The sequence below is a fragment of the Seriola dumerili genome, unplaced genomic scaffold (genome assembly GCF_002260705.1).
Source record: "Seriola dumerili isolate Sdu_G_001 unplaced genomic scaffold, Sdu_1.0 BDQW01000088.1, whole genome shotgun sequence".
In the NCBI taxonomy this organism is placed as follows: domain Eukaryota; kingdom Metazoa; phylum Chordata; class Actinopteri; order Carangiformes; family Carangidae; genus Seriola; species Seriola dumerili.
The window spans coordinates 12,316,118-12,597,931 of NW_019174343.1; the positions used below are offsets into that span (position 1 = coordinate 12,316,118).

At 40.0% G+C, this 281,814-nt stretch overlaps 8 protein-coding genes across 16 annotated transcripts; 4 read left to right on the forward strand and 4 right to left on the reverse strand.

Moving 5' to 3' along the window:
* The first annotated feature begins 4,515 nt into the window (after nt 1–4,515).
* Nucleotides 4,516–62,041, forward strand: kif21b (kinesin family member 21B). Of its 3 annotated transcripts, XM_022744972.1 has the most exons (34): nt 4,516–4,879; nt 27,466–27,688; nt 28,445–28,627; nt 29,661–29,810; nt 31,102–31,236; nt 31,464–31,643; nt 31,880–31,995; nt 32,470–32,665; nt 33,751–33,940; nt 34,047–34,110; nt 35,133–35,360; nt 36,250–36,382; nt 36,501–36,639; nt 36,898–37,086; nt 37,215–37,414; nt 37,511–37,618; nt 38,282–38,598; nt 38,932–39,115; nt 39,287–39,490; nt 39,605–39,706; nt 40,834–40,999; nt 41,460–41,520; nt 41,724–41,772; nt 42,505–42,749; nt 44,076–44,144; nt 44,300–44,410; nt 47,851–47,889; nt 51,140–51,276; nt 52,019–52,199; nt 52,406–52,570; nt 53,284–53,401; nt 53,503–53,673; nt 58,856–59,055; nt 61,817–62,041. In XM_022744972.1, the coding sequence occupies exons 1-34, from the start codon at nt 4,839–4,841 to the stop codon at nt 61,863–61,865; spliced, it is 5,043 nt and encodes a 1,680-aa protein (XP_022600693.1). In that variant the 5' UTR covers nt 4,516–4,838; the 3' UTR covers nt 61,866–62,041. The 3 variants fall into 3 exon arrangements, with proteins under 3 accessions (XP_022600693.1, XP_022600691.1, XP_022600692.1); XM_022744970.1 differs by lacking the exon at nt 47,851–47,889; XM_022744971.1 differs by lacking the exon at nt 47,851–47,889 and having other exon boundaries at nt 38,935–39,115.
* A 16,808-nt stretch (nt 62,042–78,849) lies between these two features.
* Nucleotides 78,850–194,275, forward strand: LOC111221742 (copine-5). 3 transcript variants are annotated; one of them, XM_022745278.1, is made up of 21 exons: nt 78,850–78,959; nt 104,417–104,457; nt 104,767–104,813; nt 113,506–113,609; nt 116,321–116,364; nt 118,277–118,290; nt 119,403–119,479; nt 153,572–153,635; nt 164,998–165,101; nt 166,500–166,604; nt 175,863–175,904; nt 176,150–176,225; nt 177,858–177,911; nt 178,706–178,767; nt 181,580–181,626; nt 183,343–183,524; nt 183,824–183,951; nt 185,339–185,441; nt 192,319–192,376; nt 193,058–193,131; nt 194,084–194,275. In XM_022745278.1, the coding sequence occupies exons 1-21, from the start codon at nt 78,850–78,852 to the stop codon at nt 194,273–194,275; spliced, it is 1,728 nt and encodes a 575-aa protein (XP_022600999.1). The 3 variants fall into 3 exon arrangements, with proteins under 3 accessions (XP_022600999.1, XP_022601000.1, XP_022600997.1); XM_022745279.1 differs by lacking the exon at nt 118,277–118,290 and adding an exon at nt 117,265–117,279 and having other exon boundaries at nt 116,321–116,360; XM_022745276.1 differs by lacking the exon at nt 118,277–118,290 and having other exon boundaries at nt 78,865–78,959; nt 116,321–116,360.
* Nucleotides 194,276–220,658: 26,383 nt separating this feature from the next.
* Nucleotides 220,659–224,997, reverse strand: LOC111221901 (adenosine receptor A1-like). The gene is made up of 3 exons (XM_022745495.1): nt 224,629–224,997; nt 221,170–221,464; nt 220,659–221,042 (listed from the first exon to the last, which is right to left on the reverse strand). Exons 1-3 carry the CDS (start codon nt 224,967–224,969, stop codon nt 220,659–220,661), a joined length of 1,020 nt encoding a protein of 339 aa, XP_022601216.1. The 5' UTR covers nt 224,970–224,997.
* Nucleotides 224,998–256,286: 31,289 nt separating this feature from the next.
* Nucleotides 256,287–260,563, reverse strand: LOC111221604 (zinc finger protein with KRAB and SCAN domains 5-like). The gene is made up of 2 exons (XM_022745054.1): nt 260,173–260,563; nt 256,287–258,888 (listed from the first exon to the last, which is right to left on the reverse strand). Exons 1-2 carry the CDS (start codon nt 260,561–260,563, stop codon nt 257,969–257,971), a joined length of 1,311 nt encoding a protein of 436 aa, XP_022600775.1. The 3' UTR covers nt 256,287–257,968.
* A 1,209-nt stretch (nt 260,564–261,772) lies between these two features.
* On the forward strand, nt 261,773–267,047 carry gnl3 (G protein nucleolar 3). Its single transcript, XM_022745368.1, has 15 exons — nt 261,773–261,840; nt 262,041–262,099; nt 262,254–262,394; nt 262,626–262,745; nt 262,836–262,916; nt 263,009–263,144; nt 263,285–263,388; nt 264,151–264,301; nt 264,534–264,621; nt 264,780–264,957; nt 265,075–265,217; nt 265,445–265,581; nt 265,955–266,094; nt 266,325–266,394; nt 266,489–267,047. The coding sequence occupies exons 1-15, from the start codon at nt 261,828–261,830 to the stop codon at nt 266,587–266,589; spliced, it is 1,662 nt and encodes a 553-aa protein (XP_022601089.1). The 5' UTR covers nt 261,773–261,827; the 3' UTR covers nt 266,590–267,047.
* A 101-nt stretch (nt 267,048–267,148) lies between these two features.
* glt8d1 (glycosyltransferase 8 domain containing 1) lies at nt 267,149–271,796 on the reverse strand. Of its 4 annotated transcripts, none has more exons than XM_022745371.1 (9): nt 271,442–271,796; nt 271,095–271,160; nt 270,714–270,924; nt 270,470–270,587; nt 270,306–270,390; nt 270,045–270,157; nt 269,796–269,962; nt 269,499–269,611; nt 267,149–268,679 (listed from the first exon to the last, which is right to left on the reverse strand). In XM_022745371.1, the coding sequence occupies exons 1-9, from the start codon at nt 271,455–271,457 to the stop codon at nt 268,495–268,497; spliced, it is 1,074 nt and encodes a 357-aa protein (XP_022601092.1). In that variant the 5' UTR covers nt 271,458–271,796; the 3' UTR covers nt 267,149–268,494. The 4 variants fall into 4 exon arrangements, with proteins under 4 accessions (XP_022601092.1, XP_022601091.1, XP_022601090.1 ...); XM_022745370.1 differs by having other exon boundaries at nt 270,714–270,918; nt 271,095–271,193; XM_022745369.1 differs by having other exon boundaries at nt 271,095–271,193.
* A 348-nt stretch (nt 271,797–272,144) lies between these two features.
* On the forward strand, nt 272,145–273,441 carry spcs1 (signal peptidase complex subunit 1). The gene is made up of 4 exons (XM_022745161.1): nt 272,145–272,297; nt 272,791–272,850; nt 272,941–273,027; nt 273,157–273,441. The coding sequence occupies exons 1-4, from the start codon at nt 272,262–272,264 to the stop codon at nt 273,280–273,282; spliced, it is 309 nt and encodes a 102-aa protein (XP_022600882.1). The 5' UTR covers nt 272,145–272,261; the 3' UTR covers nt 273,283–273,441.
* A 71-nt stretch (nt 273,442–273,512) lies between these two features.
* Nucleotides 273,513–281,322, reverse strand: nek4 (NIMA related kinase 4). Of its 2 annotated transcripts, none has more exons than XM_022745160.1 (16): nt 281,207–281,322; nt 280,148–280,414; nt 279,852–280,049; nt 279,662–279,769; nt 279,054–279,208; nt 278,649–278,793; nt 277,208–277,891; nt 277,065–277,115; nt 276,754–276,903; nt 276,345–276,509; nt 275,759–275,825; nt 275,381–275,493; nt 275,179–275,270; nt 274,890–275,092; nt 274,665–274,798; nt 273,513–274,251 (listed from the first exon to the last, which is right to left on the reverse strand). In XM_022745160.1, the coding sequence occupies exons 1-16, from the start codon at nt 281,294–281,296 to the stop codon at nt 274,153–274,155; spliced, it is 2,721 nt and encodes a 906-aa protein (XP_022600881.1). In that variant the 5' UTR covers nt 281,297–281,322; the 3' UTR covers nt 273,513–274,152. The 2 variants fall into 2 exon arrangements, with proteins under 2 accessions (XP_022600881.1, XP_022600880.1); XM_022745159.1 differs by having other exon boundaries at nt 274,875–275,092.
* Nucleotides 281,323–281,814: the final 492 nt, after the last annotated feature.

Consider the following 281,814-nt stretch of genomic DNA (forward strand, 5'->3'; position numbering starts at 1 on the left):
TTGCCAAGTGTTAGATGAAAAGATCGATACCACTTTTCTTTCTCTTGCTAAATAAAAGGCTCCTGCCAGCATTCATTTATTGTAAAGACTGGGTAAAACGAGAAACAGCAAGCTCACTGTTGTTTGGTGGTAAAAAAAAAAAAATCTGCCTATCTGCAGATCTTGTAACAGGAACACTCCAGGATTAAACAAATTAAACAAATGTGACATAAAGTGTTAATCAGAGAATGTTAGAGATGCTGATATGCGTATTTTGTGACGTTCAGACAGTCCCGAAGCTGATTTTCCCTGTTTCCAAAAACTATCCCTTTAAATACTGCATGCACGCAAGCATCACAAACTGTCATCATGCTGTCAATATCAAGACTCAAATTTTTTTAATACCACTCAGCTGACAGTAAAGACATATTTTCACTACTTCCACTGTAAGGGGAGAAAGCCGAGCTCTGCAGGATGATGGGACGGAGCACTATGGGGGGTCTAAGACCGCCAAGAACTGGCAAGAACCTGCTCTGATGTATGCCACTGCAGATGATGCACATAAATCTAAAACACATAAGAAGCTCCTCTGTCAGACACATGCAAACACAAAACACAGACACCATCATCACATGCGTGCGCACTTATTAGACCCAGTCACATATTCTCATTGTGAAGGAAACGTAAGGAGGCAAATAAATAAATAAATACAAATAACTGTGCATAATTCAACTGCCTGACTTTTCATTTTAGTGGTGCACTTCTTCTTCTGGCAGCCAGTGAGTTGTCAAATGTGTGTTTGCGTAATCCTGGCCAATTCAAACAGTTTTGTTACGGTAAAGAATGGAGGATTAGTTTATGGAGCTTCAAAGCCAAATATAGAAAACGCGTGTGAGGGATTATAGACACATCAAAGAATAAGGATGGAGAATACATTACATTAGTGCAGTTTCATCTTCCATCTCACACGCTCTGTCTTGCTTCTATTCTTTTTGAAGGAGGTGATATGATACTTAGGTTGGTGTCGTTAAATAGAACATTGGACTTCATAGGCGTTAAATCCATCTTTTAGTTTTTGCTTCATTTAATACACAAGTCTGATACATTGGTTTTACACATCATAGTTTATATATGGTAGCAAATGTGTTAGAAATTTGTCAGTGGAGGATTTTTGTTTATTTTCCATCAGTATGGTAATGAAATATTAACGCTATATTCAACATCTGAAAAAAAAGCTTCAAAAAGATTGTGGCAAATGGATAAAATCACATGCTGCTGAAATAAGGAGACCCATCATGAGGTAGATTTATGTGCGTATGTGTGTGGCATGGTTTTACTGTATTCGTGGGGTTCCGAAAACTGAGAGTCCACTGCTTGCCCGGTTTGACAGCTTTGTGGGGACCATAATGCCAGACCCCACAAGATGAAATGGCTGTTTGAGGGTTAAGTCTTGGTTTTAGGGATAGTATTAGGTTTAGGTTAGGCGTAAGTATTCAGTTGAGATGGTCAAAGTTAGGGTAAGGAGCTAGGGAATGCATTATCTCAATGACAGGTCCCCACAAATATAGTAAAACAAGGATAAATATGTGTGTCTGTGTCACTGGAAGAAGCAAAGTGTCAAGTCTGAGCTGGAGACTGAATTGCTGACTGACAGAACCTGAGGGCGGCTGACTGTATTTGAATGCGTCTTATGCAATTAGGATGCTGTTATTTTGGCTGTTATGTGTCTCTAAATGAAGAGATTATGCTGCAGTTTGGCAATTGCAATATTAAAATATCTTCAGGGTTTTATGACCCACCACAGTATGGTTATGAAATAGGCTTTTTACACTGTAAAGTGCAGGGGAGGAGAGGGCACACAGGGGTGCAAATCAGCAGGAGTGGATTTGAAAACTGTAAACATGCCTGAAGAGCTGAAGAGGAATGAAATGGACTTAACATATGTTTAGAAGAACAGTGCAGCCTAATTGGGTAATAGTTTGTATGAGATGGTCTTAAAAGTTCACCAGAAAAAATAAGGTGAGTGTGTTTTTTTTTGTGTGTGCACCACCCTTGTTTGTGTGTTTTGTTGTCCCAGTTGCAGTGGCCGGTTCCCAGCTGATCTAGGAGGATTTTAGCTTTATCCTCATAACTGGATGATAATCTTGTGTGGAATCCAGCACTGTTTCCGGGGAACATTGCCTGTGCAACACTAACATCACCACCTGGTCCTCGGGACACCAACACACACACACACACACACACTCACACGGTTAGAGTCATAAGCCCCTCTGTGCACATACTGAATGGGTTTATAGTTTGTGCAAACCATTTGCCAACTGTGTTTCGTAACATAAAAGTGATCCTTGTGATTGGTATCTGTGACTTTGTTCAGTGTTCAGATAGAAAACTATTTGTTATAACCAGTATACAGTAGAAAGTGCAGGCTTCTATATGGTCAAACAGTACAATTCTAATATAATTATGCTGCAAAGCCACCTAGATAAAGCTGTATGTGTCTAGAGTTGGGAAATAGTTAACTGAACTATGTTTGTGTTATATTGGGAAATAAGAAAATTACTATTGGGAAATAACATGACTGGCACTGGCAAACTGTTTGTCAGCTTGTGTCTGTGCACATGAGTCATGCATAACGTGGAGGATGAGGGTTTGGAAAGGTTGCAGTTTTCCCCGCAAATGTAGATCTGCATCCTGCCAATATAAAACACTGCCCACATCACTGACTGTGGCGTTGGACATTTGGTGAAGTCGCTTTGCACAGATCATTTAAAGTAGTCCAACAGAAACCTGGCTGTATCGGCATGTTAGAGGAAACTGAATTGACAAGAGATGGTGGTTTAGAGCCACTATAAATACTGACAAGAAGAGAGGAACTGAGGAGAAATATTAAAAGAGAATCACGTTTGACTCAACTAAGAGAAAGGATTTCAGTTTCCCTCTTTTTTTTGAAGAACTCTGACTCAGCAGGAGAGGGAAGTGAGCAGAGTGTGACTTCCCATCAAAAACCAGGGCAAATCAACTCCGTGTTCTGCCAGTACATAATAACCACTGCATGAGTTTCGACCTTTGACCTCTAGGTGTTTAAACTTGTGGCCCCTCCTCTCCGTCATGGGAAGAGCCTGCCTCTGTTTATAGCAGTTTAACGGACCTCAGATGTCCCCGCTGGCAGTCGATGTGATGCAGGTTTGTGATCTTTACTGCTCACTGTGGGTGTGTCGCTGGGCGGGGACACGCGGTCCTGTTGAGCCCGCTGATTGGTCTGTTATGTACAAAGAAGCCGGTGCTAATTCAGCAGTTGGCCGTAGTGCCTGTCAATCGAATGCCGATTAAGATGCCTTCATGGACTGCTCGTATTATTGTATTATCATAGAAAGTGTCGTCAAATGAGGAAAACAACAATTTCTTCCTCGTTCAATTGACCTTTGTGCAGTGGTGGTATTTAACTAAGAACATATATATTTTACTTAGATTCCGGTGAATAACTTATAAACTATCACACATTGTTATAGATTAACCAACATGGTAAATAACTAAATTAGCTCTACCATGACCAGCTACAACATTAAAATACAGTTTTCACATTAATGCATAAGTAATAATAGTCCAATAGCTTAGCATAAGATAATAATGTATCACTAAGAGGGGCCATTTTGCTTCAAAATGAGTGTTTACTTTTGGCCTACTTTGAGTAAATATACTAATAATACTTAAGTACTTTTACTTTTAAGATTTAGAATGCAGTACTTCCTTGCAATTGAATTTTTTGTATCGTAGTTTTGATATATTGTGGAGGCCTGCTCCACCGATTTTACACATCTGGTTTAGTTAATTTGTCAGGAAAAGTACCAGTGAATCTATGAAAACAGTTGAATAACATCTTTTGTGTTTCAGAAGGGAGCTTTCTGAGCTGTCCGGGCTCAGACTGGGCTTCACACTCAAAATACTTAATGAAGGGCACTGAGGGTCTAACGAGGCTTTTCAGTATGAAGCAGTCTTAAGAGCTTGAGTTGCACAGGAGACTAAAAGTCAGGATCTGCTTTTGACCATTGTCATTGTGAGTCCTCCAGTGTTATGGAAGTGACATACTAATTCACTGGAATACATACGTAAAGGATATAAATACCTACTACTTTTTACTACCCTTTTGTGCTAATATGGATGTGTCCTTTTTTAAATTATTTGATGACGTGTTTCACATTTGCATAACATAACTCAGTAGCCTAGTTGAGCGGGCATTGCATCTACCAGTTACCATGGTAACAGGGTTATAATTGAGTGTAGTAAGGGGTAAATTATTTTTTATTCACCATTTTCCCTTTTCATATTATTTCTGGACAAAATGATCCTCTATAACTCTTTGTAGTGAAGAGTTAATCGTTCAGTGTGGATTTGGGAGAGGCCATAGCCCACGGCCAGAGTGCTTCAACGGTGAATACAAAGTGTCCGACAGTCCCTGAAGGCAGCATTACCCCCCTCCGGTTTACGAACTCGGCTCATTCAGCGTGATCGCGTCTCTCACAGAGGACCGCTGTGGGTTTTGAGCAGCGCTCTCGTGCTTCGCTCATACGCACTTTAAACAGGATGTAGCGACTGAGACAAACCACGGAAAGAGAAAAAGCGGCTAAAACACTGCGATGTGACAAACACCGGTGAGCCAGAAATGACTGCCACAGCGGAGGTGAAGAAGAAGAAGCAGCAGGAGAAGACAGGCAGAGTCCCGATGAGGCAGCTCACCGCCGGCAGGTCTTGACGGCTGCTCCCCGTGACCTGAGACACCCAGCACTGCACGGTTTACACACACTGAAAACCCGACAGAGCCGAAATATTCCACATCCCGTCGGCAAACCTTGAAAGCGATAATGGCGAGCCAGGGCGACTGCTGTGTGAAGGTTGCGCTGAGGTAAGCCTACGACGTCTGTCGCAGACCACATTGTGTCTGAGGCTCCTGGCGATCAGTTAAATGCATCCCCCTGCTCACCTAAAGTCTCATTTTACTATTCACGCTCCTTCCTGTCTCTGCTCTGCTGTTGTAGGACACAGTAGGTTGTAGAGCTGCAGAGGAGAGTATTACACCTTGTTTTGTAAGACATGGGTGGTGCTCTGCACAGTATTGATAAGGCAAAGCATGTGTTTGCACCACACTATTTCCATATGACTGATTTCATGTTGGGGGGCACAAGTTCTCCACAGCAATAGTGTGTTTAATGTGAAGCAGCAGCTTGCATTCATGATTTAACATTGGGTGAAGTGACAAGGACAGCTGCAGCCAGGTGCAGGGAGGAGAATGGGCGTTTCTCTCCAAACCAATTTTTGTATTATTATTCTCACAGGCAGCTACCTGCAGTCTTACCTTATCCTAACCTAACTGAGTCTGGTGAACACCTCACATGTGCAAGACTGAGTAGATGATAAAATCAGGTTTTGAAGAGGGTTTGCTTATATGTGTGTGTGTGTGTGTGTGTGTGTGTGGATGTGTTTTGCAAATGAATCGAGCACAAAGAGATGCTCTCCTTCAGAGCTGTGTCATTCACTGCCTTTGTTGGAAATGCACCCTGAAGCTAGGGCAGCACAGCAGCTTTTTGAATTCGTATGAGGAGATATAAGTAGCCTATGGATTGTGTGAGCTAAGACTGAATGCAGATTGAAAGAGAGTGTGTAAATGTGCATGTGCTGGCACTTGCTGGGTGGCAGCCTCTGAAATTGGAAGGCATGACTAGAGTGTGAGTGGTGCTGCGTCTGTAATCATGCTCATTTTACAGTCTATGGAGCTGAGGCGGTGGTCTGACATACCCACTGTTCTTTTAACTCATCACCTCCCAAACTCTCCCATCAGCTATTGAATCCCAGTTGGTCACACTGAGTCCTGATGAGAGTCCCTTATGAGATTGTTGTGCAAAAAAATGAATCTTCGATCAAAATCGGCCTCATTGCACTCTCTGTTTCTGTGCAAATGTAAAGCAGCTGCAGCAAAGTTATAGTAAAATTGAACTATTCTTCACCACGGACCCCTTTGAGGTCCACAGACCTCAGTTTGAGATCCATTAATTGAACTTAATGGGGGCTGAGGATGGGGGTAGGCCCAGTAGAATACCTTACAGCCAATGGCCCCATTTCCCCCGGGGAAGTGACTTGTCAATCAGCCGCTGAGTGAATCTCTTTTGTGCTTGTTCACAGTCACAACTGTAACAGGAAGTGTGGCAGGAGGAGGTGTTGACAAAAAAGCGAGAGAGAGAGAGAGAGACAGCTGGTGGCTACTGCTCAACTGAAGTTATTGATTTAAGTCTGGAGAGCAGCTCAGAGGGAATCTGATTGAGTGTAACTGAATGAGTGAAGGTGACAATTATTACTACACAGAACACATATGTGTGTTATCACCTGCTAAACTCCCATTTACTGAGGGTCAGATTAACTGTACCTTTAAATCAGCTTCATTAGTATGAACTTCACATTGTAATTAAACAGCTTGTGTAATTACATGGCCACTCTGGTGGGTGAGCTCACACTGCTCCTTTTCATCATGCGGGATCTGTGTGTGTATTTGCATGCCCTGTGAGTGCCACCAAAAGTGTCTGTGTGTTTGACAGGAAATGGGAAGCACACAAATAAACACACTGAGAAGGATAACTTCCTGCCGTACAGCGACGGTTTTCCCAATGACCTTTATGTTTTTTTCTTCCCAGAGAAAGTCAGCCGCTGATAAGAGAGGATGGTGTTTAATTGCTCCCATGTTGTGCTGCCCTCAGGCAGACTGCAGAAAGCGAAGCGCACTCTTAGTAGTTTGTATGTGCATGTGTGAGTCTGCATTTAGAGGGCAATGAGGTTGTTGAAAGGGCCAACACACACACACACACACACACACACACACACAGTCTGAGTCGCCAGCATCCATTTCCTGAATGTCTGCACTGCCTTCCCTAAACAATGTCCATATAACCAGTGACATGACCTACAATCCTGCATCCAGACCTGACTGCCTGAGGAATGGATTGGACACACATGCGAACACATATACACACACACTTAAGTCAATGGCTCTGCATTGCAGTTAAGTCAAACATGACGAGATGCATGTAATGTAACTCCCTACTAAGTGGTCGTAGTTAAATTGCTTCTGGCTTGGCAGTTGCATCTTTGTACAGCTGCATTCACTTATGAGACAAGCCTAGTCTGATGCAAACAGGCTATAAGAACAAGTAGACTTTGAACTCCCTCCCCCTCCCCCCAACACACACACAGACATAGACACAGTCACAGCCACACACAGACGAGCAGTTTCACTTCACCTCAAGGGATGCCTCCTCCTCTTGTTGATCTTATGTTGAGTGCTACATTTGATAGCTTTATGTTAGGGCTGGCTCTGAGATACTATAAATGTCAATAATCAACCTTTTGTGTCTATGTGTGTATGTTGAGTGTAACTTGACATGAGAGTTATGAGCAGTGTGTAAATTTACACTTCCATATCGATCTCTGTCCCTGCTCTGCCACTTACTCATTACAGACCAGCGAACGACTTGCCCTGCACCAAAGTGCTAAGTCAGCCTCCATCACTGTGTATAAATAGGCACAAAGACAAATCTGTTTAGTGCAGTTGTGTTCTTTGACCTTGTGATTGCTGAAGCCGTGTCTAATTTGAGTTCTGACCTGAGGAATCACCAATGAGGAGCTTTTTCCAGTCGCCACGTGTTTCATGCATTCGCGGTTCAAGATGATAACACTAATGAGGTTGAGTAAAAACGGAAAGTTCTCCGAATAGAGCACAAAATATTCAGTGTTCTTTCATACCCCACAGGTGGATGACCGGGGCATTTTTGACAGTTGTGACGCAGAGCATTTTGGCTGATGGCAGCACAGCTGAGAAAAATATAGGCTTTCATCTCTTCTGTCCTCAGCTGACGTGATTAAATCCAAAACAGGGATATTCAGAAACATCGGATGCATAAATGCGCTGTAGTTTTTTGCCACCCCATGACCAAAACACCAACTTCAAAAGAAAACAGGAGTAGGTGGAATACAACTGCGGAAAGGGCCTCTCACAGCTGATACACAAAGGCTTTAAATGGGAGTTTAAAAAAAAAAAAGTTGGTGTTTTGTTGTTGGACGTATGTCCTGTGTCGGCTACCAGTCTCGCCTGTTTCCTGTGTGTGTTAATAGTTTGCCACACTGGCTCTGTCTGGGATACACACCTCCCCAGGGGGTTGCTTTTAAAATGGCTGGACTTTGTTGGGAAACTGAGTGTCTGTGTGCGAGTGCAGCAGGTTGTCAGCCTACGGTGCTGTATGTACTGGTCACAGGTTAGTGCTGCATTGTAATCTTCTCATGAGTGCATTCTTACTCTGGGTCTCAACATTCATCCGCCCTTCACCCAGCTTGCTGCAGATTTACAGTCACCGGTCAGGAAAAGTGAAAGCACTTTTGCTTTGTTGATGGGAGTCGCTTCTGAAGCTCTTTCTAATCACTGATTTGGCTTCAACTGAGGGAAGAGGAGCAGGAAACATGACAGAGCACACACCCAAGTTGGCCGTCCACATCTGTGCATCGCTTCCTCCTCACGCTGGTCTGCTAGTCACATGCTTTTTTTTTGTTTTCTGTTGTTATTGCCCTTCAAACCCATTAGACCTAACAGCTCTGTGCCAATGTCTTTTGTGGCAACAGTGCTAAAGAAGCTGCCTGTCTAGCATTGCTCAGCACTGTGCGTATATGCCTGTGCAACTCCTGTGAACAAGAAGGAGGCCTGAGACCTGAAAGTTGTTGTAGGTAACATGGATAAATGATTAAACAGTATGACATAATGATCTGCAGAAAGCAAGAATAAGAACATTTCATGACAGCAACAGGCTTAAAAAGAGATTTTTGTTCATCACTTGTTTTCTAACAGCAGACCTGTTGCATAACCAGGCTCTGCAGGCTCATGAGCTCTACCAGCAGATTGTAGCTGCCTGAGGAGGTGAAAAAGGTCTGGTTAGGTTGCCAAGCTTCTTAATCCTGGTTTCCAAACAATGATATAAGTCTTCTTAATGACACATCCTATGACAGGGGAATAATAGCAGAGCTATTTAATTGTGTTTCTGAGATGGCTGAGTGTTTAGATCTCGACAGGGTTGAATTTATTAGTCCGCATTTTGTGTATTTAAACTGATAGATCAAAAATACTCAGGACACAACGTGTGCTTTGGTGTTAAAATGAGTGGTGCAACCGGTCTGTTGATGAACTTCTCCCTGTTGAGTGCATCAGCACTCCCAAATGGTGTGCTGCCGTTGCAGAATAACTTCCTGCGAGGTTGCCACTGGACTATCCACACTTCCTGTTCACTTCCTGCTTCGTGAGCTGCCGATGAGCCCGTTGACATGATTCAGTTAAGACTGGCAAAAGCGTGAAACTGAAAGAAAATGCACTTAGAGTCAAGCCTTGGATCTTTATTGATCTACCTTCTAGGAGTCAGTCTACTGAGCTGTAGCCTGAGTGATAACATCAGCTGAGGTCCAGTTGTATTAAAAAAAAAAAAAAAAAAAAAATTCTGCTCTTCTGTGGCCAAAAAAAGCCTGTTGTCCTCAAAAAATAAGAAAAATACACATTGGTCCTAGAGTGTGCTAACCGTGTTCTCTGATCACGACACGTCATCTGAAACTTCCCTCTAAGTGTTTGCTGCATCCTTTTTTTTCTTGTGCCCAAGCTTGTCTGCACTGTGAGCAAAATAAAGCGTGAAACTGTGACCAAAATGCTGCTCCCCCCCGGCTACTTCCACCTCCTATTCGCCCACTCTTGCATGTGCAAACACAGAGACACACACACATACACACACACACACACACAGATCTGTATTTATTTGAATTCATCCATTTGAATTCAGAGAGGAATGAAAGGCGCTTCAGTCTTAACATTTGCATTTTTCTGTTATCAATGTCTCATCATATGTCAGCTGGAGCAGGCCTTCGAGACAGTCCTAACTATTATCATTTATGCTGCGTAGACACAAGAAAACCTTTGTTACAAACTGAATGGGCAGAAGAGAAAATAATTAATTTCCTCATTTTTTAGCATTAAATGCATTTCTCTTCAAGCCCTCAGGGTCTGCATAGTTTGATAAACCATATTGTGTGTGTTGACACTGTTGTGGCCCCTCAGAAATCACAAGGGATCTCTGTGCGCGTGTGTGTTTGTGTGTGTGCGTGAGGGGGGATGAGGCGTTGCAGAGGCCCTTTAAACAGAGCACCTCTTGGGTGAGCGTAGACAGAGGACACAGTGTGAATGAGTCTGATGTCACTGCAGGTCTTTGTGCTCTGTGCTGAGCTTGCACACACACACGCACACGCACACACACACACACACACGCACATACTCACACACGCACACACACACACACACACGCACATACTCACACACGCACACACACACACACACACACACACACACACAGCAAGAGCAAAGAATTGGAGGGTAAATGGGGATGAAGTCAAGTCCAGGCTGTATTTTAAGAGAGTACCGTCGAGAGGAAGGGGCTAACGACAGAAGAGGGAGAGGTTTGTAGAGTCAGATGCTGTTTTCTGCTTTGTTTTATAAACTCCCTCTTTTGAAAGGGCCGATGCTTCCTGCGATTCAACATAACAAATACAAAGGAAAATCAAAGAGGAAAAAAGACAGAGGATGGTAGTGGGTAAAGGACAGTGGAAAGGGGGGTGGGGGGTTGGAAAAAGGAGCAAGTGTCTCGTCCGTTGTCAAAAGGGCTACTGTAGCGTGCAAATCAAATATGAGCTCCTAGCCAAACATGCAATCAGTGTGTGTGTGCAGGGGTGCATTCATGTGTGTTTGTACGAGCGCATGTCTGTGTATGTCTGCGCATCGTGTGTATGAATAATTTGGGCACAGCTGCACGTGCTTGCCATACTCCCGCCGAGGGAAGAAGGGGCAGAGAGATGTAGACCCTCAGGTGTTGTGTCTAGACTGTAAAGAGTTTATTTACCTCTCCATTTTAATGATGAATGTTCTTTTAAACATTCTGATATTATATTCTCTTCTGCTTTTTTAAACAGTAAACGACAGAGAAATATAAACTGTCTTGCCAGTAAGTATTGACTAGAGCAGTGTTAAGTTCAAGAATTGTGCTTCCTCCTACACTAATTAATGGAATATCATTTTTTCTAAACATACACTTTAACACACAGGCACACACATCTTTCCCCGGCCTCTGAAATGTCTCCTGTGCACAGTGCACACTGTAAGCTGGTCAGCATTTCTATGGAGGAGCTTTACTGTGCTTTTTACTGTACTATGTCCGTCTGAAATGGATTTATTCAGATTCACAGTGGTTTTCCCTCTGAATTCATTTAAGTGAATTTTATTTAGCCTCGTGTGCCGTGCATGAACAGCAGAATTGGATTTGGTTTGGTGAGGAAGTACGGACAATGTAGACTTAACAAAGGATGTGTAGTTCTATGAATTTGTGCCACACACAGTATGTGCTGCTTGTTTGCTTCCATGTTTCAGTTGAGCTGCAGTCAGTGTCTGAAGGGGTGGTGTGAGTGTGTGTGTGTGTGTGTGTTTGTGTGTGTGTGTGTGTGTGTGTGTGTGTGTGTGTGTGTGTGTGTGTGAGAGAGAGAGAGAAACCAGCTGGCCCATAATCACCTTCAGAGTTAAGTAGCTTAATTACTGCTGGAGTTTGTGTCTCTGACTTTGTTGTGTTGATGTGTGTGAATAGAGAGTGTGGGGCTTTAAAACTGCTGAATTCAGCGCAAAATAACTAAATGATGAACTGAAATTTTTCTACTGTGTAATTTATTTGTTCAGTATAATTTTGATTTCTGCGGTTTAAATGATACTGTGGTTTAAATGGGCAAAGTCTAAGCATTTTAGTCTAAAACATTCAATAATTAAATAAGATTATCAACAGAATGTGAAGAAATTGACACACTAACCAGCTAAACCCAGGCTTGTCCCCTCTGACTTTGTACCTCAAGAGGTGATAGTGAGTCGCTGTAGCGTCCAGTCTGCCCTCAGTCCAACATGAGAGGATGAAGAAGTAGTAACTGCAAGTACGGTATAAACCTGTTTTACAGCCATCTTCACTCGGCGACATTCCTCCACTCTTTCCTCAAGCTCGGCTAGTGATACTGCTGCTCTCCCCCTCCATCACGTTTCTCAACCTCCCAATGGCCAGTCCAACTATGGCAGAGAAAGGGAGGGGGGTTTGGCCATTTCTTTGTGTATTTCCTTGTTTATTATAATAATAGTGGACACCCCAACTTTCTGGTAATATGCTGCCCCCTATTTGTTTGGAGTATAAATTTGACAGTTGGCCAGTTCTTACACATTGTTCCTTTAAGACCAAACACCTGGAAAACGTTTTCTCTTCAACCTCAGCTGTACTTTGCGTTTAGTGCTAAATAGCATGTTTTCATCACTGTTTTCTTCATCATACTAATAATCATATTCCAAGGTTATAGCCCATGATTGATGTCATACACCTCTGCGCAGTCTTTTAAGGAGAGTACATGTGTGTGCATGTACCTCGCAGAAAAGATAGGTCTTCAGCCCCTGGCTAAGTTCACATACCTACAGACACACATGGTGGCTGGCTACATTAGCACTCATGCTAAAATGCTGTCTGACAGAATGGGAGGCTGGGCTGGTGGTAATGCTAACCAGCCCTCCAGGGAGGCAGACAGACAAGCAGAGTCATGGCAGCAGTCTGCAGCTCAGCAGCATATACTCTACATTGTATGTGAAAGCAAAAGGTGAATACAGCCATCTATTTTGGCAGCTCTGTGTATGTGTTTGACTTGTGGCCTTTATATTCTTAAAATAACACCACCTCAGCATACAAATAGAGTATGATTCCTAGTATCTGTGGTTGTGTGTGCTGCGATTGGTGTCCTTTTTAAGTTTTCAAAGCCTCTTGATCCAAACCATCAGTGGCAACAAAATAACATGTGAAAACATTTAATACGTCAACAAATCACATTACAGGCATATAAATCACATGTTATTTTTTGTATGGGTGTTAAACTCTGGATAATCAAAAGCAAAACATGCACACAACCACATCTTTTGGCTCTTTGTTAAGGAAGGGCTGTTTCTTTGACCTTGGTCCTTTTATGAACTCCCCTGTGGGTCTCCTAGTAGTCTGCCACTGTAATTTAGTGACACATCAAATCAATTTGTGGCATAGTTTGTTGGCAGACAGTTGAGAATGTCCCTAACACTATCAAGATTATAGGTATTCACATGGCGACACATACAAGAATTATACACAGTCACGGTGCCAAGAAGCACTTTGGCTAAAAGCATCCAGTATCCATCAAAAAACAAATGTTATCTTAATGGGCAGTGCTTCCTCTTTAAGACCGTTGGACTTAATTGGAATCAAGCAGAAATTGGCCAGCACCTCTGTGACCTTGACAAGGCCGTCTGTCATGAAAATGTAGGAAAGGAAGCTAATTTGATTCTTTCTCGTGTGTCTCCACCTCCCCCCATGGAGCAGCAGACAGAGCAGACGGGGGGTGGGGGGTGGGGGGTGTTAGGTGGAAAGGGGAAAATGAGGGGGGGGGGGTGGATGATGAGGAAATGGGGTGGGGATTGACCCAGAATCAGCTTCGATGATGCGGACTGATGTGCCCCTGTAACATTGAGAGATCGAATGATAGTTAGTTGTCTTTGACAGTGGTGAGAAGTTAGTTTCTTACTGAGTGGCACAGTTTACTGCTTTTTGATCGATACTAAATGACACTGGTTTTACATTAATCGTATAGTTCCTCTTTTGATTCAGCATTATTACTATTAATATGAATAATAGCATTATATACATATTCATGTAAATTACTGACCTCGTACATCAAAGACCTTTAAGCATGAGGAGTGTTGATCTGTATGAAAAGCCTGAGGCCAGGGCAAATAAATGCAGTCTATGATGGCGTCTTTCACAGCTGATTTTTCATGTGTAACCTTTCCACACTGCTGTGTCCCGTGTTACCTCCTGTTATCAGCATAAAAACGGGATATTTGAGACCTTTTTGTCTCCCAAAGAGCCCGTTTCGAACTCACTTCACCCCTCATTTTGTCTTTGAAGTGCTGGTTTGTTGTCATGGGACATGGGGATCTATTCATTCCATCAAACCAAGGACAATAGATGAACAGAAAGCAATGAGGCCACAGCAGTGTATTTAGACAGGCCTTAAACTTAGGATGACAGTGTGTGTCTTTTGAAAATAAACTCTTCATGGACAAGGTGAGAGATTACAGCTCAGTTAGTTGATTTTTCTTGAACAGTCGACCCAGCTCCACCAGACAATGTAGGACAACTCCGTCCTTGAAGTCTGGCTTGGTTAAGAAAATGCTCATGTTAACATGGATGAACCAGTTCGCTCATTCGTGCTCCAGGGTGTGACACTACATACTAACACAACCAGTCAAACCAATGAGCACAGAGTATGTGAGCCCCGCTCTCCCTTATCGCCAGTTACCAATCGGCAGCAGTGCCTCAGGCTACAGGGTCGCCAGTCTGTGAGGGTAGTTCGATGGATATGGTTAATACGAAGGCTATGAACAGTGGCTCGCATGAATTGTATGTCTGGGTGTGGTGGTGGTTAAACTGCAAGTACAACAGTAGAAGAATTGATAAGAAATGTCCGTCAGTGTAATCTATAAATTAGAAAATATCACCTATTGATATGTATATTTTTTTTATGTTTTCAGTTATTCTCTTTGCTGCTACAAGAGAGTGTTTCCATGTTGGACTGGGTTCAACACCAGTTTACAGGCTTAGATAGTTGATGGAAATTGACGCTTTTATGATATGGGATATACTGTAGGTTAAACATTAGAGTTGGTTGCAACTAACATCTACTTACATTTAACAATTGATCTCTCAATTTCTTTCATTTAACTGACTAATCATTTTATCCATAATAGAAAATATTGAAAAATACCCATCAATTTGTCAGAGCCCAACGTCACAGTTTCAAAGTGAGTATATTTTTCTTATGATGATAAATCCTCACATTAGAGAAGATGGAACATATGAATGTTTGGCATTTTTGCTTGATGAATAAAAAATGACGATTTGATCATTGAAATCGTTGATTCATTTACTTTCAACTGACTGATTGATTAATTATGCCTGTTGTATGCAGCCTACATTAGGACTGCAACTTGCATTTACATTTAAATGATACAAAATGTCAGAAAAAAGTGAAAAATGCACATCATGATTTCCTAAAGCCCAAACTCATCAACTTCCTTGTTTTGTGCGATCAACACTTTATAATTTAAAGCTCCAGGACAGCGACTAAAAGGATGTGAAATTCTCAGCAGTTAATCCTCACAGTGTAGCAGAATGGATCGGTGAACGTTTGACTTTTGCGGTGATTTTTCTGTCGATCAACTAATTGATTATTTGACTAATTGTTTCAGCTCTGGCTTGCATACAAATAAACGTACATGGGGATGAATCCCACATGATTTATTTTATTGTGGTCTTCACATGGCCTTGTGGGGGGCGCTGAATCTCACCAGGCATGGCGCTCTGGGAGAATCGGCATGTGTGTGTCAGTGTGACAAAGCAGACGGCAAATGGGAGTGGCAGAAGGTTTGGGCTCCCAGTCTGACTGCCACCACCTGGGCAAGCCAGCTGTCCACGCCCAGCGCCAACCTCATGTGACCACTGCCCCACTTCCTCTACACATGCTTATGAATGTTTTCTTAAAATGCTCAATGTCCTCTTTGCTTTCCCATCTACTTATTCCACACTTAGCTGGGCTCACCCCTCCTTTTACTTCATGCATCACTGCTTCAGCTTCTCCATGTGGTCCATATTAGGGCTTTCTACTCCGGTGCTCCCACCTGAGCCACTTACCTTCGTAACCCTGCTGCCTTTGTCTCCACTTGTCTCTCTTTTATTCAGTTGCCCTAAATCAGAGGCCAAGGTCAAGGCTGGTTAAACGGCATTCCTTACCCCTCATTCACTTTTATTAGATGCCAGATTATTTCATTCATAGCTAACATGACCCACCTTGCCAGGGACAAGGCACAGTCAGGTGCCCATTGCTAATCCCTGCCACCCCCTTAGGGAGTGTTGGACTAGCATATGACCTTCTGAATGTGTGTGCGTGTGTGTGTGTGTGTGTGCGTGTGTGTGTGTTTGGCTACCAGCCTGTTAGCCTGCTCTGATGTCGGGCCCATGTGGAGGATTGGAGACTGAACCGAGAGACAGATTTTGTAGTGAATGGCCTGCTTCCATCACCCATTATGGAAGAGTGTCTGTTGTTATAACACTTATGCACAGATACTTAACTGATTACTATACGAGCACAGACATTATGGGAAAGGTGACTTAGATGGATTGGATTGGAGCAGCAGACGGATGGAGAGACGACGAGAGAAAGAGAGAAAGAAAGAGAGAGAGATGACAAGATCGATAGGAGGGAGAGAGACAGTTGACGGTTTTACGTGCGGAATCAGTGCAGACAGCTGATCCAGGAAATCAATGGGAGCACTGATTAAATGGGCAGCAGGACAGAAATGCCTACTGTAGCTCAATAATCAAAAATGGTGTCTTTCAGCTGTGCTGTGCTGGTGGTTCATGGAGGAGGTTGCTATTACAGTAACTCTTTGACAAACAGGCTTTGATTGATGATGATGATGCAAATTCAGAAATTAGGATGCAAAACTGTACTTACTAGGATTATTCATGATGTTTGTGATTACATTTACTATATTTCCAAAATTCTAAAATGTGGAGAAATATACTATATAAATAAAGACACTATATCAAAAAATTTTGTATTTTAGATGGGCTGAAATATGCCAGAACAGTGGGCTTGTCAGCGTCCTAAAGCCATGCTCGTAGCGGTCCACTGCTTTGGTTCAAACTTAAATATCTCAACAACTATGGGATGGATTTTCATTAAATCTTGTGCTGAAATTCATGGTCCCAAGAGGATGAAGCCTACTGACTTTGACGAGGCATTGACTTTTCCTCTAGTGCCACCAGAGGGTTTGACAGTTGTGGATTTGAGTGAAATGTCTCAACAGTGATTGGATCGGGTCAAAAATCATGGGTGGGGGTGGGGGGGGGGTATCAGTCTTTCATTTGTGCTACTGGCCAAATCATTTTTTGGACCACCCCATTACTGGGAAATGTGCTTCCATCCTTCCATTCTCATCCATTCAGTTTTGCTTTTTCATTCTGCTAAATGAGGTTTCTTTCAGTTTTGACTTTCGCAGCCAGTGGTCTGCCACCCCTCCATCCACACTGATGCACCTTGGGGCCTCTCTCATTTCATCCCACAGTCACTGATATGCCCAGAGCTCCTAGCCCAAAATAGGCCAAGCCAATTTCCTTAGTTCTCAGGGCTTTTCATGTCAAACATGCGGCAATCTTCATGAACTGCCATTTTATCCCCACTCTTTGTTCTTGCTCTCATTTTCTCTTGTCCCTTGCTCCCTTGGTCTTTCTGTTTGTTTGAGTCCTTTAAGATTTGAACGAGAAAAAGGGCAGATACAGCGAGAGAGCAATGGAGAGATAAATGGTTTAAAGAGTGTTAATCTGCTCCACCTCAACAGCTTTTCAGAAGTATCAAGTGTACAGTGTGACAAAGGCTGCTTATCATGTGTTTCCAGAACACTTCCACAGACTTCCTAACACTTCCACCTCCCACAAAGGTATGAGGATGAATTTGAATGAATAAAATGTTGAATCAACATGGAGGAGACCTTTAATTTTGTTGCTGATAGCAAAATCACCTCAGTTGCTGGCTTGTCTCACACTAACAGAGACGATGCAGAAGATTGCAAATCATAAAGGAGGGGTCTTAATGGGGTTCAGGGTGCTGATCCAAATTTTAGGATCATTTCCAGTGAGAGGTGTTACTGTAGTTTTTCAATAAGTAAAAACAGAGGAAATGGCTTACAGTTTTTTATTTTTAAGGTAGTATTTTCCTCACGGTTGTAAACTTCTTTGTGAGTAGCTGCATAGAGTTATCTTGTTCTGGTTGCTATGGGAACATGACCTGTATGTGCTCCTACTGACAGTGATAAGAGTGTAACTGAGTTTGTCACTGCAGAGTGCGTGTGTGTGTGTTGTCTCACTGAAGAGAAACACACACACGCACACACACACACACACACACACACACACACACACACACACACACACACACACACACACACACACACACACACACACACTGGACATTTGATCTTGGAAATGACAGATTGTTTATGATTCTTTTTTCAACATGTGACTTAAATGCTTTCAAGGATAGTGCAGCTTCCTATCTTCTTTTTCTGAATGCTTTTCGGACTGATGTTCATAGTCTCCCTGTCTATGAGGAAAAAGTACCTGGAAATGCTGGCTATAACCATGTCTGTTGTGTGCACATACACATATACAAACACACACAGCTGTGTCGGTTGGGTTAATCCTAATCTGAACTCAGACAATGACAAAGCACTAATCGGAGGTATGGTACAAGCAAACAGAACAGAACCAGATGGAGACACTGTGCTCCTGTTTATGTAATCGCCGTCACCCGATTGCATGAAGTTAATCTCTTTTAGAAAGGGAAACACAGTTCTGCTCAGTGAATAATGCTGCAAGACTGTTTGATTGTATTAAGTTTCTGTCAGGTGCAGCTTGTATTTGCTCTTTATCAGGCTGTTAACATGACACTCACATCATCTTACTCTGTGTGTTTGGTGAAACAGAAGTAAAAAATAAGAGGAACATGACTTGGTGTGATATGACTCATTTAATGACTTCAACGTTGTTTCTCGTTTGTTGATATTTCTACCTCTGACATGTTTTGTCCTCCCGGGTTACAAGATGCAGCTGGTAGCTCATATCTGTCTTTAACCTCAGCAGGCCGACAGTAGAGTTAGCTGTGACAAGTTTCCTGAAGTAGTTTGGAAAACCACTTGGATATCACTGACATGCACTGACAGGCTTGGAATTAGCTCCGTTAATGTGCCTTAGAAGAATAATTATCGATGGCTTTAATATCCTTGTTTAACTCGCACAACATGTTTTCTCAACTGTTTTTGTGGGAATATAAAATAATTTTTCTCATAACAACCAGTGCTCTCGATCAAGAGCACTTAATAACACAAAGGCATGAGGCTGATATCCATTAACTTAATGATAAAAAAAATGGCACATAGTTTTCTCCTCCCTGGCATCTTTGTTTTGCATCAATGGTGAGATGTTAGACAACATTATATGATGAACGCTGCAGGTTAAGTGTTCAGGTGACGGTGGCTACTGCGTGAGCGCCTTGTCTAAACCATCATTAAACAAAGGAAATGAGGTGTGTGAGAGAGGCAGAGAGTAGGAGAGGGTGCGATGACAGGATTTTACACTCGTCTCTCTGTTGAGTGGTTGTTAATGAGTGGGATGACAACAGGGGGGTATTAAAGCGAGTCTCGCCACCTCCTAGTTTGTCGGTCCATGTGGAGAAAGGAGGGGACAGCAGGGCATCAGCGTGGGGCAGGATTTGGTTTTACAGATTACAGATGCAGTGCAAAAAATAAACTGGTTTTTCATCCACACACACTGTGATATTTCTGGAAGCAGTGGTACACTGGAGATCTGCTTTTGTGTTCATGCAAACATTTTGTGAGAAGAAGAAGAAGATGTGATTGAATATAAATAAGGATAGTAGATGTGCACAATCATTTATTTTTGGACACTCTGGGGCAGTGCAATACGCAGCCTTCAAATGTTCATATGGCTAACATGTTAGCAAACATTTGCTTATTTAGTCATCCAGCAGACGTTGAGAAATGGTAGCATTCACATGAAGTTGTGTTTCTGTCCACTTGGCAAACTTCTTTTAGCTCTGTTTTTGCTCTCCTCTAACAGAGAGAGAAATACTTGGCTCTATCACTGCTAAATGCTCCACTATGTTAACAAGCCAGTCGCAAAACGTTTTCTGTCTGCTGTTCGCTGCTGGGCAGGAAGGGTACAGTGGGTAAATCACGAGCTGTGCGACGAAAGCGGCTCTCTGTGACGTGTGGAAACATTGCCCATGAGAGCCGAGAGACTGAACCAAAACCACGACGGTACAGGCAGTTGAACCGAAACAATGAACTGAAAGATGCTGAAACACTTTGTAGACCCAATGAAACCTGCAGCGGTGGGGGATAATTATCTGTGGTTTGTCACTGGAAGCGACCACTGAAAGATTATAAGATGCTTTGATCAGTTTGGTAATGTAAAAAAAAAAAAAGATTAGTGCAGCTTTAATGCTTAAAAAAACATGTTGATGCTGTCTTTTGGCTTTGGTAAATCAGTCTTTTGCATGCAGACACACTTAGGTCAACACAGAGTGCTGCTTGATTGCATTCATCTGCTTCACACATCCATATGTATGTGACCTTGAGGACAACGCATGTGAGTGTGTGTGTGTCACCCTCGGTGTGTGTCAATCTTTGAGCTGGGAGTTAAGATGTGTGACAGTAGGAAGGAGAGTAAAAAGATGAGTCTGACAGTTTGGCCCTTAGTGTCCATGTCAATGAGAGGATCCTGGGGGACTTGAGCAATGATCTGACATCAGCACTCTCCCTGCTTTATAAAACCTGTTCCTAAAAACACAAAATCAATCCTAATCTTCTGGCTCCCTGTACATGCTTTACTGTATAAACGCTTTCCTACTGTGTCCTCTGTCCTTTACCTCTGACCACTGTCTTTACAGCTCACTGTAGAGCTTTTATTTCCTGTCTGTCAGTGCAACCTTTGCTGGATGGCAGACTGACTGTTGAATCGTCCGTCAACAGTTACTTGATCTGCTGCGTGATGGGAGGAGGTGGTGACGGCGTGTTTGCATTTAGTTGTTAAGGAACTGACACAATGTGTTGGTGTCTCACGCCAAATGATGGATACGTGTTTTTCCATTATGAAGGCAATATTTAATCGATAGACAGAAACAGAGCTGGAGGTAGGGGAAGTGCGGCAGCGGGGAAAAGTCCACACTAGCGCTTAGAGTCCGTTGTTATCAGGAGAAAAAAGGAAATGGAACAGGCCCCCTCCGCTGCCTCTGTCATTCAAGCTTTTGTCCTGATAGTGTGTTTTCACTGGCAGCAAACTGAGGGACGGCTGCAAAACAGGCAGAGGTGTGAGGATGAGGACAAGAACACAGAAACAAAAGAAAAAGCCCAGCGGTGTTTCCCTGTACACCGATGATGAAGCTGAACAGATAACAAATAACAGGGAGAGAAGGAGGAGTCACGATGGAAAGAAGGTCTTGTTCAAATAGTCCTCGATTGAGAAATGTGATGAGAGTAGATGTTGTCCGCTGATGAATGGACAGAGTTAAAGGAAACATGGAGGCAGCGGCTGGCTTCCTCCACTGGCTCAGGGCCAGAGGAGAGACAACAAGGCTCTGAAACACTCGCAGCTCGAGAGAATACGATTAACTCTGTCCCTTTATGTGCGTGTGTATGTGTGGGCTGTGTCTTTACTCAAGTGTTTACATTAGGGAAATGAGCTCTTTGGCTATCACCGGCCTTGTCTTTGAAGGTTGACTGAGCATGAAGATACACACGTACACACGTACACACACACACACACACACACACATAACACAATAATGCTCAGACACAGAGGCATTACTGGCACTTGCTGTCATTGGCAGCAATCACTGCGGCCTGATTTTATTGCTACTCTGGGCTTGTTGGGAACAGATTTGGCATTTGGTCCAGGCTATTTTCTGGGCTGTGATTGGATAGCAGGTCAACGGTTTAGTTTCAGGTGAAGATTACTGTGTTATGATTGGGTATTAGCATTTGTAATTTGCCATTTGTACACTAAGAGAAGAATACCATCATACTGTCGTGAATACAAACATATGCTCACACACATGCAGTCATTGCACATTGGGAGTCTCTGGGCAGTTTGTGCTGTGCCCAAGGAAACTGGACCAAAGTGATGCCAGCTGAGGGGAAAAAAAACTGGAAACTAGACTAAGACTTTTAGTGTGTGTGTGTGTGTGTGTGTGTGTGTGTGTGTGTGTGTGTGTGTGTGTGTGTGTGTGTGTGTGAGAGCGTGAGCGTGCATTGTGAAAATATAGTGGCACAAGACTTTTTGACACTATGATATGCAAAGACTGTCTTCTCTTAAAACATGTTTGTTGGTGGATTATGACTTTTGCAATATTGAAGCTTGTTCTCTTAAAATTTAATTTAACTAAATATTGAAATATTCCAACTTTGTTTTTTTTTGTAATTCTCTTGAGGTAGTAAATTTTTTTCCTCTTAAAATTACAACTTAATAACAAAATTTAGACTTCTTTTTTAACATTATCAAAGTCAGGAGTCTGCTGAAGGATGCTGTAAATGTCAGAAAGGTCTTGAGGAGTGTGTTCAGTATTCTGGCAGATCCTCTGCCTCCGTCATGTCGCAGATAACTTCACTCAAGTCACACATCAATGACTTCTGCTGCTATCAGGGCTTGATATGGCAGTTGCTCTGTGCTTGTGCGTGTGTTTGTTAGCTTTTTTTTGAGTCTGGTCCTAATTAGCACTATTGGGTTTGATAATTATTGTAATAAGTGAATCCCCTCAGAGCTTGTGGATAATGAGTTTTCTGACTTTGTGTGTGTTGTTTGTTTGTGTGTCTGACAGAACTGGGTTTGGGGTAATGAGTGAAGACATCATGTTTGCACCTCACATTCATCTGTGTATGAAGAATTTATACATAAAAGTGTGCAGTAAAGGTGTGTGTGTGTGTGTGTGTGCGCGCGTGTGTGTGTGTGTGCGCGTGTGTGTGTGCGCGTGTGTGTTTGTGTTGGCTCTGCGAGGGACTCTGTTTAGTCCCCAGGGTATTTAAACCACTTTCCTATTAGTGTGCAAAGATGAGAAGAGATAGACGCCTTAATTTGCCGCATCAGGGATCCACAACCTGCTTCTCTGTGTTTCTCTCTACGCCTCTGTCTCACACAGACATTTAATCGCGGTGTTATGGGCTATTTATAGCTGCTAAATGTTCTTTAGTGTGTATGTGTGTGGTCTGAGTCAGGATCTTTGTGTGTGTGTGTGTGTGCGTGTGTGTGTGTGTAAAATGTTCGCTTCTCAGATCAATGTTATAGATCTGATCTTTTGTTGGCGCAGCTGGCTTAAATGTTCATCCAGCTGGGCCGCAGTGTGATTATTTGTGTGTATGTGTGTGTGTGTGTGTGTGTGATTATTTGTGTGTGTGTGTGTATTGATTATTTATAGCTGTTCCATTTCTTCTCCCTGCGGATCACTGATCACTGAGGCTGTCATTGTTGTTGTGCTTCTTTGAGTGTGTGTGATTTGCTTGTTTGTGGCAGACGTGTTCACGTATTCTCATCTAATGTCGACACTTTCCTGAATTCAGCCATATTAGTCTTTTTTGGTATTTTTTTGGTGGAGGGAAAGACAAAGGACACTGAGAGGAAGAAAGTACAGCATTAAATCTGAACACCAATGTTTGATTATGTAATGTTTTGGGCTGCAGCCAATGAGTATCTTCGTTATTGTTTAATCTTTCTTATTTTCTTGACTTATCAATGAATTTGCTTATGAGTAAGATGTTCTATATAGTGAAAAATGGCCGTCACAGTTTCTATAGAGCCCAGGGTGACGTCATTGGATGTCTTTTTCTTACTAATAGTCCGAAACCCAAAGACAGGACCAAATTCTCACATTTGCGAAGCTGTCAACAACTAATGTTTGGCATGTTCATGATAAACTACTCCAACAATGAATCTATTGCCAAACTTGTTGATTCATTTTGTGTTGATTAGCGAATCAGCCCTAGAAAGATTTGTTTATATAGACAGTAGGTGTGGGGTCTGTTGAACAAGTCCAGGAGTACAAAGAGCATACTAAAAGCACTACACACAAAATGTTGCCAACAGATTCTTAATATACAAAGAACGACACTTAATCCCTGTAGGCCAGGGTTACTGCTGCCATGGCTAAAAAAAAACAAAACCAAAAATAAATGGTCACAGCCAAACCGAAGCTTTCAAAATGACCTTGTACTTCTCTATATGAAATGCTTGAGAAATAAAACCAAATGTAAACCATGCTGTTGTTTCAATATATGTACTGGCAATGACTGGAGTGTCTGTAGTCTGTCAGAGGCTGCAAAGCAGAGAGAGATCCTGACAGCAGAGACGTGGCTGTCCAGTGAGTCAGTCAGGGGTCGATGCGAGATGACGGGAGGTGAAAACAGAAATGCACTTACTCTACTCTCTGCAGGGCACATGACGAGACATAATTCAGAAAGTATTGCTTGGAGGTTCTTTCTTTGATGTAAGTGATTATGAAAAGTTAATTATCTTAATGGGGGAAGGACTGATGATTGTGAAATGTGGTGTCTCAAAGCCAGAGGTTCTGAATAAATGGATGTGATGAATATGTAATAAATTCCCAGGCCCATTGCCATCTCTTACTGTAATTGACATACTGTATAAACACTTCTTTCTTTCTTTCTTTCTTTCTTTCTTTCTTTCTTTCTTTCTTTCTTTCTTTCTTTCTTTCTTTCTTTCTTTCTTTCTTTCTTTCTTTCTGTCTCTCTTTCTTTCTTTCTTTTCAATTTCTGCTGTCAAGTGTTACACCTGACACTTCACTGCTAACCTATAAATATCACAATCAGAGGGAATTGGGTGTAAACAGAGAGAAAAGGGCAGAAAAATGACCGCCAACCCTTTCACAATACAGCTGCAGCTCACACACACACACACACACCCACCCTCACCCTCACCCTCACACACAGTCCATTGTGCTGGACCAACGCACTCTCCTCCTCTGCCACATCCAATTCATTCAAATGGGGTTAAACAGCACATGTATGGTATCTGTGGTTTTAGATACATTAACCTCAGTGTCAAGGTCACATCCAGTGATAAAAGGACCTCATCTGTCTGCAAGCTGCTTTCGGTGTCACACCGTCGGTCACCGAGGTGGTCTGTGTGTGCTGCTGCTGCTGAATCAGACTATTCTAATGTGTTTAAATACTTCCTGGAAGACCCCTTCAAGGCCTGAACCAAGGGTAGAAAAAAATGCTGTTGTCAGCTCTGTGCGTGTGTTTCTGCAGCACTGTAACAACGTGTGGTGAAGAGATTACTGTGAGTTGTTGTGGTGGGTGTGGTTCTTAATACATGCTTGAGAGAGGAACCATGTGTGTACTGAAGATTGTACAGTAGGTTGTTTTTTGGGCTGTGTGTGTCTTTGTGGTGTGCCCATTATCCCTACAGCAGCTGTATGTGGTTGTTGGGGATTTCTCTGGCTTTGTATGGCTTTATACAGTATGTGTGTGTGTGTGTGTCTTTGTTGGAGCATCCCAAAGGGAGGTTCTAGTGTGGTCTCAGTGTGCGGGGGAGTTGATTTGCATCCCCTGAAGATTGAACAGGGGGGTGGGGTTTAACATGTGGAGAGGTAGACCCATGCTCCGATACTGCTGGCTCATGGCTTTTTCCACAGCTTAAAGTGATTACCTCTCCACTGTGTCCACAGTGTACCTCTGAAAGCCTAAGATTAACACAGGGGCCCATGCGACAGATCTTCTGTTTTATGTACATTGTGTTCTGTGAGAACAACATTAGAGCCACAGTTTTCTCACAGTTCAGCAGCACTGCGGCACAAGGATGTAAAAAGTGTCACTTCTTGAACAGCTGCATCTCCATTAATCAGCCACCCGTCTTGCCTGCGGAGCTTTCTGCCTTTCCGCTCGCAAACAAGTTAAAACGGGCCTAAATTTAAATACGCGGCCCTCATTCTGTCAGTGAGTTCAAAGATGTTGCGCAGTGACTGCTTTCATTTGGACTCATCTTATCAGGGATTATTTTACAACTGAAATGTCAGGTGAAAAGCAATTAACTGCAGTGAACTACCTGACAGGATGGAAAGCCCAGCAGAACTGTGAGTCCTGTGCAGCAGGATTAACAGCAGCTGTAATAATGACTTAGGAGCCAAAGTCTGCCTTATCATCATCGGTGGCCTTACTTGCACTAGTTTTTCTCAGAACTGTCCATTTTATGCCTCATCACTCAATTTCCACACGCTCTCTGTCTTTGTAAATCAACTGCACAAACAGATGTTGCTGAATGGGCTTTGTCCTCATGGTTGTTCTTCCTTGTTCTTACAGATTTCTGTGAAGTCGTGGGAATGTCTTGTTTGCCTTTTGTGTATCAGACCACGGATTGAAGACTGCTCTATTTTCCTCTGGCAGTCAGTCAAAGTGAAGTTACATTTTACTGCCCCTTTCAGATTGATGTAGTGACTTGGCATAAACCTGTGACTGATAGATTGCATCATGTCACCTGTTTTATTTACACGTCTGACAGTAAAAAATGTAGATTTTTATTTAGGTACTATAAAATTACTATGTAGTAAAGGTTCTTGCCGTCTCAATCGTACACACCCTGTTCCTCTCAGTGGCAGAGACAACTTCATTTTCTTTTTATTTCAGTTGTCCAATCAACTTTTTATAAGGTGACCCCATAATAAAGAGAAATCATACATATATTTAAACCCACTTTTAAAGGGGAACTCCACTGTTTTTACACACCAAAGTCCGTTTACAGGTTTTGTGGAGTACTTAGTTGTATAATGCCTCTTGTGGCTCCATAGGGAGCGCCGCAAAGTCTGATAAATTGCCTTAATTGATATCACTTGAGTCAGCGTTGGCTGGGGCTAAAAATACAAAAATGAAAGAAAATGAAAACAATTGAAAATGAAAGAAATCTGGTGGTGTGGAGTTAGAAAGAAGGGAGCTCGCACATCATTAGCTCATACTAGCATAACACACCAGAATCTGTACAGTTGAGTGATGTGGGTTCAGTTGCATTGTGGGTAATGTAGGCGTGATGAGGAAGAGGAATGCGTGAAATACAGAAGAGAAAATCTTTGGTTCTGTTGCGGTGATTTTGATCCTTTTTAGAAAACTGTCCTCCATGATTCCTGTTATACAGCAGGAGTGCAATGCTGAACTGGCAGAGTCCCTGTGTTTGGAGGATCAAACTCTCAATGTAGTGGATGCATGTAGTAATAATATGCTAGCCCAGGTTGATGGTGAAGTAAAGGATGTCGTTATTGTAGAAACAGCAGAAAACACAATTACAAATGATTTTCTTGCCAGAGCTGTGTCTGATTAAATGTCTACTAGAATAATACGGTACTTTTTAAAGCCACATTTATTAGATAGATTTATTATTTCACAGTCTTGGTTTAGATGTGGACATCTTCCCATTAACTCTTTATAATATGCTCTCATACTCTCATTGTTTCTTGTTTACACTTGTGCACGTGAAATTATCAAGAGGTCTAAGGGAGCATGTGTAGTCTGTGGATCAGATTGTCACGCTTGATCTACGCGGTGCATAAACATATTAAAACACTCCAGGCGCAGTCACAGTCAGCGACCTGTCTGCTGAGTTGTGTGACTCATTTCACATGTTGTAATTTATGATCGTTTAATCATGTCATCAATTCACTGCGCGTCTCTTCTCTCCCGTCGTCTCCTCCCAGGATTCGTCCTCAGATGGCCAAGGAGAAGATCGAGGGCTGCCACGTGTGCACCTTGGTCACACCTGGAGAACCACAAGTTCTGCTGGGAAAGGACAAGGCCTTCACCTATGACTTTGTGTTTGACGTCGACTCAGAGCAGCACCGGATCTACCAAGGCTGCGTGTACAAGCTCATCGAGGGCTGCTTCGAGGGCTACAACGCCACCGTGTTCGCCTATGGCCAGGTATGACAGCGAGTCTTGGATCCTGTTTTTTGTGATTAATGAATGAAATACAGATCTGTTGTAGTTGTTGTGGTTATTTATGAGTTTTTATTAAGTTTATATATCAGTTTTTATTTATCATTTTATTAACTTAGTTTTTACCTAAGCAACCTGAATTCCCTTCCCAATCCTGTAGGAGCTATACTGTACATTTAACATTAGTCAGGCGAATTTGACAGATGGTAAACATAGCTGCATCCTTGACACACAGTTAATGTAGAGCCAATGGGTTTTTAAGTCAGACCTTCTGGGCTATCTTGGAATCTTAATTCCTCATTTAAAAATACAAATAAATATGACAAATTAAAACTTACCAGGATGTTATTTCCCACAGTCTGTAGTGGGTGGTGACACAGGGTTTATAAATCATCCTCAGTCAGTCATAATCATACACTACACTCCCAAACCTAATGTTGAATCTTGAATGTAAAATATGTTTTGTGTGACTGTATTTAATGTTTCTACATTTGTTGAGAACTTAAATTCTGAAATTTCTTTGTAGCGAGGTACAGCAATCCTCTAGAGGCTGCTCATCTTTATTCTTATTAGAAACCTGATGATGACATAGCCATATTGCAGTACATATATGCCTCATTACTTCTTTCTTATTAGAAGTTTGGTTAACTGGCATTAGCTGCTGATAGGTGCATATAAAACAAAATTACACGTAAGAAGGATAAAATTAGATCTCATTGTGGTTGATGAAATGTGTTTCAGACGGGTTCGGGGAAGACCTACACCATGGGGACGGGCTTTGACGTGAATCTGACCCAGCAGGAGCAGGGTATCATCCCTCGGGCTGTTCACCAGCTTTTTGAGGGAATCCAGAACAGGAAAGTGCGCGCCCAGGAAGCCGGCACCCAGCCACCCGAATTTAAAGTCAGCGCCCAGTTCCTAGAGGTGGGCGACACACACGTGTAGAAGTGTATGGATGTACAGCACATGTTCAACCGCGCTGTGACAAAGTTTTACGTGTTCTCACATTTTCATGGGGCAGTGTTGATATTCTTGCTTGCAAAGGCACATCTGCGCATGTATGTGTGTGTGTGTGTGTGTGTTTGTGTGTGTGTGTGTGTGTGTGTGTGTGTGTGTGTGTGTGTGCTGGGATCGGTCCACATTAACTCTAACCAGATGGGGCAAAACAGTGAGTTGAGGGGATCAGCCCCCTATTCCACAAACAGGAAGCGACAGCCTGATGACAGATGGGCAGGAATGTCTGCTTGTGCTTTGTTGGACCTGATTAATGTCGGCCATTACCTCTGACATTATTCCTCATCACTGCGGGGTAGAGGATGGATAAGAGCGAGGGAGGAAAGGGAGGGAGGGATGCTTGTGTAGGACCAATGAGATAATATGACAAGTAATGATTTCCTCCAGAGGTTCCTGTCAAATGTTTGGGTTGTCTTTAGGGGGAGATGATTGTATATGTGGGTATCTGTAAGATGTGATTCCTTTAATAATCTTTCTGTAAAACCAGTTCCAATAGAAAAACATAAATCATTTTTCTTTCTTGCTTTCTTTGTTTTTTTTCTGCCGGTCCTGGTCTCTGTTATTAGCAGTTTTTTTTTTTTTGTAGGTCCTCAGGTCAAAAGGTTATCTCTGTTGATGGTAAACAGATGGGTGTGTGTGCATGTGTTTGGCAGTAGGTGGGAACAGCTGAGCTTTCAGCTGACCTCTGTGGCCCTTGCCCTCATTGGTTTTTGAGAGGTCATTCACTGACCTCTCAGACGGCAGAGCTGTGTGTAAATAAGACACACTGCTGTGAGAAACGGAGAACATGAGGAGAACATTAGAATTTGCTCAAAAGATGTAATGAATTCTACAGTCAATACATAAATCTTTAAGTTTATTGATTATGGTGATGCGTGTATTGCAGCAAATGTGTAATTGTTAATGTGCATTAAATTGCGTTTGTGACTCTCGTTTATTGTAGTTGTACAATGAAGAGATCCTGGACTTATTTGACGGAGCCAGAGATCCAGAGAGTCGGAGCAGGAAGTCCACAATTAAGATCCATGAAGACGCCAGTGGCAGCATCTACACCACCGGAGTCACATCCAGACTGGTACACTCAGAGGAAGAGGTGGGTGTGCGTGGGCATTTGTGCGACATCTCTAGTCGTCACAGTTATATTTTATCAGTCTTTTCCTCAATATGTTTCTTCTTTGTGCACTATATATTCTAAAACAGTTATATCTCTGCTACCGTTTCTTGAAATGATTAAACTCATAAAGGACATGTTTGCCATTCAGAGATGTTTTTCACCCCCTACACTGCTATTACTTGGTCTACATTTGTTAATAAATGCCTAGTCTAGAATTTCAAAATAAGAACTGAGAGCTTCTGTTTTAGCCTAAGAGGGTGAATCATGTAAGAGTAAGGGGTATCGCCTTGCAAAGGGGTCAAGTGTGAAGAAGTGAATGAGTGTTGACTGGGTGAAGCAGAGCATCAGCGCAACCAGAGCAAGCCTAGAAATGTCTGGCAAGAACTTCTGGACCGATCAAATAGGTTGAGGAGAGTATGAGATGTATGAAGTTTGGCTCCCATTAGAGGCTTTTTTACATACAGGGGTGAGTAATGGTTGTCAAGAAGAGGAACTGATCATCACAGTCAGTGTGGAGGAAGAAGGACATGACAGGGTCAATAGGGCAGGAGCAATATCTGCTCGTGGAGATGTGATGAGCCAGTGGCAAAGAGCTTAACAGAGGAGACAGGTGGTGATTTAGGCCTAAACAGTGGCTGGGAAAAGACAACCACTTGTGTAGTATCATCAGGTTTCTTCTCAAAATAGGTGACAGAGTAGGAAGAAAGATGTGAGCAAATTTTTAAATGGAAGCAGAAAGGAAGAAGAAATTGGGAGGCAAAGCAGGCTGTGCCACTTTTGTCTTAGCTGCTTTAAGCCTGGTGCATCACATTCCCAACACTTCAGACAGCTGAGGGACAAGTGGAGACAGATGGCCCCTCCTGTGGGAGAGAGGAGGGAAGATGTCAAATCAGGATGAGGGTGGATGTGATGGAGTCAGAGGGCAGAGACAAGAGGAAGAGGAAAAAAAGGAAATGAAATAGTGGGCAGAAAAGTAAATATATTACTATTAGCAGCTTCTTAAACACGCAGCTCAAAAAGTAGAAAGGTTGAAGTCACCTATATGAGTGGTTTCCCTTCATAAAATACGCTGACATGGGTGTTTCAGTGATCATTGTGATGCAAAATAATTTTTTTCTCTTCTTCAGTTCAAAGTAAAAAGTCATGACCAGATGTCCTCCACATTGTTTGTATGTGTGTGTGTGTGTGTGTGTGTGTGTGTGTGTGTGTGTGTGTGTGTGTGTGTGTGTGTGTGTGTGTGTGTGTGTGTGTGTGTGTGTGTGTTCTGCAGCTGCTGCAGTGTCTGAAGCTTGGCGCTCTGTCCCGTACCACAGCCAGCACCCAGATGAATGCCCAAAGCTCCCGCTCACACGCCATCTTCACCATCCACCTTTGTCAGATGAGAGTCTGCCAGCAGCTGCAAATGGTGAGGTTTGAGGTTGGGGATGGAGGGTGAGGTGGGTGCAATGACAGTTTCATTAATGACACATTTTAGGTAAAAATCTGTCAGGGTGTGAAAAAGAAAAGCGTATATTTTGGGTAAAAAAAAGAAAATTAAGTGTTATAGACATAGCAGCATTCAGGGTGATGAAATAATTGCTATTTTCTAGTAATATTTGTTTTTTTCCCCTTTTTGTCCACGACCGCTAGCAGAACGGAGGAGGGGAGAACGGGGAGGTGAATGGTGTGGAGTCCAGCCCCATCGCCCAGCCGGAGTTTGAGACGCTGATGGCCAAGTTTCACTTTGTGGACCTGGCCGGCTCTGAGAGGCTCAAACGCACAGGAGCCACAGGAGAGAGAGCCCGCGAGGGAATCTCTATCAACTGTGGACTGGTGAGACAGAGGCAAATAGACTTTGTGTGTGTGTGTGTGTGTGTGTGTGTGTGTGTGTGTTCATAAGTGAGCGGTGTGACAGAAAATGTGTAAAAAAAAAAAAAATGGAAGTATACATAAGTTCCTCTACTATGTGCCTGTACTCACGTATTTAAACACAGTGCTTACATACAGAACTCTGTTCTGCTTTTATGTTTTCTAAACAGTTTCTAAATGTGTGTGTGTGTGTGTTGTAGCTGGCCCTGGGAAATGTGATCAGTGCTTTAGGAGATCAGACCAAGAAGGGAGGGCATGTCCCCTACAGAGACTCCAAACTCACTCGTCTGCTGCAGGATTCACTGGGAGGCAACAGGTGTATATACGCGTACACACACAGTTTATGTTATAGATTAAATGTTTATCTATTCAAGCAAAATACCAAAAAATATGAAGAAAAATATTCCAGCCCCTCTAAACTGAGGAGTTGCTGCTTTTCTTTACCATATTTGATCGTCAATTGAAAATCTTTGGTCAGATAAAACAAGACATTTGAATAAGTCAGTCTGGGCTCCGTGAGATTATAATGGGAATTGTTCACTACTTTCTATCATGTTATAGACAAAACGGTCCATCAATAATGAAAATAATTGTTATTGCAGTCTTGGTTCTCAGGTTTAGTTACTGACAATAGTTTTTTCACACACAATAGATGCATAATAAGTATTAAATGTGTTTCTGTTATGCTCATGTTAACAACAAGACAACAAGACACTCAGGTACAACCTCAGCATTCTCCCTGTACTGCATGAACAACAACCTACAACCTTCATCTTTTTTTCATCTCCAGTCGTACAGTGATGATAGCCTGCGTCAGTCCATCAGACCGCGACTTCATGGAGACGCTGAACACACTGAAATACGCCAACCGCGCTCGAAACATCAAGAACAAGGTGGTGGTGAACCAAGACAAGACCAGCCAGCAGATCAGCGCCCTGCGTGCTGAGATAGCCCGACTTCAGATGGAGCTGATGGAGTACAAGGCGGTGAGAGATGGAGGGGAGGATGGGAGTCAGGAATGCAGAAAGATTTGAAAAAATAAAGACAAGGAGGAGCTCAGAGAAAAAGATAAGAGGGGATGAATGAGAGGGGGAGAAGAGATGAGGAATGAAATGTGGCAGGTTGAAGAGGAGAGTTAACACATGGCTGTCAGTGTAACTGATGCAATGAGGCCGTAAGAGAAGGATGAATGAAAGTGACAAGATGGATGAAACTGAGAATAGTAACGGAGCACAAGAAGAAAAAAGACGACATTAATTGTAAGAGAAGATGGTATTAAAGGAAAAGCAGACGCCATGCCTGCGGCAGCAGCGTATAACTATATTAAATTAAAGATCATTACTGCAACACACATCCATTTATGTCTTATACTATAGTGCAAACAACCTGAGTATGAAGGAGATAAATTGGTGCAACCTCAGCATTTTGCAATGTAATGCAGGGATAAATTGATCCTGCAGCTCAATGTATTGTATGTGTTCATCAAGTAATACGCACTGTTAGACAGTACAACACAGAGAGGTACTGTATATGATACAAGAAAATATGACAAGAAATAGGGAGAAAAACAAATGCAGGAAATTCTCCAGTTTTTCATCATCTTTGACTTCCGGGGCTACAAGAAACAAGCAATCATTTAGCTGGATTGTCGGTCTGTTGTGCGATTACGAAGGTTACCACGGTTACTAGAGGGAAGTGAATGTATGTCTGTGGCAAGGGACTTCGGGCTGACCTCGATGTGGTAATAAGGGATGTGATGTGACTGGAGTATGGGAGGACTGGCGTGTTGGACTGGTGGAGGTAATGATGTCTGCGAGCTGTGACTGGATTAAATAGTGACTGTCTGTTTCGAGGCTTACACAACGGGATTTTTTCAGTGTTCAGTCATCCAGAATACAACAATAGCTACTTGAAGAGCCACACACTGAGCAGCTCATTTTAAACAATAGCATTGTGTTTGGTTGGACAGCCACAGTAAGTGTATGTAAGAGCATAGATTTAGAGTCAGTTGGTTTTCCAGCCCTGGGCCTCTTGGTTTTGGCCCTAAAATTGACTCTTCTTCTTCATGCAGGGGAAGCGTGTTGCATGTGAGGATGGTTCAGAGGGGTTCAGTGACCTGTATCAGGAGAACGCCATGCTGCAGAGAGAAAATGACACGCTGCGCCTCAGGGTAAAAGCCATGCAGGAGACCATCGACCATCTCAACACCAGAGTGACACATCTGCTGGCCAATGAGGTCAGCACTCTACTGACCAAGTCAAGTACGTGAGAGCGATGTGTAATTGCTTTAAATGTCTATGCACCCCACATGAACTCTTTGTCTTAAGTTCACTGTTTACTGAGCCAACTTTAACCTTTGACCTCCAGATGAGGGCAATGAGGAGATCGGGGCTCTGATCCAGAACTACATCCGAGAGGTTGAAGAACTTAGGTGAGATCTCAAAAACCTACACCATCACTTCAAATAATCAAACCTCAGTCTCAAACTGGATCAGCTTACTTAGGGAAATACGTTAATGCACTTTCTTGCTGAGTAAGATAAGAACATTGATAGCACTTTCATACCTATTCAGTATGTAGCTGAAGCCAGCAGGCAGTTAGCTAAGCTCAGCAGAAAGAGTGGGAGCAGGGGAAACAGCTAGCCTGGTTCTGTCTGTAGGTACAAGAAACCCACCTCTAAAGTTCAATAATTAATATGTTATATCTTGTTTGTTTAATCCATACAAAAAAATGTGTAAGAGTGGTGCTTGCTGTTTTTCCCTGCTTTATAGTTTTAATGCTAAGCTAAGCTAAGCATATCCTGGCTGCAGCTTCATATCGAATGGACAGGTATGAGAGCGGTATCAGTTGTCTCATCTAACTTGAGTATTTACCAAAGTGGAATCTGTTTGTATTGAGTTGCATGGTCTGTACTTGGGTGTAATACCGCCATTTTTCCCCAGCGAATCCTCTCTTTAAAGCAAGACTGTGTAACTTTTGCTGAACAGTAGCCACTGTGAAGGCAAGTGACAGTTACTGAATAATGGTAAATGGTAAAATGTAGTGTTACGGCAGCACAAGAGGAGAATAATGATAAATTCAGTGAACTGACTCATTGATGTCAGTTTCACAGCAAAATCTTTAGATAGCTAAAAGTTAGCTAAAATAAGTTTTCGCAGGCTACTGGTCAGACCAGACCGAGTAAAGCTATAGTGGTGAAACTGCTTTTTGTTTGTTGAATGCAAAATGTACGTCTTCTTTTTTATTTAATAATCTCAAAAATAATCAGAACTAGCTGCTTTAATTAGAGTGTGCTAAGTCTGTTTGAATGTTGTGTTTTATTTCACAATGAATTTTTTTCCTTCTCAAAATGAAGCAGAAGGAAAACATGAAAAAATGAGTGAAATAAAAAAAAAAAAGTATTATCTATTATCTATTTTTTCCTTCTCTGTTCCGTCCTCTCTCCTCTGTCAGAACCAAGCTTCTTGAGAGTGAGGCCATGAATGAGTCGCTGCGACGGCAGGCGGCCCGGCTTTCCTCCCGTTCACCGTTCCCCTCTACTCTCAGCCCCGCACCGGGCCATCCCCCTGGCTCGTCTCCTGCCCCAATGTCCATGGAGGCCGAGATGACAGACGTGTTACGCCGAGCCAAGATGGACATCGAGAGGCTGAAGAAGAAGGAGAGGAGGCAGAGGAGGATGAGGTGAGGAGAGGAGGATGCATGCAAGATCACAATGTTATTTGCTAATTGCAAAAAGTTTTTTCAGTAGAAAACAAATCACAACGTAAGTTCACAGAGGTCCAAGGAGCTGTCATGTCTTAATATCTCCGAACGTCTCAGATTTATGTAACTTTAATTTCTCAGTGCTCCCTTTAATCCTGTGTCAATGAACCTGTGCATCTTTTAAAAGCTGAAAGACCACAATGAGCTCATTAATGTTCCTGCCCATATACTCTTCGCCCCTCATTGTCTTGTCCAGCTTAAGAGGCACATCACAAGTCGATTAGGGCTTTGGGACGGCCAGCTCCTGAACAGAATTGGGATGCAGCCAGTGCTGAGTAGTAACGCTGGCCTGGACACAAAAAGGTCTAATTCAGTCGGCCAGTGGGTCATGGGAGAGAAGAGTACACAGCCTGACAGGCTAATTGAGGTTTAATGGGATAGAGATGGAAGTAGATGGGAATTTAGAGATGGGAGGGGTGGCAGGGTGGTTGTAAAAGAGGGTGCGAAGGGGAGAACAAAGCTGGTAATAAAATGTAAAGAGCTAAAAGGGCGAGATGAGGGAAGATGAGCTGAAGACGACTTTGCTAATGACTTTAGAGGGCTGATTTTACCAGGAGCGTATCTCATGGCAACACTCCCAAAAGCCCTAATGGTGGATGTTAGGAGTGTGGGACATCTCACTTGCATAAAGCAGAGTGTCTCTACAGGGTAATGTACAGAAAACCATTTGGGATACTACTGTAGTTGAACTGTACACACACATGCCCACACCCATACTAACCTACTGTAACAAGTGTTAGGGTTTTGTGTGTTTTTTTCACCACCGGTTTTAATCTGGCTTGACCAACATGATTTTGTCCTCCTGCAGTCCGGAGCTGGAGAAAGGTCTGAAGAAGCGAGTGAAGCTGCACACTCACGAGAACGGGGAGAATGGGCAGAATGGAGAAAATGGGCAGAATGGACAGAACGGAGAGATCGATTCGGATGACAATTACACCGAGGTAAAGTGCAAATTTGTCAACAGTCATAAGCATTTCAAGCCTGAAACTAACAGATTAAAGTCTAATGTCAGTGTTTGTGTGTGTGTGTGTGTGTGTGTGTGTGTGTGTGTGTGTGTAGGACATTATGTCTCCGCTGCAGGAGGAGAGTGGCTGTGATGAAGATGAGGGGGAGGACGAGGAGGAGGGCAGGGAGGAGGAGGACGAGTTTGACAGCGACGAGAGCCTGGTGGATTCAGACTCAGACTCAGATGAGAAAGGTCTGTTTCTGACAGCTGCTGCTACAAAAGGACCGGGCCTCCTTTCCCTTTTATGTCCTGTTTTGTGACAGGTTGTCCTGCTTTATCTCTTTCTGTCAGGACACCTTTTAAATGTTTTTAAAGAAAAATGAGTCAGTTTAGGCCTGAAGTCAGTAAGAATAAAAAACAGACTTTGGAGTGTGGCATTTTTCTTAATATACAAATACACAACACATAAAAATATAGATTGTGTTTCTGACCTTCGCCCCCAACCTACAGCTAACTTCCAGGCAGACCTGGCTGACCTGACCTGCGAGATCGAGATCAAACAGAAGCTGATAGACGAGCTGGAGAACAGCCAGCGGAGGCTGCTGATGCTCAAGCTGCAGTACGAGGAGAAGCTCATCCTGCTGCAGAACAAGATCAGAGACACGCAGCTGGAGAGAGACCGCGTGCTTCAGAACCTCAGTGAGCACCATGGGATTTATAGTGTACAGATATGGTTTGGTAGCTGAAAACACAGGAATATGTTGATCAGTAGAAAAGTAAAACGTGTCCTGAAAACAGGTCATTAACATTACTATGTGGCTCCACAGTGTCCATGGAGAACTACACAGAGGAGAAGGCAAACCGGATCAAGCAGGAGTACGAGAAACGTCTTAAGGAGATGAACCGCGACCTGATGAAGCTACAAGCGGCACAGAAGGAGCATGCGCGTCTCCTCAAAAACCAGGGGAGGTACGAACGGGAGCTGAAGAAACTCCAGGGCGAGGTCAACGAGATGAAGAAAGCCAAGGTAAAGGGAGGAGAAAGGAGAGTCGGAGTGTGGATAAAAGTCACTTTTTCAGCGGGAGTGCAGTTGAGGAAGCCTGACCTTTTATGCTGTTTCCAGGTGACACTGATGAAGCAGATGAAGGAGGAGCAGCAGAGGAGGAGGATGGTGGAGGCGAAGAGGAACCGTGAGATCGCCCAGCTCAAGAAGGAGCAGCGACGACAGGAGGTCAGTCTGCATGTGTGTTTATGTGTCTGGCATATTGGTGATATTTTTACTCCACACAGTTCCACTGAAAACTAGATATTAGAGATGTATGAAACATTTAGCACACACATTCCTCTGGTATTATGTCACATGCACAAATAAAATTATTGGGAAACGGAGAGAGAGTGAGAGTGAGCATTAGCCAACAGTATGAGTGATGCTGTACAGTTTATACAGTGGTCCAAATTCAAATGTCAGAGAATTCTTACATGTGTATAAATGCACAGTGAGGTCTTCTTCTTGAAATCTGTTTTATAATATCATGTACATACTGCACACAGATTGTTGGTATCACTTTTATATTTTGGAAGATCAGTACATAGTGTACTTGTATCAGTATCCATCCTTATTTGTTTCCCCCGGAGAAGAGAGTCTATTAATGAGCATGAAAACATTTACACCGTCACACTGTGCCTCATTCCTAATCCTTTTATTTAGGGTTCCATGTTAAGTCTTAAAATCCTTTTCATGATCAACACCTTGTAAGCCTGTTGTGCAAAACACTGTCATATTCACCTCAGGAATCTAATTAACATGTGAACAGGAATAAACAAAAGTAGATTAAGTAGACTCTAATGAACATATTAAAGAAAAGTCTCTCTCTCTCTCTCTCCTGTCCTTCAGTACCAGATTCGAGCACTGGAGTCTCAGAAACGGCAGCAGGAGCTGGTCCTGCGCAGGAAGACGCAGGAGGTCACGGCCCTGCGGCGCCTGGCCAAACCCATGTCAGACCGCGTGGCTGGACGGGTGGCCCGCTGGAACCAGGCAACCGCGGTTACGGACTCTGGAGCCGAGTTATCAGCCAGCACCACAGCAAGCAGCTCTGAACCCGAGACCGGGAGGACTGTGAGCGGGCTGGTGAGACAGTGGAACAATAAGAACAATGTGTTCGGATACCTGGGAGAGAGCGAGGGGAGCATAGATGGAACCAGAGTCATTGGGTAAGATGGGCGGGGATGCATGTATTGTCACTGGTCAGTTAGCTAGTCAGCCAGCATTGGAGCTATGGACTTTTCCTGTTGACCTTTAACTTAATGGATAAAGTTTAATTCAGTTTCATAAGCATAAATTGCTTTGTGAGCTATTAATGAAGTCAGAGAAGACTGTAATTTGGTTTCTTGATATAATGAAGTACAATCTATGCAAGTGAACAACACACACACTTCCTTGTTAGTGGGAGTAATGGCTGCTGATTTCCATCTCTCATCACCTCTCTCTTTCTCTTTCTCTTTCTCTTTCTCTTTCTCTTTCTCTCTGTCTCTTTCTCTTCACAGCAGCAGGAAGAAGTTGCAGCGTAAGCCAGCAGGCCTGGGCAGCGTTGGAGCCGCAGGCAGAGCCAGCAGCTTCTCCAAGTCAGCCCGTCAGAAGTGGCAAGCCCTCGAGCGTCGCATCATGGACATTGTCATGCAGAGGATGACCATCGCTAATGTGGAAGCTGATATGGATCGCCTGATCAAGGTAGGAGATTTTTTTGTTAAATTCTGACAATGTATTGTGATGCAATTAGCCAAAGCCAATACACAATGTGAGATGCATCCTTCTTCCTTGCTTCAAATAGTGTATAGTATATGTACATATAAAATCTTGACTATTTTTGCTCTGTCTGCATTTGTGTTTTTGTTGAGTCAGAAGCGAGAGGAGCTGACGGTCCAGCAGGAAGCACTGTCACATAAAAGGGAGGTACTGATGGCGGAGGGGGAGGGCCCAGAAGCAGAGGACCGTCTCCTTCAGGAAATTAATGAGGAGATTGAGGTGCTGAACGCCAATATAGACTACATCAATGACAGCCTGTCTGACTGCCAGGCCACCATTGTACAGATAGAGGAGACCAAGGTACAAGCGCACACACACACACACACACACACACACACACACACACACACACACACCTTTGTGTAGCAGTATCAGGAGGCCTCAAATAATGCCTGGTTTTGCATTTTCCCACAGGATGAACTGGACTCAGTGGACACCTCAGTGGTGATCAGCTCCTGCTCCCTGGCAGAAGCACGCCACCTGCTGGATCACTTCCTGAAGGCCTCCATAGACAAGGTGAGTTAACAGAAAAAAAATGCACATACTGACCTACGGTAACTGATAAATATAGTTAAGTGCCAGTACTTGAAGTATTTTACACTTTGTTTAAATTCAGTAAACTGAAAATGATGTTTTACTGTTAACATATTATGCTACTGGCAAAAATCATGTTATTTATATTTATTGATGTTGCAGTGTACTGCACTCAGTGAGTGAGTGAAGTGCAGGTGCAGTGAGTAGTGGTTGTGGTGCCATCTAGTGGTGTCTCTTTGTGCTGCAAGTTGTTGTCAAGGGTGTATTTCTTGGTACAAAGGGTCATTAAAGGTTCTGTAAATGATTGTCGCTGCCACTAGATGTTGTACAAGACCACCAGCATCTCAGGCCAAAACAAATTCTTTGTCGGCCACAACTCCCCCCTCCCTTCACGTTCTCAGTCAGCAAGGTGTTACAAAGCCCAGTGAAAGCGACCACTAAACACACAACAAGTAGAATTGGATAAAGTTACTCTGTGTACACAAGAGCCATCAAAAAAATCCAGCCACAACCATTAGCCCAGGCTAGCATTATTCTCCACGGCAGTGCTGGCAGTAAGTCAGCTACTGATAGCGGCTAGTTGCTGCACAAATGACGCCGATGGAGTCGGTAAAAACTTTATGGATGTCTTGATGGGCCACTGGCCAACTGGGGTTTGAGCCGGCAGTCCCCACAGTCTCACCTGATTTCTTTGTTAGAGGCTTCTTAAGCTGTAAAACAAGGTTTCTTCGGTGATGGACAATGTGGTTTAACTCAACTAAGATGCAAGTGCTGCTGTCCCAGAAACCAAAACAAAGAGCAGAGAAACTCAGATTACAACACATACAGAGGGGGTGTGACTTTATTCTCGGCTCTGGATGCCAATACTCCACTATATCTTTACATAGAAAATAGTTGTTTGCTGCTATATTACTGTTTAAAATCTTGTTTACAGAACCTTTATATATCTTTCAGAAAATGAAAACAACTATATTTACCAGGTTGTCTTATTTCCTGTTGCGTGTTGAATACCCACTCTAAAAATTTAGTGTTACATTAATTCCACTGTGCATCATCATTTCTGAACTTGTTTGGTTATATTGTGTGTGTGTGTGTGTGTGTGTGTGCAGAGCTTACAGGTGGCTCAAAAGGAGGCTCAGATCAGACTGCTGGAGGGTCAGCTGAGACAGACAGACATGATTGGCTCGTCCCACAATCACATGATCCTTGATGCCCTGCGAGAAAAGGCAGAGTACATCCCCGAACTCCAGGCTCTCATCCACAATGTACAGCAGGGTGAGGAGTGTTTCCTCTCTCTCTTCCAGTTTGTGTCGATTCACTTGTTTACACAGCACGTTAACATGTGAGCCTCGTTTTGGGATGAAATTTTGTATATGAAATTATGGAAGACTGTTATCATTACTTGCTGAACCATATTGACTTCATTTAAACCATACAGCACACCTCTAAATACATTACCAAATACAGTGAAGTTTCAGACCTCTCTCTCACTTATTTTTATCCTTGTTGTTGTGTCGTCTTTTCAGCAATGTTTTGATATATGAGAGCACAAAATCTGCTTAGAAATTTAAACTTTAATAATGACACTTAATCAGCCTTAGAGGATATATTAAAAATGAAATTAGTAGTGAAGGATATTAAATAGTGGTAGTGGAGCTGAGTTGACATACTGTACAGACATACCTAGAGGGAGTGTCTCGTGGGCTTACAAGTTGTGTGTTTTGCATGATTCCAGAAAATGGTTACACCAGCACAGATGAGGAGCCCTCCGAGTTCAGCCAAGCCTCTGACAGCAGGTGAGACCGCAGTCTGCTCTTCCACACAACATCCTCGATTAATGACATCCACCAGTCATCTATTACACCTTGGTGTAGTTGTTTTAAAAAAAATAAAAATCTTACTTAGTATTTATCCAGCTGAAATTTCATCAAAAAAATATGCAGTCCTTTTCTCATGTGTATACGCATATATTTCCCTGACTGTTTCTCTCTTCCTGCAGTGTATCGCAAATGAAAGAATCCAACAGCCAAGATGATTTCAAGATAAAGGTACAGCTAGTTCATGTTCTTGTTGAAGTACAGCTGTTGCAGATTTAGAGAGACTCTAGCTTTTTGCATCCAGAATCCTCCTGTTTCTTGTGCCCAGTTTCCTTTGCATTTCTTCCTAAAATAGCTTTTTTTTATTGGTGTCAGTGCTCAAAACAGCAGGTAGATCAGATACTGCGTTTTGCACTATCCAAACCTGTCAGACCTTTATGAATCACAATGGCACTGCATGTTGTCAGATGATCATGTAGTGTTTGTTTGGATGCTTGCCCTAATTTTTGCTGTCAACACACACTACACCCACAGTCTGTCAGAGCAACTGTTATACCCCTTTGAAGCCATAAGGTGGCAGTATAAGCAAACGCTTAAGAATGGTGGAAGAAGCCCTGATATGTCACCAATCCCTCTTATACTCATGTTACAGCTGTGTTCTGTCGTCTTTATTATGTTTTTCAGTTATTTTTTTTCTCTATCCAGCTTTTGTTTGGCCCCACAATGGCTCCTTTCTCCTTTCTAGCTCATCTGTTTTACTGTTTGTCATATTTCTTTTTGCCCCTCTCCCTGCTGAATGATGTTTTCAGGCTACATCTTAATTTCCTCTTGTGCCTTAATTAAATTCAACCTTTATCTTTATTTTATGTCCCAGTTTTCCTATCCCACCGTCGTCCTCCTTTCTCAATTCATTCTCCCTTCTGTGGTCCTCAGTAAAACAAGTAATGTGCATTTTTCGCCCAGATGGAGCCACGTCTGTCGGCTCAGATGAAGGCGGTGTCGGCAGAGTATTTGGGCCCCATCCTGGATCCTTCATCAGGCAGTAAACAGCAGCACATCACCAAATCTCTTGCCTCGCTGACTGACATCCAGGAGGATGGCCTGAGTCTGGTGACAGGGAGTCTGGGGCTCAGCCTGGCCTTACGGGACACTTACCACAGGGACCGGGCATCCCGCACCATCAGCCTGCCTGTCAGGGGACACACCTTGTAAGTCATGAAGATTTGAACTCTAGCGGTAAAAAATAATGATTAATTAGATGACCATACTGCTAAGTGTTACCAGGAAGGGGGGGTTATCTGGAGGCTTGGCTCTTGTATTTTAGCAATGTTGAATTATGACAACACCTCGCAAGTGGATTACTGCAGTAATGATTACTGCAGTGTTGTGAGGGTGGAGCGCTCTCTGCAGAGGTTCCCATCCTTTTTTACCTACGTCCACAGCCCTATCAGACGAGCGCAAGACCCCTTCATCGACACTACAACCATTATAGCATTGCTTTAAGCCGATTATTTCAACCATTTATCCACCACTCTTAGATAACAGTTTATTCATTACATTTAGCTATACCACGATCCATTTATTGTTTACTTTTAGCTAACTATCATCCATTATCCATCATGTTTAGCAAAATAAAATTTAGCCAACTATCAAAAATGTACTTATTACTTTTAGCTAACTTACTATTGCAAATGCTTATTGATTACATTTATACAACTATTGGAACAAGGTATTCATTACTTTTAGCTAACAAGCAAACTACTTTTCAGCACTTTAGCAGCATGTAGTGTTCAATTATTACAGTTAACTCAAAACATGGCAATATATATATATTTTTTTTTATAAAATCATCATTTCTATTTTGTCAAATTAGTTGAGCCACTGAACAAATCTTTCAAAGTACCCCCTGGCAACTGCTAATGTACCCCCTTGGTTACTGGTGCCCTTGGCTGGGAATCACAGCTCTGCTGTGTGGGACAGGAGGGTGAGAGAACCTCATCTCAAATCCCTGTGTTGCCAAATATTTGTTTTGCTTAAGTGCAGGAAAATGTGCTGCTAAACATGAAACATGTTAATGCCATAAACAGAATTGCATAACCATAAGTAAACACCCTGTGGCATGTGACGAATATATCATCTAGAAAGAAGAACATCTTATATTTCCTGATAACAGAGACAAAATTCTTAAAGACTTCTATTTCCAACTGCACATTTCCAAGCTAACAACCTCTGGAAACCTGCCAGAGGCCTGACATTTTTTGGGTTATAAAACTGCTTTGGGGAGAAGTCATTGAAAATTTGCATCAGTCCTTAGGGATGGAAAGCCTGGTTGTGTGCGATTTGATATTTAAAGAACTGAGTCTGTCAGCTGCTTTAGTCTGCTAGAAATGCCATCAAATTGCAGAAATCCCTCGTTTCTTATAGATTCCCAACAGTTTACATAGATGTGTATCATCCTTCTGTGCTTATCACCTGTGCACTCCCTCGAAAGTCTGCTTAGTTTGCTTGTGTGTGTGTTTGTGTGTGTGTGTCAGTCCCAGGCAGTCTCGGGGTTATGACACTTCCCCTATAACAAGGAGGAAATCTTACGACCGTGCTTACAGGTACATGCTCAAATTCAAGCTATTTTGTAGACAAACTGATGAATTGTCTGACTATGTAATGTAATTTCCTTCCAGTTTTTTTCTAACTCTCTCCTTCTTAACTCCTCTTGTCCTTCCTCGTCTCTAACCTCCCACACCCTCCCGCCCCTTATCAGGCCCACTGACGGCTATACTCCCCCCTCTTCTCCTCCTCTGAGGACTAGGAACGACCGCAATGTCTTCTCAAGGCTCACCAGCAACCAAACCCAAGGTTCTGCTCTGGACAAGTGAGTGTCCTGTTCCTGCAGAGACGTACATTCACACACACTGCTTTTGTCCTTTTGTCCACACATACTCATCTGATCAATTCAGTTACTCTTTGAACCATTCCTTTCTTTTCTTTTGTCCTCTTCCATTGTTTAAGGTCTTAACTGGTCCTATCGATAGGCTGAAGTTCAGGCCTTTTGAGAGGAAAGTGCTTTTGTCTGTGGTGTAGATGAGCCTCTAAAAAAATGTGCTATTCCATCTGTTTATCTTCAGATGAATCCCACCCTTACACAAAAAAAGACTCTTCTTCTGGCAATAGTGTACATCCTGGAGGGACAAATTCATTCAAACATTCACAGAATCCAGGTGTTAAATGCTCTCAAGAGGCATCGAAGATCTGATCATCCAAACCACAACCACAGGCTACTCAGAGCTGCATTTAGCAACACCATCAACAAGGTGTAATTGCGCTGTGTTTCCAATCCATACATAGGAGTTTCCAGGAAAACAAATGCAAATCAGGAGAGAGGCAGCTCAAATAGTCAGAGTCGAATACTATTTAATGTAATGCAATAAAAAAACAGGCCTACAACAAATCTCATAATGTTGAGGTTTTGCTGACAGTGTGTCTGAGAAAACTCTCATTCATATTTAGGGGACTGTAGTTAGTTATGATGTTGTGTCTAATTGGCCTGTTTCCAATATTGTTCTTTCATCCTGTTTACATATAGAAATGTAAAAGAATGTTATAAACACCTCTTAAAATGTATATGTTTAGTCCTGCCACATCAGACGGAGACGCAATGTGGACATGAGATGCGTGTTAATGCCGGCTGCGAAGGTGCTGAGTCTGGAATGAGGAACCAGCCTTTTACTTCCCTGCTCACAATCAATTCCAGCTTTCCGCTCTGACAAATGTCAGCGGTTAATTTCAGTCAGCGGTTGGCTCTGCTGTAAAGTTGTTTGTTTTGTAATCTTTATTAATCCGCAACATTTCTCAGCTTTATTGACCCCTAATTGTTAGCGAGGATACTGCGTGAAATGAGTTTGGGTGTCGCGTTTGTGTATGTGTGCGCGCTGCATATGCGAGTATTTGTATGTGTTGTGTATGTTCTAGTCTGTGTGTCCTCATTATCTGGAGTAAGAGTAGGTAAATGAGTTGGCTCTTGTCATCTTTCCATGCAGCCGTTGTCATTGGTAGCCATTTTATATTGACTCATGGTGACAGTGTGGGGTATTTATTATGTTTAGGGTCTTTTTATGAGGTTTCCACAGGGCAAGCTTTTGTAGGCTGTAGAAGGATGAAACTGTAAGAGGTTTTTTTTTTTTTTTCTTTTCATGTCTTTGCATTGTTGCAGGGTATTAGCATAATTTTGACATTTGCACTTTTGTTTTAAGTGAGGTGTGTGTGGTGTAAATGTTTTATTTACTGAAGTGATCACTGGATACGGCGGTTTTTACCCAAGAGGCATCATTTAAACCACAGTTTGAATTCTTTTGGTTTCATGTCCTAACAATACTGAAAGTGGCCCAACTCTGCCACTTAATCCATCATCACAAGCATAAATTCACAGCCAAATGGAGCTAATTTATTAAAAAAACGAATCATCTGTATGAATTCTGACTAATTGGGTGTCAAATGAGAAGCTGTCTGCTATGCAAAGAAAGAAGATAGCATTGTTCACAAGTACATCTTTGCAAGTCCACAAAACCTATTAAAATGCAATAAGACATTTTTGTGATTGTGACTGTGGATGCTTTCTGCTTCCACTTTTTTTGACTGATTCATATTTGAGCAGATTGGCTGCCTATGAGAATGGGATCGAGCATTTGACACGGATTTGAAAGACACACGAGAACGAGGAATATGAATTTTAAACAAAGTTTCCTTGTCTTCTGTCGGATGAAGAGGCTTTGAATCCCAGATCCCGTTTTTAATCTTCTCCATTACATTTGCATCCTCCAGAACCAATGAATTTTAAAAGGATTTTGTCTTGAGAGTCGGATATCAATATGCTAATGGCCACCATGGCCGGCAGTAAATACCAAGGAATTTCTATCACCTTTTAACACCATTGTTCCCTCCAGACACATCCACAACCATTTTTTTTTTATTATTCCATGCTCAGAGTGTAAAGCACGTGCTCTCGTGGTGACAAACCCGAGGCTATAAAATATTTACAAGATAATAACACTTTTATTGCACTGTTACACACATACCAGCTTTCCCCTTTGAGCTAGTGTGGAGGTGTGGGTGTAGTCTGGATTTTTTCCCTCAACAGCTTTGAGTGGACTCACCTGTGAGTTTGATTGATATCTTATCTCCCAGTCGACTGGATTTTCCCTTCTGTTAACCCTGTTTGCAATCCCTTATGCCTTTTTCTTTACTCATACCCTGATTATGGCTGGAAAGAGTAGATGTAGGAGGGGGCGCTGACATCACAGGAGTCATACATGGAGGGTAGAAGTGTAGAAATTGTAATGTTCGGTTCTTTGACCTCTGTGTATCACTGTCCTGGCTTCAGTGCTTCCTCCTTGACTACTTCCCTTTTTCTTTCAGTAACTTTTTCTGCTTTTCCAAAATTAATTGTTTGACATTTTGGGCAATGCGCTCATTTGTTTTCTTGCTGAGAGTTTGCTTGATGAGAAAAATGATATCACTGTCATGTCTGTACGGTGAATATGAAGCTACCGATATTTACCTTGGTAAACCGCTAGTCTGGCTCTGTCCATAGGTAACAAAGTCTGCCTGTCAGCACCTCTGAAGCTCACTAACACTTTTTATTTAGTGCATTTAATTCATACAAAATCTAAGTGTGAAAAAAGACATGTTGTGGTTTTAGTTCATTAAAAACACCTTTTTGTACGAGTGCTGGTAGGCAGACTTGTTAGCTTTGGACAAAACCATTTTAGCTGTTTCCCCCTGTTTCCATTCTTTGTACTGAGCTAAGCTAACCGGCTGTCATTTTATATTGAACAAACAGACATGAGAGCGGTATCAATCTTCTCATCTTAATCTTGGCAAGAAAGCAAATAAGCATATTTCTCAAAATGTCTATTTCGGTTTTTCTCTAAACATGTTACCTTTAATGTCAGCCCTAACACCGCTAGTCCAAGTCTACTAAACCAGCCGTTGCTTGGTGTGGGTGTACCTATAGTAAACATGCTTTACCAAGGAAAACATCTGCAGACACTGGTCTAAGAATACAGCTTGTTCAGTGATTCCCTTTAAGAAGAAGCCCATTTCATGGCAAACTGCCTGATAATCACTCAACGAGCTTTATTGTTGACTGAGCTTTCCTGCCAGTTTGCTCACTGCTTTATATCTAAGACCCTTCCTCTAGTCACTCCTTCCTTTAACCCTTTGCTGCCAGTAACCCTTCTGTCTTCCCTTACTGTGTTTAACCCTTTCCTCTTCCCGCCCCTCCCCTCCCTCTCCTTGCTCCTCTTCTGCCTCCAGGTCGGATGACAGCGACTCCTCGCTCTCCGAGGTGCTCAGGTAGAGGAACTGTGTCTGTCACTCTCTGTTTTCCCATTTGCCTGTTAACTCACCTGGTGTCATCTCGTCTCCACCGGTGTTCTCCACCACCTCCTCCTCTTTTATCTCCCTCAGCGGGTGGGGTCATTGTGGTGCATGTTTTAACCACATGCGACTTTCTTGACCCGTTGGCTTTTTCCACTTGTGCAGTGTTGTGTTTCTCTGTGGTATTTTGCTCGCACAGAAGACCTGAATGAACCTCATCACTTTTCTATAGGCTGTATAAAAACAAACGTGAAAAGGTGCAAATTAGGGCTGAACAATTCATCGAAATATTATCAAAATGCCATATGGCCGAGTGCAATTTCCAAATCACAGGAGCTGTAGTTAACATACATAACATAACTGATGCGTTGTGATGCTACAGAGATGATGAATCGTATTCTCTCAACATAAAGGAACACGCTTGTTTGGTACAGATCCCAGCAAAAATCACATCATCATCATTTTTACATTTTTTTTTACAGTGAAAGTAAAATGCAAAAATTACCTTTCCCGCTATAATTGTGACTAATATCACAATATCTGCCAAAACAATCACAATATGATTTTTTTTTTGCATATTATTCAGTCATAGTGCAAATGTTATCTGAACAAAACATCTCATGACTGAAGTACCCAGCTGATAATGTGATTAATCATCTGAAAGGAAAGCATAGTCTGTCACTCCCTTAATATGTGTTAACTACAGTTTCTGTAAAGTCTGTAATATAATGCTTAGAAATGCATAGGAGGTAAAGGAATAGCTTGAATATTTGGAAAATATGCTTATTTGCTTTCTTGCTAAGAGTTAGATGAGAAGATTGATCCTCCTCATATCTGTAAGGTAAATGCAAAGCTACCACCTGTAGCCAGTTAGTTCCAGTTTCTTCTGGCTGTAACTTCATATTTAGCACATAGACATAAAAATGGTGTCCATCTTCTCATCTAACTGTCAGTAATAAAGAGAATGAGCTCATAAATGTCAAATAGAAGACAATCATATAGTTAATGATAAAAAAGAAAAAACAACAGAATGTTCTCCTCTTCACTCTGAACAGTCCTTTCTGTTTCTGTGTCTTTATCACACACACGCACAAATAGATGCACCTCTCACCGAGGCCCTTCTGTCTGTTTTTCTGTGCACTGCAGAGAGCACACACTGATCTCCCTCCATGTTTTCATTAATCCGCTGGTCTCTTGGTGCTCGGCCCTGCAACATCCATTAGCAGCTCTTACATAGTGCATAACACAGCACACTATGATATCTTCCACAGACGCTGATAGAAAGGGAACAGTTTCTGCCATTTGGAGCTGGACACTGCTTTAAGAAATAGAGCGGTGCATTAAGGAATATTTTACAGGAGAAACTCCAGTAAAAGAAAGTACTCAAAATACTGCAAAAATAATGGCAGGTAAGGAAAGTAATCTGTATGATTTTTAAACAACAGCTGTAATAGTTAAGTGTTTCTAATTTTATAGTTAAATCTAAATAATCAATTTAACATCAGGGCAACAATAAGATTAACTGAATTTCCATTATAACCAGTGAGAATAGAGCTCAAGACCTCAAACAACAGGATTGGATTGACAGCCTTAAGAGTAATAAGGTTCATTCAGATGAAACGGCACCACAAATTCTCCTTCTCCTGTTTTCTCAAATTTTCCTTCAACTCTCTTCTCCATTTATTAGTTATTTATCAGTCTTTTCAAAGTGGAACTGGACAAAACAGAGAGTGGGACAGATTGTATGGGTTGCTGTGTTCACTCCCCACACCTTCCATCACAGTCAGGTTTCGCAGCTCTGCAGAAGCTGATAATCTGACTATGCTGTCGACTTGTTATATCTCTGCACTTACTCACATGTACCACAACCCCCTGGGTCCCAAAAGGCAATTGGCTGTGGAGGTGCTGAACTGAGAGTCAGCTCCCACCTGACTGGCGGAGAATGGATGCTGCATGTGGTGACGGTGACGTCTCAGGATGCTGTGCTGTAGTTTATTTTTGAGTTGCAGGCTGCTTTGGAGTTGGTCTACCAGGCTGTGGCCATTGTTAATAATTGTTTTGAGCTTATTCTGTGCAAGTCGGTTTTACTTTTGTTTTTTTGATTTCGTTTTTTTTTCGTGAGACTTGGCAGACATGCATGAAATCTTTTTTTCACTGGCTGGTGAATGACGGTTTTTGATTTTGGTTGGCATTTTCTGCACTATAAAAAAGATACACAGAAAGTATGGTTTGGTGTTTCATTTTTATCTGACGTGTGTGTGTGTGTGTGTGTGTGTGTGTGTTTGTGTGTGTGTGTATGTGTGTGTGTGTTTTTACGCTGGGACATCAGTGTATGTGCGGGCACAGGAGAGGAGCTTGTCGCCATGTTTGACGAGTTTCAAGCACACCCTTCTCTATTTTGCTCACTCTGTGCAGAAACAAATCTGTCCCAATTTTTGTGTATAACCACACATTCTCTTTTCCCTCCGCACATCCTCTGGCTCTCCCTCACTGTTTAGCGCTCGACCTCACTCTCTCACACACACACACACACACACATACACACACACATGCACACTAACCACCAGTCGTGTTATTAGGAAGCCCACCAGGGACCAATTTTCCCACATTCCTCCCTCTTCTTCTCACCCTCTGTCTGCTCTGTCTCACTCTGCTGACTGCTCTCCGGGCACTCTGGGACTTTGGCCTGTCAGTGGGACATAGATTGGGAGTGTTGGTGGGGGGCAGAGGTTCAGCGAGAGAGATTGAGTGCACATAATATTGGAGAAGGTGTGTGTGTGTGTGTGTGTGTGTGTGTGTGTGTGTGTGTGTGTGTGAGTGAGACAGAGAGAGAGGGGAAAGAAACGGAAAGACAACTTGAATAGAAAACTAGCTCTTACTGTTGTAGTGCCTTAATTGGGCTGTTTCACAACAAAAAGAGAGGGGGGTTGGGGGGTGGAGGCAGGCCAGAGAGATGGGCTTTAATCAACAGGAAGTTGTGTGTGTGTATGTGTGTGTGTGTTTAGAGGAGTACATCATCTGTATGTATGCAGCGAGGTTTGTGTAGGTTTGCATTGCCTCTGTTTAATGAAAAGAATTGATTTGTGTTTCTGTGTGCATGTTTGTGATCAGCCTGTGTCTTACAGCACATACATCTGTAGCTATGTGGAAAGAAATCATACTCAGTGATTTATGATAACAAGGGTGTGACTCTGCACGTGTGTGTGTGCGTGTGTGTGATCTTTAGGGGTGTGATCAATCCCATTGGGGGTGTGAAGGGGGGTCGGACGGCGCCCCTGCAGTGTGTTTCTGTAGCAGAGGGCCATTCGAAGCCGGTCCTGTGTGTGGATGCTACAGATGAACTGCTATTCACTGGATCTAAAGGTACATATCACTCAATGTGTTATCAGCTCCTCCATTAAGGTGTTTCACATAAGCCTGAAATGGCAGCGTGCAGCTGTACTTCCAATGTATTTATACTGTATGTTAGGCATTGCATGTGCTTTTTAAAGCTTTTTCAAAAGCTCTTATTCACTTTGAAGCTACTGACTGGGAAGTCTGCCATGCTTAAACAAATATGTAACAGCCACAAATTGCTGTCTTTTTGTTTGTTTATGAATTAAACAAATACAACAGAGATACAACATGCTAATTAGTAAACATGGGAGCTGCTGATAGACGTATTTTTAGCTGCTACCTAGCTGTTTCCCCCTCCTTCCAGTGTTTATGCTAAGCTAACTTAGCATAAATTATTTATAATTAACTTAACTCCTGTCTCCAGCTCCATACTTCACCTGCATATACATACACACATGTACATGTGTTGATGTTCTCATCCCGCTCCCGGAAAGAAAGCAAATAAGAGCATTTCCCAAAATGTTGAACTAATATAAATTAAGAAGTGAATCGTTTTTATAGAAGTAGTAAAAATGTGATAACTCACAATGTAGCTTAACAGCTATGTGGGTTTGCAAAGCGGCATTCTAATGTCATGGCAATCCATCGAAGAGTTGCTGAGATACTTCACATCATCAGATAGGCAGATAAGAACAGCCACTCAAAACATGCATCTGTTGTGCAGAGTAAGCCTATTTGAACGTCCCCTCTTCTGCTCCTCCTCCTCCAGACCGCACCTGTAAGATGTGGAACCTGGTAACAGGTCAGGAGATTGCAACTCTCAAAGGCCACCCCAACAACGTGGTGTCAGTCAAATACTGTCCGTCCTCCTGTCTGGTCTTCTCTGTCTCCACCTCCTACATCAAGGTGTGGGACATTCGTGACTCCGCCAAGTGTGTCCGCACGCTCACGTAAGTTTCCTCCCTGCACCCGGCAAGATGGAACAATTTGAAGCTGTTTGAAGCTGCATCAGTTTCAAGTTGCAGAAAAGTGACAAATTAAATGAGCGAAAATTTGTCTCTTTATTTGTCCTATTTCTTTCTCCCTCTCCTCCTTTTACTTGCCTCGTATCCGTCCCTCTCTCTGACATTGTTTGGCTTGTCTTTACCGTCCACAGTTCATCGGGGCAGGTGGTTTCGGGTGATGCGTGTGCCGGCACCACCACCCGCACAATAACTTTTGCACAGGGCGAGTGCCAGATCAACCAGATAGCCCTCAACCCGTCAGGATCTGTGCTTTACGCTGCGGCTGGTAACACTGTTCGCATGTGGGACCTCAACAGGTACACTTCATTCATTACTACTAGTCACAGATTTATTTATTCATTGAGCTACTCATCCAATTACTGATTAAAGTACTTAGTTAGTCGTTCATGTATTTATTAATCCATTTATTCACTGACTTATATGTTGAGTCATCCTCCTCCTCCTTACAGCCACCTCTAAATTCTGTTGCACTTGGATGTGTGTGTTTTATATTCATTTGTCAGATATTAATCAAACAGAAAGCTGATTAACATGTGACAGAAGAGATTAAAAAGGCTGTCAAGAGAAAGTGCAGGCACCCAGTACTGGTGATATGAAGCGTGTACATGAGCATGTTTGCTAAAAGGAACCCATTTCTACCATCCCGTGGCACTGCCGTCTTCTCCTCAGTTTTTATGCTTCCTTCTACGGGGGAATGATAAACAGATTGGACCAGACAGTTTACGCTGAGGGGCTCAGACCCATTTAATGATGCATAAGAACCCTCCAGAAATGAAAAATGAATGTATTAAACATTTCTTCAGTATCATCTTTGCCTATGGCATTGCTGTGTCTCAGCAGTTTTGCTTCACTCGCGAGACAGGAAGTGATTGCATTTCATTCGGTGAAACAGAAACCTTGAAAATCTTGTAAGCAATGAATTTCACAGACCTTTGCTTCTCCACCTTTGGTGTGTGTGTGTGTGTGTGTGTGTGTGTTTGTGTGTGTGTTGGTGTTCATGTGTGTGTAGGATGCAAGCGATGGGAAAGCTGACAGGCCACATTGGCTCCGTCATGTGTCTGACAGTGGGACAGTCTCTGCTGGGCAAAGACCAAGTAATCACTGGATCCAAAGACCATTACGTCAAGGTACCAAACACACTTGTATCAACAAGTATCATCCACCACAGCGGTCAGAGAAGCAGACAGGTTTTTCATAATCTCCTTTTTTTTCCCTGCCTTATGCTCAGGTGTTTGACGTGGCAGAGGGAACTTTGGGTAACGTAGGCCCAGCTCATAACTTTGAGCCTCCACATTACGATGGCATCGAGTGTTTGGCTGTGCAGGGAGACGTGCTCTTCAGTGGGTCGAGGGACAACGGGATCAAGAAATGGGATCTGGAGCAGCAGGAACTCACTCAGGTGTGTGTGTGTATTAAGATTTTTGTTTATAGAAGAATGAAGAGCTTTTTCTTGCAGAATGAAGACATACTAACACACAAGTACTGTTTAAAACTATGGCTACATGCCCCTGTATGTTTCCTACGCAGTGTGTGAGGTCAGATGGGTTGAATTAAGCAGGAAGGAGAATGATGTTACATTCATGCGTATGTGGAGCTCATATATCAAAGTTAAAAACGTGCTTCCCTCACTGCGCTTCAGTGTTGCTCCTGACATTATGTGGCGTCAGCCTGCAGGTAGAAACATGCGGAGACCATCGTTCTCTGAGGCTATTAATTTATGATCTCATGACCCTTATCATCCAGTGAGCAAAGCCAGTGTTTCCATTCATGTGTATGCAGTGCAGATGGAGTGCCAGCACAGTATAAAAGAAAAAGGAAGAAACAAACAGGCTTTAGTAGATAATTGCAGTGAGATCCTTCCTGTCAGTGATGATGCTGAATTTTGGTCTGTGTCATTGCATCTATAGTCGACTATTGTTGATTAATTGATTGGCGGAAAATTAATTAACATCAATTTTGTTGCCACAATGTCAAGAATTCTGCCATCATCTTTCCTCAGTAGCTCGGTCCCTACCTAACTACATCCATGAAAAATAGTAACAGAAAAATAACTACAAAAACCAACTTACAGAAATAATAAATCTCAAACTCATATTTCTTCAACTGCCACCAGCTTAGATGAACAAGTGAAATAAAATGGCATTTCAGTCTGATTGACTAATAATTAGTTAAATCTTTATTGTGGCCATTTAGATGATCTTGAAAATTCCCTCCAAAGAAGCAAGAATCATTCAAATAACACACAAGCCAGAGCAGTGTACTAACATTTTCCTCAATGTTTGCTCAATCTGGACAAGTCTTTTAAGACAAGATGAGGTGTTGCAACCTTTTTTTTTTTCCTATAGTCACATCTACTCTGTCCATAGGGGTGAAGACTGTATGTTACTTGTTATCCAACGCTGGCTCAGCTGTGACAGTAAAAAGCTGTGCTGCCAGCAGAGAGTTGAATTGCTGGACAGCTTCTTGCCACTGGAGTGCTCCCTTCATGTCTTCCTTTTACCCAGAGTGTTCGCTCTGTGGAGAGAGTCAACAGAGTGTCCTCATGTGTAATGTGGCAGGGAAGCACTGTGTCAACATCAGAGTGTTAGAGCCCACACGCATCATAGCCACAGGTACCAGAGAGGAAATAAATTCTGTGTGTGTGTGTGTGTGTGTGTGTCTTTGTATGCTAGCGCTGACTTCGTCGAAGTCTCTTGTGTATCCTCTGTTGCCTGCATATGTTAATAATGCATAATAATGCACGTTGTGGGTGGATGGGGCTTACTCATTTGCATGAACAGTAATATGCATATTAAGCAGCACTTTCTCAGGTTGTTTTGTATAAATTCTATTTAGCCTTTGTTCATCTGAACAGACAAAACAAGAACACAAGACATTATTATTTTTACTCAAAGGCTGAATTAAATCAACAGAGTCTGTGCTGTGGTCTGTGGCATATGACCTTAACCTCATTTGTGAAGCAGCCAACACAATCCATTTTACAGCCCCTCTAACTCAGAAGTCTCTGTCTAATTATGTAATAGGATCAAATTGTGGCTTGGGGTATAATAGAATATATTACTGTAGACTCTGAAACTGCCTCCTCCAGGATTGCTGCTGCAAGCTGTTCCGCTCTGACCCCTCTGTTAAAATGCATACGCTATAGTGTGTTGCTTGGGGGAATATGTGAAGCAATTTGTTCATAATTACTAGACACTGTAGTTTAGTGATTCCCAGTTGCTTGATAAATATTTTCATGTACCTTCCAAAAGTTTATGTGCGTGTTTTACTGGTTAGTCGGCGTGCTTATGCAACTGTTGCGGCAGTGCTGTGTTTCTGTCAGTGTAGTGTTAGCAGGGCATTAACACGTTTTTTACCCACTGGTGTAAAGTTGTTACAGATAGTGAGGTAGTTGTAATATATGTGAAAACTTTCTCTTTATTTTTCCAATTGCTATTCCTCATCCACAGCTCCTATTCCACTCTCAGCCAGCAGCAGATGGGTATCTCTCTTTGAACTGCCTCTCCCCGTCCTTCCCCTGTTTTTACCCGCCGCGACAGTGTGTGGCTGCTGTTGTTTTCAACTTGTGAGTCTGTGTGTGAGTCATCATGGCAAAATGTAGTCCTGGAGACACCTGCTATTGCAGGAACTACCACTGAGGCAGTTTTGAGTACATTGGCAGGAGTTTATATGTCATATGTGGAAAGATTCTTGTGAGCTTGATAACTTTACAACTGTGCAAAATGCTGGGGTACAGTTGAGATCAAAATGAAGGCAGAAATTGAAGATGGATGTGGTCCCACCCATGAGCACTGGGTCAGAACGTCAATATGTTGATGGGCGTTGTGGCTGGTGTGATCCCATTGCAGGACGGTCCCTAGTTTTCTTCTTTGCGCATTCTCTGGACAATAGATTCCACCTTTAAAAGACAGATGTCTGCTGACCTCAGTAATCAGGTTGCAAATATGGAGGAATCTCAAGATATACTCTATAGTATGTACATAACATATTTAATACACAAACAAATAGTGAGTTGACAGTGAAATCATTCATCCTCACTGGGCAAAAGGATAGTGGTCACATGTCACAAGACTAGATCACTGTATGTCAATGTAAATTGAGTGAATTTACCTTTTTAATGAGCATTGAAATGAAATTTGAAGACAATCATCAGGGAAGATGTTGTTCAGTTTTCGGGTCTGTTACCTTACGAGGCTAACAGTCACATTATGGAAATGCAGATAATGTTTTATTCTTTTGAAAGCTTAGAAAAAGTAATTAACTGCATCTAATCCTACACAGAAATTAACAATATTGAACATGATCACTGATCTGCCAGAAACAGTATCTAAGAGACCTGTTGAGATCGAATGATAGAAACATTGTGTCGTGAATGAGATGAATCCACAGGGTCATTCTGTCCGCTGTCCGCAGTGTAATTAAACATTGTCTCTGTCCATGTGTGCCAACAGTTTACCTTCTCTGTTTCTAAATGGATAATACAAGCAGGAGAACGTGTCATTTCAAATAGTTGTTTTTATGTTGCATTGTGAATTACTGAGTCATGCTGTCTTTTAAATACACACCTTTGTTGATACAAAGCAATGTGATACCTGCACTAGATTATATGGCACAGAGTAAATTATAGGCTTTTCTACAATGTCACTCACATTATTTAAATTGTACTTTGCTTGGACTTTTGTACAGTAAGAATCACTACACAGAAAAGGACTTGGAGCTTTGTTTCAAGAAGAAATTGCCCTGAATTGTCCAGAAAGCTTTTGGGTCAGAAAGCTAAAGAGGGGGGTGGCACGTTGATGTACTTTTTAGCCTCACCGCAACAAAGTTCTAGGTTCAAACCCAGGCCTGGGGCCTGTCTGTGTGGCATTTGCGTGTTCTCCCTTTGCCTGTGTGGGTTCTCTCTGGGAACTCCGGCTTCCTCCAACAATCCAAAAACATGTACGTTAGGTTACTTGGCTATTCTAAAATGCCCATAGGTGTGAATGTGAGCTTGGGTAGTTGTTTGTCTCTATATGTCACCCCCGGGATAGACTGGCGAGGTGCACCCCACCCTCACCCATTGTCAGCTGGGTTTGGCTCCCACCCACTCACTACCCCATTAGGATAAGCAGTGTAGCCTAATGGATGGATGGATGGAAGCTAGAGAGGAAAAACATATGCTTTTACATAAGCTTGTGGATCCTTTGTTTGGAAGCAAACATGTCTAAAATAATAAAGATACATATTCTATAACTGTCTGCTTCTACAAACTACAGAAAGTGATCAGACAAAATCACTACAGTGTTGAAAACATGTACAGATAACACATTAGTATGTGTGATACCTAATGGAAAGGAACTTTATTTGCAGTGTTATGTTGATTAAAAGCCAATCTCAAAATGCAACATTTTGCAAGGTAATAACAGTTAATGACAGAAGCAAATAAAACACAACAGGAGAAAGTAGATGACTGTAATAAAATGATCTACATGTGCATGTGTTCCTGTGTTCAGAGCTTAATTAATATGCAGTAAGAACCAAAACAAAAACAGCAAAACCCAAAGTGTATGTGTAATAGAAGTTTGATGAATTCAAATAGCTTTTTGGATGTTTGCTGTGTATTTTAAGACACTGATAGTATTTCGGCTGGTTATGTTTAACATCTCGCCTCTGCAGTGGTGCTTCATCGCAGACATTCACGTTGTTCTTCATTTTCTATTTCATTCAGTGAAGAAATGGTACAGAAAAATGAAAAAATAAAAAGCATGATGTGTGTTTAGAAGCTATCTGTAAGATGTTTTTGTCAGTGTGTTACAGTTTGTTGCCCTCTGCAGAGGTGTGGTTCTAAAGTGAGTTAAAGATGAGCAGCATGTGCAATTAAACCCCTAAAAAAAATAACAGAAAATGGTGCTGTTTGAGTTTAAGAGGTCCAGGGGTGTTTGGATCTCTGCAGATTTTTTTATGATGGTAAAATAAAATAAGCTGTTACATAACATTTATGTGTACCCACACTTCATTTGGAGATTAAATATGAAACTAGTCTTGAATCAACTCTCATACTTACAGCGTGTACACTGTAGTTGCTCTGTAATTTGAAATGAAGACAATTGTATCACTTCTGACACCTGCAGCTCTCATTTGTTATTTCTCTCCTGTTGCTTCTGTAATAGAGGCTCATGTCAGTGTGATTATCTTAGTAAACATAAGACAGATGATACCACTCTCAGTTCATGAATTATGTTTGAATTCTCTGTAAAACACTCACAGACACACAGACACACACACACACAAACTACCGGTAGGTTAATTGCAGTGCTGAATCTAAATACAGTATTAGTGAGTCTCTAGCCATACCTGCACTTACATGTATCAGTTGCCTTGAAGAAATATGCTGTTTTACTGTTGATAATTTATATCCATAAAAAAAAAAGAAACACTGAACATTTCTGTTTTTCTGCTCCTATTTTGATAACACAATAACCCGGAGGACTTGCACATACACAAGTGCACTAAAACCAGTGGATTATTATTTTATGTAAGAACAAAATATGTAGTATCTTTCTCTCTCTGACTCTTGATGTCTCCGTGCCTTCACTCCACAGCAAATCCCTAACGCCCACAAGGACTGGGTGTGTGCTCTGGCGTACGTCCCGGGCCGACCCATGCTGCTGAGCGCCTGTCGGGGCGGCATGCTGAAGGTGTGGAACGTAGATAATTTCACCCCCATAGGAGAGGTCAGGGGTCATGACAGCCCCATTAACGCCATATGTACCAACTCAAGACAGATCTTCACCGCGTCCAGGTAAAAAATAAAAATAAGAAAAGTTCCACTATTGTATTATTCCACCACCATTAATCTTAAAATGTGTCCTTTCACAATACTGTGATGTAGAAGTGTCCATCAAATTTACGTTATCCCACCATTGATGTAATGGAGGGATTAATGGGGAAAAGACGCAGCTCTTTGGAAGATTATTACCTATTTTGCAAGTAAAAGAGACCTTAATTATTAATTACAACAAATTAGTGTTATGCTAGTATGAGCTGTTTGAAGTACTACCAACTTTAAGACGAGGCACACACAAGCATTTAAAAATAAGACCAAAAATTAATCAATCCTACTAATAAGTATTGCCTGTGTAGCCAAACCCTCATGTGGTAGTTTATTCCCCTGTGCCATAGAGCTCCACTGTTGTCCAGAGACTATTAAAAACACCAGTAAACCTCGGCTTGGCACTGGCTGACATTTTCTACCATTACAATGGACATGGGCACCATAGTTTATTTTAAGTCAAACCCAAGCACTGTCTAGAACACTAAATGTGTATTAATACGCTGCTGAAAATAGTCCCCCAGAAATGCACTATTTACTCCTGTTTGAATAATTTTTTCTAAGTTACTTAAAAAACAAAACAGAATTTATGATTGATTTTTAACGACTCATATCTCGAGGCTGAATGGGTGTTGGAAAGTACCGAGAGACGGACATTCATAATGGGTTTTGTACAATTTGCTGACAATAACACAAATATAGAGTCAGCCTCATCAGAAGGGTGACTGGTAGGATTTTGAGGTTGAGAACCCAGAAGAAACCGGTACAGAGAGTCTGGTGTTTACCACATATAAAATTCTATATTATGATTCATGCTTGCTTCATCTCATGCATTAATCTGCAGGTGTGTGTCAGCCTTGTGTAACTCAGAGAGGGTCATTGTGTCTTTCGCTGAGCTCCTAGCTGCATCAGACTGAGCTGAGTTAATGCTTGTGTCTGTTTGTTTGTGTCTGTCTGAGTGGGACATACTGCCGTCTCTTTAGTCTGTCTGTGTCCATTTTTCTCTCTTCTCAATTAACCAGCGGGCTTTCACTGAAGTTGATTATCTTTCTACGCCCTCTTCCTTCTGTCCTCTCTTCTTCCCACTCTCTTTTTTCTCTCTTTTCTTTCATCTTAATCATCACTTGCTGTTTTCCTGTGCTTCTATCACCTTTTCTATGGATAAATATTTCCTCACGTTTGGTCTCTTAAACTGCCTTCGTCGTCGTCCTCCTCCTGCTCTTCACCCTCCATCCTCCTACTCCCCCCTCCCCCTTCCTGATGTCGACCCCAGTGACTGTAGGGTGAAGTTGTGGAGCTATGTGCCAGGCTTGACCCCGTGTCTTCCTCGTCGGGTCCTGGCCATCAAGGGCCGGGCCACCAGCCTCCCGTGATTGCCTCTTCTCCGCTCACCAAACCTCCCCTCCTCTGGTACTCTCTTAAACGAATTTCCACCTTCTTTACTTTTCCCTTTCTTTTGTATTTCTTTACCTGGGTGGTACCTACGCTTTTCTGTTTGCCCCTGTTCTGTTTCTGTCCTATTTTTCAGTTTTACTCCAATTCTTCTATCATTCTTTTCTGGTGTTCTTTTTTTATGACTTCTATTCTTCTACTTTCATCACAGTTACGGATTAATTTGCAGACAACTGCCTCCGCTTAGACAAACAGCTTCTCATTGACTGAACAAATGACTCCTAGTTCTGCTCAGAATAACTTGTGTGTGTACAGATCTAATTTGTCTGCTGCTCCTATTGCTCTACTTAAAATAACATGGTTTATTTTCTTTCTTGCTCAGAGTTAGATGAGAAAATCCATACCACTTTCCCATTTGTCCGTTCAATATAAGGCTACAGCCAGTGGGCAGTTAGCTTAGCTTTAAGCAAGGAAATAAGAGGAAACAGCTATCTTGTACATAAAACTGCAACTCATTGTTTTTACACCAATTCTTTGTAGGTATTAATTAAAAGGAAATAATAACTTAATTAGTGAGGTGATACTGTTTTTTTTCTGTTACCTTTGGTCACTCTGTTTTCTGTCTTTATGCTAAGCTAGCTGCCTGCTGTCTGTAGCTTCATATTTATCCCACAGACATAAGAGTGGTAACAATGCTCTTGTCTAACTCTGGGCAAGAAAGCCAATAAGCATAATTTTCAAAATGTCAAGCTATTTTAAAAGAAAAAAAACACCTTCAGCATTATTTTCAGATGAAATCCACTCAATTGACATTTAACATCTTCTAACACCCACCAAAGTGCAAAGCTAACTTCTTAAGCTAGTGTTAATGAAAAAAAGTGATGTAGTGCCTAACTGATCAGTCCATGGTGTTATGACTAAGCTCTGTGGGAATCTGCAAGAAAGTGAAAATTAAATTTCCTGGTCAGTAGGGAGAAGACTTGTGGGCAGGTTGATTAGATTTACTTGTTGCAGAATTGCGAATCATACTGCAATTTTCTAAAAGGTTGGAGAGGTTTTTTTTTTTTCTTTTCCTGACACTGTGGAGAAGGGTCTTTATTGTAGTGTGTGTGGGCATGTGTGTGTGTGCGTTTGTGTGTGTGAAGTGTACTTTGAAGTCATTGTCTTTGTCTTGCTTCTGATGCACAATGGGTTGTTTTGAAAGGGAAGACTGCCTGATTGATGTTCTCTTATTTTCTCCCTTTGTTGTGTTGTTGTGTTCTCCTTGCTTTCCTTTGCCCTCCGCCCACACACCCCCACCCATATCTCTCTCTCTCCCTCTCCCTGCCTCCCTCTCTAGTGACAAGACAGTGAAGATCTGGCTGTCAAAGGTATGGAGGAAGAGGTGACAATTGAAAATGGCTGTGGTTCCTCTGTAAACCACCTTGCTATAACTTCAGCCACTGATCTGAGACCTGCTCACTTTCAGTAATGGTATGCAACACCGTTTCCAAGGCAATCAATGTGTTTTTTTGTTTTTTTTTGTCACAATGCGAAGTGATAAAGCTGAGGTGGAATATTTTTTTCAAATGCAAAAGGACTTTTTTCCGCTGAGATTTTTTTTTACTGCCAATCTGAAAGTGCCATTCAGGTGTGATGCTACATGGACAAGATAAACCACATCTTCCCAGCCATGGATACACCAGGCAGAACAACACTTCTGCTGACATGAAACCTACCACGGTCTGGTATAAAAAAGAAAAGAAAAAAAAGTGTCCTTCTGTTCTATCAACGAGGTTTCAGAAACCTTGTGGAACAGTGAGAGATGAATTCGCTCAGAGACGTGTGTATTCATATATCTATTGTCTGAAAGTGGAGACACGGTCCAAATATAAATCACAGAGCGACGCTACCTAACAAATGGAACTTCTGTTCTTCATTCAAGACTGTTTGTGCTCATTAGTGTTGTGGTTGCTCTGATTCTGAACACACCGGACGGTGTGTGTGTTGGGATGATCAGTAGACTGTTGCTGATCTTGGGTTAGACATCACTGGAAAATGACACAAAACACCATCACTTTATACAGTATATCACTGAAACTGAACTGTATTCAACAAGTAGTGTTTTGTTTTATTATGATTTTTATTAATTTATTATTTTCCCTACCTCAGTTGTTTTAGACTTTGGCGTGAGGGAACATTTTTACGGGTCTCCATGCACAAACACCTGGTGCTTGACATTTGGAAGTCTTCATTTAATGCCTGGCCCTTCATCTCTGTGTGGATGTGTCCTCTGTGGCCCTCTGGCTATCAGCCTGTCTAGCTGCTGACCTTGCAAACAGCAAAGCACATGTCCAGTAGCACAAGTAAAGGTAGCATGGGCCCCCGGAGGATCTGACCACAGGATCTGTATTATCTGCTCTGCAAAGTGCTAACTCCAGCGAAATAACAGAAAAGAGACACCACTGCAGATGCACATGACACCAACAGTAGATGACAACAGTACGCACAGCTCAGACATTTGTGAGTTTGGTACTCCATTGAGGCTAAAGCACCAGATCATTATCGTAACGAACCTACATTATATGGCCCACACCTGCCATTTATCCTCCACGCAAGTGGTAAACGGAGCTCCACCAGTTTACCCCTGGTTGCGGATTAGTGACAGTGTCAGACTGACCAGCCTTACTGAAGAGACCACTTCCTTCCCAGCTACTGAACTTCTCCAGAAAGCCAATTTAATTAGAGGTCTTGCAGCTCTACCGGCTGCTTTTCAGGCAAGATTACTTGGGTGAAAGTAGGTCATAACTGAGAGGGATTTCTTATTAAAATCCCAGTTTTCTTCCACCCACTATTTGCTGCTACATTTAAAGACAGGAAGAAACTTCCTGTACCCGTGCACTGATGTACAAATCTGTTTATGTGGCAGATTATGTGTGTGGGCATATGCACAAACTGTGGACACACACAAACACAATATTTCACGGGATGTTGCGGTTATCCGTCTTGCCTGATGGTTCTTGGCATCCCTCACTATGTTGATTTTGTGTCTTTTTAATGAAATGAATTCAGCACTGCAGCACTCCACTGACACACACATATGCACATACATACAGACTTTTAGACCCAACTGTACATACACTCACCTACAGGCAACAGTAAGAACGCAGGTCTTCAAAGTCAGTTCAGTTATCTTTTTGTTTTGTCTGATGCTTCTGAATATGAATTCACATCACATTCAGTGTGTGAACTTGGGCTTTTTCTGTATCACTCCAACATGACAAACAGCATTTTATAAGCCTCTTGTCATACAGATGTCTTACCACTGTGTAAAAACCCACCTCATGTCTGTTAGTATCACAATATCACAGTTAAGTTTTGTTCAGCTGTGAAATCTCACTCCCTCTGTAGACAAGAAGAACACTTTGGTGCACTTTTCCTTATAACAGACCCAGAAACATGTGTAGTGTTTAATTAAACACAGCTTGGATCATAAAACATCAGTCATACTGTGGGTGCTGAAGTTAATACTTACAATATACTGCAAATTCTCCTCCAATAAGTGAGTATGCACTGCTGATGTTTAATGTATCCAACATGAGTTTGAAGCTGCTTACACTTTCCAAAAGCAATGATGTGGGTTTTGGTTTTATATTGGGGAGGTGGGGATATGAATGCAAATGTGCGGATGGGGGTGATTTGCTCAAGTGTTCTTGGTTTTAATATTTTGCTACGCTTAGAAACTCAGGTAAAGGTTGAAGGATAAGATTAGTCATACCTTCGTCATTACTTGACCCTGTGAAGTAGGTAGCTCTTAGAATCGACCAAATGCCTTGTTTGAGACATTTTTTACTTTGAGAAAAATGGTACTATCAGTGGTGTACCACCCCTTTTTTTGTAAAATACTCATTTTCATGTTTTGCTTTTGCATTTGATTCCCTTTACTTATTATACATGTGCTGTGCTTTTCTGTACAAAATGTACACATTTTAAATTACTATCTTCCCAATCTGGCCAAAGCTGAAAGTCTTGCAACTCTGAGAAGATGTGCAATGATTTTAGACCGTGACTACTTGTCTATAAAATATGTATAAAATATGCTATCTGTATAGTAGTTTGCCTGGACTGAGTGGTACAAAATGTGGTCAGTAGGGAAATTAACCTGCATAACATAATGGGTTGTATACTTGGACCTCAAGTCAGACTCCACTGGGCCCTTCACTTTACACTCTGTATTTATCTGTGCCAATTAGCCCAACTGACCCTATTCACCAACTTGGTGGTGTGTTTCACGTGATAACAATGCTAACGCAGCCTTTATCTCTCTTTTTTTCCCTCTCATCCAGACTCTTACTTATTGCTAGAGAAAATCTTGTAGTGCTGTAGCTTTAGGCACTCTCTTATGTGCCCCATGCCTGTATATTTGCTGAAGGATGCATGATGTTAGTGGTGCTCATCGGTTGATTGGACACCTCAAAACATGGCAGTTCAGTGGGCAATACATTCCTCCTTGTATTGTCAGTCTTATTGTTTAACACCTGAGTGGATTAACTGTCAAAATCTCAGAAGGATCAGGCCGTTTGTTGGTATTCTGAGGCGTTGACACTCGGATGTATTATGCATAAAATGTGTCATAAGAATGTAGAGTGTTTCACAAAAGCTGCTTCCCTGGAAGATTTATTACAGCCAAAGGGGAAGCCCTGTTATTTTCCGGCCTTGGATCAGCCCCACCCAAAGTTACCCCAAGCTCTGAGGCTTTGATTTCAGCCGATGTCAGCACCACTTCATGACTCGATTAAGTGTAAATAGGTGTTTTTAATATTGCAGAGCGGATGCAGTTGAGGTTAACTGACTTCTTTCTCATCAGCTGGCCTCAGTGTGATCTCTGCAAGTGAGAATTTGCAAGCACTTTGGGTAATGAACATTGCTGTGAATACTTCGATATGTATTAAGCCTTTTAGACTTAGTTTACAAGGACTGAATTCATGAGTCCCAAACAAGGATGAAACCACTGAAATTGTACTGAAAAGAACACATCTGTTTAGATCTACAGTAGGTTTAGAAATCAGTGATATTAATGTTTGTGCTGATACAATAGGCTATGTAAGATAACAGTCGAGATGTAGACAGTTCCCAGTTTGTCCCTGCCTTTAAAATTCCCTTTTTTTATAGTAAATGTTATATGACAATGAGAATTTTCACTTTGACCAAGCAGCATGCAAAACCTTTGTGGATGCTCAGGAGAGAACTCCATCCTTATTTCCCTGGCTGTCTGCTGGCATTCAGGCATTTTTCTTGATATTACTGACAACAAACAGGCTTTATTATTCTATGAATGATGTAATCAGAGACACAGGATGATGAGATCTAACCTTAATTTATTTCCCCTGCATCAGGCAACTGGGGAAAGATCATACCTGATTAAATATCATTTCAGAAAGGGATTGAGCATGTAGTGAGTGTTGTTTGATCAATACTCCTCTCCGATCCCAAATGGGTACAGCCAGCTGGTGGCAGTTTTCTGTAGCCAAGTATGACGGGGGAAAAAAAATCTATTGTAGGTTTCTGTAGCTCCTATCAGCATCTGGATTAAATTTGACCAAAGCTAAAAATCACTTGAACAGCTGATTGCTCTCAATCTTGATGCCACTATGATTTTTTTTATTGAAAATGTCTAACCTTGTTTAAAAAAAATAAAAGGCCCAGTGTGAAACGGTGCATGAAACCCATCCCATGGATCTCACCTGGGGCCACTAAATGAACTAACTGTTCGCTAAAACCTGCCACCCTTAGTGTTTGTTGCTTTGTCATTTTCTCTGTTCTTCAATGATAGCCGTGGGAAATTTACCTTGAAATTCACAATATTTATTGTGTGTCTACATTTGCAGCTCAGATAAACAAAGTGATTTAGCCGTTCCTGACACTTTAGCTCAAGTGTGTTTGGTTTTGTAAAAGATAAATAATTGATCTATTTCGATCATATTAGAGCCCCGTGCACATCGTTTGAGCATGTGGAGAAATCCAAAGCTTCACAGGCCTGCCGTGCCTAATTGTATTCGCTAAGCTATGATTGGACAATCGTTATTTTGGGGGGGGGGGGTGGCAGGCATCAGTGAATGGTCAGTTAGCTGCAAACAAAACATAGACTGCACCAATTTTCACAGGCAAAAAAGAACCTTAAAATTCAGTGTACAGTAGTTTTAATCAGTCTGTCTGTTCGTCAATATTCGTCAATACCACAGAACAGATTGGAGAGTAAAGCTGCCAGTCAAACTATGTGATTACCACCTTTACCACTTCCCAACCCAGCCCAGCCCAACCATCTTAAGACTACTAGGAAATAAAACCTTAGTAGTCAGCGTCTCAGCTTAAGCCTCGTGCCTCAGCCAACAGGCTTTTCTGCCTTAAAGAAACAGAATGTGTACATGTAGGACATTGATAATCATTCACTTCAAATCCTGAATCTGTAACAGATTTATCCGGAGGATTGTAGATTGTCCTACAGATTGTGGAGTTCTGTTCCCAGTCAGACGACGTCCCTGCTCACTTTATCATTGTGGCTGAAAAGACTTTCAACGTTGCCTCAGGCTGCTGAGTGGATGAGATCGCATTTAGACCCAATCACGAGGGCTGCTGATCAAGGGGGCACTTAACTGCTCTGCTGCTTGCTGGTGAATCGCTGTCACACACCAACACACGTCTTCTCTGCAGCTGCTCAAGTAGTTTTTCCTCCAGGTGTGTGTGTGTTATCATATTGAGCTCAAATATGGTAATACAGTATGTGACACTGTCTGTGAAATATGTACTCATGGGACATAAATGCAGGGTCAAAGGTCATTTGTGCCTTTTATTGCACAGACTACTCCCTCTTAAGAGTGTAAATGTGTGTACAGTTTTTTTTTATATATATGACAATGTGCATGCAACCAAGCCATGTAAAATATGTTTTAACTGTAAATAATGTAAATACATATTTAATGAAGGATACAACATTCCCTCAAGAAAATAAATAAGTTGAAAACAACTTCCCTGGTGTGATGAATATATTGAATTGCAATAACTCCACATCCAGATCAGATTTATTGTATATTGTATATGTATTATATTTTTTTCACGTGTCACTTTTCAATCAAAAATTCTGATTATTTGCTGTTTCCAGTCTCAAATGTGACAAATGACTGAGAAAATAATCGACATATTAATCGATAATAAATACATTTCGAAAGTCCTAGTTTGGATGATAAACAAAAATCGAAGAGCCTTTTTGACGCTTGATGATACTTGATTACCTAACATTATTTTCAACCTGATTGATTGGACTTTTTAAAGTATTTACCAAGTTGTCTGCAGATTACAGCACTTAGCTCTTGATTTCCTGTGTCTGACATTAAGACGAGGGGAGCTGAGGAGGGGAAATGATCTCCTACCTTACAGATGGACAGGGAGTTTATTGATCATTCAGGATAAACAGACAAACAGGTTCTGAGGGATCAGATGTAGACATGGGGGGGATGTTTTTCAGCCAGATGCATTTCTTTCTACTTCAGGGCTGGAGATACACACTCAAAACTCATACATCTTCATTTCCTTTGCCAACTCTGATCATTAACTTGTGTCGGGCTGCACTTGTCCCAGCCTCGACGGGAGACACAAGCACTGTGATGTACGACGGCCATTAATGCCTCAGAGGAGGAAAAACCATTTGAAGATGCCAGTCACAAACAAATAAAAATCGATAAACAAACCCTGTCACGTCCCAGCTGCATGTGCTCCATCTATCCTGCTCATATAATAAACTCCTGAATTTTCATTTGAATGTTTTTAGTCTGTTTCATTACACTACAGCACTGCAGTAAGTCTGTTCTTACTTGCTGATCCATCAATCTTCGCCCTACTCTATCAATCACCCTGTAACTATAAGAATAAATTGAAATTCAGCCAAATATCCTAAGAGAATAGTAAATGTCCCATTTTCATTATGCTTATTGGTGAGTTAACAAATTAATTTAACTCCAGTATCACAAGTATGACAGTGTCATAGGGTCAGTCAGGCAGTCCACCAGAAATGAATCCTCTGTCCACAGACAGAGGATTCATTTCTCCAAGACTTTGGTTTATGATGATAAAACCAATGATAGTCCCATCAGCCTCAGCTGTACTTTGTGTTTCATGCTAATTAGCAAAAGCTAGCATACATGTGAAGCTAATTATGGTGAACATGGTAAACATTATAGTGTGTTCGCATTGTCATAGACAGCAAAATGAAACTTCTGGCCCAACATATGCCTAAGCCCTCGGCCTGAGTCTGATTCATATACCTCCACATCTGGGCAGATTCTGGAGATTAACCTCTGGTATTGTCTGACAGCCGCAAGATTTTGTGTGTGTGTGCCAGAATTGGTCCAGATGTGGAATGTGGATGCAGCATCTGACAATTATGCTGTACATGGGCCATGGAACCGGGTATATACTGAGGAAGAAGAAATCAAGCATGTGGCCCAAGTAAGGACTGCATTTATTTTGCTATCTATGTTAGTGGTTTTACAGCCTCACAGAGCTGTTAGTTATTGATTCTCATGATATATTCCATATTTTAGATTTAGACTTAAGTATATAAAACTACAATAATCCATATTTTTCATATTAACGATTAATAAAATCAAAATGTGTATGTGACTGGTGACTCTAGTGATGAAACCATTGACACTGTAGTTTCACTCCGCTCTACAGAGCATTTTATTATCTTTCAGCTCATTGTTTTGATGTCTCGGTTGAACTTTAGTGTAATGGTTCACTCTCACTGTTTCCACATGCAGGCAGCTGTTTTAAACAAAGAAAGCCCTGATAAAACCCAGTGTACGCTAATATCAGCCCAGGATCAAATAGCAGACAGGTAGCAACTAGCTGGTGAACATGGTGTGGTGTAATTTAATTTAGCAGCTAAAGAGTCTGATATTTCCCTCAGGAGTTCATGGAGAGCAGCACAGATGTAGACAGAGCTAATATTGGACTTACATTCATCAGGTTGACACATACACGACCCCCAATGAATGCTAATGTTGCCCACGCTGGATGTGTAAATAAGCAACTGTTTGCTGACAAGTTCACTGTCAAATTAAAAGATGATAATTTGGAGGGTAAAAACTTTCTGAAAGCGAAAGTCGCAAGGACATTTAGTCGCGTATCTTCCCTTCAGTATGTTCCCTTAAGTCCAACATCTGATTTTTGACAGCTGCTCAAAACTTGTAAAACCACAGTGAAGTCTTGGGCATAAACAGATGAGAGAAATTATCCAGTAAGAATTTAAGACTATAATTTTATAGGCGTAAATGTTTTTTCTGTTGATAGGTAAACACAGCTCCTATCTTTTGGAACAGATGGTGAAAAGGAACTGAAGCAGATAAATAAATCCAGGACACTGATAACTGTCAGCATCATGGAAACAAACTTCAATGCAGAGAAGGATTTAGATGGATCTTTCTATGATGGATGGATGCAGACTTTATTCAGCTAAGAGGACTGACTGAAAGAAGAATCCCTTAGAAAAAGGTAATAAATGAATACTGATGTAACATAGTGCACATATATACATCTTATATGAGAGATGGAAAACCATGTAGAGAGCAAAGCAAAGCAAACAGTTTTCTCACAGAGTGGTATAACCTTGAAAGCAGATACAGTGGCTAATAACAGTGGCAATACAACCTTTCTAAAGAATATTTGACACTAAAGGTTATCACTTTATTTACCCTCCATAAATTCACACTTAGAGGAAGAGAAAGAGGGAAGAGACACAGTAACAGACAGAAACACATTCAGAGCCTGGAAAATGACTTCGTACAACATGGGCTCAAAAAGGATTTTAATGGTGGGGAAAGTAATAAACATCTTCATAAAAAAAAAGAAGGAAGCTCCCACTGTTTCTCAGATACACACAGCGAACATCTGCACGACTGCTGAACAAAGCCTCAGACTATCAACCAAACAGCACAGTCTAATCCCATCATACACTCTCTCTTTGAATCCAGTTTTACACATACACACACACACACGCACGCACGCACGCACGCACGCACACACACACACACACACACACACACACACACACACACGCACACACACGCACACACATGGACACTCCAGGCTACCAGGCTTGACCACATTAGAGAGACACCCAGTCATTCATGAATATGATCAGAGAATTAAAAAAACACAATGAAGCTGAAGTATTGTAATAATATTAATTACATTTTATGTGTGTGTTAGTGTGTGTGTGGGCGGCAGCAGTTGGGACGTGGGGATGAGGAGTTGAAATTTCATTAATTCAAAGATAGGTCATATTTGTGTTCAGTGAGGTATCTGTAGAGTTAGAAATGACTACACTGAAACTCATGCAGTCATTCAGTGTAATGTCAAGGATGAGAAGAGGCAGTCAGTTCTTTCTCAACAGTCATTGAATAACTTCACACAGTCCAGAGCAATTTGCTTTCATATCAGGGTCCAGGCTTTTGATCACCCATGAATTTCCTCACTCAAAGGAATCGTTTCACATTTTGGGAAACACAATTATTTGCTTTTCATCTTGGAAAGATAATGTTGAATCCCACTCTAGTTTTGGTCCAGAGATTATTGGCCATCATGGACGTTTTTTTTTTTTTTTTTGTATTTGGCACAGTTCTGCTTGTCACATCGACCATGTCAGGTCAGTGTTGCTTCTAAAGGAAGCTTCAGAGTGATCCATTAATTTTTGTTTGAAATAAACTCTATTTCTGCATCAATGAGTCACTTTCTCTGTAGAAGAGGACTCAATGTCCCTTGGTAAAGTACTTCAGATGTTTATAACTGCAAATGATTTATGGAAACAGGTTAAATAACTCAAGTTTGGTTTAGCAAGGTAGCAACACATTCATTTATTCATATGAAAAAAGATTTTTACAATACATGTTAATATTTTATATAAATAATTTTACTCTTTCGCAACCTGTTTGAACCCATTTTCTCTTTATCATCATACATTCCTTCTTCTCACTTTGTCTTCTTCTTTGATTCTTTTCTCTTTGATTCCTTTCCCTTTGCAGGCTGTTTTGTCTTCCTCCAAGGCAGGAAGTTGTAGGAGACCAGAGCTGTGATGAGGTATGTAGCCATGCCAGTGTATCCTCCCAATACCAGACACAGCGGCTGTGCCAACACGAACAGACAGAACACATTCATCGACGCCCGGTCATCCAGCTCCACCCGGTCGTCCTGCGTTGCTTTCATGACTCCAAAAAAATATATCAGAGCCACGGCCGGGTAGAAGGCTAGTTCCACCATGACGCTGAGGATGAGGCGCTCCCACGCACTGGAAAGCCTTTGGATTTAACATGTACACGTGTTGGAAACTAGTTTGTAAGATCCACTGAAGTATTGACTGAGATTATTTTCAGAGACACACTCACCTGGATCAGATTTACTCTCAGGCAGAAATCCCTCTGAAGTGTGAAGGTGGGTCTGTCAGGACAGAAATCAGACTTGGACCTTTGATCCTTTATCACAACAGTCCTGTCAAACATTATCCACCAACTGTTCCTTATCAGGACTCTTGACAGTTGTTATTAAAAATACAATCTGGTGTCTTTTATTAATGGACTCTTTAAAAAACCCTTTTTCCACATTACACTTTCTGATCATGTGGATCATATAAAAGTCACAGACACAAAATGTCAAAGTCACCTTCATTTTGCTGCTAAATGATATGTCACAAATTAATGATGTTGTACATCCACATTGCCTCTCTCATTGAGTATGGACTCTTTATTTTGCAGCTTTGTTTGGTCTGAAATAAGTGCCATTAAACACTTGAGAGAGAAAAATATTCTTGACTGTTGTGTCACATCACACGTAGGAGAGATCAGCATTAGTGGTTGGATAAAACGATAGAGGCTTTCATTGAGCAGTGGGTATCCAGTGAGATTTACAGCTGATACATTCATCAGTACTTGTACTTTGAGCTACAAACACTGATAAAAAATTTATAAAATCAAGCTGTAGTATATTTGCCGCCCCTTCTCACAAGAATAATGGAGGATCTTCTTCATTTATTAATTTTTGCTGGTGGGTAGAGTTCCACTGACATTAGGCTTTTTATATATCATGCCTCCTGCTAATAGCACCGATTTAAGTTGCTGATTTGTGTGTTTATAGGGCATTAACTCTTTTATACTTATGAATTATATTTCATGAATATAGACTCAGACTTGCAATAGTTTTTAATTTTGGGAAACACGCTTATTTACTTTCTTGCCTAGAGTTAGATTAGGAGATCGATCCTGTACACCAAATGTGAAGCTAGAACCAGATGATGTTTAGCCTAGCTTAGCATAAATCAAGAGGAAGCAGCAAAGCCTGGCTCTGCTAAACATTAGCTCACCAGCACCAGCACCTTATATAGCAAAATACGTGCTAGAACTGTTTCTTGGCTGGGCTCAGTGAAAAACTGAAACGTAAAAACAAATGTTGTATCTTATGGTCCATGCAAACTGGACATACAGGTATTTCTTGCTTGAGCCAGGAAGTCACAACAGTGGCTTTAGAAATGTTGTGGGTGGATTTTTTTTTTTATACTTTGGACAGAGCCAGGCTTTCCCCTCCTGCTCCCAGCGTTTATGATAAGCTAAGATAACCAGCTGCTAGCTTCATATTCAGTGTCCAGATGATAGAGTGTTATCAAGCTTGAAACACTCTAATCAAATCCTTCAAAATATTATTTCAGCAATGTGTCTTTTCAGTATCTGTCTATATATCCATCCAGTTTCTGAGCTGTTTATCCCGGTCAAGGTTACAGAATAGCAGGATACTGTCCCAGCATGCAATGGGTAAGAAGCAGCATAGACTCTTGACAGGCTGCCAGTCTATCACATCTGTTTCTGCAGTATATTACAAATGTGACAGTATTTGTTGTTGTTTTTTGAGACATACAAACAGGATGTTGGTCCGACAGGATATGTGAGAATTAAACTACACTAACAGCAAATTAGACATATTAGCCATACTTACTTTGTTTCATTTAATTAAAGTTATAACCACAGTCTCAAATGGGCTTTCAGAGGCAAGAATAATTTAATAAAGGCCGTGTGTAATTATGCCATCAACCAGAGTGTTGACATTGAGCAGCCAGTGAGCAGAGTGCCTCCTCTGAATATTTTTTAAAAAGTCCCAGGAGGAACCTTTACCTGTAGGGGCTTCTTTGCTACTCACTGGTAGCATCATTTTCACTTCATTCTCAGCATTTAAACTCAGCCATGACATACATTTTTCGCAAAGAGCTAAACCTTCTCAACATATGCTTCATTAGTGGAAAGATTGAGAAGCAGAACATCCAGGCAGCTTCCCTGGAGGACTCAGAACGTTTATCTCAGCAGAAACTCAGCAAAACTACTATACCATCAAAACGTTTGGATACTACTTATCTGATTAAAGGCAGCTGCAAGTGTTGACTCAAGAAGTTCAAAATCAGTTTGACTGTGTATCTACTGTCGGCCTGCTCAGTGAAAATGTGGTTATTTTTATTATTATGTTGCTTGTAGCTCTAATGCAGAATGCAGTTCTTTGACTCCCCACTGCTGCAGCCTGAGGGAGTGCCGGGCTGTTAGCCAGTCAATCAACCACCCAGGCAGCAGTGGCCTTCCATAAATACTGTATATGTGTGTGTCTGTCTATGGGTCCTTCTCTTTCTTTGTCAGTGTCAGAGCAATCATTCATCGAGGGTTTCTCATGGATGTTTGTCACCTCAGGAGGGGTTTGATTCTGGATTAAACCACTGGGCCACAGAGCAGGATTACACAATGGGAGGGAACATGTGGCCCTTTTGAACTGGGGTTTATCAAACCCCCAACTTCTCTGCAGGGTACAAGTGAGGCACCCACAGAGAAACACAAAGTCTCAGCGGTCAGATTAAATCCAGCTCAGTCATGAATCAGAGCTCATTGGTGTTAGCTTAAGCTGTACCAAATAATAATAATAATAAATTAGAAAAGTCTGTTCCTGGTGCTGTTTTGAGCACACTACTGTTAGTCAGGCTCTCTGATGGAGAGTTGTTTGTAGTGATAAACAGTTTTTTTTTTTGCAGTGGGAAATTTCAGCACATCATCTACTATGTTTTTGAATGATATTTTGGATTCTGTATCCTATAATTGAAATTGTGGATTGATTGTATTAATCAAAGTGATATTCTGGGGTTATTGGATATGGTTACTGGCGGAGGTCCTGTATGTGCAGGAGATTAAGAAAAAGGCAATTCTTGAGTTTTTAGCCTCAGTGCTTCATAATGTTAAAACAAGTCTGCTTTTTTAATTTTATTTTTTCACGTATTGCCTTTGCTTCAATGTGCCTTATTCAGTTAGACAGAAACACACCTGAAAACACCAACTGAATACTGAGCTTGAAGTTTTTGAGAAAAAGTAATTAAACTCTTCATTTAAGATGCGACATTACAGTACTTCAGGCTGCAGTGCATTGTGGGTTTTTGGGTGGGTAATATTTTTCTTCCTCTATTATGCAGAGTGTATAGAAATGCCTTTGTTCCTTGATTGTAACATAGAGACACCAAAATCATAAAATTACCATTGATATTTTAGATAGAGTGCGTTCAGTGTTGTCTGACTGCGCACTGGAAAGACTTCAGCATGAAATCACATCATCCGCATTTGGCCAATTACAAGTGAGTATAAGAAGAACACCAAATACCAACTGTACTGCCATCAGCCTACTGATCCTTTTCATTACCCCCACCAGCAGCCACAATATTAGGTTTGATAAAGACGTAGGGACCTGATATCCAGTTTCAAGAAGACTGCATTTTAAAAGCATGCGTCACAGGCTAGCTGAAAATACCAACACATTCCATAATTAACTAGAATTTACAGACCACTTCCTGTATTTAGGAATTGGCCTGAGGTTGGACATCCAAAATGTATTCATTTGGGGATATTATTGGGTTTCTTTTTAAAATAATGTTAAAGCAATAGAAAAATGAGCAGAAAGGAGTAAACAAATGTTTATATTTTCAAGGTAGGTGAGAAAAAAAATTCACACATTTAGTTGTAAGGAACTTCACTTGCTTGACAGAGCATTTGTCTGTTTTTGTATAATTGCTTCCAGAAAGGCGATATTTTTGGACAGCATGACGCAAGTAAGCGTAAACACAGTAATTAGTGCTTAGGAAACTGCAGGAAGCTGAGAGAATAGGACGGAGACGGAGGAAAAGGGACATTTGAATCCCCTATGGTGTTATTAATGTCACCAGCAGTACAAAGCATTGACCACCTCCTGGTCCGTCGCAATTGGCTGGCAATAGCATTTAAAGGAGATATCCAGCGTTTTGTAGGCCTTTGTTATTGATCATTCAGCAGGAGGTCACCTTAAGACATTCCGAAAAACAGGGATGACAGTTTTTGTTTCTTAGGAACTGACACCAGCTTTGTGTGATTCATCAGCTCTCAAAATCAAAAAAAAAATTGTCTCCAACAGTTTTATTCTTTTTTGTTTATCACACAACAAATATAGAAATATACACCTTAGTCTGCTGGCAATTTTGCATAGATCCATTTGATGCTGCCAGATAAAAAAAAGTGAATATACCCAAATCAATCTTTGGTCTCAACCAGTCCTTTTAACACAGGATCTTTCCCAGCATTAATAAAGGTAAATTATTTTCAATCGTCAACAGTTGACTGGAGTGCTGTTCGTTGTAGAGCTGGTTTGATTGTAGGAGTGCTCAAAAGTAACATTACATTAACCCTGGTGGATTTTTACACCATTAGGTTTAAAATGACTGACAATAACAGGAACACACATGCTGTATGAAGAGACGACACAGGCCTTCAATATTACATAATTCAAAAAAATTGTGTTTATCAATATTCAGGGGGCAAAATGTATTACTCACTTTCAACAGGGGTCCCTCTACATTACCTTTGAGATCTGGAATCTCAGTTTGAGGGAATATGTGAAAAACACTTCCCTCCATTTCTGATACTGTGGGTTTCTTCTCAAGGCAAAATAGCTGTTGTGGGTCATCTTCCTCCCCTTCCTCAGTTTTTTTTTTTTTTTTTGTCCTCTGGCCCTACTCCTGCCAACCCACTCCTTGGAACATCTGCAATAACGTGCTCACCCACACTAAACAGCAAGCCCTTAAAATAAATGAATCATCCTGTAGAGAAAAGGGGGTGTGTAGATGTAGATGTGTTTGCCTCTTTATCTCTGTTTATGGATGGTTATGTGACATATGAGAAAATAATTTGTATTTATATGTGCCCATTGGTGCGTATGTCTGAAAGAAAGATTATGTGTGTGTCTGTGTGTGTGTATGCCTATGTGTGTGTGTGTGTGTTCTTGATCCTCAGCTGGAGGGTTGTGTGGGCAGAAGCATCCTGTGCCGGGGTAAATTGATTTCCAGAATCCAGACGCTAGGTGCTCTATGCAGGAAAGAGCTGTGTGCTTCTGCACCCATTTATGAAAGGAGGTAAAATGGTTTATAGCTGTGTGCATCCCTGTGTGTGTGATGTGCATGTGAGAATGAGTGAGAGGGAAAGAGAGAGAGAGAAACAGACAGAAAATGTACAATGATACAGGAAAACAGATGTCTCTGTTTCCATATTGACCAAAAGTGACAACTGTAGTTTTAAAAGTTCATAAAAAGTGATTTCTCTCCAGATGCAAACAGTTGTGTAGTAGTTGTGTGTAAGTCACTGGTTTATCCAGACCGAGTGAGATAAAACATTGAGGCGATGGAGAAAGGATAACACACACACACACACACACACACACACACACACAGACACACACACACACACATACACACAGTGCCTGCATTTAGGAGCCATACTTATCCAAAAATGACAAACCCATCACTTTCTTGGCAGGCAGCTCCACCAGTTTAGCATATTCATTACAATGTGGTTTACAGGGCAGGTCTTAGCTGCATACAACAGGCTAATGATGGATGGTAGCCATTAAATCTCTATGTAATTCCCTCCCTGTAATTAATATTGATTTTAAATCAGCCAGCATGAACACATTTTAATTGGTAACTGCATTTCTTAAAATGTCCTGTGCATGCCTCCACCACAGAAAACTCCAGACAATAGGAAAGGAAAAATAGTTTTGACCTATTTACAACTTTAACTCAAAAATCCATTTGGATTTAACATCTTTGGTAGAATGTACAATTACTGCTCAGTGAGTATAAAGGCTAAAGGAGTTTATTAAAACTTGTCTGTACTTTTTTCACCATTACTGAGCTGAATGGTTTGTTCTGGGAGCTGTCCAGAGCTGTGGTGCTGAAATCTTGTCTTTTTTTTGCCCCCTCCCAAAGTCGCTCCAGAGCAGCAGTTTCCAAACTTTTTTGGCTTGAGTCCAACTGAAACAAAGCTATTTCTACTTGAGACCTCTTGCCATAGGCTGAGAGCAGTTCAAGCAATTCTTCCATCTCAGATAAACTTTTAGAAATACTTTGATGGATGCTGCCGATGTAAAATTATCAAATAATTGAAAAATTGAAAAATGCAAAGAAAGAAATTCTGAGAAATATGTTTTTCTGATTTCATACCTTGTTAACCACTTCGAGACCCCTTCGGTTTATTCTGCGACCCACTGGGGGGTCCCAACCACCAGTTTGGAACCACTGCTCGGCAACATGACAAGCTGATCTTTATTTCATCGTTATGGAGGTTTCCACGCTAGATGTTTCTACCACTTCAGAGAAAGTCTTCAATATTAAATAGCTTTAGTGCGTAATTCCATTACCATGACACTCACTCGAACACTCACTCTCTCTCTCTCTCTCTCTCTCTCTCTCTCTCTCTCTCTCTCTCTCTCTCTCTCTCTCTATCCGTGAATCGTACACAGAGGATGTTGCAGGGTGACAGCAGCAGCACTGGGGCATGGGCAGGGTTGCCAGCGCTTGAGTGTAATTCAGTGTGGGAGGAGGATGGGTGGGTTTGAGTGTATCTAGTCTTTTCTCTTCACACGCTCTGCTGTGCGCACAGACTGAAGACAAAGCGCAGAGAACAGTCCACCTCTCCATGTGATGTGTAGCCGCTCGGTGAGGGCGCAACAGTAATTTCATTTACTGTCCCTGCATTTCTTTTCTTTTTTTTACGTTGCATGGACAGTTAGTAACCAAGTGCGCCTCTGCCTTGTGCGGGTGTCCATTCACTCAGTGCTCCCTCCTCCCTCTCCATCTTCTCCAGCTTCAACATTGGTGAAGTGGCTGCCTCACCCGGTCGGACCGGAGGCCGTCTGGTCTCTGATCTGGTCTGTGGAGTCACCGGAGACTCGACGCGCTCCGTCGGGGCCAGGCTGTGCGCCTCTCGGATCAGACCCGAGCCACCCCGAGCTCTGGCGATGGAGATGATGGAAGGAGACGTTATGGACAAGCTGGAGGACATGTCATCGGTGTACGACTTCGACCCGATCACCGGCAACATCCCCGCCACCAAAGTAGAGATCACCGTCTCCTGCAGGTGAGTTGAGGCGTCCGCAGAGAGCGCAGAGCGCGTCCGGCGGTCAGGAAAGTTCGGTGTGAAGACTGCGTGCTAGAAAAGTTGTGACGGCGCCCCACCCTTTCTGAGGGGTTTAGTTAGGCTTGTTGAGTGAGAGTGTGATCAAGAGTAAATTCAGACAATTACAACTTCTTAAATCAGTGCAAAAAAGCCTTATGTTAGGGGCGAAAGCAGCAGATTCTGGGTGGGGATAGAGGCTTTGTTTTCCTTGTTAAGTCAAGAAAGTTAATCGAATCTTTCCACCAAGAATCTTTACAGAAAGCTGTGTGGTTTTTTTTATTTTTTTTATTTTTGATGAATCCATTGATTTGAGTGTATTTTGAGGGACAATGTGCAGAATTTGACATTGATTCGTGCATGCAGGCGTTTCTCTTTCTCTCTTATCATTGGAAAAGCTGTTATGGGTTAGACTAATAAACTAATACATATTGTGATATAATACAGCAAAACTTTCTCGTATGTTCGAGGGATCAAAAATTTGTCAAAATAAGACAGAGAATGAAACAATCTACGGTTTCTAGCACCAGATTGAGGTTAATTTGTGTTTTTGTGTGTGTGTGTGTGTGTGTGTGTGTGTGTGTGTGTGTGTGTGTGTGTGTGTGTGTGTGTGTGTGTGTGTGTGGTTATACACCAGCCTATACAGTATATGCATGGTGGTGCGTATGAGTTAGACACGTCTCTTGCTCCAACATCATTTCATCAGAGGCAGAAACCTCTCTCACATTGACGCGCATGGCTGCTTTCAGCCTCTCCCCTCCCTCTGCTTCATTCCTCACAAAGTACTGGATGTTAAAGATTCAAAGGTTTACATCATATTCACACAGTGCCTGCACGTGTCCTTTGCCTCAATCTTAGTCTCATTCTTTATTATTTTTCACTACAAAGGTATTTCCTTTAAGAGAAAAGTGTTAAAGAAATCAGCCTTTGCCAAATGATTCTCCCCACAGTGCAAGTTCGGTGAGAATAAACAGTCACACCTCTTCCCATTAGGAAAGGTTTTGAAGTCAAGGCTTTCAACGCCTTTTGCCTCTCAGACACACACACACACACACACACACACACACACACACACACACACACACACAGGAAAAAAAACACAGGAACACACACAGACACACATCTCTCTGGTCTTTGATGCTGGGTTTTGGGCTGGTGAGCCATCGAAGCAGAGTGAGTTTGAGCTATAACAAGCTGTGTGTGCATTATTGATGGGCTCTCTGGCGTTCAGAGAAGCTTGCTGCCACATCTCTCAGCTCAGAGTTAAGGAAAAAAAAAAGAAAAAGAAAGAAACCCTGGCAAAAAAAAAAACAGTGTGTTTCAATTTACTGCACTAACAATAGTTTGCTTGCTTGTGCAGGAAATGGTGGGCGATAGTGGAGAATCAGTTTAGGTGGAGAGAGGACGACGAGCAAAGTGTTGTAGTTGCATGATCTTGGATTTTGGGTTCCTCAGCCTGTAATGATGAGGCAGTTGGGATTAAATGCCTCAGTGACGCGCAATTAAGCACCATTCAGGTAAATGATGAGTCCTATTATGACAACCCCATGCAATATGCATATGCAAATGATTCCTCCAACAACATGTGCGTGTGTGCGTGCGTGCGTGCGTGCGTGTGTGTGTGTGTGTGTGCTTGTGTGTGTGTGTGTGTTGGAAAAAGAGAGTAGTGGTGCAGATGCCTCCCACCAGAAAGAAGAGGAGTTTGGGAAGAAGAAATCATTAATCGAAAGGGAAGGGTCAATGCTTTGCCCTTCTGCTTCACTGCTACTTTGTGTGTGTGTGTGTGTGTGTGTGTGTGTGTGTGTGTGTGTGTGTGTGTGTGTGTGTGTGTGTGTGTGAGCAATAAAGAGAGCAAGAGAGGCTGAGATTTCACCATAAAGAAAAGCATATATTTGATGCTTGCGAGATTCAAACTTTCAATAAAATGTAAGTAATTTCGATGCAAATTGTATGGAATATATATGTAACATGCTCTGAACAAGCTTACTGATTAGGGGGTGGGTTCACTGTGATCATACTTGACATATACCCTAATGAGCTATACAGACTGAAGTGTGCAAAAGGTTGCTCTCATAACCTTACTTAAGATTTTCCTACATACACTTCATTGCCTGTGGTTGTTATAATAAATATTTAATACTAGGCTTCTGTATGAGTCCCTCCTGAAGCAGAAAAAAATCAGCGGTTAAATCTTTCTGTCACATTCAAATGCCTGTAATAGCAGTTCAAGGCCTCACAAATCCTTTAAATCCTTTGTACAGATGTTGTGTGAGTCAGATTCCTATTCAAGATAAGAGGCTCCCTGTTGGGTCTTCTTCGCTTTTCTCCCTTTGTCACCATGTACAGTACATGTGCTCTCTAAAAACCTCCAAATCATGATGATAGCTGTTCCCTCTGGGTTAATACCCCTTATTACAGGATACACCCCCTGCTTTTGACAACGTGTTATTATCAAGACCAATGACACACGGAGGGGGGTGGGTGGACGCTGGATCAGTAAAATAGGGGGGAAATGATAGGAATTGGTTTGTCTTTCAGTCAGGGAGGGAGGAAGACTTAAGGATTTGGTGGCAGGAAGTTGCCACAGTATTCTGCATTAGTGATTTGCTTTCTCTTCAATACCAATACAGGAAGTCATGAATATTTCCCCATGTCTCAACATGTGGTTTTAGCTGCCTAACCTCAACCATGCTTTCTATATGAACAGACAGTCTGCCACCGTGTTCACATTTCTCACTGTGCATCTTTTGAAGTTGAAGTTTTGTGGGAAAGCCTGGCCTTCAGGAGCTGTGTCAGAAATAGAAAAAACGGTGAAATAGTTTGAAACAACACCATGAAAAAAAAAAAAAATCAAACTGGTGTTTTTTTTTCTTAAACCGGTGTTTACACTCCCATGGGGCTTGTCAGCGAATGGTCTAGTTCCTGGGGGAGAAATAAAGGGAGAGGTTTGTAACTGGCGTGTGGACAGGAAAGCGGAGGTATAAATCTTACAGCCACAAACTCCAGTCATAGTCGCCTGTTCCTGCTCTATGTCTCCAGTTCCATTCACATCTGCCCTCCCACTTCTGCTCCAGTCAATTCAAACAATATAAAGAAGTACTTATGTGTCTAATGTGGTCCGTAGCCATTTATCAGTCTCTCCAGTCAGCTGAGGAGAGACTGCCCGGCTAATGTATTGAAGAGTAGGTCAGTCAATGGAGGAGCCCCAGCTGCTGAGAGTGGTATTGATAAGCAATGGCCTCACCTGGCATTTCTGCTGTGAAGTGGAACCTGCACAGCCAATGGAAGAAATCCACAGATTCACCAACTAAATTTCTGAGTTTCTAAAGCCTGGATTTCACTTCTACCTGACTGGACCTCGCTCCAGTTTGTGCATCTCTTAAATCATCATTCCATTTGAGTCAGAGAATTAAGCATCTGTTTTCCTGAAAAATAAATATAAGACAAACTTTGAAGAACCCAGAAGGATGTTTAACAACCATTCCCATTGTTACTGAAAGTATTTACAAAATCCCCAAACACTCTTCTAACCATCTGGATGAGGAAATATTCTTTCCTCTGCATGACGAAAAAGGTTTTCCATCTGTTTCCCAATTTACACCTCTTGACATATGTCATTGCTTGTTTTGTACACCACAAAAAATGATTAAGTATAAATATTTTTACCTCCACCAAGCATGTTCTGTTTTCACCCATTTCTGTTTATTTAGGATTACGCAAAAAGTACTGAACCAAAATGCACCGAACACAGCAGGAAAGAAACCATTAAATTAACTGTCAGACAGACAGTTAAGATCAAAATCAGTGGTTAACTAAGGCTTTTGCTCTAACAGCCCTAGTGACTAAAAAGAGATTTACACTAGCTATTAAATAGCTTAATCTGGAACTGGTTTTAAACTGTGGCATTTCTGAAGCAGTGGAGATCTGGTGTTGAAGCTTTTTAAGAACAGTTTTGAACAAAACATCTGTTTTAATAGTTGTATATTGTTGAACGCATCTCAGCCCTGACATGTATGTGCAGTGGGGTGATGGGAAACAAATGGTGTCAACAAGCAACTGGTCAAAGTTCACACTGACTGAACACAGAGCCGAGGGAACCAATTACTCTATCAATGGATTGTCCTTTTCTTGAGAGTGACACCTAATCTGAGAACTTCAATAAGGTGAAGATGGATCTTGTAACTGCTGAATTTTTATTCTAACCAGTAACTCGAGGTAGGGATAATTAGTGGGGATGTGGGATTTCTCAGCTTGTTTCCGGCATACATTGCATATGTTGCTATGATTAAATTCCCCTGCTAAATGTCTGGATGGTCTCCACTGCATGCAGATTTGTGCTTATGAGAAACCTGGTTCCACCATCTGATAGATTCCTGTCTGTATCTGGGACAGATATTAAAGCATTGCACTCAGTGTAGAAAAGCCCAAGGGAGATCTGACGCTTATCATCCCTTGCTCGTTCTCATCTCATCTCTCTAGGTTTGAGCACTTTTGGTGTGAGTATATGCTGCACCACAACCATCATCAAAGCTAATTAACCATAACCAGAATATGGTGGATGAAGCAAGAATTCAGCTTTGCAAATCGCTACATAATTATCTTGCAGATGACCCACCCAAAACCAAAATGATAAACCTTTTTGTGTCTCTCTCCCTCTCTCACACACACATGCTGACAGTAATTTTGTCGCACAACAGACTGGGCACACTGCCTGATATCACACAGCCTAACTGACTTTAGCAGGTTAGGGAAAATTAGGTGTGGAGAGAGAGATAGAGGCGGGGAGAGAGGAAAAAAGCTAGTGTGCATGGTGAGAGAGCGGATAAACAAAGACTGAGAAGACAGACTGAGATGAGAAAACATTGAGGTGGGCATGCTCGTCAGTGCACAGTAACTAAAGGACAGGGAAGTGAACTCATTAGGAAATGCAAATAAGAGACCAGCGTGTTTGAAGAGAAAATAAGATCCTACAGAGAGATTTAGTTTTATTACCACCAACAGCACAGGGGCTGCAGGAGAGTCTCACTCATCTATGTGATGTAACATTTCTGTGAATTGTGTGCAAGCAGCAAATGAGAGGAATTAATAATTATGATACTTTCAAAATAAACACCCAGGTGTTACAGGGACAGCACAATTTAAACCTGCAATGAATGATTTTTTTGGCCATGTTGGGACAGTGTAAACGCAGTTGCAAATGCAACATTGACATATAATCACTTTTTAAGCTGAGTTTTAGCTCACTTACAGAGAAATATTTAGTCTTATTTGTAGTTATATATATATATATATATATATTGTATATATAAGATATATCCACTTACAAGAAATTGGAGTATATAAGTAATTGATTGAAGTTGATTTTCCAGACTTTTTGAAAAAAACTTTTTATTTTTCCATATTTTCCAGAAGTGCAGGTCTTAAATTGCTGGTGCTGCAGATCTGTAACTGACTACTCTCTAAGGCTCGCCCTCTTTAATTACTTCAAGCTTCCTGCAGGTTTGCCCTTCAAACAGCCCAGTTTACATTCATTTTTGAGATGCAGGATCCCTAATTTCAGACAGAACTTGACTTTAAATGAAAAGTGAAGCACGACAAAAAGAGCAACAGGAGCATCAGGTAAAAAAATGATTTTCTCTTCCATGGATAAAGTAACTAGTGAAGACGAATAGGCTATAAGAAAAAAATTTTAAACATGCATTTTTTTCTTGTTGATGTCATGCATCCTTTAACTTCTCAAAGTGAACTCTGTATAAATTACAGTGTTATTAAGATAGAGTAACACCAGCGACACTGATGAGTCTGCTTCCCTCTGACTCCGACCTTCTCCTTTACAGACCTGGCCTCTTGGGGGCCATTACACAAAATCTGGTGATAGCAGCTCACAGACCTTGTATTTCATTTCTTCTGCTCTGCTGGTAGCTCCTTCTGCAGATAAGCCAGTAGACAGCAGCATGGGTGTGTGTGCTAAGACTGTTTTGGAAAGAAGCAGTGTGCCACAGCAATGTGGTCCATTTGGGAGACAAATTAAAAGACTTTATGAAGCTAAGAAGCAGTACCTATTAAATATGCATCAGAGTTGTTGTTTCTGCTTACAAAACTTTTTTTTTTCTGCCTACAAAACGGCATTGAATCAGACAGCATATTGTATGTTGGCGTGTGTTTGTGGCGCTGTTTGCATACAAAAGGACATTCGGATGCTGTTACAGCATGAAACACTCTCTTCTCCTGACCTGGCAGAACCAATCAATTATTTTCTGCCCTCTTACTAACTTACTAACACCTTGGATGAGTGCATTGCAGACAGCAACGGCATTTCTGAACACCATTTACTATCTTTCACAGTTCAATGATGTTTCCTTCTTTCCAACACATTCTCACTCCCAACTCGTCACATGTGGTCAGGACCCCGTTACAACCAATTTTCAATGTGCAGAGGCAATGTATTTTTTTAAAATGAATGAATGCTACATTCATTAATGGCAGTGGATTGGTTGTGGTGGACAGAGGATGTACAAAATGCATGACTGTCACATCAGAGTCCTGTATGGTTAGGATTATGCAACAAAACTTTGGTTAAGGTTAGGGAAGGACTGGTGGGGTTTAATACAGAAAAAATGACTGTGACTTAAAAGTCATAATAATGGCCTGCGGTCTAAATGACCCAGGTGTCAACTTACAACGCAGCAGAGAACAATGGAAGTCTATTGGACTACCCTGCACGTTGAAAAATGTGGGGTCCTGACCAAATGTCTGTATGTGACGACTTACAGAGTTAGACTGCTCTGTTCCTTCAGTGCCTTCCGCACTCTGACGGACAGACTGTGACTAATGCTTTCATTAAATCAATAACATGGACTATGGGCATGCTGAAAAGATAAAATGTCCACATGTCAAAAGCTAACGTCTGCAGTTCAAAAATATTTTCCTTCCTTTTATGTTAATGTTAAAAGACAAAAAGAAACCATCTTTGCTCCCAAAAAGACTTGTTTATGGGTTTTTTTTTGCTTTCATTACCATGACACTAAAAGATGCTGATTTTTATCTGTCACTCCTCACCCGACACCCAATAATCCCCTTCAGCCCTGACAGCAGCACTGTTCAGTTGTCAGCATCTTCTCACAGCAATGGCTATAATCAGCTGTGTCAACTCTGCTGCTGAGAATGAACTGTCTCATTCCTGTAGCCATCAAATTCTTCCATCCTGCACTCTTGTATAAAGCTCGTATCTTACAGCTCTCATGGCCGGGAGAGAGAATCTCCATGAATACAAACAAGGTCTGGTGAGGCTGTGGTCGACAGCCACTGAACATAAGTGATGTTAAGTCCAAAGGAAGAAGGGTAACGCTCTCCACGAGTGTTAATGATGGCTCACTGTCATTCTGGCTTTAGTGGCTGAGAGGCTGAAACGGGGCTTTGATCTGTGCTCTCTGGCTGACAGGCTTGCTGGCTGACTGGCAAGAGCAGAGGAGTCATGGGAAGACAAAGTCAAATTTATCAGTGAAGGACTGGGGAAGTGGAAGATGACCTAAACACAATCTTTCTCTTTCTCTCTGTCCTAAATAGCTACGAAGGCTTGTGGTAAGAGGGCTGTGGCCTCTGTTTGGTGCCGTGAAATATAACATTTGCGTGTGAAGCAGAAGTCTCAGAATGCCTAGTCAAGTTCAGTTTTACCCGGGAACCATAAATATGACTACAATAACATGAATCTTTTCACTATGGTCTATAAGCGAATAGATATATGGCTGCAGTGCTTTGTTTTTGACAACCTCAAAGGCCAGCCTTCAAATAAGTGGTGCTGTTTGTGAAACTCAGCTGGGTAGTTTCTGTTTCATTTTTTATCACTTCAGTTTGGCATCAGACTTTTATCATCACTCTTTTCAAGCCCTGTGCTATCAGGGACGTTACAGCCAGCTTTATTCTGATGGATGAAGACTACAGAGAAAACAAAACACTACCAGAGTGTAAATGATGTGTTCATACTGGCGAAAGGTGTTGGAAAAAGACTAAATGTCATAATTTTCTATTGTTCAAATCTTGGTCAGAAGCAGCACTGTGCTGGAATATGACATTGTAACAAAAAAACAAAAAAAATGTGTGCATGATAAACTCATTCAGATAGCTGCACATTTGCATACATACTGTTCCTACTGGGAAAGTGAAAACTTTGTATCTTAATCTTCTCTCAGGCCACAGATTAATGATTTATACATGTTTGATCTTCATGTGGGGAATCATAGTTCACCTGAATCATCTGTCTAATTGAGGGAGCCATTATTAACATCAGACCATGCTTGCCTCGCCTCCCTGATAATTGTATCAGAGTTACACTGGGCTGAGGGATTGCTGTCAGACTCTCCAGAGTCTTATTATGTTATTGCATAATTGGATTCATTTGACTTTTCAGCAGCAGCTACTGACAAATCAAACAAAAACAAGACGCTACAGCTCTGCAGGCACTAAACATTATGTGGAGCGCGCAGCAAATAAATGTAACCTGTGATAGAAACAGAAGTGGTATTTGCATAGGATGACCTGTGTAATGCTTAGAGATAATACCAAATGAGTGATAACCAAAAGCCTAAGAATAAATCACTATTTTCTCACTTGTGAAGGATGAGGATTGAACTGGCAGACAAAGTTTTTCATTCTGAATGAATACCAACTGACACCTTTATTGTTATGTTTTTTGTTGTTCAGTATTCAGTGCACTGTAGGTAGCCAACTCTTAGAATAGAGAGTGTTTAAAAGAGACAGATGTACACACACACACACGTGCTTGAGTCAGATAATAAGCCATAAATGTGAAAAAAAGACACGCACACATCATTAAATCCGCTAAATCACAGATTGGCTCTGCCCTCTGTGCGGCAATAAATCACTGTTAGTACTTTGAACACGTGTGATATGTGTGAAATTGCATATAAAAACCTTTTCCAGCTGAGGTATTATAGTGTCACTTTTTCAAATTGTGAATATCTTGTCTCCAAAGTCATCTCAAAGACTTACCTGTGGAAGATTTCCCTTTTTTTTCACCTGAAATATAAAGATAAACCATAAAACAATACAATACACCAAAACTCTGAGCATCAAAACCATTTGATAAACAAGACAGGTGCATCATCAGTCATTTACTCTGTGTGAACTGCACCCACTGTGCAGCAGTAGAAGCATCTGTCCTCGGCATATGTGATGGAGTAATGGGAGCTTAATAGTTCTCAGTCAGGGCTATTGAGGATGGTGAGTCACAGCTGTGGACAGCTACCATCACCTGGCAATTAGACAGATGGAGCTTTTTCATTGTCACAAGGAACAGGTCCATGTGAGGTGATGCATCTGAATCGAGTACAATGAACTAATTTGATTTGAATGGCATGCCAGTGATGGCTGTGAACACAGGTGATTGGATACTTCCAGCCGCTGGTGGAGCAGCAGCAAGAATGCTTATAGGTGCTAGGACTTTCAAGATAAAGTCTCTCTGTCTTTTAGGGACACTCAGCAGTATCAGTCACTCAGTTCTCTACACATGCTGCAACTCATCATGAATTACAAACTTGTTCTGACAAGGGATCTACCGCAGCAGTTATGGCTTTATTTGTCAAAGCAGAGTATGGTTGCAATTAATTATAGATAACAACGAATTTTCAAATCCTTCACATATTGTACCTGCGGAGCCTTGAAAGCTGATTTCTTGGCACCCCACAGAAAAAAACTCAAGCTAAATTCTGACAACATAATTAATCTAACTTTATTATTACACAGTTGAGATTGAGAAATGAATGAAATCGGTCTAATGCTGCCATTCTTTATAAGGCTGGTTTTACCAACTGTGGACCAGTCAGCATGTTGTAGTGAGTGATCCATGACTTAGTTCACTCCTCAGAGTACATGTGAGATTGTTTGCCTATTCTGAGCTCGCAGTGCTATTTCAGCTCTGGCAGCCAGCCCCCCAGCGCAGGATGGGATGATTGGGCAAGATGGTCCTATGTGGTACAGCAAAGCTGGAGATGTGTGAAAAGTGTGTGGGTGAGATGACTGGATTTGATTATGGAGCTACCAACGCCCGGAGGGAAAATAGATAATGGATGAGTGAAAAAATGTGTGTGTCTATGTGTGTGTGTGTGTGTGTGTGTCAGTGGATAACTTGTTCTCCTGGCTGCATTCATAAGGATGTGATTGCATTTGTGATGGTTTAAGACAATTATTGTTGTGGACTTGAATTCAAACAAATGACTGTAAGTATAGCTGTATATACATTTTTCTGTCAGCTCTCAAAACAACTTATAGTTCCCAAGTCAAGGTATTACTGCAATGATAGCACTTTTTTATTCTCATAATATTGGCTGAGATCCCTTTATATTAGTTTTTCTTTTCTCACAGTAAATAAGTCATTATGAACTTTTGAAGTGTCATTTGTCTTATTTTAGAGCTCCTGCAATTTTTTTTGCGGTTCCTCTGCAGTTTTAGCCATGCATGCTGCACTGCAGCATATTGCAACAATAATTGGATAGATTGCCATGAAATTTTGTACACACATTCATAGTTCAAAGTGGATTACCAACTGAACAAAGCCGGCAACTGCCTAGGGGCCCAGGCTCCCATGGGGCCCCAAAAGGCAGATTTGCATGGTTGAGTATCAACTATGACAACTAGGACCTGTTTTAGTTTATATAGTGATTGTTTGTTGCATAGTTGTGTTTTATCAAAATGTCTGTGTGTCAAGTAACTAAGTATAATTAGAATGCCTTTGGCAAGTTGGAAATTAAATTCAGGTTGACTTCAAAACCCAACGTTGCCTGATTGACATTGTGACGTTTAGCAGACGTTGGAATATGTTGGTATTTCATGTCAAGATGGTGTTGGCATGAGACATTTGGAAGACTTTGGATTTCGGTTACTTAACAACACAACTCAAAACCAACAAAATATCAACGTCAGCTGTCGTCAGTATACTATGTCAAATTGACGCTGGCCTTTGCCGTCCTAACATTGAATTTTGGTCACCTGACGTCACAACCTACATTCACCCAAATATCAATGTCCAATGACGTTGGTAGTCAGCTGCAGGGTTCAGTCAGTGTGAGCTTTGCTGCGCACACATGTAAGGGCCGAGTTGCATTCAACAATATTCTTATACAGCTATTAGGATGTGCACTTCGAAACATGTTTTCTTTTTCAAACTTTTCAATGCTAAATCTCCTCTGCCTGAAAATGTGTCCTGACGATAAATTTTGGTACCTGACATCATAACTTACACTCAACCAAATATGTGTGTCTAACAACGTTGGTGGCCAGCTGCGTGCCTGCAGGATTAGTTTTGATATTATTCCAGCCTGCTTACATGTTGTGTGTGCCACAGTTTTTGTGATAGCTAGACTAGCTCATTAGCTAAAGGAACATGTCTTAGGGGCTGGAAGAGGAGGAACATCCGACTGTGAGATCCTCATTCAGTGACCCACTTCACTGAAACAATCATGCATTTTACACTGACCTACTTTGAAACAGTTTTTCAAAAGTTTTTCTCCCAGGATATTATTTTTACATTGTGGGCTCACTTCCATTTACATTTTGGTTTTCATCTCAAGATCTTTGCTGCATTCACTCCCCGTGTGAAGATATGAAGGCAGTACCGGACTAGGGATGGGTTGTTGACGTCATTATTTGAGTAGCATGTCACTACTGCTACGCACCTGCGGACGTGTTATTTTTGGCTTCATTAGTTCAACTCAGTTAGCGTTACGTGCACTATGGCAGCTGTGACTAGGAAAAGTGATGTCAGGAAATACTTTGATAAAAAAAAAAAGACGACAATAACATGCAGTGCAAGATATGTGGCGTTAAACTTGCATATCATTATATCATGTTCTCCGACAGCCAAACAGTAGGCTTGGTCGGGGAGGTCTATGTCCAACTGGAAACACAAGCGGAACTCCCGTATTTCTTTTTTATAATTTGCGAATAATTGTTCATGAGGTAATAAGAGTACTCAAAAATTTAAATTACTGAAAATTCCCATCCCTATACTGGACATTTCCTGCTTATAAATTTTAACCTACAAAATACAAGCTGATATCTGTTGTGGGATAGGCTGTCTCCTTTACCTGCCAGTTTTGAAAATAAAAAGTCATGCATCACATTTTGCCCGTCACAGTAAAATACATGCCACAAACTATAAATGATCAATGAACCACAGTTTAGCAGCGTCCTAACCATACAGTAGGCACTGCTGCCCGTTACCTGACCTCTGTTGAGTTGGGCCATGGTGCAGTCCATGCTGTTGGGGATTTTGTGATGAACCTGAGCTTCCCTGCCAGGCTGCAAGCTCGCTGTGCCTGTCTGACAGGCTGAGCAGGAATCTCCCCTGAGGAAGTCCTGGCCTGAATAATTCAACAGCTGGTGGGAAAAACGATCCTGCTTGGTTCTGCCATTGATCCAATGCTACAGCAATGCCAGCACCACAGTTTGGAATGAGGTGATTGAGGCTATGAAGAGAGCTTTATTTCTGAATTGCTACTGCTTGCGGTTTTGTTATGGGTGTAACATGGATGAGAGAACATAAATTGTAAACAATTATTATGAATTTGCAAAGGTGGATGTTTATATCAACACCATGAATCAAAGAACACGTATTTCCATTAGCCAAGTAATAAGAAAGTGCAAATGACAACAAGACACTGATAAGATGAGAGACAGTGATAAAGGGCCAATGAAAGCTTTGCTTTATACCTCATCTAGCTTTAATAAAGCTGTTCTGCATATGCTTTATCAAACACTCTTCCCTCTTATAAACATACCCTCCTTCTACTTCTACATTTCCCTAATTTCTTTTTCTACATTTCCTCTTTTCTCCCTTCCCCATCTGTTCACTCCTTCCTTTTTCCATCTTCTATTACTTTTCAACTCCATCCCCCCTCCTCGAGTCCCCTCTCTTTTTACCCTGTTCCTCCCTCATTAACTACTCCCTTCCTCTGTCATCCACCGCTCCCATCCCCTCGTCTCTCTCATTTCGTCTCACCAGCAATGCTTTTTCATTCAAGAGGTGCAAGGATAGCCTCCACACTACAATCCATCCCAGCTTAAATGTCCTTGAGGAAAACATTCAGACTGCTTCTGCTTTCCTTAAGTGACAAATTGACATTGCTGTATGAAAACGTTATGTTTTCAAAACATCAGGCTTTTAGGAGCTGAAAAAGTCAGGGTTTTTTTTATCTTGTCCATAATACATTTTTTATTGAAATGCATCTGTTATGGGTTTGTTAAGCTTAGGATTTGTTTAACATACAAAGATATAATCAGTACTGGAGCGTCAAGCTATATGATTATCTTTTGCAGTGACATTTAGGATGGTTGAAAATTGGTTTGAGTCAGTACTAGTAGTCAGAAGTACAGTTTTACATTCTGTACTTCTGTCTTTTTCCCCAAAAGTTATAATATAAAATTGCCATGTCAGGTTTTGTATATACACTTTTGATGAATGATAGCTGTCAGCAGTGTCCTCGGTTACAAACACATTGCGTCTCCCGTGACTGCTCCACAATAAAAACCACACAACCTGTGTTTTGCCTTGTGACTGCGGTAGGAAATGTGTGGGTTGTATTAGCAGTGATTTAATAGAGCACAGATATGGCATCAGGAAAATGAGCTGTAAGCAGGGAAGTGACAAAACCAGAGACGATCTTGCGATGGGATCACACTACGACACCCGTCAACATGTTGATGTTCTGACCCATGAGGATTCAGTAGTTACTACATTATTACATGAGTGCCCAGTGATCATGGGTTTGACCACACCCATCTCCAAAATGTCAGCTTTCGTGTTGATCTCAATTACACACTTGTACAGTTTCATGACAGTATCATGCCCGGTTGTGACGTTATCATGGTGACAAAACCTGTCTTAAGATAGACGGACATAAACACCTGCCAAGGTGCTCAAAACTACAGAGAGTTCATGCTATAGTGTCTCCAGGACCACATTTTGCACCCACGCAGAAACACACACACACATACATACACATACACACACACACACACACACACACACACACATACACACACACACACACACACATACACGCACACAAGGTGAAAACAATACCAGCCATGCTGTCAAGGCTGGTAACCATGGTGTTATCACATCTTAAAACATATCTGGCGTGGGGATGCAAGATCAGAAAACATGTCTTTGTGTTGTTCGAGACAGCATGGATGCATGACATATCTTGTTAATTTCATGAAATGATTCTAACATTTACTAATGAGAATCATTAAAACAAACAATCTTTCTTTTGCTACAATATGTATTTGTTCTCACGGATGTTCAGTGGCCACTTTATTAGATTCACCTGTACAATCAAATGCAATTCAGTACAAGAGCTCTGCCATAATCTGGCTTTGTAAAGGTTTATTTAGTTATTTATTTGTCAGAGAGGTGTTTATTCAACAGTGTGTTTATTATTGAGGTCATACTTGGTGGTGTTACACTGTACACTATTTTATTGTATAAGGTATATATATTATATTGTATATTAAGGTGTTTCTGTTTTGTGTACCCCATTCATATGCATGAGAGGGACACATTATTATAAACACTTTTTAGTAAAATGTAATCCAGCACAACACTAGTAGCTATGACCTCAATAACAAACAGTTGAAATAACACATCTAACAAAAAAAAAGTACAGTACAAGCTTCATAAAGTTACAATTTATGGCAGAGCTACTGCATTTGATTGCATTAGACTGTGCAGGTGTGCCTGATACACAGGAAGAAAAAAAGTCAACTTTTATTTATACTTCGATACAAACTTGCAGAATATTTTGCAAAATCAGTTTTGCTCCATTTCAGTTGAGCCTATTATTCACTCAGTGATACTGCAGGTGATAAGAACCCAGCTCTGTTTTCTTATTTTCTACAGCAACACACACACACATGCGCACCTTCCCCCAGTTGTGTTGTGGTGCATTGTGTGCACGCAGGAGGTCACAGAGCCTGCGCTCTATGAATACAGTGTAGACTCATTCTACACCCACAAACTGTCCTCCCTGCACCAGAAAAATACACCCTCGATGTTAACCTTTCACCCTTGATGCACATATAAATTTCACAGTCTTTTCTTGGATGTAAATTTTCAGAGAATACTGTGCTGGAAACATTGTTCAAATGTGAGCAATAATGTGGTGATAGTACGTTGGCCAGTGGCACACAAGCGTCCGTAACATTTTGCACCAGCCAAGGCTCAGTTGCATGAAATGATGTCTAAACAGGGATGATACAATACAGTGAATGAATACATCTTCTATACTTATTTTACAGGTGAGCAGTATGAATGAGGAGTCTTCAGTCAAGTTGAAAAATCTGTCAGCTCCCAGAGTTTTACTTATTAGCCCTTGGCAGCCTATTTATGCTGACTTGTACTCTTTTCCAAGTCAAGAATCCCATCAGCTCAATTTGCATGTCTTGAAACGCCTGCTCAAAAAGAACCACTCATCCCTAGATATTTATCATCCTTTTCTCAGCCCGCACTCATAGCAGTTGGAGTTGGAGAGCTGAGGAACCTCCAGCAGGTTACCGGGAAGGAGCTGTCTAATTATTGTGGTTTGTGTCAGATCTCTGTAAATAAAGTCAGCTATGTCTGTGAGTCTGTTTAACAGGCCCTTGTTTCTTCTCCCTGTGCAAGAGGAACTCCGTTATACTCAGTCTATTTCTGATCCAATCTCTGAGGACTTCATTTTTCTCCCTCATTCTCTCTCCTTCAAACTCCACACACATTCCCTGACGCACATTTTTTTCTCTTCTCCTTTCCTTGTTCTTACATTTGATTTTCTCTTACATTCCTGCTCTCTTGATTTCACAGATTCCCTTGTGCACAGAGACATACCCAAATCCTGCCCCCGCTGCCTCTGCACATCTCAGATCTTTTCATAACCTCATTTACATAAGGGAAGTTGTGCTTCAGGAAGTTAGTTTGAAACCCCTTTAGTATTGCCAATCCCTTTGAAATTTATTACGTAACACCTAATGCAAATCTGGTGACACATTTTAAATATTTCATGTCATAGCTGTAGTTTTATGATGCCCCGGTGAAAAGCTGACTCTTGTTCTTAAAGGCATATTTAGAACTAAGTCCCGTCTAATTGAAACAGCTCTTTTTTCATCATCCTGGTGAAATGTTGGAGCAATTTTTTTCAATTTATCAAATATTTTCAAAGTGTCTACGTGTCTTTCTTTTCTGGCTTTGCTCTGCAAAATGCATTGACCTCAAATTATTAGAGACTTCTTTCAAGCTACATTCCTGTTCACAGAGATTTCTACTTTGTGGGAAAAGCATCAGGAGATTTCACTGTTAACATAAGAGGACTGTATTTTACAGTAATTACCATAGTCTGCAATCCTTCAGACATATTCTCTTAAAAACCATTTTCAAACTCTCTGCCAAGTTATGAATCTTAACATCACTTTAACTTTTCTTGGGCTCATTTGAGAACTTCCATGTGCCCTTTGCACTAAAGCTCTGGAGTTTTGACATGTTGTCTGTGCATTGTTGTAGATGAGCATCTCATTTGGTGAAATTTTGGGTGAGGTTTACTTCTACATTTAGGACAGAACCATTGTTGTCTTGGGGCTGGTGTTGTAGGAAGGCATATGCTTTTGGGGTTACACTTGACACAGGATAATAAAGCAATTGCTTTGATGAGGTTCTGTTTCAGCAGACCTAGTTTTTAGTACGCTCAGGTTGAGCTGCTGCTGGCTGGGTGTTGGTGTTTGAAGCTTGAGTTAATGCAGCCTTTGTGTCATGCTTTTGCCCCACTTCCTGGTTGAGTGTCTTTATACTCATCTCTGCCATATGTCTATGCATGTATTGTACAGTACATATGTATGTATGTATGTATACACACACACACACATATACGTATATATACATACATATATATATATATGTATGTGTGTATGTATATGTCCATAATAAAAGCCAGATTCTCTCCGCCACTCAGGCAAATAAAGGCCTTGGCCAGTATTTGAGAATTCACATTATTTTATTTTGTCTACCCATATGCAGAACTGGTGTGAAAAAGAACAGGAGCAACATAAATGAATAATGCAGATAAAAGCAAAACCAGCACAAACTTCAGACAGAATAAAACATCACTCTGAAACAGTGCCAACAAAAGTGTTACCTTTATAAAGGAGTGTTTGTGGCAAGGCTTAGCAGAATCTAATAAACTGCACAGGTGTTCAAAGCATCCTTAGTGAGACACGCACTGTGTGGAACCTCTCTAAGGTTATTCTTTTGCAGAGGAATATTTGAGCACTACAAATGGCTGCACCTCCACCATAACTGGAGGTTGTCTATGAAAGGAGGGGTCTCAGATCTAGCAGATGGGCTCTAAATCAACATTTATAAATGAACACCTCTCTCATATCTTCAGAGAGAGAACATACACTGCTTTACCTTCAAATCAGCTTGAGCTATCATTAATGACAATGATTCAGTCATATATTTTATTTATAATTTATAACATGTAAAACCAAATCGGCTGCTGGTAAATCAAATACATAAATCATCATTTATGTGTATTTATGTTTCCCGACTACAATTATCATGCTCTTCAGATTACGTGAACTGGCATGACATTGTTTTTTAACTGTGGTCTCTTCTTGTTTTGTTGTTTGTTTTTATGAATTTCTTAATGCTTTTTAATTTTCGAGATGGAAATGATGAGCTTTCTGTCGCCATGATGACCATTATTCATTTGATCTTTGCAACATCCAACACATGCAGCTTGTGTCAGTGAGACCATGAAGATGCACCAAATGAACCAATCACTAGAAACTTTTCTACACAGTATTTAAGAACCACATCAAATACAATAAGATGGGATGGGATCACAAAATTACAGTGGTAGCTTGTTGTGGGTATAATCTTAGTGTATCACCATAGTAACATAGGCTGCTCATCTATCATGCTCCACAAAACAAAATCTTGTTTATGTCATTGGAAAAGTATGAAAAAAACCCCCATCTTCCTCACCAATTATCTCTTCTTACTGCCTCAAGCAGAAAAAAAGAGGATGTTCTTGCTTGAGACATAAAGAGGATGTACTGTGTTTAATTCAGAGACTGAGACAATTGTCATACACAAAGCCACACTGTTTTCCGAGTGGGAGAGCCAGTATGTTCTCCATCATAACTAATTTGATTAAAGATATACTGTATGTGGCATTTGCTCGTCATATTCACTCTCTGAGGCGCTATATGACAGCAACATGTTTTAGCTGCAGCGTGAGGGTCACTTTGTGTCCAGAAGCTCTTTTACCAAACAAACACTGAGTTAATCAAAAGTGCAAACATTTGCTTCAATAAACCAAAATAGTGCGTAGTTAAAACTGTTTTCCTCACATACACACTATCTGCAGTTTTTGTTTTCTTCCGGATTTGAACCTGTGACTGCTGCCTTGTAAACGGTGGACTGGGATAGAGTGATTTAAACCGGCTGCTGGTCACATCTAAAAATATATGTGTTGACTGAGTGAATGTTTGAAAATAAAAGAGCAGTGGCACAGGGATGAAAGCAACTTGAGGCTACATTTAACATAAGAGATAATGGAGAGACCATTAGAGGGATAATACACAGCCAACAGATAAACAGGAGGTGGAAATGACAGAGACAGAGAGGAGGCAGTGGTGGGTGACTTACAGTATATGGGCTGATTCATTTTAGACCAGTGTGCAGGAAAAACATGAACTAAATTAGGAAAGAGAGCGAGAATGGGAGCAAAATGCTAATATAATGGGCTGGATGTTTGAGTGGTTGACTGACAATGTCTGCACAGTACACACACACACACACACACACACACACACACACACACACACACACACACACACACACACACACTCAACTGAAAAATGCAACTGTTAAATGTCAATTGTGAATATTGCTATTGTTCTAATGAGCAAGGCAACTACTATAAAACTAACCAGGACACTACAATGCTCAACCTCAGTGTCATGACTCTCTTACTCTTGCAGTCTTTTTTATGATAAAATACTTCAGTGAGAATATTTTTCCTGTACTAGAAGAACATTTTGAAGTTATTTTACTACTCCTTGAATACATTAGGTGTAAATCCCATGGCACCTATGAACTTCCTGTGGTTATTTTAGTTGTACAGCATCTTGTACAGGAAGAGGTGACTATGTCATAATTACTGCCAGTCTTCATTTTTCAGTGAGACATATAAATAAATGAATAAATACATCAGATTTTTGTAGCATTGCAATGTGTCATATACTCAGGAGAAAATCCAAGGGAAATCTTTATTTGCTTCTCCAACACAGACAAATACAGGTGGGTGGGTGGTTTTAAAATTTTCTTTGGCATTTACTTGTTCACTCAAATGTTATTTTTCCATGCAAGGGAAATGTAAAGGCACATGGTGCCAACCTTTACACTCACTGTCTTTGATTTCTTCTAATTGGTAATGATAGGCTACAGGGATTTAAATATGATCTGAGGCACACAGAACTACCAGCTCTAAATATAAAAAAAGAACAAATGAAAGGTCAGGTCCCAGACTATCTTAATTAGGATTCATGTATAATTTTTTAGACAATATGAGAAAAATAGCAGCCTCCTCTGCAGTTTCTTTATGAAAGAAAAAGGAAAATGAAGCTTCTATGTTCACTGTTTTTGGATGAAGTTTCTGGCTTGTTATATCATACAACAACTCACACTCAAATTCAGCAGTAATTACTATAATAATGAGATAGTACAAAGACAGAATACTTGTGAAAGTGTGCACTCAAATTAACATTTCTTTTTCCGGTAACAAAGTTCCAGTCATATAAATAGAGAGCTGAATTCATGTTTGAGCTATAGCCTCTGTTCCACTAGCTTCTGTAACGCAGTGCAGTCTCTCATACAACATTTCCTTCATTGGTCTTTGTGAAACAATGAAGTGTGTTCCTGGGGTTTTCTTTCCATATTCTACGACAAATCAGCATCAACTACAGCACTTGCAATAAGAATTTGAAACCTACGCGATTTTGATTTTGAAAACTAGGAGCGCGACAGCGTGGATACATATGGTGTCTTCAAAGCTCGTCCTTACAACATGGGAACTTAATTTTGAACAAGACAAATCTGGGTCAAATCTGTGCTTTTCCTTGGCTTAAACCAGCGAGTCTTTACACCCGAAATGACAATCAATAACTTATTAGTGACATAATTTTAGAGATTGTGATACAACAATTTAAAGCATTTATGACGTGTATGGTTGCCAGACAAATTTACTGAGGACTCATATTCAAACAATAACAATGGAGCAGAAATGAATAGGGTTTGCTGCATCACATTGTTTCCTGGATGGAAAAGGTCCAAATGTGTCTGAACATATATTTAGAAAAAGGCTGAATAAATTAAACTCAACAAAACATCCAATTATTAAAAACAATACTTTCCTGGAACATTTTTGCGTTCAAGCATGATAAACTGAGAATAGTGAGATGTTTTTTTCAAATTCCCTTTCTTCTGCTGGAGTTGCAGCAGTGCAATTTTTCTGATTAGAATGAAATGACTTTCAAATTCAGTGTGCAAGTCTGTGTTGTTAATTGAATTATCTTGCTTGCGTAGTACCAATTCCATTATTCTTTTCAATTTAGATCAAACTATAATGAAAAGCACTTTTTCCTGGACTCTGCTGCTTATATTTAAAATGCTGCAAAACTTTCAACCATCACAGAACATTAGCTATTGTCATCTTTTTAAATTTGAACATAAGATGAAAAACATAAAATTTCAGGATTTCATGTATTTTCTTTTCTTTTCTTTTCTTTTCTTTTAATCAGTGTCTTCTCACCTTGCTCTTGAAAGCTATGGAGGGGAGAGAGGAGGAAATACAGGAGCAGAGAAAAGATCAAAACAGATTGAGGCTGATGAAAGAACACACCTGAAGATTTATAACAACAGAAACTGCAGAGGAAAATGAAAGCATAACGAAACAGCAACAAGAATCAGAGGGGCCAGCAAGTGTTGACATTTTGAGTGAGGGCTCTCATGTCACTGTAGTGACCAAGCGAGCAAAAGAAAACAACAAGGGTAATAGTATTGGGTACACACTGGCCTCTGGCAGGCATTATGAAAAGGTCAAGCAACCATGATGGAGGTGTAACATGGGCACTCAAAGCACAGGCGGACATTGAGAGATTAAGAAAAACAGATTCATAGAAAATGCATTATAGTACAGTAAAGCTCAGGAAGAAAGATAGAGTAGGAAAGTGCGTGGAAGACAGTGAGGAAAGAAAAAACATAAAAAAGAGGGTTCTTTGTCAATCTCTGTTTTCATGTGTGATGGCAGCCGGCCAGACAGAAAGAATGTAATACATGTCAGGTGAGCCAAGAATCCGAAAGACTGGAAATCTTTTTCAGCACCCAATTCATTCACTGAAATGGTGTCTTGGAACACTATATCCAGCTCTTGTAATATATCCGTGGTTGTTTCACCGGCTCTGGTTCATACAGACTTTATTTGCATTGTCAACTGAATTAGACTAGATTCGCTCTTTTAGATCGAGCAGTTGGGTTCGGTGTAGTAAATGAAGCTTCGGTTATAGTTAGGGTAACAGTTTGAACACAGATCACAGAAGGCTACAACGGAAATTTGCAATAACTTTCCCAACAGGCATCGGACATCAATGCAACTTCAGAAAGATGTCGGACATTTGACGTTTAGCAGATGTTTAGAAGATTTTGGGGTTTTGTTGTCCACTTAAATATCCTACTTTGTGCTCCAAAGAAATCTGTTGAAAGCCATGTTAGAAAGTCAAACTCAATCTAACATCTAACAAACCAGTAAAATCTCTCAACAGTGCTTTGTGCAGTTACATTAAGAAATCTGACTGGTTGATCCAAGTTCACATGAAAAGAAAATAACACAGAAATATTATACTCCAAAAGAAACAGTCACGAGAATGCCACAGAACGACCCCCATTGGCACATTCACTGTCAGAAGTCAAAAAGCGATTAACTTCTCCGCGGTGTCTCAGATAAAAGACTCTTGAACATCTCTGAGCCTACAAGTCTTACAATGAATTTCAATGATGTATCTCAGGGCTTGTAAGGCATATAAAACACACACAATAAAAGGTCTTGTATGTATGTTTTGTCCCTAATGGTTTCTAATATGGTTTCTAATATGTCTCTAAATTAAAGATCAAAAACATATGAAGCTACTGAGAAAACATGAAGGACAGCTGTTGAACTCCTGATTACTATATTTTACAAAGAGAAACATCAATTTATTCCACAAGTCTACCTGTATTTTACATAATGGATTGTAAGCTGGAATTGCAGTATAGACTCTACATTTTCAAATGAAATTTATCTTCAATAAATCATATGTAAAATGAATGAATAAAAAAATCCACCCCACAAAATAATGATTACAGATATATCCTCCAAGCAGTGAATGATTTACTAGTTACAGACTAATGGATCGTATGGTTCTTTTCCTGTGCATGTCATTCTTTTCTTGTGTGAAGCACATATTAGCATATAGAAAATAATTTCACAAAAGAGCACTTTGCCCAGACTGACAGAGACTGGAGGGTGGAGTGGGACAGATAGGTGGAGGAGAACACAATGTGAAAGAGACCATTGACAATGACCTTTTTGGTTGTCTTTCTCCTCGCAGTTCACAAGTATATAATTTTCTGCCTCCAGCTTTTCATGAGAATCAGTCCTGCAGGCACTAATCAAACTTCAGGCTCAGAGGATTCCTTTAAAAATGTGATCTGTAATAGGTGACCTACTGAAATTATGACTACTGACAATAGCTTTTGTAACTGTCATTAGCTAATAAAATCAATTAATAAAGGAATTAATGGTAGCCTACTAATTACAATTTAAGCAACAAAATATTTTTAAACATACATGCCCCCAAAGACCACCACATCTGTATAAGTTGAATAAACAGTTTAATTCACAGAGCACAATGGCGCAAAGAAAATCTTACACAAAAGTTATCTTGCTTTAAATATAAAATATTTAACAGTGCATGCCATTGCAAAGAGGGAGGCATGGTGAGTGTTTGGAGGGCAGAGAATGAGATAAGCATTCAGACATGCTGGTAATCAGGCTGCCATTGTATGAGATACCAAACCCAACAATTTTCTGCGCTGATGTGCCTGCTAGCCAGCTGAGTTTGTATCTGTGAATGTATGTATGAATGTTTGTATCTGCGCATTATAGACATCAGACTTGCACATGCAAGATATTGTAAATGTAAAAAAAAATTGAATTGTGCACCTAGACACTTCGAGACTGTGGTCTGATCTATGCTATTATCTCCAGCCAAGCAGTAAAACTACCTCTAAGTAGCACATAGTCATTGATTGAAACCACAACCAAATGGGTATATTGATTTGAACTTCCTTTGCATGTGTATCAACAGCATAGTCATATTCCTGTATTTTAGTTTGCTGTTTTCCTTTACTGGCTAGATCGCTAATTGGCTGCTCAGCTCAGCCTCTGTGAGGTCACCCATAGATTTCTGAAGGGCGGTTTGAAGCTCAGAGTGGGCTGCTCCAGTGTTGCCATCTTGGCAGTGCCTGACTCCACCTAACTCCCGGCTAATCGGAAAATAGGCAAAGAGATGTGGTGTTTGTGGAGCCAAGGCTGAGGTGAATGCTGGTTTGTGGCAAGAATAGATTCACCCATCTGTCACTCAAAGCAGCACGCCTTCAATTATGCAGAACTTTAAGCCTTAATATAATTTAAATTAGTGAGTCATATAAAAATTCACCCCAGTACAGTTGTCATGAAGGGAGAAATTAGCTATAGAGACCAAAACCTGTTTTTTGTACCAGGCTGTAAACATGTTTATTTCTGCTGCAAAGTTGGGTTTGGGGTTGGGTTTGACTTGCTTTTCAAGCCAGCCTCAAGTGGCCATTCGAGGAACTGCAATTTTTGACACTTCTGTGTGGGCTTCATTTTTCAGCCCCGGAGGTTGCTGCTTGGTCTTAACTCTTCAACACTAACAATACACTGTTTACAGGCAAGTTTCTTTACTTTGTCTCTTGTTCTCTACGGTGTAATAGAGTGCGGTCAGGCCACATATTTCTGTCCAAACCCGACCCGAGACAGAGAGTAATATCCGAACCACAACATCATTTTAAAATTTTTTGCCAAACCTGGCTGAGTATGCACCCTCTGTGTAATGCCGTTTCACTGGCAGCTGCTGTCAATCAAACACAGACATGTTCCTCCATCCAGCTGAGACAAAGACGAGGAGGAGAGAGCAACTGTAATATTTACCCCAAACCCTTTTTCTTCCTTTTAATAATGAAAAATTCAAAATACATTTAACATGCTGACATCATTTTTGATGACATGACTACATGACTACTGTGCAATTTCCAACCGCCAACGTTTTGACCACAATCATTCCCTAAACTTACCATGTGTTTATAACTGTAACCTTGCCAACAAAGCTCCACAAACAAAACCATGATATTTCCCTAACACTAAGTGGTTTTTGGATCAGAGGCTGACTGCAGAGCAAAACCACTATTGAAGATTGATGTTGAGTGTGTGGAGGGCCATCGTTTTTCTTCCTCTTTTGTTGAATGTTAGATCACATTTAATTTAAAATTGCATCGCCATCTACTACTGTGTGTTTTTCCTCTTTTTTTAATTTCCTTGAGCTGTTTGCAAGGTGTCATGGTAGCCTGTGATGCAAAGTGTGGTGGAGAAAATTCTGAAAGGGAGAGATCCAACTTTTGCATTGTTTCATGTGAATCTACAGTCAGAGGTTGACATCGGAGGAAGAAATGTAACACAACAAAAACATTGCAGAGAGTTACCAGAAGCTACCAAAAAGTTGAATTCTGCAAATGAAACAAACAAACAAACAAACAAACAAACAAACCAGGTAAAGTGAAACCAAAGCCTGTTTACGCCGAACAGCTTTGGTCAGTTTCGAATGTAACAATTATATTCATGAGTATGGAGAGCAGGATTTAAGCTCTGTAATTAATGGTGGTGTTTTAAACTACAGCTACAACATATGTATGTATGCACAAAAGTCAAAACATAGGCTACTGAATGATTGGGCACCAGTAGTGCACGTACCACATGCGCTTAGTCCTAACAACAGCAGCCATGAGTTCGAGTTTGACCTGCGTTCCTTTACTGCTTGTCATTCCCTCTCTCTCTCCTTGACTTTCCTGTCTCTCTCTCACTGCACCTATCAAAGTAAAGGCAACCCCCCCCCCCAAAAAAAACCCAAAAACTTTAAAAAAAAAAAAAGTGAAATGACTGAGTTGGAAAGTTAGTTTAGAAAGTCATCCCTTTAGAACCTGTATGATAGCAATTTGCCAGTATGAGTAACAATTATTTCTCTGTATCTCTATTTTCCAGAAATCTGCTGGATAAAGACACATTCTCCAAGTCAGATCCATGTGAGTATGTCGTAGAAGCATAGAAGAGTCCTTTCTCCTTCTCTCCCTCTCAGTGTGGTTTTTGTATGTTTTTGTGAGTATGTTGCCCTGTGATTTGGGAAATCCTTGTTTTGCTCAGGGTGCAGTGGCTGTTTGTTCACTTTACTGGAGCTAAAACCCTCCCATTGATTTCCCATTTTGAATCTGCCTGCATTTCCCTGATAGTTCTTCTCTTTTTTCTCTTTTCTGTTCCTCATTTTCTGGCTCTTTTTTTTTATTTCCTTTGAAATATTTCATCTATTTTTGTCTTTATCTGGTACTTTTTCACAGTATGCGTGCTCTACACACAAGGTGTGGAAACCAAACAATGGAGAGAGGTGAGTACACACACACACACACACACACACACACACACACAGACACACACACACACACACACACACACACTTGCACATGCATATAAAAAGAAGAAAGGACTTATGTCCAATTAAGCTCTTGCTGTGCTCACCATGTGTTTTTTGTAACTGTGTGTGTGTGTATTGGACAGGAGGCTCCAGTTAAGACATTTTTGACTGCAAACATGCAGTAGCTGCAGTAGTTGGCTTGAACACTTCATTAAAGCTGTTCGGCTATCAACTGTCTGAAAATGCCAGGAAGTATTCTCTAATTGGAGACTTCAACCAACAAAGAAAAGCCCTCACAATGTAATGATCAATATGTTGACATTTTGGAGACTAACCAGCACACTGGGGAGGCATTAAAGCAGCTCATACTGTGCCTTGTTTGGTTTAGTCCATGCAGCATTACCATCCATTTTCTCTGTTAATCCTCTCACCATTCTGTCTGTTTGTCCATTAATCATTTTCTTCTGTAGATAAAATAAGCATTAAATGATATCAAGTGAATAAATTAAATGAGGCACTAACAAGCTGGCTTAGAGATGAAATCTGTACCGTTTCTTTACACTAATGTCCTCTCCAGTGGTGAGAAGTAGCGGAAATAATGTCCCAGCTTCAACTAAGTGTTTGTTATGGAAGGTTGTGTGGAATATGGCCATTTATTTGAAAGCGTCATTGCAAACGCTAATGTGGCAGATGATAACGATATCCTTTTGTTTTTAAATGATAAGATTGGCAACAATCAATATGTGTAGTTTAGAACTGACTGATGTGCATTAATTACACTGGGTGACATGTCCCATGAACATGGGCACTGTAGTTCATTTTGAGTCAATCCCACACACACCTCCCTGCTACTGTAAATACTCACTAGAGCAGCTAATGTGTATTAATCCACAACAGAAAGTAGTTCCCAACAAACACACTACTGCATTTCCTCCTGTTTGAGTAATGTTTACTTAAACCTACAGTAAAGCATTACAAAATAATTAAACCATATATTTGCCACCCCCTTTTAAGGATTTATGTCTTTAGCAGGAAGTAATTGGGTTGGGACTAAGGGCCATGGAAAGGGTAGGAAAGTCAGAAGGTGCTGAGACATGGACTGACACATTGTTAGTTTTGGTCTTTTAATGGGATTTGTTGTCAATTACAAAAATATATATCACCAGGCTCACTGCTTTACAATGCAGAGCTACAAAGTGCTTTTCAGAGCATTTAAGGTAAAGTCATCGACATAAAACATAAATCAAAAGATAAAATAGGACAGTATAATTGTGGGAATAAGAGTTTAGGACACAACAAATTGAAGAGAAAGTAAACCCCCAAAAAGAGAACATGTGGAACACTCTTGTGTGATTAAGTGTACATGCATAAGACCCCAAAAGATGATCAACATTTCTCAGTAGCAGAGAATGGAGAAGGACCATGATAAACATCCCGAGCGTGATATTTGCTGGTTTGTGTTGTATGGTTTGTAACTTACTTGATATTTCTATTGCTCGTGACCCTGTGGCTGTTTTTGTATCCGTGAGTAATTGGAACTCTGAACTTTTGTTTTTCTTTTATGTGAATCTATTTGTAAATGTGTAGTTGTGTATGTTACAGAGTTAATATGATATTTCGGTGCATGCTTATGTACAAGTTCCCATAACAGTATAGACACCTCTGGTGCCAGCCCTTATGTTTGACATCATTATTCATCCCATTGTGCAAATTGTCAATACATCCAAGCTTACAGACTTGGTCCACTGTGGATGTGCAATGGATAATGATTTAATGTAAATCATATGTATTTATATAGTCAGATGACCCTCATCTGCTGCTTGTGTTTTTACCCACTCATAACAGATGGCTGTGTGGGCTTTCATTCAACTGTAGCTGAGAAACTGCGGGGGACTCTGCTATGAGTGTGTGTGTTTGAGAGAAAATGTGTGTGCATATGTGTGTATGCTTAATGTATAAGGCATATGCATATGTAAAGAGCTTGCAATTATAAAACTCTTCTTTGCGCTTCTTACAAAAGGCACTTTGTTCTTCTACTTTGACAGCCACCAGTTGTCAGACAGGCTGTTAATCCAATCAAGCAAACAAAACATAATTAATATAATGAGCATTTCAGTTTTACTTTCAAGCCAAATGATACTTCATTCTGTCAGGTTCACTGATTTTGGTCTAAAAATAGAAATGTTTGAACCGGTCCTCTCCTCGCGGAGTTAAAACCATCACATCCACAATCATATTATTAAGAAGGGGTGGGTGTTGATGCAGCTCCAGGTGACGCTGTGTGAGTGAGACTGAACACTCCCAAACTTCAGACAGACCAAGCAAAGCCAAACAGGTGACTCACCAGGGACCTCTACATAACATTCCTTGACAGCACCCTCTGGCACAACGGTCAAGCTTGGGTCACATTTTATGTTGATTTCCATCTCCTGCAATTTTTATTGTGGAAGAGATCATGTCTGTAATGTTAATATAGTTGGTGCTCTCTGTGAAGGTCTCGATTAGATGTGAGATCATAAATCTGAGTCATGAGCGCTCTTGCCTTCTTTGTTCCATACGTTCAGTCTCCCCTGGAGTAAAGTGGTCTTAGGGTGATTTTACGGTTGGGATGATTGGAGGGATTTTTCCTGGTCCACAGGCGTCTTTCCCTGACACTTGTTTGTTGAAGTGTGAAAGCCGTTATGTAACTTGGCTGCAGTTCAGAAAACCAGTCTCTTAAGCAGGTAGCTGAACAATTCGACTATTAACATTAAGTACAATACTTTATTTGTTGATCAGTTTCTATGACATGAGGAAATAACCCACAGCAATGTTTACCATGTCCCTGGAAATGTTTACTAGGGACAAGGCTGCGTGACAGAACTGTTTCAGGTGTTATTTTGAGTGCTGCAAACATAACTTGGGAGATTAGAGAATAAAGCAGGAGAAAAAAAATTAGAGGAAAAATCCACAACACTGAACTCTCAGAGGAGGTGAAAGAGTCCAGCTCACACAAGAACAAAAAGTCTAAAAGTCTAAAAGTCTAAAGTTTAAGTAGCTCCTTACTGTTTTATTTTTAAATTAAACAGAGAGGCATTAATGAAACCTGTTGAGGAATCTGACAAAGTTCTGTAATCTTGTCTGTAATCTTGAGGGTCAGGTGGGGCAAATTATTATTAGCATGATTTAAGATACAGATAGACTTTGTTACTAGTTATTTGCACACAGTACACAGTACAGTAATGTGTTTACTTTTACAATTTGAAATTCACTCTATTATTTTGACATTTGGGAGTCGCCTTGTACGCTGCCTTCCTGGGAGTTTGATATCAGTTTGATTTCTCTGTGGGCAGCCTGGTCCTCGATACGGTAGAGGTGATGGTAGATGGTTACCCCACCAAAAGAGGAGAAATGTGACTCCAGGTAATTCTGAGGTTGTCTTCAAATGTCGTGGAATTCCTGGCTGGCTGATGTGGCACATGTATGCTAACACTCAGGAGCCACCTCTGCTCTAGTGTTGGAGGGTTCACCAAGGCTAAGATAGCTGCTGGATGGTCTGTTGCTACATGCATTGAATACAAAAGGTGTGACATGTGGTTCCGGAGGATTTAGACTAGTTTAAAGGTACATTTGAAGGGGCTGACAGCTGACTGACAAAAGCAATGTACTTGTTGTCATCATGTCCAGTTCCCTGATGAACTGACCTCTGGAAAGACCTACTGTACAGGAAACACTGCTAACACTTAGATCCTCACAGACTTCTTTAGTCTTTATATGATGATGCCTTGCTACTTTCTAGTTCAGGAAATTCAGAAAACACACTACAGACAATAAGAGAACTTGATGGTGTGTTTCATTCATATGGAGGCATGGATCAAATTTGGAATTCTGATCATAATGATTCATCTTGGATTGTTTTAGAAAAAAATGTACTCATCATTTTACAGCCCTTCTTTCTGCAATGATTGTGTTTCGACTCAACATTTTGTTTGCATGTGCCACAGGGGGTCATGTGACCTGCAGTTCCGACTGTGTCCACTCCCCAGTGCTGGGCCTGGGAGATTGAAATAAACCTCATAATTTTCTGCTCCATATTTAATTCCAGCACAAACAGAAGCTCACAGCCAAACTAAGAGTCAGCCAACAAATTACAACTTTCAGTGTGCTGCAGCTTGACTAGCCCACTACATACTGTACATGTGTTGTTAAAAGCAAACCCACACCACATACACAACAATGAAAGGCTGTTTATTTCGTGATCATGTATATACTACGCTTTCTTCCAATTTGCTTGTGACATCAGATATACCACACACTGTAGTGCTCTTTGTGACAGCATGTGGCGGTGCCAATTTGTGTGTGTCTGTGTTTCTGTGCACCATATATTATGTGTACACGTGTCCCGTCCTTACACAATCTCAGCTCTGGATCTAAGTGCTAACAAATTTTGGGATTTATTTTCCCATAAAGCCATGCAACACTTGTCATGTGTGTAGGGAAGAAATGGTTTTCAGCTGGTTGTTTTGCTTGTTCTCCTCCCTCAACAACTAAAGTAGCCTACCCTTAACCCTCCTGTCATTCCTTGGCGGGGGGGCGGGGGGGGGGGGGGGTGTTCAGTACTCGTGTGTTTCTCTCTTGTTTTTAAACACACCCTCATGCTTTTCACTGCAGGCAAAACAGAAAAATAGCTCACACCAATTCACACTACCGTCATTTACCTCCCTCTGCGAGAACACAGGACTCCACCAAGCTCATTATATCGCCACTATGTTACCATCTACTCAACATGGCACAAAGAGAATAAAAATCCATATTCACCAGATGACACAAATCCCCAGTGGTGGTTCGTGTCTGCTCCGGGGAAGAAGACAATGAAATCTTTGGAAAATGAAACTCACAAAGATAATGAAGGATTTGACTCATTTCTCCTGTGCTGGGGCTTTTATTTAACATCATGCTGTCACTCACAGTGTATGTGTGTGTCTAAGTGATTTTTCCTGTGTCTGTGTTTTAAGGACACATGTTCACATTTCAAAATCTGACACTGCGGGTCTCTGTTGTATTTGTTGCTTGCCTAAAGAGTACACTTTTCCATATGTAGTGTGTGTGTTTGTGTGTGTGTGTACATGTTGCAGGTGCAGATCAGGGACTTCATACCAGATTCTCATTAGCCAGCTCCAGAAGCCCAGCAGTATCTAATGAACTCTGCAGCGCTGTATTGTCTCTTCCACTCAGCAGGGAAATCACATTATGGAGCTCATCTTTGCCGTCACCCGTCTCTTTGCTAACATGTGCTCACAGCTTCATCAACACCTCAGGGTCTGTTCAAAAGTCCGGGTGGCTCACAGATTCAACATCAGTGTCCTTTTCTTTACTTTTCTCCCTTGCCGGTGTTAAATTTAGATCTTCACATAGAGAAAAAATATAACCTTAAAAAGCATAGAGTTCAAAGAGGTGCTCAGCTTTGTGTAACAGAATAGAAGGTGTATGGTTTTATATTGGTTGACTTGTCCTAATTGCCCACAGTGTACTGTATTTGTTGTTTTTACTGTATTGATTGAAAAGGCAAGGTCTGCTCACACATCCACCTACAGTATACCTGACATTATGGGAAAACTAGATCGACTCCTACTTGCAAATAGCTTCCTTAACATTGATTGAAGTTGTACAGTTTGGCAGCTTTCCAATAAAACAGAGCATGTTTGGCTCAACCACAGTTGTGCATTATTTGAGGTTTTTATCTTTATCGCCGACTGGAGGCAACTTCAATACAATATAACTCTGATTCCAGTCCGTGTGTGAATTGAATCATCACCCCAGCAGTTGAAACAAAATTAATCGGGGATTAAGATAAATATGAATTCATTCATTCAGGTTCAATCTGTGTCAATTAGTTGTATGTACAGTCAGGCAGCCTGGTGTCAAAATCTAATTTCAAGCCATCATTATTTTAGTTTATAATGTGCTCAGATGGCTCATAATTTTGTTGATTAATTTAGAATGAAAACAATTCATTCTAAATAAAGCTGTGTTTAATATGATTGCCTTTCAAAGAAAACTTTAAAGGGCCACTCGAGTGATTTTACACATGGAGGCTGAGTAGTCATGGTTAGCACTGCTGTGAAAACAGTTTTAGAATGTCTTCTGTGGCTCTGGAAGAGCTTATTGCAAGTCAACCAAAATAACCAAAATAAGCGACACTACCTCTTTATACCAGGAACTCTGCATCGCAAACTGGGAATGTTCAACCCTGTCTCCTAGAAATTATGTTGAAAAACATGAAAAATATATGGAAATATGTTTTTTTAGGAAATGTAATTGTTGGCTGGATTATGTATTTTTTGAAATAAAGATGCTGTCTATCACACCAGAGACTGGGATTCATATCCACAGTCCTGTCAGTGGTTTAAGCCACAAAACTTGTTCAAATCAAAGAAAGATGATGGTTTTAGTAAAATGTAAATAAACATGTCTGAAGTCACTGGGAACTTCTCTCTGTGTTAAACCAGACCACCGGCCATAAAAACTTTAATAATGCTGTATTCACTACAAGGGGATATTGTACTGCAAGATTAGATATTTTACTGATACATTCAGTATCAACGTAATTTGCAACTTGCCAAATACATAAAGTAACAAAATATCTTTTCATGAATAGAAATCGTGATACGGTCACAGCTACTTTTCCTACAAACATGTTCACTGGTGCATTTAAATTTTATATAAACATAATTTCTACTAGACGAGGTTTGTATGTTACGTTTAAAAGATGTTGGCATATATCAGTCAGGGAAGGCCATGTCAAGGATTTTACTGACTAGAATTATGGGAAATGTAGGGTCCAGTGTTTTCAGTGTTGATCCTTTCTAGGAAGTAGAAGTCAGGATATCTCTGTTGCATCAGTTTTTACCATCCTCTTTTATTTATCTGTCTCTTGTGAGTTCCCCAACTTAATGAAGTAGCCTACAATAACAAATTTCTGGAGTACACATTTAAGCCAGATAGCACTCCAGCCTAGAACTACTTGTTGGTCTCTGCACCTCTATGTGCATTGTACTTATAGGAACATGGAAGTAGTGGGGTGGTGAACGGGCCAAGCAACTTTTTCTTCCCAAAGGTCCATTAACAGCTTGATCTGGCCTTGGCTACAATAACATTTAAGTCCTTTTTACAAATAGAGGAGCACAAAGAAAGAACAGCCCTCTGCCAAGGCTGATGTCAAACAACATACACCAGACTTCAGAGAAAAAACTCTAATTCACAATAAATGATCCGGATCTGCCCCAAAATTTTAATGGGCTCTTCCCTGCCCCATGCCTCGTCTCTCCACTAAGTTAAGTGAAAATCGCTTCAGTACTTTTTGCGTAATCCTGCTGTCAAATACACAGACACATGGTGAATACATAAACTCCTTGGCAGAGGTAAAAAGGCACACAAAATCCTGAGACGTTAGCAGAGAACAAATACGAGGAGAGGTGGAGGTTTGTGTGTTGTCCGACCACGTTGGAAGGCACAAGAGTTTATAGCTGCCCTGAACAGCCACACTTGACGGTGGTGTGAAAAAACCTGCTATGACACAGAGGGGAGAGATGCAATAAAAATTCAAATGGAAACTTTACCACAACAATTCTTCAAAGGCATTTTAGACAGACTCAATAGTTTTTGTATACACAAAAAGTGACAGCAGTAATTTTGCAAAGACTGGAAAAATGCAGAGCTTGAGAGAGAAGATTAAAACCGGTGTACTTTCTCACCTCCACACACATGGCCAATCGCTGAGTGAAATGGGCGTGCTTGATGTATCTGAAATCCTTGAGTAAATGCTCAACAATAATAGCATACATTGTGGCATATTACAATTCACACATTTTGACATCCTCCTTCAATTCACCAACTGCTGTCATCTGATGGTATTTTATTTGTTCTTGTGCCAAATCAGTGTTAAATATAACTCACCATATCACCAAAAAGTGCATAGGAATAAAATCTTCACTCTTGATGGAGTATTTGATTAAGTAAGAGTAATTCCTGGTGGCTGTAAATAATTTATGTAATGTATATACCGTATTTCCTGTTTTAAACAAATCAGCTTTTTGTACAGTATACTGTATGCATGTGTTGTTGCTGGGCCTTTGTCAGCCTTTTCTCTGGCATATTTCCCTGCATTTGGCACTTTGGGAGTGAGAATCCCGCTAATTAGGAGGCTTTAATCACTGCCTTTCTCTTCTTCTCCCTTCCCACTCTTTTCCCACTCCCACTCTCGCCCATCCTTTTCTGTCTAAACCCTCCACTCCACTTTTGCCCCCCTTTTCTTACCCTCTTTTTCTCTCTAATTCAGCTCATGTTGTTTCTCTTAGTCTCTCTCTTACTCTCTACGCATTTCCCTCGTCCCTTCCCTCTGTGGGGTTGATCAGTGTGTTTTCCTGCTGTAATTAATGTGAGGAGTGAGGATCAAGGAACCAGGAAACACACCCATAGCTTCCTCTGCACGGCAGCAGCTCGTGAAAGCACCTCTATTAATCAGCCCTCTGTCAACTTATGTGTTAATAAGAGAGAGAAGAAAAGGGAGAAAATGTGCATGCAGACAATTATTAACTGTGTTTGTTTTTCAAAATGTTTTGTTGTCTTGCTTTTCCTTTAATCATCCCTTCTCTCCTGACCTGGGTCTGTCTTTCTCCTTCTATAGTTTGGCAGAACGGAGGTGATAGACAACACCTTAAACCCGGACTTTGTTAGAAAGTACATCTTGGACTACTTTTTTGAGGAGAAGCAGAACCTTCGCTTCGACTTGTGAGTGATTTCCTTTGAAGTTGTACCATCACTGTATCTTCTCCCTGCCCTCTGTCCTCCTTCCCTATAATGCGTGGTCCTCTCCCTCTGTTCTGTGCTGATTGAGCCTTGCCATTAGTTAGCTCAGTCTGAAGAAACTGACCCTGCACTAAACCCTGCCGCCGTACAGCAATTACCGCAACTCAGCAATTATTTTCCTTTGTAAAAATACAAAAACACTGTTTGAAAATACAAACATTAAAGCATAAATTTAATCTCTGTGTTGCTTGTCCAAGTATACGTTATCACAATGAAATGAATAACATTTCAACAGCAATTTTATATATAATATTTTATTATAATAACTAATAGTTTTACCCTGCAATACATGTACAATGATATTGACAAAAGTCAGCAGAGTTGTCACCCTATCACAAACTTTTAGCTCTAGCATTGACGTTAGATTATGCTATGTACGTCAGCCAACAAAACCCCCAGTCGTCAGCTAGAGATGGAGAGCCTACTTTTGTTTACTTCTGAATTATTGCAAAAACGTACAAAATTCAAGTGCCGTGTGAGAATGAAAACCTTGACAGATGTAGCAAAAGTACCTGAGGACGGCTGTTTGGGCATAAAGATGGCGTGGGGATAAAAATCTGGACTTTTTATTTGGACTGGCTCTCCAATTATTATGATGATTTGTAGAACAATACACGAAATAGGACAAGCGGCACATTAAACTATAGTTCTTTCAATCTTAATTTCAGTAGTTTTTCTCCCTTCATTGGATCTTTTTTATAATAAAATGCTGTAGATGTGAGATAATCAGACTTTGATTAGTGTATTAATATTACTGATGAAACAAGAGTGGAAAACGTAGCTATACAACATTATCCTGCCAAATAAACTCAGGCTATGTCTGTTGTCTTCTGCCTACCATTTATTCTGTAAAACATGACTCACCACGAGCTGTGGTCCTGAACGCACTCTGCTCCTCCTGTGTTGTCTGCACAATTACTACGGAACTATTTGAAACATTTGGATTTTTCCAGATTTATCTTCTTTTCTCTGAGCTTTTCAGCCACAGTTTTTTTTAACTTAATTATTCATGTAAAGCGAGTAACAGATAGTCCACTGCTGCCTCAGTGTTTAAACAATGATAAAGACACACACATAAGCACTGAGCAGGTAAATGGAGCCACGGGACCGAACTGAATGTAGTTTGCTGGGAGGCAGACATGAGGGAGAGGACAGTCTGCTCCACTGGGCTGATCACTACCACACAGCACTATCGAGCTCTCTCCCTCTCCCTCTCTCTCTCTCTCTCTCTCTCTCTCTATTATTATTTTTCACATTGAGCCACCGGCCCAGTAGCCTACTGCTAAAAGCGGCCATGTGAAATTAATGTTGAATAAAAGTTATAAACGTCAAGACTTTATTTAAAAAAAATAAACCCAATGCCACAGCTCACATGATGTATTCATACAATGATTGTGTTTACGGACTCTGTCATTGGCCCTTGCAGCTCAACCACCAGCTCGGCCAACTGGGTCCCGATTGGCCCCTCCATGCCTGATGGGGCCTCCCGATTAGTTTTGTGAGATAGCAGTGATCTTCATATTCATTCAAACCAGTCACAGCTTAAATCAAGCAGTTCCCTCTCCTTTTCTGTCTCTCATTGATGATTTCTCAGTCCAACTGCATCTCTTATGTTAACATTATCATTCTTCCATATGGGCTGCATTATATTGGCTAGCTTGAAGGGTGAGCTGCCAGCTTCTAACAAGCGGGACATGCAAAGAATACAGCCTCAGCACTGTATTTTGTTCAGCGCTCTCATGGAAGCAGTTAATTTCCATTTGACAAACAAACATTTCCTCAAACCTCTCTCAGCAAAATTCCTCTGCAGCTATACCATCAAATAATATGAAAAGATTTTTGATCATTTGATCATACTTTTCAATCAATAAGTGGGGAAACACAACACTGTAGTTTGTGCAGCCTGTAATATTTACTGCTTTTACTTTTATTTTGCTCCATTTCTGTCTAATTTGTGCCTGATTGATCTCTAGGCGAACAAGATCTGTCGTTTCATCAGATGTTTAATCTTGGTACATCACATTTCTCCATTTCCCTCACTTTCATTTCTTTATATTCACATGCAAATCAGACCAGGTCCAGCACTCATTATTATGGAAGAGGAGAAAAGGTTGTTGAACCCATTACCCATGCACTCTGCCTCAAAGATAGTAACATCTGAAAAGATACTAAGATCCTGTCCTCTTGGCTCATTTTGAATTTTATCTCTTTTATCTTTCACAACATCCACTCTTATTATATTGTCAGTTGAAATTCAGGTCGTGCAAATATAATCATAAATCTTTTACTTTCTTTTATTCTTTTATCTCTTATGTTATCTGTTATCTATCTTATGTTTCTCTGCTCTGATTCCTTTCAATTCATACCCTACTCCTTTTCCATACCCCAGGTGTTTGTGTCACAGAGCGTCCTTAAACCTACAAACACACAAAAACAGCTGAAAAGACAACATGAGAAAGTGTAGTGTACTGGGAGTATATCCTTTCTCCTCCTGCTGATGACAAATCACCAGGGTTGTTTTTAAATTTCTCCTTTAAGAGCGTATCAATCAAAATGTCTTTACTCAGATAAGAGTTTCCTCTGGTGTTTCTGAAGTAAAATGGCTTTGCTGTTTTTGCTTTCTTTCCTTTCAGGTATGATGTGGACTCCAAAAGTCCAGACCTGTCCAAACATGTGAGTGCACGAGCTTATTTTAACCCTGAACCACAGATAAATGGAGGCCAGTCTTAAGCAAAATCAGATTAATTGGATTAAATGTCTTTGAAAATGAAAAAAAAAAATCAAATAGGCTATTGCTTGATGGAATATGGTCTTTGACATGACTTGAGATTGGCCAAACCGTTTTCATCAGTGGTCTAATGGTGGCAATGTTTATGTTTTTTTTGTTTCTGTATGTTTTAATTGGTTGTTGCAAGCTACATGGGGTTTTCCTTGATGAAATAAAGCAAACCCCTTTTCATTGCCTGATCATAGAAATGTCCAAATACATTTTTTCTTTTCGTTTTTTGACTCTAACAGGGGTTATCTATGTTGCAATCGTGCTATAAATGCAATTTCTATTTCCATTTATCTTTGATTGAGTCTTTTTTAATTTTTTTTATTTGTTGTAATAGTGGAACTGCAGTGATAGGCATTGTGCAAGAACCTGCTGTACAGTTAATCATGTAGAAAAACAATGCTTTTAGCCATTAGTTTCCATCTTAAGCAATGTATTAGATTACATTGTACGTGGTTATTTTGTTTCACTAATAAAAGATACATTTTTTTTATCCATAAAACTGGAAACTATGGAGACAGAAAGCATTGACTAAGGTTTGTCATCAAAATAATCAGTTTTGATGATTATGTGAGGTATTTGGACAACCTGGGTTTGCATTTTTTCATCATCTGCTTTAATTCCATCTGTGTGCTTAGGTTCCACTTTCTGGTCCAGCATGCGTTGTCTTCCCACTCTCACTTTTTTCATCTTGAGCAGTGCTAGGAGTGCTAGATTTTTGGTGTATTGTTGTTTTCTTGGTATATGATGTGCTCTGTCGTTATTGTTGTTGTTGCTGCTGCTGCTCAACCTTTCTGGAAGCCTGCAGAACTCAACGTAGGTCCCAGCATCTCTCTCACTTACTGACACTGCATGGCTGCTGTCTCTCACATTAACGATCCTTCTCTCAGGAGGAAGGATGGTGTCACTGATCAGAATGAAACGACTGAGAGCCAGGCCAAGCTATCTGTGCAGCTCTAAACCATCACTGTTGTCTCAAAGGGCTCCACAACAGCCACAATATGAGAGGAAAATTTGGTCTTTCAGCAGTTTTTGTCGCATGTACTTGTAACATGATGAAGATGCTGAGATTTTCCAGGCTCTTCCTTGAAACAATGAGTGGAATTAGTGGGCATAACGGACTAGAGACTCACTGAAATGAAACACACTATAGCCTGATGTTGAATTATTTAGTGCGTGCTGTCTGCCAAGGCTAAAGTTAAGGATTTGGTTTGGACTGTCCCACATCCACACTGTGATTAGTTCAAAGGGGACTCACTAAAATATTTTTTTGCCTGTCCTGTCAAAAATCATCAAAGTCTAACATACCAGATCAATGCTGGATGCTAAACTATGTCTCTCTCTAAAAAGTGTCTACTTTAATGCCCCACACAGTTGTGAATCATGTCATTGTTCTTGGTGCTTTGAATCTTCCATCTTCTCATGTGTGTCTCTCATCCTCCACAACTCAAAGCAGTGGTTCCCAACAGGTGGGTTGCGGTACAAAAGTGGGCTTTGGATCCATTCCTAGTGGGTCCAGATTATTTTAGTTAACTCTGTCCAAAAGAAAGAAAGAAAGAAAGAAAGAAAGAAAGAAAGAAAAGAAAATAAGAAAGAAAGAAAATTTTATTTTGAAATACCCCTGGAACAGCGCTTTTACTTTGGATACCATTTTGTGCTTCCTTGTGGATAGAGGCACTACAACATGACGCTTTACAGTGCAGGTAGCCTGTTGATGCTGGTCTTGTGTCGAACTTTGCTCGCCCACCAAATAGTGTTTCCCTTTAATAAAATTGTGTTTCCCCTAGTTCATACCATCATGGTTGGGGTTAAGGCTTAGTTCTGCATGTTATGCCATAGATATAGTTTTAGTAGCCTGAATAAGCCTCAATTAGTTGTAATCGCTATTGCATTGCTTTATTATTTTTTGAAATGTTGGCTTTCCATCCTAATTGCACCTTCTTACTACTTTTTTTTAAATGGAGCCTTAAATGCTAGTTGTAGTTAAGTTATTTTGGCTTTAATTTTGTGAAATAAAATTTAAGGATAGCATGGATAAAATCGATGGATGAAAATAAACTGAATGGGTGTAAAGTAGGACTGACCCTGAATCAGGATTTTCAGAGTCAGCTCTGGGATTGAGGCAATTTTGAGACCCGCTTGGTTTGTGAAGCTGACGGCCTGCCCTGCTGTTGCTCCTGCTCAGCTCTGTGGACAATGAAAAGTACAGTGATGCAACTGACAAAATGCAGGTTGAGTCTGGGTCTCCTTGACTGATGACTCTTGACTAATGAAAACATCGACTTTTAGGGGGAAACTCCAGCTTTAAGTTGGCGGACATGCGGCCCGTGACCTGATGCCCCAGGGAACATGTGGATCCTGAGGCTGGACCAGTTGGAAAGCACTGCTTTAAACCATGCACACCATTATAGTACATAACTGTCACGGGTATGGCAACATTTGCATTAAGCTGAACAAATTTGCTTCATATTTCACACCAAAACTGGATATGATATCACAGTTATTGTGGCTCTGAGGAAGATTAAAGCACAGTTTCTGTCTCACAGCTGACAGCAAGCCATCAAGTCTTTATGCTGCAGATTGTGTAGCCTGCAGGCATAATATAAATGGCGACACCACTACAATCAATCAATCACTATTATTTTTTTAACCAAAGATGTTGCATCAAAAATAGATTCGACCATTTCTTTCAGCTAAACATATGGATGCACAAGCCAAATTCAAGGAGCATGAGTGAGCAAGCTTCTTTGGAAGAAACAAATTCTTGAGTTTCTCATTTGCATGGGTTCCAGAGGTAGAAGAATGACAGGAATATTCCTGAGTTTAGGTCTTAAGCCTGATCATACCCTAACATTGATTTCTTGTCTTTCTATTCCACATACACCAACCTTTCCTCCTTCCTTCCTTCCTTCCTTCCTTCCTTCCTTCCTTCCTTCCAGGACTTTTTGGGTCAGACGTTCTGTACTCTTGGGGAGATTGTTGGATCACCAGCCAGTCGACTGGAGAAACCTCTGGGGTGAGTAAGAGCTTCAGCCAATTTCTGCACTGCCTAAACACCCTTTACTCCAAATGTGATTGCGGAGCACCATACTGTGCTAAGACTTAAGAAAGAAGAAAATTGCTTTGGAATCAAATACAATGGCAATTCTGAGGTATACTTCATTCATACTAAAAAATTCATAGAAATAGACAGAAGTAGGTGTTAATTTGTTTTGTAGAATATGAAGGAGAGGACAACACCACAGGGAAACTAATTTAGTGGCATACAGAGGGGAGTGGGTGTTCAGAAGTAAAATGGCAGCATGAGGGGGAGGAGGAGGAGGAGGAAGAGGCACAGGGGTGATTTAGAAAGAGAAGAGAGGAGAATACATTGATCAGACAAAGGAGGAGGGGGGGGGGGGGCAACACATCCTACAGATGTTTTCCACAGATAATTATTGTCATTAAAGTAAAGGGTGAAGCGCGGAGCAAAATTACCCAAATTACTGATCGGCTCTGAGGCTCGTGCTCTCACATTGGCTGAGAAAAATGTGGTGTTAATGAGGTATCCTGTAATCTGTCTTTAAACATCTATCATCCGTCATCTCCATTATTCTGCGGGCTGAAGTCATTTAAATGTCACACTGAGTGAGATTTGCCTGTTCTCAGGTCTGAACATGTTACCGTGGAGAACAACTAAATACTGACATTCAACTTTGAATTGTGGGAGACATCATTGCCATGTTCTAGGATTGGTTTAACATCTGACACTCAACACAGTCACAAACAGAACAATATCACTCTGTTACTGATTCACTCATTGACCTGTTGATTGAATAATATATATATTAATTACTGTAAGTGTTTAATATGCAGTGCTGTCAGTTACATAAAGGAAAGCAAATAGAGAAGAGATGTTACGCCTAAGACCCTGATTTTCCATTCACTTCGTTGGTAAGATTATATCAACGTATGTGGGTTGCAACATATTTCCTTCCTCTGCACATGCTGTTTTGCGATGTGTGACACTGTGATATAACAACACTGAGCAACATTAACACTGAGTTGACAGACACTTGCATATGACACCTGTGTTCACAGATACAGTAGCATGTTTCAGGCATCATATTTATGTTTTGACTTGACCATCAATGAGTTCCTCGCTTTTCAGACACACAGATATACTGTCTGTTATCATTATAAAAAGAGGGATTACCAAAGATGTCTCCGCCTACGGCACACACCTGATGATGGCACAGGTGCAAAACTTTTCTGACAGTCTGTGGTGTGATGTGTGTGTGTGTGTGTGTGTGTGTGTGTGTGTGTGTGTGTGTGTGTGTGTGTGCGTATGTGCGTGTGTTTTCCCCATAATGCATGGACTATTGATGATGGCTACCTAAGAGGATTTTAGCAATGCAAATATAAGTGCGCCCTAAGCCTCTATCATGAGTGCATAGACCTTAATAATGTTTTTACAAGTTTATTATCAAACTATTTCTTTCTGAACTGAGGCTTTATATAGCATGGTTGGAAAAGGAAATAGAACTCTTGCCAATTTATTCGTTTTTAATTTGAGACACATTGCAGCTGAGAGATAACATAACTGCTTGCCAAATTTTTATTCTTATGACAGCCTTTCATCTTTCTTTAGAGGGCACAAAATAAAGCTCTCCGTGTAGTGGAAACCTCTGCAACCAACTGATTGATCATTCTACGTAATTTGCATTTGGTTTGGTTTCATGAATCAGATACAGTAGGTGAGTTAGGATTGGTTCAATTCGAGGAGTGACGTGTTTGACGTGTGTGTGTTTGGGTAGATATGTAAATCAGTTTCTTTGAAAGCAAACACTGTCAGATAATAACAACAAGTGTGATTACGTTCAGGACTTGGACCAAAACTGTCGTTTAACTTTTCAAGTTATACTGGAGAGGCTGTGTAGCAGCTTTGTTTCATCCTTTTTGAAGGGGAAAGTCTCAGAGATGGAAGAGCAGTGAGAAACACACACACATAAAGTGATGCATTGCCCTGGTAGATACGCTACCCAGTGGAGTTTCTGTGGTAATGAAGAGTGATTCATATTCAATAGGAATATGAATCAAGACGTTTGGAAATGTCAAGACATTTGTCTAAGCTGTGCTTAGCCAATGGGAGAATGTCTTATATCCTTTGTTTGTTTTTCATATCTGTATCAACAACTCCTCTGCCTTTCATTTCACCTGCTTACACAAGACATAATGGAATAACTCTTGGAAGTGAGTGAGGAAATCTCTGTCTCTCTGAGTAACCCCTTAAATAAATGTGTGAATTATTATGTCACTAATATACAACTGCTTCTGTTTCTTGGAAAATGGAAATAAAATAGAAAGTGCAGTACATCATAGAATAAACTAATTAAATGTATCACAAATCTAAAGTTTGGTTGCTTGACATTATCTTTTCCTTTCCGTTTTCTCTGAGCCACTAAGTATATACTGTACATACACACACAAGATATACATATTTCCTTAATTGATCATGTACCTTAGTTTAATGGCATGAATCCATAAGCTTTTGTCTCTTGTCTTTCAGGGCTAATTCGAATGGCTTTAATCTCCCTGAAGTAAGTGATAGTCTAATTAGGCAGCAGCCATAGAGGTTTTCATTATGGAAAAAAAGCTCTGTGAAGGTAAAGAGAGAGAACATGAGAGGGAGTGAAGGTAACATCAATGACCATTCAAGAAAGCAGTTGTGTGTTTAAGGCACATTGACATCCAGACAGAGACCGACAATGTTTAAATCGCTCGAAACAACCCATTTGCCTGTCTGATTATACACAACACAAGTCTCCAGTAAACAGCAGAAAAGAGGGATTGGAGTAGAGGTGAAGATGCAGACAACAGAAAGCAATATTCAGTGAAAAACTGGAACATGAATGCATCAAATGAGGGACAATGCAAGCGGTATTCAAACATGGGGTCTATTCATTCCAGTGAAAACTGGTCAGCACATATCATCAGCAAAATACGGTACACCCATAACAAACACACATTTGTATTCCTCTGGCTAAGCTGGACAAACTGCCTGCAAACATGAATGATGCACAAATAATGGCATGAATTAGTGGCTTTCATTGAACTCCGAGTCATGTCAGTAGAAGCCTGCATGTTGATTGATTTTTCAGCTTCTTGTTAGTTTTTGTATTCTGGTATCACAATCTTGAGAAGGCTGAATTGTAAGGCACCAAATTAACACTGATGAGCAATGAATGTATCAGATTGTGTGGCCTCTTGTCAGTGTATTGTTTACTCCAATGTATTATTTACAGATTGTTTTTGAGGCCACTTAAGCACACGGCAAACACACACGCACACACAAAGCCACACAAACAGCAAAGAGATTCATTTGGTGTAAATGTGTATGCACATATATTCATGCATAACTATGAAAGGGAATTACTTTTTGAAAAGGCATGCTCAGAGTTCTGCTCGTGTAATCTCGCTCCTGTCATAAAGTTATAAATAACAAATTATTTTGCCTTTGATTAAGTTTTCAGTGATTTTCAGATTTTAAAAAAAACCAACACCAACTTCATTCACTGCTTGTCCACTAACAGAGAGCCTGGAATGAACAGGTAACCCTGAGGACGAGTGAGCCCTGGCAACAGCTGCATTACAGATTTATATATCAAACAAACATATGTAATTGTGTGGTGTACATAAAGCCACTGATTTTACCATTGGAAACTGTTTCCCACAACACAAGATATAGGCCTCATTTAACCTTAACTGACCAATCACAAATACATTAGAGTGGTGACTGAGAAAGTCCACATTTATTTCAAATGAATCCTGAAAAGTTAAGGTTTTACTTGGACCTTAACAATGATTATCATTGTGGTAAAATGTGTCAGTACTGAAAAGTCAAGCCAAGCGGCCCGTATTTGGCCTGTGAACAATGTCTGAGTGGCATAATTTCCTCAGCAATATCACCTTACTTCTCATTAACTCAGCAGGTGTTGTGTAAGGCAAACAGTCAAAAAAAAAAACCGAGCTGATCTTAATTTACTCTGTAGACCCTGCCAGATTTATAAATGTAAAAAGCTTGAGTTTATATTTTTACATTTATGTTACTTTTACGATGTAAATGTTCCTTTTGACTCTAATTGACAGACAACTGAAGCTAAGACAAAGGTTTTAATCAGACCATTAATACCATTACATTATTCCATTTACTGAAGGTGTTCCAGTTCAGAGCCCTGCATGGTGTATGCTGCTTCACTGGGAGGCTTAGTGGAGCACATGAAGGGAACAGAGGCACATAATTCATGTCATTAGTTGCACCTGTGTTTGTCCTGCTGTGACAAGTCAAACGTCTACAGTGGCATTTTATCAAACCTCCAATACTATCCAGACTGCATTGTCTAATTATAAAAGGGTGTACCTTTTTTAAATCTAGTGGGATTTGTGTTCATACTGTGATGCAGCACGTGACTTCTCCATTTCCTCAAATGTTAATGAAACAAATTCATAGTGTGTGCATGTGTGTGTGACAGAGAGAAAGAAACAGAGGAAAATAGAGCGCTTCCGCCAAACAAGACATTTGTTTCATCGTAACATCAAAGGCGCTAGCTCTTTTATGATTGCTTCAAATTTTACAGTGCTCTCTTGCCACAGGCCTCAAATGCATATTTTATTAAAGAGATTAAAATTCTCTTGTCATTTATATTTACATAGAAAATGATTTATACAGACAGTGCAGGACGTTAGTGAGCTGCACACGTGTCATTTATTCACTTTGCCTTTTAATATTTTGGAAAATCTCATAAAAATAAGTGAATGCTACATATATTACATAATTCAAAATGAAAATTTTTTTTCTTTATCAAAGTATCATTGATATATGGATTGTACAGTATGAATATTAGTGTCCAGTATTGACAAACAACTGATTTATTGATATGCTGTATCTCCAGGGCTAGATGTACAGTATAAACAACAGAAAACATGCATTTCCCACACATAAACTGATATTTATAGGAAACTGAATGTGCTGTGAAAATTTGTGCACCTAATGCATACTTCATATGTAAGTAGGAGATATAATCTAATATGCAGTTTGATATGTTGGCCAGTTATATTGTGCATCTTCTCACATATCTACAATAAAAAGACAGTTTTAGTGTTTTCAGTTGGACATTTCATTTTCTTGTTATATTCATATTATCTTTTGTTGTGAGGCTTTAGATGATGATTAAGAAAATACTGCACCTAATGATTTACAGATGCACGTGTTATGAATTAATGACACTACAGCTGTGGCAAACCATGAGTATTGGAGCTAGGCCTTCAACCCTTACAGGCACACCAACCCAGGGATGAGATGCGATGGACCCATTTTACCGTTCTGCTCAGCAGGTAGCAGCTCACTCTTTTTATCTTGGTCGCCGGCAACTAGTTTAAAGCTTGTGGAAAACAGTGTAGCAACATGCATAACAATACACTTTTGTCAATATTGAAATGCTAATCATTGTTAGCTCAGATAGATTTTTGCACAATGCAACTGTTCAGTTCATTTTACAGAAGTATAATGAATTCAGATTTCCTGGCATGGTAAATTAGCAACACAGCGAAATGGTGGAATCTCCCTACCTTTGAAGTGGTTGTGAAGGCTGATTGTCTGTCTATTCCTCAATTATTTATATTTTTTTAGTCTATAAGGGTCCACTGATCAAAAGAATCAGCAGGATGTTTCATAAAAGTATTCCAAGTTGTAAATATTGTCATGTGAAGTCCATTATAGACTGTCATGTAACTTCTTTAGTTCTGTCAAGTTCTGGATGGGTGGCCTTTCGATATCCTTGTTTGTGTGCTATCACTTTGCCATCTGTGTGACTCCTGTCTGTCTGATTCACTTAAGTCCCCAAGCGTGTGCACATGCGCAGAATTTAACAACTTTTAGGACTGAGACTCAACACAGCCATGCATACACATGGCTCTGTAATATACTAAAACTACACTCTCTACAGTATGTACACACAGTATGTACACAAAGGGTTTTATGCATCTGGCCCCTGGTATTTCTGATTGTAATGTCGAGGCAAGCTCTTTTTTGAATCTTCTCGAGAAGAGCAAACATTTTTTATTTCTCCCCTGTGAACCATAATTGCAGTACTTTGAAAGGTTGTTTAAAGGCTGGTCAGTAAGCCTAGTGCTTGTGTGTGTGTGTGTGTGTGTGTGTGTGCATGTGTGTGCGCGTGTGTTTCCCTGCATTTGGAATAAACAGCAGCTCACTGTGAGAGGGAAATTTGGCCTATTACCATAAGAAGTATGACTCACTTGTGTAAACACTTTGTTTACAATTAATTTTGCAAAGGATTCTTAAGTTTTTGCTGAGCTTGCAGTTAAAAAAAGGCTGTCATTGCAGAGAAAAGCAATAACAGGCTTGAGACAGCAATGAATAGCTGATATGATGGAGAAAAGGTCTGATTACCAGCAGTTGGATTACCAGCTAATTCCCCATCTATTTAAATTCTTGCTCTTCAACACCCGTAGAGTCTAATGCAATTTAATACAACAGTCACCAACAGATACTACAAGACTCAGGCAGAGAAGTGTTGATTCAACTTTGCTGACTGTATTCAGTGATTCATTGACTTTTCACGTAGCGCCAGCAAGTCAAGTATACTATCTACCGTTTGTCTAAGAACCAGATGTTGTTGCTGACTTTGGTGATCCTGGTATTTCCCTCTAGAAAAAAACTTAGATGGATTATTATGGAATTCAACTGATTAAAAAATTAATCTGTAAATTACATTCCCATCAGCCTAATCTGTGCAGTAATTTTTTATTTAGGGCTAATTAGCAAATGTTAGCATGCTACCACACTAAACGTCAGCATGTTCGCATTGTCACTGTGAGTATGTTAGCATTTAGCTATTTAGCATAGCCTCATAGTGGCGATATATAAAAGGTACATTTTCATATACAATGTATTTTTAAAACAGTTGTGAAATATGGGCAATTTTACAGTAACTCCAAGCAGCCTGGTCCAGCACGACCATACAGCAAGTATGTGATTAGTGTAATATTATATATTAATGTCAAACATTTGAACACTCAAAACTAAACAAAGAAAAACTTCTAAAGGAAGCTGTCACAATTTACAAGAGGTTATTGAGCTCCAATTGGGTCATATTTCATCTTTTCCCAGAAAATGCCCAAACCCACTTTGAACTATACTTCAAATGCTGTATTTATAGAGAGCTCTTCACCACAAATATGCCTAAAAGAACCTTGCACACCAATCAATAATCAGTTACAAAACACTACAGCATACAAACTAACTAAAAACAAGACAGGGCACAGGGCACAATCATATTGCATTTTGGAAAGACATAACAAGCCTCCTTAACTTATTTACAACCTTGAATCCTCAGTTGAATACCTTATAAATGAAAAAAAATTGAAATGAACCTTGGGTGAAGCAATTCAGAAAAGGTGTTTTATTGCCTATATTTATTCAGGGTAATTTGACTGTGCACACACACTCTTTCTCTCAAGGCAATCCCTGCACCTGCACAGTTACAAGCATCCTGTCCTGGAGCTCACCATAAAAAACACAGTTTACAACCAATGCCCACAGAGTAGCTCCACTGCAGCAGATGGGGGTTAAATGGCCCACTCAGGGGCAGACTGATGATAGGAAAGAAGCCAGAGGAGAATTACTGTCATGCACTTTGTTTTCCCTCACTGTCTCACTCAAACTGAAACCCTCAGACTACAGACACTTTATCTTTCCCTAACCTGCAGGCTGCTACCATCTAAAATCTACTGCTCCGCTGTACAATGCTTGTATGGTTGTAGTTTTTTTTCATTTTTTGCAGTTCAATAATTCATTTCATGCACACTATTATCCTTTAAAGGAACTGAAATACACAGATCACAAATTGTTGGTTATGTTTGTTCAGACCATGTAATGTGACTGGTCGAATAATAAATTAATGTAACCCTTACTGTACTCAGACCAAAAGCAGCGAACAAAAACAGCCATGGATGCTGTTAAAGTTCTTGGGTGCTCGGATGTAGATGTAGACGACGTAACAGACAACTAGCAAGTTTGTTCAGAAAGCTTGGTCTAAATAGCTCATTACCATAAAGTTGCGTGGACTTAAACACCCGCTGTCCAAGCCACACCCCCAACAGGCATGCCACAGCTCGCCACCAAGAGACGGTGGGCCACATAGAAAATGACTGACTTCCATTTTCACAGTTTTCGGTCTGACCAAGTTAGGTCACTGCTGGGGTTGTTCATAATTAACTGCTTAACTGTTAACCGACATTAATAAATTTGACCGGTTACTACTAACAGTTAAACAGTCAAAATATCCCTGGACATCAGTACCATTTGAGCGGATATTCTCCACCATTGCTCTCACGGTTAACAGACTGCGCACTAGACTAACCCCATAGCACGTTAACATGGTGCTATTTCTGAAAAAGAACCCAACAAAAAAATAAAAAAACAGAAGACAAGTTATGCTATGCTGAGGACTGAGGAAAGCCTGGCCTGCTCATTTTAATTCAATGTCAGTCTGACTCTGTGTTGCATGAGTGCAACTCTTTGTGTTAGACAAGAAGTGATTCTGCTCCTCTGCTCTTTTTTAATTGCATGTAGACCTGATCTTTATAATAACCTTGTGCATTTATAACGTAGAGCTTTTTATGTGTTCCTGGATGAGCCGAGAGTCACTTCTCCTGCAACAATGAAGTTCAAAGGACCATCGCCTTGTGTGATGATTTGCCGGGAGGGGCTTTCTCCAGTCTGTCTGTGTGTTTGCTCATCTCTCTCGCTCTCTGCTTAGACACTTTGGATTGTTCCAGTCCACTTCAACCTCTCTGTATTGGTATTTTTAATGGATTACAGACACTTGTCTATTCCAAGTAGTACATTTTAATCTTATTGGTTAACAGTTAATGGTCAGTTAATGAGCGTCGGCTAAAAAAATCCAAATGAACACCCCTCGTCAATGCAGTGAATGTTCGCTGTGTTGCATTACGTAGATAGAACACTCATATTGAAGAGAAGTGTACAGATATGGAGCACCATGAGAGGAGAGGAAAGACTCTTTTACAGAGAAGACATTAGGAGGGGGTGAGGAGGAGGAGAAGGAGGTGTGTTTGAATGCACTTTGCCTTTTACCGTTTCCGTATTTCCTGAATGTCAGCGTATATTATTAGAGCAGAGTAGTGAAATGGTGGGAAATTATTTGTGAATGTGAATAGAGGCACGTGTGCCGATGAAAAGCCAAGCCCGACACCACAGCATCCTTGTCTCCAACTGTTGGCCCCAAGCACTGATGATGCAACAGCTACTGTGGGATATTTACCACCATAAGGACTTTTGAGATGGGATATTATTCTATTTACAGAGTGTACTGGGATTATGGCTGTCAGTTGTTATATGGTTAAGGATTATACTCAGCTCAGTTTTATGCTGTCAAAGATTACAGATCATCCATAAAACAACACATTTGTTCTGCTTCATTTAAAGGACCCATTTGCAAAAATTTTGCATGCATACTGCCTTTGCAAAGTCTGCCTCTGAAGCTTTTGCCACACCCCAAATACAATGGAGGTGCATGGAGTTTCATTTGTGGTTTTACAAAGCACAATAACTTTTAGAAAACTGAACAGCGACATTTCTTTCCAGAAACATATTGTTCCAATTACTCTTAAATCACAGATCTCTCTGACAACAGTAACTGCAAGTGTCAGATGTAATTTATCAAAGTGATGAGCACCACAAAAAAACTCCATCAGTTTAAATTCAGCTCTTTCACTTTGTATATTGCACTTCTTGATTAATTGTTCAGCCCTAATTGGCATGGCTGGATAGCAGATATAAGCTTGACTCCATATACTTTTGAGCTAAGAGAAGTTCTTGAGTTAATAGAGTGAAGACAGGTTGTCCATGTACAAATATGACTGTTAAGTCCAAGCCCTGAGTAAAACACAGTCTTCCTGACTGCATTTGATGTAACACTATAGAGTCCAGACTGTAAGTACTTTTACAGTTACACATTTTTCAGGTTCTTCAAGCTCAGTTTGAAATAAAATAATGGATACTACATTAAAGTGTCATGTCTCCGCTTTAATTTGAGTCAGTTTACGTCAATATAGAAGGAACTGTGTGGGAGTCCTTTTAAAAGATAGTGGCCAAAGATTAGGGGTTAAAAGGAATTAAACAGAAAAACTTGAAGTGCTTGTTGTGGGGTCTCTCTGCCTTTAGTCTTCGGCAAGTGGGATGCAGCTCAGTTGGACTGTGATCAGCTGATTGACTCGGCCAGTGGAGGATTTTCCACCTCTTCACCCTGAAAAGCTCTTTGGCTGCTCTGTCTGTATGTTTAGGATTGTTGTCCTGCTGAATGATGAAATGTCGTCCAATGAGTGTTGATGCATTTGGCTTAATCTGAGCACACAGAATGCCCCTGTAGACCTCTGCATTCATCCTCCTGCTGCCATTGTTTGACAGATGAGGTGGTGGCTTTGGAGGCTTTGGTCTGTGATTGTGTATTTTTAAAACTTATTTTGCAGCTGCACTCACTGCTCCCACTGGGAAGGTGACAGGTCAGTTTACGGTGTTTGTGTGCTCTGAAAGACGTCACTGCACAAAGTGCGAAAATTTGCATATAGCTGATAAATACCCATGACTACTGCAGAGTCATTTGATAGGGAGTGAATGCCGATTCTAGCCATTAACAGTGATGATAAGATATAAATGTTAGCAGGTATTTTTTTCCAATGTAAAAGGGTTTTTTCTAAACCAAGCATAAGATTTTCTTGTGCTCCTCAGTCAGTTTTGGCAAACCAACTACCTTTGATATCTCTGATAGATTTTTTCTTTTCGTTTGAGCCTCAATATTATCTTCTTCACTTGCGTAGTCACTTCTTAACTCCTCATATTGACAGACGACTCCACCTAAATCTAAATGGCAACTTTTAGTAGCCAAACCTCCAATTACATTTGTGCCCCTGCAATTTTAGCACCATGTGTTAAAAGGGCTATATCTTACACACAGTTCCTTCTATATTGATATAAATCTACTCTGGCTAAAGCTGAGGCTTGGCACTTAAATGCAGCATCCATTACTTTATATAAAATTGAATGTGCTGAGGCAGAGAGCCTGTAGAACAAAAGAATGCTCAACTGTCCAAATATTTACAGTCTGGACTTTATGTTTGTGGCACAGCATTGGATGCTAACATGGTCGTTTTTAACAAGTGCTTTTTTTCAGATGCTGAAAGATAAAAGGTATCATCTGAGTGCATGTCTTTTTTCCTTTGTGTAGCTTTACTGCACTTCAAAAATTGCTTGAAAGTTGAAAGCATTTCCAGTCAGCACTGGGCAATCCAACCTTTGCTATACAGATCCTTGAGTATGAGTGAGTTCAGTGCTGTAAAGTCAATAGCCATCAACATTGATGCTAGCATCATACATGTGTTACATGAGGATAGCATATGATGCTCTCTTCAGTTCTGAGTAAGCTTATTCCAACCTCACCGTCTGCAAAAAACACAAGGCGAGTTGGTCGGATTGTCTTTTTGGCTTCACAGCATTCCTCCGCCAAAGTTATCCAAATTACCACATGCCATCAAAATATATTTCTAAAAAGCTAGAGTCACCTGTGAAATTTGCAAAACAACAATAGAAGTAAGTATCACATATTCTGAGTGCTAAATTGTGGGCTGCCCAGATAATTGTGAAATGCACAACATCCTGAGCTGCTGAGAAGCCACACGCTGGGAGCGGAGGCTGTAAACATGGCCTTAAGCCATGCCTCAGTCCTCCAGTGTAGTGTTGCTGAATGTGTTGGATATGTGTTTGAACTCATGTGGTCAGAGAAGGAGAGAAACAAAAAAAACTTAAAGAGTTCAAAACGCCACAATCAGTTTTTGTGAGAGATACTGTAGGTGTAAGGGAGGCTGCAGCAGAATCAGACCTTTTTTAAACAATCTGTCACACCAGGCTTTGAGTGAGCATGTAAAGTATTTTATATCTTTCTGTCTTACTGTCACCAGTCACTGGCTGATCTTTTTACTCCTTAAACCCCTTTCATCATTGCAGCCTCGGTTGAATGATCTCCTCTCTGTTGTCTTGTTTCTCACACCTAATCTTAATTTATACCTTGGTCTTGAGATCTACTTGGACCAGTCACAATAATAGATTTTACTGGCTTTCTTCCCAGTTTATCAGAATGGATTTGTGCATTCTTAGAGAGCACACTGCAGACTGTAAGATTCAGTTTAGACTTACAGGTAGAAGCTTTGAGTTGTTGGTCAGTGCTTTTTCTTTCCGTCTGTGTCAGCAAAACACTCGGCTTCATTATTCATTCAGATGCAGTGATACATAGTGACACCTTTGAGTCACCCATCTCAATCACACTGTTCAGCCCAGTCACTGAGCGGCCCTGCTGGGAGGTTGGGGCTTATGTCCCTTGCTCAAGAGCAGCTCAGTGATAGGTGTTGGGGAGTCGGATTTTCATTCACCTTATCTGTCCAGACTCGCCCAGCAGGTTTGGAAACTAAACAATTTTATTCTCTCTGCAGGCCAGGTGTGTCTGCCTGACTGTGTCTATTTCTTTATGCTCACCTTTTTCCATTTTCTATTTCTCATCTTAGCTCTCTCTATTTTCCCATCAGCTCACCTGTCATAAAACCACACATCTCTTTCTGTTGATATGGCTACCAGCTATTTCTAACCCAGACTTTGAGTGAGCCATGCTCCAATGTGCTTCATCATTACCTATCTAGGATATGCAGATGCAAACAAACACAGGCCATGAAAAAAAAGCTGTAACAGCTCCAGTTGGCGTCTTCTCTGGGTGACATTTTTGTGTGATAAGGCTCCCGTGTATTTTTGGCTCCTCTGGAAAAAGGTGACATTTTGTTCTGTTTATGAGGATTGAGTTTTCAGTTTTGTGAACCCTGGATTTTACATTATTGGCTGCCTTTGTGGTAAAATTATTTCCGCTTGTGACAGGTGCAGGCACACTTTCAAAGTGCGAATAGCTGGTGTAGCTTTATACTAATCATATGCATTGAGACTAGTGTTACCATAGTGACTGGGCCAAGTTTACAGGAAGTGATTATAGAGAATCATAGAGTAATCATAGAGCCAGCAGCACCAGTTACATAAGTTTAAGCTTGTTCTAATTATAATATAAGTGTTAACTAAGAGGAGACAGAGAATTGTTACTAAATATTTACACAAACTAACAGCACAACTGTTGTGTAGCTAAGTGAGCCATCTGACAAAACTAGCTTGCTAATATTTAACCTGACATGTCTGATGTGACACTTGGACAAAGTCCTGTTTAATAAGGATGTTAACTAGGAACATTTTCAATTATGCGTCACAAAAATAACAGTACTATTCAAATTACAAAATGTTATACCAGTACCCTAATTACCCCTGGTAATCGGATATTTCCCACTCACTCTAAACTGCATGGAACACTGTATGAGTAACACTGTCTTTATGTAGAAATAAGACTAAGCCACACCTCCATTTAAAAAGTTTTGGCAGTTAATTCCCATCCCAAAATTGTAATTTTTGTAAATTGTCTTAGAGTTTGTGATGATGCTGTGACTCAACTATAGCTGATTGCTTAAATATTAAAAATATTTCTCAGTTTTAATGGTGCAGCTTGTCTTAGTAAATCACTTGTTTGAAGCCAGCACTCACAAACACAAAGTTAGAAATAAATTTACTAACCACCTGGTTGTGAAACCTCTTTCCCCCTTTTTGAGAAACAGTCAATTAGAGATTGACCACCAAAAAATGGTGGTAAGAATTGATGACATTGACATAGTTGTACAGTTTGGTTTAAGATGCCTTACATAAATAATTCTCTAAAAGGGAAAAATGTTAGGTTGGCTGCTCTTAGCAACTGTTACATCAACTTCTGTAGCAACAGAAAGTGAAGTGGATGTAATGTCAGGCTGAATGAATGGTGTTAGTTAAGTCCAACTATCAGGCAGGGTACAACCCAGTCGGTCTCTACAAAGACACAAACTGACTGACCTCACTGTTACCTCACAGAGTAACCAAAGTATAAAGACACAGCAAAGACAAAATTGAAGAAACATTCAAGCAGGAATAAAAGATGAGCAAATGTAATAACCACTATGTGGACAATATAGGTACTATCCCACTGGTAAGGATCCATCGCCAAATTGTCTAAAGCCACACACACACACACACACACACACACACCCATCTGTGTTTTCCTCCTCTGGCATGGTGTGCTAATGGAGCTCTGGAACAGTGGACTGATAAAGCTGTCATACTGTCTCCCTCTCTGTTTCTTTTCTTTCTCTAACACAGAGTGATAAATCAAGTCTCTCCAATGGTATCAGTTCCTCAAAGAGACTTTTGTCTGCTAACACATGCGTTCGCACCGACGTGCACACAATACACACAGACTCATCACAGGCAAATACATTAGATTCATGTGCCTCAGCTCAGGCTGAGAGTGGCTATTCATAGCTTCTAAACACAATCTGCTCACCTATCCCTCTGTGCTTTATTCTGTTATGTATCTTTCTCTCTCTCACACACACACACACACACACACACACACACACACACACCACACTTGTCTTCTGCTCAGATTAGACTACATACCACTGGATCCAGCAGCAGCGCTCTGCCTGCTCTCTGGGGAAGCTTCATTGGTGCCCTGGGTCTCTGTCACAAGAGTAATGTCTGCTATGGACTGCAGTGCAGGAGTAGGTTATTCCTCCAAGACAAAGATCATACAGTAAATATGAGGTATAGACTTATTTCCTTGGGGGCTTTTGGTGGTCAGAAAAGAGTAATGGCCAAGAGCATAATTACTACTAGAGGGCTCCTTTTCCACATGAGTACCTAACCTCTTCCTCTCCTCGCGCTCTATCTGTCTCTCTTTAGGGCTGTGGCAGATGGGAAGCTGGTGGTTTTTTCTAAGGCTGCAGCTGCCTCTCTGTCTTCTGGGAGCTGTATATTGAATATGGCTGAAGCAGATCTTTGATGGAGGTGAAAAGGGCTACAGATAGCTCCTGGCAATCAGGTCACAGAGTTAAAGTACATTCAAGGCAAATTTGGTTGCAAGTCACTAGCTCTCTTCAGCTTGAGGGACTTGTGAGACTCTGCACAGGGTCGTATTAATTATGACAGTAGAATTTACATTTGATAAACTTAGGGGCTGACATTTTGGGCTTAATTTTGCATACTCTGTTATAAGGCAAAAGGCTCTGGACAATTGACTATTTGCTAAACCCTTCCCCCTAGCAGAAATTAGCTCAGAAATCATAGCTTAGCAAATGTAATTAGACACGACATGCCTGCAAAGGTTTGGCTTACTCTTCATGCACTATGGGCATATTTAGGACTCTAATAACAGAGATACTCATCATTTAAGGAGAGAAAACATCAGTAAAAGTGTGCAAAGTGCATGAAACAATGTGTTTATCTGCTTTAAGCTGCAGCCTCCAGCACCTCCCGCTAAACAGGTACAACAGGTCAAATACATTAGCATGTTGGCTTCCAAGTTACAGGGTTACAGGGTGAATAAAAACAAAACAAAACAAAAAGAGTCAAAAAAGTAAGTCAGTGAATCTAGCTAGCTAGCTGGGTTGTGCTTGTGCTGATTTGATCTGCTACTAACATTACACTTGGTAAAAATCCCTGGTTGTTGACTGGAAATGACCCTGAATCATCATTCAAAACATTTCAAGTGATAAATCTGCCACCGTTATTTTATCATTGTAATTAAGCAATATCACATGAGAGGGAGTCCTGTAATGAATATCATCATCGGCCTCGTGCCTATGACTGAATCACAGCCATGCTGACATTCAGTAAAACATTGCAACCTCGAGTGTGATATTGCTTTTATACAACTGTTCTACAAGATCCATTTATTAGTTAACTGTAATAAGCAACGAATTTTTGTGTGAATGATTTGTTTGTTTATTTAATCATTTATTTGGTTCTGCTGACAAAAATAGATCCACAGCTGGACTGGGATTAAACTGTTGCCAAGCAACACATAAACATTTTCCTCCACACTAGCTTTGGCAAGTTTGTGTAGATCTGCATGTTATAGCAGGCTGGCAACTTTGTATCGCCTACATTTATCTTTATGTGTCCATTATTTGTGCACCCAGTGAAATAAGAATCTGTGACAGTCGGTCGGTGGCATGTGTGACTCTGATCAGTCAACAGCTTGATCAGACAGTACGTTGCTTCATCATTTCCTCAGTGGATGGTCTCCAGTAACATTCTGGCGAGCTTTCAGACATGCAAGACAAGTTTTTTGTTTATACTCTTTATGTTCAGTGACTCATTATAAAATAGAATTTATATACTGGTCTCTATATGTTTATATAAAGCGTCTCATGGATGCCCGCACTCTGCCATGATCTCCCTTGTATTAAATCTCTGTATGGTCTCTCTCTGTATGGCAGTGGCTTCCAAGCTTTGGTTGTTATAAGACGTTTGTGTCCCTGTCTCTTTGCACCTGCTCCTGGGTAACATATGTGACAGCTGGTTTCCTCCCAGGGGAATCGTGGTGTAACAGAAGCTGTCTGTTGCAGCTGTTACCCTCCTGGGTGGCATATAGAGAGCTTGTGCACCAGGCAGAATTATGTGCAGGTATTTTCAAGAGATGCTTCTGGGGGGAGAGGATTTCCTGGCTCCCAAACATATAGTGCCCCTCCGGTTTTCTCCATCTCTCTCCAGTGGTCTGGAAAGAGACCACTCTTTCTTTTTTGAATGTCATAGTGAGATACTTTGCTCCATTCTCGTCACGTTTTAGGATGAATTAATCAGTTTTTAGATTACCATTCCCCTCTTTGCCCCCTGGTTTCAAAGTGTAACTGAATATCAGACCTTGTTCAGTAAACCTCTTGGATTGTCTGGACTTAGTGTGACAGAATATTTTAAGAAGTGCTGGTCTTCAGGTGAAATTGGAAGGTGGTGTGTTGTTTTGTCTTACCCTGCCCCTCTAATCTCTTTTACGACACCTTTGAAAACATTAATAGCTGATATGAATTCTGGTCCATGAATGGCTAACCAGGGGCTTTAAACCAGCCTGTAGCCAAAGATAGCAGCTCCCCTTTAGTTGTCTAGGTGGATCCATAAAACTACCTTAAGATTGTAAAAGCTGTTCTCTAATTTGTCTAGGTCAGTTGATGTCATATGAGCATCAACTTCATCTGAGGTTTGCACATAAAATATCCTGGCTTCTTTCCTCCCCTTTGTCCATTTCGGCTGACTCTTCATAATTGAACTTAACTTTAATGTTATTTGTGGCAATACGTTCATCAAAGTTTGCTATAATTGAAGATAGATAGGCTAATGACCATTAATGAAATAACGGTTATTAGAACACCTATAAAGTGGGGGTGATAACGTGTAGTCAAAAGTCCAAGTGATGTTATACTCAATAGCTTTGTTACAACTCGGGGACTCCTCTGGTCTTGGACAGCTATGAAGGGCCACACCTTCGTAGACCGTGTCCTCTGAAGGATGTGGCCCTTCGTGGCCGTCGAAGACCATGAAAAATGAGACGGTCTGGTCTATGGAGGATTTTAAGAATGCGTCACCAGCTGTACCTGCCGTTACCGTTGTGTCTCGCGGCTCATGTCACATAACATATAACACACACAACACATAACTTTTTTAGCTGTTGAACTGAGCTGAAACCAAATACCGGTGCGCTATGAATCTTGGGATATGTTGGGCCACGAAGGATCCACCCATTGGATCCTACGTTGCCCAGGAAAAGGACGCATTTTTTTCAGCTGCTTTTGAAATGGGACAGAATCGGGCTTCACATGCAGCATCTGAAGGATGTGGCCCCCTGAATTGAGACACAGCTTGTATCTGCGCTCATGGAATGCCTCTTGTCCAATCAAATCACTTGGTTAGAACCAAGTTTTGTATAAAATGCATTATATTACATGTGAGAACAGAAGGTGTGCCAGGCTTAGCAACAGTAACTAATGGAGCTGGGGCATGGCAAACAGTCATTTGGGTCCGGACCACGAGGTCAGAGTACACGTCAGCTCTCTTTTGTCAAACAGTAGTGTGACTCTTATCATTTGTGACAATCACAGGCCACTGTAGCTTCATGTTGTCCAAGAGTGGATGGCTGTGAGAGCTACATTCTCAGTGTTATTCTAATTTCTACTTTCAATCCTTGAAGCGCAAACAAACAGTGTCTCCATGAAGAAAGGAATAAATCGAAGGAAGGATAGAGGGAGGTAATATTTTCCACCACAGCTGACAGAGAAGTCTTTGATGCTGTGATGAGAAGTGACGGCTCTAATGCCCAGGGCAGCCCGTGTTTGAGGGGCTAGGTGAAGTGAAACTGATGGTTCAGGGGTGCCACGCTCCATGAAACGTGCGCGCTTGAGAGGGGTTTGCCTCGCAGGAACATCACCAGCTTGATCCAGGAACCTCTCTGATAGCAAAGGCTGAAATCAAAAGGATATATCTTTGAACAATGCTTTGTGAGGGTTCGTCTTCCAAGCCATATGCCACTAGCTTATGCATGAAGACGGACAGGGATTAACATTTCTTTCATTGCCTCACTGCTGTGAGAGTGAACATGGTGAGCCCAGTTTTCTGCAGCTTTCTCTTGGGCCAATTTCCTTTCTCACTTTCGTGTTTTAATCAAGGTTTCCACCCACATTTGCAAAGGTAAGTGTAGTTCAGCTGGGTTAATTCAAATAACCTATTTTGTTGGTTAGAAGAAGCATTCAAAGCAACGTGCTGACATGTTAACATTAATGTAAAGATATACGGCACATGCTCCTACATGTCAAGATGAAACAGATGAATGTCATTCACATGAGAACCTCTATCATGTAAGACATTCATTACGTTACGTGTGGAGAATGTAAGTAGCAGAGAAAACAATACTGTGACACTGATCCATCTCTCCATTCATAGGCATCAGCTCTACATCAGATCTATATATATTTTTATATTGTCTGTGAGGTAAGTGTGACAGGTCTGAGTGGGAGACCTGGGGACGGTTGTTTATACTTCATGAGGATATTAAAAAAGGAAGATAATAAAATCATTTAAACTGATTATACAATAAGATGTAAAAATGAAAAACAAAAACATACTTCCTATTTTCATGAAAAAATGTAATTTAATAAAAGCAGAACATTTGATCTGGATCTAGAAAGATAAAATGGGTAATACGTTTTCTGTCAGATCTGCTCACTTTAATTAGTTTTTTTGCCCCGGAGTTTGATTCATTTACCTCAATGCATTGTTCGATCTAACCTCATTTAAAGCAGGTAACCCCAATAACAAGAGCATAATATACATTTTCCCCTCAGTAAATACAAAAACTCTCTGCAGTATGTTGCATGTAGCATGTAGATGATGATTAAATGCATGCTGATATCTGTCAAATAAGTTCAAAATGTCAGCTCTGACTCATCATCTCTAATCACAAAGAAGACAGAATATCGACATTACAGATTGTTTAACATTGATGATCTCTGAGCAAACCTCCATATTCCTCCATGTATTAGTCTGTGGCTTTAACAGGCCTTAACAGCCATTGAAAGCGGTCATTTTTTATACTGTCGACTTAACAATAGGATCTAATATCTTAATTTGACCAGATATATTATACTAAAATGTGTACATTGTAGTAAATCATCTACCATGAAGATGTTGGATCACAAAAGTTGAGCCGCGTTTTACTTTTGTGGTGAGCGACTCCCCTCCCTTGGCACCCCTGCTGTGCCAGTGCACCTGTCTCATTGAAATGAATAATGGGACTTTGTTTTCTTTGACACAACACTATTGTCAGTCTGAACACGGCTGGACAGTTGTGTTCATCCTGGTTGTGAGCAAGAGTGTGAAGCAGAACGGACAACCCCTGCAGACCCATTCACGGCAAATGGCAAACAGGTTTTTCCAGGTGTTTGTTGCCTGGATGAGAGCTCATCCAGTATTGACAGCCTTGTGTCTAATATCTTTGAGCAAAACTCCATTTTCTCTTCCTGCAGGCAGCGATTGATCACCTCTCTCTTTCTCCAAGCCGAGCTATCTGTTAGAAAAACAATTTTTTCTGTCATTGTGGATTCAATTGGAGCTATCAATCAACTTGACAGATGAGGTTTCCTGCGCTAAATTAACTAATTCAGGGACACTGTTGAAGATTAACCGTTTTATCAGGTTACAGCGCGCTCCGAGCTTAAACCTTGCAGGAATGTGTTTGGGAATCCGCAGACTGATGGGAATACACAGACTCTACTCTACTCCTGCACTAAGCCCAGCCTGTTTAAACATTTGGAGACAGCTATTTTGGCAAATAGCATTGATTTCCCTCCAAAACGAATTAGAGGACTCAGCAGCATTGATGGCAAACAAAGCATTACAGAGATTGGCTGCCATTGTTACGATGATAATTGCCTGAAGTGTCATTTGCTCTCCAACAGAATAGAGGGAAAGTTGTTGTTTTTTTCATTTTACCTTCTGTGTTTGTGGAAATAAAAAAAGGAGAACAAAGGCAAAAGAGTCAGAGAAAACATGCAATGAAATTTGTTTCATACATCTTTATTTATCTGGCTTGTAACTGTGATCACATGGTATGCAGCGCAAACAGAGCATACAATAATAACAAAACGATGGCACACTGCATGGCTGAAGTACAACAAATGCTGCGTTGACAAAAGAAGGACCTTTTTTCAAAAAGGCACCTAGTTTACAAATTTTGCCTGGTCAAACCTGGTAATGTGCTCCTCTTTGAATATGAAATATGTCTTTTCGTCACATTTCCTCATCTGGCTCGTTTTTTAAATTTAGGTTTTCCAGATGTTTGCTTTGACAGTTTCCACTCAGGCAGATTTTAGAGGGAAATACAATATTAACAACAAACTAAATAATAAGACACATCAGTCAAGTACCACTGTCTCTAATTGCTGCATATCTGTCTCTCGCTGCCTTTACTTCCAGTGAGCCTGTCTACAAACCACAGCTCTGCCACTTTGAAAGACAATGCAGCGTTGTCTTTTGATGCCGCACGTGCGTCATTTGAAGCATGATGGATGCGGGGTCACTCTCTCTCACACAGGCAGAAGTGGAACAGAGAAGCTATAGCAGCCATTTCAGTTTCTTTGCTTTCCTGGGTGGCTGCTCACTCTTTCCCGCTTCTATTTGATTAATGGCACCGTCTCTCTGGTGGCCGTTGTAATAAAGTCAAATGAGGTCTCGAATAGCTGAGGCTTTGTAGAATCAGCAGTGAGTAATTGAGGAGGTGGATGTCTCAGGTGGGGCTCAGTGTCTGCTCTCTGTCCTCTTGGCAATGAAATAGTGTTTCACTTTTCCCTTTGGCAGAGTTAGTGAAGTCAGTAATTGTGTTAGAGAGGCCCTGCTTCACTGCACATGTTGTATGTTTGGATGGTTTGTGTTCATGCTCAGTTATAAAGGTTACAGAGTTTGTAGCATGGAAAAAATTCATCATCATCCCTGAGCATATGAAAGTTTGCTCAGTTTGTCTCCTGAATAATACAGTGGCAGAGGAGTGATAATTGAAACTCTAATCCACGGTATCTTCTTTAACTAACAATGATATTCCTTTGTCAGAGAGACATGATTGGCTTCCCACGCTGAAATCTGTCAGAAGAATATCCAGAGAAATCCTGCCTGAAACCTGGTAATCCTTAGTATCTCCTCTCACCAGGCAAGATTTCTCTCTGTTGTGCACAGGTACTTAGCTTTGTACGGGATTGTCTGCGATACCAAATAGGCTATTTGGGAATTTAATGGGTACTAGGTGTTGGGGAGCGCTCCATTCCTACTGGGGATATGGCTCATCAGTACCCCACCTCCCCGCCCCCTCTCTGGCTCAAATCTCCATTCTGCAAAAACAACACGCGGCCAACACAGCACAGCTCCACACAGACAATATGACCTAAAGATAGACCGAGGAAGGCAATTCATGAATGTGGCAGGTCTGACATTACAACCTGCCTCACTGTTTATTGTTCTATTGTGTCAGTATTTGATAGTGCCAATCAAAATCTCCACCATCACTCACACTGACAACATTTATAAACTGTTTTATGTCATCTGGTGAGATGCCCGTGTCATTTCCTGGTGAACTCTTCTTAAAGAAACTGTAATATGTGAAACAACTGGTCACTGTCAGGTTTGCATCGCCGTGTTTTGTGTTGTGGTGCTACTGAACGGACAGCTCCTGTAAAGTGACTTCATGCATCTTTTAATATGCTGCAGTATCCTTTGCAGCTGGTAAGTGTTTCTAGACTATTAGGGCTAAAGCCCCCTATACTCGAATGTATAATAAAGATAATTTTGACAAACACTAAAGAGCTTAATGTCACAGACAGGAAACTATCAAGACTACCTTAAACAACCAACTTGTAATAGCTCCACTTTTAATTTACTGACTTCAAGTTCTTTGTCTATTTAGTTTGTTTCGCCTCACTCTATTATCTACTGATTGATGCTTTGGTGAAGTTATTCCAGTAAAATGCCAGGTGGTGAAGCTGATCATTTTGCTCCTCCAAACTCTAGTAGAGTGATTATGGGAAAATTCTCTATTACACAAAAAGTGATGTGTTAACAATTTTGGTAGCTTCTTCATGTTATGGCCACAAATTCAGTATTGTCTGCTGTGTATAGATTTTCTTTTTCTTTTTTTTTTACAAATTCAAATGAGTAAAATCTTATTTCATTGTAGCTGTGGGAAACACAATGATTCGCTCGGACAAACCTTGCCCCGCTCTCTCGCTCTTTGTCTCGCTAACAAACATATCTGTCATTGTCGGACTGGCCGTCGGGAGCACCGGGAGAAATCCTGCCCCGTCGGTGTGGCAGTGTCCTGTCAAAAAATCCATAAAGCTTTTACCGGCCCTCTCTGTGTACCTGTTATTAGGGACTGGCCTCACTGTCCAATCACAATATCAACCAACTCAGGTCGGGTTGGTCAGGGTTGTTATTGGTTTGACACAAAGTGAAGCAACGGAGCTGTACATATTGTTCAGTTATTTGTCACAAAGAACTTGTGAATCAAAATATTTGCAGTGGACCCCCCTCAGCTTCTGCCACAAATAGAATCTGATTGTGTAGGAAAGACTGATGCGTCACATTTTCTTGCTCTGCCTCTTCCGTCTCCTTTACTTCTCACACTCCTTAGAGATCCCACACTTCATTAAACTGAGATATTCAAACCCCAAATGCCATGTTTTATGGATGCACCATCACACCAAATGGGAATATTCCAGATGTCTGCTCTTTCGCATGTTTTTACACACTACACTCCCGAAACTTTAAAACTTCGAGAACTCCTCTAGAATTTAGAGTTAACTTCTGTGGGTTTGTCTTTGTTTGGCTACACAGAATGAGTCTGATATCATCCCAAGCACAATTCAGGCTGCCCATGGATGTGGTTTGACTCATTAGATTGTACAAACACAATCCGACATGACAGCGTTCACCCGCATGTGATCCTGAAATGATCAGATGATAAAAGCTGTGTCGAGTCAACCGTGCCGTAACCCCATCCTGAATTTTTTGTAAAACTCTGACAAAAGAAAGGATAGCATTGAAAAGAATTGAACTCAGATATGTCCTTTACTATTCAAAGTTTTCTTTAACTGCATTGTGTTTTCAGACATTTAAACTGTTCACAAAAAAATGTTTGTTGTACATCTCTAAATGTACAACACATCTGCAAATTTCTTTGTTTTGCCATAATCATAAATACCATCTGTGTTCAGTGTGTTGTTTTCTTCACAGGAGAAACCAATTTGCAAAAATCACTAAACACTAATGTCCATAAAATGAGATTGCTACAAATACTTGTTATAGTATTCCAACAACAGCAGGCAGCGTTCATCATCAGTAAAAGCCTTCCAGAGTTGAAGCCTCACTTTCACCAACCATTTACCTTTATGCCTCCCAAACATACTGATAAGCATTTGGTCGGATTTAATGACAGTCGATAATCACCGTCTCTGATAGGTTCCCTAAAGGACACCTCCCATGGTGCTTTTGCTTTCCTTCCTTCTACTTGATTGAGTCATAGTGTGCAGCTTGTGGCCTGAAGATCAGTAAAAGCCACCAGGAGGCTAAATGCTCTGCTGTCCTTTATTCTTGATCACCATTTTAGACAAAAGCTGCAGAGAGGAATGGATTAGGTGACCTGTGGGTGGGAACCTGGCAATGAGACAAACCCCAACACTGGTGCAGCTGGAAGGCAATTCACTGACAAACATGCAGCATACTGAACAGTAACATGGCCAGAAATATTCATTTGTGTCAGCCTGTGGGATATAATGTGTGCAAGAACCAAATCAAAGTGATCTGTATATCAACATAACCATTTTTTACTCTTATTTTAAGATCTCATTAAAACACCATTCAAAGTTTTTGTGATAGTTTCAAGAAAAAAAGTGGAGGAGGTGAACTGCAACTTTATTTCTTCATTTAATACTGCAATGATTTCCCCAATAACATTATAGCACTGAACACACTACTACATCACATCAGATTTTTTTAATAGCAAAGGTAACCACACAGCCATACGTTTTTTTTTTTTAGTCTCTAAGCTATTTGCAAAATGCAAATATACAATGCAATAATACAGAAACGATCTGACCAGTGTGCCACTTACATAAACTAAGAAAGCACCATGTATCCAACAATATGGCAAAGTGTGAGATTAGCACAGTTCATCTTTATTTATAAGCTATCATAACATTAAAAACTACAGATTAATGTAAGAGTTACAGTTTGAAACAAATTGCGTATGCATTAAGATGAAAATCATCTACACTTAGCCATTGCTTTTGTCCTGAGCGGGAATGAGAGTAATTTAGGCTGACATGTTGGTTCATCTTTGACTGATAGATCTGCCACAGTTTTAGTTCAACTCGACTCGACTCACCTTCCTTGGTTTTCCATAAGGAAAAGGTATGTAGTATTTTTTTTTTTTGGTATCACCTCCGCCGTGTTTCCACATGAGCTGAGGTGACACCGTCAGGTGACGTGACACAGACTGGTCAGAGAGAATCGTCACTAATGCGTCATCATTGAGCAAGATGAGATATTCTGAACAAACCCGCCATTTTGAAATAGTCAAGCTCCTGTACACATCTCACTGTGGCCTGTTACATTTCTGTTAGTTACTGTTTTAGTATGGCAACCCACAAAACCACCCAATGGTTAATTGAGGAGAACAGAACCCAGAACCCCACATACAGCACGGTGCAAAGGGGCAGCTGCATGTGCACTTATAAATTAGCTAACAGCTGTTTCCAGATGGTTCTGCAGGGTGGTGAGGAGAAATTCAGTCTTTGGGGAATCGGGTAGAAAAGGCGCCAGTTCTTGTGATGAAGTTGCTTCAGTTTTGAGAAATCTTCATGCAATGCACATGTCCCCTTTGGGGAGTTTTTTTTTTTTTTTTTATAGCAAATGTCTATATGTTTAAGCTTGGTTGCAGTCTTTCCTGTTTCATCCTCATGCTATCTGATGCAGTCAAGTTCTTACTGGTAAGCAGTAACAGCAAACTACATGCGCATGAGTGTGAACACCATTTGATTAATTTCAGTTGTACAATGGTTTCTGGTGATTTAAACTGGACTAGACTAATAGAAATTGTGTGACATCGAGTTTCTTATTACCAGCAGAGGAAAGTTCCGTTTCTTGATTAAACAGATAACAGTCATCACTCTGTTTGATGGTGTCACTGATGGTAGTCCACAGGAACATGATTAATATGTGGTTGAGTCCCTCCACCCCTTTGCCTGGCCATTCTTTTTCAGGCATAAATGAGCAAAGGACTTCTACTGGAAGTTAATTACAGCCGGAAAAAACCTTCACAAGAATTCAGCTGCAGGTGATGACAGCACACCAAGTTGTAAAGTGAGCTGCCTGTCTCCTGTGCATGAACTCATCATTGTTAATAATGAGGTCCACGAGTGTGATGTCATTTGCAAACAGAAATAATTTAACTGATGGGTATTAGGATGTAAAATCTTTTCTGTTGGAGTTAAGACAGCAAACATATTTTAGATATGATGGAGTGGGAGGCATATGTCAGGTTCTAACTTCAATCTGTCAGAAAATGCCAGCAGACTGAAGGATGACATACCTGAATCTGAAGTTCATAAAATGGTACTGCAGCAATCTGTGTTCTGGTGTGTGAAGATAAAATCTAGGTCAAAAGCTGATTATGTCACAGACTGATTTTTCTTGTAAACAAACTTCAGGCAGTCGAACAGTGGAATGAGACATATTCAAAAGCATTGTTTAGGAAATAGGGCTTTCTGATGTCTAAGCTGTGTGTTGCTGGCCTTCAGCGAAGATGGTTGGAGATGACCGATATTGTCCTTGAACAATTTCAGGTGAACCATATGCTTGATTTTTTTTTTTAAAGTAATACCCTCAGCATACAGCCATTTTCTTTGGACCATTCCCCTTTACTTACAAACCCTTCCCAACCCCCAACCCCAGTAACTCAAACAAGCAAAGCATGAGGAATATAACATGGTGTACCCTAGTATAAACCTTAGTATGTCTGGTTAACTTTAAACTGCACAACTAACATCTTTCCATTATGATCCAGTATTAAGTAAAGGTAAGAATGACTGCAGAGACGAAAGTAGCAGTCATTAATATATGTAAAGATCCACACATATTCTGTGTTTTTCAGTAGTGACATTTTGGTCCTATCAGCTATTAATTGAATGTGGTGGAGAAAGTACAAATGAGGACAAAGTGAGACAGGATTTATGTTCGCTCTATATGGCAAAACCAACTGACCTCACTGTGAATAATGACATTTATTCACTGTGAATGAAAATCCAACAAGTATCGTCAGAACTCAGAAATCATTGATATCAGGCAAATATGTTAAATGAAAAAAAAAATCCAGTTCCAATCCCACTTCTCTCTTAGATTTTTAACATGTGCCCTGTATTCTGTTTTAGTTGATCAATTTGCCTTGTATATCAATTTGTATTGTGAGGAAATATGACAGCTCTGGCCACTGACAATGAAAAATGACATGTAGCAAAGCATTACCAAATACATAACACTGCTATTGTTTGAAAAAATGTCAAAAAAAGGTTTACAAATCAAATTTACATTTGCCAAATGTATGAAATTTAAAGCTTATGTGTCTTACTTTCCTTTAACGGCTCTATTCTTTCTTTAACCTTCTTGCCCTTCTCCCTCAGTTCAAAGCTCTCATCTTTCTGTGTTTATCACTGCTGAATTTGCCAGGCTCCAAGTCAAGCTGTTGCTAAGAGCAAATCAATGAGAAGCTATTCTTTACTGTAGACTCCTTTGGTGGAGTGCTCTTCTGGAAGACCTCCAGCACAGGCTCACTCTCAACAAGTCTGATCATGTACAATGGCCATTGGCACCGGACACAAGCTTTTGTGCTTTAAGCTACTTGAGTGCTTTTGTGCTTCCACTTGAACATTTGTTTAGTTAGAAATTGTTACATTTATTCATTCATATGATAATGTGAAACATTAACTACAACTTTAATACAGAACTTTGAGAACATTAATGTCAATCATGCTTTATTTTCATAAAATAGTTTTGGAGGACTGGTTTGACTTTTCTGTTTCATGTCTCACTGCATAGCACTGAATTTTGTCATTAGCTAAGCAGCTAAACACATTTCAACATCATGATTGCATTTTATATCACAGGCTATGGCAATAGCAGCTCTTTCTGACTGTCAGTTTGCACCTTCCTTCATAAGGTACCTGGCAACGAAAATTCTGGGTCCATGGTATCCATGGTGTTGAAAGGTGCGCTCAGTAGGTGTGCTAAGATAAAATTGTCCCCGATCCTGATGAAAACACCTATGTTGCATGCATAAACACATACATGTGCATGTGCATGACCATACAGTACACTTAACAGTCCTGGTTTGGAGGTTTCAAAATATGGTCACCCTAGCTTAGCATCAACATATTAGCATTATCATGATGAGCATACTGATGTTTACATGTAGTTCAAAGCACTGCAGAGCCTAAGTACAGCCTCATAGAGCTCATGTGGTTATAGACTTGATAGTAAAATAGGAAAGGATGAATCCAACAAAATTTCAGGTTAAAAATATCAGAAAATAATATGTTGATTTGAGGTGGTGACATACTGACACAGTGGCACAGTGGCCAACTACAAAAACGTAAAATAGGACCTGTGGTGCATAGTGACACACATTGTAAGCTGGAAAAAGAAAACAAGAGAGTAGCCTGGTTTTCAAACACAGCCAGCAGTTTCACTTTCAATCCTCCCTCCTTTTTTTCTTGTCCTTCTTGTATAGCCCTGGGCAAAATTAATTTAGCTATTCCTCATTCACAGCAGGTTTGTTAGTTTTGCTTTAGTCTTTGACTCCCTGAAGATTTCTGTAATTACAGATTCTCACCGCTGTGAATAAAAGTGGTGTGTATGAGTGTGGTCTGTGTTGGTTTGTCTGTAACATGCTTTACGTGATATTGCGCAAGTAATTTCTGGGTTTACGTGTTCCTATGGGCGATTGTATGTCTCTTTGTCTTAATTTATGTAGGTGTGTGTGTGTGTGTGTGTGTGCGCACAATATACAGCTCTCCTTTATTTAATATCGGAGGTTCAAAAACACTCCTGTGTGTACCCTTTGGGTCTTTGAAGCTTTGTGTTAATGGGTGGGTTATATTATGCATGCACCACTGCTTTGACTCCTCAGTGTTTCTAATGAAAAGACAAAAAAGAAGTTCTTTCTTTTAAGGTGTCCCAAGTTATTGAAAGAAAAGCTTTCTAATTTGTCCAGGTGCAGTTCAAAGAACAAAACTTACTGCCAGCCTGACACATTTATCAGATTACCATTTCATATTTTCAGTAATATGAGGGAGCAATATATTGAGTGGCACCCACAGGAGGCCTTCACTCTGTAACCGAGACAAATCATAAATCAAGTATCAGTCAGAGTCTTCTTTCTTTCTTTTTCTTTTTACTGTTGCAAATCAATAGCAAGGTGCAAATGAGATCGGAGCGAATCATTTTCATCTCCTTCTTTCCAATATCTTCTCAAGCAACGAGATGGGTGGGATTTTTGGCATGCACAGGTATGAGAGGAATAAAATCCAGCAAGAAATAGATTGCAGTTTAACACCAACTGATTCATTTTCTTTCTGTGAGTTATCAAGGGGGAGAATTATTAATATTATATTTACAAGGTATGGTTGTTTACAACTTTGGATCCCAGAGGCTGCTGCTAATACGAATAGTTTATTTCTTACATTAATTATTAAATATATAATACCATATATAAGGTGCTCCATGGCAAATACTTAAATTGCCAAGTACAAATAAATTACTGAACAATAAGCAGCAAGCAAACAGACAAATAACTCATTGTGATTGGCCACTGAGCCCAGTCCCAGCATACGCACGCAGCACGCTCTCATGTACACCAGGCACACAGAGAGGGCTGGAAAAAACTTAATTGATTTACTGAAGGTCAACTGGCCCACCAATGATTACCCCCTGGTGGTCAGTCCGACTAAGACCATAGACTCTATATTAAAATGGATGGCTCCGAACACCACAAACACGGCCTTGAGATTACATTTGGTCACTTAAATTAGCTGAGGTGATGTCTGGAGGACAGTTAGCGGTGACACACACTGCAGTTCCTCAACTGGCCATTCGAGGAACTGCAGTTTTTGAGACTTCTGTGTTAGCTTCATTCTTCAGGCCAGAGGTTGCTGCTTGACTATGACAGACGGGTCTGTTGTGTGTTAGTGAGAGCGAGACAGTGAGAGTGAAAGGACAGGGCAAGGAGGGGCTGAGAAAATCATGGCTCTGCACACAGCTCTACAATGAAATAAGATTTTATCCATTTGAAAAAAAAAAAGGTCAAGCTGAAACAATTAGTCAATAGACAGAAAACGATCAAATATTTTGATCATCAATTATGCAATATGACACATGTTCTTCATATAAATATTGTGTAAACCAGTAAAGTGTTTTTCTGGGAACTAATGAGCAGAAAAAAACACTGGTTAATGGATGAAAGCCTGTTCCTGGCTGTACATTGCAGTTTATCTTGGCTAAAGCTGCTGTTACCCTATAGCAACAGCTTGTCAGTACAGCGAAGAGTCATTTGTGTAATCCAAACTCTTGTCTGTTGCTTTTAGCTTTTCAGTGGTCTTACCATGACAGGTCTTTTCTGGGAACATCTGAGAGGGAATTGATTCAGTTGCAGGAAGTGAAGGAAGGAATGAGCAGAGACAAATGTAGATATGGAGTCATTTGTCTTTTGAAAGCTGTATTTTTGAGCCAATGGCTGATAGGGTGCCAAGTGTCTTTTGAGTGTGTGTGTGTGTGTGTGTGTGTGTGTGTGTGTGTGTGTGTGTAAGACTTTAGGTGATAGAAAACACTCTCACAGTTTCCTGCATCGCTCAACCATGCGACCAGGATGGTTTCCCCACCTGGAGATCGATGGGAGTCTTTTAGTGTGAGGATCAAAGGTCTTCATCTACTTCTTAAAACGCACACACTCTGCACAAAGAGCAGAAAGCACTTACACACAGCGGGAGAGCACTTTATCCAGTCTTTTGACCTTAGCATGTTGTGTGGAAAACTTGAGTGCATGATGTCAAGCCCATCAAACTTTTGTGGAAATTGACAGAAAATGACCACAGTTGCAATAAGTATAATGTCAGTATGAACAGAAGTTAGTCATGCAGCTTTGTAGCTGAACTGTCACTAGCATCAGTCTTGCACACAGCAAGTACTTGGCAACATCTATTGGGCTTTGTTTTAAATCTTTTGGGTCTCCTTCACTAACAGTGTCTCCTATGCAATGTGTTTTTGTACTGCTGCTTTGCTTTGGCAAATATGTTTAGGAAGAAACAAAATATCTCCCTGGGTTACATCTACTAGCAAATTGTACAATCCAAGAATGTAGAGTCATATTCTGCAAAGACATTGAGGGGAACGTGTTGGGATGGATGACGGTGTAATCCAGATGATATTGACTTTATTACAAATGTTTTTTTTTTGGGGAGACAGGACTGCTCTTAGGAAGAAAGTTAATGGGATGTATCCCATTTTGATGCTGTTGATGAAATGTGTTTAGAGGCACCTCAGTAGAACCAACCAGAGTGGCTGCGCTCGATTGGACAAGCCATACATGCATACTCTATACTGATTTCCCCCAGGTTTTATGATATGCTAACATCCACAATGCACATCGTTACTTACCTTACTGTAGTGAAGAATGTCTGAAAAATTAATTTTGTTTGTCTCTGAATATGAAACTCTGCTCTTGGAATTGAGTAAAAAATCTCAAGCATGGCAGAAATGATCAGGGAGGATGGGAATAGCACAATGGAAAAATAATATTTGCAACCGAAACTTCAGTAAACTTCACAGTCCTCATGTGAGACAGTTAATGGCCGGAGATACACTGATATTATATAAGTGGATAAATGGAAGGCGCTACATTTCCTGGGGACACAAGAGGAACGTTTTGTTAATATTGTTATAATAAAAATAATAATATTTAGGGATATAGGCCTTAAGTGGGACCATATTTTCATCACAGGTCGACAAGAAAGGGGGTTTGATTTTCTCTGGCTATTAAACAACACAACTAATCCAGACTTCTTTCTAGTATTGACAAAAGAACAATACAGAATACACTGACAACAAAATAAAATCAAAGACAACCAAAAGACATACAACCTCAGACAAACATAGGAACAAACTACAAAATCTGGCACAATTAAATTTAAACAATTAGACTTGGACCTACTTTAAGAGCACAGAGGGCTTGGATCAGAGGATCTCAGATCTCTGACAGTGTGGTATGAGGACTATAGTTCACTTATATAAGCAAGGGCGAGACCATATAGTGATTTGTAGATAAAAAAAGAAGCTTCTTGATTCAATTCTACAGTAAGAGGGAGCCAGGGGAGGAAGGAGAGTTGGAATAATATAATGTCTCTTTCTTGATAATGTTAAAAGCCTTGGTGCACCATTATGAACAAGGTGGAGACCGAATGAAAAGGTCTGAATAATACAAAAATATAGTTGCAGTAATGAGGGATGGATATGAAGGTGTTGAGTCTCCGAGTCAGACACACATGAGTGACCCTGAGTTTGAAAATAGGAAACAGTTGGTTGAAGCAGAATTGAACTGCCTGGTTCATTTTTGATTATCCAACTTCAATGCTAAAAGCTAATACCAGATTTTTTGCTCATGACTTGCGGCAAAATCAATTAATTCATGTAAATGAAGTAAATCCACCCAATTCGTCACATTGCTGTTGACCGACAGGAAGTCTTCCTGGCAGTGCTGACCATAGGAAGACTGAAGAGCCAGAGAATGCAAAATGGACAAGGCCATTGTAGCTTACTTTATTAGCTGTGTTGCATCATCCACTTCAATTAAACCCTCCTCTGTCCAAGTATAAATTGTTCCAGAAAAGAGCCATAATTTGCGGACAGTTTTGAGACAGGATTTGGTGGTACAAATATGTTTTGTGAAATCATTGTCCCGCTGGTGACAGCTGACAGCTAGCAGTTGTCAGTTTGAGAGCTTTAAGAGTTAGAAAACATTTTTCCCCCCTTCACTAACTCTTTACTGAATGAAATATTATCTATCCTGAGAATAAAAAATAAACAGCACCACTTCAGAGAATATAGAAAGTCAATGGGGGAGCAATTTCAACTGACTAATGTGGTTTGCTAATGGTAAGCTCACCAGCTACAGCTTTCTGGTGTAGCTGATTTTCTTTCATGCATGAGTAAATAGTATGCCCTGGAGGCACTTATTGGGGCCTGTTAGTTTGAAGTTATTCGGCTTTAAATGTAAGTGAATTAGGGTGTCATCAGCAAAACAGCAAAAAGAAATATATTATTTGGATCATGTACAAGGAGCTGTCACTGAAATAATTCTTCTTTTTTATAGCTTTCCTTTTTTTTGTATCTTTTCCACTTATAACTTCTCATGTCGTCATATATGAATTCCATTTCCTTGGCATTACATTTCAATTCCACCTGTCACCTTGTGCAGGCTAAAGGACTGAAGAGATTTAGTCTTATTTGATAGGCTGCCAGCAATTCAGATATCTGAACATAGGCACATTCACCCTGTATATAGATACATAAAGACATAAAAACAGATATATTTCCTATTGTACTCCAAACAACAGGACAGTTGTTAAGTCTAGTGATAAAGAATGGAAAAACACAAATAGGCCATGGATTATTCCCCCTCTGCATTTGCGTAAAGGACAAGGGGTTGAGTTTTCTATGGCCTTTTCTTGTCATCTCTTTTTTCATTTGAAAGTGAGATTTGACAAAATTGATTTGATCAAAATGGATTTGAAATGGGATGAATGATTTTATTTTCATGTCTGATCGTTTACATGACCCATCCCTCATCGAATTATTCAGACACATTCATCAACAGTAACACTGGAGTAATACGTTTTAACATTGGTGCATGGTCGTCAGAGTTAGTCTCACCAACCTTTTAGTCTGTTTAACTATCCCAAAAACTTGTTGAGATTTTTATAACCAACACTAATATTCATCTACAGCAGTGGATCAGCACAGATAACCTCAATCTGTGATAGATAATAAGACTGCAAGGCATATGAAAGATATTTTAAGATATAGTAGAGACTGCCTTTGTTTTCTTGATTCCCCAAGGACTCGATCACCAAAAAATGAGTAGTCAGCAAATAAGAAATTTGATCAGTTGCTTCTTCAAATATTAAAACAAGGAAAATTATTTAAAACAGTTCATCTGCTACTGTAACACACTCTTAAACTGAGGTTATATTGGTGGATTGAAAATTCTTAATTACATTTCAAATGAAAACAATTGGTTGAGAAAGAAATGAGATGAGAAAAGATGAGCTACATCAAAAAGGGCTTCTTGTTGCTGAGTATAATCAGGAGGCCAAATTCAGTTAGAAAATGTGCCTTAATTCTCACTAATTGATCAGTGAAGAGCCAAGAGTGGACAAATAGAAGATGTGTTGTTTTGCTTTCATTTTTGCTAAGCTTTTGTTGTCATCTCTCGTTTCTCCACAGAGGGATCCCAGGAAAGAAATGCGGCACTATCATCCTGTCTGCAGAGGAGCTGAGCAATTGTCGGGTGAGTAAGCCATAATAATCTCCCCTGCCAAACACACATTAGCAGGACAACAGCTGTCAGCAAAGCCTGGTTAAACAGAATTCGCACATGAAGAGGATTGAGCAGGATGGAAGCTCGAAGGGGCAAATGAAGAGTTGGCAAGCATCCACAAACAAAGGAAACTTCCTGTTGACTGACTTGAGCTGAAAAAGTCTGTGTTCGTTCCATTGCTGCTTTTAGAAACATTGCAACATTTTCATCGTCTAGCACATCTATTATTTATTTATTTATTTATTTCTATCTATCTATCTATCTATCTATCTATCTATCTATCTATCTATCTATCTATCTATCTATCTATCTATCTATCTATCTATCTATCTATCTATCTATCTATATCACACACACACACCTCAGAATATAACAGACAGGGCAGCTGCTCTCACTCTGTGTAGTGGCCTGCAGTCTAATGAAATGGCCCAGCAACATTACGGGGTGAGTGCTAACAGTCCCCTCAACCAGTGCTGTGGCGTAAAGTGTCGGATGCTTCACTGGACTCCCAGCGAGCAGATTAGAACAGGATATTGAAAAGCAAGAGAGTGCAAAAGAGCAAATGGCAGAGAGAGACAGAGAGAGAGAGATAGATAGATAGAGAGAGAGAGAGAGAGAGAGAGAGAGAGAGAGAGAGAGAAGCAGTAAAAGAGAAAGAAAAAAAATGGCACAATGGAAATGAAAGAGCAAATGAGCAATGATGTGAGTGTATGTAGAAGAGAGAGAGAGCGAGTCAGACAGATAGAAGCAGATACAAAGACAGTGAAGTGAATCAATAGAGGATTATTTCATGCCCGGCGTGTACCAGCTCTTAGCCATAAAAACTGCTTGGCTGATGATAGTGTGAGACCGAGCGCTAGTTAATTAAAACACAGCCCTGTCTGACCTTGTCCCCTGCAGCCTGTGACACACACACACACACACACACACACACACACACACAAACAAGCATACACATTCATACACAATAATACATATATAGTATATACACATGCAAGCACGCACACTCACTTTCTCTTTCACTCACTGGTCTTTGTCCTCATACATACAAACACACCCACATTAACATGGAAAGCCTGACTCAAGCTGCAAAATGCTTTGTTACATTTGATGTCACCAGCACAGAATGGACTTTGAAATAAGATGGATGGCACAGCACTAATGGAGACACAGACTGTTGTTGTTATCAGTTAAAATAGCTATAATCAATATTTTTTATATTATTTATGGATCATATGACTGCTTTTATGTTAATGACAAACCCACAGAGAATTTTTATGTACGCCTCAGCTCTACAGAGGGTTATGGTGTTTTTCAGCTCAGTGTTGTCTGTAACTTCACTGCTTTGGTTCACTCTCTCTTTGAACTTCCCTCATAGTGCTGTTTTTGGTTGCAACTCGCAGCTGTTTTCAGCGAAAATACTATAAAATTCACTCTACACCTCATAAAAAAGAGTTTGCAACTAGCAGTTTAAGAGCTAGATATTTCTCTCGAGAGCTGGTGGGGACCAAAAACAGAGCCAACAAACAGAGTCAACAGAGGACCTACATTCCACAGGTGGCCAGAAACACCTCCAACACATCTCCAAATGAACGCTAATGTTGCTCCGTATCTGCTGGATATGGAAATAGGCTAGCAAACAAGTCAAACATGACAATATATCAGTGTTGCATTTATTTCTTGTTCTTGTTGCCCCCAAATAGTCAAAATATCAGCTACTGTATGTTCATGGACCAGCTGAAAAGGAGCACCATGATCTTTGGTACCTTCTGGGTTCAGCTAGCATCTAAGCTCAGAGTCCTACCATGCCGTAGCCACACCTTAAAAGTGCCAACCATTTGCTTCATTACTGTAAAATATGCTGACAACTGTGTCGTTCCTTGTCTATAAATGCTGACTTGTCCTGATGAAGTCAGAAAACACGGACCTGCTAAAGTAGATCCAGCCACACTTATCTTCTTCTTCACCATGAGTGGTGGTTAAATTTTCATTTCTTGTTTAGACGATCACAGAGATGGATGCATTTGGGGCTCCACAAATGTTTTTAGTGAAAGTGCATTGCACAATCAAAGGACTTCATAAATATGTAATTCACAAGCTCTTTAAACTCTTAATTTTACCCTCAACTTCAAGAGCTTTAAAGTGAGACTAAGCCTTTATATCCAGACTTAATGACAAAAGCATATTCTGTGTTTTCTTTTGTTCCAGCACTTTGCTGAAGCTATATGATCCTCATTTTGAGTAAAATATTCAAATCCAAGATTCCTTGTGTATAATTTTACACATTTCCCTGTAATTCAGCCTGACACATTCGGTATCTTTGGAAACAATGAGACCTCGACTAGAATCTAAAATAAATTTCTGGGTTTTGCAAAATGCTTGTCTGCACAACATGAGTTTGTAATGATGGCCATGGCGGTGACTCTGGCAAAGAGGTTAACACACATTTAGCATTCATGAACTGATATTATTCATCAGTTTCCATTCGTGATGTAGTCTCAGTTTGTAAAGTGTATATGTGGAGTGAGAGTGTTTTTTTCTTTTGCTTACATTCCCAGCAGTGAGGAAGTAATTTGTACAGTCACGATTTCATCAATTTTACACACAGTTTTCAGTCAAAGCTTCATTGCAGCACTGGCCAACTGTGGTGTTTGCTTTTTGTAAAAACTTTGCCTAATTTACTATAAAACTTCTTTATGATGCAGGCAGGGCAGAAAGTGTGTGCTGTGCAGTTTGTGTCTCTCTATTTTTGTTTTAATACTGCAATGGTCTACCAGTTTGAGAGGGGAATGCATCAAATAACCCTGGTTAGTGCTTATTAAATTCTTTCAGGAGGTATTCTAAACTTCTGTATAGCTGCATTTAACATTATAAACATGACAAAAAAGTTGAAAACTCCTAATAATGTGCTTCTCAACGTCTCATAGGAACAAATATGGGAATTGAGAAAGTCAACAGAGTTGTCTGTTAGTTAATATTTACATTTGGGTCTGTAGATTTTATTGACCAGAGCTGTTTAATCTTGAAACATTAATATAAAACTACAAAATGTAGACAAGTCTCTCATTGTTCTGATACCTCTTTTAATTAGTCTAACTTCAGAAATTGAACACCATTAAAATGGTGATCAAAGGGGGAGCAGCTAAAGATAATAAACTTAGGTTATAGCAAAATGTTTGACAGCAGAAACCATCAAATAAGTAGCTTTGCAGAGGGAGAACATTACTGAGCCTATAATGACTGGCACAGGACATGAAAGCACACACGCTTGAAGTGCAAGTCAGCTTTGGCGTAGGAGGAGGAAACAGCTCTGTCCAAAGTCAAAAATATCTGCCTATCAGCACCTCTAGAACTCACTAATTAACATGTTGTATATCATTTGTTTAAACTGTGCGAACAGTGAAATGTAAAAACAAGTTGTGGTTTTTTGCTTGGAATTATGTGCATGTAACTCAGGAGAGAAGTGATCTTGGGTTTTTTCCCAAAGGATCAAACTATATTCCTTTAACATGGAACTATAACTGTGGATAAAAGAAATTCACCTATAAAAGAGAAGAGTTGAGGAAAAAAGGTGTTTGGTTAAAGGTAGGGTTATGCTCAGAGTGACATGCTGTCCAACCATGATGAAAAAGTGTTAATAGCTGGCCATCACTGAGAGTGGCGGACGCGGCATCGTTAACATATGTGGATAATAGCGCATATTTTCCGACAGTCTCTCCTGAAAGTGATTCATGGTGGTGCACACAGTTGTTCACATGTAAAGAAATCAAGAATGGGAGCTTGGGAGAGAGGCTGAAGCCTTGGTTCCTCTCTCACCTCCACACAGCTGACCAGTCAGGTGTGAAGTGAGTGTAAAGGTTGGACTGTCAGTTCCAGAAAGTTCCAGAAATGGTCAGACACAGCGACATCAAAAAGATGCTGAAGCTATTCGACCATCCAACCAACAGTTCTACAGAAGCACACCGGCAGCTGAACTCTTCTGTATCATCTCATCCATGACAGCATTCAGACCAGTCTATTCAAAGAGGAGGGCACTGATTATAACAGCAGCGATTATCATAACAGCTACCAGCTTTCACACACATTTTCTCTCAACCGCAAAGTAACATTAACTGCCTAAGTATATAACCTGGAGACAAACTAATTATAAATATTGCAACAAATGTCCCATCGTGCATGACCCTTCCCTCTCTACCTGCCACACTGACTGACTCTATTTTAATTATTTATGCTATTATTTTAATGCCCAAAGGGTACGACAGATTCAACAACCAAATGTAGGGTAGGAGAAAGCAGGTCTGATCATTTTCAATTAGCAGATTTCCACAACAGATTGACTTTGATAAATGTAAACCATATGGACAAAATACCATGAGGGCTTGAAGAAAAGAGCTGCAAATGAGGAAAATATTGTTCTCCCATTTGATCAAGTTTATGAGGCGTGCAGTAAAGTCATCAATTTAAGTATATTGCAATATTTTGCCAACTTCATGTGCTGGTTATTAAAAGTTTTTGGAGCTATCTAAACTCTATGACTATCAAAATATTGCGTTTTATAAATTTGATTAACTCCCACTTAACAAACACTTATCAACACACCCGAAGCAACCAATTTGCGTGGGTGGCTACGACTCCATGCAAATACAAAGTTTTCGGAGGGGGCTTCAGTCTGAAGCAGCTTTCAGAACAGAGTTCAGTGGCAGACTGTTTTAATTCCTGATCCTGCAGGATTTCTGACAAACACAGACCACTCCCTCACAATATCACAATAGGAAAAATCTGCTTGGAATATAAGATTCATATACTTTCTATGGATTTTCTTAATTGCTCAAATGTTATTGAGCCGATATTAAAAAGATGTCAACTAACACTAAATAATTAAATTCCTTTTAAATAATTATAAATAAAAAGCGCTTCAACAGTTTTTCATAGCACAAAATACAAACTAGATACTGGATCATCTGATTGTATGAAATTAAACCTAATTATGATAGCCTCTCATGCTTTCTTGTGTGAAATTTCATTGACAACGCTGACTGCCTGCTCCTGCCTTTACTACTATACTATTACTGAATCCTACAAGGCCGGGATCCCTGTCCAGTTAAAGCAAAGCAATCTAAGCCTGGTACATGTATAAATTTTATTTCTAACATATTTGCAACAGGATGTGTGAGCAGTGCAGAGTGGGAGCAGAGCAGCATGATTTTGCCTGAGGCATGTCTCTGTGTTCCCTCGCACTTCAAGATAAAGCTCCACCACACGAACAAGCTGATACAACCCCAAGAGGATTTTCATTTTGCTTTATTTGGTCAAATTTGATATCTGGACTGCTTTGCAGTCTAGATGTTTGGCCACAAACAGCCAGTGGGGATATTCCCCGATGTCCAGTACACTCCGTTTAGCTAGAACATTAAAACAGGTAACTGATTTTAATGTTTTGCACAAACAAAACACGCTAGAGGACATTGGACATCAACCAAAGTAATCACAGCAAACAAAAAAGACGCATCTGTTAGTCGATGGCACCAAACCATTGCAATAGCAGCCACAATAAAGATGCTGCTGAGCAGCGTAGTCAAAGTTTAGTGCAGATTAAGCACATTTATTGCACTTGAGACAAAAGAATATTTAAACATATTGCTGCGGGACCTGAGCTCTGGCCAGAAGGGAGAAGAACAAATTACTCCAAGAGTGGGTGGTCAGAGCTGTCCAAGACTGACAGTGCCTTCTTCAAAACATGCCTGTTATAGATATCTGCTAAAGAAAGCTGCTGCATGCCAATTATTTTGCCAGATACTTCAACAATGTTATTTTTGTTATGCACTGTAAGGTACCCACATCAAGAAATCAAACAGAAGGTTAAAATGGACTCTTTATAGAATAAGTCCATCAGTGTCTTATCCACATTAAAAGTATTCAGTCTACACAAAAACACACAGTCTTGAAGGCCCCTTGTTGCAGATTGTGCTTTGTTGAGTTCAAAGCTCAAGTTCTTGTCAATCACTGTTCCCATGGTACTTGTAGCACTCAACCTAATCAACAGGTGAGCCCTTAATTATAGTTGTGGAGATTGAGTGAGAGGTTTCGCTGAAGGTGATGACCATATGAGTCAAGCCAATAATGAAAAATAATTGAAAGTTAGTTTTAAATCACATTACGGATGGTTCAGGATGAACTTCCAAAACATGCCACGGACATACACCAATCAACCACAACATTACTGGTTTTAACCAAGCCTCAATTCACACCCTACCCCTAACCTTAACCAAGACCTCACAAATTACATTTTGCCTCATCAGGACCGGGGTTCAGTCCCCATGAGGACCGCGTATACACAGAAACACACATTCCCACACACACGGCTCTTCTCTCCTGTCACAAACACACCATCATTACTCCACAGAGGGTGTGAGCGTGTCCCTTCCTAGCCTGGCCCCCCTCTTTAAATATTGATACTCTGATTCTCTCCATATTAGCAAATGGCTGTTGATCACAGACCTTTGCAACAGAGTGTGTTCGTGCCACAGAAGCTTAATGAGGCAGGAACAGATGCATATTTAATATCCCCAACACATTCCATCATCATAAATGCTTTTATGTGCCCATTAGCTCCGCAGAGATTTCCTGGTGTATCCTTCCACCTCCGGACTCAGAGCGGCAGTGTTGCCAGATTTCGCTTGTTCGCTACCGTGAACAACTTAATCGGCGAGTCACAGAATGGTCTCATTGTTATCATCTCTATATAAAACCAGTCTGTTCTCTCATTCTCCTCCTGATAGTTTAACTGATCTATATCTAAAACCTTTTTTTCTCAGAGAAGAGTAAATGTGCTGGGGTTAACATGACATGGTCAATGTGGTTACTAAGGCAACCTGACATTTTACTTAATACATGCTAGAAAAATAGAAACTGTCAGGCTGCAGCAGATGAATGTACAGCACTCCCTGAGGACCTCACAGGCTTAGTGTAAATGTTGCCAGTGAGATTACATTTTATCTGCTGTAGTAAGTGTCAGCTCCATTTACTGTCATTGTTGTGACGTTACTGACAAACTTGCTCACAGTAACGAATGAACTTGCACTGCATGGATTCACTGTCTACTTCTGGGTTAATAATTGACAATCTCAACAAGTCTCTTTACTTTCCCATATATTTCATTTTTTACACCCAAAATTAGTTTTGTTGTTTTCAGACAGGAAAACTGACTGTCTCTAAAATTAGACTGAATGAAGGCTGCGATCTTACGACACTGTTGCACTGTAGCCTTGGGAGTGAAAAACTGGAGCCTGTGGCTGTTTCTTTAATCACTTTCATTAGCTGTAATATGTCCTCAGAGTTTTAAAACTTTATAAGTGCTGCAATCTAAACTGGAAGACTGAACACTGTTTTCATGTGCAGACTGAGTCACAGTCAGCACTTGTTGAAGTCAAGCACTTGTTGAAACAGAAAACAGGCAGAAAGAGACAGGGATTAAATGAAATCTGTTGCTACAGCAAATATTTCTATTTCCACAGTTCTGATGATATGAGCATGTAGCTGCTTCTGACAATCAGTACGCAACATAGGAACTAACATTCCCCCAGAGGATTAAATGAGTGTTATAAAGATAATGAAACAGAGTGGGATAGTAGGGTCTGATGTTTTGTGTAGGGGGGGGGGGTTGTGTCAAATGGCAGACAAGTGGTGTGTATGTATCCTCAGGGTGAGGACAGGAATACAGATAAAGTTCCTCCCGCAGCTGGAGTGGAGTGGATCTGTTCACGAGTCTGTCAGGGGGAAGTGTGTGCTGCACACTGCCTGGCTGTGTGTGATAAAGAAACAGAGTACACAGTGGCAAGATGCATACAGGCATTAAAATGGGTATCGGCATATGTGCACAGAAACATTCCTGCTTTCACTCTTACACGCAGTCTTTCACACTTGCAACCTCATGCACATTCTTCTGCTGATTTGCCACTCGGCACGCAACCAGACACAAGGTGCAAGCTGCAACATTAAAAAGCTATTAAGCTATCATTAGTGGCACTGTGGCTGCCCAGTGTAAAGCCTTGGGCTCTGACAACAACAGCAATCTACTGTTTTAGCATCTGAATGTACTGTAATGAACCCACTGTGTTCCAGAGATTAGCTACAGCCCATATGCCAGAGATAAGTCGGGTCCCTTCCCTGCACTGCCACCACACAGGGAGAGCCAAGAGCAAGGAGGGGTGATAGTAAACAAGTAGTACAAGTCTCAACAGCACACAAGTGATTTATATTCGGGGTTTGGTAAAAGCTCTACATTTCATGATAAACAACTGGTGGAGAAAATGCACCATCAGGCTTATTTGTTAGAGCGAGGGGGTGTACTACAGAGGAGGAGTTTGCAGTGATAATTAATCTCCCAGCATCTGCTGCTGGTCTTTGATTTATTTGAGGTAGATAATATAGCTTTTTTTATGGTGTTTGTTAGTTTATCTTTTATATCCACAATAGCCTTAGGTCACCTTCACACACACAGTAAATTTTACTCAAGATACTTCACTGTGCATAAAGAATTTTGTTAACCGATTAATTGTTGCCAAGCTAATGATAATAGCAGAATGTGATATTTAATGTCATTAAATATGAAGATTTAAGCTGCTGTTTGCGACTGCAGTCCCTTTGTTCATACTTTAGTAATCCGTGTGATGTTATATGACAAATTTTATAAATCTGATTTCATGTGGTCATGCAGCAGGCTTTTTCTGAACAGAGAGAAAGCATACTGTTCTCAAAGGAAAACACAATGAATGGACTTTAGAGATGATTGTCATGTTTTATTGCCCTAATGTTGTGAAAAGACTAAGGAGGGACTTAAATTTAGATTTGGATTTGTGACTCTCATAACGGCTAAAGGCTATATTAGCCACTACCAGCTTTACAGACCCAAATCTCCACCCACACTGTCAGGTGTTCAGTTACATTGGAGTTTACATAGGAAGAGCAATGTACGGAATAAAAAAGACCAAATTTGCATCAAATTTGAGAATTTTTTTTTTTAAACTGTCCATCAGGGGTCTACCTGTGTTAAAGCAGCGCAATACTAAATTGGTGAAATATTCTTTTAGGATCTATCATTTGCACTGTATTTGGTAGGTAAGCTGAACGGTGTCGAGCAGTTGCTGCGCTGTTAAAAAATTTATCTGTCTTCATATCGTAATTAAATTTGTGATTTTAATACGCTTTTGATGCAAAAAGCAAAAATGTTTCAATTAAGATTACAATGGGCACTGACACTAAAAATAACAGAAATTCTGTGATTAAAGTAATCATTTGACAGCCTTAATTTAGAAGTAATTACTGAAAAATATTTTTCACAAAATGGTGGACTGATCTTGCAGTTCTCTGCCTATTAATAACACTTGAGGCAGAAATTATGTGTATAACGCAATTTAACTTGAATGGTGCACGAAAGATCTATTCATGCTCCTAAACTGAGAACCGCATTAAGTGCATCATCATGTTATTTGGCTAATTCAAGAAGCAAAGCAGCCCTCAAAACGTATCAGAAAAGCACAATGCCTAAAGGAGAAACTGTGCTTCATGTTTGATGTTTCTCTGAGGCTGAAATGCACTCGAAGTATCTGATGCTTCCCAGATGCTGTGACAGGTATCAGAAGAAGTTAGTTTGATGACCATTACTCATGCTAGAATTAGACTTGGTAAGCAGCTGACACTAATGTTAGCAGGGCTGCTGGTGGGTGGATACAGTTCTATGGTTTGGGATTGCAATGCCTGCATACTTGAACATGCACACCTCACACACACACACACACACGCACAAGACACACACGCACATGCACACAAACACATGCACTACTGGTGGACAATTAGGCTGTGTTTATAGATAAAGCTAGAGTGTATTGTAGGCTGACTGCCAGTAGTTCATAGAGAGCATGTGAGCAGGTGACATTCAAACACAACACAGACTGAAACAACAGACAGCCAGGTCCTCATACAGATGGGTAAAATGCATTTTTCAAGTAAATTATAATATTTTCAATAATATGATTCATGAAATGATGCTGCAAGCCTTCGGTTCCTTTCTACACCTGCACTTTCCATTGTGGTCTGTGTGTATTTGTGTAGAGTGTGTGCATGTACACAATCTGTTCTTGTATGTGTGTGAGGATGTACTGGACAGAACATCGAGTCCTACTATTTTTACACCCCTGTTGAAACTAACTGTACTCATCTCCAGCAGTTAGGTGGTGACTCATGGCGGCTTTGAAGTGACATGTTGACATGAAAGAGGTTGAAATAATCACCCAACACTGAACCCAACTGAACAGAATATTTATTACGTTTTCTACTTATGTTCATTTAAAATGCTGTGTAATTTAATTATGAATACTCTGCAGGTTTTGATATTTAGAAATACAGCAATGGAGTTGCTAGTACTGCCAAGCCCGCTGTGAATCAACACTTTGTTCTGCAGAACTTTTACTTCGTTGTTTTGGTTTTCAGTATAACTGGGTCATAATGGTAATCTAACATACAAAATGCTAACATGTTACCATGCTCAACGTAGAGTTGGAAATGTAGTTGAGGTTGACAAAGTACAGGATAGAGTAACGAAAGGTGAGAAAAGTCTAAAAATGTAGAGTTGAGCCAGGCAAGGTGAGTTTGTGTGTGATACTCTGTGCAGAAAATAAAACTTTTTTAATTTTGGTGATAACATGTTCATTTCGCTAGCACTAGCCTCAGGCCAAACTTTACATTCTTTGCCCAATTAGGGGTAAAAATATAAGAAAATAAATTTGTATGATTCTCATCTGTCTTGTGTATTGGTTTTCTGCTGTGTAATAACCATTACACCCACACAAGTTTGCTGGTGTGGCTATTATTGCAGGAGTTGTTGTAAGTGGATCAAAGTGGAAAGATGCTTATCTTGGACAGAATGATGTTCTCCAATATACATGTTACTCTAACGTTAATATAATAAAAAAATATCATATAAAAAGCATGTATATTCCTGATATTTACAGTACAATATGTCAAGAAATATATTTAGCGGTTAACACACAAACACACACACGCACAGGTACAAACATACCCTACAGTATTCCTTTCTTTGAAATGAAAAGAGGCATTTCCAGCATGCAGTATTCATTCTCTTATTGTGTGAAGCACAGACAGCTGCCTCCATCTGCTGTTCCTCTGTAAACTGTGGAGATGAGAGGGAAGAAGTAGAGGAAGAAGAGTGAATTAGGGCACATAAATAATACCATCTATGAAGACGTCGTGATACACTTCCCCCACCTACACCCATCTCTAATTCCTCTCCCTCCATCTCCATACATCCCCGCAGGATAGCGCCACTATGCAGTTCTGTGCCAACAAGCTGGATAAGAAGGACTTCTTTGGCAAGTCAGATCCTTTCATGGTCTTCTACAGAAGCAACGAGGATGGAACGTGAGTGCTTAATGTAGTTTTGGTTTTGTTTTGAATGAAGCAGCAGGTGTTTGAGGAAGCAGACTTTGTGGGACACACATAATCCACTGGGATGTAGAGGTGGAGTAATTTCTATTAAAAGCGCCAAAGTTGCTGCATTTTGTACTAGTAAAGATTTCCATTGTCCATGGTAAAAGAGTACACTGTTGTAAAATGTTACAGTAACAATAAAAAAGTCACCAACAAAAGCAAATGGAACATATCACACACACACACACACACACACACACACACACATATATATATATATATATATACACATACATACATACATACATACATACAGTATATACATATACATATGTATAGAGAGGCTTCAGCAAGTGCTTTGTTTGAAACTAGAATCTATACAGTGTGAGAGGAGAGCTGCTGCACTGGTTACTGAGGCATGCACAAGAGGGAAGCGACCTGTTCACAGCACAACCAAAACTCCCATGATTACGCCTTACATAAATGACTCCAGGGGAGCAAATAGGCAAGGCAGGCAATTAATGTGAAAAGCATAAAAGCAACAGAAAAGAAAAACATTATCTGCATTTTCCAACAACAGGAAAAACAGGAAAAACACTGTCAGTTTCTGAGGGAATTCACATAAGGGATGCATAACACTCTCCCATCTCCTCACGCTTTCCCAGAGTGCTGTTCATCCTCCCAAGGGGCTCTCCAGTTGTGTCAGCGTCAGCCCAATCTAGCCAGGGATGCTTTAGCAAGTGCTTTGTTAGTCGTCTTGCAGCTTTTCTCGGTATTTTTTTTCATACATAACAGGATGGGAAATGGATCCCCACAGAGGTGCTAGAAGAATCTTCTTGATGCCAGAGTGGGGTACAAATTAGAGTGTTGTGTGGATAAAGGACTCACAAGGTTTTAAAAGGCTTGAGGCACTTATTGGAGCACAAGTAATCCAAGGCTTTGGGTAAAAAAAAAGCGATACGCATTGTTGCTTTTGGAGGGGATATTTGGGGGGGTATTTGATAGGAATGTATGTGGCTCTGCTCTGCAAAACATTTCAGATATCAGAGAAAACCATTTGCATATCATTGTCACACTTGTGGTCAAGGGAAAATTTTTTAAAACCACAGTGAAATATTAAATTGTTCTCTGTGATCTAAAACACAATACAGCTGGGATACAAGCCAGGCTGCAAACAAAGCTGGGTGCAGCCCTGTTTAAAGCATCTCTCCTGTCACTGTAGGATTTGACATCGTCTCTCCTGTTGCCTCCATCTCTTCAGTTGCATGGTTGCACGCTCCTCCCTTCATCTGCATATTTATCTCTCTCGTTCCCAGTTTGTATAATTTACAAATAATAATCAATTTTCTTTCTCTGCCTCTTTTGTTTAATGTCCTCCTGCTCTTCTAGGTTTACTATCTGCCATAAAACAGAGGTGGTGAAAAACACATTAAATCCAGTGTGGCAGCCTTTCACCATCCCAGTACGAGCGCTCTGCAACGGAGACTACGACAGGTACAATGCAACCTCCCCCTGTTGTTCGCACTTTCTGATCCCCACAGCTGCTATTTATCCTTTCACTGCTGCACTTGACTCCATACACCCCCTCTCTTTCCATCTCATCACACGCACACACACATACTCTGAATAGTCAATGTTGGCTCCATTGACATCCTCTGCCTTCATTGATTTCTTTTGGCTCAATCTATTGACTGCCTTAATGGCTCTGACTCACAAACAGTGTACTGATGACAACCATTACTACAACCTGAGTGTCATTGCGTTTAACCAGCAGAAATCAATAGCAGTTCAGCATGCTGCAGAGTTAAGCCTCTAATTTTTTCCTACTGTCACATTATTTCAAAAAAGCTGTGTGCTTAGGACATCCCTCAGTATTGATCTTTGCTAGAGCAGCACAGGTCTGGCACAATGAGCCTCTTCTAATCTCTTCTGACCTCCTTGTGGTGTTCCTGTTATCAACACGTCTGTCTTCAGAGAAAATCCCAGAGTGATATAAATGTATTAATTTATCTTAAATTTAGATACAATGGTTGTCTAATCATACCTTAACAACCGTAACCAGGCAGACTTTCTGTAAATGTTGAAGCCGTGTCCATGGGGCTGTAGTAAGAGTAGAGGTTGATGTTTTTATCTCCTCAAATATGAGGATTTGATGATTTTGTCACACATGATAGTCAAATCAATGTCTGGACTGGTTTTCTGACAAAACAAGACATCTGAAGATGTCACCTTGATCTGTGGGAAATTATAACACTCATTTTCAGAGCAGAGCGATGTGTGGCTGTGCACAGGGCCAGCAATGTATTACGCCACCTTCTGATTCACTCAGTTGAGCTGTGGCTGCGGCGCAATACAATGCGCTCCATAGGTGCGCTTGTGTGTAGGAATACGGTAATTCAGCGGTTGAAAAAATGTAGTGCCAAAGGAAAGTGCTGCTTTGAAGATAAACCGCTGAAAATATTTTAAATGAAGTTTCAGTGGAAATTGGATTGTTTCAGTGGGCATTCTTTAAAAAAGTGTCTAAAACATATTTTTTCTGCTGGGCCTGTGCACAGCCACACATCGCTCTGCTGGTGTGCCGGTGCTCGGTCCTCTCCTCTCCCCGTAACTGGCAGCGGGCTGATCTGAACCTACTGCATGTAAAACACTGACTTATGCATGACTACCTCATAAAACCCCAGCTCAAATAACCCAAATTATCCCTTTAAGATACCAGGACTAACTAGCTCTTACTATATGAGAATTAATGCTGCTGGTTTATTTCAGTTTCTACCAGAGTAAGTGGTAAAGATGCAAAATTTCTGCCTGGGACCTGCTCACCTTAGCCTCAGTCTTTTAGCATATGACAGGACAGCTTTTTCATCTTACAATGACTCTGCTGGGAACATTAAAAAGTCAGCCAGAGACATTAGCATTTTCAACCAACTCATGAAGCTATTTCATTATTTATTATCAGTCGATGCAACCAAAAACAAAACAATATTTAAAAAATGATACAATAAATAGTAAATTAATGTGTGAATGCATAATTAAAAACATATTTTGACTACTAATTTGATTTGTTTATTACGCATTGTTTTTGCCCTCTGGCCATATAAACACAGGAGTATATGCTTAATATCTAAAATAAGAACAGGTTGCTCTTCTCAGCGGGCCGTGATTAATGTAGACATGTTGTGTCAGAGTGGATGGGAATTCATTTTTCTCCCTGTTTATCTGCCTGCCTCTAATTTAAAAAACAGTGCTGGAAAAAACAGGACAAATCATGAAAGAGCTGTGAGGGAAGATGAAAAAGGAGTGACAGACAGATTACTTCTGTTGGAGAAAATACTTCATGTGACATACTGTATCATTTTCTGTTTCTCCTTTTTTTGTTCTCTCTCTCTCTCTCTCTCGCTCTCTCTCTCTCTCAAAGACGTCTATCCTGTGTTGTTTGTGTGGACTCAAAGTAGTAAGAATGAAGAGTACCGTGAGTGTGTGTGTGTGTGTGTGTGTGTGTGTGTGTGTGTGTGTGTGTGTGTGTGTGTGTGTGTTGAGAAAACTGAGATCGATCCCAAACAGACAGACAGACAGACAGACAGACAGACAGACAGATAGACGGATAGGGATGGAGCTACTGATGGGGTTGCCTCGAGAAGTGTTTTGATACTTGGAAAATATGAGGTGAAACTGTGTGACCCAGACGATCACACATGAGCCCAAGAAGGGGTCACTACCCTGTCAGAGCCAATCATACACAAGGGACTGAGCTGGGCATCAAAGGCATTCCCAAAATGAGCCTGTGCCATGCAAAAATGCGCACACACAGAGCGAGAGCGAGATAGTGGGGGGGGGGGGGGGGAGTATAATGAAATGTGACAAGCCACAAGCTGAAACAGCCTAAAATGCTGCAAGACTTGAAATATCACCAAGACAGTGCTATAAACAGGTTATATACTGGTGCGTGGGCGAGGAGTAAACTTTGTGTGTCAGTGTTTGCTTGTTTTTTGTGTCCATATTTCTATGAGGTGGGAGTGGGAAGGTCCGTCTGTCTTGTTAATTATATAGTTCTTCCCACTAATAAATTCTTTTTTTCAAACCTCTGTGATGGTACATTATCATCATGCAACAAACACAGCTCTTAGGGCTGTCAATGCTTTTGATCTATATAATTACTGTTTACATCCATCAAGGGAATTAAAGCTTCCAGTGATTTTGAAAGTGCTAATGTGGTGCCCATAAAAAAATTAGCTGAATCATTTCACACCAATTTCCATTACAGGTATTAAAAGTTTATAACGAAACAGGGAACACTTTCAGTTTGTTGATTAAAAGAAGTGCTCAACCACTATTGCCTTGATTAGAGTCTGTAACAACTGGTAAACCACAAGGAAAAAGACTCAATAGTATGAGTCAGGCGCCTGTCACAAGGTTACAAAAAAAAGAAAATCAATGTCTTTCCTTTCAAAATAGGGAGTCAGAGGTGCAGGCAAACAAAAGGATTAGTCAAAGCTGAGGTCAAAGGGAACTAGCAAAGAACAGTAAACCAGGAACACTGAAGGAAGGGGAAGACAATGAGACACGAGTAAACCAATCAGGGTGGAGCAGACAATCAAAGTGGTGGGAAATACACAATGGCAGGAAGTGGAGATCTGAAACAAGAGAAGAGGTAAGTGAAACAAAAATAAGACAGGAAATACTGCAATAATGAAAAATAAAGAAAACATGACCTAGGAAACTGGGCTGGTCATGAAAGAGTCTGCCAGTGTGAGCTGAATGACCTGAACTCAATGACTGAACACAGCATTAGATAGAGACCACTATGAGAGATGATTGTTTTCTTTAGTGCTTTTGCTGCACTGTGGAACCCAGAGAGCTCTTGTCAAGGGCTGACTCCAAACGTCCGCCCTCCAGACGTGCAGGCTGAGCCCTCAAAGACTCCTGTCATACGTCTTGTGACATGCTCACCATGATCACATCAAGTCTGTGGGTGCTGAACACCAAAGTAAAAAATGCACTATGAGACATGACTTAAGACTTTGATTGTTTCCATGGTGCTTCATTGAAATGTCAGACCCTTTAAGTAGTTTTCTGAACAGTTCTTAATGTTATGGATATTGGTTTATATACATCGTATCAGGGATATGATTGGTATGTGTGGTAAAATTTTCCCTTTACATGTGATGTCTAACACTGCTAATGTTCATATTATATTCACATTAAACCCTCAACTGAGGATCCTCATGAAAACCAACCGGTGCCTGTCTTACTTTGCAGGTTGTAACAAACAAACCCAAATTATTCAGCAAAGTCTCCCTGGAAGTCAACATGAGGGACTTTGTAGATTTAGAGTGCATGACACTTGCAGGGGAAGCGGGAAAATTTGGACATTTGGATTCAGCCCAGAACTCACTGGAGGCAACTGACCAAACTTCAGTTTCTATCCAAATTTGACCAAATTTCCAGAAAATCATGCACATTTTCCATCGAGATAAGTTATTCTCCAATCCAGTGCCATTAAACAATTGCAGAAGAAGAGGGTGCAACGAGATTACATAACTGAAAGAGCTTCAGTCATATCTCAAACCGTGGAAAACATGAGTCAAAAAAAACAGCACTTATGTTTGTTTCGTGTGTTAATTTGAGGATATTACAGTCTCCTCATCATTCCACACAGGTGTGATCTTTTTGTCTGTTTAAGTCTCTCCAGTTGAGCAGAAACTTCAGTGGATATTTAAGTCACATATACTTCATCATTTATTCGGTCAGTCCGTTTCCGTTTCGCTTGGTTGCATTTTGTTTTTATTGATATGATACGACGTTTCCACCTCAGCCAAGCGTAAAAACCCTGTGATGTTACGACTTCCAAATTTCTAATGTTTCCATTCAGAATTTGCATTCGGTTTTATTTATTTGCAAGTTGAAAATGTGCATAACATGGATGGATAATCTAATAGAGCTGTTTGGTCTCCTTACTTTACGTCTTGCTTTATATGAGCTCCAAGAAACAGTGACTTCTCTAGATTCTTTGTCTCAAACTGTCAGGTCTCAGCTTTTGAAATGAGACGTGCAGCACAATGACCTTGAATGGTAACGGTGGAGTCCCACAAGGTGCAGCGTTAGGGTTAGGGTAGGAAACATCCCCATATTTATTGCTGGTGTATCCACATGGAAGGCTGGTGCTAGTTGCTCCAACTACACGTTATCTGTGTTGGCACTAACTCTCTCATTTCAAGTCCAGCACATGCTGGAGAAGGTGTTGAAGCTCTGTCTGTTGAGAGTACTATGTTGCACAAGTATTTCAGTGGATGAGCTACTGTTGATTTATTTTACTGTAATGAGATTTTTAAGTTTAACTTTGGACATGTTTTTTTCCCTTTTGATGCACCAAAGGGGAAAAAGAAGAAACTTTAGCTACTTGAACAAAGGGCACTAAAGACTTCCAAACCAAGCACTCAGCTTCTCTCCCATTAGACATCTCTTAAAGTAACAAAGGAACACGCAATGTGTCTGCTAAAAGAGATGATGCATACTTTCCACCGATTGCATGACATTTCTCTCTTGAACCAGACAAATAAGGACTGCTATGTAGGCAGTTGAACAATAGTGCTGCACTCTAGTCCTCCTGCTTGAACAAAGTGCCATTTGCTTTGATAGGTTTTAAATGTAAGATCAATTTTAAACTTGATTTTGTTCTTTTTTTTAATACTTACAGCACAGTGCACTTCACTAGCCGACAGTCTGCTCTGTCCATTCATACATTCACAGACCTTTTCTAAGGCCAATGTGGTGTTGCATATTCATTTTTGTGTGTGGTGTAAAGAACTGTTCACAAACACTGGCACATGTGTCCAAACCTATATATATATATATATCTTGTTTGTTGAAATCCTTAACTCACTTCTTCTATTTAGGGATGAGTCCTCAGAATCAAATTGCACAGCTATCATGCAGAATTGCCTGTTTCACACAGCACTTGGTTTGTTTTCCTAAACATGTGCTTTTCACAACTGTTAACCAGTCCCTATACAGTGTGGGGTAGTGGTACAAAGAGAAATGTTTGTGTTGTTGCATAGAGCAGTTGCAAAAACTTGTAGAAAAGAGTGGTAAACACAACTGGCGGGACTGGCTGGAGGGCCGACACTGGAAAACAGAGCTGCTTGTGGGAAACAATACTTCCCAGATCTGATTCATCGCCAAAGGCTATCTGTTTTAGTCAGACCTGTTGTTAAACACCACCACCTTCCAACTTTGTTGGCTGGTGTCAGAGTGGCGCTTTGATTAGGCAGACTGTCCTTCAAGTGACAGGATCCAGTTGAATCCCTGGTGACAGCAGACTACATTTTGGCAAAGCAGAGGACAGTAAAAGGGAAAGACAAAGTAGGGAAAGTAATAGGAGAGGAGGCGACAAGCAGCGAGGAGAAATGAAGGAGAAGACAATAACAGATAACAGGCAGCAAAGGTAAGTACACTTGCAGTGTAACAGAAGGAAAAAAACATAAATCCAATACGTCAAAGGCCCTGTTCCAGATGAGTAAGTAAAGGAGAAGAGTGAATGTGAAGCTAGAGGAGTGGAGAATGGAAGGTGCTTCCAAGTTGTTGTGTTCTGCTCAACATTTGACGTGTGGGCAAATTTAAAATACTTTCAATCTTTAATCCGTCACAGCTCCTATATATTGTGTTTTCCTCTCTGTAGGTGGCACCTGTGTAATGGTGTAAAGGTGTAATGTGTAAGATCATGCTATTTGCTCCATATCCATAGGGGGCAGCATTTCACCTCTTCGCCCCTGTCCAGTTAATCATATTGTTGTTTTCCCCATGTTCCTTATAATTTATAATTTATATGTGCATTTATTGTTGATAATTAAAATTGTTGATAGCAGAGAAACAAATTATGAGTACTTGTAATACAAACAGTATGTTTTATTTACCTATAAAAATATGAAGGCAAGGGGAGACTGCATGACACATGGGTGTATAAGGGAGAATAAGGTTAAATACTGCAACAGTCAAAAAGATAAATATACATAGATACACATATTTAAAAAATAAAACAATGAAAAAAACTATGTACAAAAGTGTTGACAAAGCTCCTGCTGAGCAGGATGTGCAAAAGATCACAGTATAGAAAATATCTGTTATGTGCAGGGATAATGCTCCAAGGTGTTACTGTAATGTGGTTGTTGATGGTTGATGAGGTCAGACGCAGAAGAAAAGGCAGGTGCTGGTCCATCACTAAGGGAGGACTGGACTGGAATTCTGGTCCTGATACAGACAAACGTGATAAGAAAATTAGTTTAGATCATACAAGTTCTTCATACTCAAGCATGTTAGGTCTGTTGTGTGTGTATAATAAATAATAAGGATAGATTTGAATATGCTAAAATATATACAGTAATAGGCAGCGGATCCTGAACCTGCTGTTTCTGGATCAAACAGTCTCTTTATCTTATTTGTAAAAGAAAAGTTACTGACGCATCTATCTGGACAACAGCCGCAGGAACAGGCTAAATTCTACTAAATTGCTGTTGAAGTGTTTGTTGGTACGGTTTGTTCTTTTGCAGTAATGGTACTTTTTGCTACAGACCAACGTAACGATGTTAGTCTAAAAGAAAAGTTATGAGCTCGGCATCCAACCGCATCTCGTGTTTTCTTCTATTCTTTGCCGTTGAACCTGGTTTCTTGTCCGAGCGGTTCTTCGGGATGGAGATAAAAATCGCTTTCTAGGCACTTCAGCCAAATCTGCGCGTCTGTGATGTTAGTTGGGAGGTTTTTTTGTCGGGAGCTGTAGTGTAACTTCAAGCTCTGGAGGAAGCTCTTATTCTTTGTGGGACTGATAGCAGACTGTACGCTACACTGACTCACACAGCATCTAGTGTAATAAAGTGGTATTACAACAAGGCCCGGGATGCAGCTAACTGGTTAGCAGGCTCATTTCAGTAGATATCTCTGAAATACAATAGAGGAAGGTCTTGGTCATGACATCATCACTGTTGCTCCTTTGCATACTATTGATAGTGTTAGTTTGTTTTTTTGAATATTTTGAACTAAAATTATGGCCAGATCTTATACATTACACCTTTAAGGTATATATTTTAATGGTGATAATTCATTAAAAACATCACAAGAATCAATTCTTCCTCATTAACATGGTAGCCTTACTCAAACACAGTCTATTTTGGTGCCTGGCAAAAGATCACAGCCAGATCTGTGTAATTGGAGCTGAAGGATTGTTCAGCGTCAAATGCAGTCTCCTTTTTTCCCTAAATTATATGCGCCTCCATTACTGAAGATGAGTCATGTTCATTAAAGGTGCCTCTGAATAGTAGCCGAAGATATCTGTGGCAGATTAGTTTTGGAGTGTATATTGTTCTGAGAGTTCAAGGAGCCACTCAAGGATCTGAGCACCTGAGTCCTTTGATGCAGCTGTAAGTTAGGATACAAAGATTTGAAATAAAATGGTGGTAAATCGACATGATGTACATGATGACAGCTTCCAGGTCCTTTATTTTAGTAGCATGGCGGTACACTGAAACTGCACCATTTACATCCAGCACTAAATTTCGTTTCTGCAGATTGATCTAGGGAAACGACGGCTGAATCTTCTCTCTGACTTTTTCTCCTTTTATTCTGCTATCTCTTTCTCCATCTGTCTTAACTCCACCCATTCCCTTTATTTTGCCATGCTGGATGAGACGCATCATGTTTCTACCACCTAGGTGACAGGCACATTTTCTCTAGCTCACAGCCTTGAAGATAACCTCAAAAGAACAAACTGTCACCAAGGAACGACAGGGGCCAGGTGGCAGCGAGGAAGTTGGGCTTATTTCAGGCATCTTTCAATTCCTCAGTGACAGAAAAGAGTCTCTGATGTGCCGCTTGCTTTTATTTTCTTTGGATCTGGGCTGGTGTCAGTTCTTGTGTAAGACGAAGTGGGGGAGAGAGGGGAGACATGGGGGTGAGATCAATGTGACTCAGGAATGAAAGTGCCAAAAACTTTCTTTTTTTTCTCTCTCTCTCTCTCTCTCCTCACTCTGTTGTTTCTGCTGCATTTGTGTAAAATGTCGTCAGTGTGTCTTTTTTTCCCTGATGTTTCTTTTAAATGTTGGAAGTTAACATGTGCTGCAGTTTTCAAGTGGGAGGGAGTTCTTTATGCAAGTTGACTTTTTCTCTTGCACAATGCAGCTTTGTTGTATCCCACGTTTAAAACACAGTGACATCAATTTTAATTGATTTTGGGGTTCCCTTAGCACTATTTCAAAACACGTATTTTCTGCTTCTAAGTGAAATAATATCAATAGATTTTTTTTTTTTGTGATTTTGATTTTGATTAAGATACACTCTCATCCAGTCATACTTTTTCCCTGTAGGGCTCATGTGATGAGCCTTGTCTCTTTAGCTGGGAAAACTCCAAGGCTTCAGCAGCTGACATGAAACAGCAGTACACACCTGTTGTTGCTGTCTCCTGTCCTTGTTAATTACAAAAGCCTGAGTGACGCTAATGAAGTTGTTGCTGAGAAGTTATTTTTCCGCACAGTGAAGACACTATAGCTCCTTCCTCCTTTTTTACAGATACTGTGTAAATCAATGTTTAAAAAGCACCCTGAGGAGTTTTCGATTTCTTCTAATTTAAAAGTTAGATCACTGAAATACTACAGTGATTAAGTTAGGTCGTGGTAAACACAGCAAACATTGAAAACTGAAGGAAGATTGTTTGCCAAGCATTCTCCTTTAAAATTTAACCCAACTGTGGTTGGTGTGTTTTATTTCCAGAACAATCAAGGTGGAGGTGTATGACTGGGATAGGGATGGCAGGTGAGTGTGACTGCCAAAGCGTGGCACAACTCATATTGAGGAATGGTTAAGATACAATTTAAAATGCAATTCAAGAACTACATTTAACTCAAAAGTAACTTCAGTTAAAGGCAAAACTTTTTCATAAACATTCACCCAAAAAAAAAGGCATGATTTCCTGTCACGAATTTCATTCTTGTCCTGTTATTTACACCTGATATTTTATGTACTCACTGGTGTTTCTCCGCCTTTATTCCTTATCGCAGCCATGACTTCATTGGGGATTTTACGACCAGCTACCGAGAGCTAGCTCGAGGGCAGAGCCAGTTCAATGTATACGAGGTGAGTAATTCCAACGTTTTCCCAGTTCAAAACCGTGTCTGTCGGCTCCTGGGATCTGGATGTCTTGGATCCCATTTCTGACACAAGTGACATTTCTATCTCTGACATCACTGTTGCACTGTTTCCCATTACTCTAGCAAATTCCTGTCCATAGCTACCTCATGCCCCTGCAGCAAACAAATGCATTTGCCCAACAGTTACAAAATAAGTTTTTCCATACATTCCTAATTCAGTTTTTAAAAGGGCATTCGTACAGCGCAGTGTCGGGAATGCCTCGACCACCTTCCCTGAGCAACTGTTTTTTCTGCCCATGTTCTTCTTTTCAAAATCCAAGATTTATTTTGCTTCTACAATCACCTGGATGCTGACACACATAGAAAAGGAGCTATTAGCAGCAGCGTGAAACAGGATTAATAGCAGAACAATCCAGGGATTTAGAACGATCATAGCTATTTCTCAATACTTCTCATGGGATAGCTTACTGTGTCTCTTAATAGCATACAATACGGCTCTGTATGCAAATTACAAACACAACTCTTTTAAATGTCACACCCTAGATTCCAAGGTTGACTGGCAAGGTTTGAAAATGTGTCCTACGTTTATCGAAATCACTGTTTAATTTGTCCAGAAGAATTTATTTTGTAAATCTATGAGAGAATGTAACAGAATGCTCTGGTCTCCACTGAAAATAAATCCAGTTGAAAGTCAAAATATTAGCAAAAAGGAGGACATGTCAATACTTTCATGCCCCTGTGGTTTGGTGGCCTTCAGCTGAAGGACAAATACCTGTCTTTTGGATGTCAGCTCCATTATATGCTACTCTTGATTCCTCTCTACCTCCCAGTGAGACTGAAAGGCCCTTTAGTTTTTGCATCAGCAGATTGTTCAGTGTGTCAGACAAATTGCCATCCCTCCATGTTAAATTAGGGGCTGTCACTTTCATGCCCAGCAGCCATAGAGAATCAAGGTAATGAGCTGAGACGTCTTTGGTCTCCGAATTGACATTTCTCTCTTGTTCTGGAGCCGATACAATACTGGGGAAGTAAATATAAGTCGTGCACCTTAAGCCTGCCTCACCCATCGATTCTTTGTAGCCTGAGATTCATGTTTGAATTTCCAAACTTCTTCAGTTTAATACAGTGATTGAAGAACGTTTCCATATTATGTGTTTATAAATCTTACATGAGCTGCACTTTCCCATGATACCCATCTGTTCCTTCGTGAGCACACATCCTTTTTCAATTTCTTTTCTTGATATTTTTTTTCCCATTAATTGCATACAAACCCACAAACCCACAAATTACATACATCTGCTTGATGGCATGTACTTCTCATACCGCCCACATACACCCCTTTCATTACATTTGTTGCACCCAGTTGGAAAGGAATTATATAAAGTACAGGGTTTGCATGTGTGTAAAAAGCAGTGAGATAAGTCAGGGAAATTCTGTTTTAACACATGTAAAACTACATCGTTACCAGCCAAATCCTGCAAGCAAAACAGTACAGGGAGTCCTACAAATGCAATATTTGGTTGGAAAGGTTCAGCGGTTGTATATAAAGCATAAAATGTACTGTATACATATGCCTAAAACCAAAGCATTAAACATGTGCCCCTTGTTTATGTTTTAGGTTATTAATACCAAGAAGAAAATGAAGAAAAAGAAATATGTCAACTCTGGAACAGTGAGTATGGCTCCAGCAGCTAATCAGGACTGGCACTGTGCCTCTTCTCTGCTCCACACCTAGTTCCCTTCTGATAAATGATTCCTTCTTTAATTATCATGCAAGTCTTGGCTCCTTGGAAGAAGATGCCAATCTGTACTTTGTTCTGAAAGGAAAAGAAACAGATTTCCTCATTAATTCACATATCACACACCACTTAATTATACAGTTTGGTAAAAAACAAAAAAGAAGCTTTGTTGATTTAGTAGTTTTCAGATTCAGCTACAAGACAAGATTGTATTTATTAGTGGTTGCTGTGTGTATATGCACTACCTGTGCACGCACTGTTGTATACTACACTATATGGTACTGTAAGTGGTGATGGAAGCTGTATACTTTGGGTTTTGAGAAGAATTGTACAGAGATGTAGTTAGTAAAGAAAACTGGAAGCAGTAAAGTATGTAAGTGGGACAAAATGAAGGATGAAGGTGCTGCAGAACTTGAAGGACATAAGATCTGAGAGATCATAGTGGGCGACACCGAAAACCAATTGAGACACATATTTTCACACAACTTACCAAGCAGTGTGGGCATGTGCAAGTAATGCATACAAATGTGTCTCATCCTCTCTTCAAATTTGTCCTCTGGCGATGTGAATGAATCGATCATCAGAAAGCAGCTGCCTCACATCTTTTTTACAGAGAGAGGCGTCAAGTGCTGAACCCAGTGGAGATGTGAAGGTTTTTCGGGGGATTTGAGAGGAAAACAACAGGACCACTGTGTTTAATCAAATCTCTCCTTGTCTTTAATTTCAGGTAACCCTGCTCTCGTTCTCAGTGGAGTCAGAGTTCACATTCTTAGATTACATCAAAGGAGGGTGAGTGGAAATGACTGTCGGCATACTTAAAGAAACCATTAATAGCCTCTTTACTTCCCTATATGACGCAATCCTGCTCAAACTAAATGTTGTGGTGAAACAGCATGATGAGGTCAGATCAGTTAAGGGGAGAAATTATGTCTGGTTGAACAGTAGGGGCAAAATGGCAGGAATACTTGAATAAAATAATGTGCGATGGTTTTATTAGTTTGATTTTATATTCATGTCTACCTGTGCAGGATGAGGTCATCATTTAAAATACTACTTTAAAAGTACAGCAGGTTTATTAGAACATTCCTGCTGCATCTGGAAACAATACTGATGAGAGCTGGAAAAACTCAATCAATTTTGAAGTTAAGTTGCAGGCCATAAAACCAAAACAACGAGCTGAAAAACACTAAAACGTTAGGTGTTAATTGTCCTTGTGTTTGTCATTACATGCAAACACTTTCACCTAACACCTAGCAATTTTAGCAACAACAAAAATATTGCTTTTAGCTGCTGTAAAAGGATAATTCTACACAAGTACAAAAGCAAAGGTGGCCAGAAGTACTGAAAATAACTGAATTTGTAAAAAAGGAAATCATCCTTTAAAGGATTAATGACACATGCAAAACTATGATAGAAAGTCATCTTGATACTTAATTACTTATGAGAATTGTAAAATCAATATGTTGGTAGTTAAAACTTGTATTAAAATGCATATATATATTTCTATCCTGTTATCTTCAATGTAATGGCACCACAAGAACAGTGCTCCATTGCAGCGTTGTTAAACTGATGTAAAAGTTCATAGTAGAAGCGGTCTGTAGCATTAAAACGCCAAATATATTTTAAATGAGCGGGCTAAAACTGAACTGTCTTCAAAGAGAGAATCAGCCTTCTGACCTCAGTTTAGTTTAAGAGCGGGAGGTTGACATGTGGATATCAAGTATTTCTCAAGTGTGCCTTTCAGGCAAAGTTGGGTGGTGCTTTGACGTCCCCTGTCCCATCACAGCAGGTAGGCTGTCAGGGGTTTTCTGGGCTGTAGCAGGGCTGACAGGTGTGACAGGATTCATTGAAAGTTCCTGGCTTTGGCTGATCTATAATACAATAACTTTAAGGTTTACTGGTGCCACTTCAGAAATATCATCCTCATCAGCCTGTCCCCTAACATTAGTCCGGCACTTGCTGAATGACACATCAGAGAGCTGGTTCTTGCAAATGTGGAGGATGGATGAAAGTTAAGGAAGTCTGTCACATAAACTGTCCAAGCTGTTTGCTGCATGAAAAAGGTGAAACGCCACATGTAAAAAATCTTTTCTATGCTAGTTGTTAAAGCACTTTTCTGTAATATTTGGTATTACAGCTTTCATCATGATGAAAAGTGAACTCTGGCAGCTTTCATACAACCACTATAATCACTATAAGAGGACAATAATAATTTGGCGGTTCAAATTGCTCAAAAGCATTTCACCTTAGTCTGCATTGAGGTGAAATGAAAAGTAGTCAGACAGACAGTCAGAGTGTTGATTTTTCTCACTCTCAGTCTGCAGCACTGGGACAGTTCAGGAGCGAGGACTTAGAGGACAAGATATGCTTGAAACATAATGATAGGGACCATCTCTCTGCAATGATTATGGTTCAGTGCCCTTATATCTGGTTAATAATTTGACCGTTACCTTTTGCCACCCTACAATTTGAATTAGGCTGAAGTGGTGTTATAAAAGGGAAAAGCTAAAATAGGAAAAAGCTGAGAATATTCTGTTCAGCCCAAAGAAATTTTAGTGAAAGTGCTGAAAAAGTTGGTTTTGCCCACAGAGAGAAGCATAATAACTGCTGTGCTAGAAATTAGGAAAAACCATGCCAAACAAAGACTCCCTCAATTTACAAGGGTTTAAAAGAGTGAGTCTGACAAATATCTCTCAGCTTTTTCTAGTACTGATCCAAACAAAGTGTGGGTGGGGAATCCACACCTAAAAACCAAATTTTCGGCAAAAAAAAATCATGGCAAAATATAACAAAAAATCATTTTTTTGTCATTTCCTGATGCAGTACATGTAGAGTTTTCAAACCTGCCTTCCCATGCAGAGATAGTTATACATTCCAGACTCTTCATGAATTAATAAAATCAGGTTTAATTAATGCAAAGGTTAGCAGGGTCATGCTGTGGCATATTCTCTGTCCCCACCCAAAACTGAAAGGTTAATGTGAATCTTTAACTCATTCATTTTATTTATCACTCTTCAGTCTTCCTCTCTGGTGGCTCTCATAGATAATGAAAGGCTGTCATTCGGCCCCTGAAGGCCTCGTCTCATTGTCGTAAATTAGCAAAATTAGCAAGAAGAGGGGAGTGCTTCATCAGCAGGGAAAATTGGATTATGATTTGCTCTTAAGTGCTCCATCAGACTAATTGCTCGTTACCAAGCTCAGGCTTTTCAGCACCTCCTGCTACTCCTCCTCATGGAGGTGAAAGTCGGATAAACCAGCAAGTGTAATGACTTCAATGTTATTTAACAACTGAGCAACTGCACTTTGTGCCTTAATGCAGATGAAGACTAGCAGGCAATGATATTAAATATTGATTTCTTTGTATATCATCATAAGAAATAATTGCCATTTTTAGTGTGTGATGTTGCTCAATTTTAAGGATCATCTTGTCATATTTTGTTACAGGCTGTGTGTGTGTGTGTGTGTGTGTGTGTGTGTGTGTGTGTGTGTATGTGACTGCGTGTGAGACCGCTGGAATTTAATGAGGCCTGGCATGTTGTTATGGGTGGTTGTTCTCTGTCATTGATGTTTTTCCATGTCCTCCTCTCCATCCCCCTTCTAGGACTCAGATCAATTTCACTGTGGCCATCGATTTCACAGCATCTAATGGTGAGTGATACTAACGGCAAAGTGTGTGTGTGTGGAGGGGTGCAAGAATGGATTGTAGTGCTCTTTGACTGTGGCATGTCCGATTTCAGAATCAATCACACAGAAACACACACACAAGCAGATAGTGTGGTACACACATTGTCACCTATAAACAATAGCCTTTTCTGGAAAGCTGTGCCTCCTAAACGCTCTGTCAATACACTCTAAACTAGAAAGGCACTCCGAGAATGCAGACCTCTGCCAAGGCTGATTTCAAACTACACCAGACTTCAGAGAAACTAACTCAAATTCATAGTAAATGATCTGGATCTGTCCCGAAGATTAATGGTTTCCTCCCTGACCTATGCCCCGTCCCTCCATCAAGTTCGGTGCAAATCGGTTCAGTACTTTTTGAATACTTCTGCTGACCAACAAACAAACACACATGGGTGAAAACATAACCTCCTTGGTGGAGGTAATGATTTTTATATTTTTGGGGGCGTTCCTGTTTGATTGACATGCTGGGTCTTGAGTGATTGACAAGCTGTTTTGACAAGGCAGGCCGCAGGATCAGTCACCGGAGGAGAGCTTGAGTCGTGTGCGCATTGTGTTAAATTACTGTTATTTTCTCGGTATTTGTAGGTAGATGACACATTTCCTACTGACAGTTTTGAGTTATTTAGTTTAAAGGTGATTTGTAGGTGATTTGTAACCTTATTCTGATTGGTTGATTTATAGCTGTGTACCGATTGGTTGATTTATTATTTATTAAATTACATTTATTATTAGGTGAGAATGCTATTTTTATATTTTTCATGCAAATGTTCCTTTAGCTTTCTTTTAGTACTGTATTCGGGTTTTTGTTTTGAAACAATTCAACTTTTTCAACCAACTCATGGAGCTAATGTCAGCCTGCAATATCGATGGTCGCTGGCTAGAAATGACAAACCTGCTTTTGTCTACCTCTGTCTGAAATGACAAATCCATTGTTTGAAAAATTACTATGAATATTAAGTAGTAAATCTGACACCATTATGACAAACTATATGAAATGTACTATAATGGAAGGTTTGACAGATGTAGTGCCAACTGGGTGGGGTTTAGCAAACAGTCAATTTCTCCATTCTGTTTGGAGATTTTGGTGTTGGTCAAGGTGATATACCATTTGCTGTTACACTCTGGACTCCAGATAAGATCACTTGTATTACATCTTGTGAGTACACGGCCAGACCAGGCAAACAGCAGGGTTTCTGCTATCAGGTAACAGGTACAGGTAATCAAATGCTGAGCACGTCAACTCACTCAGTGCAATGACAATATTTACATGACAACATTTTCTGAAACACATCCACAATATCACATATGGGCAGTTAATATTGAGTAATAACCCTGATCATGTGTTATTACATGTCTTACAGATATCAATGAGCTTTCTATGCTCACTTAATTTGTCATTTCGAGGCGCTCATTTCTCACAGTAACCTTCCTCCCACTGTTTTGTTGCTGTTGTGTTACAAACCACTGAATTAAATGTTATGATTCATCATGTCTGAGGACTGAACATGACAGTTCCCCCTGACAGGAATCATGTTAATTGTGATCATCGGCTGCAGCAAATAAGAAATTCTTGTTTGATGTCATGTCATTGCAGAGAATGTGCACATTGACATTCTCAAAGTCTTTGTCGTTGTACCTCCTACACCATAATGACCTGATGATTGATCAATCGGTCAACAGGTAACCCCTCTCAGTCCACTTCGCTACACTACATGAACCCATACCAGCTGAACGCCTACGCCATGGCCCTGAAGGCTGTCGGGGAGATCATTCAGGACTACGACAGTGACAAGATGTTCCCCGCTCTGGGCTTTGGGGCCAAACTGCCCCCTGATGGACGGGTGTCACACGAATTCCCCCTGGTGAAGTCAACCTCACCCCATTTCAACTTTGATTAATCTGTTTAGTGGATTTTTATTGAGGCTACTTTATGATTTTTATTTCCGACTACCAAAATCACACCACTGGAATTTCTTACTAATTTAATGTGCTCATTCTAATTAATGGATTTTGTGCATGACCTGGTAATATGAAACAAGTAAATGATGTCTGATTAAACCAGTGTACTTTGATTAAGATCTTGCTGCTTCTTTGGTTGATAAATGTTTTGACCCAGACCATGAAATTGATTTTCCCTCTGCACTGTTTTTCTCCTCTCTAGAATGGAAACATGGAAAATCCATACTGCAATGGTATAGAAGGCATCTTAGAGGCGTACCACCAAAGTCTGAAGACAGTGCAGCTCTACGGGCCAACTAACTTCGCTCCTGTGGTGAACCATGTGGCCAGGTGAGAGAGCAATGCAAGCTGGAGTATGGGGTCTAATTCTTTGCTCCCATTAAAGTGGCAAAGCAATTACAATATAAAAGCAGATTTTTTTTTTTTTTATGACTGATCTGTATAATTTATTTTCACCTTTGCGTTCTTCCACATAAACCAAGAATCCACTTCGATTTGTCAAGTTTATCAATATCAAACACATAATAATAAAACATTTCGAGTCTTCACTGCTTTTTTAACTTTTGGATTCCTTATTTATGATCCTCTCGTCTGCTTATTTTCATTTGATCCTTGTGGCTTTTCCTCATGTGGTAACTTTTTCTTCTTGTGGTTCTTTCATTATGATTTATACAATATATTATTTCTGTTAAATACCAAAAACACAATGATAAAAACAGCGAACCAGTGAACCAACAAAATCCTCACAAATTTATTCTTGGAAGTGTTTATATGCAGGAAAAAGCAGCAAAGACCTGTAGACAATGATACAAATTGATCAACAATTCAGAAAGAATCAGTTTTTGTTTACATACAGACTGCATTTATCACTGATCTTCTTTAAGATTGAAGTCATCAAGGATAAAGAACCAGATATATCTTTTACAGCTGGCCTTATTTGGCTTTGATTTTTTGTGCCACTGCTTTTCTGACCCGGTACACGGACAATATCTTTCCTGCCAGACACAATAAACAGGATGTGACATGCTTGAATATGAATTTAGATCAGCTGACAGCTATCAGCAGAGTGGCAGATTTAGCTGATGGAACAAATGACAAATGGGCCTATGGCCATTAACATATACTGACATATCACTCGCAGTTAACAACACAGAAAAGTATACAAACTGTGACATGATCTGAGTGGATTCTTGTGCCCTATGACGCCCACCCCCACCACTCACTGTCAGTGCTTCCCTCACCGTCTCATTTGTTGAGCCGCAGCCAAACAATTCTCCATCTGATTACACCAGTGCTCCACTGTAATTAAAAATGTCACAGTGATAAAATGGAGTCACACTTTTCAAATTACGGCAGGGAGTCCTCGCTGTGAGAACACACAACCATCATTAGTATTTAGCATCTGAATAGGTCAAGTCAAGTGGGAAGAGATTTCAACAAAGGTGTTAATCTGTGAATCAAACAGTGTAAACCAGCTTTGTTTTAAACTTGATTGTTTGGGCCGATCAATCATGAGGCATTTTAATGAGTTTTATCTGAAGTACAGCAGTGACAAAGAACATTTGTATTTAATTTTCATGTTGTAAGATGATAAGGCATGTATCGCTGCGGATTTATTTTCTACATCAATGTTTAGATTTTAGATTTGTTTTTGTATTAAAGAGATGAAAAAGCACCTTTTTATTTCATGTCTGTATGTGTGTGTTTGTGCATGTAGGTATGCAGCAGCAGTGCAGGACGGCTCTCAGTACTTTGTGCTCCTCATCATCACAGACGGTGTCATATCCGACATGGCCCAGACCAAAGAGGCCATTGTAAATGTAAGAATGGGAAAGGGGGGGAGGCAATGTGCTTTGGCAATGTACCATTGAAGTGAATGGTGCTTTGAAAAGAAGGGTTTGAAGCAACAGTTTGACGTTTTGGGGTAAGCTCATTTGCTTTTTTTGCCAAGGTTTTGGATGAGAAGATTGATTTTGCTCTATATTTAGGATAAATATAAAACTAGCTTAGCATAAACACTGGGAACAGTTGTTTTCTTGGTTCTGTCCAGAGGAAGCAAAATCTCTGCTGGTTCCATGGCAACCTTAAGGTGACGAGAAGATTTAGAAAGTTCCTGCTCCCAACCAAGAAATAGTCCATCAGATAACCGCACTTTAAACCACAGTCTATCATTTTTACCCTTCAGTTTTTGTACACATTAAACAAATGAGATATAACAAGTTAATTACTGAACTTTACAGTTTTAGAGGGTGGATTTTGTTGCCTTCAGTGTTTATGCTAAGCTAAGCTAACCAACTGTCGTCTGTAGCGTCATATTCGCTGGACAGACGTGGGACAGGTATCAATCTTCTCATCTGACTCTCTGCAAGAAAGCAAGTAAGTGCTTTTCCCAAAATGTCACATCACAATTTCCTACAGCCAAATGTGACATTAATAACAGCCCAGTAGCTAAAGATTTATTAAATTTACAATGAAATAAAAAAAAAAGAGAAACAATGAAAATACTCACATTTGAGAAGCTTCAAGCAGCAAATGTTTAGCATTATATCATATATCACTTAAATGCTAATTGGTTACTAATACTAATGTTGATTAATTTACTGTGAATCAGTTACATGATTGAAGTGGCAGTCGTTCTGCAAGCTGTAAAGCTCTTCACATAACAGATGTTGTTGTGCTGTAACTGCCTGTTTCAAAACTTTTGGAGTGCGTTGACTTCTCTCCAGATCAATTTATAGACTAACAATTTACCACACAACTACACCAAAGTAGGTCAAGGCACAGGTAATGCTTTTATTTTATTGTGAATCAATGTACAAATGTGCTCCCTTCTTACCAGAAAATAAACACTATTAAAACTGTGGAGAACATAGTTATGAAATACAGCAGTTGAAAAGATATTGCTGCATCAGTAAACAAAAAACAATATTGTGCTTTATTCCTCTGAGCTTTCCCCAAAACTTGTCCTAACTCATTTTTTCTCCTAGCTTTAAATAGCAGGTAGCTGGCTTCCTTTCCCTTTCCTTGGTCTCTTCCTCTTTTCTCCGTTCCTCCTCCTCCCCCTCCTCCTCCTCCTCCTCCTTCCTCCTCCACCTGCCGCAGGCACAGAACACCCAGCAGACTGGATTTAAAGGGAATTTGCGACTGTTAGTCAAAACATTAGAACAGCCACACCTTCCTTTTAAGATCTTGCCTGCTGCTCTATCTCACTGCTTCCACTCTGACTATCTACTGATGCTTGATGCTTCCACTGCTTTTCCCTTTTACTCTCTACGGATCCTGGGCGAGGGAGGACACAGTGCTGAGGTTATATAAGTCTTTCCTCATACTTATTCATGCTGGAAGGTATCTTCAAAAAAGAATGAGAAGCAGAGTGAAAGGAAGTCTGAATGTGCATAACTCTGAACATCTAGAGTGGGTTCGCATTTGTGCATGCAGTTTTCTTTTTGTTTGTTTTATGTGTTTTGGTCAATGTGTAGGCATGTGCCAGGACAGTTTGAAAGTGTCTTGCCCCCCAAGTTTTCAGTAACAGACCCATGTGGCGGCATAGAGAGGATTTATCAGTCCCAACAGAATCTGCTCCACTACAGAAATTCAGCTATCAATCACTCAGCATCCTCCCTCCTCTGCTCACAGCCTGGGTCCCTCTGCTGCCTCTTTCTCTCTCTGTGTAGCTGTGAGACTCCCTCACTCACAAATACAAAGACTTTTGCCATCTCTCCATCTCATCCCCTTTCAAAGATCTAAATCTCTTTGTCTTCATCTGCTCTCTCCATACTTCTGTCACCACACTCAGTTTATAACAAAATCCTCTGCTGCCTTTGATTTTTTTTCTCTTTCTCATCTTCTACTTGTTATCTGCCAGTGTTTTGTGCCAGGACCCACCAAAAGCACTTCACTTCACAGCCATTTTACCCCTTTTCACTTTGGATTAGAGGCTGAACTTTGCTGTGTAAGAGGTAATGGTGATGTGAAATCAAGGTTAAGGTGTGGAGAAAGAGAGCATCATTCATATAAATACTACTGTGCTGCACTGTACTGTTTGTCAATCAATCAGCCATTTGATTGTACAGACTTGGTTTGGGTTGTTGTTGCAGTGAGCTGAATCCAGAAACATAATTGGCAAGTGCAGGATCTCCATATACACCACATCAAGCACAGACTACACAGTCTACACAGCCCTGTATAAACTATTTAGTGTGCTCAAATATTCAAATGCTATTTGTAATAGTTCTTATGTATGTCATGATCATGTCATGATTCCTCAATTTCACTTTCTGTATATAATAAAATTAAGCATATCCTATAATAATTGACTGTTTTCTAAGCCCCAAACCCTTCATTACTGTTGCTATGCCTGTCAAGCTTTCCCTTTGCAGATGGCACAAAAGCAGCTGACAGTGATAACAGTGGCAAATTTACCATCAATATTCTCTGTAATTTAAAAAAAATGAGTGACTGATTTCAGTGGTAGATAAAAGAAACTTGTCATTTGTGGCCAGCATTCAATGATTTTGCCGGCTGGAATGACAACTGTTGCTGGCAGATTTTATGAATTATAATTAGCTAGCTAGGTAAGCTAATGTTAGCTCCATGAGTTGGTTGAAAATTCCATCTCAGGCCTCACTTTTAAATGTGTCTAGCTGAATTGTTTTAAAGCAAGAACCCTGTATTGTTCTTGTGTTGCTGTAGAACTAGCTAGTCCACATATTAAAACTATGATAAGGAAAAATACAAAACGAGACTGTTATTTTGTTATTTGGCTCCTTTTTACGTGACCTAAACTCAAACTAATTGCCTTAAGCATTCTTACTGCACTCTCAATTTGGTTTAGTAATTCAACATGTAAATGTTCATGAGATTTGACATTTGGATTCTTAGAAATGTATAAATTAATTCTACTTACACTTTGGTGTCAATTGGCACCCCCCCTCCAAAAAAAAAGAAATGTAGAAGTAATGTTCCATTAGTCAGGAAGCTTGTGAGCTGGTTATGCCACTGATTGCAGGTTAGATCATTGCAGATAAACACTGTTTAACCCATTCCTTAGACTTTTACTCCAGAGTACCATGTACAACACTTCAATATGTGAAGAAATCCAAATCCTGACAAGTAAGCTGTAACTAGTAACAGTTGCCAAGCTGTGATTGGGCAATTACTGTTTGAGGGAGGGGTTTAGTGAACAGTCAGTTGTTTCAGTAGGCTTACTTACTCAAGCACACAGGGGAGGAGGAGTTGCAATTAAAATGTGAGTCAACAAAAGCAGTCATAAAGGTGAGCATTCATCTGACCTCCACTGTCACTCCTCTTACATTAGTGTCCGTTTTCACAGACATTTGCCAACATTAACAAGTTACCAATTTACTAATTCAGGGCCCTCCGCACATGTATGGCTAAATGTAGTACCTATATTAGCAATTACTCTTTAACCAGGGTCATTATCATTATCATTTGTAATTGTCCCATTAGCTAGCAGCAGCTTCACTATGACACTATGTGCTTTAGTTGCTGATGTAAAAGAAAAATATATATTTTCTGATATATTAATGACAAAGTTAAAGAACTGTGCCGTCTTTGCCGAGGCGTATACTCACTGGGTGTTTTCCTGTATTAACAGAAAAATATGGTATAGGTGATTCACGGTTAAAGTTATTAAAGTAAAATAATTGAAGCAGTGCATCTAAAGAAACTGAGGCTATACTGATGGAGATGATCAACAAAATAATCTGGATGTTTACTATTAATTCAGTGTGATTATGGAGAGTAAACTATGTGACAGCATTAACAAATATTATTAAACATTAACAGTGTTTTTTTCACATTAAATCATTTCTGTCAAGATGTGAAGGGCAGGGGACTGTGTATGACAGTGGCTGATTATTCCTGATATTTTATTATAACAACTGGATGTGCTACTCTTATACCAGCTAACGATTATTATCTGTTTTAAGTAATAGCTGGTTTCTGTGTGTCCTCAGTCTACTGCCTTAAGCTTTTCTCTGAGCTGAGCTCTGAGACTGCCAAGAAGAGATATGATCTAATGACTCAGATGATCCTCTGTGTGGACAGGACAGTCACCTCTCCAAACACTTATCCATAAACCTGCAAGCACACAGACCCATCAAAGCATGCACATGCATAACGTTTGGGTTTAAACAGCAAAAACACACTGAGTTGTTGGAGTAATGAGTGTTGATTGACACTTTGTTTTATTGTCTCATTAGACTGGATCGCAGCTGCCAGTCAGGGTGATAGGAGAAAGGCAAAACTGGGGCATGGTGGATTGCCAGGTTATTTTTGGTGGCATTTGATGTTCTGATGTGCTCGTATGTCTTCAGATATGCTCACACACACACGTATGCCTGTAAGTGTGTGTTTATGTGTGCGTGTGCGTGGGAGGACAGGCACTGACAGGAGTTGTGTTGAACACTGATAATAGCGCTGATGTGCTGCTGCTGACGTGGTGTCGACAAAAACGGCTTTCATCCCTGTGGCAATAAGAGGTTGCCTGATTTGCCACAGTACATTTGTCTTGTGCCGGAGATAAAACTGCACTTGTTGTAACGGCTTTGTGAAAAATATGTGACTGCAGGAAACTCATTATACATAATTGCAGCTTTTGCATTGAGCATTTATGTTGCCATTGATCTGGAAATTAAAACAACAGGCACTAACATGGCCTGCCAGAGAGAAATGCAGTCACTGCCACTCAGGCAGAATTAAAAGAAAATAACTTGAGTGCAACCAGTCAGACTATCAACATTTTTTATTTTACTCATAAGAATCCTACATAATCTAATAAATGTGGATGTACAGAAATTAATAATTCAGACAGATATCTATGTCGCAACTGTTTCATCTATTGTCATCATCAGATCATTTTTAATTTGCCCATTACTTTGCTTTATGACCAAACACCTGCAAAACCAATGACATTCCCATTGGCATCAGCTGTAATCTGTGCTTAATGCTAAGCAAATGATAGCAGACAGCACATTAAGTTAGGATGGTAAACATTATACCTGTTAAACATCAGCACGTTAGCATTGCCACTGTGAGCATGTTAGCATGCTGGCCTTAGCATTTAGCTCAAAGCGTCACTGTGCCTACTTACACCCTCACAGAGGTCCTAGCATGGCTCTAAGTCTTGTTTAATTACAATATGTAGAATCAGTAATTTGAAAAACACAGTAACACCACAGTCTCACAATGTAATACCATCAAAAGTCAATACATTATAATGTCAAAATATTTACCAGCCCTGCGTGTTTCATGAATGTTGGTGTCTCCTCCTGTTTCTATTGATAGATTTCCCATTTTGCCTTTGTTTAGAGTAGTTGTTCCGATACTGATGCGAGTATCAGAAATGCCTCTGATACCTTCAGAAACACTGTATTGGGTATTGGTGAGTCTACACACAATCCAATACCATGTAATATATTGTTAAACTTCATAGTTTCACACCAAGATGAAAAGGCAGTTTTCCTGGAAACCAATTCTTCTTCACCACTCTAAAACATTACCATACACAGGAAGTTGCACTGTGCAGAAACTGGCAACTGTTTTTGAGGGGCTGTTTTAAGTTCGAGGGATGGCACAAGTGTTAGGACACCTAGTGTAGGAACTGTTATTTATTCCTTCCTTTTTATGACTAACAGTCAAATTACATAATAAAAGAGAGATGTATCTGTTCATGTATTACAAAGGGTTTAGCCTGAGCCATGCCGACAGTAATCGTATCACATCCGTACAGGGTTAGTAGTATACAGCTGTTGAAATTTTTTTTTAACACAATGGTATCGGATCAGTTCTCTGTATCAGCTGATGCACAAATTCAGGTATTGGGATAGGTATCAGGAAGGAAAAAATGCTATCAAAGCATCTTTAGTTTAGAGACAGTAGAGTATGTTATGTGACTTGAGGCGTGGTTGGGAGTGGCTGGGCAGGTAACTGAGGATGGTTGCTGTACTGACTGAAGCTGGCACCTCCTCCCTCTCCCTCCTCTCCTGGCTCACAAATACCGTCATCCATCCCCTGCCATGTACGACCTTATCATGGCCTCAACCTGCTTCTTGGACTTTATAATGTTAATACATGGTTGTTTAGGATGTTTAGCAGGTTAGCATTTTGTCAAACCAGGATGGGATAATTCTAGTTCTAATTCTGCATTTATATGAAAAGTCAGCTTATGGTCAGATTGCTTTTTAGTGTTTTTTAGCCATCGACAGAGCTTCAGTACTGATACTACTGCCCTACTGGCCCAGTCTCTCAGGGGTGTTGTCAGTGAGTTTAATCTCCACTCCTGAGCCTGACAACCAGCATTCAGTGTGCACACAGAGAGTGTTATCCCAAGATAAGAACTGAGGAACATTTATTTGATAAAAAAAATTGGATTCAGGGACATAAAAAACACCTGGGATAAGAAAAGCAAAACCAAAATGGACTTCCTGTCTCCAACTCACCCTCTTTTCTCTCTCTGGAGACAGAAAAGGTCATTCAGCTAGTTTAAGGGTGATACAGAACATTAGTGAGGTTGTAACCTACATGGGTGAGCATGTAACTGCCATCATGTCTGATATGCAGTAATGAGCATTACAGGTCAGTGGTGATGTGGACAAGCTTCTTTCCCCTTGTCAAATAATAGAAATGTGTATTTGTGTGTGTTTTTTCACTTATTCTATTCTGATTTCTGTGCAGGGTGCCAAGCTTCCTATGTCCATAATCATAGTTGGAGTGGGTCAGGCTGAGTTTGACGGTACGTAGACAAATTTTTTTTTTAACCACTGCATGGTCACAATTCTCAAATATTCTGATAATTGTATACTGCAGGCACATTTAAGATGTAATATTAAAAAAAAAAAAAAACATCTTCTAAATTTTCTGCTGTGTTATAATCAGATATTTCTTAATACCATCTACATTAATAAAGTCAGTAAAACATATTAATACATGACCCAGTTATTAACATTGTAATTCATACTCACACTCGCTTAGAGCTAGTACTTACCTCTGTAGCACTAATTCGGAGAAATACCCAAGAGAAAATTACTGTACAAACTCATTTGAGTTGGTAGAGAGGTGATTGCGTAGGTGGATGCAGGCATAATTGTAGAAGAAATGGCTGAGGTTAATTGCTGGGTTTGCAGTGTTTAGTGCAATGGTTCTAAATTGCACAGAGAAGATAACAAAGGACTTATTAGTTGATTAGACGTGCAATGAAGACAGATTACAGCTGCACAGCTCAACAGCCTTTCTCTTTTACTGATGCTAAAGCTAAAAGGTATGGCATTAATATGATACACTGTATAATATCGGTTCCCCCTGCTTGGTTATCACTCTGTGTGTGTGTGTGTGTGTGTGTGTGTGTGTGTGTGTGTGTGTGTGTGTGTGTGTGTGTGTGTGTGTGTGTGTGTGTGTGTGAACTTGTGCCTTGCAGCTATGGTGGAGCTGGATGGTGATGACATCAGGATCTCATCCCGAGGGAAACTAGCAGAAAGAGACATTGTTCAGGTGACTGCCCTTCACAGTTTGAAAGAGACTTTGACTGTATTCCCTGCAGATATTAAGGAAACAAGACCAGGGAAGTGTGGGGTCAAAGTTCACTGAATTTAAAGGAATAACTCAGACATCTCCACCAAAACCACATCCAGATACAGTACAGACAAGAAATGTTCATCAAGCTATAATTTATCAAGTCATATACAGTATTTACTGTTTCATGTTATGCGTTTTACATTCATACTGTTATCTCAGTTGGGCTGGTACATTAAAGTGCCTGTTTCTGACTAAGCACCATCTGTTAGCATTTGAAAATCTGACAGATTAGGACATCTGTGTGGTTCCTGCAAGACTAAAAAGTTTGTATTATGTGTCACTCTAGGAAACTTGATGTGTCTTATTCACAAAACTATCAAGCTGTTTCAACCGACTCATTACCTTTCTGTTTCTGTGGTGTCAAAACCCAAGAGTAAGTGAAAAAGCGATGTAGTGTTTTATAGTGGAAGTGGGCCATTGCCAAATATTTTGGCCATCATCTACTAATTAGATTGATTGCGAGATGAGATGTGTCAGGGTTTGGGTGGCTGCTTAACAATTCCTTGATGTGCTATGACAAATAATACAAAAGACGTAAAAATTCAAAGAACTGAATTAGTGGGGATAAGTATGATTTATCTTTCCACTTGGGCTGATTTCTTTCCTCTCACTCCCAAGGGAAGCCAGAGCAAAGGATTAGTGACAGAGCAGCATCCTAAAGCTGACAGGATCCGCAAATGTTGACTAACATTGGGGCTTAAACATGATCCCTTTGGATTTTTCCAATCAGTATACAACACTGCTCCTAAAACCTACTTGTGTACATTGTTAAAAAGTATTGTGAGCTTTCCATGAATCACAACAGTAGTCCAAAAATCCTAGATGTGTTGTGAAAGTGTATGTCACAGTTTCACCTCTTTTCCCTCAGTTTGTTCCCTTCAGAGATTACATGGACCGGACAGGCAACCACGTGTTAAGCATGGCACGGCTCGCCAAAGACGTGCTAGCAGAGATCCCTGACCAGTTCATCTCCTACATGAAAAGCAGAGGGATCAAACCCAACCCGGCGCCACCTCCCTACACACCACCTGGACACACACATCACCACCCACAGATCTGAAGCCCCCCCCCCCCCCCCCCCCCCATCCCGCTGAGGACTGACAGCATGCAGCGGCCACTCAGAGTCCAGGGAGAACTCGCTACCTCCTGTTTTTTGGTGCAAACAGGAGATGAGGCACCAGGAAATGGGTGTTGAATTTTGTGCCGTATCCTCCCAGTGACAATTGGAGAAGCGTTTTGTTTGTTTGTTTTTTTTATTGTTTTTGTTTATCTGTGATATGTTCATTTGGCTGGTTTCTCTTGAGGAGAGGCTGCAGTCTTTAAGGGACTCGTTGGTGAAAGCCTTTTAATCGACACTGAGGCAGTGACTGTTTCACATCTAATTCGACAGCAGGTTGGTTCGAAAAGGTCATGTTGTGGTTAAAACTTGTGCCTGTCTGTGGTTGTTTCTCTCTAAGTGTATCAGGACATGTGATCTTTGACCTAAGCCTTGCTCGTCAGTCATTTGTGTGGCCTAATGCAGTGATATTTTTTAGGCACCTTTTTCTCTTCTGGAATTAGTTTTTATACTTGGGGATTATCTACGTATCTGCTAATGCATCAGTTATGATGGAGGAAAAACTACAGGTGTGAAGTTTATAGTTTATTACGTCAAACATCAATCAGGCTTTTCATACCGTGAGGTATCACCTCCTATCTTCTTTATTAACTAAATGTTTATAAGAGCATGTTGTTTGAGAATTTAATTCCCCATATCCAGTATATTTATTCTCGAATGTTATTCAGAGTGGCATGGACATTTGATAGATCTGTTTTGAATACCATAAACTTTATCCATTTTGAAGTGGTCACCAATTATTTTTAAGTTATTGCATACAAGAAGCACAAACTGTCTCTACACTAACAATTATGATGATGATACCAGGTTTATCATATTTAATCCTTTTGAGTGCTGCTATTCATTATACTTCTGAACAAGGTACTCAGTTTATTCATGCAAGTCAACATAAAAATGATTGTTTGAGACAGGTATGTTTAGGGTCCTAATTCAATCCAGACACGTTCCCATCACAGGGGATGTTGCACAAATAGAGCATTAACTAATAAAACACTAGTAAACACTTTTAACCTTTTAACCCCTTTAACCCTCTAAACATTGTATATTATTGATTTTGTTAAGTGAAGTAATACAAAATATATTACACCACTATAGCACAGTATAAACAGAAATAATAAGAGCCTGATGTTTTTTGCCATTTGATGACCTGACCTGTCTGTAGTCAGTTATGTCAAAATCTAATATAATATAATACTGCTCTTATTTCAGGACAGATTATACATTTCTGTTAAATCAAAATATGACAGTCTAATCGACATACAGCAAACTTTGGGGAAGGGTGGTTTTACAACGTAGGAACACTGGTAAATAGGTTGGAAAAGTTGGTGAGGTGGCCAGTAATTTAAAGGGCTCATTGCTAATTTTTGCCCCATGGCCGAACACACACACACACACCACCTCAGCAAGCCAGAGACTTCCATGTCACTGGAAATCTGTGAGCCCCCAGCGGCCACACATCAGCAGCCACATAACCTCCGCTGTCATAAAGTTCACACTGTAAGTCTGTACCATCACAGCCAGTGCTCCTCTCAAGAATTCACTTAATACAGCACTGACCTTGCCACAGTGTATTACAAGTCTCTGGTGAGAGACAGTTCACACGTGGTCTCCAGAGCTTCACTGCATTCATTACTTTGGCTTTCTGCGGCCTCCTACCACCTGTGACGTCCGTTCAGTTTGAAGAGACAAAAGCAAGTGGCTTCCACGTAGCAAATACAATTTTACTACGTAAGTAAAGAAGCTTTTGATATGAGATGTAGCTGTGCACAATGATAGCGTATGACTCATGTGAAAGGATCTCATCCTCTAGTTCAGTAAGGCCACAGGGTACATACAGGATTGTAACAGCTACGAGGAGAGGTTTTGGTAAAGTTAGAGAATACAATATACCACTCAGATCTCGTTACACTGTTTCTTCCCGGTTTGTTTTGTTTCTCGTTGTTTATATTGACATAGTACGTTAGCTACATCAATAGCCTTTCTACTCTAAGCTTTGACTAAATTTAAGAGGAAAACTGAAAGCAGACGCAGGCACTGCATGAAATGGATTTCTGTCGGATGCAGATCCTTCATTTTCCACTTCCAGTTTATTCTAAAGCTGAAATATCTCAACAACTATTGGACAGATTGTTGCTAAATCTGATTCACACATTCATGGTTCCCATTGTGCTTGTGATTACATGCTTTCAAAACTAATGGCATGTTAACACGTTAAAGTAAGATGGTGAACATTACCTGCTAAACATCAGCACGTTGGCGTCATTATTGTGAGCATGTTAGCATGTTGATGAATATTTAGCTCCACTTTTTCCATTGTTGTTGCTGTTTTGCCGCAGCCATTCTTCTTCTTTTAATTATTCCTGTTTCACTTGGTTTTGTTTACTACCTAACCTTCATGTTCCCCTCACTGGTGTATAGTAAATAAAACATTGCTACAATGATGATAATGGACTGTAAAAGGTGTCCTTTCCTTTTAAACTGACAAAGTAAGGCAGAGGCAGAATTAGTCTGAGCTGAAAGGGTTCTAGTCAAATGTCTAATGTAGCAAACTAAAGGCCTTAATGACATGAAAGGCAGTCGCTCCATCTCATTTATTCCTGTATTGAAAAGCAGTTCAGGTGGACAAGTGTGGTTCTCGGGAGGAAGAGAGAAAATTAGTTGGTGTTAAATGGTGGTCAAAATGCCAAACAGCAATTTGCCTGAAGATCTTTATATAGTGTAAGAGAGGAAACAGTTAAGATTGAAAAGATAAGAGCGGGTTTCTGTTAGAATGAGAAGTGTAATGCTACCAACTGGTTTGCATATAGATCCCATCAGCACTTTATCCTCATGAGGAGTGCTTCTTGTATATGTTTGCTATATTTTTGGGAATATCACTGTACTGAAGATATTTATTTATTTATGTATTTATTTTTGGAGTGTGTCTGAACACGCCATCACTCCTGCTGTCCATGTCATGGACAGTGACTTCATGCCCTCTTAAAGCCCCGGTTTATACTAGAGTGATGGATCGACTGCATGTTTTCTTGGGGTACAGTGAGAGTGTTTCACACACGGTGCCGCCATCTGTAAAATAGGAACCAGCCCAACCAGATTACATGCATGTCTGTGCCAAACATGGCAGTAAGCTCTGTGGACTGTTTGCTATTTCTTCTCTCTTGTGCCTGGTTCTTCCAACATTTCTTGTCTCACCAGTGGTTAAAAAACTGTAGCTAATTAGCATGTTACAGTTAACATATTTTTTACATTTATTTTTTTGTCTAATCCCACAGTTTCTCTTTGTTGTTTATATCTCTTGGGTTCTGATTTGCATGACTCCCTACTTTCCTTTAAATGGGTTTTTATTGTACATGATTATTGTCATATGGTGGGTTGTGAAATGCTTTGTATTGGATTGCCTTAAATGAAAATTAATTAAAAAATGATTACTTTTATAAAAGTTCTTGGAGCCTTATACTTTGATTTCAGTGGGCAGTGTTGTTTTAATTTGTGACTCAGAAGCAGCAATGAAGAGGTTAATTTAAAAAAAAAAAAACGGATTCAGGCTGTCGGTTGCTGATTAGCTGAGAGGGGCTGAGTGCGAACAGCTCGAGGGAAACTCCTCAAAAATATTCACATTATTATCACTTTGATATCACATTCCCACAAAATAAGAAGAAAAACTGGATACACAACAGTCTGTACTGTGTTTGTGTTGCATATTGTGTTTCACATTTATTGATATCTTTCCAGCATCAGTGGAGTTGAATTTCTGCTCAAACACTAGAAAAGCTAAAATCAATGTAATCCAGAATTGTATTTTACTTTTAATCTATGATGATGTTCTTGCAAGTGATACAAAAAAAACCTGAGGTTTCATGAGCCTTTCAGAGTTCAAATTAAGTCACATTTATCCTTGAAACAATTCAAATGTATCCAAACAAAAAGACAGAAACAGGCAAAAGTGAACTCGTACCAACTTGTTGCTTGGTAAAGTTTGTTTAAATCTACATTTTTTGCATTTGAGGGAGCAGACAAGGATTTTACAAAAATGCATTTTTGATATCATCTTTAAATTCTCACAGGAAATGTCAAAATCCATTTTATGTTGAAAATTCCTTCAGTTTCCACTGAAAATCAGAACTTTCCTCTTCTTACTTCACAAGGACCCTACAGGGTTTAAACAAGATTCAGTATCATTTGCACTTGATAGTAACTACATTCTTTATTTTAGTGTCTCTATCAGAGTAAGGTTCAGATAATAAGACAAGAGAGAGTGTGCAGTAGTTTTCCTAATAGGTCATTACTACAAAATGTTCAAGATGCTGAATGATGATTTTAAAACACCACCCCTCAAGCTATTGTCACTGAGTAGTTTGATTAAAGATTTCAGTGTTTGCCTTTATCATATTCAGCCTTTATCCATGCTACCTACCGTAAATATGCTTCAAGGCAGACTTATGTTTTTGCAGTTGTCCATACTAAGCCCCATTTCGCTTGAGTAAAATGAACTGAACGAGTAGATGTCTCTCCATTGCAATTCACCATTCAAAAAGTAGAGAAACATAATGAATTAATGTTTCCTTACAGGAGGCTGTTTGATCCCTTAAATTCCACAATACAAATCTCTGCCACTGTTCTGGCAACACCAGACTCTTAATGTTGTTCTCTTCCCAAATATGAATAAAATAACATCTATTAGACAATGTGCTGAAGATTTGGAAAATAAGGTTAAAATAAGTTAAAGACACACCTGCACATCCATATGGTCCATTAAACCTAAAAAATAATGCAGCTTTTAAAAAGTGGTCATTTGAGTTCCTTTTAAAAGACAGCAAAGGCACCCTTCTGAAAATGCAAATATCGTGTAACACTTGATTGCGTTATCATCGCTCGTCCCCTGACTACCACGGGGTTTTTTTTTTTGCAGGCTGTAATATACTGTTGTAAGTAAGTGAAACAGGCTGGTGGATTTCCAAGTTTCCTTAAAGTTCTTCCCCAACAAGATGGGTAGGAAACTTAAAAACGTCTTCAGTTTCTTTTCCAACTTACACAAGTTTTCCCTTCTTAAAATATTCAGTTTGCATTATGTTCTATGTGCATGTCTTGTGTGAGCAGTCTGTGGTGGGGGTTGCAAGGGTGACAGCTGTCATAAAACTGAATCAAACATTCACTTCAGTTGACAGTGGCCTCTCTCTGCAGCTCTCAACATGGCAGGTAGTGTATGCGTGACCAGAAAAATGCCTTATTATAATAAACCAGATATACCATCCAATCAGCTTATAAACTTTTGAAGAAAGATTCTCATTAAACCATTTAATTTCTGAAAAGCGTGGTACTTCACTAGGCTTTTCTGGCCACACTTCAGGTAGAATTTACTGTCTGAAAGAGATATACTTCAAAACATTCCAGGGATTGCTGGAGTATATTTAGTTTCTGGGTCAAAAAGTAATAATAAATAACAGGGTACTGCGGAAAAAGAGTAATTTCAGTAATTTTAAAGTTTTTTGATGTATTTTTTTTTTTGCACCTGTCAACTCACTTTATATTGTTCACAGGGTGAGAGAATAGACAGACCAAAACTAATGAGCCTGAAAGGTTACCCAAATAACGGTTAGATAAAAAGGGAAACTCTCCTCAGAAGTCTTCTTAGTGTGTAAGTGCCCTTTGCTGCATTGGTCCTGTTTGCTCAACAAGTCCACGCATTTGCTTGCACAATAAATTTTGTATATATAGTTCTCAACAACAACCTCTGGTTAAAAAACTTAAAGAACTGCCAATCATTCAGGAGGAAAAATAAAACAGATGTGCAACCACACAAGATCCAAACATAATTCTACCAAATTATGTGTCAAGCACAAAGTTCATATTGAATGTGCAAAACTGCCAATGGTCTTCAGTTTTGAAACTTAACCCACACTTGGGACAGTTGGTTGTTGCTGACAGAGCAATGAAATTAGTAGTTTTTGGCAAATATGCTCATTGGCTTTCTCATGGAGAACTACATGAGAACTTAAATGTTTCAGAAGTGATGCACTTCCAGTCTTTATGCTAAGCTAAGCTAACCAGTTACTGGTTAACCTTACATTTATGCCATATAAGGGTGGTATCAGCCTTATCTAACTCTCAACAAGATGGCAAACAAACTTATTTCCACATCCCGTTGCACAGTTATCCTCTCTCGGGACATACACACCCTCTCTTTGTTGCAACATCCCACAATCTTGTTTTGCTATTGCAACATCACCAATTTTTTCAAAGTGTTTTGTTGTTCCCACAACTCCAACAAAGTGATACATCTTCTCGTAACATCAATGTCAGGTATCGCATTTTCCCATTTAAACTTCATTTATCAGTTCAGTAAATCAAACTTTTAAAGTTTGCCAAATTTAGTCTGCAGCTGTTATGTCAGCGTGATACATATTTTATCAACATTTAGGGTTAATCAATGAATCAGCAGAGATTAAAAGGACTGGGAACAGGATCAAGGCCAACAGTTTTCATCCACTTGTTGGCACACATGCAGTCTGACAAACAGAGAAGCTCAAAAAGTGAGTGTATGTGAGGTTAAAAAAACCAAGAGGATTAAGAATTTCACATCCCAAATGTGTTATCAAGGCAACTCCTAAAGTCAAATTCCTCTAAAAGATTTGTCCCCAAAGCCTCTACTCATACCACTCAAGTGTTTCACAGAAATTAACACCTCTAATGGCAATGCCCTGACTGTGTTGTCTTATGCATGGCAAACAACACAGCATGTTGACAGCAAACTGGCCTTTAACCTTTCTGCAGCAGTTCTGTGGCCGTACTCAGGGACTGTCTCCCTCTCCTACAAATGAGATGACGATGGCAGAAGCAGCTGGGATGTTAACAATCATCTGACAACTGCCAAAAAAGCAGTTATATGACTTGGCAGTCACTGGTGTCATCAAATGAGTGCCTAATATCACAGATGCTCATCTGAATTAGGCCCTGAGCACCTTAACTGAGCCCTAAACACACCAGTAGAAACCTCACATTACTATGAATGTAAACCCACTCAGAAATGTACCAGCTGATAAGTAAATAAAACCTTTTCCTCATGAACTAATCACTACTACAATGACAAATCAGGTGGGCAGACATTCAGACAGTCACAAGCAGATGTAAAACTCCCTGTTTTTTCTTTTTTTATTGTAAAACACCCCATTGAAGCCAGCTACCTCATTGATTACCTGCCCAATAACAATGTAATTCCACTAAAACATATCTAGAGTGGTCAATTACCACCTGGGTGCGATTTATTCTAGTTTTAACTTCAGTGCTTTCACTACTCAATCTGAGCAGGGCATTTATCAACCATAACATCATAACATCTGCATCATCCGGACAAGTTAGTGTCAAAAACCTAGTGCTTCTGTGCTTTAAGTATTAGAAATGTTTCCATAAAGTTAAAAATTAAAGTTAATCCTTTTTCAACACTTAAGCTTTTTTGGTGCACCAGTCTGTCCTAGGGCAGATTTTAACTTAGTATGGATTCAAATTTTCCCTGGGATCTTTACCATACGTCATTCCTGTCATGGTGACGCCTGCTCCTAAAGTCTCTTCTGCTCTCTAATGTCTCAGTCTGTTTATCTTGTGCTTGTCTTTACAATCCCGTGCTCCCACATTAGTCCTCTAAATGTTCCCAGAGACACTCAGGCCCAAGAGGTTTGGACAATGAAAGGATAGATATCCTGCCTGTCCACTACAGACTCTAAGACTCATTACTGCTATGCCCTTTGTTTGGGTCCAAGTTCTGTGCATTAGTGTCTAATGAAATCACAAGGCCTCATGCTTCAGTGCTATTTTTTTGGAAAACTTGCAAATGAAGCGACATAAAGAAGCAAGTCTTTCTGGATGAGGACACCAAATGAGGATAATTGGGAACCAACAGCCCTGACGCAGCTCACTGTTGTGTAAAGATGAGTGAAACCCCAGGATGGCACCGTCTATGCTCCTGTCCTCCTGACTATGACAGTAGCAGCTTGAAACTTATAACTTTAGTCCCTGTAGCCGCAGCTCCTGGATAAGCAACTGAAAGAAACTGCAGCTACAATCCTTCAAGGTCAGGCTCCTCTGCAGAGGAACTGGCTTCTGCAGCTGTTCCCCTCAAAATAAGAGATGCCAGCTGAGGTGAGGGAATGTCTAGCATGACCTACATGGACAGGAGCTCAGGTAGAACCACATGCGAGATGTTAGTGGAGTTGAAATTTTCAAAGGTTTTCAGATATCACACTTGATAGGGAACACCAAAATAAGGCAAAAAAAAAGTAGCTTTATGTGGTCGACCTTCCAGAGTTGATCATTTGGTTTCAGGATTAACCGCTGACTTTTGTCTAAAAGTGTCTCGGTGTTGGAAGATACGAATAAACTTTATACAGCAAATAAGAAAATGTTTTGCCATTTGAAAAGGGCACTCGCATCCAAACAAAAAGGGCAGCTACTAACTCCATGTGGGACTGGATCATAAACAACATAATACATGTGAGGCGACACAGCGAGGTCACAGTGTCTGTAGATATTCAGCTTGAAGGAAACTGCATGAAAAACATTTTTTGTTCTTACTCAAAAGCTCCATGTGAGAGATACAAGAATAAGCCGTAGAGCACCCTAACTGGCTAATAGGCCATTTCCTAGGTTTCCATCAAATTGCCTGGAGATCTATACTGTAGTGTATGTAAACCAGAGGGGAAGTGAGAATTGTTATGACAAGGGGATAATTAGTAGCAGCAAACAAGTTGCAGACAGAGGTAAGAGCCTAATCCTAGAGAATTAATGAACTGACTTGAAAGTCCACGTCTGTTTCCTCCAGAGAGTCAACAAACCAAAATACACAATTAAAAGATAAGCCACTTTACCATCAACAGTATGTTACTGTATCATGTAAATGTAACCTCACTGTCTGTCATTGTCCAGCCCGTGCTCAATAATTCATGAGGCACACCCACACCACTGCATTGGACTTTGAATGCAAAACAAAACGGTATGCCTTTTTAATGTGTTAAATGATATACTGTATAAGCCTCATTTCTAAATAGGAAGTGAACAATATTTATGTAGGAAATATTTCAGGATCCCCAGAGAACCCGCCCAATGTGGGACCAACACAGAAAAAAATGTTGAAAACAGAATATAATTCCTTTTCCTTTTAGCAGCAAGACGTCCATCTGAGGTGCCAGTAGTATAATTTGGCGATAGTATTACTCCCCACGAGAGAACACAAACCTCATCACAACACAGCAGAGACTGGGAAGTGACAGAAATAAACAACATTAGATACAGAGCTCAACACCAGCTATTATTTAAAAAAAAAAACTGGGCCAGAAACCATTACCATTCCCAAAAAAAGCCACTCTAACATGGAATATAGCATCTAATGAACTATCACCAACATTACATCAGCAGGCTAAGATGTTTTCTTTTGTGTAATCAAACACAAAAAGAATTTTCGTGCTCAACAACAAAGCAGGAGCAGCAATCTTTTTTTATACTATGCTATATAGTGGGATAAGCCGCGGTGTAAACTGTAGAACAGGAGCTCAGCAGTTTACAGTTTACATGCTTCAACTGAATATAAATTGTGCAAAGAAAAATGTCCAAATTCTGACAAAGGCCATGTTGAGTATACAATATTAACCTCTACCAGAGACCTGAGTTTGCAGTTAACTAATAGAAAATTCCTCAAAACAAAGGCAACAACCTAAGGGAAATCAGTTCAGCCTACAACATTCACAATAATCAAACATGAATATTTATATTTCACTATTAGGTTATAACAGCAGGGAAGCATCATAATGAGGCGTCGATAAGCACGCGAGGAAAAAAAAAACAACACCAAAGCAAAACAAGGTCATGCAATACCACACACACAGCTACATGCATGCAAAAGCTGCACACGGGCAGACGGCAGCAGCATTCACAGCTTCATACTCCCGTTGAGAACACAAACCAAACAAAGACCAAAACGTTGGCTGATTGCGACAAACACTTTCCTTGCTGATGAGAAGCACTGATGGCAAGTGTCTCAGAGGAGGATAAATCCTGAGGATAACAGGAAACTTTGACCTCTTGGCTTGAAGTGAAGCCAAACACTCAGCATATACAACAGAGTTAGTTATCAAAAGAACAATGCAGCCGCATAATATGATATAACTGAGCTAAAGAGTGGCCGTTTGAATAGCCAGCCTCAATGCAAAAGGTATGTTTTATATACTGTATGTCACAGCAGGTCTGACTGAACTGGCTCATTATCTAACCACTTGGAGATACAGCACACAAAAGGAAGTGGTCTTGATACAATATATATACATACAATATATATTTTTAAGAGAGATCAAATTAGAAGTTTAGAGGAGAATAGGGATCAAGAGGGAAATTTAAAGCCAGGAACAACATATGCTTTGTGAGAGCATAAAAGATCACAAGCACACAGGTGAAATAGGGTGGAATAATGCAGGGTGGCATGCTGGGACTATAGTGACAGCATTGGAGGGAAAAACATCAACACTGAAAAACTAATGAAAAGTAACAACACCTGCAGCTATTGATCAGGTATTTCATTACACAGAGCCTGAGGAGAGGATCCCAGCTAAGCTGAGAAGAATTGAAAGCCTCTCTTCGCTGGCTTCCCTCTTTCCTCTATACTGATTCAAAAGCCGCAGAAATGACTCCCTTTGGTCCTACAATCACGGACCCAGAAAACAAACTGATGTTGGCGGCAGCAGCGCTCCCACCATCCACTGCAAAACATCACTAGCTTCATTTTTTGGTGGCAGACATACACAGTTAGGTTTCCTACCACAGCAAAGGTATTCACATTTTAATATTTAACTCCCTGGAAAGCTTAAAGACGAGCCATTTCTCTTTATCTCTGCGTATTTATTCATCAGCTCTGGGTTCTCTGGGTTACAGTTATTGACCATCATTATGGTGGCAAGAATTCATCCTTTCCCTGCTTTGTTTTTATCAATATCCTCTCATTTCACACCTGGTTATTTACCTTCTGACCACCAGTCAGCCTGAGTGAGCTGCCCACCACTGCAAGTCACCTGCCAGTCTCACAGATGTAAGATCAATATGTTTTCAAATATTTTGTCCGCTGCATCTTAAAATGATAGATTCAATCAGCACCTCAAAGCTTTATTCATTCAGTGTCTGCTGTAAATCAAGTTTCTTCAAGATTTCTATCACATTTTTAAATGAGTTCACAGACTCTACATTTTACTTCTTGTCTTCTGATTTGCTTTTATCGCAGCACTGTATGACTGAAGTGTCTTTCCTTACACTAGCATATTTATTCCTTTTTTTTTTCATTACTTGCACGTGTGAAGAGGCTCAAAAAATCCAAGTGCTAGTGCTATAACTTCACAAATAACCAAACCAAATAGCTACATATCCTGCTGTGATCACCTTATGTGTAATGTAGTTCATGATACTATTTAGGAATCTTGGTATAAAGCAGTAAATGAGTTTTGTTGATTATTTCTTCTGCGACTTATGTAAAAACCAGTGATGTGTGTGTTGTAGTCACACTGACTTTAGTGTGTCTCATGGCACAAAAGTGACTGTGACATCCCTGCTGATTATCCTGGTGCATGATTCCTTATCAAGCCTTTATTCTTTCCAGAAGAGATAGCATTGCATGACTGAGCAACCCAATTTTCATCTCATCTTCTGACATCCCAGAGTACAACGTGTGGAGGAAACACGCTCTTTCATTGTTTTCATCATGTGTGTCAGGCCTCATTTGCAAGGCAGCTGCCACTGTAGTGCAAAAAAAGGGATGCATTTTCAACAGGAATAATATCTGATGAGGGGCCAGCAGTTCTTTTCAATCAAAAGAGACAAGCTCTTAGATAGTATATTTTTTTATAATATTCAGAATAGATTGTAAGGTCGAGTTGTACGGTCACTATGCTGTTAAACACCATTATCGGTCTGTTGCATGTCTTTGTCTTTATCAAACTGATGCTGAGTGGAGCCTTTGCTGCAGTAGTAGGCAGTAGTGTGAAAGGTTGTGGTTGGACGTTGGCATCACTGTCACAAAATGAATGCAGCATTCAACAGGTGGAAATAATGAAATACGGTTAGTAAAGTACATGCTGATTAGTGATTGGCTCCTGTGTGGGAAGAAAGAGAGAGAAATATAAAAACATCTGACCTGTGGTGACTGAACCAGTTTGATGGTAGAAAAACATATTGGTATGTATGCATTTTGTTATAATGTGGTATTATGGTTCTGCTTGTCTGTGCATGTAATAATCCTGATATATGTGCACAGCAGGCTCTTACATATATGCATGACCACCAGTGTACAACTTTTGTAATTAGGAATGTGAATAATGTATATGCTGCTAAAAAAAAATTGATTTGTTTCGTGTGTGTGTGTGTGTGTGTGTGTGTGTGTGTGTGTGTGTGTGTGTGTCTGTACCAGGGTGGGGCAAAAACATCATCAGTAAGTGAATGTCGCCACCTTATGGAGATAAAATGCACACACGGGTTGTGTGTGTGTGTGTGTGTGTGTGTGTGTGTGTGTGGGTGTGTGTGTGTGTGTGTGTGTGTGTGTGTGTGTGTGTGTGTGTGTGTGTGTGTTTGACCATCCCTCAGGTGATCAGTGTTCAAATTTGGGTCAAACTGTTGTCCAAATTAATTTACAGTGATAAATCAAGTATAGAAGTGGTCTATTTTTATCCATATCTAGCCATGTTTTTACTACATTATTAATGTTGCCTAGGCTCTGCGTGGACTAGAGTCCCCTTGATGTGAGCAACAAAAATAACATTTGCATATGAAAGCAGTCAGTAGCATCTATTACAGTTTATCCTTCCCTGTGGTTGTCACCCTGTCTGTGAACTACTGTTTCTGTCTTACTATTTTAAAATGCACATTTAACCAACAAAATGAACCCTTACCCAAGTATTTTCTGTTGAGTTTTAGAGGTAAACACAGAGCTACTCTCTGAGCTGCACTTACAGAATGATAATAATGTTGTCTTTTCATCAGTGCATCAGTGCCAACCCTCACAATGAAGCTAGTGTCTGCTCCAAATCCAGTTTTATGGTGATTTGTGATCGTTTTACAAATCAAACGGCGCTGACACATTTTGCTCTGCATAGCACTAGAGAAATGGTTTTGGAATGATGCTCATAAGCAGGCAGTGAATGACTCATATGACTAACCGAGGCTTTTTACAATTTGCCTCGTGTTCACCCATTCATGCACTTACTCAAGAATGCCAGTGAGCTATCATGCAAGGTACTGGCCTAAGCACTGGGAGCAATTTTGGTATTTTGCCATAGTACACTGACATGTGGCCAGAAGGAGACGGGGATCGAACCACCAACCCTGTGATTAGGGGACGACCTGCCCCTGTGTGTATAAGGTCCTGTAAACGCTAGCCACTGCAACTAGCTGTTGCACTTGACCACCAGCATCTCGGACCAAAACAAACGCCTCATTGGCCACACTCAGCCTTCGTTACTGAGCCCAGTGAAAGCCTTACCAACCACACAACAAGAAGCACAACTGAAGAGTTACCCCATGTGCACGAGAGCGAGCAGAAAGCAATTTGGCCACAACAAATGCTCCGGAGCAACGCCAACAGTAACAGCCCTTTAGCAGCTTGTAGAGCTTTCCATCTCGGTAAAGCATTGGCTCCACGGACGGACTGGTGAAGAAATTCAGCCTTATACTTGCCGTGCCGGTTGAGACACTCATGAGCTGTTAAAAACTTTGAAAACTCTATGAAGGTTTTTGATGGGCCACTGGTGGACTGGGATTGGCCATTCTGTCTGAGCTCTCTCATCTCTTTCTTTATCTGAGGCCTTTTAAGACAAACACACGGTTTCTTCAGTGGAAGAACTTCTGGAAGGTGCCCTGAACCACACTGTGCCACCTCGGGTGTGGGCGGTCCCTATGCGTTCAAAGGGGTAAGGAAGGGCTTTCTGTTTAACAGGGAGGGACTCACATGAAATAACATGCACCTATATATGCACTGATATGCACACACTTCCAGGGTACCAACACAAAGACCAGAGAAACTCAGATTGCAACACACACAGTGAATGTGACTTCATTCTGCTCAGGACGCAATTATTCATCCATATCTTTGCATAGAAAATAGTTGATTGCTGCTTTATTATTGTTTTAATTATAAATTTTTCTGTTTGTAAAACAATTGTTTTTCTCCAATGTCACATTTTTGTCATTCCTGCATTCTAGTTTTTTATTCTTATCATAGTTATTATTATTATTATTATTTCCATGTCCTGCCAATCAGGATTCTTTAATTTCCTGTTTTTTGTTTGTTTTTTCAACCTAGAGGGCCTTCTATTTTACATACAGCTTTTTCTTACCTTACGACCCACTTGTAATCCAGTTTTCTCATTACCTCCACTGTAAACATGAGCTGATACTGCCCATCAACACCACAATAATTAAATAAATAAGGCATGGACAAGTTGATGAGCGAAGATTTCAGGAGAAAGGTGTGGACATGTAGGTGTGACGTTTGATGATACTTAGGTGAAAAGACATCACCAGGGTAGATCTGGTTATAGAGTGCCAAGTTTTGACAACCAACTCATGAAATGTTTGCAACGCAAGTCATTTTGCATCTGTTTGTCGTCATTTTGTTCCTGGTCTTTATACATATCTTCTTACTTAAAGACTTTGAGTCTCTTTGTTGTGGTTTTGCATCTGTTTTAGTTTGTTTCTCTTTGTTTTCATTTTGTATCTAATTGTATTGTGTGTGTGTGGGCGTGCGTGCGTGTGTGCGTGCGTGTGTGTGTGTTTCTTTCTGGTCGTTTTGAATCTCTTTGTATCCGTTTTGCATCAGTATGTCTCTGAGATCTCTGGGTCCACAACAAAATAGATGTAGAAAATATTTCCATGAAAACTTAATTCTGTCGATATTCAATGAGGTACAGATTCATGGAAGAATATGTTGCATTTTATATATTTTTATAAAGCTGTGAGCGCCACATGAAATTTCATTGTCTCTGCATGTGTGACTCCTTAGCTAAAGCCATAGATTGTCTTTTTTGCTCTCCGGACGTGTCAATGAATAATTACGTCAGGTGGACTGTGACGGAAGAGCACAGACCGGAAGTTCAGCAGGAGCCGCATGTCTCCGCCTCCGCCAGCGCCTTCACTTCGTAAGTGAGGAACGATGGCGCTAACCGATCAATTCAAAGTCGAGAGGCAGACGAACGAAATTATTCACTGTCTTTTGGAAGATGATGACGATCTTCGATCTCGACAATTAGATGCTTCGGGATGTCTGGAGACTGACGGCCCAGGTTTGTTTGTTTTTTTTCTGTCCACGACTGATATAACGTTAATGTCTCGACGTGTTTGTGTTTGTGTGAGACAGCTGTGTGTGTTGTGTAACGACCGCTACTGTACTTTCGTTTTAAGTGATCTATATGCCGAAGTGCTGAATGGGCGTTAGGGTATTTGTAGTGTTTTCTTCTTCTGTGGTCACGTCTGAGTTCAAGTTCAAGCAAATATGTCTGACAGTGTTGCGTTAATACACGCATGATGCAGGTGTTTAAGTCACAGGGTGTGGTGTTTATTTGTTAAACAGTTTATATCGATGAGTTCGCTGTTCACCTGGGCAGCCGAGTGGGGGGAAAAAAGTCCGCGCCAACCTCCGAGTTGCAGTCCAGAGTCGTTACTATCTGGTTTCACTTGGCAACGAACTGCTACAAATACTAACACAACAAAAGAAGCTACTTATGCTAATTTAAGATGTCACTGACTAACTGACATTATGTAAGCTTCTCATCAGCTGCATCTGTGTTTTGATTTGTTTGTTTTTGCAGATGATTTTGACCCAGTTCTGATAGCTGATAAACTCAGAACTGTGGCTGATGCCCTGAATGACGACGTCGTATTTAAAGCTGCACTGGCTGACCTGAAGCAAGCTGTAGGAGGACAGGTATACACACACACACACACACACACACACACACACACACACACACACACACTTTTTGGGAAAGACTAACTACTACTTGCTTAACCTTAACCACTGACAAAGAAATCTACTTTTTCCTATTTGGCAACACAGCCAAATAGGAAGTTGAATAACCCACACCCAATTCACTGGTCTTTATTCTGGAAATTATCCTCAAAAGTAAGTCAGAACCCAAACTGTGTGTAACCCTGACAGTTCAATCATAAGGCAGAATCCATTCAGAGGGTAGATGGTTCTTTTGGCTTCATCTCTGCTGCACATCCTGAAAGGTGTAGTGGCTTTTCAAGATGGCAGCAGGTTTTTATTATATGTGATGATGATGTGGAAAGTAGAAAACATTTAATATGCTGTGTATGTATGCAAATCCATCTGCTTCAGACATGGGCACCACATGTCCTCACATAGTCTCTTCTTTTTATTTATTTATTTATTTATTTTTTACAAATACAATTAATCTCCTCACATGTACAAACTTGAATTCCCCATGAAGATTTATTTTACAGGCTTACAAAGGTAAGGCTGTACGCCTGTAAAATAACCCTAACCCACACATTTTGGAATTATGTGTTGACTAAACTTTACAAGGTTGAGCCCACACACTTGCTACTTGTGTTATCGTGGCCACACAGCTGGTGCGTGAAATATCCAGAATGAAAAGAACATTGTTCCTGGAAAGACACACTGTGAGCATCACAAACAATTTTCCTCCATTGTACTGGGGTTGATGGCAGAAATCTCAGATGTCAAAATTTGGCCAAATGCAATCAAATTAACTTGAATTGCCAAATACCAGCCAAGATATTTTTCTAGTAATTTGGGTGAAATTACTTAAAATGTACCTTCTCAATAAAGTAATAATCTACAGCTTGAACAATGACTAAAACATGAGGGCGGCTGTGGCTCAGGAAGTCGTCCACTGATTAGGCCGCATGTCGAAGTGTCCTTGGGCGAGATACTGAAACCCACATTGCCCCTCATGGTTGTTCCATCAGTGTATGAATGTGATGTATGGCTGTGAGTGAATGGGTGAATGTGGCAAATATTGTAAAGCGCTTTGAGTGGTCAGTAAGACTAGAAAAGCGCTATCTAAGTGCAAGTCCATTTTCCATTTACATTTAACATCAGCAAGTCTCCCTTACTTAATGTATTTTAGTTGCCAAAAACTTAGTCAGGTTACCACATGTGGCTATTATAGGAATAATAAAATCAAAATCTTCTCTACTTTATAAAGGTAATAATAATTATACTTGGAATAATATAAAATGTCTCATCCACAAGGGCATGAAGATGTTGTCATTTATTTTATATGTTACTTCGTTTCAGATGTAATCCTTTGACTTAAGTGTCATCAGGCTCAACTGGCTTTACATTGAATTTCTCTGTAGTATCTTGACTCTTGTGTCTTCCCTCCCCAGGCTGCAGAAGCAGCGTTTAGCCATGGTGTGGAGGCCTTGTGCCAGGCTCCTGTCGTTCAGAGGGCTGAAGTTGCTCCAGAGATGCAGATCATCAGAGCCTCAGTGGCCGTTGGGCTCTATATCAAGAAATCATCACCAGATCTTAAAAACAAAGTCCAGAACGCCATGACAGCATTCCTGAACAGGCGTGTTGGCTCGTGGGTGGCTCAGCAAGGTGGATGGGTGAGTATGTTGTTCAAACAAATTGAGATCGCTTACAGCTGATACCACATCAACAGCAGTTAAACCTAACTGCATTTTTACTTTTATCAAGTGGACCACTATAAGCTGTGTCAGATATTTTCTTTTTATTTAGACAACATGAACACCATAATATAAAAGTTAAAGGAGACTCCGCTGAGATAAGATGTTAATTGTTGCAAGGGTCAAGGTTTTGGACTGCTGTACCAGCCCTTTGCACCTGACTTGTATTAGTATACGCCAAACCCAGTGGTGCAAACATTGTAAATACTGTGCAGTTTAAATGATGTCAGTTCAGGAGGTAAACCTTTCACATTATGTTCCCACAGATCAACTTAGGGTTACAGCATGATGAAATATAAAATGCACTACAGAAATAAAAGTATTCAAAATATTGCACAAGTCAGAGCTCAGAAAAGCTGATCAGGCGTTTTGAGTCATTGATTTTCGAGAAAAGGTTTTTATTCGTATCATCATGATCATCATAGAACAACTAAATTTAAAGTTTCTGTTTCAGTTCTTTACTCTCCCTCATTTACAAGAAATTATCTTTTACCACAGTGCTTCCAAACACTGAATCACTGAATGTGCCCTCATGCTTACAGTTATTTTGGGTTACACTTCCCTCAAACTGCCAGCTAAATTCTTATGAAATGAAACGGCTCTGAGAGTGTTTAACCTGTTACGCATGAGGTGGATTTGACTACACCATACTCCCTCACTTCAATGGAATTAGCAGACAAACTTTTTTTTATAGTTTTAATACTGAAAATAAACTCTTGTCCTGGATGAATTTGCAAATCACACCAGAAGTGTCTTATAAGCCTTACTTATAATTCATCTAACTGGATTTGCTGCATCATATTTCTTTGTGTCACCAGTACCTCAAACAATACGCCTCACAATTGAGGGCTTTTTAATGTGTATTGTTAACCATTTTAGAAACTGAAATTGACAGATGCTGCTTTAGAATTTGTCTTTGTATAAACGTGACTGTAGCCTGCCTTGATACTGCAGCCAATTACTACTTGAATACAGTAAAACCAACCATTAGCATACTGCAGAACAAAACTGCAAGAGCAGCATCTGCATTGTGCCATCTTAACTTCGAATCATGTGTCAAGACTTCAGTCACATTTACAGTTTCATTTTGAGTGAATGAAGGTGACAGTTTGTAATTTTGTGTTTGTGAATTTATTTTTTTTTCCCCAGAATAAAGTGTCAAGCATTTGAGCCTGACTCTTGCCAAACCAGCCTCTCAGTAATAAAGTATGCCACCACGGACGACAATATTTCACCAGATGACATCGTGGAGCCACTGCATCAGTCTGTATTCTGTCTGTTGAGGGTCATCACACAGCCAGATGTCTCACCACACACTAAACCTCTTCATTAGACTTGCACAGAGGTTTCACTCTCAAGTTTCCGTTTACGCAATCTGACATTAACCCCATGTTCTAGTGATGCAAGTGCACGGCACAGGGCAAGGAGATCGTGTGTTAAGACAGTTTATGGAAGATGATAAAATGGATTACAGCTGCTATTAAGAGAGGTAGTTTAATTTCCTGCTCGGTTGCACTCCATGTACTGCATGGGTTAATAAATTACAAGAAGTAATTGATAAAATTGTCAGAAAGTAATCAATGATTAAATAACTTTCAGTGTCATTAAATGAATGTAAAACACTTGTATCAAAACATTAAACTTCTAAATTTACTCTCCACTACATTACTGTTTGCACTGGTGTAAAAAAAAAAAAAAAATCTTGATTGACGAGTAGTCCTCTGAGTGGTCAGTGGTTTGTTTATTCATGTGGGTTATTCCGTTGGGCTTCTGCATTACTCATTGAATTAAACTTTTGTTTAATGTTTATTTAAGTTAAGTTTTGTTGAAGTGCCTGCTGCTTGCACTGTCTTATATAAAATTCACACTGCCAGAACAATTGCAATTGATTGTAATTTCTGAAGTGATAAGTTACAACATTTTAAACCCACCATGTTCCAATCCATATGTATCTAAACTGTGGGTATTTGATCAACGTGCTATTTTTGGGGCTCAATCAAGCTGTGGAAAATACTTGAATTTTTTTTTTTTTTTCATGTACAGGTATTCTGATATGTCTTGTCTTTTTTTCTTTTTTTGAACAATCTATTTCATGACTCGGTCGCATTGTTATGTTCAGCTTCTACGTTTCCAACATCTTACACAATGTCTGCAAACTGTACTTTGTGTGAAACATTCAAAATGCAGTAATTCAAACCCAAATGTACAGGTGTCATTGTTTTATATGCCTTTGTTAATACTGAAGTTGTATCATATTTGGTATATTTGGAAACTTTGATATTTTAGCTACAAGTCAAAGGTTCATCAACAGCAGTGCTTGTCCCCACGTGCAAGATGGAAGCAATACAAAGCGAAGGCATCCAGTCATTTCACATAAATGATTGATAGGCTTCTTTTTTTTCAGCTTTTGTAATAATTTTAATAAAAATGTGAAAATAATGTGTGTATCATTAAATTGATATGATGCTGACATTTTATTTATATATATCTATATATATATATATATAGATATCTGTGTGTGTGTGTTGTGGCATTTTAGAAACCTTTGTATAATATCACTATTACTAGAAACCTTTGTATAATATTATTATCACTATTACTAGAAACCTTATTATATAGCAGCATTTTCAAAACAGTTACAAAGTGCAAAGTAAATCATACAAAGATTGAAACTACTAAAACAATCAAATTAAAATAATTCACTGAAAAGCAGTTTTGTGAAAGCGATTTAATTGAGGGAACAGTTTGCAGTCCTGCTCTTTCTGAAGTCTAAGGGAGGAAGCAGACTGTGAAAGCCTTCTCACTTTTATGTTTGACCCTCGCCCTTGGAACAACAAGACGAGAGGCATCAAGACCTCAGGGATGGAGCAGGGCTGTAGGGCAATAAAAGGCAAATACTTATGGATTTTAGATTTTAAAAACCTATAATGAGCATATGGAACATGACGCTGTTACACATTACACAGCTGTTACACAGCTCAACCAACCACAACATTTAAATGCCATTTGCATGTTAATGCATCAGCAACAATTATCCAATAGTGTATAATAATACTGTGACAGAGGCTATTTACCTGCACAGTGGGTACTTCTATACTTTTACTGATAACACTTAAGTACTTTTACTTAAGTACAGTTTTGAATGCAATACCTTTTACTTGTAATGATCGTGTGGTTATGGACTTATCTAAAGGATCAGAATAATTTCTCTGTCAATATTATGCTATAGTGTTAATGCAGAAATTGACACGTGCCATACACAGCCAAATACTGACAGCTTTGCAAAGGTGCTGATTTACAACCAGGTTCAAAATAGGTCAACTTGAGCACTTTAAGCTCTTTGAGCAAATCAAAAGTGTTTACTGGTTGTCAACAGGGCTTTAGTTTATTATTGTTAGAGCGCCTTTTGATCTGTGATCTTGAGAGACGTTATAGAGACTTAATCCAAAACAAGATGAATGGGAGATGTGACCATGGTTCATGAATGCCTCCCAGACTGCAACATTTCAATTAGACAGATTCTGTGGGATACAAGTGAGCAGCTTAAACTGGAAACATTATTCAGAGGAGAAAAATAAAGCCAGCAGATGCCAAGAGATGTGAGAAATGTTGCCCAACAAATAGTTTCCTGTCTGAGGAAAACTTATCTCGTTTGGAGAAGTTCGTTCTTTCATTTTGTACTTACTGAGTACATACAGTAAAACATATGTACACATAAACAGAACTTTTGTGAAGAACCTATAACCTTAATGTGGCAGATTCCAAGCATGAATTCCAATTTAAACGTGACATGGTCTTTTATGAAACTTCTACCACCGTCTCATAATCTCAAACCCATTTAAAACCTCAGAAATAGACTTATTATAGTGTCTGTAAAGACAAAATTACTGTAAGTAGATACAATGTTTTTACCTTGCACTGACCCTGATAACCTACATATTTATATTCTCCAAAACTGGATCACATTAAAAATTAGCTGGTAGAAAAAGCAGTTCATCATAAGCAAGATTAGACAGGACAGTATTTGCATTACTTTCTTTTACACCTACTCGTAGTACACAGATCTGAATTTTTTTGCATATGAACTTCAATGTCTTTTGCCAACATATAAATAAAGATAAAGCTTTTCTTGGTTTAACATTTCTCCACTGACCTGTGTTACCTCATACATTGTTTCATTCCTGGTCAGTAACCAGCAGAGTGCAGCACTGTTCACTTTCAATGACTAGACGCTAATGTGAAAGATGCCAGATGTGAGTTTGTGGTGGCATGGCACAAAAAGAAGAACCAAACAAAGCCACATCTAATTGTGTGGTGTTGGCAAGTTTCTCTTCCTTTTGCAGGAAAGGACATATAAAATATCCTTTTTTTCATTGTGTGTTTTCTGTTTTTCTCTGTTGTTGCGATCACAGAGCCTGCAGCTCTCTGGCTGCAGTTCACACTGGGATGTAAAGGCATCTGACTGTAGATTTTCACCTCTGTGAGGAAGGAGGAAAGTCAGGGGTGCACATAAATATGTGAAATTCTTGCTGACAGTCTTGACACACACACCAAATACTTTCTTCACAGAGCAATGAATCTGAAGTCACATGAATTTGCTTATCATGTATTTATTTGAACTGAAGTAATATACAGCTGTTGCCTTCTTGGTCCAGAAGATATTCACAACCACTCCCAAAGTCAAGCTTTTTGCACAGTAACCTCTCTGTGCTGCTCTTTGTCAGTGTGCACCGACTCCACACTAACTCTGTGAGACATGATAAGGGAGTTCTGAGGCCACCAGGCATGAAACCAGCTGGGAGGTGGACCCAGAGCCACAAGCTTTAAAGGGTGATGGGCAAAATTAAGTTTCAATCTCTCTAATTATTGGATGACTATTTCCAACAAACACTGTGCGTGCCTTTAAGTTTTCATTCCATTCCACAAGTACCAAATTTAAGACACTTAATTTAGAATAAATACAAACAGAGCTCATTAAAGGCAAAACCGACATGTTAAAACTGCATAAATGCAGCGGCTCCCAGGTTTGGATTAGTCACAAATTCAAGTCGCAGTTCTCAGTAGAACAAACATACTAATTATCATTGATTAAGGCAGTTGTAACAAATGTAGCTCATTGGTTTCTGTTGTATAAATTAAAAATGCTAGTTATACTTTCTTTAAACTGCCAGTGATTTTAGACACAAAATACATGGAGCTTGAGAGCTAGAGAGGCTGCTTTATATTTTGTCAGAAATCCATCACAAATTTTATTTAAAAAAAAAGAAGAAAAAAAAAGAAATAAAAAACACCAACATAGACCTCTTTGATGTCAACTAATTTTTGTATCATACACATTGTGACATACTTTACAGGAGCCCATGAGTAAACCTGTGGTTTCGGGCTATATAAATAAACTTGACTTGTCACTTGTCAGAGTGTCGGTAATTGACAGGAGGGAGCGGCAGAGAGAGAAATACTCTGGTAAGTGACTAATGACTTTGACTTACAACCTCCTAAGAATTTCTGTTGAATTTCAATTATTTGTAGTCAGCATCCATGATGAAATCAACTTTATTTCTTTTCTCCTGTGTTTAATGTAAATTTATTTTCCAACAGCACAGCAGATAACACCAACTTCACTGAATCAATGTAATAAATGAAATAAAAAGTCTACCTTCTGTGTTTTGACTCCATCTGCTGAGTTATTTATTCACTTGTTCCTTCATAATTAGAAATGGACAAAACAGCTCACCATATTAGCACTTACTGCTGTGAGCAATTCTGATAAACATGTCTACATGTAGGCCTACAATATCTAAGCTATAGATTTTGTTAATGTACTGTATATCTCATATAATTTCACAAATCAAGTTTCATTTATCACATGGGTTCAGCAAAAGTAAACAGATTAAAAGGTAAAGCCACTATGAGTATAATTAAAAATGTCCGACTTTGACACCCCCCTTATGAAAAAAATCACTATGTTAAATGGCATTTTGTTCACCATTACATACCATTTAATTCAATGAAAAGTTATTCAGCAAAGAAAATAAAGTTCCACAAGCTAACAAGCTTTGTAAACTTCATTAGCTTGTTAGCTTAGCTCTGCCAATAATGGAGCAGTATCTTCACAGTTTATTAAGAAAGATATATTTGTGCCATCAACGGTTTTTACTCTGGATTTTAAATAAAAGTGAATGATCCAACACAGCTAATAAGCTATAAGATAAATTCCTCAATTTTGGACTCTCTGTCCACTCAAAGGTCAGTACTCTCAAGATAGCTTGTTATTGGTCGGAGGTGCAAATTCACACAGAAATTAATTTCACCTCCTTGAGCATCTGATCAATTGATCGTGGAGATATCATTGAGGTGAACTGATATCACTTTAAAAGTTTTCTGTTTCAGGTCTTTAGGCTGCGTGCAATACTACACACAAATATTGGTGCAACCCGAAGATTTGCCATCATAGGCTTTTGCGATATGCAAATTCTACACATAGTGGCTTTAAAAGGATTTCACATGGGCAGAGAATCAACAGATTCAGCAGCACAGAAATACAATGATTAGACTTGTCTGATGAAGAAATACAATGGGTGTGAGTGTGAGTGTGTGTGTGTGTATGTGTGTGTGTGTGTGTGTGTGTGTGTGTGTGTGTGTGTGTGTGTGTGTGTGTGTATTGTAATGTCGCAATACAGTGCAACAGCAGGTTAAGACAGAGATCAGCGTGGTCACATTACCAGGCCTGTTTTGTTGATGGGAGAACATCACAGTGGCCTTGATGTTGACCTCAACAGGGATGTAAACTCTATGAATTCCTCTGCTGCACCCCCACCCTCTGATTCCCTTGTAAATGGAATAATCCTTCCACTCTTCCTGCACCCTCCTCACTTACCCACACAAGCACACTCTCTGCCAAGTGATCGATGTGGGCGCAGAGAAGTGACTTCCCACCACTGATGGCCCTGATACAGAGAAGCATGGAGGGGAAAGTGAAATGCTGTCATAAAGCGCAGAGTGGATTTTGATGTTTCCACTTGCTAATGCACATACAGCATTATGACTTTAAATCAGAGCTCACCATATGCTGTAATATTTTTTGCTTATTTGTTGTCATAAAGAAAATGTAATGACTTGCTTGGAGGGTGGATTTCCCAATCTGCTCACTCTATCAACAGCTGTAAGAGGATACATCAGAGATAACCAGCTGTTTGTCAGTGAGGTGAATTTCATTTCAGGCTTATACAATCTCCCAAATAACATTATTTATACATACATTAGTTACAGTACATTTTTATCGGTGTTAGCACTCCTGTCTCAACAATTAGTTTTCGTGTCAAATCTTGCTCATTTTAAAGGGCAACGCTGGTCAGTTTAAGTCAGCGCTGTAACAAAAAACAACAGAGAGGATGTGATGAAAAGGAAACCTACTTCATCACAAAGCGTCAGGAGAAGCCGTTTGAAAAAGTGTGAAAACGCCTGCGAGTATTGGAAAGGGCCTGCGGATAAATGTACAGAAGAGGTACGTTATAGAGTTAAAAGGATTATAACCAGGATCGAATGAAGCTCATTGGATGGAGGAGCTCAAACATTCTTTAGATTCACAGTTTTCTATTGAACAACACTGATGTAGCTACAGAGTTACAGAGTTACTATAGGTGGCTGATGGTTTTTACCATTGTCCATGTTCATAAATATTTAATGAGGAACATCAAGTAAATTTTCTTTAACACTGATGCTGTTTTCAGGTACAACTATTAGCTAGTATCAGTCATTCTGTTGGTCAGATGGTGTCAGAAATTTCAAAAAACCTTTACACGTGCAAATGCACCACAGGCCATGTGTGAAAAGTCCATGAGTCCGACAAATTACGGCATAACTTTACCATTAACACAGCTGGTAAAGCAGATGTTCATCAAACCAAAGATCCTGGTTTTTAACACCAAGTGAGTCAATTTAGCATTTTTTTCATCCATGCAGCCAGCATACATCCTGTATCCTGTATCCTGGTCCTTCTCGAAGCACCAAGTTGGTTGCACAGACTTTTACCACATTCCTAATATTAAATGTTTCCTCTGTTCATCTTAGTTCCTCTTCTTCATTTCCTGTCCATAAGGCCACGGAAATTAGCAAATTAAATTAGCACATAAGATGCTTAACTATTTGAGATCATTCAAATGAAAAAGGTCATGAGTTTAGATCAGATTAAAAAAAAAAAATATAGGATATACTACTATTGTACCATATGTGCTACAGATCCAGTATACACTTACTGATTCAAGTTCAACAGGTTGGTGTTGAAACTGATGAGAAGCCCCTTATCCCATATGACATCATCATCATTTTGTCAGCCAGTGGAGAAACAATCAGTCTTATCTAAATCAAAGCCTGATTTCTGATGTTTATCTTGTCTCCATTCTGACATTCTGTCGCCCTGTCCTCACTGAGCATGTTGGATGGATGAAATCGTTCAGTCCACAATGGAGTTCCCTCGTCTGTTTCATCCCTCTGACATCCTTCGATCCCATTAAGGCCGGTTTGACCAGTAATCCCTCAAGCGTGAAAATAAAGCCAGAATCCTTTCCGTTCTGTGAACCCTTGGAGTGAAACTTTACAGTTATAAAGCAATAAAATTAGTTGCCAAAAGTCACACATCATCATCGTCATCATCATTCTGCCTCAGCCTCCTCTCATGGCTCTGTCCCCTCTGGCTCCCTCTTTGAGGAAGCCGACCGACTGGATCCTGGCAAAGCACATACTGTTTCCAGATTTTCCAGAATGCTGTGCGGAATTTCTTGATGCGGAAAGCGTATACTATGGGGTTGACAGCCGAGTTGCCATGGGTGAGGATGATGGCGATGTAAATGAGGAACACTGGCTTGTCACAGGCAGGGCAGAAGAGGGTGATGCAGTTGAGGATGTGAAGAGGGAGCCAGCTGACTGCAAAAAGGAGAAGAACAAGGGCGAGCGACTTGGCTAGCTTGAGCTCCTTGCCAAAGTAACGCCTTGGGTCTGTGTGGCTCGCTGTCACCTATAGAGAGATAAGAGAAGATTGTCAACGTATTAGTTTTAGTCTAATCAGTTCACATTAAGTCTATTTCCATAGTGAATTGTCTTTAGATTGCTGCATGTCAAACCCAAGAGGAAGAAAATCTCACCTTCTTGTTGAGCTGCTTGTGGATCATGTAGAAAATCTCAGTGTAGATGGCCAGCATGAGTAGGAGAGGGGGCAGCACCCAGCCAAAGAAATTGAAATAGACCATGTAGTCCATGCTGATGACTGTCTCAAACTCGCAGGTCACCAAGAGGTCATCAGTGATCAGGGAGACGTTGTCACGGAGACGCTGCAGGTTATTCCAGCCGAACATAGGCGCAAGGCCCACTATGATGGACACCAGCCAACACAACAACACGGCCGTGCCGGCTCGCCGAGGGGTCACGACTCGCTTGTAGCTAAAGCAAAAGGGAGAAGATAAAGCACTGAGAAAAAAATCTCTGTGGACAGACAATGTGACAGTGATACTGTGCTTTTTTATTATCAGTTAATCTGCTCCATATTAAGTATTAATGCGTAATCTTTCAAAAACCTTCACACTGTGAGACTGAGGTTAGACACAATGACAGGAAAGTCTTATCTGGTTGTATCATATTTTAAAGGCAGTTTAATATACAGCCAAATCGTTATCTACTAGGAGGTTAGTAAATCACTTTGTTTTGACTGAATCTTGGAGTGTTGCTTTAACTTTTGAAGCAAAAATGTGTAACTTTTGTTGAACAGTGTCCACTGTTGCCATATGTAATGGTAAGTAATAAAACAATAAAATGGTTTAGTAATGTGAGTTATTGAGCAGTAATGCAGTAATGTGAGTTATTGAGCACAAGTTTCTTGTGTTTACCTTAAAATACTTTGCTCACATAAGCTAATATTTAGCTACTCATGCCAGAATTATCAACAAGACTCCTGAGTGTGTTGAATTGAGTTAATTATTGTTTATGAATTAAACATTTTATTTGTCGAAGGAGGAATGTGTTATTTTTTCTTTCAAAAGTTACACAATCTTGCTTTAAGTTGGCAGTTTGCTTGGTTGGACTGAATTATATCATAACCTGTTTCATTGTGATCTCTCTGACAGCAGATATCTGTTAAATCTTCCTTTTCTCTTAATCACTGCTGTGTTCTTAAACAAATGAAATGTAAAACAGAAATCAGCTCAAGACATTTCCACCTGGGACGTTAGCAATCCTGTCTCTCCCACACAGTAGTCTGCTATTGGACAGGTCTGTGAATTAGTCACTGTTGAAGGAACTATGATAGACTGTTGATTTTTTGAGTAAACCAGCTGACTCAAGGCTGACGAACATAGCTCTGTCTTCCTCTCACACTTTCTCTCTCTTACCAAGCCTGCTCACTGGTTGACACAAAAACACACACCACTGACTTATGTGCCAGAGCCAAACTTTTATATTTCTTGTTTTTACCACACTTATTTCTCTCAGTTGGCCTTGCCTCGCACACTCCGTCATATAAAGTGCACACAGTTCAGCCAGAGTGAGGCAGACACAACACCGGATGAATGAATGATACAATATTTAAAGAGACCCTGCCTGCAGTAGGTCTTCCCAGATGTGACGTCAGTTTTTATCTCAATTTGTGTACTCATAACTCTCCGTACAGCTGCTTGTAAAGCTTGGTTGTCTGCCTGCATACAGATTACCTATCTGTTATTTCCTGGATTGGACTGTCGTCCATCTATCCGTGTTTTCCTGTGGGATTTAGATCCTAGTCACCCGCCTGTAAATCCTATCCAATACTTGGGACATTTTCAAATCTCAGACAGACCAACGTTATTGTGACAGTGTGCTTCCAAACCACTTCTGCTATAAAAAGCAATCAGTGCTCGTTATACTGTGCCCCTCCAGAGTCCTTGGGGTGGTTTAGGGAGGGGAACTCAATTTGTGGCTCACATTATCACTTTACCACAAGACAACAAAAAACAATTCACTGGTGTTTGAAATCTGAACTTCTCCAAATGGGAGGTGCTAATAAATTCTCCCAGATTTGTGACTCTATAAAATATGTTTCTTTTTTGGTTTTCCTTCATGGTGAAGCACCAACACCACTTTTTCTGCAACTAACACCAGTTCTGAAGAGAAATATATCAGGACTTGATACAGACATGATTTAAACAAATATTTTTGCAGGAAAAAATAAAGATAAATGCAGCTTTTTACAATATATACAATATACATATATATATATATATATATATATACAGTTCTGTTTTGGAATATGGCAAATTTTGAAAAACTTTAAACCCTCATATTGTCACCACATGGAGTACATATTCACCACTGTTTGATAAAAACTGCCAGGAATCCATTAAACCTGTAGCATTCATATAATACACAATATATTTTGAATGTTTCCTGACATTGCACCCTGTATTAATGTTCTCTCAGCGGCAGTGTGCAGTGTGTGTACATGTTTTTATGTGTGCGTGTTAGTTGCCAGCTTAAGAAATTATGCAATCTATCAACCAGCCACCATGAGGCTATTGACCAGTCATGCATTCTCTGCCAGACTCTGCCAGGCTTATTGTCAAATGAGCCAACCTGAGGTGGAAACCCTAGTTTTGAGTTAAATCACAGTGAGGCAAGGCAAGAACTAACGTGCAAAAAAGATGATGATATTCACAGTTTTAAAATCTCCTGTTCTGCCACCACGCAACAGAAATGCCAGTTTGCACCATGATGTTGCCTCTAACTGATCCCCACCAGAGAGGACAAAGATCAAGTGCAACATTTATGACTTCCAAATGTTTCTTCCACATGTTTATGTCCGTTTGGGCAACAGCTTGCGTCCCCACAGATGTGAAATTCAACCGTTTTAAAAGTGACAAATGGTGCCTTCTTTGGACCTTGAGAATCCTCATGTAAATAATTACAATAAACTGTCTTTTTGTACACCAAGATAATCCATCTATCTATCTATTTACCTATCTGTGGTAAGTATGTTTGCAGCTTGCCTACATGTTTCGACTTTCAAAAATCATCTAAAAACAACCCCAAGTCAGATCATCAATGCTTTTGATATTTTGGGGGGTTTTTTTGGAAAGAGGACATGCAATTAATAAGATTTTTTTTTATCAAAATTGATTTTTTGTTTTGTTTTGTTCAGTCATGATATGCTAGTTGTATGACGTTAGGGGGGAAATTGTAGGCTACAATTAAGTAATTAAATATTAATAATGGATGAATGAATTAATGAATGAATGAATAAGTGAAACGTTTCCTGTTGTATGAATCATAAAGGCACGTGTCACAGTCTTTATCACAGACACGCTGTAATTTCCAGCAGAGATACTACAGAGATGTTAAAGCAGATTAATGCAGCCCGACACTGAGGTTATTGTAATCTAATTAAAATGATCACACAGCCTTTTACCCAACACACACTACAATCCTTTCTGAAGGGACAAGAAATAAAAATCCCGTTGACACTGCACGCAGAACCGTTTTGGTAAGTGCCCTTGGTCCGAGCAGCGGTCCAGACACAAAGGGATTTCTGTAAACGAGACAAGATATTGAAAACTAGAGGAATTCACCTTTGGGCCTACCTCATGGGTATTTTGACTCTCAGATAGCGGTCGATGGCGATGGCCAGCAACGCCAGGATTGAACTTTGTGTGAGGACGAGCACTGTGCAGGCGACCAGCAGGCAACTGTAGAAGTGCGTCTGGAGTCCGATGCTGATTGTTATAGCGAGCGGGATGACAAGAGCCCCGACTGCAATGTCAGCCAAGGCCAGGGAGACGATGAAGTAAAACGTGGTGTCTCTCAGAGACCGGTTAATACGCACAGCCCAGACCACCATCACGTTCCCGATGACCGAAGACACGGCGATCACCACCTCCATCCCGATGTAGAGGGCTTTAGAGGGAGGCAGACCCGAAGTCATGATCACAGATGCTGGATGAGTGTGCGCGCAGCGGAGGAAGAGCCGAAACACGTCGAGGGAGTTCCCTGTTTGAGTTTGTGGGTGCCGACTGAAGCCCCCTGACTGAGGCTTCGCATGTTTTATGTCCCACTGAGGTAGAGGTCGTGTCTGTTGCTCTGAAGTATTCTAGGATCTGTTCCAGGACATAGAGCTGCGCGCCTGACGCAGAACTTGGTCTCCATACGCTCCGAGGCGGTGATTCCGAGAATGAAGTGGTCCCTGGAGCCCTGCAGGCAGGACGGACCAGGGACGGACCAGGGATATTGAATGAGTCACAAATAGCTCCCCAACTCACGGATTAGCACTGTTGCTTTCCTCAACGTGAGGTATGTGTCAGAGGTCGGAAAAATAAACACAGATAATCCCAACACACAATTCCCTTCCACTGACCGTTCATCAGAAATTCTAGTAATTTAATAATTGCGCCATCAGTCTCACTCCATCCGGTTTTATCCCTCTGTCTGGATTTAGTTGGCTGACGACAGACCAGTGTTTATTTCCCTTTCGAAACAATCCCAGTTTAGATACAGTGTCATGTGCGACTACCAAGAAGGTAGTTCAAATTATTATTAAAACACTCCTTATCTTTCTTTCTGCAAAGTCATGTGTGACCTGAAAGCTCGCCCTCTATGGGAATAGACACAGTGAGTCACGAGGATAACATCAGACATAAAGATGCATCTTATCACAACTTTCATTATTTAGACTCACTTTTATGTGATAAAAATGCTGTAGATGCACCAAGCTGCCAAGAATGTGATTATAAAGAGGGATTATACCCCACCGCCACTGCTCTATATGCCTGATGTTTCTCCTCAGTGTGACTGCAGTTACAGGCTGAGATGAGGAGCATGTGGAAAGTATAAGCTTGTGAAGCTTTGACACTCTGGAGAGGGCACCAAGAAAGCAAGCTGGATGAAGACAAATGGTCACACGCTGTGTTAGGGGGAGGCAATAAAACAGGACTGGACAACGTCAGCTTGGTATCAGTGGAAAACAGCAGGACTCAGCTGCAAGACAGATGCTCACAAACAAACCTATACAGATGCAAATGAGACTCAAAAACAAGCTGAATGAACGCATGTGTTGATATACACATGGGCAGCATGCACACTTACTGTACACTACATGCAGTGCCTTCATCTGTATTGTATTTGGTTGGTAAGGGGACTGCAGCGTTTGAAAAGGCACTTTGGACCAACTCGCCATCTTCTCCAATCTGACAAAAATACAGCTCAGCACTCTGACAACATGGTAACAGACACAAAATGATCAATGATCTCTCTCTCTCTCTCCTTGACTACTTTGAAGGTCTTCCCCCTGAGAATGATTTACGTATGACTGCACCCACAATCGTTTTTCTGTAACTCCTCTGTGACTTTCATCAGGATCGTTTCCACCACTCTGGATGAAACCATCAGAGTTGTTCAAACCAGAGGAACAGGCCACTCTGACCCAAATGTACTTTCATATCCTGTCCTATAGTGTTAACAGCTGCTTGCTGATAAGAAAAATTCAACAATTCTCCCTCTTCCTTATTTTCTCTTACTGCACTTGACATAATGTTTTAAAAATCCACATATAGGCTACAGTACAACTAGTAGTTATCCCTTGTGTGATCTAAGACTGATGTACAGTCAATACACATAGATCTTGCTTTTAATCATATAGTCATGATAATAAAGGTTTATACATTTTTCGACTTTATGTAAACAACATGCCTTATTTATTTATCAGTTGATTTACTTATTGGCAGGGTGAGGGTTATTGGCCTGACCTGTGTACAGCAGTATGTCTAGCTACTATTTTATGTCTGGTGAAGCTGGGTAACGTGACTTGGAATAACCCACAAACCAAAGAGACAATGTGTTACAGCTCTCATAGCTTATATTTTGTATTACAGCAGACCCCTTGAAAATAAATTCTTTTAATATTTTATTGATGAATAACAAAGAGCATCAAGTGAGCCAAGTTTTGAATAAACGGGAGGTTTTCTGACTGGCACCGACAACTGGGTGACTGTACTGTACAAGGCTGACGTCTCAACAAACAACTATTACATCATGATTTTACATTAATTACAATTATAACTCTAGAATTAATTATTATCACTGAATGACCTTGGATGGGTTCAGATGTTCATTCAGCACCCGAACAATGACGTGATGTTTCATTCCAGAATGGACCAAAGCATGTCTGATATTACTGGGATGGTGATAGGTAATTATTCTGTCCTTTTTTCAGTTTATGATGAAATGTTTGCACACGTCTTTAGTTGCTGTGATCACAATCATTTAAAAATCAGGCTTGTGCAACATTTAAGAGGATTAAATTTAAAGTGTTTCCTTGTAAACGAGGGCTCTGGCTCTGCCTATCAGCTTTTGGATGGCCTGTATCAGTTGTCTCCATCACATTTAATGAGTGTTTATACTGTATATGTAAAGCAGATTGGCTCAAATCTTATCTGAATGACAATACAAACTCTGAATAGTTCCATGTTTGGCCTTTTGTCTTAGTATATCTTGTGTTTCCATCCTCCTCTGTTCAGTTCGACAAAGTGCATGCGAGTGTTTACAAAATAAAACTTACTGAATTTATGATAAATTACATAATTTATAGAATAAGCAAGCTTTCTTTTTAGCTGCAGAGTCATTGAAGAAACAGCAAGTGTTTATCTTTCCAGTTCCTTTTGCATGCATGTGTATGTGCACCACAGCACTGCAGGGGTAACAAGCAGGAAGGAAGGTCATCTCCCACTGATGTTTGCTGTGTAGCACAGTGGTCCAGATGTTACAACAGAAACTTTGAACAACAGTAAGCCCAAGAGCGTCAGACAGTATCTGGAAGCTGTTTTAATTAAGACACATCAAGGCAAGGACTATTTTTCACAATGGCCCACTTTAGCTGCAGGCTGTCAGCCCCAGTCTGCGCTCCCAGCGCTGAGCCAACAGGTGCAGGCAGGCAGACTGAGCGCGCAGGCTGGATGAGGCTGTCAAAGACAGATGTGTGACAGAGAAGCCATAACAGAGTTACAGGTCAAAAGATGGAGTGATGCAGTGTATTTGGAAATGGAGAAGTTGTTATACTGTGTGTAAGCACCATTTTTCACACAGTATTAAACTACATCTGTTAACAGTGACATGATCACTGAGCTCAATATTTTTTATGTATGTTGAATCCGTGATTGACATAACATCCTTTTCCAGTGCTGGGTGGGTGGAGATGTCACTGGACTAAAAGCTAATATGATCTTAATGCAAGTATGGAAGCAAAGTAGGTCCATAAATAAAGAAACTGGTGATGCAAGATTATTATTTCATTGTGTTGTAGCCTCATCAAACTGCATTATATATGTAACAAAGCATTGTTACTCATTAACAATCACTGCACATGTACACTGTCGAATCAAACTGTTTCCATAATAAATGAAAACTTGTTTATTTTCGACAGTGTACAATGAATAAATACATTTTTTAACACTCAAAAAACTCAACCTAGAAGAAAATGTTATTAGTGAAGAGGCGCTCTCATAAAATCCTAGTGGTTCTTTATTTATTAGGAAGAGGAGGCCATTGTTAGTGCTGTTGGTAATGATTCTCTTCTCTTAAGATATTACTCTTGTGCATCATGCACTTGTAGGTGTATTGATGTTTATATGTGTTATATGTATTGTTGATATACCCGCCTATAAAGAGAACTGAACTGACTTGACTTGACATGGCCTATGTTCTTGTTTTTGGATCTGTTTTTACTGTATACATCATTGCACTATACACAGAGTGTCAAAACAATATGTTGTTTCTGAAAGGGAACTTTTCTCTGTATTTCCAAGAAATGAACCTCCAGAGGCTCGGAGAATGTTTCCCAGCTTGCAGTGAGGTCCATTGTTTTGAATCTGTGTGGTGGCTGTTGAAGCATGATAATTTAGGGAGAGAACGTGCAGCTCCTCATCAACCCTCTCCAGCACTAAATGGAGGCAATTGTTCAGACAATTTACTGCTGGGATGAGCCTCATATCACGAGCGTTTCATTTGGGTGACCTACCGGATGCAGCGCAATATGAGCTAAAGCTGAAATGTGCAGTATGTGCAATTCTGAAGTCAGTGTTTGTGCTGTTCAGCCAGTCTCGTCATATTATCAGGCTATAGTCTTGAGATCCAGGACCGAAGCAATGAACACCCAAGAGCTCAGGGTTCACTGTATCACAAATTTGATTTGTGAGGGACTTTGCTACTACAAACCTGTACAAACCGATAGGCTTGACTCAGCTGCTGCCGACACCAGCTCTCATACTCGCTCATGTAGCAGAGTCAGCCAGTGCACTCTACGCCTGTGGATATTACTCCTGATACCTGCTGCCTGCAGACTTTGGAGAGACTTGCTGCTGCAGTTGAGATGTGTTCACAACCTTTAGTGCTTGTTAGTGTTAATAACTGTTTTGAATTTCGATTTGAATACTTTTATCATCTCCAGGTAATTTTGTATTTTGTATTTCTGCTACTGTCATGATACAGCATACATATGAAATGGTAGAGTTTTGTTGATTTACTGTTAAAGCAAACAGGAAGCACCAATACAGTATTATCTGTATTAAATATCTCTTATCAGCTGTCTGGGAGTCTTTAACCCTATAGTATATTCTCTTGAGCGGCCTGTTGCTCCTGTCAGGTATAGGCCTTACTCCACCACCACTGGCTCCACAGAGATAATCTCAAACGTTGTAACAATTCAATCATCAACAGGTCAGCATCTCCTCAGTATTACAAGTCCATCCTGTCATTAAAAGTCAATGTAAAAGATATGCCTGCAATTCTTAAAAACAAGGGTTTACTTCTCATTTTACATAGTGTGCTTCTGCCTTAATCTGGACCAGCTCCCTCAGTGGGGATGCTAACTGGGGCCACTGAGCATCTTTCCAGTGTAGGAGAACTGGTTGGTTCTGGATTTCATAGCATATCATGAAGCCAGGATGTGTAGTCGGCTGTGTGCACTACAAGGCACTCTATGGGAGCTTTGGGACGAGAGGGTACATGCACAATGAAAAGGGACCAGGAGGTGAGAGGGTCTTTAGGGACCCAACAACAAACCTTCCCCCCTGGGCCCCTTAACAGTTTAATTTGACCATGGAATCTCGAGGGGATGAAAGCAACAACTTGTGTTTTTCAGTTTGCACATATGGTTGAACAATTGTATGACATCAAGCGTCAACAAATCACAACAAGACAGCAAGGGAATAACAAAAAAGGGTCTAAATGTGTGTGCAATACAATACATTTGTATGTGTTCAGTGAAACAAAGAAACTGGTTAAAAAAAAAAATTAAAAAAAAGGAGTTTGGTCCATTTACATCAAAAGAGTTTAAACTCACTTTGATTTATTTGCAATGTGAGACTTAAAACATGTTAACCCTCCTTAAAGTTAATGTGAAATTATACTGTAAAGGTAGGCAGTGTTATACTTTATGCAAGTGTGTCTGAAAATGTCAAGCCAACCAAAAATTAATTTAACAGGATAAGCAAAGGGAGTTTGGTTAATTCTAGATGTGTGAAAAAATCGGCAGACAGAAGGAGAAACATACTCCTGGAACAAGTTCTTTTTTTCTTTCAACTCAAAATCAAAATGTTTTGGTACCCAGTTACATGATGAGCCCACAGTCTGATGATCCCCCCATTATCTCTCATATATTTCTGCTGAACCCACAGCAACAGACAGTCTAGAGTCTCACACTAAAGTGCTGCATTGTGACTGGACAGTTATCAGTGAAGAAAATCAAAATAATGATGGTACAGCTTTTCATCCACAGACACTTAAATTATATAGTGCAATATATCTGGACAGTTTTAATGAGCATCTTCTGCTTTTTTGGCATCACCAAGACATTCTTATCGATTTCAACCGTTTTTAGAAAATAGAGCACTGAGTCATTTAGTTACCCAACAGACCTCGTCAGATAGATACGGTGTGAGACAGCAAGGACTGGACTGTTATTTTATGATAAATCACTGTCCATACAATTGATCCCTTCAGTGGGATTTTGAGGAAGTTGGTTCCATGTTTTAAACATAAAACTACTTAACAGTAATATTTCACAACTTCGTCTTCTCGTGTAAATGTACACAGCTTTTTAAATCATTGACAGTCATCTCTGTTCCCACTAAACACTGAATCACCATCTCACCACATTGCTCATCACGTTGTGGCTTAGCAGCACCTAATCCTCCAATTGGGCAAGTCACACAGGGTTTGTTGTATTCACCAAATTAAGACTTTTTAAGACCTCTTTAATACTGAAGAGAATGCACTTCAATAGCTTTTCACTCTCATAGAAGAATGATGGAAAACAAACATCAAGGGCTACAGTTATTTATTAAGTACATCAGATCCATGTGTGCTGTCAGGTCTGACCCTACAATATCTTCCTCTACGTTATAAATTAAAAGACTTAAAAGACTTTAAAAGACACAATTATTCTTGCATCAGGGAGTCCTTCAAAAAGTCCATAGGTTAAAGGGGCTATTTGTAAGTTTTCTCTGCCGCTGAACGTGGTTTCTTGCTGGTATGGGGGGTGGTGATACAGTTTCATTGTCTTTATAGTATAAGAAGATATAATACACCTTCTGAGCTGCACTACATTTTCAGGGCAGATTGGTGAGACAGGTTAGCATGCTAACTTCATCATAAGAAAAGAAGTGATAGATACAAGAGTCAACATTGGTGTTGCTTTCCACTGCTGGAGGCAGCTCCTGTCAAGTAAAGGAATGAAGTTTGAGGATGAACTCACAAAGTTTCTTCTAGACTGATAAGTGTACAGCTGTAAATGCTAATGTCGTAGCAATGGCAAAACTTGATACAGCTCCTTTAAACCCCTCATGTTTTCAATATTTCTTTGTTTTCAGTTTATTGCTCATTTTCTCTCAATGGAAAGAACGAGTCATTTAATCATTGATGTAATGTTTATACTTCACAAAATATGTGTTTTATCTTTTTCTAAGTAAGTGCCCACACAAAAATAATCACAGAACAGTTTAACGTAGACTTACTCATCTATTTTGATTTGAAAAACATGCCATTTGTTTAGTACTTGTTAATTCTCCAAGGACATACAGTATATGACTTCTAAATAACTTTTATAACATTGTATATTTGACCTTTTCCAGGAATGAAACTTGCAGTTTTCCAGAGAGACACATTTTCAGTCTTTTGTGGCTATGCTGACTTACTGTACAGAGTTGTGTTTCTGTTCCCTTGTTGTCTGGAATTTTGTTGAAAGTGACTTTGTTTTGGCCAACTAGCGTGAGAAAATACCAAGTCTGCTAGGCATCAAGTCAAATCTTACCAGTAAGACACAAATAAACACAGTATGTCCTCATTGTCAAAACAGATGCAGTATTATATTATGTTCTACGAGTGAATCAGAGCATTAGTGAAAAAATGATAATTTCAGTTTCAGAGGAAACTGACCAAAGACATAAATGGAGTCACTAAACGTTAATTTTTCTTGGTGGGTGCTGTAGCAAATAGCCATCCAGGAATACTGTGTGACATAAGTTGAGAGATACAAAATGAAAAATAGCCATTTCTCCTAATTTTTTCCACAAGCTGAAACATTATATGAAAATTATTCACTGTAAGATATAGTGCGTATTTTCATGCTGCACTTCAGAGAGTGGGAAACTTTGAAAGAAATTTATTAAGTGCCACTGTGTGACCTTGACTGTTGCAACAGTGCAGGTGCCCACAGCGAACACTATGCAATATTAAAGAGGAAGAGAGCAGATAGTTGCATCAAGCTGGATTAAAGGGAAGATGGAAATAAGATTGAAAATGTCAGTGATGGGAAGAGCGAACAGGTGCAGGGCAGATAGCGAGTGAAAGGTTCAATGTCAGCAGATGCTTGTTTGTCCTGTTGATTGATTGTGAACAGAAAGACTTTATATCTATTACAGTCATGGTGCATAAAACAGTGGCGTGGCAGGTGCTTGGTGAAGTATTAGACATGAAGCAGAAGAGCCAGTGATGTAGTGATGTTTGAGGAGGCAGGAGAGGCTTGATAATCCTGAGAGGAACATCTGCTGTAGAAGTGATAGAAAATGCTCAGATGACTGAAATACCAAAGCTGTGACACATGCACCGGTGGTGATACCTCACACTAAAGCTGTATTTTATATTTAGGGGCATTAAACGGGCATTTCACTGATTTTATTAGCCATGTGGAGTACTATTCAGCCCGTACAATTTACTCTGTGGCTCTGGAGGAGATATCTATACAGGAAAGTGCACAGTATTTTCTCTCTTCTCTTCTCTTCTCTTTAGCTGGGACATAACTTTCTTTTTCTATAGAAGAGTTCTTCTTCTGCTTTAAAGTTTACTGTTTGACTGTCCAATTTGAGAAACATTAGAGAGAATCAGATATTAGCACTTGGAGTCTCCACTTGAAAAGAAGCCTTGAAGAAATGTCTCGCAAGACACCCCAAAACCAGTATCACTGTATTTTGCAAACATGATAATATCGATGATTGTTGATGACAGTTTTCCTTAGATGCTAAGTTGTGCATCTAAGTTTTTTATTCTCTATATGGAGACACATAACTTTAAAATTTCAAGGTGTAATCAATGACATGTTAGTTTAAAAGAGAAAAATGGGAAAGTTATTGCCAAAAATTACAAGCCTTATGCAATTAGTGGATTTTTGACATTATATGCTGAGGTCCTGAAGGGATACAATTGAATTTTATTAGGATTTCTCAGAACTGCAAATTCTTTTTTGCAAATTCAAATTCCTATTTTGCAATGATTACACAGCTAGCAACTTTCCCGCATCCATCTTTGGTTATTAGATTTCACACAAAACCACAGCAAAAGTATGACATAAACATAGCAGAGATTGCAATAAAGCATTTTGCAATAAAAAAACAGTTAACTGATATTTAATAACAATACTTCATATTTTATTACATTCAGCTTCAACATCTGAATATTAACTCGCTTCCCAAGGTTTTACATGAGGTTCACTGAACTGTATCATGGAGAAATAAGTAATAAGTAATATAGTTTAGATCATGTTTGTGAGGGATATATAGGCCCATGGGTGATGCATTTAAGTACTAAAGGCCTCACAAGATGAAAGAATAAGAGAGTGAATCAAATTTATCTTTTTCTACAAAAAAATAGGACCAAGAAGAGTCTGCAGCCACACTAGCAGCTCTGTGAGGCTATACTAAAGGCACAGGAGTGCTTTGAGCTAAATGCTGACATCAGCATGCTAACAAAGACAACGCCAACTGCTGGCATTTAGCAGAATTATTGCTTACCTTGTCAACCATTTTAGTTTAGCATGTTACCATTGGCATCGCTACTGGACAAATTAAAATGTTGACCTAATGATAGTTCCCAGATTGTATTTTACACACCATCCAGTGATTGTTAAGACATTTCACTCAGATCCAAAAATGTCAGCCACAGTGGCGCTAGAGGAAAAGGCAGGAGATCACCAGAGTCACTAGGACTGATCTTCTAAGCACCATGAATGTCTGTACAAAATTTAATGCCAGTCCATCAAATAATTGTTGAGGTATTTCAGTCTTGTCCAAAGCGGTGGGCCAACCGACAGACATTACCACCCCCACAGCCATGCTGCCATCGAGGCTAATAAATCATGTTCCAGTAATAATCGTACAACATTTCTGTTGCAATGCCATTTAATTTTCATCAGTTCAAAGACTGGGTCTTAATCCCTGTGTCTCTGTAGGTGCTTCAGTCTCCTCCCACTGTTCAAACACATGTGAACTGGAGGCTCTCAACTGCCAGAAGGTGTGAATGTGTCTGTCTTGTGATTCATTGGCAACTTGTCCAGGGTGTATCCTGCCTCTCCCCCAGTGCAAGCTAGGACAATCCAGCCCCAGCCCCCATGACCCTGAATATGATAAACTGATTAGAGAATTGATGGAGAATTGCATTGGACTGACATTGGTATCCTGCTGCTTTACGACTTTAAAAGATATGGTTGTTATTGGGCAGGTTTTAATGTTCAATCATTTAGAACGTGTATTTATCAAATACACACCAAGATGCTTTACCATTAAGTTTCCAAAATGCCTTGCCTGGTAGCTAAATTTCAGACTTCTTCTGACAAAATTCTCATTAAATATGTGCAATATTTTGATCAAGTTCTTTGTTCCTACATTTTGCAACTTTTACACAGTAAATGGATGATGCTCTTTCAACCAAGCTGTTAAATGATCAGCGATGCTGAGCACGTTCAATAAGACCCAATTAGGTGTTTGAATGTATTTAGTTGTTCATACAGTATCTCTTTGGCATTTTCAACACAAGCATTATTCACAGACACTTTTTTGTTTGTTACACAGATTGTTTCATCTCTCAGGTTCTGGTAGCAAAACAACATGATAATTATGCATTTTAGAGGCATGCTGTGTTTACAGAATGTCTTCAGGAGAAGCAGATCCCTCCAATAATGAATAAACACTAGCTTTTACTTCAGTTCTTTTTACACAAGAAGCGTTAATTGTCTGAGTGTGTCTCAGACAATTTACACTCACATCTTCATGCACCACAGGTCTCCCTTGTCAACCCTGTCTCCTCTTTATATACTACTAATTTGTTTGGCTCAATATGCTTTGGGGAGACAGGGTGGCCTCGGTGGAAGCTGAGGTAATGTAACATCTGTACTGGAGAGGTAATTGATGATTTAGGACGAAGCAGCTGGCGGGCTGCCAGGTGCTGGGAGCCAAAACATTGAGCTTCACTGCTAGTTATTTATCAGTGTAATTTAAGTAGTTAATTTACCACTGGAATATCGTAAAAACACAAATGTATCCACCGTAACAAGGGTAGGGCCATGCATTTCAGTAGATATACACCAAGCTCTCAGTCAAGTTGGTGTACAGTCTGACTTGCTAATGAAATTCACCAGTGGTCTCTCTGGGCCATGAAAAGCTAATGTTTTGGATCAACAGTCCGTGAAAAGGTGATCTTTAAATCCTGTTGTCACGTGTCTACTGAATACCTCCTGACAAGATAAGAGATATAAACATACATTTCCTATCTGCTCATAATCATTGCTCAAATATTACTGAATGTCACGGAAATCGACATTAGACTCTGAGGAAGAGATTAGTGGCTATTTCTTTTAAAAAGTATCTTTCTTTGCAGTACTGTGTAAGTTCTTTAATTAATGTTCATGCTATTTTATTTTTTTTCTCTCTTAAACTTGTTCTGTGTTCTTTACTTGTTTTTTTCTAACTTTTCTAACTTTTTTCTAACTAATTAACCGCTCTCCTCATTGCTAATATATATCTTTTTATATCTCATATCTAATTTGGTGTGCAACACATAGTAACTCTCATTTTTAAACATTTTACAAAGCTACAGTTTTGTGTATGTTATTTCCAATAGAAATGGAGCGCATTTGCTCACAACATGGAAACTATCCCATGTGTTAATGTTGCATAGAGCCTCAATTTTACCTGAGTCAACCTCTTTCACAGCACTGTGACAGAGCCGAGCAGTATTCAGATACAGACTGCCAGCTGAGCTCTCAGCTCTTCTCCTGGTGAGAACAAGGGGCCTTGGGTTGTGTGTCCTCCCTTCATTCTTAGTCTCCCTTAACAGAGTGCACTGCCAGTGACCCGTCCATCAGTCTATACCATCTCAGTCCCGCAGAGGCCTTGTTGAAGTGATAAACCTCTGATGGAGGGAGCGGGATACATAATAATCAGACTCTGATAGTCTCAGCAGGACCAGCAGATAATTTGAAGCAGGACTGCGTGTACTGCACATATTACGTAATACAGTAAGATGTCTCACCTATCACCATCATCAATGTGATGATGATGTGATGGTTGGTAAGCCAGAGATGTCACGGGCAGCATACAAAGTAAATCTGGGCAGCTGTAGCATGATTCATTGTGACAGTTGTGCTGTTAGCATATGTTGTCAGAGGATTCAGATGTCACTGATGTGACATACTGATAAAATAGCTAATTTTAAATATGTAATGCCAGATTCTATGCAACATAACATTTTTGAATTTAATTTTGTGGTTACAGATTTATACATTTAATGCATTAGTTCTACTGATGGTGTGACAAAAAAAAATAATACTGCCTACAATGGCAAGTACTTATTTGGTCAAAATTGAGACACAAATCTGAATATCTGGTGTCTATTTTATCAAATTATTATGCTGTAGAGATTTTTGTGAAAACAGTTACTGGCTAAAACACTAAGGACATAACAACAAAACACAGTCAACTAGGAAGCTAAATCTATTGAGCTGTATCAAGTGAAAGCTAATTGAGGGGATAGCCATGGCGAGTTTTAGCTAAAGACAAATTACCTGCTTCTTTTTCTCCCTAGCACTCTCTGTAAGTGAAAAATAGCCATTTTTATGAACAAATATCAATTCAGTTTTTTAGCTAAACCATGATGATGAAGAAAAAGCCTTGCCTAACTTAGCAGAGTAGCATTACCAGCCATGTCTTTTGAGTCAAAGTTGGTGGAGTTCATGTGAGTATGGTTAAGCTACCTTTAATTGACATATTAAATTATATTATATTATTATTATTATTAATTTGAGCATAAATATTAATAGTAGGCAGCTAGCAAACAGAAATTTAATAATGAGCTACAAACTGTAGTCAAAATAAAAAGTATGAAAAATTAATGAAGAAAAATAAAATGCCTTTTACTCAATTAACTTCACCACTACTGTAGTTACTGCTATCTGCCTTTGTATGGAAGAACATATATGTATATGTGTGTATGTATGTACTTCTCTCCTCAATGTATGAATACACTTTAAGTCGGAAATTAAATGTCATGGTGGCCATGATTTCACACTTTTTGTTTCCTCAAACTTCATGCATTTTACCTTGAAGTTTGACAGGAGAGTTGACACCACGCTCTGACAGAATAGACCACGGGCAAAATGTGAGCTTTTTCAAAATCCTGATGGCTCACAAGGTCACATCTATTATAGAGATTGCTTTTAATTTGGAGAGTTGGTATGGTGCCACAGTTTGTCAGGTCAGGGCCCACACACTAACCCACACAGTAACTTTATTTTTTCCCTACAGAAAGTGCAATCTGGAGGCTCATAAATGCCCATAGCTATTACTGTGGGTGAGTGGGTAAGTGTGATGAACCGGCGACTTGCCCAGCTTCTCTCTCTACACCAATTAAGATCATTGAGGAAAAACTATAAAGGTGCAATAAGAATGCTGGTTTTGATGATGCCCATTACGTCATCTTTGTTTGGCTCATTGGGAAGGGAAAGTGGCCCTGGCCAATCAGCCGGCCCTGCTGGGCTTTGAAAAGGCTCTCTGACACCTGCCAGCCTGTTTCTTGTTTGTAGTTGTAGCAGATATGAGGTCTGCTCCTGTGCTGTGTCCTGGAAAATTGAAAAGCTTCAGCATCTGCTTCTGGTCAATAGTATGGAGTATGGAGTAAAATGTTTATTCTAGTCTTCTTGTTTTTGCCATTTAGCTTTGAATTTTAAGCTTTTCTCAGGGCTTTTATATACATTCAAATTTTCTGCATATGAAGCAGACATCCTCCTGCTTTTTTACTTTATTATGCCAGAGTTTTGTTTTTGGTGAGGGTTATGTATCAGTGTTATTAAGAATTAGACTCCACAGCATCTACCTTTATCTTTGCCTAATTACTATAATATCATAATTAAGTGGCTCCCTGGCTATGTTTATAACGAGAGGCAATGTGTTATCAAAGCATTTTGAATGAAGGTAGAGAATCATGCCACGATACAGTCTCAGGATCCCTGTGTGTGTGTATGCTTTCATAAACTGAGCTGCTCTGTAGCAGCCAAGCTCTCACTGAAGCCTGATCAGTTAATGAAGCCAGAGAAACCCTTTGACCTCAACAATCATCTCAAAGTAGCCAGTACTTGTTATTTCTTTTTTAAAAGCTGGTGTGAGAATGCGTTGCTATAAAATAAGAAATGCCAAGAAAAGTTTATGCATGTGCAGTCCTGAAATAGATTTCTGGGCATTTCTGTACCTCTCCGTCCTGTCTCTCTCTCTCATACACACACACACAGTGAGCTGTGAGGCTGTGGTTTACCTTGGCACTATCCATTTATCATTCTGATTAGTCCCCAGGGAAATGAGTTTGCTCACAATAAAGGATGCTGGGCATTAGTGGTTAAATGTAAATACATTTATATTCTGATTGATTTTGTCTCATTTCTTCACCGTGCTTCCCTGAGTCTTAATCTCCAAACCGCCTGCCACAAGGCTTTGAAGATCCAGTGCAAGACATCTCTAATATGTTCATATTAAAATGATAGAAAATTATTGCTTCTTACAAGAATCAGATCATTTACACACAATTAGGCAAATTAACATTGTCAGCACTGTAATTTGTGTTGTAGTCTCAAATTAACATGACTAATGTGTTAAAGTTGTGGCATTTAAAACATCAAGCAGACTGTTTCAAAACAAAACAAAGAAGTAATTCAGCTACTTGAAAAAGTCATTCACATATTTGTTAGACAGCTAGTCTATATCATAATCTGCTTTTTGTGATTGCTTATCTCTGTGTAATAATAATTATAAAATAAAAGAGATTAGCAGGCAAGCTCTCTCATCTCATGTTGCTGTTTGCTTCACTCATGACTAAAAATAGCTGTTTTCTTCTCCCTAAGACCAAATCACAAAATTGTTTCCTCCCAGTGGTGCACTTTTATAGCCCTACTGCTGCTCCAATATTTTGCCTCCTGGCTTAGGATGAACTCCTGCCACCATCTTTCTCCTTTGTGTCACTTTTCTCGCTCTATATGAAAGAAAAAAGCATGAAGCCAAGCTTGATTTTCTTGATGAAGTCACAGCAATGTCTATTAAACTGAGCAAATGGCTGAAACATTGTCGTGTCTGCTTGCTAATTCATTTGGAACCGCTGGTGCATAAAATAAGCAAACATCAAACATGATTACTGAGACTGTCACAGTTGATTGTTTATGTTGCTGACAAGCTTAAAATCCTCTGAGAAACAGACTGTGTTGCCATTGTAATTCGTGGCCGGAAAGGGCAATAAAAACAAGCTAATACAACAGATTGTTCTTAAAAGCTCTGCTGATACAACATCAGTTGTAAAGACATGTTAAACTCATTAAAGGCAAGAAATCAAGGCACCATTTTAAACTAAATCAGTCAACTCAAAGCTTACAACCTTCAGATTCTTTACAGACAAATCTTTGTTTGTCTGTTGCTTTAACTAATACCACTGACTTTCCATTTTAATCAGAAATGTATGTGAATCAAGATGTAGCACAAACAAGGTATCGCTGTGCATTACACTATCTCTACTCAATCACACCTCACAAGGTCATTCTGTGCACAGTATCCTTGAGCTGAGTCTGCTAAGGGCTGCCAGAATATAAATGAACCAGCCCCCCCACCCACCCCCAAAAAAAGCATTTGAGTGTATTATATTTCCCTCTAAAAGATATTGCAGTATCGAACAGATTAATAAGCTCGTCCTCAATTCATTATGCATTTTAGTACACAAAGTGACAGTCCCTTTGATCATTGTAAAGGCTGCGCTCCATGTAATCCAAACCTTTTACTGGTTGGAGCTTTGAATCGTTTCTCTTCCCTCTATCTTTCACAGACAGATCGGGGTTTTTGAAAGGACAACACACTTTCAGCACCAAACATACCACAAATGTTAATTCTCTGTATGAAATTCAGAGTTAAAAGGTATAGGAATAAAGTAATTTGTCAAAAATCAAGTTGTCATAAACATGAACTCTTTGACTTTAAAGGGGGAAAGTGCAGGGAAAGTGAAGTATCATGGAAAATAGGATTAGAGGTTCAGATGCCTGCAGAGGCTTTGAAAATGAGTTGAAGTTCAAAGAGAAACCAGTTGAATATTCTTCATCAAAAGGAGACCTGATCTATCAGTTTTTGTGTGTGGCTCTGTGACTTTAAAATTAAATTTTGACACTTGACACACTGGAGAATAGACTTATTCACTTTTTTTTGCAAGAGTTAGATGAGAGGATCGATTATACTCTCATAACTGCATTTTAAAGCTGGAGCAGATAGCTTAGCTTAGCATAGACCGGAAACAGTGGGAAACATCCAGCCTGGCTCTCTCCAAATGTAAGAAGATCCACCTACCAGCTCCTCTAAATCTCACTAATAGAGTCAAAGTCCTGCCCTCTGTTCCTCTTGCTTGAAGCAGCACATTTATAAACATGGTTGGTGGGCATACAAAGTGCATGACTGTCACACCACATTTTATCGGTTAGATTTAGGCAACAAAAGCCCTTTGTTTAAAATTAGGGAAAAATCGCGGTTTTGTCTGTAGTCGCTGCAAACTGTAATAAACCAGACCACAACCTTAACCAACTGCTGTCAGTGTCTAAACATAACCCTAAAAAAGTTTAACAATGCTGCAGTCACGACAAGTGGATATTGTAAGATGTGATATTTTGGTGGAAAACAAACATGTCATCATTACTTGGTCTCATCTACACTGTTGCCCATAAAGTTGAAATAATTTTGTTTTCAGACACAATCCTCTGTTTATTCCTATTTAAATGCATCAGTAATCACTTTGGAAGAGATGGACTACTAAAGTTTTGAGAAGATATACACTTTATCTGTCAAGAATAAATCACATTGTCACAATCATTTCATGGAAAGAGGTAAAAAATATTTTATTTCAACTTTATGAGCAACAGTGTATATCAATATATCCACCAAGGTTGATCTCTGAAGTCATTTTTCCAACTCTTCACCTGTAATCTCTGCTGTCTAAAAAATTCTACTTCATTCGGTCCTCTCTGTCCTGCTATACAGACATGACTGAACTCACCACAACCCCTCCACTTGCCCGTGGACTTGCCTGAACAGTCATACTGGTTAGGCTTAAACTGCCGTGGTCAAGGAATGATGGGAAAAACAAAATACTTCTTCCAGTTTTACTTTGGCTCATTATCAGTACTACTACAGTATATTTGTTCAATCCATACAAAAATACAAACGTAAAAATAACAAACTATAATTTTTACAGTGGTAATCTTGGCCTGGTACTGTCACTTCATGGACACACTTGTGCCAGGCCAAGATAATGAATTAAATGTTTTTTTTACATTTTTTACATACATTTTTTTAATTTTTACAGACATTTCCCTGAATTCCTTAAAAATCCACACAGTAGTGGAACTGATTCAGGCTCATGCTGAGGAAACAGTGGCTTGCAAAAAAAAAAAAGCAATTTTGCTGAAGGTCAGTTTCATTAAGAAAACTGCTTATCTAAGAGCCAACTGCATCAACACACTGCCCTGAGTCACCATGTTATGGCACTCTCATGTGAGATTAATTGTAATGCAAACGTCTGGCAGCCTCGGCCCACACAAGTCGATTATGTCAGCAGATAGTTTAGAGGCTTTGTTATGGCTGTTCGCTGGAACAGTTACTGTCTCCAGTGGGGTCCACCCACATTCAAGACCTTGTCAGAGCTGGCTGAGCACGTGTTTCATAGAGTGACAGGGTGAGGCAATCTGTGAACTGAAACAAGATTTAATGAATTCATCAAAATATTTATGTAGGTGAGAAAGGAGAAAGGTGTGACATTATAAGATTTGATTACTCGGTTAATTTGTTGCTAGAAATATTCTCAATAAAGGTCTGAAAATAACCCCATAAAACGATCAAAAAGAGTTAAAGTATATGAACAGAAGTCAGATAGAGGGTAAACAACAACAAATACGCACCTGTTTCTTTCTCCACCTCTACTCAGCTCTCTGAGTTTTCAGCCATTAATTTATTCTCTCCTCTCTCACCTGTCCCCCCTTAATTTTACCTCTCGCTTCTTCTATTTCTGTCTATTTCTTTCCCCTGGTTCAAGTATTGACTTGGATAGACTGAGAGCTGAAGCTCATTGTAATGCAGCCCACAGCAGTGCAGGAGCAGAACAGTGTCTCTCCTAACTGAACTGTTGGAGTCACCTCCACGTATATCTGCTGTGTATGTGGATACCATTTGTTATTTTTATCCCTTTATTTAGAGTCAAAACACCCATAGAATCACAGATTTCTGATTTCCAGTGGACAGAGAAGCTTATGTGCATACTTGAATTTATTCCATCAACCAAGGTGTTAATAGGTTGATGTAGCCTCACACCTTTACATGAGGGTTTAGAGTCAAGCAGAGATAGTATATCCTCTTGAGATTAAAAATAGGCTGTTTGTATTTTTTTTTGTATTTGTCACTCACTGAAGCGAGCTTTGCTAACAGCATACCATCACTGATGTATGGCGGTGGCGGTTTGAAAGGCCTTGTGTTATTTTTATATTTCAAAGGACCTTCCTAAATGTCACTGCATGGACTCTGCGCAGGCTAAGAGCTCATCTAAGCTAAGTGGATTTTTGGCATGTTGACATTCTGCTGCCACGATGTCTTTTTGCGGCTTGACAATGAAGTTGTGTCACTCAGCCGCAGTTAGCTTGTGAAAGCTGTCCGAGTTAACCTTAAAGGCATAGCTAAACCTCTGGGAAACGCACTTCAGCAAGAAAGCCTATTCTTGCTGAGAGTAAGGTGTAAAGATCAATATCATTCTCACATGTGCATGCTAAATATGAAGCTACAGTACATCCAGGAGACTGTTTGCATATCTTAGCACAAAGACATTTCCATCTTGAGTGTGTTATGGTTGTTACATTGTGTCAAACCATCAGGAAGTCTGCTTTATTCTGATCTGTATGCATTGTCTGAATCGAAATGAATTGTCTGAGTCCCTCTCCCCACATCGACAAATGTCGGCACTGCAGGGTTTCAGACACCATTTTGAGCAGGCTGGGAAAAACTTGCAAACAGAACATGAAGAGGGCAAAATACATATAACATCCATCCAGGTGACCTTTAGATTTGAAAAGGTTGATTGGAAAAAGAAACAAAACATAGTCATGTCTTTTTTTTATCTACATACTTTCACAAAAAAGGTATATCTCAAGTGTAGATGAGGGTAAAATTAACATTTCAAGGTTTAAAATTTTAGTTCTTGAGAATGGAAAAAAAAAGTTAAGTACTACTTCACTTTCTGTATTGTGTCTCTCTGGAACTGTACATGTTCACCTTGTGCAGTTTGGAGCACATGTCAGAGACATTGGAGCTGGAATCTTGATGGTTTAGACAGCTGTGGGCTCCAACAGTGTTACTGCTATCCATGCGGTGGTCGGTGCTCTGACATGTGTTTGATACGTCGCTGCCTCAAACAACAGCCTGGCCATTCATGCAGAAACACACAGCCACGACTGACCGCTCCTCTCTGAGCAACAAAGATGCTCACTGACTCAAAGGCCCTCGTGTGTCTGCTTCAGATCGCTGCCGTGTTTCTCTCTGACATTTTGATCGACCCTTCGCAGTGTCTGACTGGACTAAATGTAGGTACCTTTGAGGATACACTGAGGGACATTTCTATCGATGTGACCCTGTTAACAAGATTGTTTTTACATTGTCAACTTATCATGTTTTTACTCTGTGCTCTTCATAAAAAAAGCTCATTTTAAAATGTCCCAGAGTTTATGACATAACGTGCTTTGACAGGTTTGTTGTCTCATTTTGGGTTTGTTGGGTCCTCAAGGCTTTGTAAGAAATACTGCTTTGACAGGTCAGTCTGTTTGCTTCATAGGTCAAACTTATCAATAAACAACAGGAAAATGTTAAAGTGTAATTGGAATGGTAAAATATGGATCTGTCATGTTTAATTAAGTGTAATTATATGGGGACAAAAACGTTCATCTAAGCAACTAGAAAAGGTTAACCGTTAAAAATACATTTAGTACAGAATATAATGAATCACATACTGAAGTTGCCCATACATTGTGATATAAAAGTAGCTATAGGGTTTTCATATTTAGTTTCAGCCACACAGCAGCTGGAAGAAGCAGATGAGAGATCTCTCAGGGATAACAGCAGCACGGAGACTGAATGCATGAAGCACAACCAAACTGGATTATCTCCATTCATGTTGTCTGAGGACTCCATCCTGAGCCAAGGTCACTCTAAACCGGTTGTGGGTGAGTTTATCATCTCAAAACAGATCTCACCACAGCTCTTAATAGAGTAGTGTGTAATAAGGTATAAGGCCAGTGTGCCTGGAAATGATGCAGTAGACTTTGAAAATGAGATGATGGTGTAAGAGAGATGGTCATTTTGATAGTGAGTGGAGGAGGATGAGCTTTGATGATACACTCAAGTGGAACTTACTGATCTTATCAGTTGTTGTGAATATTTTCTAAATGGCCTCTCATTGCATTTCATGCTCCACAGATGTGTGACTTGCATGAACCCTTACTGCAAGCTTGACTTAATGAAGTCTCACCAGTGGAAAAAGCTGCAGTCAGTCCCTAAAAAAAGGATAAAAAAGACTGGACTTGATATTGGAGAATTTACTATTAAGTAAAGTTAATGACTCCATATTTCAAAAGAGAGAGGAGCCTGTTTTCCCTAGATAAAGTCTTAAGATACAAAGCTTCTATCCTCAATTTCAATTTGCTTTTATGGTGGAAAAGGTAAGGAAATGGCTTTATGCAGAGGGTGGATATCTCTTTTTAAACTTGCTTTAAACCATTAAAGCTATATGTATTGTCTCCTATTTGTCATTCAGCTCTCAATAGTTTTTAAGTAGCCAGCTTTTAGGAGGATGCTGGAGAGTGTGCAGTAAATCATCTCTATCAGTTATGTGCCTAAAGTCCTTTATCCTTTCCTGGAACTGGGCCAGTTCATTTAACAGGTTAGTCTATTAATCGTATTGATTTTCAGGGTAATTCTTTCATCAGAATAAATAACTTTTAGAAAAGACAGTGGATCCCCAGCGACCCGAGTGGGGCACCCCTAATCCTGATGTATTCATTGAAGCCTGTCCTCTCTGAACCTCGTCGCCCCACTAGGGTCAAAGCAGCAGGGTTGTTAGTGAGTATCCTCTATTATGAAGCTTCATCTCTAATGAGGCCCAGTAAACTCAGTGCCCTGTGAACCAAGACTGCCTCACACTCTCATTTGCTTTGTCTTTCTTTCTCTTTCTTTTCTATCACCCTCTCTCACTCTCTTTCTCTGTAAACACAAAGTAGTAGATAGCCTAAAACTGTATTACAGTAATTCCTGTAATTGCCTAATCTGCCAACATTAACTTCATATAAACCATTGCCATGGGAAAAATGATTCTTTTTATAAAAGTTACTGAAAACTATATTAAAACTGATAACCATCTTAAATTAAACATTGCGGCTGAAGCCAAATTCAGTACCATTTAGGAAAAATTTCTCAGATAAATGATACCAAGCTAGATCAGAGAAGCATACATTTAGAGAGAGGGGTGTTACTGCGAACCCATGACTGGCTTCTGTGAGGGACTCGTATGATGCGTGTCACCGGCCCCTCCCTCCTTCACATCCCTAATGTCAATCTCCACTTAAATCTGTCCAGTGAAGCAGAAAGGCCATAAAATATCTTGTAAAAACCACGTTTTGCAGCAACAGGATGAGATCTGGTAATAGTTCCAGTATGGACCAATAAAATGATGATGTTGAAGCCCCCTTAATCATTCAGTTTACAATGGCAAAAGTGGCAGATTGACCACGGAGTAAGTTTTATATAGATATGGTATTTCACAGAAGGAAAAAAAAGCAAGCTTCTCATTTTCTAGCTGATGACTAGATTTTGTTAAGTCTATCTGAAATAACAGCTGTGCTAACAACTCCCTGAACTGGCAGACAATGCTGTCACTAGCTCCAGATCTCTAATTGGCCTTTCACGGCTTCATACACAATGCAGTACTAAAAGGCTGAGGAGAAAGTAATTTTTCCCAGCAAAAAGTTAGCATTCTCAGGAATTAATGATCCGTTTAAGACTTGGAGCATTGTTCATGTATGCGGGTTAGATCTGGTTAGCCCCAGCATTATAGTCTTTATAGTATTTACATTATAGTTATTAAAATGTTATTCCTTCTTGATTAACTGGATTTTTTGGATTCTTTGAAAGCAAACTTGGATAAGCAATTGATTTATGTTTTAATGTTTGTGTTTTCAGGCAGTATGTTTCACTTTTACATGGGAAAGGGATTACAGGATGAATAACTGATGAGTTTGGTAAACAAAACACAATCTAATAGAAGTTTAGCTAGAGCTGCTGGAGCACAAGCCAAAACCAAATGAATAGCAGGATGTATCTGCTATCGTTAGTCTAAACTCGGCTATAGTAGGCCTAGCATGTTGGCTCCCACGCAGAGGATGTCCTAATCGTGGCGTTGTAACTCTGAACAGGATTGAACAGGGTTATGTATCCTGTAACCATACTAAATAATATTGTTTTCTAATGATATGCTCTTTGGTTTAGGAAATAAAACTACTGTAGGTAGTAAGCTAGTTAGCCCATTATGCTAACGTTTGCTGCTCACGTTAGAAGATAAACACACAGTTTAATCAATTCCTCACACTGTTGCTTGTGTTTTTGGTTTCGTGAGTGCTAAAAAAACAAATTTTAAGATGTCGGTTGTCACTCTTAGTAGTGCCTCATAAGCTCCGCTTCAACATTTCAACATGTGGCTTAAACCCCCAAGTCTGCCATGTTACAGGTTCTAAGCTATGATTAGACGACTGCTGTTCAGGGACAGAGTCATTTGTACCAGGGTTCACTGGTATGTTTGCTACGTGAAACATGCATTTTTATATGAAATAGTGTGAGAAATGTTAAAAGTTATGTTACAATGTTAAGAGAGTGTTGTTTTTATATTATGATGATTACTGCTGCTATGCATTAGGGGGCGCTAGGGTGAAACTCAAGGCAGTCACGCACACATAGGGAGACACCAGAAGAACAGGATGTCATGTGACCGCCTCAGTTGATTAAAGTAAACAACAACTTCTAGCATGGCAAAGTGGCGGTTACATGAAAAGGGAGAGTAGGTTTTTCTCCAGGTGCGGTCAGATCAGAAGAAGGAGGCACTGTGCCAAGAGGCTGGGATAAGCCTGTGCACCAACGAAGGGAGAGCTGAGTCTAAACCATGACCTCTCTCCAGCTTTTTCACCAATCAGATAGTTACAAAAATATATACAAAACTCTGTGTAACTGCTAAGATAGACACTCTTCTCTGGGACGTTGGCCACAGCTAACTGCTTGCAGACTGTGGTTTTCAGATCGGAGGAGATCCATGTACATGCTGATTTTGATTCTCTAATAGCAAATAAATATTGGTTTCAACGAATAACTTTGAGTGGAGAACTCTTATTGCAAATAAACGAATGCGCTGACAATAGTTTTACAGCCTTACCAATATTTATATATTTATTTATTAGCATTTTCAAATACAACCAGCAAACCTCAGGAGTGTTTGATGTTTTATTAAACTTCAGGTGGTTGTAAGGAGGTCCTGCTGCCACCTGCAACAACATGTATGTTATGTAATGCTTATTTTTGTTGCTCCCGATTGATTTGTCATCCCTCAGAGTATCATAAAACACTGAAGCTACGTGATTTATTTTGCCACTTATAGGCAATCACTACCAGTGGGTGGAAAGACACACAGATTTCCCTGTTTGCCTGGATTGGGGGATCAGAAATATGAAGCATGTAATCCTGGAGATTTATGGCCTCAGACAGCACCTAGGCCAACACCAACATTAAAAGACCGATATGAAATATGATGAAAGGGCCAAGAGACGGCCAGGCTGCAAGAAAGAGTGAGAGCGGAGGAGGAAGTGATGGATGGTGGAAGAGGAGGTGGGAAAACAGAATGGGAGAGAGGTGTGGAGAGGTGGAGAGGGGATAAATAAAAAATCATATTAACAGTGTTATGTAAGGAAAGGGGTAGAGATGAGGTCAAGCAGAAAAAGAGGGGGGTGAAAGGATGAAGCCCAGACTCAAAATTTGAAATCAGCCTTAGCTTTATAAGCTGTGCACAGACAATTTAATTTTAATTATTTGACTTTTGATATGATTTGCATGCATCAGTGACTCTGATCTGTTGAGCACCTGACTGAAAAACCATATATCTGACTGTTCAGATGAACCAAATCATGATCACTCTCATGACAGGAGGTGCAGGCGGCGTAGATGATTGATACTTCGCTCTTCTCTTGAATCCCTGACGGGGTAATTTGTTCGAGATATTTTCCTTTACATTCTTCTGTTTCATTATATTTGTTTCACCCCTGTGAGCCTTTGAATAACTCAATTTCTAGGAGCATTTTATATCAAAGCATCTTTGGATGATCCACAGGAAAGAGGTGGAGGAAGGTGAAGTGGGTGCTGTACTGTTGATGGTATTTGTGACTGAGGTCTGTAATCCTATTATGGACAAATTAATTTCCTGTAATGCTTATTAAGGATTTTCCAAGGGATTATATACAGTAATTAATCCACATGGCGAATCATATTAGTGTAAAAACACAACTCTTCATAGCACGAGAGAAAGACTTGAAACAATTAATCTAAAGACTAATTGTTTCATAGAAGTTTTTTCAGATTTTTAATCTTAAAATTGCTTTTTGACACTTGCATACTCACACAAATCTCTACCACACTGATCATGTGTGTTCATTGTTTCTGCTGCAGTAAGGACAATATTCCGAATAATATATCACTCATGTGAGCAGTCTGTTTTTTAGTTACCTTAACCTGACCTCCTTGTTACTGTGATGGACTTACATGCTGCATGCTGATAATGAAATGACAGATCACAATAATAAGGGTTGTCAGTTGTGCTCAGTTATTTTTTTTCATGCCTTCACGCCGGTGACAGCCAGGGCAACAGGCATTATGTCTTTGGGTCACCCCAATACATCCTAATCTTGTGAACGCGATATCTCAGTGAGGTAAATTGAGGGAATTTCTTCAGATTTGGCAGGAACGTTCACTTGGACTCAAGGATTGACTGATTAGATTTTTGTGGTCAGAGGTCAAAGGTCAAGGTCACAGTGATCTCACAAAACATGGTTTTGGCCTCGAGAATGCAATATCTCAGTAATGCTTTGAGGGAATTTATTCAGATTTGTTACAGACGTTGACCTGGACTCAAGGACGAACTGATTCGATATTGGTGGTCAAATGTCAAAGGTCAAGTTCACAGACCTCACAAAACACAATTTTGGCCTTGTGAATGAAATATCTCCAGAACTCTTCAAGGAAATCCCTTTAAATTTTGCACAAGTGTCCACTGGGACACAAAGATGAACTGATTCAATTTTGATATTCAAGGGTCAAGGTCAGCGTGACCTCTAAAAACTCTTTTTAGCCATAACTCAAGACCTCACACAGCAATTATGACAAAATTTCAGACAAATGGTTAATATTTTATATTTGTTCTGGATAAACTAGTGTGAGTGGTGGAGGCAAACAACCGCGAGGCAGTAATTCTACTTTTAAAACGAAATACCTAAACCTCACTAAAACTGAATCAAGAGAAGACAGTAACAAGTTTTCTTGTAGTAGCAGGATACATAATGTTGAGGTATTTCATATGGGAGATGGATAGTTACATTTATGATACAATAATAAATGACACGAGACACGAGTCAGAAAGGTTACATCAGTTGATAGCAGCTATTGTCCATATTTTTTATAACAACAGTTATTTTAAATGACTCTACGTTATGTCAGAGATGTTGCTTGTTGTGACAAACCTGCAGAGAATTATCACCTGACTCAGCAGTTCATCTCAGTTCCACAGAGCTTTATGCATCTTTGAGCTTGTTGTTTTGGTTTTCCAGTCTAGTTGGCCTACTTTACTGTTTTGATTCACTCACTGATTTCATAGCGCCTTTTTTGGCCAAAATAGCCTCAGCAGCTGTTTTAAGCAAAAATAAAAATCTCTGATAAACCCACTGTATTGAAAACTACGTGCCCAGCAACAGCAACTAGCTAGTGTACATGGTGGAGCATTTATCAGCTGATGAGCTGGATATCTGCCTCAGGAGTTGGTGGAGAATAAAAGGACAGTGAATATTGGACTATATGACACCAAATATGATGACGTTGCTCTGTATCTACTGGATGTTGAATTAGCTAGCTGTTTATGTGATATCATCTAATGTGATTATAAGTTCAAGTTGTGTACACAGCTAAATTCCCCCCTTGTTTTTTTTTTTTATTATTCTTTTTTTTTTCTTCAGTTCTGTCTTTTAATGCTCTCGTGCTGATTCTGATTCTTCAATTCAGGATATTTAACACCTCAACAAATAAATTAAGAATCTGTTTGCCGCACTGCGTGAAACTTATTGGAAACAGTTTAAAGTATGAATCCAAGGATTGCTGTGACATTTACATTCATTTTCGAGAGGGTTAGTTTTAAGATTAATTATAAAAGGGAAACCTAAATCCATACACCCTGCATACATTTTCTTAAATTATGATGTTATTGCGTAACATACAGTGAATGCATCACCATCATTAAGATAAAGTATCACTCACTGTGTAAAAATCTATAAAACTCGATGCAGCAACTCTTCCATTTTTGACCAATGACCCGATACATTGGAGCATCCTGCTTCAAGGCACCACATTAGGTGCTGACTACACTGACTACACATTAGTTGTTACTGCAGAAGTATTACTCATGCAGGTACATCGTTCTGGCTGGCCCTCAAATCGCTTAAGCTCCTGCCAAAGTACAATATATGCTTTAATTTCCACAGTCCTCCAGAGGCAGCGCTGTATCTTGAGATAAAACAGGGATGAGACGTAATCCAGCCGTCTCCTCTCTGTGAAGAACATAACGATGTGTCAAAGAGCGGTCAGACAGGAGCTGCAGGATATGTAAGGTGTGAGAAATTAATGGCATGTCATAATTTTTTTTTCAGATGACTTGTGTATGTGTGTGTGTGTGTGTGTGTGTGTGTGTGTGTGTGTGTGTGTGTGTGTGTGTGTGTGTGTGTGTGTTTGGGATACAACCAGAAATATCTGAGATATGAAAACAACCCCAGAGATATCATGTTTTCCACTGGTACTATTGGATTGATTAGAGTTCTCATCATCAGTTTCATCAGTCTCATCATCAGTTATTTATTTATACCTGAAAAAGGAAATTGTAAAACTGTGGTTTGCTATCATACGTTTTGTCAATATGTGATGTTAGTGGTGTTATTTTGAGACACAGCTCCGTTTCAGGATCAGTAGCTGTTGCCACAAAACTAATAAATAAATAAATACCTAAATAAGAGTCTTAACATCATTTTGTCAGAGAGTTGTGAAATTACAGTTGTGAGATTATTTCAGGTTTTCTCAGCAATAATTCAGTGATGGTTTGTGATCTAAAATGTTTTGGCAATGGCAAAGTCCTTTTAACCTGAGGCAATTTTCCATGTCTACTTCATCTATTCAAACAGCCTTCAAGGCTCCCCCAAAGCATCTGCTCAGAAACTGTTAGGAGACATTGATAGCTTCAGTCAAGCTTTAAAAACTCTGAATCACCCAACTGAGAGAGGTCTTTTTATGATCCTTCAACATACATGAACATAACTTACAAAGTAGAGTTCTTCTGCTTTCAATTAGGTGGAAGTAAGCATCAATATATTTAGTGAGACTGCCTTTTTTTATTCTTTATTTACTGAACTGAAATTCCACAGCTGCTGAAGAAAAACTGCTCCGTCAGTAAATATTTGCCAGAAGAAATATTTAAATAAGATGTCTGCCAACACTGTTGCAATCCAAACCCTGGGCAAGCACCACCTGATCTAAATTTGGCTTGTGATTAGGGGTGAGACAGAAAATCAATATTGGAATTGGGATATAGTCTCTTGTGAGAGACTGTAGATACACTGGCACCAGTATTGTAATATATTCTGTCGTAATACCGAAGCAGAGGTGGTTTCCCTCTGAGTTGTTCTGCTATCTGGCAGTTCGCTCTTTGGCTTAAAGTTAGATGAGAATATTGACACCACCACTAAATCTGCCTGTTAAAGTTGAAGCTGATGCCCACAGCGGGTAACTCAAAAAGTGAATCATTCTATTTTCAAGAATTCCCATAAAGGACCTATTTGTAAATTTTGCTATTGCTACATAGCCAACATTAGCATTAACAGCTGTTTACTTACCAGTTAACCTCTTGTAAACGCAATGATGGCTGAAGCTCCTGGAAAGACTTGTAAGTAAACAGCTGTGAATACTAGCATTGGCTATGTAGCAAAAATTAAAATTGGCTCCTTTAAGACTGATTGAAATTTAAATGATGCCACATGTTGAAAACACTGAAACTCCATTGAATCCTCTCTATATATTCAGGAAATAAAGCTTTTCAAAACTTTTTTTATGAAAGACTTTATGTTTAATTTATCTATTTGACAATATTGACATAAATCAGTACATAAATTGACCATAAAGCTGATTATAAAATTGAATTGGCTACTTTTTGTTTTCATTAAAAAACTATGAAGTTTTTACATACAGTGTTCTCCAGCAAATAAAACCACAGACTGAGCTGGTAGAAACTCTGGTGTCCTGGACAGGTCTGGAGTGGCTAAATGCAGAGGAGGGCCACAGGAACATATTGTACAAGCTCTCCTGCAGACTATTGTGAAGAGGTGAATGCTGCTCCCCTGGAGTGAAAGAAAAGTCAACGGATGCCCAGAAAACTCATGTATCTGACACACAAAGCTGGTGTGCAAAAACAAACTGACAAACAACAAGTGCACTCACACAACATACAACATACGACTGGTACCATATGTGTTGTTTATTGCCCAAGCATCAGACTTCTCAGTGGAAGTCAAGTGGATCTAAGATTGACATCAGAACTATCCTGTAGAGAAGACACGCTACTTTCTTCTCTTCCCTCCTGTGCCTTATTATCATTCGTTGAGGATGATGTTCATGCTATTTCTAACAGCTACTGACCATAAACTATATTTATGAAACTTAATTTTTATGCCGGCCTCATGGGTTATGAGCTACCTCCTTCATTGAATACTTAAACTGGTGATCCATCAACATTTGAATGAGATCCCTGGAGAACTCTCTTATCTCCCTGCTCACTCAATTAACCAACAGCTGTCAGACACTGAAACTCCCTTTTGTTCATAAAATATTCATATTCATACTGTCTGCTATTTTGAGATATCGAGAACACAGCGACTGATAAAAATGTAAGAATTGCAAAAGTGAATCAATAGACATCAGTTATAGTAGAGAAGTAATTCAATTAATTTTATTTCTGTTATTATTGTTGTTGGAGTTGCTGTTCTACACTGAATGCTTTATTTTCTTCCAAGATATCTTCAAAGACTATTTAGTTCCTCTTTGAAGCTGGATCAAAGCTCCAAATACAATCTGAAACATAATGACTTTGTGAAAGCCTTCAGTCATTTAGCCTCTAAAAAGATCACATACAATTTTATCAGACTGCCAAGACAAGAGAAATGCGTCAAAAGGTTATGTGGTAATGCCAAACAGACTCGCTGTTTCCAATGGAACTGCTTTAGTCCAGATGTAAACTGTTCACAGTGACGTCAACTATCCGTGAATACTGACTCTGGAAAGAGAGGTGGCTGTCTTTATGATGTAGGCAGAAATCTAAGATATGTGATTTTTATCTCAAAACCAAACCAAAAAGGCTAAAACTATCTGCCTAATTAGATACAACAAGAGATAAGAAAATATCAGACCTCTGTTTTTAAAATGGAAAATGAGCAAAGACTGGCACTGACTCAATCACAGAAATTCTCAGATGCATCTGACTCTGATGTCTGATTGCACAACAGGGTTCTGATTTGATTGCCTATGATTGGGTAATGTAATCATACAGTAATAGTATAGGTAGCGTGTTTCACTGGATTGCCTTTTACCAAATAGATTTATCTGCATAAAAGGGAAGGTTGCCTCAATAACTTCTGTTTATTTGATATGACCAAACAAAATATCGTATATCAGCTACATCTCCCTTCATTTCATTGGACCTGCTGGCTGTTCCACCATTTCCTGCCTGCACCTTGAGGTGATGTGGCATCTCTCTGTAAATCAGAGGGCAGTGTTCAGGTTCAATCTCCTGCAGAAGGGCTCCTTGATTTTGTAATTATATTCTCAGTATTCATGGCTGCTGGCAGACACATCTTTATTATCAACACAGAAACAAACTCAGTTGTTTTGTCTGCGATAAATATCACAGAAATGACTGAGTATTCCTTCACATCTTGAGAGGCATACAGTATATCATAAAGATGTCACTGGAAACATATTGAAGCATTTCTAAATGATTAACCAGTGTACTACTAATATCAAACTAGTAGACTGCCATGTGTAATTACATGTCCCAGTACAAAGCTGCTTACAACCAAATAAATGTAAATTAAAGTGGTTTCAAATAAGTTTCCACTTGGTTAATTGGCAAATAATTTGATCGATTTTCATTTGTGGTATTAAAGTAGTCATTACATTTTACACAGGTTTTTTTTTTTATACACTTCCTGGTGGGGGGCAATTTTGAATTCAAGACATTGGTTTGTGTTGTGTTATTTAATAGAAAAATTACTTCACCCCGTGCAGTTTTTACAGTCGTGTTGGCTGTAAAGTGCTGGCATGAAAACCATTAAAACAGAAAGTACCCCACCAGGTGTTGTATATATGTTACTACACAACATAACACAGTGAAACCAATAAGCAGTGGGACTTGCATTACAGCAATTGAGAAAAAACATATGCAACAGGCCTTTTTTCGACTGGGAGGAAAATTGCAGCTGTTACTAAAATTAACAATGGCTCAGTAAGTCCAAATGTGCAGTGACAGTGACAGTGAGCACACATGCACAATATTATCATTCTTTCTTTTTTTTAAACCCATGCATTTCCCACTGTGATGTTTAAAAGTTGTCTTTTGTGGAAAAGTCCTAAAATATTTAACAGGTGCTAAACATTAATATTAATATAATCAAAAATTGATATTATTAATGTTAATATTCCATCAAAATGATTTTTTTTAAAATATAAACAAAAAACACAGGAAATATTTTACTTAGAAAATAGTAGCTCCAAAACAAGTCTTTGTAAACCCACTGAAAAGAGATGGAAATTTGTTGATACACTTTGAACTAACCTAACACATATGCCATTAAAAATAATAATATTTAACTAAAGATTGATTTTGAATTGAATTGATTGAACTGATTTTTATGGGGAACATTTCTTTAACTTTCTGATGAATGAATAATGCAAAGAACTAAGTTAACCTCTACTGTCTGTAACAGTAGAACAAGTAGATTGCACTCATCAGCACAATTTCACAATAGATTCTTAGAAGTTAGCTTCGTTCCTACATAATACAAGACAATAACACAGATACTCAATGACTACTTTATTAAAAAATAACATTTAATACGCAATGATACAACACTGTACAGTAGAGTGTGTGCAGGGGGAGCAAAGATGTCCCAGAGAAGACTGTGAGTGAAGGGTTGCTGGTCAGCTGTGAGGACGTGCTGTAGTTGTCTCATGCTGCATTCATCACATATTGAGAGATAACTTGGGCAGGACTTGGCATCTTAAACAACAACTGAGCTCTGACACAGTCTGAAGTTCAATTATTTAGTTCATTTTTATTTTTTTCTGCAAGAAGCAGGGACAAATTAGAAATTAAATGGGAAAACTCACAAACCCTGAGTTTCTGACTTTTATGATAGCTGGGTTAAGTCAGATGTTTGTATTTCTGGTTACCCTCATGTCATGAATGCAGCATTAGTCCTGAGAGGAGAAAGGTAACTGTAGGGTCTACTGTTCAGGGTGGGGTCAGTCCAGGATTAGCAGAGGAAGTACCTGATTCCTTGATAAACAGACCATCACTTCTGAAAATCAACCACAGCTGAGGCCACTCCATGAAATACCTCATATGTGAATGACTACTGTGGTGGAAACACAGGTGAACGTAAATCTTTGCAGACTGAGAGCCCTGAAAAACCACAGATAAGTTCAGCTAATACTGTATGGCCCCATTATAGAGTGAATTTCTGCATCATCTTGGATAGATGCTATAGTGCATGTCATTTAAAAAAAAAGACAACATTCCTAAATGTACGGTAAATTGAGACTAGTGGTATTTTACAGAACATCACATTATTTCACAAAATAGTGGAGCAGTCTCACAATAGATTTGTCCATATTTCAATGGACAACATGAAGCACTGACGATGTGAGATGGCAGTATTTAGCTCTGCAACAATGTAACAGCACTGAGAAGAAAATGAAGATAATGTTAAAATAATGACTAAAAAAAACTGAGATAAGTGCCGGATCAGACTCCTCTTTGTAAACCAGTCAAATCCAGTCAATCGGGGCATTTCACTAGCTTTTTGTTGGCCTAAATTTTGTGTAACTTTTTAAAATTGCTTTATTTAAAATTGCTACATAAAAAACCTACTGGCAGTGTTAGACCAATCCAGAAAACAATTCAGGCCATCAATCCTCCAGTTAAGAAACAAAATGGAGATGATTTCACGCATATGGGGACTCTTAATTTTAGGTCCAAAAATAATGTTTACAACATAGATGTCGAGTGTGAGTTTATGGATATGAAGTGACTGGCTGATAATAAGCCGTGACTGTGCTGAACATTGTTGCATTTATTAATGCATCTCAGTTTCAAGGTATGTGTGGAAGACTTCATCATGCTAATTATATGACTAAGGAAAGGTTAGATTATTCAGAAAAGCTAGCTAATAACTCAAATTGTGTCTCAGAGATTTATTACTCAGTGACAAGTACAAAATTAAGTAAATGACATACTAAACTGGCTAATACAAATTCTATTGAGGGACTATGGCGTGGAGAAGTATTAGATTAGATTAAAAAAAATTCTCTAAGAGCTGCAGAATCCCTAGTTCTTAGGAAGTAGGAAGAAAAAAAGCCTTGTCTTGATGGCAGCGATATTAGCTTTTTGTAGAAAAGTTTCCCACATCAATATGATTCACAAACTGAGTTGTTTAACAACACACTTGCATCATTGCCCTGAGAAATATGTTCCCTCACGGCTATGGGTCTGGAGATGCCTTTTGATTTTGTCAGAACGGCTGAAGCACTTGCCACACACGGGGCAACTGTATGGCTTCTCCCCTGTATGGATCCTCATGTGTACCTTCAGGTGAGCCATTTGTGTGAAGCCCTTTCCACAAATCTGGCAGCGGAATGGTTTTTCTCCCGTGTGGCTACGCTGGTGCTCCTGGAGTCTGCCAGAGGAGCTGCAGCATTTCCCGCATACACCACAGCGGTAAGGTTTTTCCCGTGTGTGCACTTGTACATGCACATGCAAGTGGCCGATGTGACTAAAGGCCTCACCACAAACCTTGCAGCAGAAAGATGACATGTGGCCTTGTAGGGGGGATTTCTGATGGGGGCAGTCCACAGAATTAGCTCCTTGGTTGCGCATATGAGAGGCCTGTGCTCTGTTAGCTCCAGTTCCAGTTCCCTTAGCACCAACCATCTGTCCTCCATTCTCCACCCCAATAATGTCTATGTTGTTCTCATTTGAGCAGTTTGGGTTGACTGGTGCGAGAGGCTGGGCGCCGCTGTTGGAAGAAGTAGAGCCTCTGTGGCCTCCTCCACTCTCTGCCTTCACATGCCTCGAGGACCCTCGAGAGCCAGGATCCCTCTCTCTGTTCTCCACACCTTGACTCTGAGGGAGGTTGGATGTGTGGGGGCCATCCTGGGGATATTCATTTCCAACACGTGGAGGAGTGAACATGTTCTCTGGTGTGCTGCAGGAGCCATGCCCACGAAGCTGATCATCTCCTTGTGTGGCTCGGAGATCTCTTTTATCCTTAATTTGAATGGGAATACGCTCCTCATGCCCCATGCTGGGACTCCATTCACGCCTTGGATGCTCACCATCCTCCTCGTCCAACAGCGCCATAGATGGGCGATCTAAGAACACAACAGGATGAAGAAGTTCAGCTAAAAATGTTAACTCCACTGTAGGAAACACCACTGTGGCACAGCCCAACTCTGGTTGAACTAGTTCACAGTTCACAACATAGTTTGCTTAATAATGGATATATTTACGTATTAAAACTGACTTGGTGTTTAGTTGTAGTTGAAGACAATGGGGATAGACTGTAAAGCTATGGCAGAGTCAATGGTAACTGCAGCGTACTGTAAAACATCCCTTTACCAGACAACCTTTTCAATCAAAGGATCAAAGAGCTGAACTCTCTGCTTTGTTAACTCCAACTAACAGAAAGTGTTTTTAATAGAATCATTGCAGCTGTGGTGACAACATGCCTAATGAGCCAGAGTTTCCCCCGGGAAACTGTTAGATACACTCAAATATATGACATTTGCTGTGCATAAAAGCACATAACCCATTTTCCCATGAGGGTTAATGCTTTATTTCATAAAATTGCACTAATTTTTTTATGTTAGGACGTCTTACTTTAAGGATGTCTTAATATCAGGCAGGTGGCCCAACTTGGCTATGAAGCAGTCCAAGAAATCCTGAGTAAGTATTTCAAAGTCAATCACACTGTATGCCAAGCCTATATAAAGTGTTCACCCTCTTGGACCCTTAAGTGTTGTGTTACATTAACTCACAGCAGCTATGGTTGTTTTCGACACTGCCAAGAATAAGAACTCAAAGAGTATGTGAAGAAAATCTGTACCAATGAACTGAAATTAAGAATACATTAAGTATTTACAGTCACAATAACTAATGGCAGCTTTGGCAACAGTTTTGCAGCAGTTTCAGCTGTCGGTCTACAAGGAGATGGATGTTTTAAGATTAGGAATAAACAAACAATATAACACAACGGCGCACAGTGTGTATTATTGGTTAGCTGTAGCGTTCGCAACTATCTACTATTGTCAAGTAAATCGTGAATTAGTAGAATGACTATATCAACATTCACACAAAAATTCAGATGTAGCTGAATGCTAACCCGGGTGTAAGCTATTCGGCTAACCTAGCTGGCTGGCTAACGAACAAAGGTTGCTAACGCGCTAGCCGCTCCACAACAACAGCAGCTAACGTCAACTAGCTTGCTAACGGCTAAAGTTAACTTGTTCAGAAGTGGGGCAGCATTATGTTGACGCCATTTATTGCATTGTTATAATTGCCCTATAAGCAGTTACTTTCACTTCAGTACCTACTGCCAACCCACAGACTCGACTGGTTGGACATAAGCTGCATCGTTAGCTTTCAGCCGAGCTAACCTGGCCATATTTCAATTCCAGCGTCTCGCAGCCTGCGTCTCAGATGGTCGTTCTCCCGCTCCCTGATTGCTATCTCCTCCTGGTACTCCAAAATCGTGTCCTCGACAGACTTGTAAATTTCCTGCGCAGCAAGCATGAGACGCTCAGTCAAAAAGACGTTTAAAAACTGCAGTTTGGTCATTTTCTTGGGTCGCACGGAGCTCTTGCTATCATCCAAAATGGACCAAAAAAAGATGCTCGACCCAATCACGTGACCCGGAGTTGTCTCGTCTTCTTCTTCTTCGCCCTCGCCTTCCACATCTTTCCCCCCGAAGATTTTCTGTGACCCCACGTTTTGTGATACATGTTCAACAGTTTCAGTTTTGGCTAACTCCCTTAGTGGTCTGGGCATTTCGGAGTGGCAGAGGCGGGTGGTTTGGGGTTAGTTCAGATTAAGGTGGGGAAATACCGTTCAGATCTGATTTACAGATTATAGTGTAACACCTGCTGCTCTCACGGTGGCACAGCAATATACACTAAGGTTGAAAGGTGTAGCATTTAGAAATCTGCAACAAATGTGACAACAAAAGTGGCACCATATTTTGCACAAATGTCTTAATCGTGAGAGATCTATAGGTTATTTTTGTCATATGGCTGCAAATTATAGTTTTCATTGTCACATTTGTGTTGGTCAGCATATAAAGGCTGTTTCTTGAAAAAAAAACGTATACACATACATAACTTATCATTACATTGTCATCAGTGTATCAATAAGTGCATCAGACAAGTAGAAAGACACGAAAAGAAAATGGGCCATGGGTTGGCATCAAGCTTAGTAATAAAAAGACAGTTTAAGTATGTGGGTTTTTAGTTTAAACAGGTGCTTCTCACTTTTAAAGCAGAGAATGTCAGCACAAGTGGACATCCCAGTGTAAGCACCCACTGAATACTGGTTCTGACATTGGGTTTACTGCATGGAGCCCTAACAAAGAATTCTGCATCTCTGTGTGAAAATGTACTGAGTAATAGAAGTCCCAAATATAAACACCTCAGTATGGCATCTAACTACATGACACACTCCTGTGGCCAACACTTACACCGTTTGAGTATAGTGAGTGGATCATACTGTATAATGTATCATGAACACCACTGATCGACACCAACTTTGCAGTACTCAAGAGTTCATAATCTTAAATTATTAAATTAGAGTTTCACTCCAATCAAGCACCCAGTCATCAAAATATAAAACAAACTAAAATGTAAAATAAAGTACAAAATAGGCAATATAAAATTTAAGAACAATGATAAATATGTCAGTAAATTATACCTTCAAATTATTTTCCAACAATTATGTGTTTGTTTTTAACCACCAATTAATTCTTCAGTGGAAAATCTGAAGGACAGTGTCATTTTACTTGATCTAATATAAGCTAATTAAGAATTTTTTTTATTTTTTATAAATACATAAAATAAGAGCATCATCACGTGCATTGTTGTACTTAACCAGAGAGTATCTTTGACTGAACTCTCTCCAGATGAACATAAACACTCCGGCTCTGCAGGTGGCGCAACATCCGCTCCTCGCCGGCAGAAGCGGAAGTGACAAAACCTCACACTTGTGCAGTCCTCCACGTGTGAGAGCACTTCAGTCACATTGGCAGGTCCTCAACAGCACCATGAAGCGACCGAGTAAGTAAACACAAATAACGATGTGCCAGTAATATATGAGCTTATTAAGAAAGAAAAAAATCTTTGAGACTACTTTATCGTTCGGTTAATCCACCTAGCTAAAAAGCCAACTGCTAACAGCCGCCACTGTTTGCTCTGTATTAGCTTCGTCTTTAGCCAGTTGTTCAACTGACGATAAACTGCTTTATTTTTGCCTGCAGAGTTAAAGAAAGCAAGTAAGCGGGTCTCATGTTCCAAACGTTATAAAATACAGAAGAAGGTAAGTGTCATTTAAGTTATGTTTTATGTTTACAGCTTAATGGAGGATAAGGCCTGTATGAACGAGACCAGATTACTACGGCTACTATTTTTTCTGTCAAACTCCTTTTACTGCCGACAAGAATTTGAGTTGCATGCTTGTGTTTGGTATTTAGGTCCGGGAGCATAACAGAAAGCTGAGGAAAGAGTTGAAGAAGAAAGGAGTGAGCAAACGAGTGAAGAAGGACCCCGGCGTGCCCAGCAGTGCTCCCTTCAAAGAGGAGGTTCTCAGGGAGGCAGAGGAGAGGAGGCTAAAGGTTGGCAGTCATGCAGTTTATCACAATAATGATCCTGTATAAATGTAGTGTTACCTCTCAGACTAATTAATGGAGCTCATCTGGACTGTATAACTCCCCAAGAGGCATCTGGGGAAACAGGGCTGGCCAGTGCGCTTCTATGTCCTTGTGTTGGTACAGTTGTATAGAAAATATATATATTGTATATATAATTGTATAACAATTTTTTTTAACCAAATTCCTGTCCCACAGATTGAAGAAGAAAAAGAGAGAAAGAAACAAGCCAAAAGAGAGGAGCGAGCCCAAAAGAGGAAGAAGGAAAAGGAGGTTGCAAGTAAAGATCCTGAACCTAAGGCCAAGAAGGCTCGACAGGTAATAGGAAAACACTGCAGTCATCTGTAATATCGAATTTTAATAATTTTGATATGGACCAAGTTTAATTTATTTGTCTCATTTACAAAGGATGAAAATGGAAAGCATTCAGAGAAACACACTGCCCCAGACAAGAGTTCAAAACAGTTCCTTTGTGGTGAATTAAATAAGGTAAGCCAACCCTATTTGTTTTACAGTAAAAGAAATTGCTTTAATGCTCTTAAAACTCATGTCAATGCTCAATATGATCTCCCTCTCCTCAGGTAATTGATGCATCCGACGTAGTAATAGAAGTCCTTGATGCTCGTGATCCTTTGGGGTATAGGTGTCCACAGCTGGAGGAGGAGGTGCTGCGGAGGGAAGGCAACAAGAAACTGCTCTTGGTTTTGAATAAAATAGGTAAATGAACATGTTGCCATATTAAGTTATAGTTAAGTGCACACACGCCTATTAACAGGTTTCTGGTCTATTCTGAATTTTAATTAAATGTAGATTGACTGTACTTTAAATCGTGTATTGTTAACCATTCTGTGTTGTAGACTTGGTACCAAAGGAGAATGTGGAGAGGTGGATACAGTGTTTACAAAAGGAGTTTCCAGTTGTGGCATTTAAAGCATCAACACAGATTCGGGACAAAACAGTGGTAGGAGGTGCATTTTACACACCAGTGATCATAAACGAATGTTTAGACCTTGAACATATAATACTTTATAGAAACACTTTTGCACTCTAGCTGTGTTGTTGGTTGGGGACCCTCTGTTGCTCATCAAATCAGCCACAAGCTTTTGAGCTAAAGCCTTCTAAACCTTATTTTGATGACTGCATGTTCACTCCATCCATATTTTTTTAATAACGTTTGAACTTTTATAGTCAGAATTTGAATTAATTGCAATGCAAATTACTGAGGGATAAATAATTGAAGATTAAAGGCACAGTATCCAAATTTTCCCCTTAGTGAGAAATGAAGTTTCACCCCCCCATCCTTTGTTCAAATTGTCAGTCTGACCAGCCTCTTTAAAATTGTCACAGAATGCAGATAAACTGGATTTGCTCTATTACTTAGAAATAACTGCTGTTAATGCTGCGTCTGTATGTCAGTGAGATATGGAGGACTGAGAAGGTTCAGCAGCTTGCGTTGTGCTGCTGTAACTGGTTAAAACCTCCAAGAGTAACAAACAAACCACCAGATTTATCAGCTCTGTCATAAACAGAGTTGAGTGTGTGTGTTTGTGAACAAAACTAAATCCAATAGTTTGTTAGTTAGTTAGTTATTAATAGATTTTTTTCCCCCAATATTTATATGATGTATTATTAAGACACTTGAATTACATTTTAAAAAAAAACAGTGTTTATTTGTGGATGGTACTTAAAAGTAATTTTACTTGTCTGGGTCGGTCTTGATCAGCAAGCCAAGAAGAGCAGGATAGTGGCCTCCAATGAAGTCCTGGACAAATCCAGAGGAGCTGCCTGCTTTGGAATCAGCTGCCTCACTGAGCTCCTCACAACTTATGTGGCTAACACAGAGAAGGAAGCGTCACTCAGAGTGGGCATAGTTGGTAAGCACAGCTTCTTTTGGTCTAAAACAACAAAGTGACTTTCTTTGACATTGTGTTCCATCAGCTGGGTTTAGATGACTTATTAGTATTATTGTTATTTCTATAGTTATATACTGTCTTGTGCAGCTTTCTGGTATGGACATAATATATTGTTTTCTGTTTTCTTGTTTCTTTTTGTTCAAAGTACATAGTCTGAATCTTAAGCTTTGACATAATCTTCTTCTACCCTCAGGTTTTCCTAATGTAGGAAAGAGCAGTCTTATCAACAGTATGAAGGGGATCCTGGCCTGCAACACTGGAGTCAAGAGAGGTATCACAAAGTGAGTGACAAATAAGGCTCAAAACTACAGCATTTTCTCTATCGCACTGAATATTTAGCAGAATTCTCTATCACATCTTTGAGACATCATGTGAATTACTGATAATGTTTTTACAGTTTATGCCCATGGTCAATTGTTAACTCTTACCAACCTTGCAGATCCATGCAGGAGGTGCACATCTTAAAGAACGTCAAGCTAATAGACAGCCCCGGAGTCGTGGCATCGCCATCCAACCCACCGGCCTCTATGGCTCTGAGGAGCTTGCAGGTGGAGGAGGGCCAAGAGAGTGTGCTGGAGGCTGTCAGGACTCTGCTCAAACAGTGTGACAAGACTCAGGTAGGAAGAGTTTCCATCACAAGAGAGATGTGTCGTGTAAACTGACCTAAAATGGATTAGGGTATTCTCTTGGAAATGAAATTGATAAAGGAATGTAATCTGTCTTCACTGTTTCAGATCATGCTTCAGTTCAACATCCCCGACTTCAGGAACTCTCTGGAGTTTTTAACGTTGTTCGCCAAAAAGCGTGGTTATCTGCAGAAGGGTGGAGTCGCTAACACAGAGCAGGCAGCCACAGCTTTCCTTGCTGATTGGACAGGGTGAGTTTGTGTTTACCTAAAGGGTTAGGAAGGATGGGCAGCTGCAGTGCATCAGTGTGGAAATGAGGACAAAATGCAATTCTGAATTTCACTATGAAGACTTCTAATCCAACTCTGATCCAAACACTGTGCCTGGAAAACTGCAAATATGTAAATATAATGGTGAAGTGTGCGAAGTGCTTCATGCCTTGCTTGATCTTCATCTTGACTCTTGTTTGTCTCCGCAGAGCCAAGCTGAGCTACTACTGTAAGGCACCAGAGAACATCAGCCTCCCTGCATACCTGTCTGACAGCGTGGTCAGCGACATGCAGAAAGGCTGGGATCTAACCAAACTGAAAATGGACAATGAGGAAACTCTGAAAGGTACTTGCATGTAATTTGAATTATTTCGATGAAGATTTGGTCAAGTTTTCTTGAGGCTGTCGGGACTTTTGAGTCAGTAATGGATGATTTTTTTTCATGCTGTAGTTTGTGATGTTGACTAATATGCTTTAAAAATGTCTGAAAATCATCCACATGGGTTTTTTAGACTCCATAGGCACTTTGCAGTTATAGCCACTGCATTGTTCCCTCGTCCCATGTCTTAGTCCAGATCACTGGGCCTTAAAAAAAAAAAAAAAAAATTAACATCTTGGCCACTACTGGGCTTTTAGACTGTGGACTTGTCAATGTATTTTAATAAAAACAATGCAGTCACTTCTGTGTGTGTTGCTGAAAACAACTTTTGCTCTTGTAGGTGTCAAATTTCCAAACCAGGCCAGCAGTATAAGCTTCATCTCTAAAGGCCCGACTGCAGGCTTGCTGAGCGCAAGCGACATCACTGAAGAAAAACCTGGTCCTGCAGCCACAGAGAGTGAAACTATGCAGAATGATGAGGTAATTGTATATATTTTTCTCTCTTGGAGAACTTTCAGGCAATACAGCTGCTTCAGATAATGCTAGCAGCCTGACCAAGCATGGAAATGAGGACAAAAATGCAAGTCTTGATTTGTTTGTGAAGACTTCTAATCCAACTCTGATCTTGCTGGCTGGACATTTTTTTGTAAATCACTCTATCTGGAGGATTGTTGGAATTTTAATAGCTTCACCATCTGTTTTTCTTCCAGCCTGAACAAACAATTGAGGAGCCAGATAAAACGGAAGAACTGGAAAAACCACAGAAGGCGTCACTCAGAAGTAAATTCTTTTTTCTTTTAATTCCTTTAATTTCTTCATTACTAACATCTACACCCAGTAGGTCATATTTTTACTTCTTGTCTCATCTTTGCAGAAAAACCCAACAAGGTGCAGTTCCAGTCTGTCCCTATTGACATCAGCCTTTCTACAGCTACAACAGATGATGCGTATGACTTCAACACAGATTTTAAATGAGCTTCGCCTCTGACCTAGCACCTGTACTCACATGGTCTGATGGGGGTACAGACCTGGACTTATCACCATACAGTACATATGGAATCACTGTCAGGATGCCTTTGACCATCTCTGCCTGTCCTGCTAGTTGACTGGTTTCAGACTAGACTTACACTAGTCTAGTTAAATGTATGGCCTTCCCTCACTGCTTAAACCTGGAAGACAATGGGACGGTTTTCCAGATAAGGACTAACCTTTCACTTAGACTACATTTTTCACTTGATAATATTGAATTTTGTTTGTCTGGGGCTGATCACTGTCCAGGAAATGGACACAGTGTCTGTTAGATGGTTATGTATTTAATCACTGACTACTTCTTCCTTTATGTCCACAGGTCATTTGTAATATCTTGTGTCAATGCAGAATAATGTATATAGATGACTTTCTATAAATGTAATAAACCCTCTACAAAGCCCACATCTTAGTGTATCTTTCCAAAACAATGAATTTAAAATTGCTACAACAATCACTATAGCTGAAACTGTTATACTGAAGCAATATTTTAACATTTGCTTTCAATTATTTATGTTCACTTATTTTACTTACGTTTCAAGGCACTTTTGCAGAGAACAACTCCATGCAATTTTGAAAACAGCAAAACTTGAAAAACACCAGATTTATTACAGATAATTGGAAAATAAAGTCACAAGACATAAATGATGAAAATGTAAGTTTTATTTCATGTACTGTACAAAAGTATTTACACCAACAAGGTGAATGCATTTCGTCACGTATAAAAATCCTGACAATGACGTGGTGAAGTGTGAAAATTTGTGCAAACATTATGTTCTTCAGTTTCTGCTTAGGTGCATTTTGCGTAGTGGTCTGCGTATAAACTCAAAAGAGTCAGCCACACTAACAGCAGGAGAGGCAGTACTGTACTGAATTACTGTTCATTTATGGCATACTTACTGATAGTTGGAGCATCATTAACCTGACTGAGATTAACTCAAGTTGTATTGGCTTACTTACTATAATACTTTATATTGGGGTATCATACAGAGTAGTGTGTTTTTAGAGGGAATAGACTTAAATAGCATTTTTGTCTTAATTTTGATGGAAATGCTGAACTGAGCACAGACTTAAAAGGTGTTAAAACTAGGGTCTGATAAACAGGTGCAATTAAGAACAATAAAATTCATCACTTTTCCACAGGAAGTACTGAATTGAGGTAACATCTAGTAGCGTCTACGTGGTTAATATAATTACAATTCAGACTAAGCTGATAACCGTGATGGGCACCTTTTTGAAGCAGTTATAATCTGTGGGGCCAACTGTGCAACACAATTACATCTGAGGTAACTCCAAAACAATTTAGTATTAAAATAAAGCAAATTGGTCATTAAATAGCTGCATGTAAACATACCTACTCAAGTCATAATGACTTTGGCAATGATGGCTTAAGTTGTACATGGTGAACTTGGCATGTTGTAACAAAGTATCTCATTACTGCTGACTGGGACTGACGCATACGTTTCTATTAAGGTCGTAGTGTTCAGATGCCACACCTCTTCAATGATGTTCAGGACGAAACACTGCTCATATAGGGAGGAAAATAAAGTCTATACCTCTTCAGCAAAACAGTTTCAATAGTTAATCAGAATATTCTGAGAAATGTGAGTCAAAGCAATCTCAAGGGCACTCAAGGACAACAATATGATTCACTGGGTATAGAAAAATTCTGTGTGTTCAAGGGAAAATGAGAGTACACAGGTTTGCATGTTCAGAGGATAATATAGCAGATGTCAAACACAGGGCTGGCTAGTGAAGAAGCCTTACTTTGTTCCTGAGATATCACACGACGAGGTCCTGCTGGGTCAGGGCTGGTTTGGTTGGTCTGAAGGTTCCTGAAGCACATTTTTCAGTCTAGTTGTCCCCTGTGTGTCTTCGCACAGGATGAAATTTCCCTGTGGGGTCTGGAATGAACCACTTGTCCCACACATCAGAAAAAGAGGATGTCCTCCCCCAGGGCTTATAGTGTCCATTCCAGTGGAGGAGTTTGGCAGCTTTTACAAACTGTGGGGAGTAGCGGTTTCCAGCACCTGTATTGCCTGGAAAACAAAGGTCAGCCATTAAATGACAATTTACATTTGTGCCATACCGTCCGTTGTATTTGTTGTCAAAAACATTAAGTTATGCAGGAATCACCTGGTATTACAGTTAAAGATGTATACCTTCCAAAAATTGTTATTTTTGTATGAATCATCATTTCTTGTAACTAGAAAAGTTGCATCCTTTACAAAGAATGGAGCTTCCAAAATCAGTTATACTTTCTGGTGGAATTAAACTGACCAGATGGTTATACAACAGCAAAATGACATCAATAAGAAAATAGTTCAACATTTAATAATGGGTTAGGGTTAGGGTTAAAATGAAGGTACTGCTATTTCTTTAAAAAACCCTCAGAAGGTTTCTCAAGTTAGTCATGCAACACAAGTCATAGGTAGCTACTCAGCCAGTATTGACATTCACAAGACCGTGAGAGTACCGTGACTTTTAACTTTGACCACCAAAATCTAATCAGTTCATTCTTGAGTCCAAATGGACATTCGTAACAAATTTGAAGGGATTCCTTTGAGGAGTTCCGGAGATATTGTGTTCACAAGGCCAAAACCGTGTTTTGTGAGGTCAGTGTGACCTTTGACCTTTGACCACAGAAATCTAATCAGTTCATCCTTGAGTCTGAGTGAATGTTTGTGCCAAATTTGAAGAAATTCCCTCAAGGCAATACTGAGATATTGCATTCATGGATGGACAGATGGATGGACGGACAGACAACCAGAAAACATAATGCCTCTGACTGCGGTTATTGCCGGCATGGAGGCAGAAATATTCTTCTAGTTTTCTATCAGCACTTAACCAGAACTTACCAAGGTGCCTGACGTGCCACATGGGGTCGATGTTGGAGTGACGTTTGTAGAAAACAATGAGGAGAGGAGGAGTAGTGATACTCTCTGCCAGTGTTCTACTGTACAGATCCTCCCTGGGGAAACAAACAAAATTTAGCTCAATGCTAACAGAAGAAGTGCACTGGATTCAAATTTTGTTTAATTACCGTAATACACAACTTTCTTAAAAATTCTTAATTTTTCCTCTCGGTTGTCTAAATTTAGCAGAAAAAGACTGTCTCATATACACCCTTCATTTCACCATTGTGAGTAACTTACTGTGTGTTAAGCTCCATCCAGTGCTCCAGCCGCTGGGTGATGTTCTGGATCTTCCACTCAGTCAGGTTGGCGATGATGACACCGGGGTTGAACGAGCATGTTTTGGCCCTCATTCCCAGCTTCTTGATAGCCGCCTTCTTGAAGTCCAGGAAACCTATATAGTTATTCTATTGAAAAAGATTAATTATGTAGTCAAGTGTCACCATCTTCTACAAGAAAAATTCTAAAAAACATGCAAGAGATGCCCACCTGATTTCCAGCCCCTCGAATGATGCCCTTGGCAGTAGCTGAATCACAGTCATCTGAGAAGGCAGCTGCATGTCCTGGTTTGAGGTTGGTTTCATAGAGCTCTTGAATGTCCCCTGATATCCCAAATAACAGGCAAAATCTATTCATTAATACCCTTTCAGAATATCTTTTACTTTACTATAACATGTATAATTTTGAGAGTTAATGAGTGAAATAGTGCATGGAAAACATATTTTACCTTGTCTTACTGTGTTTTCTTACCTTGTACAATGATATCGTCATCCAAATAGATGGCTTTCTCTGCCTCCGGTATATATGCAGGCAGATAAAATCTGGCAAAAGTCAACTGAAAAATAGACCATTAGAAAATGATTAGCAGGAACTTAACTTATCTGGGACAGTGCTAGTAGATTCAGTTGTCTTACCGGTTTTACAACCTCCAGCGTCTGAGGATCTTTAGATATCTTCCCACTGAGGAGCTCAGGCTTGAAAATAACTATCTTGTATTTGACAGTTTTTAGCTTTGTCTTACTCAACCACTCTCTGTTGGTAAAACAACAACAACAAAAAAACAAAACACTTGTGTCAGACAAAGGTCACTTAAATCAAATCTGACCTGCATTTATATGTTTAATTAAATATAATGATATGCCTACTTCAATGTCTTACTTTAGGTGGTCCACTGTGTCATTCAAGGTCACAATGGTGAAGACAACATTGGCTTTACTGTTCTGGTAGACACTGTTTATGGCAGCAACCACAGCACCAAGTCTCACCCCAGTAGCAGTGATGACGACAGGGATTTCCTCTCCTTTCCGAACCGATTCAGGTCTGAAGTCTGGAGACAGCTCGGACTCAAAGGGAAGAATCCCCCCTGCATCTGGGTGAAGATACATTTGGGATTTCACAAATTGCCTCCATGGTTTCATTTGAATGCACTGAACCTGTCTGATAGGATATACACAACAACAATAATACACTGGATATTGGGGTGTAGGTACAGAGCAGTTGGCATACAGTATACTACTCACAGTACAAAGATGATCATACCTAGGTTTTCCATGTGTAAAAAGTCACCGAGGTTGAGGAGATTTCGTTGAACTATGATGAGGAAGGCTACAGCCAGCAGAAAAAGGATGACCACGTTTACTGAAAGCCACAGTGAAGAGCTGATATTAATAATAGCTGAGGTACACTGGGCAACAGGACTAAAAGGACAATAATTAAGCATGTGTTTGCTGGAAAAATAGTATTAGATGTAAACAGTTTCCAGTTTGCCTCAGTTTAGTCTACCAGTTTCTATTAAACTGTTGTTTTCCATCCAGATTGTCCTATCTACACTTGATGACCTGTTTTAGAGATGCAAATAAGCAACTGCTTGATCCAGACTGACTCACCTCTCCTCAGTGTCATGACAACGGCCACATGCGTCTCTCCAGCCCGTCTGATGAATATCAAAATATAGAAACAGCTAAAAGTTGATGCGAATAAAGCCCGAGATGTATCAGCTTGCTGACTTATAAGGACTGAGGCGATCCCTCAGATTGCGGCTGCACGGCTGCGTGGCGAAACGCATAAACGAGCCAATTTGCAAACCGGTGGCTTTTAACTGTGTGTTCATACGCTTAATACGCGTCGCTTCATTGGCTGTTTACAGTGCGGGTTTAGTCAGGTCTAAAAAGAAACCCGATAAGAAGGCAAAAGTAATTCACGCTACAGCCAAACTGCCAACTCAACATCAACAAGTTTATCTTCTATGATTGCTGTATGTAGTAATAGCTGTCTAACCGTTTGCCTGATTGTAAAATTGCATCGACTTGCTGTTTCCAGCGTACAAAAAATAATCAAGCGTTACATTTCATTATTTACATATGGTTTAATGACTGAGATACAAGGCAGTAAGTGTATGCTTAGAACATAATAGCTAAAAGTAGCTTGACATACAGACAGGCAAGTAATTTAGGCAGTCAAAGCTTTTCACTAACAACAAACCAAGTTTCTCAACCAAAGCTAGCACTTAACCCGATCCGTGTTATTTATACATCTGTGAACCTGCGCAGCTAACACAAGTTATAACACCCTGGGAGTACCCGGATGGGTCTTTCACAACACGACGTATCTTTTAGAGACCGGAAGTCAAACGGCTTCTGTTTCTTATTTGCGCCCGTTAGGTCCAAACTCACAAACAACTCAATCTTCTGCATTCATTGTGCAAAGATGCTGTCTATATTCAAGTCCATCCCCACGCACATGGTAAGACGTAAATAGATCATTTTATGTGGAGTTGTATGTTTATGCTACCCGTGTTTAATTCATGCTTCCTATTAAGCTAATGCTAACCTGCCTAACGTTAGCAGGTGGATGCTGTAGTTACAATGGTAACAGTTGCTAGATAGCCTAGTATTTTATCATCCAAAACCAGCCAGCAAAGTGTTACAATTCAGCAAAGTTATATACCAAAATGTACAATTTCTCTAATATGTCAGTAGCTGTTAGTCGCTGTCTGATATTTATGCGAATCTTCGTGAAACAGTGGAAGCTGTTTGTTAACGTAACATCATCTTATAACTTCTGTGTTATCATGACTGTTATGTTGTCTGACCGACTGGTAAGATTCGCGAAACTACTTAAATGAAGCCATCAGGCAGCAATGAAGTTTCAACAGCTGTTCGTTGTGCACAGATAGACCAATTACACATGATGACTTGCACTGTACTGACCTGGTGTTTATCTTGTTGTGTTACAGGATTATAAAGGCCAGAAGCTGGCTGAACAGATTTTCCAAGGAATAATACTCATCTCAGCGGTAACTAACCATTCCAAACATCCCATAATAATGGTATCGTGTTTTTACCAGTAGTCGGTTCCGCTGACATCTTTTGCATGTTCTCTCCAGGTGATTGGATTCGTGTATGGTCTGATCATTGAACAGTTTGGGTGGACAGTATACATAGTTTTGGCTGGCTTTGCTGTGTCCTGTGTGGTAAGTTTTGCTTTGTGTTTTTCTCATTGTACACTTGTCTGTTGACACAACACCACAGATTGTCATTGTATACCATGTCAAGACTTTTTCAATATCATTTATTTTTTTTGTTTCTCTTCTTGACCTTAGTTGACCCTGCCCCCATGGCCTATGTACAGAAAGAGTCCTCTGTCCTGGCAGCCAGTTGTACCAGAGACCAGTGGGGAGTCCAGCCAAAAACCTCAGGAAAGCCTCAAGAAGAAGAAGCACAAATAACTCAGAACTATGGCTGCCTAGTTGTTAATACACCTTTTTATATTGGGAATTATTTTTCTCATGGTTCACATCTGAAGCATTTAGAAAGAAATCTTTGTTACAGTGTTTATCAGTCAATAATGAAATACTTGTTCATCCAAATAAACATCTAATACTGTCTATGTTTTATAAATGGGATGTTTTCATTTGTATTTAGATTTTTTTTTTTCAGTAGGATATACTGAACATTGTTATGGGTGCAAAGATGAATTTCTTTTTTTCTCCTCAACATCATGTAAAATAGGTGCAAACAAAAATACATTTAGGATTTATTAGAAATAATTCAAAAGTTATTATCTACAATGCATCTACATTACATTATTTTGTGTATAAGAAAATACAACAGAGCAGCAGGAGTGAGATTATTGACAACTATTGAAATCCTGGCTTGCATTATAAATAAACAAATGAGTATCCAGTACAGCAAGTAGAAAGACATGGTGCTATAACATGACAAATCGTTGCATAGGACAATACAGGATTCATTTCAAATTCTGTTTGTAGTGGAATAAGTTGAACAATATTTACATGTCATTTTACATGTCATTCCATATGATCCACATGGAAATCCAATGACAAAACCTGCAATCAAATGAGATGCAAGTTGCATGCAAACAGGAGGAGGAAGGTGGCAATGCCACACAACCAAGGTTGTATTTAACAGGAGACAAATTTATCTTCATGAACAATATCAACTGATTTTCACTTTAGTACAAGTTTCAAAGTATCCTGATAGGCAAGAACTGTTAAAATGTCTCTTGTGTTTAAATTCTCACAAGTAGTGTCAAGAAAATGCAAATGTATATGATCCCCTATATACATGGTTCTTCCCTAAACCTTGAAGGCAATATCCTCAAAGAATTTCAGCTGCCTCACCATCACAGCATAAGTTTGGTACTTCTCATCCCCCATCTGGTCACGAAGGCACAGCTGCAACAAGAAAAAGGACACCAACTGACATTAATTAGGAAACAAAGGGCATGTGAATTAACTGCTTGAGTTCTAGGCAAACTGGGTTTGTTTGCACATGGGAGAAGTATTAAAGGAAATGTTCAGTTAATGCACTTGTAACTTGTACACCTGGCTACTATCCTTATGACCTGGTATAGAAGTGTGCAATATATTTAACTTAGGGAAACTGTAATATCCCTAAGTATCTTCAAAGCACTGAGCACAGCAACAACAAACACATTAAACGAAGTGACCCATTGAACTGTAAACCAACAAACACATTGCCCCAGCTCCTATATGCAGTTACTCGTCCTGACCACTTAAAAATGTTACTGAAAGTTTTTAGCAGTTTTAGCGGGTGGTATGACTTCTTTACTTCTTTAAAACCGTACTTCTCGCTTGGTGTCATCCTCTTCCTCCATGATTTCCAGGACTCTGTCCAGCAGCTTGACCCCCAGGCCCTTCACCACATCTGTTCTCAGGTGTTCTATGGCTCTCCTTATCTTGGCTGGACCAGATGTTGAGCCTTTAGGAGACACAGACTTGGTAAACACAAGGAATCTCCAGAATGACTGACTGATGACAACAGAGTTTGATCTAACCTATTGGTATTTCACCAAGTGACAAGTTCTCTGCTTCCTCTTGAGCCTTCCCATGAAGCACCAGGGTGTCCCTGTACTTCCTGTTCAGTTTAAATTCTGGCAGTGCAGTAGAGCCAGATCTGCCTTTGTCCACCTCGCTGACACCATCTCCAACATCCATTCTCAAAGTTTGGGTCATCATGTGGACTAAATCCTGCATGTCACTGGATTCAGCCTTCCTGCAGATGATCCATAAATCATGGATTATACAGTAAGGTGACTATATCTGAATTGAGAAGAGTTGCACTTCATGTTATTTTCTCACCTCTCCCTGCAGTCTCCCTCTGAACGCTCTGTGGAACTCGTGGATGAGCTGCATTCATCGTCATCCGACCTTCGTTCCAGCAACTTATACTGCTGTAATAAAACATATCCCACTGTTGTGACACAGACTCCTGATTTAAATCCAATAACATTAACAGATTAGCCTCACATATTGGTAGACAATGAAAAAGGGGTATCTGTACCGTACTGTTGGCCCCAGCAATAGAGTCTGAAACAGATCTGGTTATTGGGACATTGTAGTGCTCAGCATTGGTGGAAGTGACATCATAAGATGCCCTTCTTACAGCACCAACACCTAGGAAAAGAGCATAAAAGTAATCAAGGAAAATATATCAAATAACTACTTCTCTATTTTTAAGGAGTCAAAATAATGAATAAAATATTTCCCTTAAAATGTGCATGTGCATCTCTGTTTCTCAGTGTGTTCAACAGTACGTAAAGCAAGTGCATTTTCTTGAATTACTGTTTTTTTCCATTGTTTTATTCAAACCACTTACTGTTTTTTTCTTCTAGGTCTTACTATAAAGTTCTGGTTTCAGTTCGGAAAAGACAGTAAGTACCTGGTTGACTGGCACTCTCTTGGGACTGCCTCAGTCTCCTTCTCTCTCTGGCAGACAGAGGACGATCCTGAAAATAAAATTGACCCACTTGATGAATGGCAAGAACAGGCCACTACCAAATCATTAATCAAGAGCTGAATAAAATGTACAAAAAATATTGGGATTCTATTTAACTTTCAATATAAAATTACAAAGGCACTGACCAAGAACAAAACTGTAATGATAAGAAATATAGTGCAAATAGTAGTGAAAAGATGTGCATCCAAAGGATGAGTAACCAGCAGCAGTTTTAAAGTAGCATTCTGTACAAAGTGGCTGGTGCTGAAGGTAGGCCTGCATGTGTGCATGGGTATATGTTTCCATAAAAAGTTCTTTTGGCCGGTGCTGTTGGACATGTAGGGGGTGGAATGGGTGAGTTACAGTCCAGAACTTTGAGGCTGAGGGGAGAGAGTACATCATCCTGACAGCCCAACTGATAAAAGTGTTATCTAGTCTGATGAAGCAGATTCATTCAAAAAGTATATCTTAAATGGGCAATATGGTTATTATTATAACAGTATGTGAGTGGAAGAGCACTCAGTCTCACCTGTGGCAGTGGTAACAATCCCTCTTTACAGGAACTAGCTGATGTGGAAGTTGCAACCACGCCAGTTTTCTTGCTCTCTGTGCTCCTCCTGTTCCTCTTCCTCCCCTCCATTGCTCTGCTCTCAATAGGAGGTGGAGGTAAAGGTCTAGGAGGAGCCAACTTGGACTAAAAGAAGACAAAAAAGATGATGCAAGACTAACTGAATTAACCTCTATGAATCTGAAAGAACATAAAACTGAGATTTTCTAGTAAAATAAAAAAAAATCTTTCTGATACTTTTCTGATGTTGTTATGTTATCATAATAATAAAGGTAATATTACATTATATAATTATATGACTAAAATGCTGTTAGCCCTACAAGTTCCTGAATTACAGCAACCTAATATTAACTACTGTATTGAGCTTTACCTTGTCCTGATCCCCATGTGTCCATCTTATGTCCCTTGCTCTGTTCTGCTGTGATATAGATGGTTCTGATGAAAATTGTGGGGTAGTTTGACATGGAGCGATCAGACCTGGCTTACTGAGCGGTAACGAAGTTTCCACCTGATCAGGCTCCTAAACAAACACAATTAAACTTTTTTTCCACCATGGCAAAAATCTTCCCACATAATCCATAAAAGCATAATGCACTTTGTTTCATTGGGTGTTAGCAGTGGTACATGCATCTTGTGGGCTTTATCAGTTCACAGAATAAGTGCTAGAATTTTAATTCTTACTTGCGTTGGAGGGACTGGCTCTAACAGCTTTTCAGTAGATTCTAAGACTTCCTACAAAGAAATAAATTAACACACATAAAAATGGTAAAGAACACTTAATGAATGAACAGCAAATGTATCACTCAGTTGTTATTACCACTTACTTGGATGTCTGAGGTATATAGGTGTTGTATTGGCGCTCCCTTGAGAAGGGTAACAGTGTCATTTTTATTGTCCATATTCACTTCCACAACCACTCCAATATTTTCTATATTAGATTTGTATGCAGATCTCCTCTCAGGGGCAGAAAAAGCAGCCACTTTTTGTTCTTCTGGCTTTGGGTTCTGCATGTTAGCCTCTTGAAGTAACTCCATGGTATCATCCTTGTCATCCACATCTGACATCTGCTTCTCCCCTAAGACAGAAAATGTATCCCCTGGGTTTGGCGTGGCCTGTGGTTGAATGTCTAGCAATCCATTGGGTGCCCTTCTCTCGTCTCCTCCCCTACTGCCAACACCTGATACAGCCTTCAGAGGGGGCTTAACTGGAGAAGGAGGGGGAGAAGGATCGGGTTTCCCTCTTCCCTTGCTGTCTTTGTGCACACTGTGAGTCACATGTTCATTACCTGCGCAGTGGTGTGACACAACTGACTGGGGCCTCTGCACCTGCAACAGGTCCTCATCCTCCTGTAGTTGGATATCAATATTGATGTTGCTGACAGTTGCCAGGGATGCAAGGCTGCATTTGAGAGCATCAGGTGAAGAGGGTTTGGGTGGTGGAGGTGTTTGGACTGGAGTACAGTCAGTGTCGCCATTCCAAACTTTATGCTGTTGTGGTTTCTCTTCTTTCTGAGGATGAAAGGGAAAAACACAAACCATAATAAACACTGATGATTCCCTGCCTGACATGAGAACGGAGGAGGCTTGGGTACACAACAGTATAGTAATCAGAGCAAACCACGGGACTGCTTTTGACATCCTATTACTTTGATGACCAGGATAAATCTACACATCCATATTGAGAATAAATACACATTAATGGCACTTACTTAGAATTGGTCATATTGATTATTAATATATTCTATTGATTCTGTGTCATAATAAAAGACGGTAAAAAGTGTTTACAAAATGCTTTTGAATCCAATTACACTTGTTTGCAGCTTTACTACTCTAGGGAAAAAAATTGTATCAGTGATAATGTTTCTACCACAGAACAGAAACAACTGCTTACTGTAACCAAGTAAGAATAATGTAATTGAGAAAGCAAAAAGAAACGCCAGTTAATTAAAAATCCGAATCAGATTCATTAAGCATTGCCAATTATAAATTACATTGTTGAAGTTTGGCTAATGCACTACTGCTGATGACAGCCAAGTGGCTAATAAATACCTTCTTCGTTTTTGCAAAATACTGAATAGTCATTGCTGACTATAACAAAAAATGCATATATGTCACTATTGCTCTAATATATAACAAATAAAATAAAATTATACATTTCAATAGGTGAATACGCAGAAATAACAAGTTGTAAAATAATAATAGTGGCTAAACTAAGACTTGAGAATTTTCAGTATAAAATCAGCCTTGCTATTCATCAGTCACTCACCCGTTTCACCCTGGCAAGAGGTTCAGGCTGAGGACTTGGAGGCAGCCTCTCGGGTTTTGGCTGAGGTGACACCACAGACGAGGCATTGTTGGCTCTACAATCACCACTGCCACTCACAGCTTTCTTTCTTGACTTGGCAGTTTTTCTAGTGTGGAAAAATCAAAACAAACACAAGCATCTAAGCTAACAGCTCAAATCTGTTTTCCAATAGATGAAGCACCAAAAGGAGTGGATGGAGATAAATATGATAGAAAATGATTCCAGTTAAAGTACACAGACAACGAAAATGAAAAGAAAAAGAAAAAAACATTTGGTAAAGTTTTCGCATAAAATTATTATTTATTTAAAACTATTTAAATAAATTAATAATAAAGAGCAAGGATGTTTGCTGTCAGTGACACCTACTCTTTAGTGGCCTCGAGGAACATGGCAATTTGTCTTTTGATGTAGGGCTGCCGGAGGATAAGTTTGACATCAGGCCTGTCTTCAGGTCTCTTACAAAGCATGCTCTTGATCAAATCTCCCAGCTGGGGATCATATCTACTGGGCATCTGTGGCAGCTGATGACATAAGAGTGCAAAAATTGTATAAATTATTGTCAATCTGCCTTCCTGTAATATGTCTAATAATATATAGATAATGAGATAATGAAGGTTCAGAAAAACAACATGTTGGACAATAATCAAGTATTAAAATCCTGGACAAGCTGACTGAAGTTACCAGTAATTCCCACATTTATTACTTGGAGCAGGAACACGACTACATTCAACCGCAGCCTAAAAATGTCACTGTCCTCTGCTGACATGCTCACAAGCTGATCAACAAACCTCAGATTCATAAAACTAACTATATTATATAGATGTGTACAACAAGAGTGATTTCTTTTCAACAGAAAAGCAGACATAATTTGTTGAAAAAAGAATGGACTGTGTAACTAATTACAGTTAAAACTAGACCTGAATTGCATACCTGATAAAATTAAAAAAATACATTTTTAAAGAGATGAATCCCACCTTTCCTTCTACAATGCGATAAACCAGTGAGTTCATGTCCCTGGCGTTGAAGGCATGTTTAAGTGTGGACATTTCATACACACAGCAACCCAGGGCCCATACATCTGACTAGAGAAAAAATATCATCATTAGTAAAGCAGTTCTAATCCAGAAATAAAGTACACACATTAAGAGCAGATAACCGAAATACCTTGTGGTTATAAGGTTTATTGGAGAAGAGCTCGGGACTCATGTAGTAAGGGGTCCCTATGAGTGTGCTAGCCATATCATTCTGGTTCTCCAATACTCGTGCAATGCCAAGGTCCCCGACTTTGATGATATTGGTTTTTGTCAGGAAGATGTTCTGTGTTTTAAGGTCCCGGTGAAGAATGTTCCGCTCATGTAGGTACTGGAAAGCAAAATGGCTTTAAACATGCTGTACTCATGTAAAGAAAAAATCGTCTGACTTCAGGTGGACCTCACTTTCAAAATTGCAATATACTGCACCTGGAGTGCCATGGCGATCTGGACGAACCACTCCACCACCTGTCTCTCAGGTAAGAGTTCCCCCTTCTGCTGTTTAAGTCTGTGATAGAGGTCACCACCTTCACAGAAACCCATCACAATGTACAGTTGGCGGTCATCTCCTTCCCAAGACTCCCTGTATGTCACAATGTTGGGATGTCGCAGCTGGGACAGAAGCTGCGCCTCCTGCTCTGCAGCGCGTCGCTCCCGCTTAGAAGAGGTGGTTAAATTCAACTTCTTTATGACATACTGAAACACAAGCAAAACGTATACTCACTCACCGAGTTGAAAATTGGGAAGCTATTCAATCTTTGACATTCTTTACTTGTGAACATGAAAAATCCAGAAACCAAAACACGAGGAAGAAAACATGTAAAGTCGCCAACCAGATGGCAATGAACTGAACTCAGATGTAATCACATAAACATAATTATATTGTATTATTTCAACAAGAGCTAATGACTGATAGAGACCAGGGGTTTACAAATCTTGTTATTGTTGGTGATCCACACATGAATGAATACATTTCTAAAGCCATTAAACGCTGAAATAAACACACTTCAACGAATAATTTTAGTTGTTTTAGGGCTTAATTTACCCTGAAACTTGATAACAGTCACCGTGACGGTCACTAATATTAATTGCAGATACAGTTTCAGAGGTTAAATTAAATAGTTCCTCAAACCCTTCAGGAGTTTTTGAGTAACACTGCAGGCAAGAAACAACTTTTGTCAACTGTCAAAGTGTTACTGCCCTACAATAAACTACATATATTATCTTTATTAACCGTGACCGTGTAACGTTATGTGTAAACATTATTAATTGCGCTTTATAAATCTCAATCATGATATACAAGAGCGTAAACAAATCTGTGAGGTTTTAGCCGACTTTAGCTAACTTTAAGCTAGCTCTTTGTAGCATCAAGCCTGAGCGTTTTAAAATGTAGAGCGACATCAAAAGCATTTGTGAATAACGTTAGATGTTGCATATTTTAACTGCTGTGGCTTGTGTTGAACTCCATACAAGCTTCTCGTTTCTCACCTGTTTTCGGTCGGATTTGTGTTTCACCAGGTTCACCTCACCATAGCTCCCTTTCCCAACGACTCTGATGAAGATATAATTATTCATCATTCTTCAAAACTCGTCATAACGCGACTTGAAACGCTGAAAACGTTATATGACACTCCCCGAGAGATTAACGGTGTTGTTGCGTCTCATATTCCAGCTCTGAAGACGAAATAAACATATGAAATGTGTTTTGAAAACTTGGCGCTAGCTGAGTGGCAGCGGTGAGATTTTGAAAACGCAGGAAATCAGCAGCAGTCGATAGTTTTTCGTCACTAGGCAACTGGCGGCTCAGCGCCGACGATGATGATGAGAGGGTCCAGCTGGACCAAAACACAGCTGCTTCCACAGCACAGCGACACCCAGCGTCCGTACCCACACACCGGAGCAGCTTTACTACAAGGACATTCTGAAGCAGATTCATTAAGAGACTCCGATGTAATTAATGATCAACCATGTAGTTAGACTCGCATGGCTGGGTGGCAACTAAGTGGGTGGCAAGAAATGTAATTTATAGTCTTATATAGGTGGGTCACAGCAGACCTGGATTCTTCAGAAATGCTTTTCTTACTTGGGAAATTTAA

What these genes read in the sequence shown, in the direction of transcription:
- kif21b (XM_022744972.1), top strand. Translation starts at nt 4,839, where the DNA reads ATGGCGAGCCAGGGCGACTGCTGTGTGAAGGTTGCGCTGAG. An exon ending in TGAAGGCCTCCATAGACAAG is followed by an intron (nt 39,707 to 40,833) that starts GTGAGTTAACAG and finishes GTGTGTGTGCAG; the next exon opens with AGCTTACAGGTGGCTCAAAA. An exon ending in CAGATCTTCACCGCGTCCAG is followed by an intron (nt 59,056 to 61,816) that starts GTAAAAAATAAA and finishes CTCCCTCTCTAG; the next exon opens with TGACAAGACAGTGAAGATCT.
- LOC111221742 (XM_022745278.1), top strand. Translation starts at nt 78,850, where the DNA reads ATGGAAGGAGACGTTATGGACAAGCTGGAGGACATGTCATCGGTGTAC. An exon ending in TGTCACACGAATTCCCCCTG is followed by an intron (nt 183,525 to 183,823) that starts GTGAAGTCAACC and finishes TCTCCTCTCTAG; the next exon opens with AATGGAAACATGGAAAATCC. An exon ending in CAGAAAGAGACATTGTTCAG is followed by an intron (nt 193,132 to 194,083) that starts GTGACTGCCCTT and finishes CTTTTCCCTCAG; the next exon opens with TTTGTTCCCTTCAGAGATTA.
- LOC111221901 (XM_022745495.1), bottom strand. Translation starts at nt 224,969, where the DNA reads ATGACTTCGGGTCTGCCTCCCTCTAAAGCCCTCTACATCGGGATGGAG. An exon ending in AGAGTCAAAATACCCATGAG is followed by an intron (nt 221,465 to 224,628) that starts GTAGGCCCAAAG and finishes CTTTTGCTTTAG; the next exon opens with CTACAAGCGAGTCGTGACCC. An exon ending in ACAAGCAGCTCAACAAGAAG is followed by an intron (nt 221,043 to 221,169) that starts GTGAGATTTTCT and finishes ATCTCTCTATAG; the next exon opens with GTGACAGCGAGCCACACAGA.
- LOC111221604 (XM_022745054.1), bottom strand. Translation starts at nt 260,563, where the DNA reads ATGCCCAGACCACTAAGGGAGTTAGCCAAAACTGAAACTGTTGAACAT. An exon ending in TGGAATTGAAATATGGCCAG is followed by an intron (nt 258,889 to 260,172) that starts GTTAGCTCGGCT and finishes TTGTGTTCTTAG; the next exon opens with ATCGCCCATCTATGGCGCTG.
- gnl3 (XM_022745368.1), top strand. An exon ending in CAATGAGGAAACTCTGAAAG is followed by an intron (nt 265,582 to 265,954) that starts GTACTTGCATGT and finishes TTGCTCTTGTAG; the next exon opens with GTGTCAAATTTCCAAACCAG. An exon ending in AAACTATGCAGAATGATGAG is followed by an intron (nt 266,095 to 266,324) that starts GTAATTGTATAT and finishes TTTTTCTTCCAG; the next exon opens with CCTGAACAAACAATTGAGGA.
- glt8d1 (XM_022745369.1), bottom strand. An exon ending in GACACAGTGGACCACCTAAA is followed by an intron (nt 270,588 to 270,713) that starts GTAAGACATTGA and finishes TTTTACCAACAG; the next exon opens with AGAGTGGTTGAGTAAGACAA. An exon ending in TTCGAGGGGCTGGAAATCAG is followed by an intron (nt 269,963 to 270,044) that starts GTGGGCATCTCT and finishes CTTTTTCAATAG; the next exon opens with AATAACTATATAGGTTTCCT.
- spcs1 (XM_022745161.1), top strand. Translation starts at nt 272,262, where the DNA reads ATGCTGTCTATATTCAAGTCCATCCCCACGCACATG. An exon ending in GAATAATACTCATCTCAGCG is followed by an intron (nt 272,851 to 272,940) that starts GTAACTAACCAT and finishes TGTTCTCTCCAG; the next exon opens with GTGATTGGATTCGTGTATGG. An exon ending in GCTTTGCTGTGTCCTGTGTG is followed by an intron (nt 273,028 to 273,156) that starts GTAAGTTTTGCT and finishes TCTTGACCTTAG; the next exon opens with TTGACCCTGCCCCCATGGCC.
- nek4 (XM_022745159.1), bottom strand. Translation starts at nt 281,296, where the DNA reads ATGATGAATAATTATATCTTCATCAGAGTCGTTGGGAAAGGGAGCTAT. An exon ending in ATCGCATTGTAGAAGGAAAG is followed by an intron (nt 279,209 to 279,661) that starts GTGGGATTCATC and finishes TTATGTCATCAG; the next exon opens with CTGCCACAGATGCCCAGTAG. An exon ending in TTCCTCGAGGCCACTAAAGA is followed by an intron (nt 278,794 to 279,053) that starts GTAGGTGTCACT and finishes TTTCCACACTAG; the next exon opens with AAAAACTGCCAAGTCAAGAA.